At 36.0% G+C, this 288,358-nt stretch overlaps 1 protein-coding gene across 1 annotated transcript; it reads left to right on the top strand.

Annotated features, from left to right (window-relative positions):
• The first annotated feature begins 25,610 nt into the window (after nt 1-25,610).
• LOC131858540 (uncharacterized) lies at nt 25,611-26,930 on the top strand. The gene has a single exon (XM_059211813.1). The coding sequence runs from the start codon at nt 25,611-25,613 to the stop codon at nt 26,928-26,930; it is 1,320 nt and encodes a 439-aa protein (XP_059067796.1).
• Nucleotides 26,931-288,358: the final 261,428 nt, after the last annotated feature.

Below are 288,358 nucleotides of genomic sequence, written 5' to 3'. Positions count from 1 at the left end.
ACACCAAGGATCCAGAGGTGAAGTTTAGAGAACTTGCACAACTTAGGCAACAAGGTTCATTGGACACATACGTGACTGAATTCCAAAACCTGTTAGTCATGGTGAGTAGCATTTCAGAGAAGCGGTTGGTTGTCCTTTTCACTGAAGGACTTGAAGAACCTTTGAGAGGATGGGTCAAAGCTTTTGATCCGCCCACCCTGGCAGAAGCTATAAAAAAATCTAGAAGTATGGAGTTGGCTGCCCCAAAGTTTAAAATTTAGTCCAAGCCTTTCCCTTTCAGAAAGGACAAGAAGAAATTTATGAATCAGACCAAGAGGTTCCCTCCGTGTATGGATGATGGGCTCTGTCAAGAGCTCTGGAGAAAGAATCTTTTTTATTCTTATAAAGAACCTTGGGTTCCCAGACATAGGTGCCATGGAAAAGGGAATTTGCATCAGATGGAATGCTATTCAGAAGATGGGTCAAATTCTAAAATTTTAGAACAGCAAACAGAAGTTGAGGACAACGAGTATGAAGAGGCTCCTGAAGGGTCTGAATTTGGGTCAGAAGATAGAGGAGTGGTTGCTCAACTCTCGAGCATTCACAAAAATGAGTCTTTCAGAGTTTGGGGTGTGATTGGAGAGCATCGTGTCATAGCTCTCATTGACCTAGGTGCAACACATAACTTCATTGATGAAAGGATTGTTGCAAAAAAGGGACTAGTGGCAGAGGAAGTTGAGGGCTTCAAAGTCATGGTAGAAGATGGCTCCACTATATCCTGTAACTGAATGATTTCCAACATGTCTTTGAAGTTGGGAATCATGAAATCAGAGATGATCTCTTTGTGGTGAGAATTGGTGGGACTGATGATGCAGTCCTTAGGATTCAATGGCTGAGATCTCTTGGTGAGATCACACTAAACCTACAAACCATGGAGCTAAAATTCATGTCTGAAGGGAAGAAGGTATTTTTGAGAGGATTGTTGCATGGGGAACTTAAGGTTGTATCCTTGAAAAGAATAGAAAGGCTGATCGACCATAATCAGGTGGAGTGGGTAGTGGAGTGTTTGATAATGCCTTCCAATCCATTGGTAGATAAGGGCAACTATTCCTCAGATATTTCAGCAATGGTCAAGGATAGAAGCAAGATCATAGTAATGCCTTCAGAACCACAACAAGAGCACATAAATTATCCTAAAGACATTCAATCTTTGATAACTAAGAGAAGCAAGGTGTTCAAAAATCCCCCTCCTAGCAGGCCCCTTGAAAGAGGTGTCGAACACATTATTGAGCTTGAAGAAGGAGCTAAGCCAGTCATGACTACTCCTTACCGATATCCTAAGAAGCAGAAGGATGAGATTGAGAAAACAATTCAAGAATTGCTTGACATGGGTTACATATAGCCTAGCAAAAGCCCCTTTGCTTCGGCTGTTGTTTTGGTGAGAAAGAAGAATGGGACCATGCGCATGTGTGTGGATTAGAGAGCCCTGAATCAGAAAACCATCAAGAATCAGTATCCTATTCTGAGAATTGATGAGCTCATTGACGAGATACATGGGGCAGTGTTCTTTTCCAAGATTGACCTCAGATTGGGGTACCATCAGATCATAATGAGAGCTTCAAATGTGGAGAAGACTGCTTTCAAATGCAACTTTGGGCATTTTGAGTTCCTAGTCATGCCTTTTGGTTTGACTAATGCTCTTGCTACATTCTAGTCATGCATGAACAAAATCTTCCAAGAACAATTAAGGAAGTTTGTTTTGATATTTTTTTATGACATCCTAATATTCAGGAAATCTTGGAAAGAACATTTACAGCAGTTGGATGAAGTGTTGGGCATATTAGAATTTGAGTCCCTGTTTGCCAAGGAGTCCAAATGTGAGTTTGGGATGTAAGAGTTGCTCTACCTTGGTCACATTATCAGTGCGGGTGGTGTGAATGTGGATCCCGAAAAGATTAGAGCCATCCTTGATTGGCCTACTCCTAAAAACATAACATATTTGAGGGGATTTTTGGGATTGTGTGGATTCTATCGGAGGTTTGTGAAGGGATACTCTCAGTTGGCTACCCCCCTTACAGATCTCACAAAGAAGGGAGCTTTTGAATGGTCCAAAAAGGCACAAACAGCATTTGAGCAGTTTAAAGGGATCATGAGTTCTTGCCTTGTTTTAGCATTACCTGATTTCACCAAGCCATTTGAGCTATAGTGTGATGCATCTGGAGAAGGTGTTGGTGCGGTCCTCATGCAGGATAAGCATCCTATAGTCTTTGAGAGCAGAAAGTTGAGAGGTCCTGAGAGACTATATTCCATTTATGACAAGGAAATGTTTGCCATAATGCATGCCCTTGCAAAATTCAGACAATATCTGGTAGGGAGTAAGTTCATTGTTAAGACTGATCACAATAGTCTTAAACACTTCATGCATCAGAAATATCTAAATGAGAGACAACAGAAATGGGTGAGTAAGCTACAAGCTTACGATTTCGATATTGAGTATGTTAAGGGCAAAATAATGTGGTGGTAGATGCCTTATCTAGAAGACCCCATTTAAGCTCACTTTGCGAGCTTACTGCTGATTGGAGAGAGTTGTTGCTTGCTGGTTATGCCAAATATCAGTTTGCAACCAGCCTTATAGAAGGTACTTTTCATGATGAAAGGTACGAATTGGTTGAGGGATTGATCTTGTACAAGGGAAGAATCTTCATAGTAGTTGAATCTAAGTTAAAAGAGAAGATTTTGAAGACCTTCCATGACATCCCCCTTGCTAGTCACCAAGGTTATTTCAAAACATATAGGCAGATCCAGGAGAGATTCTCTTGGAAGGGACTGAAAAATGATGTTTTGAAGTACATTAAGGAGTGTCATACATGTCAGAGGAACAAAGATGAGCACACTCTACTAGCTGGTTTGTTACAACCCTTGCCTATTACCGGTCAAAAATGGGAAAGTATTTCCATGGATTTCATCACGGGGTTGCCTCAGGCTCAAGGGAAAGATAGTATCTATGTGGTGGTGGACAGACTTACATATTTTTCTCATTTATTTGCCATCACCAGCTCTTTTATAGCAGCACAAGTTGTAGAAGTGTTCTCTGGGAGGTGTTCAGATTACATGGTTTACCAAAGAACATTGTGAGTGATAGGGACAGCAAGTTCCTAATTTCTTTTTGGTAGGAGATTTTTAGATTGTGTGGTACTGTGCTCACTCCAAGCACTAGTTATCACCCTCAAACTGATGGGTAGACCGAGATAGTGAATAAGTGGTTGGAAGGTTATCTTAGAAACTATGTCTCGGAGCAACAAAATACTTGGGTAAGATGGCTTCACCTAGGGGAATATTGTTACAATTCCTCCTATCACATGTCCATTCGGATGTCACCATTCATGGCACTATATGGTTATGAGGCTCCTAGCTTCGTAGATTTGGTATTTGGTGATAGCAGAACCCCTTAGGCAAAGGATATGATGCAGCAGAGTCAGGATATTATGAGGATTTTGAGGGACAATCTCCAGCATGCACAGAATCAACAGAAGTTATATACTGATCAGCAACGAATTGAGCGCACCTTTGAGGTGGGAGACATGGTTTATCTGAGGCTCTAGCCCTACAGACAGTCTACTCTCAAGAAGAGTGGGGTTGAGAAGTTAAAGCCACGATTATATGGACCTTTTAGAGTCAACAGAAGGGTTGGAGAAGTGGCTTACAAGTTGGAATTGCCAGCAAGCAGCAGGATCCATAATGTATTTCATGTGTCTCACCTTAAGAAGGCTTTGGGACATAATGTTGTTGCTTCAACTAAGTTGCCTCCGCTTGATGAGGAGGGAGAGTTGGTTTTGGTTCCAGAAGCTATCCTTGAATTCAGGGAATGATCTTTGAGGAGAAGAGTGATCAGGGAATACTTGATCAAATGGAAGAACCTACTAGTAGAGGATGCTACGTGGGAAAGTGAGGAGATTTTATTGCATCCAGCCTTGTAGTTGCTTGAGGACAAGCAATTTTGGGGAGGGCAAACTGTAATGTCCCCTTCTCATTGATGATCTTCCAGTGTCCATTAGCCTATTCCTGAGACCCGTAGGCTAGGTGGAATGAAGAATGAGAGTCCAGCATTGATGAAACAAGGACTTACTATTTTTAGTAAGTTAGGGAATGACCATTCTGGAGTTACTGTCCTCCCGAGATCTCCATGTTTTGCCTTCGGATGTGATGATCATGCTTTTCTAAGCATTAGTTCTTGACTTACTATTTTTAGTAAGTGGCTGTGTGGCACAATTCTATTTTTGGCAGTAGACATGGGTTCTGATTCTGCAGCAGTTTTATGGTTGTTCGGGCTCAGTTTCATCCTGATTGTGATAATAATCAGTACGGGAGTCATTTGCGACATAATTAAATATTATTTCCTTATCCTAAGGTTTAATATTTAATTAATCTAATTATTTGTGACTGATTTATTAAAATTGGGATTAATGCCGATTTTTCCTAAGTTCTTGGCGAATTTCATGTTTATTAAAGAGATGTCAAAATATTGAGAAAGATATTTTTTTTTATGACTTATCTCTAATATTTGCCAAAGTGTAACGTGGCTCCTTGCCTTAGGCGTGAGGTTTGACTTGTGGGAAATGGCACCACATTTGGGGTCCACATGTAGTGGAGTGAAATGCAAATGAAAGGCGTTGAAATTGAAGGAAATTGCATTTGGGGTTGAGGTGTGTGAAGTTATAAATATGAGACTTGGGCTCCGATTTCCACATCTTTGAAAATTGCATCGTTATGCTGCCGATTTGGCTACTGAAAATCTGAGCTTCGAAGTTGGCTTCCTAGCTGAGTCTCAATTTTGTACTTGCAAGATAGTACCTAGCTGTGTCCTTGTGTTCCCATTGCTGATTGGTGAATGAGTTGCAGATTATGGAGTGTTCAATGTTGGATTTGAGTGTTTCTGGTTGCTAGTCGCAGGACTGCTGAAAGTATATTTTGCTCACATCTCTTAACAAGGTGACTCCATCATTCTAGGTATCGGCTCATCCTTCCTTCCTAGCCATGGCGATACATTGTGTAAGTTTTTAGCAAGTTTAATTGAGCATTGATTTTTCTAGACAAAATCGAAATCCCTAGGTATAGCGTGGGTTTTTGATATTGCATTGGGATGCATGCAAATTAAATAAGGGTTGTTTGGGGTTTTAGTTTGGATTGGATGTTGTTGTTAGTGTTATATTGGGGGATTGGGATTGATTTGAGTTGATTCGGGTGAAAAATGAGGGAGTTATGAGTATTTTGATGTTTCCATAGGCTGTTGAATTGTACTTTTAGCCTGCAGATTAGTTGTAACAAAAAATGATAAGTCTTGTTGTAGAAGTTTGAAATTACTCTTCTCATCTCATCTCAATTTTGTAAGGTTGTTTCAGTAGTACTGATCATCCCTTCTTTCTGCTCTTATTTGTAATCCCCACTGCATAAGTGGAAGAGGCTAGCTTGCCGCCTTCTAAGTTTTGTAATTCAGTTTTTGTACTCAGTCCTCCCACTGAATAAGTGGTCGAGTGATAAGTTCAATACAATGGTCCTCCCACTGAAATATGTGGTAGAGTGATAGCTTAATGTAATGTGCTCTCGCTGAAACATGTGGTAGAGTGATTGAATTTCAGTTTCTTGTCATTTTCCCTTGGTCGGTTTACCACCAAGAGTTGGGTTTCTATCCTACTGGATAAGCAAAAGGGGCTGGCATGCCACCCAGGCATTGTAATTTCAGTTTGATTATTGTTGCTAATGATCCCCGGAACACCGTATGCTCTCACCCTCCCAGACTGGGCTCTCGGTTAACAAAAGGTGGAAGGGTTCCCTTTCAGCAGTTCGGTTTATTTCTCTAACCTTAACGAGTTGTGGTGATTGCTTGTGTCGCTTATTGTTAAAGATTGCTGTGAACCGGGGATGCTCCTACATCACTTGTGCTTGATGGACTACAATCATAAAAAAATTGTGGGGTAGATTGAGATAAACACCACATTGGGTGAGACAAAGGTGTCCAATTTAAATGTTAATGGATTACTTCTAATTTTTGGACAAGTTAATCTTGACACAAGTATGTTTACATGGACAATCATTGTGAAATATATCAAGTTCAATGCAAGTGACCCTCCTTAAATATGTAGAAACAATGGTTACAAGATTTTGGCCAGAAAGAGATAAACCTAAACATTCAAGCCAATCCAATACTCTATCTAGTAGAAAAAATAGAACTTCTAAAATAAATAAAATAATTTAAGACTAATATTTTTTAGTATTATTTTGATAAATATATTTAATTTTTTTAATTTATTTATATAAAAAATTATTTAAATATCATATATACATATTTATTAGTAAGTTCTTCCTGTTATTGGGGTAGAGTCGTATATCAATATAAAAACAATAAATATATCATAGGATAACCATCTACACTAACTTCCCAAGACCGCCCTGCATCCTTATACAAAATTCCTACACAAATCAGAAATCCCCTTACATAAGTTCAACACCCTTCATGCCACATTGGCTAAAAAAGGAGAGTTATTCGAACGCAACATCTTGTGCAATCTCCCAAATTCATTCCTTGTAGAACTATCCTGGAACTCCCTCCAAATGTGTTTAACAAGTATGCTCTCACTACTACTCTACCCCCCCTCTAGTGGATCCTCAAAATCCCCTACCTCTTCGATCTCACTACCAAAGAACTAGGATAGAGGTTGGCTCAAGTTTCCAATCTTGATTCTAAAGATATGATTGGCCACTTTAGGCCAAAATCCTATGGCCACAAAATCATTTCTGACATGAAACCTAACCTCCATCGAGCCCTTAGTTTGAACTATTGGATAGAAAAAAACACTAAAAATCTTCCCATCGTGATAGTGATCATCCCCTGGACTGGCTTCCAGTATCAGCTCTAGCTCTTTCAATGTTTGATCCTCTCCTCTCATGAAAAGGCTCTTGCATTGTTCTTCCCTAATCTCTAGCTCATAGAGGCATCCAAATGTATCGAAAGCCATCAAATTTTGAACAATAGTAATATCCTCGCCGCACAACCAACCCAAATCTCCTGGTTTCCTTCAAAAGCTTAATAAGAGAGGGGAGGGTCTAAGGAAATACATAAAACCCTACCTAAGCTTGCATAGAGTCCGAGATGCTAGAAGAAGAGCATATCCTCAAGATTTCTCTACTCAAAAAATCCTTCTACACAATCCCTTGGGATGCAAAAACCGTGCATGTGATCTATGGGCGAATATTATTCCCAAATCATCATCCTTATTTGATCTCCATATCTATCCAATAGATCCGAGTATTGTCCCAATTGATCCCTCCTAGAAGTGTGCTCCATGTGGTAATACCGAGTGAATTTGTATCAATTTGAGTTGTATATTGTCTCTACCTTAAATGATAGACCTTTAATGTTCTCGAGAACAATACTTTTCCACAGTACTGATAGAACACTCTAAGAGGATTATCTCATACCTTTTCTTTTGATTGAAGGTACACCCTTCTCGTCCATCACCAACAAATCCTTCAATTGAGGCAACAATTCATCTAAACCAAATGCAATCTCTTCCTGCTAGCTATCTATCCCCTTGTTAGCTAGGCAAATCCCCACCCTATTGGCTTCTCTGTAAACATGAGAGATGGTTTACTTTACAAGTTGATCATACCAAAACTTGATTTTCAAGATCCATTGCTTCAACTTCCAATTCCCAATTTAGCCTTTAGTAACCACATTAATGCAAATCTATGAAACTCCTTCTATCTTGATCTTTCGAAGTTCTTTGGACACACATAATCTAATTCCACTCATAAAGACATGCATATCTACTATATTGTTCAACGCTTCTCCAATTTAAAGCCATAAAGAGCCCACAAACATTTACCTGAGTAATCTCGAATTATACATCCTACTCCCACTTCTCCTGGATTGCCTCTTGTTGCTCCATCAAAATTGACCTAAGCCCATCCATTCTTAGAAATAATCGAATAGGCCTCCTTCATCCTATTTTATATTTTAGGCCCTATCCCTTTAGGAGCTCTCAAGGAACCCAATATAGTTTGCATATGATCATCCTGTTTGGTGAAATAAGAGACTTTCTTGGAATGGATCTTCACCATCACCATCTCACATATCTCCTTTTCTAGATCAGCTATAATTTGTGGCAATGAAAGTGATATTTCTGTAAAGACTCTTCTATTCCTTTTTTTTCAAAATATTCCACACCACCATAGAAGGACCAATTAACCAAATGCCGCCCCAGAGAGAATTCTTCCCCAAGATTGGCAAACTACTGATGAAACCAAAAAGCCTTTCCATCCTTGCAGTTTGCCAACATACTAACACTGTAAACCAATCCCAACACTTAGAAGCAAAGGGACACCAATAGAGAAAACGATCCAAATATTCCTTATAATTTTTATACATCAAGCACATGCTAGGTCCAACGATCCTGATAGAGTGCAACCTGTCTCTTGTCAAAATCTTCCATGCAAAGTAACCCATAAGAATACACCCTCTTGGGGTGCCACTGCATTATGCCAACACAATGTGGTAGGCCACAACCTCCCAATTCTATTCCTCTGTATTTCTTAGCCCATCTTAACACTATACTCCCCTTAGGCATAAAAACACACCAAACTATTTCATCTACAACATCAGATAGGAAGATTCTTCTATTTCATAGTTTAGTACTATTCCCTTGCCTATCCACATGAGATGGAATGAAGGCCTCTAACAACAACCATTCCACAATTGATGCCACCTCATCTGTGGTTTGCACATAGTTAGCTAGACATTCACCTTGTGTTCTTTTGACTTCTTCCATCCAATCCTAACTTTCAAAAAGATCCACCAAGGTCTTTTCTCCATTCTATGAATCACACCAAAACTTAGCTTTCTTACCATTGCCTAGTTTTCACATAAGGTGATTAGTGATAATCTCCCTACTTTCCCACATAAACTTCTAGATAGTAGATCCTCCTTCAAAGTTAGCAATAGTTAGGATTCTAGAGGGATCATCATCATCGAGGTATTTTAACTGCATAACTCTTCACCAAATTCTCTTTGGGCATTTAAACATCTTCCATGTGAGTTTGGCTCCTAAAGGAAGATTTTGGAGCTCTCATTTCCTCAAACCAACCCACCTTTAGACTTATTCAAACAAGCCACATCCCACTTAATTAATGGGATCTTCCTCTCCTCCTTAGCCCCGGACCACAATTTTTTTTTAACAAACTTTCAATTTTATTGGAGATATTATGATTTAGTTTAAATCAAGACATAATGTATATGGGGATTGCTTACAATACAACTTTGATCATGATGGTTCTTCCTACCTAAGACAACCATTTGTTCTTCCATGAAGCACCTTTGGCCTGACATTAACTGATAATTTCCTCCTAGAAAAAGAATCCTGCTTGTTCCCATTAATAGTGGAGCTGCTAAATACTTAGAGGGAAGGACCAATATTTGAAACCCTAGCACCATAGAAATTCTCCCTTGCAGATTCTTGTTGGTATAGAAAAAGAAGATTTCAGACCTGTCCTTATTCATGATTTGTCCAAAAATTGCCGAATACATATCCAAAGTGGAATTGATTGATTTTGCTTCAAAAATTTATGCCTCCCCAAAACCGATAGTGTCATCTTCAAATTGGGAACGAGTAATAAGCTCCATTCCCTCGTTGACAATAATACCTTTCTAGATCATAGCAGTCCTTTTTGTGTTAATCTGTTACCTTAGTGCTTCTGTCATGATCACAAAAATAAAGGGGGAAACATGATCTCCTGCCGAAGTCCATTACTCAATTCAAAGAAACTGAATAATGAACCATTCACTACAATGGAGAATCTCAGAGACATGATATATGTTCAAATAATGTTAATCTAATTCTCTAAAAAACCAAATTTATGAATAGCAGCAACAAAAAATTCCATGAAACTTTATCATACGCCTTACTCACATCCAACTTGATCACCATACCTTTTTTATGATCACCTTTAATGAAATGAATGATCTCAGAGGCAAGGGTGTGATACTGTCTGTAATATCCCTCCTTGGAGTGAACCAATTATGATACATAGATGGCTGACATCGTGGACTATAAAAGACCCTTTCCTTTCCTTTTTTTTTGCCTCCATCCTCCAAAGATATATAGAAAATGTTGGAATTCCATAGAATCCCTAGACCCCAAATTGTCCACTAGCATCTTGGAATATCCCCTCCCATCTCTTACAATATTTGATGAAAAAGCTCCTAGATTCTTGGTTAATTTTAGTTTCTTGTAAAAGTGTAATGTCTGCATCTTCTTTAGTCATATAGCGCTTTACCAAGTACTTCTTGTCATGAGCCGTGAGGCCCCTAACGTTCCACATAAGATTCCTCATCTTCCTCCAAGGGAGGCCTTGGCTCCTTTGGATAATTTCAAGACTTCTGACACGCTCATAATGCCCTTCTCCATAGCTTCATCTTCCCTCTTCTGTTTATTAGTTTTCCTTCCTCTTCTCTTCCCTCTTCTGTTTATTAGTTTTCCTTCCTCTTCTCTTCTTTGTCATCCTTAACTATTTGTCCATCAACTAACTCAAACATCTAACATCCATATTGTCTAGGTTATCCTCTCCTGACTAGTCCTTGTAAGAAAACCCGTACCCCTCTGAAGAGTCCACTTCTAGATCCACAACCCCTTTCAGTATCCCACTCTCCAAACCACATCCAGATTCTTCCTTGTTCTCCTTTGAGGAGGATATAGACATATCCTTTGGTTTCGTATTGTCATTGATATCCATCTGTGAAATGCTCCTTTCCTTTTTGTTATCTGTCTGAATGGACTCACGGAGTTTCTCCACTTTCTTATCTTCCTCATCATCCTTACGCCTCTCTTGAATGGGTATAGAGTTTTCATTCATCATAGAGCAATCTTCGTTAAGAATACGCTCATCCAACTTCTCCTTTCCTTTTTCGTTTGTCCATAATAAAATTAACCAACTTATTCATGGCTATGCCTCCAAAATTACTACCCTTCTTAGGAGTCAACCTGACATTTTTACAAGCCCCCATCTACATTTGGCTTCTTTATGATCCCTATGACTGCACATTAAACAAAAGGATTTATCTTCTTCAACTTCCAATTCTTGGACCCAATGTTTCCTCATAGCTCACAAAGCCTTATCTTTTTGGGAACAACTCTGACCACCGCTATTTTTAATTTAGCATATATGTATACATCGCCATTTGCTAGATCGACATCGATTTCAATCAATATTCCCAAAGACCTTCCTAATTTCTCCAGGCTTTCCTAACACTATTATTCAGTAGGTAAGTTGTACAATCACACCCATATAGGTGAATAAAATGGTTGGCATTCCAAAGGATTGAAGTGTTATAACATTCTAGATGATTATGGTAATTTCTACCAGACTAGGAAACTCCTACTTTATACAAGATTAGAATTTTTTTATATTTCTATTGGATTAGGAAATTTCAATAATTTATTTTAGTGATGTTATGTTTAGGAAGTTTGTACCACAATCTAGTTAGTTAATTTTTGGTTATTTTCTTCTTTCAGTCATGTAATTCTATTTGTCATATAGTATTTTCTATAATTTTTGTAACTCAGTATTATTCTGGAATTTTCTATACACCTCTATAAAAGAGGCAGATGTAAAGAAGTTTTATGCAAGTAATACAATTAGAATTTTGTGTCAAAAATAGTAATTATTTTGTGTTTTATTTTTTCCTTTGCCCACTCATAAGTGGTATCAAAGCAAGGTTGATCGTAGGAGAAAGAAAAGGTTGTTGATTGTATTTATTGTGCAGGATAGAGAAGATCAAAGAGATTAAAAGTATGGCATCTAACATCAATTATGTACAGCCCCAAATTTCATTCTTCACTAATAAGAATTATGATAATTGGAAAATTAAAATGATGATTTTATTTCACTCTCAAGCATTGTTAGATATAGTTTTAAAAGGATTTTTAAAACCAGATGATGAGACTGCATTAAATGATAATCATAAAAGATAACTTCAAAAAAATAGAGAAAGAGGCGGAAAAGCTTTGCAGTTTATACAAATAGGTTTGGATGAATTGACTTTTGAAAGAATTAAAAATGCATTTTCAGCCAAAAATGCTTGGGAGCTATTAGAAACTACATATCAAGGTACATCTAAAGTTAGAACAACTAAGTTGCAAGCACTTAGAAGAAACTTCAAAAAATTTCAAATGAAAGATTCAGATTCAGTAGATCAATTTTCAGCTCATGTCATGAATGTTGTTAAACAAATTAGGGTAAATGGTGATGAGTTATCAGATCAAAGGATTGTATAAAATATTATTAGAAGTCTGCTAAGAAAGTTTGATAGTGTTGTGGTAATCATTGAGGAGACAAAATATCTATCAAAATTATCTATAGATGATTTGTTTGGATCTTTGTTACTTCATGACAATAGGATAAATAAGAATAGCAATACTTCATTGGAGAATACATTCAAGACACAAATGACATTTGGTAGAGGCAGAGGAAGGGAAAATCTAGGATTTAGAGGAAGAGGAAGAGGAAGAGGAAGATGAAGAAACAATTTCCAAAGAGAAGAAAGAAGTAGTCCAAATCCAAGAGAAAGAAGAAATTAAAATTTCAGCTCAATAGGACATAATAATAATCAACCAACAGAAAGGTATAAAAAAACTAATGTTCAATGTTATTACAACAAGAAATATGGACACTTTGGAAATGAGTGTCGAAAGAAACAAGTAGATATAGGAAAGAAAAATGTAAATTTTTCTGACAAGGCAATTAACACTCATCCGATTTAGTTGTATTGTCATTGATGGCAACGCACACAATTTTGGGTTGGTCACTTAACTGGTACTCATCGGTATTCATTATTTGGGAAGAGACATTCAGTCATCTGACACACAAGGAACCGACACCGGTAGGAAAGGGAAACCGACAATCTAGGAACCGATATATGAGGCCGACATAGGAGATTGATCCAACAAGTCTACACGGCAACGATCAAAGGCATCGATCTTGAAGTTTAATGAATTCAATTTTTCTTAGGCCAGCACAAATAAATTATAATATCATTGTAGGCCAACACAGGACATTTATGTTTGTATTTTGGAAGGGTATTTAAGTCAGTCCAGTTAGGTTATTTTGATGATGCATAATAAGGTAATGGGCTATAGTAATGTGATGTTGTGTGAGAAATCTTGATCGACGGAATGCGAATGCAATATTCTGTAGTTGGTCTTGGATTTTGGTTTAGAGGTTTGAGAAGTGAAGCAAGATATCGGTAAGGAAGGATACAGTGTAAACTGGTACAGACTGTGCTTTAACCAGAACTCATCTAGCATAGTAGATGCACTCTCAGAGTTTAGAATTTTATTTGTAACTCCATATGTGGTGTTTATAGTCAATGTGGCTCCTGTTGTGATGAGCAGTGTCCTCTGGGTTGTTGGCCTTTCTGCATGTGTAGGCCCCTATTGTAATATTTATTCATTTGTCCAGTGGATAGATATTGTGGGTCTCCAATCCCACTGTGGTTTTCCTCCTTGAGGTTTTCCACGTATAAATCATTGTGTTATGCTGTATGCTCTTGTGGTTGCTTCATTTCTATTTGCTGCTATATTCTTTCATGTTTGTCAATTACTGAATTGCATTGTTAATAAGGTTAAAATTGATTATACCAGCAGAACACTGATTCACCCCCCCTCTCAGTGTTCTTGGATTCCAACAATTGGTATCAGATCTTGGTGCCTTGGAGTAAGTCTAACATCTTGAGGAAGATCCCGAATCTAGAATCCATGGAGACGAGTCTACAGAAACAAATTGAAGTAGCACTTGAGGACTATGATTCTGAAAGGATGAAGAACTTGAAGTTGCAAGATGAATTGAACTCTACAAAGGAATTCATTCTTACCCTGCAGGAGAGGTTGTCATCTGTTCAAGCTAAAAGGAAGGAACTTTTGCAAAATCCAGATGATGGAGAGAAGGATACCCTTAAGGAACAATGTCAGAAGCTGAGTGAGGAGAATGGTGTGATGAAGAATGAAATGCATGCCATGAATATGAGGATGTCCAAGGATATTGAAGACCAAAAGAAGAATGAAGAAAATCTTAGTAGATCTCTGAAAGACAAATCTAAGGAATGCATTAGGTTGGCGCATGAGAATAATGTATTGAGAACTGATTTGGTGCAATCATAGAACAATGAGGAAGAGTTGGAAAGAATAATGGCAATCCTAAGAAGTGATCAGGATGCAACAAATAAGTACAAAGAAAAGTTTAGGGTTAGTTCTACAAGGATTGATGAACTATTGAAGGATCAAAGAGACACTAGAGGTCTTGGATTTGAGCATGGAGAAAGCTCTGACACTACAAATCAGGGAAATCCACTAGATAATTGGAATAAAAAATCACTGGTAAGGCAACCCAATGCACATAAATTTAATGGTAGATTATTTGTTTGTAATAAGTTTGGTCATAGAGAAAGTCAATGCAGAAATAGAGGAAATCAAAATAATAATGTAGTTCCTAATCAATGTTCAAAATATAATAAGTATGACCATAGGACAAAAGATTGTAGAGTGAATGTGAGATGTCATGCATGTAGAAAGTTTGGACATATGGATAATCAATGTAGGCCGAAGAACGCTTAAGGACTCAACAAGGCAATTTAGAAGAATAATGTCAGTTGCTATGCATGCAACGAAATAGGACATATTGTCAAATATTGCAGAAGCAAGAACAATTTGGTAGGAAATGATGAGAAAGGAAAAGAAAAGGTTGAAGACATTTGGAAGGATCATGAGAAGAAATGGGTTAGGAAATCTGAAGATCAACCGGCAGAGACAATCAACCTAGTTACTCAACCGGCATAGCAAAATGTTCCTGTATCGACAAGAAACTTACTCGATAACTAAGGCATTAGCCTTAGGGGGAGGCAAAGTATTGACAGATCTTGCATTCCCCTCATAGAGGTCTGAAAACCTGTTTTAGATCTTTGTGAAGATAGTCTGGAGATTCATTGACGCTCAAATAATGGATTTTGAATCCGGTATGATATGCCGACATGGATTAATTTCAATGAGAAATTAGGGTTTTCGCATAATTAAAGGGATATGTTGGTTCATTTTTATTACACTGCATTCAGAGAGAAACAGGGGGAGCTCAAGGCGATTCAAGGTAATCAAAATAATTTCAAGTGAATTCCAGTGCATTCTCAAGTGGATTTTCAAGAGCTTTCACCGGTGAAGGTTGTGAGGTATTTTATTAGTTTTTCAAGCTATCCTTTGTTTGCAATGGCTTCTAGATCATCTTCCGCTCAGGTAGGTGTGGCTACCACTATTGTTGTCGACATGAAGGACTGTACATGCCTTGTTTTCAAGAAATGCCCTCATATTGTGAAGTTCAATGATTCAGTTGGTGCATTTTCTAGGGTTCCTGACAGAGTTTTGTAGGTTGAAGGTGTTCGTGCATACATTCACTCCACTTTGGAGGATTTGGGTTCTGTTCAGATCAAGAACATGTATATTGGCACCTTACTGAACCAAGATGGGTCGATGAAACCAGAATTTCAAATTCTGAAGGATCAAGGTTTTACCGACATTTGGAGATGTCAGAATTTGAGGATGAATTGATCTAGTATGCACTGAGCTGAGTCCATGGCGAATTCATATGGCTAGACCGACCCTACAAGATCACCAAGAAGGTTATTAGTGTGATCACCGATTTATCTCAGACTGGTGCAACCCCTGGAAGGAAGAATATATCTAACAATGAGGTGGAGAAGTTAACCAGTGCAACATCTAACAACCGGTCAATGAGAATCAGTACTATCAGAAACAAAGTAGTTCAATTTGCAAGCATGATCATCGGTTAAAAGGTAACCCAATCAAATCGGTTGAACTCTATTTCTAGTTCATACATATTATATTCTCACAAAATGATTAAGGAGAATGAAAAGATAGATCTATGTCAATGGATGTGTGATGAGTTGATAATAAACTTAGGGAAGATTAAGGGTGAGAAGAAGGGTATTTTTTGGTATGACAACCTTGTTGTCTGTTTAATGCTTTTCTTTCTGAATGAGTTACCCAGAACCGATAATACCCAATGGGCATTTGATATACTGGTAGCAAAATAAATCAACGATGCTATAAGGAATATGGGATAGGAAAAGGATATGGACTCCTATCTTTGGGGTTATTTTAAATAATTCCTAAAGGCAATGAAGAAGAGAGAAAGAGTTCCAAAACATATTGTAGATAAGTACTCAACTAAAATATGTTTTATGGTAAAGAAGGATGAAACACTGATGGAGACAGTACAACCAAGGAAGATCTGGATAACAAAAATGAGCTATGAGGTAGATGCTGAGATCTTAGACTTGTATGCTAAGACTTGTATTGATGTCTCGGTAGATGATAAGGGGAAAGGTATATTGGGAATGTATACACCGATTTTTGATAAAAACTAACTGAGGATATTCCTTTGATAGAACCACTTGTACCTAATATAGAGATATTGGTCGAGAACATTGAAACTATACAGGATAATCAGGATACACCAGAACATATAATTCCGGATATAGAGGTTATTGATGTGGAAACAAAAAATAAGCAGGTTGAGGATATTAAACCTCTGACACCAAATGTACATACTGAAGAGGTTAAGGTTACTGCATCAAGTGGCGAAGCAACCAGTGCAAGTCTTGAGGTTGAATCTTACCGAAAGATTTCAGATAGTTATTCATTGTTGGCACTTGCCTTATCTGGTCAAGTTGATTTTGCACGGAAGAATATTGAGCAACTGAGCAATTTTGAATTAATGTATGTTGCAGCTCAAAAGTTAAGGAAGGAAGAGACTGAAGACAAACAGGTTATTGAGCAAACCATTCGGGTTTTGCAGCAACTTGCACTGAAATATAACATAGATCAGATTGGAAGTCCAATCGATAAAATGAAAGGTTTGACTGAGCATATTTCTAAAGATTTTAAAACTCTTCAACAAGTATCAAATCGACAGTTGATTGAGCAGTATAATGCAGCCTGGAAGGTCACTTGTGATAGCATGATTTCATCTAACAAGGCTAAGCTGATAGATGAGATATCAAAGATTGATGTGGCTCTAACTGATTGTAAAAATATATATAGGTCCTTTACTAACACCAAAAAACTAATAGCGAACCTTGAAGTGAAATTGCAGGTGACAAAGGCCTTGTTAGATCTTTTGGCTAACAGTTTTGATAGTACTCAGACACTGACCAGTACCATTGATGGTTATATTTTGATAACAGAGTGATATTTCTGGATTAGAGAAGGACATGGATGGGCTAATCTGGCGTGCAAGAGAATTAAGAGGTTTGGTGAGTCCCCAGTTAAACACTTTGTTACTTCAGAAGAGGGAAAGCATAGAGTTAATGAATAAACCTACTCTAACAGGCCTATCACAAGAAGAGATTCATGCATATAGACTTAACGGTTTTTTATCCATTTTGAGTACATTGAAGATAGATTGGGATGCATGCTTAGGATTTTTGAAGAATACTTACCCAGATATTTTCAAGTTCATCTAGGTCTGATAGTCACTATTTTTCTCTCATTCTTTCATTCATTTTCCCTAGCTTTGGCATTGTTGTCAAAAAGAGAGAGGTTGATGTGAAAACTGTTTGGGACATAAGAAGTAATGTTTAGCTCAAGGGGAGCGGTTGTCCAACAATTTTTGAGATCAGTTTTGGAGTTTTTGGCAGGGAACCAGAACAACACTTCAGTGATCCAATTTTCACATGAGTGTTGCCATCAATGCCAAAGGGGGAGATTGTTGGCAATTGATACTCATTTGACTTAGTTGTGTTGTCATTGATGGGAACACACACCATTTTGGACTGGTCACTTAACCAGTACTTACTGGTAGTCATTGTTTGGCAACCGACATTCAGTCATCCGAGACACAAGGAATTGACACTGACAGAAAAGGGAAACCGATAATCTAGGAACTGGTATATGAGTCTGACACAGGAGATTGATCCGATAGGCTTACATGACAATGATCAAAGGCATCAGTCTTGAAGTTTAATGAATTTATTTTTTCTTAGGCCGACACGTAAATAAATTGTAATATCATTGTAAGACGACATAAGAAATTTATGTTTGTGTTTTGGAAGGGTATTTAAGTGAGTCTCGTTAGGTTATTTTGATGATGCATAATAAGGTAATGGGATATAGTAATGTGATGTTGTGTGAGCAATCTTGATCGACAGAATGCTAAGGCAATATTCTGTAGTCGATCTTGGATTTTGGTTTAGAGTTTTGGGAAGCGAAGCAAGATACTAGTAAGGAAGGATACAGTGTAAACCAGTACAGACTGTGCTTTAAGTGGAACTCATCCAGCATAGCAGATGCACTCTCAGAGTTCAGAATTTTGTTTCTAACTCCATATGTAGTGTTTGTAGTCAGTGAGACTCCTTTTATGATAAGCAGTGTGCTCTAGGTTGCTGGCCTTCCTGCATGTACAGTACCCTATTATAATATTTATTCATTTAGATAGTGGATAGATATTGTAGGTCTCCAATCCCACTGTGGGTTTTCCTCCTTGAGGTTTTCCACGTATAAATGACTGTGTTATGGTGTATGCTCTTGTGGTTTCTTCATTTCTATTTTTTGTTATATTCTTTCATATTTACTGGTTACTGAATTGCATTGTTAATAAGGTTTAAATTGATTATACCGGTAGAACACTGATTCATCCCCCCCTCTCAGTGTTCTTGGATTCCAACATAGTTCAGGGTCATTTTTTATTACATGCCATGTAGCTCAAGAAAGTTCAAGAAATATTTGGTTTCTAGATAGTGGTTGTATTAATCACATGATTGGAAATAAAGATTTGTTTGAGAATTTGGATACTTCAATCAAATTAGAAATCAAATTGGGTAATGATAAAATTGTTAAAGTCATGGACAAAGGTGCAATTAATGTGATGACAAAACTTGGTAAGAAAACTATTCATGATGTTTATTTTGTACTTGGTTTGAAGCATAATCTCATAAGTGTGGGATAACTTATTCAAAAGGGTTATATAGTTTCTTTTGAGAATAATGTTTGCACTATTTTTGACATTTCTCCTAGTAGCATGGTGATTTCAAAGGTTGAAATGACAAATAACAGAATATTCCCACTTTGAATGAAAAGTGAAATGATGGAGGAGATTGGAGCAAGTTTGAAGGCATCAATTCAAGACCAATCATGGGTATGACATCTGAGGTATGGACATCTAAATTTCATAGGATTGTGTTTGTATTAAAAGAAGAATATGGTAAGAGGTTTACCCCGCTTTGAGGAACCAATAAGTTCATGTGAAAGTTGTATTTTGGCTAAGCAACACAGGGAAAGTTTTCCAAAAGCAAAGTCATATAGAGCATCGCACCTTTAGGAATTGTACATACAAATTTATCTGGTCCAATGAAAACACCATCATTAGGGGGGAGCATTTTTTTTTAACATTTTTTGATGATTTTAGCATAAAAACATGGGTTTACTTTCTCAAATATAAATTTAAAACATTTGGCAAGTTCAATGAATTTAAAGCATCAGTTGAGAAACAAAGTGGCTTATCCATCAAGGTATTGAGATCAGATAGATGAGGAGAATACAAGTCACAAGATTTTTTGGATTATTGCGGGTATCATGGAATAAATAAGTAGTTCACTACAAGTTATACACCTCAAAAAATGGTGTCGCAAAAAGAAAGAACCGAACAATAATAGAGATGGAAAGAAGCATGTTGAAAGGTAAAAATCTACCACATGAGTATTGGACTGAAGCAATTGTTTGTGCAATTTATATTTTGAATAGAAGTCCAACAAAAATTGTGAGGGACATGATTCCATAGCAGGCATGTAGTGGTAAGCATCATAGTGTTTCTCATTTTAGAGTATTTGGTTGTATAACATATGCACATGTTCCTAAACAAATAAGAAGTACACTGGATGATAAGAGTGGAAAATGTATTTTTATTGGATATGATGAACAATCAAAGGCATATAGGTTATTTAATCCCATAACCAAGAAAGTCATTGTAAGTAGAGATGGTATATTTAAAGAAGAAGAATATCGGGATGGCAATAAAGACAAGACAATTGCAGGTGCAAAATCAATACCATATGATGAACATGAAGGAAAAGACCAAGGAGAACAATCAAATGAATAAGGAGGAAGTCCACAAAGAGAAACTCACAAAGGAAATATGAGAAAGGAGAACCATCTAGTCATTCATCTCCTAATTCATAAGTAAGTAATGTCTCAAATTCTACACGTAGAATGAAAGGAAAGAAGATAAGAAGTTTGCAAGAAATTTATGATCAAGGTAATAGAATAGATTTGCAATCAAAATTTGCTTTATTTTCTCAAGATCCTATATATTTTGAAGATGCAATTAAGGAAAAACATTGGATTGATGCAATGAATGTTGCAATGGAATCAATTGAGAAAAATGGTACATGGGAATTAGTTGATTTGCCTAAGGATAAAGAATGTATAGGTGTGAAATGGGTTTATAGAATTAAGTATAAGGCAAATGGAGAAGTTGACAAATTTAAAGCAAGATTAGTAGCTAAGGGATATGCACAAGAATATGGGGTTGATTACAATGAAACATTTGCACCTGTAGCAAGACTTGATACTGTTAGAATGATACTAGCTATTTCAGCTCAAAACAATTGGAAGGTTTATCAAATGGATGTCAAATCAGCCTTCTTGAATGGTTATTTGGAAGAAGAAATTTATGTGCAGAAACCACCAGGTTATGAGATAAAAGGATTTGAAGAAAATGTTTACAAGAAAAAAGCGCTCTATGGATTGAAGCAAGCACCAAGAGCAAGGTACAACAAGATTGATTTATACGTGATAAAGAGTGGATTCAATAGAAGCCCTAGCGAGCCTACTTTATACACCAAACTCAATGAGAAAGGTCAAATTTTAATTGTTTGTTTATATGTTGATGATTTGATTTTTATTGGGAATCTTTCTATAGACATGTTTAAATTTGAAATGAAGAAAGAATTTGAGATGACAAATTTGGGTTTGATGAAATATTTTCTTGGTATTGAGGTCACCCAAAATGATAAGGGCATTTTTATTTGTCAAATTAAATATGGAAAATATGTTTTGAAAAGGTTTAGAATGATAAATTGCAGTCCAGTTTCTACACTTGTGGCAATAGGCACAAAAATAAGTAGGGAAGATAATGAGACAAATTTTGATTCTACTATATTCAGAAAATTGGTTGGTAGTTTGATGTATCTCACTGCAACTAGGTCGGATATAATGTATGGAGTTAGTTTCATTTCTAGATTCATGAATTCACCAAAGAACTCACATTGACAAGCAGGAAAAAGGTTATTGAGGTACATTGCAGGAACTATGAATCATGGCATATTGTATTCTACTTCAGATAATTTTCAGTTGGTTGGATATATAGATAGTGATTTTGCTGGTAGTATTGATGACAGAAAGAGAACATTTGGATATGCATTTCATATTGGAATAGGTGTTGTAGCATGGGCATCAAAGAAGCGGCCTATAGTAACAATTTCATAAGCAGAAGCAGATTATGTAGCAAGAACATTAGTAGCATGTCAAGCAGTATGTATGTGAAGAATCTTGAAGGATCTAATGCATGAACAAAAGGAGTGTACAACAATTTATTGTGACAACAAGTCCACCATTGCACTTTCAAAGAATCATGTTTATCACAAAAGGACAAAGCACATTGACACTCGGTATCATTTTATTCGTAAATTGGTGAACAATGGAGAGATTATTCTACAACATTGCAATTCAAAGGAGCAACTTGCATATATATTCACCAAGGCATTAGCACAAGAATAATTTGAGAATTTGAGAGAAATTTTGGGCATTGTAAATATTGATGTAATTAGTGGTAGAAATTAGAGGGGAGTGTTATAATATTCTAGATGATTCTAGTAATTTCTACTAGACTAGGAAACTCCTATTTTCTACAAGATTAGAAAAATTCTATATTTCTATTGGATAAGGAAATATCTATAATTTATTTTAGTGATGTTATGTTTAGGACCGCATAATCTTTCATAAGTTCTCTATCGATAACTATTTCATCTAATAGATTTATACTTTGAATGCTTCCATAATCCACGGGCCTACATCTCAGTCATCTTCCACCTTGGTATCGCTATTATTCTCCTCTTCCTTCCCTTCGACGTCACTCTGCAACTTCCCCATCTTCTTTACTTAAATATCATATTTAAATTTATTTAATACCTAAAATTAATTTTATATTAAATTCTTATAATCTTAACTTATATAAAAATTAATTATTCAAATATTTCATTAATTTATGTTTTATGTTTTCAATACTTCGTACCCTTCATATTAAAATGAATTATTATCCTCGTATACGTCATTAATTTTTATCACTTATTGTTAATATTAATATTTAATTTAATTTAAATCTACTAAAAACTCATTAAGGTCAGACAAATGCTTTACTTAAGGTTTTATATTTTCTGAGTTATTTTTAAGACTTTCTCTTGGACTTCTTCCTTAAATTTCATAGAAATATTGTATGATATATTGCCAAAAGTCTTCCGTAACTTGTCTTCACTAACGTTTTATCCATGCATGGTGATGATTTGCGTTCAATTTATTGCGTAAAGAAATGTCAGCAAAACACCTCCTAATGGATCAGATCCAGGCCACTCATTTGAAGAAATTAAGCAGCCAGGAATATTCTCAAACAAATGAGTCCTCTCAACCCAACAAATGGACGCGGAGGTAATGTGCATTTTATTTGAACATTGCTCTCTTTCTGCGTCAGATAAATCCAATATTGAAACTTTCTCAATGTTTCGATTAACAGTGATCACGGCCAAAAGTTTGACGTATTTATCAGTCACAGTGGGAAGCAGAAAAATTTTGTTAGGCAGCTCTACAGAGATCTCACAAACCAAGGTCTTTTGTGCTTCTTTGATGAAGATCGTGAAAGTTTGCCAGTTACAGAAGATTTTCCCACTCGTATATTCGAAGCCGTTGAGACATGCAGACTAGCACTTTTTCTTCTCTCTGAGGACTTCTTGCACTCAAAGTGGCCAATGCTCGAACTCGCTGCTTGCGTGAAAGCTAGACACACAAATTCCACTCCCAAAATTTTACCCTTGATCTTTATTATTTCACCCGGTTATCTCAATCAAACTACGGCACTCAACGAAAGTGGAAAGAGATTGGTATAGAGGAGCAACAACGTGTCGAATGGCACAAAGCTTTGAAAGCAATACGGCCCATAAATGGGCTGAGGTTCAGTGAAGGTGGCAATGAAGTGGAGTTTAGAGATGAAGTAGTGAAAGAAATCTGCAACAAACTTCCAACAGCCCCACCAAGGTATCATGTCCCTTATATGCAAGGAGAACTACGAATGTGTCAGGTGAAAACAACACTGTACATTCTTTTCTATATTTCCTTTCTTTTGCTTTTGTTGTACTGTCACGCATATATGCATACGCTTATATATTTGTTGGTTGCAGGAGGTTGCAGATTTCTGCAGAGATGTTCACCCTAATGAAAAGGGAATCATTATTGCAGGATTGTATGGAGTAGCGGGTCAAGGGAAAACTACACTTGGTAAGGCTTTCTGCAACCATAAATTGAAGGATTTCGAAGGTAAAGTATGCCATCTGGAGTTTAGCAGGGGCGATTCGTTCGATAGAACAAAACTTGCCCTGCAGTATCTCATTCATTGCCGTCCATCGTATCTCCAAGACTTGACAAAAGATCAGGTGCGCAATTTCCTATGTTTTAATTTTGTTTAGAGGAATGTTCTTCCTTAACGTATACAATTCTCTCTACAAGTCCACGGATATGTAAATGACAAGAAACAGATTTGTGAACACGACTTGTAAATCTTTTGTTTTCTAATATAATTTACAGGCACAAGTCGAGTTGCATAGAAGAGTGAACGGCCAAAGAGTATTGTTGGTTCTTGACAATATCACAGAAGAAATCATTGACGAAGTGACAGACTTTCTTAAGGCAAACTTCAGGGAAAGCAGCTGCATCCTTTTGAGCGCACGAAGCTTCGATGTTCTAGTAAAGTATTGCAAAATTGACCAACAGTCATGTATGCGCGTCCCATGCCTTGACGAAGACAACGCCATTGCCATCTTGTTGGAAAGGACGTCTCCAGAAGAGTCAACATTGGGGGCAGATGACAAAGCTTTTGCTTTAAAGTGTGCAAACAGACGTTCATTCAAAGAGAGCAGTTTTGACAGTGGTCGGAGAGGCCGAACATTTCATCCGTTGGCCTTAAAAGCTTTCGGCAGCCACCTGTTCGTTAAATACGGTTCGACATTGTCAAAATGGGTTGCGGAGATAGATGGCTTGGTAGACCCATCGGGTTATGGATTGGATGGTGTCTTCGCTGTGCTGGACAAAGCTTTTGATGACCTGGTGCCCAAATATCGCACCATATTCATGCTTCTCACCATATATATACTGCCCAATATGTCTTCAGACAATGTTACCGAGTGGCTTGCAATAAGTTGCAACGAAGAGATCGAGCAAATTAAGAAAGCAGTGAGTTCGATATTTTATTTTAAACCTTTTAGTTTGTGGTTTGGTTGTTTCAATTGAGAACCGTTCAACTTTTAATTTATATGTTGTTTCAGGTTGCGGATCTATGTGAGAAGGCTTTTATTGAAGAGTTCAAACCTGAAGTTCGCATACACGACCTATATTTTGAGTTCGCTCAAAGCAAAGTAAAAAAATGAGGAAATGGCTGTGTTGGAAAGGTGACGGACGTAGTACAATCCAGTTTATTTCAGGTGACAATGAAGGGTTTGAATTGGCCAAGTTGGAGCTATGCATGCGTCGAAGTCCGTCGCAGATCGCCCCCGAGAGTCTTAAAAATCTTTTGGTGCTGCAGCTCATAGGTTTGCAACATATGTACAAGCTTGACTTGTGCCCGATGAACCGTCTCAGAACCCTAGTTACCAGAAACGCGACGGGAAAGCCCCATTTCGCGTTTCCACGGCAGAAACGGGTTTCCCGTCTGAAACGGCCGTTTCTAAGCCATCTGACCGTTCCAATCGGCTGTGAAGGAGTTTGTAGCAAAAATATCTGCCAGTTTTTTGTGCTTGCCACTGTCTGCTGCGTCCTTTTAGGCTATTAACTCACAACTTACACGAGTTAACCAGCAGTTTGTCATGCATATAGATTTAATATATTTTTAAGTAGCGGATGACGTCAAACCCTGGTAGATTTTTACAGCAACCCTTCTTTGGTAGATTATACAGAGCATTGGACAGACAGATGAGGTCCTCGCCCTAGGGTATTTTAGAGATTTATGAGTTTATTTCTATAAAGTATTTAATATCTATTTAGCATTTGTTTGTATCTTGAATTTTTTTTTTTTTTTTTTTTTTAATATTTTGATTTTATAAAAGAATATATATATATAATACCGTTTCTTATGCGCAACTTTTCTAAATTCTGTTTTTCGTTGCGTTGTCGTTGCGTCACGTTTCACGTTTCTCGTTTCTGGTAACATAGCTCAGAACCATCACATTACACGATTGCAGTGTCCTGTCAGCACTTGACGGGATGGAAAAGTTGGCAAACCTGGCGTGGCTTCAGACAAGAGGGCTAGGTAAAGCGTTAGAGCTTCCTAAGCTACACACCCTCACTGGGTTACAACATCTTGAGATCGACATTGCAGTCAGCAAGGCAGTCAATCAGCTGGGAGATCTTACCCGTTGTTTAGGTCTCAGAGAGATTAATGTTGGCTGTCCATCCCTGTTGGAGTTCCCAAGGTTAAATGGATTGCAGAATTTGGAGAGAGTAAAATTTAGTATGTGTGATAAAGTGAGAGAGCCCTTGGACTGCACAGAATGCGTCGAGCTTCAAAGTATTATCCTCGTCAGTTGCTGCCGCATGACAGCCACACCGGTCCTCACTGGATGTAAGAGACTATCCAAAATTGTTTTGTCCGAATGCGGTGCAGTGGAGGAATGTCGAGATATGGATTTGCCAAGATCTTTAAAGACACTAGAGTTGCAAATTTTATCAGCAACTGCTTCGGTGCCCAAAAGTTTGGAGTCTTGTGACGGTCTTGAAAATCTTCAATTATGGGAGATGGGGGAACTTGAAGAGCTTCCGAGTTTCAGAAGTCTATCAAATTTGACTGTACTCAAAATTGGCAAATGTGGTATAAGGGAGCCACCGGATCTTACACATTGTGTCATGTTGGAGGATCTTTACTTTTCCTCACTCACAAATGTAATAAAGTTTCCAAACTTATCATTACTGAGAAAGTTGAAGAAATTAATTTTATGTAATTGCCCTAGGGTTCAAGATCCTCCAGATATTAGTGGTTGCCATGAATTGCAGTTATTTTATCTGCAGCACAACGATAATATGAAGGGACTTCCAAACATGGATAAGTTCGCAAGTTTGGAGGAAATCAAAGTCAGTTGGCATTGTGAAGACGAGGTCACGTATGAGGGATTTAATCCCGACGGTTGTGAAGCCGATGACGATCTTGAAACTTGTCTCGATTGCTTCAAAGACGTGATCCTGGAAAACTTAAATGATGTATCTGTCCCAGAAGAATTGGAGAAGTGGATGCGGGGTAAGACAATGCTGGCGAAGAAGTATTTCCGTGGATTGAAGCTCTACTACTCTGTCACAGCCCCCTATGAATCGTATAAAAGCTTGAAGCAGCTTTACCGCCAAAGTCCTATTACGCTCAGATTGGTAGAGAGCAGAGTGTTGGTTTTCTCGACACTGGAGACAGATAATGAAGATAATCGTTGGTTAACTAGAGTGCGAGAGTATTTTGCTGGACAGGAGATTGCTCTTGCAAGTGCCGCCTCGGGTAAGGTTTCAGAACAAGCTTTAAATGGTTTACATAATGAAAAATGATTTGAGGCATATTATTCTTATAATTATAATTTCAAATTTCAAATATATAATATTATTTTATTTTGAAGAAAAATAATGTTTTCAACATTAATTTTAAGAATAATTTTTTTATTATTATCATTTATAAAATAGTATTATATATATTGAAAAATAGTGAAAAAAATAATTCTTTAAGATAGAATAGGAACAAAACAGCTCATTAATTAGTGTTGCTGAGTAATTTCTAGATTTTACTATGTGAATAGGAAGACAAAAAACTCAATATTTAGTGTTGGAATAAATAAAAAAGAATAAAATAATAATTTCTGACATGAATTTAGTTTCTAGAAGTAGAAGAAAAAACATTAAATAATCATTTTGAATGATAAAATAAGCTTTCTAAATTTCATGATGAATGCGTGTTATTTGAATGATCAATTTTGAGATAGAATATTTATTGTTTTCCTGAGTCTGTTAGTCAACTAGTCATTAGTAAACAACCCATTGGATTTTTTTGGGATCCTCACCTACTTGTTTCCACTAACATTGTGTGCAGTAGCAACTAATTTTGGTCGCTAAGTGAAATGGTGAAAAAGGTGAATTTACCTTAAAAACGCAAACTAGGAACGATTTCCAATCTATGGTATTATTTCATGAGGTAACAATCAATTAGACACAACTTCAACTCTCTAGGAGAGCTAAGCACTTTGATCAATTGTTCTCTTTCTTTATTTATTTTGATTGATTATGACTATGATGAGAAATGATACAAAATAGATAATAAACAACATAAACAGATAAATAGGACCCCTCGATATTGGTTGGTTGAATTTGAATTTTGGTGGGTCATCTAGGGGCAACATGGGCCAAGAGGGAGTGGGTGGAGGAGTTAGAGACTCACATGGTAGACTTATCCCTCCCTATGTGGAAAATCTTGGAATACAAACTTCAAGCATGGCTGAAGTGGTAGTTGTTTATCATTGTCTTATTGTGGCTAGGGAAAAGGGGATCAAGTGTATCATTATTAAAGGTGACTTGAGCAATACCATTATGATGAGCAAGGGAAACATAATTAGATTGGAAAGATATCCCTCTTATCACCAAGTGTCACAATCTCCTTCCCTTGTTGGGAAATGTCAGGTTCTACCACGTTAGACATGAAGACAACTATGTGGTAGACAAGCTAGCAAGGATGGGAGCATATGTTAACGATTTCAAAATTTGGCTCCACTCGCATGAAATAACGATGGAGGATCGTGCCATTATCCTAAAGGACTCGTTAGTTAATGATGCATAATCCTAAAGTTGTTTTTTTTGTATGTGTCATTCATGCCCTTTTCTCTCCTTGTTGGTTAACTCAATCGGATTTACAAATTATTGATGGTACTTCCTACCATTGCATTCCCTAGGCTTGTCACTTTCTCAACCTAGTTTTCTATTTTGTGACTATGGGAGGTGATTTGATTCAAACTGAACCTGACAATTACTTTGAATTTAATAATAATGGGGAGATATGCAACAAGCTGATCAAGGGGAACTTGGATAATTATGATGAAGGGATGATCGATCATGACCTTAAGTAGTATTGATTTAGTTAATTCTTGGGACAATAGGAATGTGAGGATTGTCAGTGTTACTTTCATGGTTCCAACGAAGGCTATTATGAAGGTGATAGGGCTAGCTCTTGATGGTGTGTCCTATCCTAATAAACCCAAGGAGAATTACAAGGACGACTTTAATCAATTTTTTGAATCGGGTGAAAGAATTTCCAAGTTTCTAAGTGGCTACAACAAGGAGGATCTCCTCAAAATTTGAAATAATGTGTCTCTGCTAATAATGAAGTATTCACCTTGGACAACATAAGAAGAAGGTTCCATATGTAGATTTTTTCCATGCTAAATCATCTTTGGTATGGTGTTAGAATGAATTTCCCTTTCTCAATTATGTCCTCTTTGTCTCAGTCTATTTGCAAAGCCATTGAAAAGGATAAAGCCCCACTCCACAAGGGTCTCATTCAAAGACTTTATAACTTCCACCTAGCATTATGCCCCTCTGGTGGAGTCCCTTATATTGTGGCTTGGTCCACCTATTATCCAAATCTAATTGTTCACCTTATTGTTACCCTCTCTAATTCTAGGGCACAGATTATCCCTCACTCTGGTTCCAAAATCCCCACTAGGATAAACCTAGCTAGAATGGCCAAATTTAGGGCCATTGTTGCCACCAAAAAGGATTATGATGTGGGTGTCCAATTCAAGATGAAATAAGGTGTTGTTAACAATATTGCTGATGATTTTGGCTCTGAGTCTCAATCTACAAAGAATTTAGACTCCTCAAATACTTCAAGATTGGACTGGTCCCCTATTAAAAATAGAGGAAACCCTAGCCCTCCCCTCTAAGACCTCCCTTTCCTAATCCCTCCAACTATTAGGGTACTATTTCATCTCTGACAAAAATTATGAATGACATGCACAAAGACACTCAAAGACGGGAAGAGAATTATTCTTATAATTATAATTTAAAATTTAAAATATATAATATTACTTCATTTTTTAAATAATGTATTCTATATGAATTTTTAAGAATAATTCTTATATTATTATCATTTATAAAATAGTGTTATATACTGAAAAACTATAGAGATTTTTTATTCTTTGAGACTGAATAGGAACAAAAATATACAATAATTAATGTTGAAATAAATAAAAAGAATAAAATACTAATTTCTGACATGAATTTACTTTCTTGAAGTAGAAGGAAAAATATTAAATAATCATTTTGAATAATAATACTAAGTTTTCTAAATTTCATGATGAATGCATATTAGTTGCATGATCAATTTAGAGAAAAAAATTGTAATTGATATGTAATCATTATCGGAATTTATTGTTTTCTTGAGTCTGTTAGTCAACTAGTCATTATTAAACAACCCATTAGAATTGTTTTTGGATCTTCACCCCCTCTTTCCCACTAACGTTGTGCGATAGCAACTAATTTGGTAACTAAGTGAAATGGTGTCTTTACCTTAAAAATGCAAACTAGGAACCATTTCCAATCTATGGTATCATTTCATTAGGGAACAATAAATTAGACTCAACTTTAGCTCTCTAGCAGAGCTAAGAAATTTGATCAATTGTTCTCTTTATTTATTTATTCTGATTGGATATGATTATGATGAGAAATGATACAAAATAGAAAATAATCAACATAAACAAATAGATATAGAGTTGGAAGTTAACTCAAAAGTATAGATTTGGTAATGAGATATAGAGAGGCACCTGTAGCTGAAATTTGAGCTTGAAAATGTCAAACTATGAATTTAGGTGTCTTAGTCCTATAGGTATCTTGGTCAATTGATCCTTCAAATCTCAGATTAGGAGGTTCTATAGATCACTAAGTCCAAAATTCAGCTAAAAAGCATCACACTATGCAACTAATTGAATTAGTCCTACACATAGATAGAGATAATATTGGGTTATATATGGGCTTACCTAAGTCCTAGGTAGGTCTCTCCACCTCCAAAATATCTACGATGGATAAATGACAGCTTACCCATTGTAGGGCAAAGTTTGAAAACCTGAAGAAAATACTCAAATGATACTTGTTGGCATGAATAAGGTTATATCCTAGCTAGTTTATAGTTAGCACCTATTCACATAATTAGGTATACTTATGATAGATTAGTTTTCACATGGAACTCTGATTTAATATTGTTCATGTTAGATATCTTAGGTTTCATAGTTTATTATTTAATAATGCATCATGTATTTAATTTTGTATCAAGGGTAGTTGTAGCTACCTCATAACTCTTGCTTATTTAAGCAAGGATATTGTACATTTGTAATTCATCTCAACAATATATCATTTATCATTTCTTGGTGAAATAAAATTCTCTCTTTCTGTTCAAGTGATCATAATTTGGGAGTTTGCAAACTCCAACATGGTGTCAGAGCCTTCAACCTGTACTTCTTACTAGTTGAGACCCTTCACCAGCCTTTTTGAGATCCTTGGAGTCTTCAGATTGACGATATATCTTTCTACCATTTTATTTGATGTCACCCAATCTATTCCATTTTCACTTGTGTAATTAATTTCTTTAGTATTTTTATAGTCTATTCATAGGCCTACATTATTTCCCTATGATATCTAGACTACACATACTATCATCTAATTGCCCCCACAAGCCGGTTCACAGACCCAACATCATTTTGACATTAAAAATTCTTTGTATTTTTAAAAATTGTCTCAACTAAGGCTACTATTGTACCTATCTATGGGACATTATATGAGATTTTTAACAATCTTCTCATGGGCTTGCATCATCATTTCCTTGTGATATTTCAAATTACATACATTATTGTTGATCACTATTGTTATCGGGTTGCATGGTGGCATATTTTTTTAGCTCAACCTCTCTTCATTTTAGGTCCTACTCATAGTTCCAATGAAACATATTTCTTCCTAGATATCTTGGGAGAGGGCCATAATATTTGTGGAGCAGATACAATATTCAAAGGGGTATCATCATTTTTTGTCAAACCAATATCAAGGTGGCTTAATTCATTTTAAGTTTTTTTAGTCATTGTATTTATTGTGTTCTATTATATTTTCTTTTGTGTCATATCGAGTTTGTGGACTGGGTATTCAATTTTCTAGGTGGGTTGTGTTGGGTATATGAAGCCCAATGGATTTCTTCTCCCTCCAAATACTATGCCTCTTCACATTCTTCCTATTTTGCTTATAAAAGAGGATTTTGTTGTTGATGTATTCAATTTTTATTATTTATGAGATAGCTGTAGCTGATGTACATGATTCCAAAACTAAGATTAATATATATATTCCCCTGCTTCAAAGTGGATGTAGCCTGTTACAGTGAACCACGTAAAACTTGTGTCTTGACTATTATCTCCATTTTCTTCATTCTGCAATTACTTTCTGAATTATTCACCTTTCTTTCATTAATAATTAGTATGAGAGCAAGGTTGGTTTTCTGTTGAGATTTCAGTGGTTGAAATTTCAAGATCATGGAAGAAGTGGAGATAGAGAAGTTCTCTGGTCAGAACTTCAAATTATGGAAGGTGCAGATGGAGTCCTTGCTGATAAAGAAAGACCTTTCACTTGTTCTTACAAGGAAAGAAAAGAAGCCATCTATGATGAATAATGAAGAGTGGTAAAAATTAGACGAGAAGGCAAGAGCAACAATTTTTCTCTCGCTATCCAATAATATCCTCTTTAATGTCACAGGTGAAGCAACAACAAAAGAAGTATGGGATTAATTAACCGCCATATATGAAATAGCGTCGGTTGCAAATAAGGTCTTTATCATGAAGAAGTTGTATAAAATCAAGATGAAGGAATGAAGCATCATGTCAAACCATATTAACGAATTTAACACCTTAATCAACCATGAAAATTCGGTAAGAATGACAGAAGATGATGAGAGAAAATTTGTTCTCTCGTTATGCTCATTGCCAAGTAGTTGGGATGGAGTTGAAATAGTTGTTAGCACTTCAGCATCCAACAAGAGTAAGTTAGTTTTTAATGATGTAGCAACTACTCTTCTCAGCAAATATTTGAGAAGAAAGAATGAACAACTTTCATCCAGTGAAGCCTTAACGATAGTAAACACCAAAAATAGAGGTAGGAGCCACAATAGAGGCAGAAATAATCATCATAGAAGATCCAAATCAATAAGAAGATCAAAATCTAGAAATAAAAATGGTGATTGTTGGTTTTGTGGTAAATCTGGTCATGTAAAAAAGGATTGTAGAAATTACAAAAATGCACAAAAGATGGTGCGGGATACCGAAGCTAATACCATCTATGAAAAGGATGATAGTGTTCTAATTCTTTGAAAAGCTGACACCACTTCAGATTCATGGGTGCTTGATTCTGGTGCATCCCATCATGCCACTTCATGCTTGGAAGTGTTCATAAACTACAAAAAAGGTCAGTTTGGAAATATTTTCTTAGGAGATAACAAATCTTGCAAAATTATTGGCAAGGGTGATGTTTTGTTGTGAATAGAAGGTGGTAAAATATGACTGATCAAAGATGTTTGACATGTCCCAGAATTGAAACAAAATTTGATATCCGTTGGTCATCTCTTAGAACGAGGATTTAATGTGAATTTTCTTCCGGATACTTGGAAGGTAACCCACGAAACCATACTGATTGCCAAGGGCGATAAATTATGTAGTCTTTATATATTTAAGAGTCATGGTGAAGTAGGAGCTACAATGGTGGTTGAGGACAATAAAGTGGACCTTTTGCATCGAAGGCATGGGCACAGTAACAAGAAAAGGCTATATGTTATGCACACAAGGAATCAGCTTCCGGGTCTCAAACTTGTTGAATTATCTTTTTGTGAACATTGCCTTTATGGCAAACAAAAGCGAGTCAGTTTTTTGAAAGGTGGGCATGATACAAGGACAAAACCATTGGAGCTAGTACATTTGGATGTTTCTCGGCCTACTGAGGTAACCTACATTGGAGGAGCTAACTATTTTGTCACCTTTCTTGATGATTATACAAGAAAAGTATGGATTTACATGGTCTCTAACAAATCTGATTTTTTTTCCAAATTTAAAGTTTTTAAAGCCTTAGTTGAAAATTAGATCAGGCATAAGATTAAGTGTTTACAAATAGATAATGGTGGAGAATTTTGTTCACAATAATTTGATGTTTTTTGTGCTCACAACAGTGTTAGAAGGATTAATATTGTTCCTTACACTCCTGAAGAAAACGATGCAACTGAGAGGATGAATAGGACAATCCTTGAATGGGCTCAATGTATGCTATCAAACATAGGTCAAGGTAAAGAATTTTGGGCAGAGGCTTGCAACACAGCAATATACCTAATCAACCAAATTCCTTCATCTAGGTTGGATTTTGGTATTCCAAAAGAGGAATGGAAGGGGAAGAGGATTTCCTACTCGCATCTTTGGGTGTTTGGATGTGAAGGCTTCTCGCATATTCCCAAAGAGAAGAGGACCAAATTGGATCCCAAGTCATAGAAGTGTATTTTTCGTTGGGTATGGTGAAGAGAAATTTGGTTTTCTATTGTGGGATCTGATCAATAAGAAAATTGTTCGCAGTAGGGATGTTATTTTTAATGAGACGTCTTTACCAGCACTACAAATTTAGCATAAATCAGACACTGAGTATGTTCCTCTATCCATTTTTGAAAATTATTCTTCACCAGTTAAGACTACTGGTGGATTAAACCAATCATCTTATCAAGTGGGAGCCCCTATGCCATCTACAATAATTGAATTAATTTCTTAGTCCTCTGATCAGTCTGAGAATGGTCATGAAGTTAAGAGCTCCTATAATGACTTCTCACAACATAATTTCGAATCATCACAGGCTAGAATAGGGGATTCAAATGAAAAAAAACTCCCACGTCTTTTCTAAGAGCCATTAGGGGTTGGAACAGGGACTACTGAGCACGTCTTTGCACCTGGCACTAAGCAGTTTTCTTGGTTTGCAGGATATCTATATGGAATTGAATCTTCACAAGACTCTTCACGATTGCCCCAAAACACCCCTCTACGGGCTCACAGCCTGGGTCACATACACATGCTATGGAAGCTAGTCCCATGGCAGACCAGTGTCGTGGTCTTAGTGAAGAAAATAGTTCCTCCTCTACGTCCTGAAATGGATAAATAGAGGTAACATGTCTTTCTAAAGAGGTATCTCAAATCGGTCAAGTGTCTTCCAGGCATCATGTTGGACAAAACACTTCAGAGTTTTTGTGAATGATCAGCCACATAGGTCTACCAGGGACCATCAACCTCCCACCAAGTTTTTCAGATTATGAGATGTTGTTTTGTGATGAAGAAGAGCCCACCCTATCAATATTTGATCAAAAAGAGCTTGCAACTTATAAATAAGCTTGCAAAAATGTAGATTATGATAAATGGAAAGATGCCATGCGTAAGGAAATGAACTCATTAGTCACAAACCAGACTTGGGATCTAGTGTCTCTTCCACTAAATCGAAAAGCCCTAAGAAACAAGTGAGTCCACAATTTTAAAGAGGAAGAACGGGGAAAAAGATATATAGGGCTATGCTTGTAGTGAAAGGGTATGCTCAACAAAAAGGGATAGACTTTTATGAGATTTTTTCACTTGTTGTGAAAATGACAACTATTCGCACAGTCTTGGCTCTTGCAGCAACATGGGATCTTGAGTTGGAACAACTCGATGTCAAGAGTGCATTTATTCATGGCGATGTAGATGAAAAGTTATATATTTAACAACCTAAGGGATTTGTAAAATGAGGGCAGGAACATATGTATTGTAGATTGAAGTAGAGTTTGTATGGGATTAAGCATGCCCCACGATAGTGGTAGATCAAGTTTGATCACTTCATGATTTAACATAGCTTCATTCGATGCGAATTTGATCCATGTGTTTAATCTAAAAGACTTCCAAATGGTGAATTCGTAATATTGTTGCTCTATGTGGATGACATGTTGGTAGCTGGAATGAGCATGAGGATTGTTCGCAAATTAAAGAAAGATTTAGGTACCAGATTTGCAATGAAGGATTTAGAGGCAAGAATGAAAATTCTTGGGATGGTCATTATTTGTGATAGAAAAAATGAGATTAGATTGTCTCCAAAGTCGTACATTGAAAAAGTTGTGGACAGATTTGGCATGGCTAAAGCCAAGGTTGTTAACACACCACTTGCTGGTCATTTTCACTTATCTTTGGATCTGTTTCCTAAGACATCGAAGGATCAAGAATTTATGAAGGGAATTCCATGTTGTTCATTGGTTGGTAGCATCATGTATTCCATGGTTTTCACCTTCTCGAATATTTCTCATGCAGTGGGAGTTGTGAGAAGGTTCAAGAATATTCCCAGAAAACCTCTTTGGGAGATTGTCAAATGAATTTTGAGATATTTAAAAGGAACCTCAGATTATGCATTTTGATTTGGTAAGAATCATGTACAATTTCAAGGTTTTGTTGATTCTGATTTGGCTGGGGACTTAGACAAGCGAAGGTCTACTTTAGCTTATGTTGGGGTTAAGCCAAAACAAAAGTTATAAAGGCATAGAATAAGACCTTGGTGTAAGGGGATGGTACTCTTAGACTTAGCTATTACCATAGACTAGCATATGGAGGAGAAAATCCAAAAGGTAAAGTTCATCCTTATTCCACACCTTAAGTGATTGAGCATAAAAAATAGTTGGGAATGAAACCTCGTAAAATACCCATCAAAGGTGATAAACTTAATAATAGTAGGGCTGCCTCCTTTATGATATTGGTAAGGTCATCCCTTTTGAAACTACTATGGACACGGGCCATATTCTCTCTCAAACCAAATTTTTTTTTAAAGGTTCCCTTGTAGTTACCTTTAGGATCTTTTTGAAAATCCTTGCCTTCTACAGCCAACCTAGTGATGATAATAGTAATCTCCACTGACATAGTAAGCATCACCTTTCCCACATAGACATCACCATTCTCCCAAGTATGAGAAAATTAATCTGAAGTGGAAGGATAAAATCCCTTCATACCTTCCACATAGTTGGCAAGGTTACCCTCCACCACTTTCTCCTAGAGGGCATTATTCTCTATTAATTTCTCACTACTATCAGGCTCTATTTGAATGAAATCTCACTCCATAGTTACCACAGTAAAACTATAGCAAGGGGCCAAGACTAGATTACACAAACTAGGATTGGAAAAATCATAATTAGGAGCGGTATTAGAGATTATGCTTTTCCTTCATTGAAAATCACAAGTCCACTTCAGGATATGATAGAAGTACACCATGGATAGAATACAAAGAAAAAAGGTAATTTTTAAATATTTGGGACTTGTAGATTTTATTATACTAATTAATCATGGTACATTTATCAGTAGGTAAATTATGTGGATCCACATAGAATTTAATCCTCTTGGAGAAGAGATCTAGGTTGGCTAACCTGTTAGTAGCCCTATTGCCATCTTTGAGGATATGTTGAAAAACCACATGGTCTGATGTGGTAGTGACACCTTGACATTTTAAGATGATATATGTCACCTACCAACTTAGTTTGGCTTAGGTTTGTAACATAATGATTACATTCTTGGAATCCCTTTTATGATTATCCTCCTAACTTTATTCTTGGAAATGAAGATGCCATTAAAGCCATCATCACCTCTGCCATGCTCGAGGTTTGAGTACTGAGATCAAACACATAGGCCACCACCACTTTTCCCTTCGAGTCCCTTATGACGCCACCCCCTCCTTCTTGACCCATGTTCCCTTTTGGAGACCCATCAAAATTTACCTTTAATCAATTAGGGTTGGGGGGAACCACTTGTGGCCTGATGTTATTTTGTAAACATTGCAAGAATTTATCCACTAATTGCTAATAAGTAATAATTAAATTATTTGGAAAGGAGAAAAACCATCCCAAAGAAGTTTCTTTTAAGGATCAAGGGAAGAGTTGTGCAAGAATTGTTTGGTCAAAGAAAAAATTATTGCATAAGGTGAAAAATATTTTCACATGAGTATGTGGCTCACCTTTTCCATTTTATTTGTCAAATCAAGAGACCTAAATATTTTATGGGAGTTATATTTGAAGGATATTAATGTAAAGTGTGATACTTGTGATATATGAAGAGATAGTGGATTAGGATAGGGTTTGTTGGTCAATTGTTGTTGTAAGGATGGAATTTTTTGTAGAAAATTGTTTATGAAAATATTGATGGGTGTATTGGCTTATGAAAATTTGGATTATGATGAACTATTTGAAGGTATAGTATGGTAGGTAGGTGGAACATTGTAGTAAGTCAGTGGAGATGGTTGATCCATGTTTTGAGAAACAAAAGGGAGATTGGTTAAAGGTGGAGCATAAGTATAATGATTGATAGGATTGATCCAAATTCTAATATGTATAACATTATCATTTTCTGTAGTAGTAGCAGTGACAAAAAATGTGTAGGTAGGAACTTTGCATATTGTTGTAGGCATAGGAATTGGTATCTCAACTTAGGTTGGAGTAGAATATCTAAGAAGATTTGTGTAGCTATCTATCTTCATGGCATTTTCATCAACTTTGTGAGCTATGCTACATAGACAACGACACCTTCTTCATCACCTTGAATCAACTTCTTATTTTGGACATAAAAAATTAGTGTTTCACCACTTGGATTGACAAAGACAATAGGTTATGTGCAAGATCATGGGGGGGCCAAAAAGTGGCAATGGAAACAAAATGCGTTTTCAACCTTTCCAAACACGCCAAAATCTACTTTGACTTTTTGTTTGGGTCGGCCAAAATTTGAATTTGGTTTGGTAATACCAAACCAAATCGGATATCCATTAATATCGGATATCCAATTTGTGATGTCACCATTTTGATGTCACTATTGTGATATCATACTTTTTCAAATCGGATATCCGTTTTTCTCAACATAAAAAATATAGTTTAGTAAAATGGGCATAGCTTTTGCGTTTCTTATCGAAATTTTGATTTTTTATAGGCATTGGAAAGTTAATTCAGAGACCTATGAAATGGATGAGGTATTTTTATGATATTATATACCAAAAATTAATTATAATCATTTGAAGTTAGTCCTTCAATTTTAAAACTTTAAATACTCACAAATTTTGCATACAAAGTCTCATTTTTTTTCCTATCACCTCCTTTATATATCACTTATCTATCTATACTTATATAATATATTTTATATATCTCTTTCTTCTCTACTTATATCACTTATTTTCTCATTCCATCTAGATAGATAAATTCCCAAGTTACATGCATCTCTGTATATATCTCCATCTTTTTATTCCTATCTCTCCCTCTCCCACTCCATCATTGTCACTCCTTATTTCTATATTTCTCTCTAATATCTCTTCTCTCTATTTATATCCCTCCTCTACCTTATCCTACCTATACTTATATACTAATTGTCTCTATCACCTCCTTTCTCTCCCTATCTTTTCCCCACTATCTCTATATCCCTATAGATCTATCTTCATGTATATTTATATCTCATTATCTCTAAATCTCACTTATTCACTCCATCTCCCTCTATTTGTCTTACTCTCTCTTTTACTTTCTATCTGTATCTATCTCAATCTCCATCTTCACATCTCCATCTCTTTCCCTATCAATCTCTCTTTTTATATGTTTCTCTATATTTATATATCTTCCTCTATACATGATTAATCTACTTATCTATCTCTTCCTGTATGGCCCTCTTGAAGTATCTTTACCTTGCTCTACTATTATCTCTTTATTTACTTCATCTTTATATATATTTGGATCTCTCCCCACATCCTTCTTTATAGTGCCTTTATATATCTCTATATCTTCCTCTTTCTCTCTCTCTCTCCTTCTCTATCTATCCCTATCTATAATCTCTATCTCCCTTTCTCACTCTCTTGCACTATCTATATATCTATATCTATCGATATTTATTTTCCTTTATATCTCTCTATCTCTTCCTTTTTTATCTCTCTCTTTACCCCTCTCTATCCATTTTTCTCCATCTCTTCATATATTTATCTTTGTCTTTACCTCTCTCTTTCTCTATATCTATTCACCTCTCTGTCCCTGTATCTTCAATTTTTATCTCTATCTTCCTGTCTCTTTTTCAATATCTAGATATGTCTACCTCTTTCTATCCATCCTTATCATTTAGTTTTTCTCCCTCTCACTTCATACTCCTTAATATCTATATCTCTATTTATGTCCTTGTCCTTTAGTTCTTTTCCCTCTCTTTAGTTCTTCATCTCTCTTCACCCTTATATCTCTCCTTATTTGAAACTTAGTATATATGGTCTCCTAAGGGGTTATATCATGTCCTAACGGGTCATAGAACATCATATGACCCCTTAGGACATAATATGACCCCTAAAGACACCATATGGTCTCCTAAGGGGTCATATGGTATCCTAAGAGGTCATAAAACACCATATGACCCCTTAAGACACAATAAGACCCCTAATGACACCATATGGTGTCCTAAGTAGTCATAAGACACCAAATGACCCCTTAGGAAGCCATACAGCCCCTAATGACACAATGTGGTGTTCTAAAGGGTCATATGGTGTCCTAAGGGGTCATAGGACACCATATGACCCCTTAGGGCATCATATGACCCATAGCACCATATAGTGTCCCAAGGGGTCATAGAACGTCATATGACCCATTAGGACACAATAAAACCCATGACAACACCTAAGAGGTCATATAGTGTCCTAAGGGGTCATAGGACACCATACGACCCCTTATAACACCATACGATCCCTTACGACACCATATGGTGTCCTAAGGGGTCATATGGTATCCTAAGGGGTCATAAAACACCATATGAGCCCTTATAACACAAGAAGACCCATAACGACACAATATGGTGTCCTAAGGAGTCATATGGTGTCAAGAGACACTATATGACCCCTTAGGACACAATATGACCCCTAACAATACCTAAGGGGTCATATGGTGTCCTAAGGGGTTATATGATGTCCTAGGAACCTTTAGGACACAATATGACCCCTTAGCACACCATACAACCCCTAACGACACCATATGGTGTCCTAAGGGGTCATAGGACACCATATGACCCCTAACGACACTATATGGTGTCCTAAGGGGTCATATTGTGTCCTAAGGGTTCATCGGACACCATATGACCCGTAACGACACAAAATAACACCTAACGATACCTAAGGGGTCATATGGTGTTCTAAGGCGTCATAGGACACCATATGATCCCTTAGCACATCATACAACCCCTAATGACACCATATGGTGTCCTAAGGGGTCATAGAATACCAAATGACCCCTTAGGACACCATACGATGCATAATGACACTATATGGTGTACAAAGGGGTCATAGGACACCATATGACCCCTTAGGAGACCATGCGATCCATAACAACATAATATGGTGTCCTAGAGGGTCATAAAACACCATATGACCCCTCAGAACACCATACGACCCATAACGATGCCATTTGGTGTCTTAAGGGGTCTTAAGACACAATATTACCCCTTAGGACATAATACAATCCCTAACAACGTGATATAGTGTCCTAAGGGGTCATAGGACACCACATGACCCCTTAGGACACCATAGGACACCATACCACCCTTTACGACACCATATGGTATCCTAAGGGGTCATATGGTACCCTTATGACCCCTTAGGAAACAATATGACCCCTAACAATACTTAAGGGGTCATATGGTGTCCTAAGGGGTTATATGATGTCCTAGGAACATTTAGGACACAATATGACCCCTTAGCACACCATACAACCCCTAAAAACACCATATGGTGTCCTAAGGGGTCGTGGGACACCATATAACCCATTAGGACACAATATGACCCCTAACAACACCTAAGGGGTCATATTATTTCCTAAGGGGTCATAGGACACCATATGACCCCTAAGGACATTGTATGGTGTACTATGGGGTCATATTGTGTCCTAAGGGATCATAGGACACCATATGACCCCTTAGCACACCATACGACCCCTAATGACACCATATGGTGTCCTAAGGGTTCATATGGTGTCGTAAGGGGTCTTATATCACCCCTTAGGAAACCATACGATACATAATGATACCATATGGTATCCTAAGGGGTCATATAATGTCCTAAGGGGTCATAGGACACCATATGACCCCTTAGTAGACCATACGACCCATAACAACATAATATGGTATCGTAGAGGGTCATAGAACGCTATATGACCCCTTAGAACACCATATGACCCATTACGACACCATATGGTGTCCTAAGGGGTCAAAGACACAATATGACCCCTTAGGACATAATATGACCCCTAACAATGTCATATAGTATCCTAAAGGGTCATAAAAACCCATATGACCCCATAGAATACCATATGACCCCTTAGAACATCATACAACCCTTTAAGACACCATATAGTGTCCTAAGGAGTCATATGGTATCCTAACGGGTCATATAAAACCATATGACACCTTAGAATACCATATGACCCCTTAGAACACACGAAGCCCCATAACAACAAGATATGGTGTCCTAAGGGGTCATATGGTGTCACGAGACACCATATGACCCCGTAGGACATAATATGACCCCTAACAATATCTAAGGGGTCCTATGGTCTCTTGTGGGGTCATATGATGTCTTAGAAATCTTTAGGACATAATATGACCCCTTAAAACACCATACAACCCCTAACGACACCATATGGTGTCCTAAGGGGTCGTAGGACACTATATGACCCATTAGGACACAATATGACCCCTAACAACACCTAAGGGGTCATATTGTGTCCTAAGGGTTCATAATATACCATATGACCCCTAACAACACTGTATGGTGTCCTAAGGGGTCATATTGTGTTCTAAGGGGTCATAGGACACCATATGACCCCTAACGACACAAAATGATGCCTAATGATACCTAAGGGGTCATATGGTGTTCTAAGGGGTAATAGGACACCATATGACCCCTTAGCACACCATACGACCCTTAATGATACAATATGGTGTTCTAAGGGGTCATTTGGTGTCCTAAGGGGTCATAGAACACCATATGACCCCTTAGGACACCATACAATGCATAATGACACCATATGATGTCCTAAGGGGTCATACAACACTATATGACCCGTTAGGACACAATAAGATGCCTAATGACACCTAAGGGGTCATATAGTGTCCTAAGGGTTCATAGGACACCATATGACCCCTTAGGAGACCATACGACTCTTTGCGACACCATATGGTGTTCCAAGGGGTCGTATGCTATCCGAAGGGGTCATATAACACCATATGATCCCTTAGAGAATAATAAGACCCATAATGACCCAATATGGTGTCCTAAGGGCTCATATGGTATCCTAAGGGGTCATAGAACACCATGTGACCCCTTAGGACACCATACGACGCATAATGACACCATATGGTATTCTAAGGGGTTATAATATACCATATGACCCCTAACAACACTGTATGGTGTCCTAAGGGTCATATTGTGTCCTAAGGGGTCATAGGACACCATATGACCCCTAACGACACAAAATGATGCCTAATGATACCTAAGGGGTCATATGGTGTTATAAGGGGTAATAGGACACCATATGACCCCTTAGCACACCATAAGACCCTTAATGATACAATATGGTGTTCTAAGGGGTCATTTGGTGTCCTAAGGGGTCATAGAACACCATATGACCCCTTAGGACACCATACAATGCATAATGACACCATATGATGTCCTAAGGGGTCATACAACACTATATGACCCGTTAGGACACAATAAGATGCCTAATGACACCTAAGGGGTCATATAGTGTCCTAAGGGTTCATAGGACACCATATTACCCCTTAGGAGACCATACGAATCTTTGCGACACCATATGGTGTTCCAAGGTGTCGTATGCTATCCGAAGGGGTCATATAACACCATATGATCCCTTAGAGAATAATAAGACCCATAATGACATGAGATGGTGTCCTAAGAGGTCATATGGTGTCCTAAGGGGTTATATGATGTCCTAGGAACCTTTAGGACACAATATGACTCCTTAGCACACCATAAAACCCCTAGCAACACCATATGACCAGTTAGGACACAATATGACCCCTAAGAAGACCTAAGGGGTCATATTGTGTCCTAAGGGCTCATAGAACACCATATGACCCATAACGACACTATATGGTGTCCTAATGGGTCATAGAGCACCATATGACCCCTAATGACACTGTATGGTGTCCTAAGGGGTCACAAGAAACCATATGACCCCTAAAGACATAAAGTGACTCCTATCAATACCTGATGGGTCATATGGTGTTCTAAGGGGGCATAAGACACCATATGAGACCTTAGCACACCATACAACCCCTAATGACACCATATTATGTCCTAAGGGGTCATATGGTATCCTAATGGGTCATAGAACACCATATGACCCCTTAGGACACCATACAATGCATAATGACACCATATGGTGTCCTAAGGGGTCATAAGACACCATATGACCCCTTAGGAGACCATACGACTCGTAACAACAAAATATGGTGTCCTAAGGGACCATAGAATACCATATGGGGTCCTAAGGGGTCATAAGACACAATATGACCCCTTAGGACACAATATAACCCCTAACAACACCTAATGGGTCATATGGTGTCCTACGTGGTCATATAACATCATATGACCCCTTAAGACACAATATGACCCCTTAGCACACCATACAACCCCTAACGACACCATATGGTGTCCTAAGGGATCATAGGACACCATACAACCCATTAGAACACAATATGACCTCAAACAACACCTAAGGGATCATATGTTGTCCTAAGGGGTCATAGGACACCATACGATCCATGATGACACCATATAGTATCCTAAGGGGTTATAGGAGACCATATGACCCCTTAGGACATAATATAACCCCTAACGACATCTTAGGGGTCATATGGTGTCCTCAGTGGTCATATGATATCTTATGACCCACCATATGACCCATTAGGATACCATATGACCTCAAACGACACCTAAGGGATCATATGTTGTCCTAAGGGGTCATATGGTGTCCTAAGGGGTCATAGGACACCATATGACCCCTTAGGACACCATACAATCTATGATGACACCATATAGTGTCCTAAGAGTTTATAGGAGACCATATGACCCCTTAGGACACAATATGATCCCTAACGACACCTTACGGGTCATATGGTGTCCTCAGTGGTCATATGATATCTTATGACCCCTTAGCACATCATACGAATCCTAACGACACAATATGATGTCCTAAGGGGTCATAGGATACCATATGACCCCTTAGGACGCCATATGACCCATAACAACACCATATAGTGTTTTAAGGAGTCATATGGTGTCCTATGAGGTCACACGACACCATATGACCCTTTAAGACACAATATGACTCCTTAGCACACCATCTGACCCCTAACAACATCATATGGTGTCCTAACGGTTCATAGGACACCATATGACTCATTAGGACACAATATGACCCTAACGACACCTAAGGAGTCATATGGTAAAGTTAGAGGTGAGGATAGGTATGACAGAGAGATGGCATTTGGGAAAGAGAGAATTAGAGAGAGTTGGGGGTAATTAGGGGTTGGAAGGAGAGGGGGGATGGGAAAGTATCAACAAAGGGAGAGAGGGAGAGATGAGGAGAGAGGTTCAAAGAGAGAGGTCTAGAGAGAAGGTAATTAGGGGAAGGGGAGGGGGGAGAGAGAGGGAGGTAGTATCAACAAAGGAAGAGGGGGGAGAGATGGGGAGAGAGCCCTCTGATTACCTTCTCTCTAGTCCATCTCTTTGTTAATACTTCCCTCTTCCCCTCTGCTCCCCCTAATTTTCCTCTTTCTATCACTCTCTTCACCTCTCTCGACATCTCTCCCTCTCTCCTTTTGTTGATACTTACTCTTTTCCCTCTCTTCTTATCTGATAATTACACCCAACTCTCTCTCACATTATTTCTTTCCCTCAATTAGCCTCGATCACCTCTCTCCTCCTATGGGTTTATAGATAATTCCCTATCCCCCTCTCCCCACCCCCTATTACTCTTCGTGTCTCTCTTCACCTCTTTCCCCATCTCTCTTCTCTCTTTATTGATACTTTCCCCTCTCCCCCTCTCCTCCTACCCCCTAATAATATCAAACTCTCCCTCTCATTCTCTTTTCACCCCAATCATCCCTACCTCTCTATCTTCACCTTCCACCTAATTACCTCTAGCTCTCTCCCTCACACTCTCTCTTCCCCCCAATTAATCACTCCTTGTCACCTCTCCCCCTTTCTCCTTTTTTGATACTTCCCTATGCCTCTCCTTGTCTCCTCTGAATTTTGTTGCTAGAGATGAGAAGGAAATGCAGAGAGACTAGTCTAGATCTTAGGGAAGAGAGAGTAAAATAGAGGAGGAAATTATGAAGAGGTTGAAATATAAGAACCTTATAGAGCTTGAGAGAATGAATGAGGAATTCAATGATAGTTAGAGATATAGGTCTAGAGAGAGATGTATAAATATGGACAAAAGAGAGGGAGGAAGAAACAAACGGTTGGAGTGATAGGTTTAGGAGAGAGAGGTGGAGAAAGGAACAAACATAGATAACATGGTTTATCAAAAATTATCGAAATCAATAAAATTCATAAATTTTCTATTATTAATTACTTATTTAGTTTATTTTGAGATGATTGTTACAAAATTCATGCAATGGGGAAATCATGAAAAAGTCATGAGTTTTTTATGTTTTAAAAATGAAGGATGAATTTAAATGAATTATAATTATTTTTGAAAACAAATAATTGAAAATATACCTATTCCATATCATAGAGCTCTTAATTACCTTTCCAACACCTATAAAAAATCAAAATTCCTATATAAAACACAAAAGTTATGCCCAATTTACTAAAAGATATATTATTATTTTTTCAAAAACGGATATTATCGGATATCCGATTTTAAAACATAAATTTTTCCCTCCATCTTTTTGTTCAGGTTTGCTTTGGGATTTGGCTTGGAAATGACAAGCCTGGAAATTCAACTGAAAAAACGTGTTTTTCAGTTGTCCTTGATTTTCCAGACTTTATACTAGTGGCTCACGACTTTTTTAATAGCCAAAATTGATAAAATGAAAAGGGTTTTTTAAGGAAGTTCTCATCTTTCCAACAATATAAGGCTTGTCTTATTTCGACTTTAATAAATAATTATTATCTATTTTCTAATTGAATTCTGACAAAAGTCCCGATTGATAGACTGATTGAAAAACACTCATCACTTTCAAACCGTATAACATTTTTTGAATCCGAAACATGCGTCAGATTCTATGCTTCATCTACTATAGGTAAAAATTTAAAAAAATTGAATTTCATAAGGTTTTGACCAAGTTAAGGTGGTTAGACGTAGGAGTTTCTGAATTTCTGAAAAGTTGTAGTAAAAAATTCATAAATAATTATTTACTTTATAAAAAAATATGTGTCACATCTGGACATGAGTCTAATAATTATATTATAAATCTTATAAAAAAATATTATGATTTGATTGTGATTAGGATGGCCAGACATACACCTACTTCTTATCTTTTTCCTGAAATTTTAGTACCACTGCATTGAAATTTGAAATTTTCATCAAATGGGATTTTTTTTTTTCAAAAAACAACTAGTAGCTTGGAAACTACATTCAATTTTCTATAGATTCTCTTCTTACATATTTTAAAAATAATGTTCATAACTTATTCAATTTTTCATGTCAAGTTGCATAAATTTGATTTTTTGAAATTTCATTGCCACTTAAGGGTCTGTTTTGGCACACCATGATCCTGCACATACCCACTATTTTTTCTTGGGACCACAAAAGATTAACGAAGGAATTGAACTTGATTGATCCAACCCTAAAAGGGTTGAATAAAGGTCAAATTAATCCTCCTTGTTTGAGTTAAAATTAAATTTGAATTAGGGTTGAATTACAATAGTAGATCTAAGACACACAATGAGAAATTGACATAAAATAGAAGCAATAGAATGTTCTAGATATCAAGTAGAGCTATAAATTTATATTTGAGGACCAAGGGGAACAAGTCATCCTAGTCCTCTAAATATCACGGGTGGATTAATTTGATGTTGTTTAGATCAGGATGATGCACAAAATCCATTATCAAAAGATCATTAGAAATTTTCAAGACTGAGGGGAGTCAATCATCCTAGTTAAGTCTGATTGTCATCTTCTACTCTGTTGGATTCCTAGCCCACAACTCTTGAGATAATTCCCTACACACAAAAAGAAGGAAATAGGTTTGTTGATGGAGGTTTGCCTTAGGTCAAACCCTAGTCTAGGAATTAATATTGAAATTGAAATGAAATTAATGTAGAATGATTTCCTTTTGAGGGAAAGAATAGATCTGCTATGAAAAGGCTTGTAATTGAACTTTATACCTTGATGAAGCTTGCTTGAATCCTCATACAAGGTTGTAGGAGATCATTTATAATGTCTTTATAGAATATTCATCATGAAAACTTGAACTTGACTTATCCTTCAATGCTTGGTGAATACTTGATTTCTTTCTCACTTAGGCATGAATTGATTTCATAATTGAGAGCTCGCTTATGATTTCCTAGTTACCAAATGAGGGGTTAAGCTTCAATTTATACCTAATTGTGCATTAAGTGTTTTATTTTTTAGAGAAGGATAACACGGAGCCAAATTTCCTACCCCCATGAAGTGACAATTGTGAGCTCCTATTTTGGACCTAATTGGGAGGATTGGGGTGGTCAAAGTGCCTTGGTCATGAGTGAGGACCAAGGTACCAAGGGCATCTAGTCCTATCAATCAAGACACCCAATTGGATAGATACTGGATAATGAGTTGAAAATAAATATTTCAAGAGGGTGTGGGTAACATTAAAGTAGGCATTGAGCATTGAGGGACAAAATGCCAAGGTGAGGCCTAGGTGAAGAAAAAATTGTATAAGGATATAATTTTTTATGGTACATTTAGCTCTCACTTTAATGAGATTATGATCCTATGTTCATACTCATGGTAAAGTACAAAGTCACATTGAAAAAATTTCACCAAGATACCAAAGAGACAAGACACACTAAGCCTTCAGAGACTTAGGATCTTATCAATATAATATTGAGATAAAATGAGCAACATATGAAGAGGATGGTAAGAACATGACCATACTTGGCCTATTAAGGCTTGTTCTTACTACGATTCATGTATTATATTAAAAAATTTAAAATTAAAAAACCAATGTAAAAGATTACAGTGCAAAAGGCTTAGTTTGCAAAGTATCCTATACATTGAATTTAATTGACTACAAAAGGGGTACTACAACATCTACCAAACATATCATGGTGTGTGATCACAGTGTAAAAAGTAAGTCTTGTGGTGTGTGCACAAAGTGTAACATTGAGTAGAGTGTATGCCCCATGTTAAAGAAATTATGCATGCCTTACTAGGAGAAATTTCTTTAAGGTGACATACACGCATCCGAAAGACAAGCATGTTGTCACAATGATATGCCCCTGGCAATAAAGGACAAATCAAAGGGTAATGGTCACTAAACATATTTGAAAAAGAACATAAGGGATCAACAAACTGGGTTAAAGATTCACTTTTGATAAATAATTTATATCAATAATAATTACATTGAATTGACCTCATCCCCTAAAGGTAGTGGAACTACAAACACAAAAAAAAAGAGCACATAAGATTAAAAAATAAATGAATTTTTGAGTCAACATGAAAGGAAATAAAAAAGAGATATCAACAATTTGCATCATCCCTAAGTTGACAAAACAAAGGGACATTTGTGAACAATAGAACATGTACAACATAACATTAATACAACATATAGAAGATTTAAGATAGAAATAAATAAATAGTTTCCAATATAAATCATTAAATATTAGTTTTTATTGCCAACATCTGGACAACTATTTATTTATTTTAATACAACTATTTATTTTGTATCATTTTTTCAGTATATTGATTCATCCCCCCCTCTCAATATTCTACCGGATAGTTATTCTTTCATCATACCATCAAAACGTAGAACTAACATTGTGTGTCACCTGCAATATGAGAGATTTATTCTTCATGATCTTTGTTCACCAACATCTGGAAGGTTGGTGAACAAAGATCATGAAGAATAAATATCTCATATTGCAAGTGACACACAATGTCAGTTCTGTGTTTTGATGGTATGATGAAAGAATAACTATCCGATAGAATACTGAGAGGGGGGGATGAATCAATATACTGAAAAATTGATACAAAGTTCCCAAACTCAAATTCAATCACACAAAGTAAACTTATCACAATTAAGATCAATATTCATAAGAATACTTGACATAAACCGATTTGACTGTTATGAAAACTTAACAGTAAACAACTTCAATCTTTGTAAACATCAACAATGCTTAATCATATCTCAACATATTCATCTCTCGATTCTTCTAGTTATCATGGCTTATCAGAAGTTAATCAAACCGACAAATAAGATCATAACCACAAAAACATTCACCACTTGATACAAATGTTTATACGTGGAAAACCCAAATAGGTAAAAACCATGGTGAGATGAGGCTCACAAGGATAGATATCTGAACTCTTCTGAAGTTTGCCCTGTTAGGAGCCAATCCTATTAAAGCTTTACAATAAGTCTTGTTAAGAACTAATCTGGTTAGCAATCACCTGATTAAGGGATTTATAAATATGTCTTGATGAAAAGAACAATACCCTATTAGGAGAAACCTCGCTATAGTATTTAAGAATCCAATCTAATGGACCAACTTGTTAGAGGATTTAATAAGTAACCAAGCTTGTTAGAGCTTACCCAGTTAAGGGATTTCACTTATGTTGTAATTGTTAGAAAACAACAAGTTTTCTTGATCTGTCTGAATAGAACTACATTTGCTTGATCAGATCCTTTTAAGATTCAATCTTCCTTTACTCAAAGTGAAAATCCATTCACCGGTTAGGCAACTACACACTCAACAGGTTTCAGCCAATCTTGCCAACAACTTTTACAAACAACTTCATCGACCTTAAATACAAATCAATTAGGTCGGTAACACAACAAAAACCTAATTCTCATCATCGAGATTACAAGCAAGTCGGTACAATCTTGACCATTAGAAATCATAACAATCTCTTCACATTCTTCAAGAAAATTCCAACTGCTCGATGATCACCACTTCATCAGACTTTGTAACTCATCACGCGCTATGCGTAACTCATCACACACCAAAACAATCTAAACTTATCCTTATACAATGATCACATGTGTCTCCATCATTACTGCTCATTAGATAATAAACCAACAAACTTGATCGATTAGGGTTTAACTAAAAACAACATGTAGGGTTTACCGGTTATATTGCATAGAAAGGTTTAACCCTTTACACCGGTTTACCGGTTCAACTCACAAACTTAACATACCGATTTACAACATCTTCCACAAAGCTCTTCCTATCAATTACTAGCCAATATCAAAAATAACAATATCAGCAATAGCATAAATACCATTACCAGTTCAATTGACATTAATGACAACATATCATTAATGCAATCTATATGCAAAATGCCAACAATCTCCCCCTTTGGCATTGATGGCAATACAAATATCAATGTCTCTGATTGCTGCTGAGATTGGTGAATAGGAATCATGGTTTACATTACCAAGTATTCACCCCACTCTAACTATCTTCAACCTGTCGCTGGTTTCCCTAATCAGACACATAATTCTTCTCCTTAATCACATAATTCTTCTCCCCTTTGACAATAATGCCAAAGTGAAAGTAAAAACATGTAATTCTTCTTTCATTGTGCATCAACAACATAATGCAACTTGATTCTCCCCCTGTAGAATATATCCACTTCTTCATCAATCCATGTAAGATTCTACAAGTAATTCAAGGACTGATGCAATCAACATCATGCTCAACTAACTTCATGAAGAGGGACAACCCCCAATTGACTTCTAAGATACTCAAAACTGGTCTTAGGGAGAGGTTTGGTAAAGATATCTACAAGTTGTTCCTTGGTAGAAACATGCTTCAAGATAACATCTTTACTTTGAACTTTTTCCCTCAAGAAGTGATACTTCAATTCAATGTGCTTAGTCCTTGCGTGCAAAACATGATTTTTAGAGATGTTTATTTCACTTGTATTATCACATAGAATCTTTATAGGTTCTGAGATTTTCATCTTAAAACCTTCCAAAATGTGCCTCATCCAAATAGCTTGTGTGCAATTCATGTAAACTGCTACATACTCAGCTTCAACAGTAGATTGTGAAGTACAACTCTGCTTTTTACTACTCCATGAAACTAGCCTTCCTCCTAGAAAGAATGTTCCACCAATAGTACTCTTCTGGTCATCAATATTTCCTTCCCAATCATCATCTGTGTATGCCTTCAAATCAAAATTTCCACCATATGGATACCATAACCCATAGTCAACAGTACCTTTCAGATGTCTAAAAATTCTCTTGGTTGCCATCAGATGTGCTTCCTTTGGATTCTTCTTAAATCTAGAAATTATACCAGCTGCATGGGCAATATCCGATGGACTGTGAACAACGTAGTGTTATTTGCCAATCACTGACTTGTATTCCTTTTCATTGACAGACTTAGATGCATCTTCCTTGGACAATTTACAATCTGTAACCATTGGGGTTCCAGATGGTTTACAGTCACTCATACCAAAAGTCTTCAAAACCTCTTTCACATACTTAGATTGAGTAATGAAAATACCATTCTTCATTTATTGTATATGCAAGCCTATGATTTTTTTAATTTCCCTACTAATGATATCTCAAACTCATTCTTCATTTCATCTGCAAAACTATTACTCATGTCATCATTGCCTCTAAATATAATGTCATCAACAAATACTTCACTGACCAGTATTTCATCTCCTTCAAAATTGAGATAAATGTTGTTGTCATCACTAGTTCTAGCAAAGTGTATCTTCATCAGATGTGTATGAAGCTGTTCATACCATGCTCTGGGTGCCTTCGTTAATCCATACAAATCTTTATGCAATTTGCATACCATGTCTTCCTTATCTGTCAATGCATAACCATCAGGCTGCTCTATATAAACCTCTTCTTCCAATATCCCATTCAAAAATGCAGACTTAACATCCATCCGGTATACCTTGAACTTCTTATGAGCTGCAAATGCAAGTAAAGTTCTAACGCCTTCTAGTCTTTCTACAGGTGCAAAATTTTCTCCATGATCTTCTCCTTCTTCTTGCGCATAACCTTTGCAGACTAATCTTGCCTTGTTGCGAACTACAACACCATCTTCATTTAACTTGTTTCTAAACACCCATTTAGTACCTATAACATTCTTGTTTACCGGTTGGGGCACCAGGGTCCAATTGTTGTTCTTCTCAATTTGATCCAATTCCTCCTCCATAGCTTTAACCCAAATGCCTCCTTAGCACTTCTAGGTTCAAAGGTGGAGATCATGCAAGAGTTCTCTCTTATTCTCCTTCTAGTTAGTACTCCAACATCCTTATCCCCAATAATCTGTTCAGGAATGTGATTCAGTCTCACATACCTAGGAATAACATGATCGTTCTCTTCAGGTTCAACTTCTTCATTATCATCTTCTTTTGAATTTATTTTTTCTGGTTGAACAAGTACATAAAGATTTGCTTTACCGGTTTCTGATTTAACAGTTTCAGGTTTCAAAAGAAAAATGCAAGGATCTTCATCCTTTTTGTTTGAATTGGTTCCTTCTAAGACTTTAGGACATTCATCTACATGAACATCAGCACTCTCAACAATTCTCTGTGTCTGGTTGTTGAAGCATTTATAGGCCTTACTCTTGGTGGAATAACCAAGAAATATGCCTTCATCACTCTTAGCTTCAAACTTGCTTATGTAATCACCTCTTTTAATAAAACATCTTCCAAATATCTTAAAATAGCTAACATCAGGTGATCTCCCATACCAGTATTCATAAGGGGTCTTGTCCTTGCCTCTTTTCACCAGAACTCGGTTCATTGTGTAGACAGTTGTACTTACAACTTCTTTCCAAAATGTTTTGGCTACACCTCCTTGTATCAACATTGTCCTAGCATCTTCAACCATTGACCGGTTGTTTCTCTCTACTATACCATTCTGTTGTGGTGTCCTTGGTGCAGAAAGTTGTCGCTTGATACCATTCTCATCACAATATTTAGTGAATTCCCCATAAGTAAATTCATCGGCTAGATCTGTTCTTAGACATTTTATCTTTTTGCCACTCTTTCTCAGCTAAGGCCATAAATGCCTTGAATTTACCAAAAGCTTCATTCTTATCCTTCAAGAATGTGACCCACATCATCCTTGAACAATCATCAGTGAAGATCATGAAATATCTATCACCTTGAATGCTTCTTCTTCTTATTGGTCCACATAGATCTGTATGAACCAAATCTAACAAGTGCTCCGCTGAGAAGGACTTGTTCTTAAAAGTTGAAGAAGTCATATTTCCTAACTGACATTCTTTACAAAGAGCATTAACTAGTTTGTCTAGCTGAGATAAACCTCTTATTGTCTTAGACTTATTTACTTTAACAATATTGTCAAAATTTATATGACAAAATCTCCTATACCAAAGCCAGCTATCATCTATCTTTGCAATCAAATAGCTGCTAACTTTAGGATTCAGATGAAATAGATTAACTTTGGTCTATTTCTTGGTTGAAATCAATTCACCTTTGTTGTCAAATATTTTGCACATACCATTTCTAAACTCTAGTGGGTATCCTCTATCATTAAGTTGTTCCACACTCAGAAGATTGTGCTTTAGGCCTTCAACCCAATAGACATCATCAGCACTGCTCTTCCCATTAAGAGAAATAACCCCCTTACCTTTAACCATACAGGGTGATTCATTGCCAAATCTGACAACACAACCATCAAATTCCTTTAGGGAAAGAAATTTTTTCCTATCACTAGCTATGTGATGTGAACAACCCGTATCAATGATCCAATCATCAAAGTTATCCATCCTGGATACTAGTTCCTTTTGATCTGATATTTCTTCCTTAATAGCTACAAACACAATATCTTCACTAGCATCATCATCATATTCTTAATTAGTAATACCACTGTCAATAGCTACAAGACAATCTCTCTTGCCTTTACCCTTATACTTTTAAAAATTTGTCTCTTTTGTATTCATTTTCACCATTAGGGCAATTAGCTGCTATATGACCAATCTTGTTTCATGCGAAAAAATTTAAAGGTAGCTTACCTTTATATTTACCAGTGTCTCTAGGCAGTCGTTTTGCCAACAATGCTTCAAGTTCCACTAACCTTTCTTCATCATCAACATCTCTACTAGATCTAGATTCATAACCATGACTAGTATCTCTACTTTTTCTCACATATGGGTTAGAGACAAAAGATTTAATTATAGATTCTAATTTTTGTGCACTACCATCATAGCCATTTAGTTCAAAATAAGTAAGTTTTCTAATAATAGAGTCAAGAGATACCTTAGTTTTGTCAATGGACTTCGGCTCCTGAATAGCTGCAACTCAGATAGCATAAACCAGTAGGAGGGTTCTCAGTACCTTACTGATCATTGTGGCATCTTCCACTTTCCCTCCTGCACTCTTTATTTCACCAACTATCTCTTTTATCCTTTGATCATACTTTTGGATATTCTCACCTTCAGATATTCTCATGTCATCAAACTTTCCTCTTAGACTCTCTTCTTTAGCAATCTTAACATGTTCATCACTGCTATAAATATCTTCAAGTTTTTTCCATATTACTTCATATACAGTTTCAAGACCATGAACATCTACATATTCAACATCAGACAAGGAACTTATAATAGCCTCTAATACTTGATGATTTTCTTGTTGTTCTTTCTTCTGATCATCAGCCAGGGTTCTAGTATGTGTAATATACTTAGTTTCTATATGATCCCAATACTGACTACCAAGACTCTTAATGTAAATCTTTATTTTATCGCTCCATATTCTATAGTTATCTTTGTTGAACTTTGGACCTTATTTCTTCATCATGATCTACAAGATCCTTTCCTCAAGTTGTTATACTTTTAGATTAAAGAGGACCTGAGATGCTTTGATACCAATTGATGGTATGATGAAAGAATAAGTATCTGGTAGAATACTAAGAGGGGGGGTGAATCAGTATACTGAAAAACTGATACAAAGTTCCCAAACTCAAATTAAATCACACAAAGTAAACTTATCACAATTAAAATCAATATTCATAAGAATACTTGACATCAATCGGTTTGACTATTATGAAAACTTAATAGTAAACAACTTCAATCTTTGTAAACATCAACAATGCTTAATCATATCTCAATATATTCATCTCTCAATGCTTCTAGTTATCATGCCTTATCAGAAGTTAATCAAATCAACAAATAAGATCATAACCACAAAAACATTCACCACTTGACACAAATGTTTATACGTGGAAAACCCAAATAGGTAAAAACCACGGTGAGATAAGATTCACAAGGATAGCTATCTGAACTCTTCTGAAGTTTGCCCTATTTGGAGCCAAGCCTGTTAAAGCTTGACAATAAGTCCTGTTAAGAACTAATTCCGATTCGGAATCACTCGGTTAAGGGATTTATAAATATGTCTTGATGAAAAGCACAATATATACCCTGTTAGGAGTAACCTCACTGGAGGATTTAAGAATCCAAGCTAATGGAGCACCTTGTTAGAGAATTTAATAAGTAACCAAGCTTGTTAGATCTTACCCGGTTAAGAGATTTCACTTCTACTGTAATTGTTAGAAAACAACAGGTTTTCTTGATCTATCAGAATAGCAATACATTTGCTTGATCAGATACTTTTAAGCTTCAATTTGCCTTTACTCAAAGTGCAGATCCATTCACCGATTAGGCAACTACACACTCAACAAGTTTTTGCCAATCTTGCCAACAACTTTTACAAACAACTTCATCAACCTTATATACAAATCAATTAGGTCGGTAACACAAAAAAAACCTAATTCTCATCATTGAGATTACAAACAAGTCGATACAATCTTGACTGGTTGAAATCATAACAATCTCTTCACATTCTTCAAGAAAATTCCAACTGCTCCATGATCACCGCTTCATCGGACTTTGTAACTCATCACGCGCTATGCAGTAACTCATCATGCGTCAAAACAATTTGAACTTATCTTCATATAATGATCACATGTGTCTCCATCATTACCGCTCATCAGATAATAAACTGACAAACTTGATCAGTTAGGGTTTAACAAAAAACAATAGGTAGGGTTTACTGGTTATATTGCATAGAAAGATTTAACCCTTTACACCAGTTCACTGGTTCAACTCACAAACTTAACATACCGGTTACTAGCCAATATCAAAAACAACAATATTAGCAATAATATAAATACCATTACCAGTTCAATTGACGTCAATGACAACATATCATTAATGCAATCTATATGCAAAATCCCAACAAACTAAAAATGGCAACATGTTTTAAACCTTTTGACTTCCAAAACCCCAATTCAACACGTGGAAATTAAACTGTAAACGGAAAAATTCATACTCAAATCCTTAGTATTTTTAAGTCATTTAGAACAAAGTTGGAGTGAATTAGACTGCAACAAAAAACAAGTTATAGTAAAAAGATATTTTAATCAAAGAAACTTGTTACCAAACTATCATCTAAATAATAAAAGGCACCTCTTTTTTAAATTAAAAAAAATTAAACTAATTTTATGATACAAAAATTAGCTTGCAAAAATACACAATTCATATCATTGAAATGAATTGGGCACTCAATTTTAATAACTAAAAGGAATAGGGTATTCAGTTTTTGTACTTAAAATGAATTGGGCACTCTAATGTTTTAAAATTATAAGGAATAGAGTTCCCAATTTATATATTTCAAATGGATTGGCTAATCTGATGTTACATTCAAAAACAAGAGGGCTCTAATATATTAATAATATTAATTTAAACTTGGTATTTAATTTTTGAAATACAAAAAGATATTAATATTTTGGAATCAAGGTATCCTTTCTTCACTTTCAAAAAATGAAAAATAGGGGAAAGAAAATGCCAAGATGAATAGAACCCTGAACAGATTTAATCGCCCCGATTTTACTAATTTAAAGTCAGAATTCAAAAAAAAGAGGGTATCGATATATTAATATTAAATTAAACTTGGTACTCACTTATACTCATTTAAATTCGAAAAAGAAGGAAAGAAAAACAAGGGCATAAAGAGTTGTGAAGGGAGGTAAAGCAGAAGTCAAAAAGGAAAAATCAAACACAAATACAGAATTTTTTTTACCTGGCGTAGCAAAAGATTTATGTCTGTCACCCAATACTGTAGATTAGGACCGTGTTTTCTATTCACCGAAGAATGGTAAGAGCTGAAGATATGTTTGACAATGAAAATAGCATTTCTGAAAGTTAAAAATCAATTGAATTTCATATTCAATAACATTGCCATATTCAATTACATTTGTTGTATTGCATTTAATTATTTGTCCAACAACGCATTTGCCAACTATTTCATTGTAAATGACAATGAAAATAGCATTTTTTAAAGTGAAAACTCAATTGAAGTTCGCATTCAATAAAATAGCCATATTAAATTACATCTGATGTATTGCATTTAATTATTTATCCTGCAACGCATTTGCCATCTATTTCATTGTAAATGATGTACAAAAAATAAAATCGATGCACTATACAATGTTGGCCAATTCATTTAACTTTTAGAATAAAACTAATTAAAAAACAATTTTACCAATGATTGTTAATTCTAGTAGGCAATAAGAAACCAAATAAATTACTTTATTTAAATTATTTAAATATGTATAATTATCTAAACTATACAATTGTATCCAAATTTTTAAAATTCTGAAATTTGATTGGTCAATAAAAAACAACAAATGTATCTGGTCGATGCATAAGTATCCTGCCCATGGACAGGAACTAATAAATGATGTATTTCATCTATATTAATGTGTATTAATTTTTAGAATATTGAATTTTTCACTTACACATTGATAAAAATAAAGAAAAATGGTTATTTTGTAATTTTATAAAATAACAATTAAATTTAGATTATGAAAATTTTGTTAAAATTTTTTAATTCTTTACATTCGTTGGTTAAAGTAATTGAAAAAAATAAATGAATGCAATAATAATCTGGTTTTGGCTTAAACTAATAATAATAAATTGATTATTTTATAATCATAGAAACAAATTGATATGAAATCACATCCTATCCCATTTGGTGGATGGAGATAGACAAAAAATATATAATAGCTAATGAGAAATTGCTCATGTGAAGAGTTATAATAGATTCTATTAAATTTGATTATACATGTAAAACAATACATAATGTTTGGTGAGAATAAAATATATAAGGGTTTCCATAATCTTTATATGTTTGTAATGATTAATGGATTGGTACCACCACTTTTAATTTGGTGTTGAATGGTCTTGAATTTGAAAATGAGGTTACTTGAGTTATTATTTATTTTTTAAATAAGAAAACTATGATTATATAAAATTTACAATAAATGATGGAAATATAATAATCTTCCAATAGTATTTATAAAGAAGAATTCAAAAAAATTATACATAACAATATAATTTGATTATATTTTTCTAACATAAAAGTTATTAATTTATTATAAATTTAAAAAATAAAAAATATAATTAATATTAAAACATTTGATAATTAAGTGAGGTGGGCGAGGAAGTCGATGAGGAAGAGGACGCGGGCTTGACAGAAAGGTCTGAATCTGATCATGAGGAGGGGGACGAGGATCCTGCAAAGGAGGCTCGCGGAGCTGAGCAAAGAAGGAGAGCCCGGTTTGCAAGAGAGTCATGGCGCACGTTCAAAGCCGGAGTGTTGAGTGGCAACCTCAACAATTTTAGGAGGCTTTTGGAATCCGAGGATTGGTGGTTATCTGAGGTTTCTACTAACAATCTCCTCAATATTGGGGAGGCAGTAATGGACATCCTTCGCTTTATCAAACAGAGCTTGATTTTAGGATTTAGATCTATGTTGGTTGGATAGAATAGGATGGCATGTTGAGTTTCTCTTTCCCTAGACGTAGAGTCTGATATGTGATATCATTCCCATGTAGCCATGCCCGTCCCTAGGGGTGGGGATTTTGGATATGTGATAACATTATTTTTACTCATTTTCCTATATTAATATAGGGTGCTATCCCCACAGCAGATAGAACTTACCATATATATATATATATATTTTTGATAATTAATTTGAAAATCAAAATCAATATTCTTTGCTTAAGAATAATATAGCATGACAATTGTAACTCAACCTGTAATTCTATATTCTTTGCTTTTGAGTAATATAGCATTTATTTATGTAGCTCTTGTTTGTGGAAGGTGTTCTTTTTTGACATTTGATCTTATGCGCTTGTGTTGTAAACTTTATATTTTTGAAAACTTTCTATTTTCAAAAGGTTGCTATTTTAAAAAAAAATCTTTTTTTGGGGTCACTTTAAGCCTTCCAAGACCTAAAAAAGTAGTCTTCATTATTTTGCTCACAACTTTCTCACACAGAGTCAAAATTGGGCAAATGAAATATCGTTGGAAAGATGGCTCAGAGGGATATCTGATTTTACAGGTGGTTTAATTAGATCATGCATCAATTTTCTATACCAAGCCTCCAAAGGCATCCTTTTTCATTACACTTTCGGGGCCATAACTTGAGCAAATGGACTTTGTTTTTTTACTTCTACATATTGTTGGAAAGCTTTTGGAGTCACCTATTAACATATTTTTTTATTATTTCAATATTTTTCAACAAATAATATTTATTCAATATTTTGTGCATTCACTTCATGGTTGATTAGTTAGTCTTTTTGACTTCTAGGAACTTTCAACTTGCAGTGTATTTCTTCTCTTGGGGTGTACTACATGTATTTGCAAAAATTTTCCCTATTTGGTCACTTTGAAGATACTTTTCATGCACTTCTTTTCTTGTTGATTCACTCAAACAAAGTGCCACTCTTGTGTATGTTTTTTTGGGATTTTGCACATTCTATTGTGCCCTATTTTGTGCATGCATTAGATTATAAAGTTCCATAGGGGATTGTGTAGTGCATTTTATTTTTCCATCATACCTTTGTCCAGTGAATGTCCCTACACAACAACATAGAATCCTAGTGATTCTTGTCCCATGTTTGTGCGCATTGGTTGCATACCTTGTTTTAGTTTGCAGGTACTTTATTGAGCACATTCAAATTCTTCATCATGAACTTAATGATGAAACATAGTTTTAGTATACTGTCATACCTCTCCTTTGTTATAATTATGGGGGGTTCTACTATTGTTGTTGATGCTTCCTCGATTTCGTATTGCGGGTGACCTTCTTTCCTCAATTGATCAATGTTCTTTAGACTATTGACACTTGTATTTTCAACTAGCAGTTTACTCTTGTATGGTTGAGTAGTGTCGCCGGGGTCACTCTTGTAGATTCATGTGCCATCTATATCTTTAACTGATAGATATTTTTGCCTTTGTTTTCCATCTAATTGTTCAAGTAGTGTGATTAGGAGCACTCATGTAGATTTTTGTCTTCTTGATCTTGATCATCATCTTGGTTTTAGAGGAGGTTATTCATTCAACACTATAGCAATTATCATTCAATAGTTGCTTGTAACTTCTTTATGCTTCAAGGGTGTTTTTAATGTTCCTATTCTTTTGGAAAATTTTCTTGGGGGCTTCTTAGTCCTTCATTCCTTATGTAGTTCATGTTTTTTTTCATGCATTGCATCTATCGCTTTTGAAGGGGGTTTTTTCCCAAATGGTTTTCCTCCTTTTCTCCACTTAGAGAGACTTAATTGGTTTGTACATGGGTACCTAATCAAATCTTTTATTGTTGGGACCCATTTATACATTCACACATTTAGAGTTTTTTAAACTTACCCTAAATTTCATTTAAGGGGGTGTTAGAGAATATTTAGCTATTAGTTGTTTTTTCTACAACTAGTTATGATATTTTGTTTAAGTTCACTTAGGAGTGCTTATTTTAGTTGTGCACCTAGTTTAGCTTTTATGCATCTAATTTAGCTAAAGTTGAGCTTTATTTAGCTCCCCATGTTGCAATTTAGTTATCCTAAATTCAGCTTTGTTCATTCTTTATAAGAAAATCATTTTACAATTGTAACATCCTATAATTTGGTATTCTTTTCTTTTGAGTACTATAATTGTAACTAGGAAATTGAGAAAACACCAAAGCCCAAATTATGTAACCCTGAAACATAACAAGATATGAAATATATCGTAATGTATTCAATGAAAGAATGAAAGATAAGACATTTAAACAAAAATACAAATCAATCACAAATGTCTCCCTTTGTTGGCCTCCATTATTCTTCTTTGACCTTCAAATTTGATGTGGGTGTCACCTACAAATGCAAGTGATTGAAAGTAAGATGATTGCAAACAAAAGGATTTGAAAGCAACAACATAAGACTACTCGAACTGTGGTTGTCACAAATGAGAAATGAGAACTCAATTTATAGACTTTTGAAATCACATTGAATAAACAAGATCAGCTCAATCCAACAATTGAGATTTCGTGCAAGAATTAGTAAAAAAAGAAATTGCCATTAGAAATGAAGAGAAAAAAGTGTTAAATCCAAAAAGAAAATAGAAGTTTCTATTTGTATGCCAAATATTTCAATTAAACTTAAATGAGGTGGACTGAGACTGCTTCCATGCTTTGAATCTATTAGAGCCTACTCTAGCTCATACTTCAACAATATTTTTATCATTAATCTCCTACTACTGTTTTGACATAAGCGGCCTTAAAAATTGATTGGACACCTCGCAATCTTTTATAAACATTCGTCCAACAGCTCTCACTTTGCTGGTGGCATCAACCTCTTTAGCGATCACTAATCAATCTGCCTTCAAACGCCCTCAGCAACTTGAACTTTTTCTCTTTCTTCTCCTTTTTAGCGATTTCCTCCTTCCAAATAGGCAATGAAAGTAAACATTCCCTTCTTTATGGCAACTTCTAGAGAGTGGGTAACCAAATCTTTTAATTATTTTGACGATCTATTTGGCTCTAGCTATGGTTGGGTCTTCAAAATTCTGCAAACCCTTTCCTCTACTCGATGTTTTTTTCTACCTTTTGCGTTTGACCTACTTTTCATTTGACTATGAATTGTATTTCAACTTCTAATCTTTGCGGGATTTTAGAGCATTGGTTTTCCTATTACCTCCTTTAATTGCATGATACGACTTCTACTTTAGGTGCCTTTATTTTGGCTATGACTCCATATCTCCAAGCAACAATAGAAGTCTTTTACTAGTAGTTATAGCTGGCAACTTGGTGCCTTCAGTATTAACTCTCCTTCACATTCTTTCTACTCTCTGGGATCCTCATAATCAATACATTATTAAACTGCTGCTCTATAACCTTCAGATCCATTAAAACTATGATCTAATTTGTCTTCTAAACTGGGAAATGACTATCTTTTCAAATCACCATCTTCTTTAACAAAATAGTGATAAAACCTTTGTCTACAGAACACGATGCTAATTCCTAGAGCTTCATATCGTTTCAATCTTTAACTCCCTAGACTCAATTGGCTCTCTCCATGCTTTTTAGGTTACCTTTTTCTCTAATACTACTGTTAGTAACAAGGGAGTGCAGATATATGAATAGGGAAAAAATATACTAAAAGAACATATTTTCGTTCATCACCAAACTGATTATAAAATGCCTCCTTTTTATGGAGGTGTTTAGGTTTTTCTGGAAGCTCGAGGTAGCTGAAAGAAACATCCAAAATAACAATATACTAGTGGTTGGACCTGGCAAAGGTCCAATGTGTAACGCCGACAGGAATTCATCAGTAACTTGCAGGTGTAGCGTCAACTGTGCTCATTTTGCAGGTGAAGACTCTAAAAGAGGCAGGTTCAGTGCTGATAAGAACTTGAAAGCATATCAGCAAATTAACTCTGAAATGAAAGAACATACATCTAGAGGTGTTGTAACAAGGTCATCGTCTTGCTTTGAACTTCTCCCATGAACACGAACTCGTTCCCAGTACCAGAAAATCACACAGAAGTAACTGCTTTCTAAGAACCCAAGCATGGTCACTTAGTTTAAGGAGCAAATTAGCAGAGAGAGACCTCATGAATTCTTTAAGTTGTCAGATAATACAAGATCCTATTCAGGTGTAATATTTGATTTTTTGTCCACTCTCAAAAGTTGTTTCTTTTGTGGGATTTCAAATCAGCACATAAATGCTAGATATGATGTACATGCATGCTTGCTTTTGAGACAGTTAAAGAAGAAGCAAAATGCCAAGTGCAAAAGTTCTGCAATACGGTGGATTAATATGCTAGAGTATTTTTTTGTTGTAATGTTTTATCTTGAGTTAACAACTTTTATTAGTTTTGTTGTTACAACTATTGCAAAATTGATGGTAAAATTAAAATAGGTAACATAATTGTCATGTTCTCTAAACGATGGAACTACAGGTCTAGAAGCATCGGTTTCAAGGGTGAAAGCTTCACTGGATTCTGTGGCTATGTCTTCTAGGAAAGATTCCTCTAAAAAATTCTTCGTGTTTTAAAAAAGGGTAAAGGCATTTGTGAGCAGAAGAAGTTGGAGTTCTCTCCCACCCCGTAAGCCATCGATTTGTGCTTTAGGTGGGGGAGAGTTTCTTTTTTGTTGTTTGTTTTTTCTAGTCGTGTCTGGTTTCCTGCTTAGTTCCTGGGTTTGTTACTTTGCTGGTTTTGGTAGGTCTGGTTAGTAGCAGGTTTTTTAATTGTGTCTTCTCAATCCTCGTGAGTCCCAGGTTTTCTCACCATGGCTGCGGTTATGTAAGGTTCAAGTCTCTTCCAGTTTTATTAATATATTCAAAACTTTCTATCATATTTATAAAACTTTGAACAAATGTTATATTTTATCAACTAAAAACAAAACAAGGTTAACTATTTTTAATATATGCATATGTACATTACTGGGTGTTTTGGTGATGGCCAATAATTTTCTCTACTCGTTGGGCTTTTACTACTTGCTTGTGTCGACCTTCGCTCTTCTCTGCGCCACACAGTTAACATTCACAACGGTATTCCCAATCCTCTTTGTGAAACAAAGAATAAGCCATTACGTTATAAATTCATTAGTACATATTATCCATTTAAAAAAGTTCTTTTGTTTGTATTAGAAAAAAATATGTTTAATTGTTAAATTGTTTGATGTTTAAGAACAGTTAGAGAAGAACAGTTTTGCCATGGTGGTGGAAACGCAGGCATTGATTTGCATGGTGGCGAGCGGAGTTGCGGTGGTGGGATTGCTGTGCAGCGGTGAGTTTAAACACATAAGTAAAGAAGCGCACCACTTTTGGGCGGGAGAGAGGGTGGATGTTCTTAATCTGTTATTGTCTTCGAAAAGCTTTGGAGATGTGCCAGTAAATGCAAATTCGTGCTCTGCAACCTTTCCTACCATCCTGCCTGTGACAAATGGAAACCGGCGAACAAAAAAATTTCCCAGCCGACGAAAAACTCCGGCGTGAGACAATTTCGGTGGGGAGCTTTCTCACAGGGAATAGCCTATCGGCTAAAACTTAGATTTCATGTTACCTATAAAGTGTGTGATGCCAGTTGATGGGACAATGAACTGGCTGGAGAAGTAAACAAAAATCTGTTTGAATCAACCAAAAATATATCTTCAATGCTGCTTCTACTTAATGTTATAGATTGACTGCACATATGGAGGATTTTGAGATGATATGAAGGAAATGGGTAGTTGAGATTATTTCAAACAAGTGCAATGATGAGATGAGATGAGATAAGGACTCTCCAACAACAACAACAAATGGAGGATTTAAAGAGAATAAGAAATGGTCGACTTAAGAAACTCTCCTATAAATGTCTTTTTTTGTACCCTTTACAACTCTGCATATCTGCTGAGCTGAGGGAGGAAAGTAGATTATATTTTTTTGGTCTCTGATTAAAGAGTTTTTGTTGAAAAAATGTTAGTAGTTTTAATTGGTAATTGATTACCATATTGTATTAATTAGCTAAAAGTACTAAGAGAAGGAAGGAATTTAGTTAAATAGTTGCACTAGTTCAACTAGTTGTCCTGGTTGGTCTTCTTTGTAACAGTTGTCCTATGATTTGGTTAATGATAGAATTTGGTTGATTTAGTTTAGGAATTATTTTAGCAATTTGGAAGGGTATGTAGGACGGAAATAAGGTAGAGATTCTCTAGTTAAGGAGTGGTTTGCAATGTAATATCTTTGGAGGGAGTCAGGGTTACTCACTAAATACAATAGGACTGGTTAGTAATCTTAGAGTTTGTTTTGTGGGAGATTGTAATTTTTATTTTGATTGAAATAAAGTTGTTTTGAGGATGCAAAACTACGCAATCTAGATTTTTGTTCACTTTTGTTTATTTTTTTTATTTTTTTTCTATTATACTTAGAGTAGAACAAATTGCTTGCAGGATTTGCATCAATTTGGTATTCAAGCAAAAAGATTGTGGGAGAGGCAACTATTGAAAATTCAAGCTGATTATTTTTTGTATAAGCTAGGTGAAAGAAAGATGAAAGAAGATTGTAGAAACTACTGTAATGAGCTACCATGTGAAAAAAAAAAAAAGGAGGAAGCAAAAAAAAGAAAAAAAAGAAGAAAAAGATCACCATACTCTTGAAATAGTCCCAACTGTGAATGTGGCCAAAGAAAATCCATTGTAAAGATAGAAGTAGCGTAGCCGCTGCAAAGGACAAAGGCTATTGCTGGAAATCAAATCACAGTATAGACGTGAAAATAAAATTATGCTAAAGTATAGGACAAGGGCCCACTACAAAGAAAGGCAGAAGCCATAAAAAAAATCCCAATTCCAATATTTGTTTAGGCCGCTAAAGACAAAAGAGAGTGCAATCATTGTTTCCTTATAAAAGAGTTCATGAGTTTTTGAGATTGAATATTCTTTAAAATTGCATCTTGAGTCAAAGAGTTGGTCAAATCACCTAACCAAGGATGATAGAGGTGTTGAAGTGCATGAGAGGTTGCTCATTGTTTGGAGAAACCACAATTGTGAAAAAAGAATGTGAGTAGAGCTGTTCATACCATTGAAGAAGATATGATACATAGGTTTTTCCATTAGGTAGTAGTTCACTGTGTCATCTCTATCATTAGTTTGAATTTTATGGTTCTATTATTAATTTTGTGGTAGTTTCTTTGAAGAGGTGAGGGATAGAAATAGCATATTGATGCATAGTCAATAATTTGTTCATTTCAATAAAAAGAGGATAAGAGAGTTGTAGATGTATTTTAGTGTTGTACATATGGTTATGAATCTATAAATGGAGCTATATCGTAATGCAAGAAAGAGGATAAACAAAGTGAAAGAAAAGATTAAATAGAGCCATAGGTGAGATCTAACAAAGGATCAACAAGAGGAATTACAAAAATTAGAGATTGAATTGGAGGATTTATGGTACATGTTGATATATTATGAGATATGCAACAATAAGAAGCCAATGAGAAAGAAATCTACCTCAAAAACTCTGAAGAGCTATGAGAAGGTAAAAAAGAATGACGAAAATAAAGTCCCACTTTGTGGGCAAGAACCATTCTCAAAAAGGAAATAAATTGAGTAATGGATTAGATATGGAGTGAAGTTGTTAGAACAAGGAAAGATAGAATCTATTGAAGACTTGGAAAAAATATTAATGGATAAAAGACCATTGAATGAGATCTTCCATGAGTCACAAAAAGAAGAAAATTTTTAATGGGATGAAGATGAAGAGATAGTTGAGTTGTGTTACCCTAAAGAAGGGAAATACATTGAAGATTACCATTCAAAAAGAGAGGAGTTGAGAGACTAAAATGAGAAGAAATGTAGCCTATCACAAGAGGAGGCCCAAATTGTTGTAGCAGTGGAAGTAGTCCACATTGAATAAGAATCTACAACAGAGATGGACATATTTGAGAGCCTCATATGTGATGAAGATTTATTGGCTTTAGAGAACACAACATGGCAAAAACAACTAGAAGAATGTCGAGAAGATTCCATTATTGAAGAAAATGGAATAACAAATCATCTCTTGAGGAAGGAACAAGGATGATGGAGTCAAAGAGTAAAGATATAAAATAAAAAGCATGCTAAAATGGCAGAACAAAAAAAGAGGAGAAAACACCTATGAAATATTTTTATTCCTTTTTTATTTGTGTTTTAAATAATTTATGTGTAGGTGATACTAATGGTGTAAAGAGAAGTATGATTTTGGGTGGAGGAGAACTCCTACGCCTTCAAGGAGCTACAAAAAGAGGAAGATAGACTCATAGAGGAGGAGGATCTCTATCCCAACAATTGGTGGGAATAACAAAAAAATGTGATGATTCGAAGAGGTACCTAATTTGGTGGAAGGGAAAGTCATGGCTTGGGTTTTTTGAATCAGAAGGATAGATCTATAATTTATTCCAATGTTTGAACCAGACATAGAAGGACTGAGATGTTCGAGCTTTTCAAGACTAGGGGAGGATGATGTAGAGCATTAGTCAAACAGTCACACCAGTTCAGCTAGTTGTCTTGGTTGGTCTTCTTTATAATAGTTGTTGTATGATTTGGTTAATTTTAGAATTGGTTTAGTTATTTTAGTAGTTTTTTTAGCAATTCGGAAGGGTAGATAGGAGTGAAATAAGGTAGAGATTTTTCAGTTAAAGAGTGGTTTGTATTGTAATCTCTTTGGAGGGAGTTAGGGTTAGTAATTGAACGAAATGGGATTGGTTGGTAATCCTAGAGTTAGTTTTCTGGGATGTTGTAATTTTATTTTAGATGAAATAAAGAAGTTTTGAGGATGCAAGTCTATTTAGCCTAGATTTATGTTTACTTTTGTTCGTTTTAAGATTTTTTTCTCTCTATTTTACATAGAATAGAATAGATTGCTTCTAGGATTTGCATCACTCAATCCTTAAACTACTTATGAAATGGTTTTTACATATCATATAAGTTATATGTTTTTAAGTACTCTTTAAAATACAATGCTAGATTCAAACAATTATGGTGGAGGAAATGAGATTCTTTTGATTTTTGTAATATTAAGATAAAAGGATCACAAATAAACCATTTAAGGACACAAATTTGTCAAAACCAATAGTAATGAAATAAAGAGTAAGTGACCATAACAACCATACAATAGTAAATTATTATAGCAAAAAATTCAATGAAGAAGAAATGATAGACTTAAGTGAAGAGCAAGAAGACAATAATGATGCAAAAAATATGCCAAGTGAAGAAGAGGAAGGTATAATACGATCTAGATTTTATGTAGACTTTGTTGATATTCTAGGTAATTACTTTTTTTGTCAATGTCGAGGACACCTTATCCTTATGTAGCTAACTTTAACCTTATTATATATTTCTCTATAAATTGGATCAATAAGAATTCAATATTAGAATTCTTTTGTGAATTTCCCTTCCGATTCATGTTTTTAATAGGGCATTAGAGCAACCAAGTGACTGACCAAGAAGAAATTTGCTAGTTGTTTTTTAAGCCAATATGGCCCAGATGGAAGACTAGAGTCTTAAATCGTTATTACTATTTAAAGGTTGTAGCCACCAAAGTCTAGATCTAAGATTTTCTACCATGTTAAAGAAATAGAAGCTGCCAAGTGGATATGTTCAAATAGATTAGTCAAAAGAAGATTATTGAGTTATTTTCCACTTAGTTAAAGAAAAAAGAAGATCAGAGGTAGCTAGTACTGACACCATAGGTGCATTTTATTTATTTGAAATTCATGTGTGTTTGTTAGAAGTGTACATCGAGCCAATAGAAAAGTTGAATAAGTGTCATGAGCTCCTGTAAATAAGGAGAGCCCTATTGAGAAGTCACCCAATAAAAGGTGTCCATTTGTGGATAGCTTAAATCACACACACCAAGCTTTGACTTTTAGGCTCAAAAGTCTTAAAATACGCAGAGTTGACTAATATTTTCTAGGCTTAATATGTTTCTTAGAATGTTTGGTTTAAGGTTGGTTGTTGATTTGGGCTCCAACCATGAAAGGTAAATAAGTATTTTTCATTGGTGTATTGGATTTCTAAATGATTTTGCATGAGGGTCTAAATTTTTAGGAGAGAATCACCAAGTTAAGATCACTAATAAAAGAGAAGTCACTCCAAAAAGTGTGGAGATTTCTATTGAAGACAAGGATGAAGAAGTGATAGATCTTGCCATCATTGTTAAGGAAGAATCCTAGTCCAATTGAGATCATTCAAGTATTTTGATTCGAGGTGAGAAGATATGTATGATAACATGATTTTTCCCCACAAACTAATTATGCTAATTAATTTGAATATCCTCCCATAAACTAGGAAAGATGGGTCCTAACTCAAATCTATATTAGGTATCCATTTACAACACTTATACAAGTTTTATTTAATTGGGCTTTACTATGTTGGTTCATTTTTCTGACTTTCCCTCATCATAGTCACCTTGGGATTTTGTGGCTTATCCCTAGCCAATACAATTCTAAAATGGTTTCTAGCTAACCCTAAAATCCACACACAAATGGTTTCAACTTACCAAAAACCTCACATACAAGTGCTTTTGTTGATCATGAACTTCACAAATGGTTTTCAACTTACCACAAACCTCATATACACATGGTTTTTATCGACCATGAAACTTTGTACTCAAGTGGTTCTAGGTTACCATGAATCTCACATATGAGTGGTTTTTGTTGACAAAAAAATTTTGTACTCAAGTAGTTTTAGCTTACCATGAACCTCACATACAAGTGATTTTTGTTGACCACAAAAAATTGTACTCAAGTGGTTTTGGCTTACAACAAACCATATATACTAGTGGTTTCTACTGACCATGAACTTCACAAATGTTGTTTGGCTTACAATAAACTCTACACTCAAGTGGTTTCAACTAATCACAAATCTCACATACAAGTGGTTTCAAATGACCACAAGCCTCACATACAAATTATTTCGGCTAACTATGAACCTCTTATGATGGAGAACATAACATATAATGCACACACTTTTGATCATAACTTTGGGTTTTATTCACTCACTTTTATGCTTCTCCTTGTTGCAAGGTGTGCACCCTTGGTCTCCTTGTGTTGTGTAGCGTAGCACTTGGGTTTGTGAAATGCCTTAACTGCCTCCAGTGGATCCTATAAGTCTAGTGGTTGTATCGGGCATTAACAGGTCGATCTTTTGGTGCAACGACTCCTGTACTTGTAACAAGTGGTATCAAAACTTGGTCACAGGTTCAAACCACTCGCTTGCAATGGAGGGGGGATTGTTGTAAGGTGTCCACCCTTGGTCAGTGCTCAGGTTTGTGACATGCCTTAACCACCTCCTGTGGATTCTATAAGTCTAGTGGTTGTATCGGGCATTAATAGGTCGATCTTTTGGTGCAACGACAACCGCACTTGTAACACTCATATGGTACTTGGATTGATTATTGAGTTCATATAAAAAGTGGCCCTCTTACTAAGATACATGGGTAAGCAGCCTTTGTACTCGCTAGTTCTATAAGAATCATTTTCATCTACATGGTTCAATAACTTAGGTACAATAAGAATCCTCCCATTGAGACACATTGCTAGTGCTCAGGGATCTTAACTTTTGTGGACTCTGTGAGCCTCATATATTTCTTACACAAATTCATAAAAATAATGCTACAACATTAAAAAATTTCACTTCTTAATCATTTCCACAAAAATAACAATTCCATTACCCAAACCCATTTAAATTTCAATACTATGGAAATCTATATTTTACCTATTTTCTTCTCGCTACATAACTAACTGACCAACAACTATAATTGTGTCTTATCGCTTCAAACCTTAATTTCTTTTAAGCTACAATTATATATATAAATAATATTTCTTCACTTATGGCTGGTGGTTTCAACCCTTTTCAACTATTCCTTCTCAAATCTCGGCTATGTGCTTTATCTGACTAGAAAATTAACCTTTCCAATGTATAATTTTGTTATTACTAAACAACTTTCTTTGCAAATTTCTATTGCCTCTCCCCCTTAACAACACCACCAAGTTTTTTGGAATGCTACTGTCACGTCTAAGAAATAAAACACTTGACTTCTTGATATAAATGCTTAAAAATAATTTAGCATTTCAAGTCCTAATAATTTCATTTTTCAGTTTGTAATTGTTCTATAGAATTTGGTCAGTCTTAAACCACATACACTAAATAATTTATTAAGTCTAAAAAATATGAATCAATTTTAAATATTTAACACTTTTAAACCTAATAAAAATCAAAACTTAAATTGTGTAATTTAAACCAGCTCACAGAATCTTTGCATGCTTTATGCTGCTCTGTCTGTGGTTTCCTTGCAACAATGTCTATTAAAAATGTTGGCTAGAGATTTACGGCGATCCCTTCTTTTTGCTAACCCTTGGCAGCTTTTTACAGCTGCTATGATAGTTCCATCGATTCCTTCGTTTTATTTTGTTGATCTTGTTGACTTTCGCTACAAGTTTTACGACAGATTCTTCATTCTGAATCTTCACAGATCTATGTCCTATACTAATTTGTCCTATAAATTCAATAACAAGTTTATTTGAGACAGATTTGTGATTCCGTGTTTATTTGCGACAAGTTTTGCGGAAATATGTTACTTCAACATTAATTTGTTATTGAATTTATAAAAATTAGTCCTCCATGTTTAGCCGAAAGGCTTTGTGGAAAGTTGACACTGCACGTCTTAGGCCGGAGTTTACCTGTCAGATTTTTTTAGCTGTCAGATTTTATTGGATAACAATTCAAACATGACGTCGGGGGTGTTTTCCGTTTCATCGCAGAATTTCACGAGTAATTTGTTTTCCTTGCTATTTATAAGGTGTTCGTAGCGGCCTCAAAATTTGTGACCTTTTCATAAGTTTGAAAGTTTGAACAAAAGAAAAAGCCTTACCAAAAAAATTATAAATGCAGTTTGACATTTTTCTTTTGTCTATTCTCCAAGTTCATGCATATTGAAGGTTATGATTAAGAGATTTTAATTCATGATGAAAAGACATTTTGCATTCAATAATTATTTTATCAGTATTGATATATGTATGTTCAGTATTGTAAAGAACATAAAAGTTTTAGAATCTATAATATTATTTTAAATATTTTAGAATTTGTTTATATTTTTTTTTAAAATTTAGATTTGTGATTTTATTTTTAAATTTTTTTAAATTTAATTTAATTTTTAAAAATAATAATATAATAATAATAATTCTATACTAATTTTGAAATATAATAAAAATAAAAATAAATATGTGATGTATTAAAAATAATTTAATATTAATAGAAAAATAATATAAAATGATATAATAATGTTGTAATTTTAATTATTATAGTATTTTTTATTATTATACTATCTTACATAATGTATTTTTGTTATTATTTTGAAATAATTTATAATTTTAATTTTAAAAAAAGGTAATATAATTCTGCTTAATATTTTTTTAAGGAATGTTTTAATTTTAATTTTAATTTTAATTTTTGGCACAATGAGAAAAGTCTAATATATAAATGAAAATAAAAGATTATATGATAAACTTTTTTAGATCTATATGATAAAATTAAAAAATATTTGACTCTTATATAAACAACCTCTTTATTTATTAAATATTTATCTTATTTCAGTTTTGAATTTTTAAAATTATTTAAGACTTTTATTATAGATGTTTCATTTGCTAAAGAGTTTGTTTAAGTAAATAATTTTTTTAAAGAAAATAAAATAATTTTTAAGTGAGTAAAATAACTATAAATAATAGTAATTTTTTAGTAAATAATGTAAATAAATTAAAAAAAAATTTCAAAAATTGTAAAGTAAAAAAGTTAAATCAAAGTAGACTAAAATACATCTATTCTATAATTAAAAGAACTTTTAATGAATAAAATAATTATTTTTTAACATGGATAAATTTGATTTAAAAAACAAGGCAGGAGTCAAAAAAGCAAGACTAAAATTTGGATTACATTTAGAATTAGGGCTAGACTAAAATTTCGATTACATTTAGAATTAGGGCTAGGTTTACAATTAGAGTTATGATAAACTTTAGAGTTAGGGTTAGAATTAGGGTTAGGGTTAGAATTAGCATTATAATTCAATTTAGGGTTAAAGCTTTAATTGGGTACAATTAGAACTAGGGCTAGGATGAAGGTTATTTAGGGTTGAATTAGAGAAAAAAAGAGAGTTGAAACCGATCAATTAGTTCTATTTATATTTTTAATAATCAATGTAACAACTTCTTTATCTCAAAATTTTTATCTATCTATATCTTACCATCGGCTTAGCCTTGCACCCATTTTGGTGCAAGTGTTAGTTTATTATACTACTTTAGATTAATTGAGTGAACAGATAACTTTTGTTACCTTTTAGAAATTTTCTAGAGTTAGAAAGCAGTTTATATATTTTTTATTTATTTTATATCTGGTTATCAGTATTAATAATGTTTTTAAACTGCAAGGTTCAATCCTTTGGCATAAATTTGATTGTTAGGTTCAGGATTCAAAAGCTTAATGTTAAATGAAACTTCCAAACCTTAAGTAAGAAAAATGCTTATTGTTGAATGAAACTTCCAAACTTTAACTAAGAAATGGTTTAGGCTAACTCCATGCTAACTCTCCAATAGCGCCAATATCACCAGTAGCAGAAATGGAGGACTCAAGCGAGAAGAAATGGACGACTTCAGTGAAGAAGAGGAAGGTAAAATACGACCTAGTTTTTACGCAAACTCTCTTGTAAATGCATTTTTTTAGTACTCTTTGTAACTCTGTGTAATTGTGGTCGATGAAAGTTGATTAAAAAAATTGGGCTCTGATTAAAGATGTATCTGCTAGAAAAATTTTAGAGGTTATTTGGTTATTGTTACCATTATAGCTATAAGGATTAATTATATACTAAATAAAATAAAGGGACTATTGATGATGCCAGACATGCTCTGATTCATATTGTCAACTGTAAGTTGCTCAAGAAATGCTTCTTATGCATCATCTTTGTGTTATATATATATAGGCATGTCTATTAAATTATATATAAAAGAGTACACTATTTACAAAAAAAAGGGTGGGAGGAATAAATCACTCTTTGAAAGTCATTCGGCCAGAGCCCTGAAATAGTCAAAAAAGCTACTCAAAACACGGGCACAACCTGGAAATCCAGAAAAAACATAAAAAGCCTAAGGGGCTACAGAAGTAACATCAAAAGAAGGAGTTAGATCCATGTCATCCTTTTTACCCCATACATCAACAGAGTTTGGAAGTGACCACCCATCCTCAGCAACCTCTTCTTCTTCATCTTTATCCTCTCTCGCTAGAGAACCCGAAATTTTTATAACTGTGATGGAGGAATTTAAATTATTTTGGTTTTTATATTATATTAAGCTACTTTTTTCCTAAAAAATATCAAAGGACGCAAATCTATAAAATCACCAATATTGAAGATCAGCAATATTGAAGCAGAGAGTAACTAGCTATAATAGTCATACACTATAGTTAGCCATAATATGGTGAGCTTGAGGAAGTAGGTTGATTAGTCCATCATAAAGCTTGTATTATATAAATTTATATTAATTGGGCATAAGGGGTTAATAAAATAAAAATTATATTTAATAAAAAATAATAAATAATAAATAAGGAAACATAAAGGAAAAAGAAATTGGTTTTGAGGTTTGATAATCATTTGGGCTATTTAAGTTATGAGTGATTAATAATATATTATAGATGTATTATTATCAAGAGAGAATACACTTGAACAACATCTTGCAAATTCCTACAACCATCTAAAATTTAAAGGAAACCCTCATATCAAAGTGCCACACAATATATAAGATTGAATTATTACTCCTATAGGAAGCATTTGCCTTCTAAATCCATAGACTAAACCTCAAATTTGGTTATGGACATATCCTTGACTCCCCATAAGCCTAATTTACTAGGGATACATCAGAAAACTTTCTAACTTTATTCTTATGAAAGATAATCTTTTTGAAGCTTGAATATTATAGTTACTGATATATTATCCAAGATATCTCTCTCTCTCTCTCTCTCTCTCTCTCTCTCTCTCTCTCTCTCTCTCTCTCTCTCTCTCTCTCTCTCTCTCTCTCTCTCTCTCTCTCTCTCTCTCTCTCTCTCTCTTAACCTCTCTCAGTCACTCAACCTCACGCTCCCTCATCTCCCTTCCCCCTCTCTATTTGTTTCATTCTCAGCCCCTCTATCTCTCTCTCCTCTACACTCTCTCTTTCTCTCACTCACCCCATCTCTCTCTATCTATATGTCTCTCTCTTCCTCTTTGTCTATCTCTTTCTCTCCTAAACCCCCTCTCTCTCAACCTTACTCTCTTTCAACTTCTCTTTCTCGAGCTCTCAAGCCCCCTCTCTCTCCCTCTCTCTCTTGTTATCTATTTAACTCTCTCTCTCTCTCTCTCTCTCTCTCTCTCTCTCTCTCTCTCTCTCTCTCTCTCTCTCTCTCTCTCTCTCTCTCTCTCTCTCTCTCTCTCTCTCTCTCTCTCTCTCTCTCTCTCTCTCTCTCTCTCTCTCTCTCCCTCTAGTGTTAAAACCTCGATCAGGATTTGGTCACTATAGATGTTGAAACACTCTCCCTTTGTCTATAGTGTCAAATCCTTGATTGGGTTTTGGTCACTATAGAATCTCCCTCTCTCTCTTTATCTATAGTGTTGGAACCCCGATTGGGTTTGAATGGTAAAAACATGATCTATTTTTTGTCACTATAGGTGATTTTATAACAACCATAAAAACACAATTTTGGGTGAAGTACCCATTGTAACTATGTGTTCAACCAAGACATTCTCGGACAATGTAAAATTTCTTTTATTTTATATGATTTCAATTGATTGAACTGCCTAATTAGTTTTATTTTTCAATTTATTTTTTTTCATTTATACTTTTGAATGTGAATTTTAATGATTTTCATAGTTTTGTGAAATGATTTGTTTGTTTAATTTATATAATATTTACTAACACACATGATGTTATTTAGAAAAAATTATATTAGCGATGGGAAGGAACAAGCAGGGAACCATTGAATCACAAGAGGCAACAAAGGAAAGGAAGAGGAAGTGCATGAAAAGACTACATGAATTATAAAATTGGGAGGAGAGGCTACACCATCTACACCAACTTAATTACATAAATTAAATGGAAACCAAAAGTAAGTGCTAATCACTGATAAAAAAATGTACTTAATGCAATATAAGAACTTGCACTAATATTAACAACTCTTATATTTATTCGTATAAAACCAAAGCATATAATTGACATTCATGAAAATATTTTGAAGCCAATGCCCTATAAAAAATTTTAACACACTTGTCGAATAATGGCTAATAAAGAATAGAAAATTTATTTTCAGAGCTTAAATCAAACTGGAAGATGCCAATTAATTGTTGAAATGATAAAAACAAAAATTAGAGAGACAATGATAATTAAATTTGTTTAAGATCATCTGAAAATAATAGTGAAAAAACCATAGTAAGAAATCTATTTGATGCGTATCGAGTAATTGGTTCAACATCTCGCTCTAAAGATGCAAATGTTACTCAACGTGTTCTTACATCAACTGTAATGAGAAAGAAAACTAAAATGTCTCATTTAATAAGAAAAACAGGTAAGTCATCGAAGATAAGTAGAACAACACTACACCATGCCCTACAGAGGCATGAAAACTTTGAGGATCCTAACAATAATTCTCTTTGGGTATTTTTTGGGTAGACTTCCATGAAGAGACAAGATTGTTGTCGATGCACTAAGACAATTAATTGAAAATTTTTGCATGATAACACAAGTTTTGCCAAATTAAAGAGATTTTTTTAGACCACGAATTGGACTTAGAAATCGTGAGCCACATCTTAAACACTTTTTGGATATGACTCAAACACAATTTTATGAGAAATTCATTCAAACCTATCCTCAAATAAGAATTATTCAAAGGTTTTTTGAAATGATAAACCCCTTTTATCTTAAAATAAATCATGCACAATTTTTATCTTGTTGTAGAATGTATATTGAATTTTCCATGCATTATGATATATCGTCATATATGTTGTACTTTTCACACTAACGATGTTTTGCATGAATGTGGTATACAAGTACCTCCAAAGTCATCAAAAGACTTTATTTCAAGTGTATTATGTCAAAGACATGATGGTTGCACCTTTTTTAAGATTATGTGTTTGAAAGGTTCATGTGCTACATGTGGTGGTTTGCAAAAGTTTCAAAGATGTATACATTTAGAGAGTACATGTGTAATTGGAAAGAAAAGAGTCTCTTATTGAAAATACAATTCAATCACATATGGGGTTAAAGATGGAAAGGATTTGAAGAGATTTGAGTTGGTGAGTCAAGATATACCTGTAGTAGAGTTTACGAGTATTTTTAAGGAGAATCTAGATTATGACTACATAAAGCATACATATAGAGCTCAGTGATTGGATGACAAATTCAAGATATGTTAGGATACATTTACTCTCTATACCATCATCTTTATTATATATTATGCAAAGAATTATATTCTACGACCTCAAAATAAAGTGCAATCCCAATATTACCACTCTCAACAAGTTACTTTTTTTGTACACATAGCATTTATGCATGTGCATGATAGCATGAAGCATGATAGAAAGATAGTTAGAGAATATCACTTCTACATAAGCGATGACCATAGTAATTTGACAAAATTTGTGCAAGGATGTTTTCAACTCTACTATGTGAATTTAAGGGAAAGGAATATCAGATAAAACCAACACATCAAATGTTGGTTGGATAACTGTACATCACATTCAAGAATGCAAGGATGTTCTATTTATTGAGTAGGATGCATGTGAGGACTGGTATACACTTGGTATACACCATTTTTGGAATTTTAGAGAAGTTGGACATGGAAAGGGAGAGCGTGATGGTGCAAGAGCATGTGTAAAAAGAGTCATTCCAAGAGAATAACTAAAGTATGAAGTTGGCGCTATGTTAATAGATGCAACAACCATTATGCAATTGTGTAACTCAACAATGAAACCAATTAGTGAAGGTAATTCTACTATTTTTAGATATTTTTGGTTGATGTATGTGAATCAAATGTTGTAGACTATGTAGATGTGAAAAAGAGAATAAAATTTACCATATCTTGCAACATTGCATTGCATATGACTGATGATAATTGTATCAATTAAAAAATTGTTGCCCTAAGAAAATGCCTTTGTTTATTCAAAATATAAGAGGTTATTGTAAAGGATCCTTATGTGACTTTGTGGGTTCAAACAGATCATCCGTATGTGTCCCAAATTCTAAGAAATAACCCATCAAAGTTCAACAACTTTTTGAACATAGGGCACTTAAGAGATGGTGTTGCAATGATAGGGCAATTAATGCTCAAGTGACCTAGGAATCCAAATAAGACCATTCTTAGAATTAAAAAATTCCACTTGTCCATGCTCACACTGACAACATGAATATGATAAAGAAAATGAAATTTACCATAACTTGCAACTTTGAATTGCATGCGACTAGTTCGATATTTGTAACAACACAAAAATTGATGCCCTAAGAAAATGGCTTTGTTTCCTTAAAATATGAAATACATTATTGTATAGGAGCATCACATGAGCCTATGGGTCAAAATAGATCATTCATATGTGCCTCAGCTTTTGAGAAACAACTCATTAAAGTTCAATATTTTTTGAACTTAGGGCACTCAGGAGATGGAATCGCAACGGTAAGGAACTGAATGTTTGGGTGACCTTGGAAGACAACCATGACCATGCATAGCATGAAAATTCCCACCTATACATTCTTGCGCTAACGGTTCATGGATACAACAAAAATAACAAAATCTACCCTATCTTGCAAGTTGGCATTACTTGAAATTGACGATATTTGCATCAACAAAAAATTATTGCTCCAAGAAAATTGTTTTTTTCTTTAAAATATGAGATAGGTTATTGTAGAGGGGCTTCACATGACCCTATTGGTTCAAATGGATCATTTGTATGTTCCTTATATTCTTAGAAACAACCCCTAAAAGTTTGACAATTTTTTGAACTTAGGGCACTGAACATTCGGGTGACCTAGGATGCCAACCAAGATCATACCTAGCATAAAAATACCTACCCATACATGCTCAAGTTTATGGTTTGTGGATACTTAAAATAGAATGGAATTTACCCTATCTTGCAACTTTTCATTGTGTATGATTGACAATATTTGTATCAATAGAAATATTTATGCCCTAAGAAAATAACATTGTTTCTTCAAAATTTGAGATAGGTTATTGTAGAGGGAATTCACATCACCCGGTTGGTTCTAATGTATCATTTGTATGTTCCTTAGCTTTTGAGAAACAACCCATCAAATTTTGATAATTTTTTGAACTTAGGACACTCAAGAGATGGCCCCACGATAGTAAGGCATTGAATGTTTGAGTGACTTGGAAAGCCAAATAGGAGCATGCCTAGCATAAAAATTTCCACTTCGACATGCTCACATTGACATTTTGTGGATATGACAAACAAAACAAAATTTACCCTATCTTGTAACTTTGTATTGCATATGACTGACAATATTTGCATTTACAGAAAAATTATTATCATAATAAAATGTCTTTGTTTCTTCAAAATCTAAATAGGTTATTGAAGAGGGGCCTCACGTGACCTTTTAGGTTCAAACAGATCATTCATATTTGCCTCTGATTTAGAGAAACAATCCATCCAAGTTTGAAATTTTTTTGAACTTCGAGCACTTAAGAGATGGTGTTGTGATGGTAGGGCATTTAACTTATGGTTACGTTTAACTTTTGGGTGACCTGGGAGGCCAACCAAGACCATGCCTAGCATAAAACATTATAGCTAGACATGCTCGCACTGACAATTCATGGATATGACAAACATAATGAAATTTACCCTATCTTGCAACTTTGCATTACGTGTGACTTATGATATTTGCATCAATAGTAAAATTGTTTCCCTAAGAAAATGACTTTGTTTATTCAAAATCTGGGATAGGATATTAGATGGAGGCCTCACATGACCTTTTAGGTTCAAATGGATCATTTGTATGTACACAGATTCTGAGAAAGAACTCATCAAATCTCAATATTTTTTTGAACTTACTTTGGAAGGCCAACCAGGAGCATGCCTAACATAAAAATGCCCACCCAAAAAAATTTCCCATTTATGGTTGAAGGATACAATAAACAAAATGGAAGTTAATCTTGTAACTTTTCATTGCAACTATTGATAACTTTTGGCAACAACTATTGATAGCTTTTGACAGCTAGCTATTGACAACTACCCTATCTTGCAACTTTGCATTGCAACTATTGATAACTTTTCACAACAACTATTGACAGCGTTTGACAACTATTGACAACTATTGACAACTATTGGCAACTACCCTATCTTGTAAATTTTCATTGCAACTATTGATAACTTTTAACAACAACTATTGACAACTTTTGACAACTATTGACAACTTTTGATAACTTTTGACAAGTATTGACAATTTTTGACAAAATGATCATCAAATTTAGTGAAGTTGACCAAGGAAACCAATTCAACACTTCAAATTTAGATAATTCCAATTGTCATTCATAATTTTAATATAATCATTAATATATAACATCCTAAATTATTCATAACTCAACTATTCATAATTGAATATACATTGTTCATAATGTGTTTAAAACATAACCATTCTTATTTGAATATATGTTGTTCATATAACTAATATATAACATCCTAAATATGCTTTCTAGGAGTCATATTAAAAAGGGAGAGCTAAATAGGTCTAGCGGGGTGTGTTATGCTAGTTGAATCATGCTAAGGAACATTACAAAAATATTCATTTTTTAGATAATAAAAAAATGTGATTTGCAAAATTGGTGTTGCAGTGTGCACCAAGAAAATCATGGTGTACATATCATCAAAGTGTACAAACCAATCTCATGGTGTCTGCATAAAGTGTAACATATAGTGAAGCATATTTCCCCATGTTAAAGTTATTGTGTCCACCTTATTGAGAGAAATTTCATTAAGGTAGCATACATACATAAAAAACACAAGCACATCTCAATAGTCAAATGCCCCAAAACTTAGGAAAATCAAAGGCAATGGTCACAAGACATAAAAGAGAATAGAAGGGATTCATTATTTGGAGTCAATATTTGTATCAGATAAATCATGTATATCAAGTATAATTGTTTTGCATCACCCAATCCTTAAACTACTTATGAAATGGTTTTTACACATCATCTGTGTTATATGTATTTAAGTACTATTTAAAATACAACTCTTGATTCATACAACTATGGTGGAGGAAATGAAATTCCTTTAATTTTTTAAATAATAAGCTAAAAGGATTAAAAATAAACCATTTAAGGACACAAATTTGTCAAAACCAATAGTAATGAGACAAAGAGTAAGTAACCATAACAACCATACAGCAGTAAATCATTTTATAGTTTTGTGAAATGATTTGTTTGTTTAATTTGTATAATATTTACTAACATACATGATGTCATTTATAACAAATTATATTAGTGATGGGAAGGAACAAGCGAGGAACCATTGAATAACAAGAGGTAACAAAGGAAAGGAAGAGGAAGTGCATGAAAAGACTACATGAAATTATAAAATTGGGAGGAGAGGGCACACCATCTACACCAACTCAATTACATGAATTAAATGAATTAAATGGAAACCAAGAGAAAGTTATAATCAATGATAAAAAAAAATGTACTTAATGCAAGACAAGAACATGCACCAATATTAACAACTCTTATAATTATTCGTATAAAACCAAAGCATATAATTGCATTGATGAAAATATTTTGAAGCGAATGCCCTATTAAATTTTTGAACACACTTGTTGAATAATGATTAATAAAGTATAGAAAATTTATTTTGAGAGCTTAAATCAAACTGGAAGATGCCAATTAATTGTTGAAATGATAAAAGAATTAAATTTTAGAGAGACAATGATAATTAAATTGGCTTAAGATCATCTGAAAATTATAGTGAAAAAATCATAGTAAGAAATCTATTTCATACGTATCAAGTAATTGGTTCAGCATCATTCTCTAAAGATGCAAATGTTACTCAATGTGTTCTTACGTCAACCGTGATGAGAAAGAAAACTAAAATGTCTCATTTAATAAGAAAAACAAGTAAGTCATTAAACAGAAGTAGAACAACACTACACCATGCCATAGGGAGGTGTCATGCCCAAACTTTGGGGCAGAAACTGAATAATTTTATTTTTTTAAAATACTTAACCTAGTACAACTAACTTATTAAATTAATGCCAAACTAGTTTAGTCTTACTATGTTTTGAGTAAGTCGAACAACTAAATTAATTAGGCGAAAATAATCTAAGTTAAAAGCGGGATAATAATTCTCCAAAAGAATTATTATTATCTCTCCAATAAATAAATAATTAAACTCACCTAACAAAAATCTCTAATTAATTGATAAGAGATATTATAAATCTCAAGTAGTCCTTAATTCGCCTAGGGTCTAAATTAATTTGCCCTGGCTCTTAGATTTAAATAAACCTATTAAGCAAAATTACCATTAATTAAAAAGTGCCTAATAAATTCAAATTAAAAGGGCCAGCTTGACTTATAAGCATATCACTATTAACTGCCTAAAGGTCAATCTCCAAAGAATTTAAATAAAAACTATATGTATGATTAAGATGGGTGGGGAAAACCCTATTCAAAAATTGAATGGGTATCCCCCCCTATTTATTTCTATTTCTTCTTTTTTTTTTAAATCTAGGGTCTCTATGCTAACCCTAACCCGAAATGGGTTAGGGTTGCATGTATACTTTTGGGGTGTAACAACCCTAACCTCTTATCTCTCTCTTCTTTACATCTTATTATATTCTTTTTCTTTTTCTTTAACGTGTTGTGTGTGTGTGAAGAGCAGGTGGAAGAGGCATCATTTTCACAGGGGCTGCGAGAAGAACAGCGGCGGTCGAGTGCCTTTCTTTCATGCTTTTTTTTTTTTCCTTGAGCGCAGGCCAAGGGTTATGGGGGGGTCGCGGAGGTTAAGGGACCACCGCAGTGGCGCCTAGGCACCACTGCGAGTTGTGGCACGCAACGGCACCGTGGCATCGTTGCGGGACGCGGCCCGCAGTGGAAGCCAAGGCCGCCCCTATGGTTCACGACCCGCAATAGCGTCGTGGCGCCCCTATGAGCCGCGACCCACAAAGGCGCCTTGCTGCGGGACGTGGCCCGCAGTGGCAACCAAGGCCGCCCCTGTGGTTCATGGCCCGCAATAGCGTCGCGGCACTCCTATGTGCCTCGGCCCACAGTGGCGCCTCGGTGCCTCTGTGGGTCGCGGCTCACCGGGGACCCTGCACCACCCAGACTCTCCCGCAGAGCGCTTCGGCCCTGTGTTTTTTGGGGGTAGGGTTTGGCACCCTAAAATGTTTTAATTTAGTTTTTTTTTTTTTGTTTTTTTTTTAAATAAAGAATTAAAAATCGACTTATATATATATATATATATATATATATATATATATATATATATATATATATATATATATATATATATATATATATATATATATATATATATATATATATATGTAAACATGTATATATGTACATCTGTTTTCTTTTTCTTATTTAATAGGTAGACTTTCAGAAAGAAATATTTTAATGAATGATAAATATACATCTCTTTTTTTCTAAAACCCTATAAACATATATATATAATATATATAAATTACGTTATATATATATATATATATATATATTTATATATTTACATATAAATGTAGATATGAATTTTTTTTTTCTTACATTAACACCCTAGGCCAAACTACAAGTTTTCTTACTAATTAATCCTGTTGTATATGCAGAAAATTAATAATTTCATTTGCAGATTGATATTAGGTTTTATATTCATTTCTCATAGGCTAAATATGTGGGTTTTAAACTCTGCCTTATTATTATTTTTTTGTATTATGTCACTAATATTTACAATGCACACAAAACAGCAAGCTTTAATGTAATCCTTACTGAAAAAAAGGAATAAAACTAAATCTAGATGCTAACTTCTTTTTTTTCAAAAAGAATAGGCTATTAGTATTGGGTTTATTTTTTGCAATAAATGAAAGAGCAAATGACAGTTTTAATTAAATTACAGCAGCATAAATTAAACTAGAATATAATCTAAAAACTTTCATATACTATTTCCATTATGCATAAGGGATAAAATGAACTTTTATTTGCAGAATAAACTTAAATGCAACATATATTATTCCAATAGCAATAGGAATTTAATCCCAAACATAGACATGTTTCTCCTTCTTTTTTTTGCAAAACTAACCAAATAGAAGAACTACATTTCTTTAAGCATATTAAAATACAAAGTAAATATTATTACAAATGGGTTGAAAAACCCAAATAGAATTCTCCTTTCCATAGAAATATGAATAAAATACGATTTTTCTTTACTTTTGGAATAATAAGTATAGCATTGACTCCCTTTTTTCTTTTCTCTTACAAGCTACAATATTAAATACATTTCTCTTTAAGAATTTTCTGCAACATAAAACAACAACAAATCTCTTCATCTTTTCTCCCCCATCCCAAGCAACCTGCAAATAAAATCACAACTTGACCATGGAGAGCTCACCTCCCAGCCTAGGCTTACTAGAAGCCACCCCCGAGCTTGGAGAACCAAGCACTAGATGGGTCACAAACAAACAATCACAACAAACATAGGGCAAACACTCAACATGCATTTTCCCATCCCAAGCTACACTCTCACCACAACTTGTGATGATCTTTCCACGGGTGGAAGTGGACCAAATACCATTGGGGAAACTGCAAGCATAATACAACTTCAAGCCACCTCATGGCAAATCAAAACACAACAATTTCATCTCCACACCCTTATGCCCCCCCAAAGGCATAAAAGCCATATTTTCTCCCCTTATGACCCCCAAATGCATACAAAAGGCTATGCAGCAAGGGTCACAAAGAACACCCTTGAGATCACTCTCCATAAGGAGAGCCTCTCACCTAAGGTTGTCATACTTCTTCCACCCCAAGACCATCCTACTCTCCCAAGAGTAGGAGGCCTTGGTCACTTCCAAAACAAGAACACATAAAAAAAAAACAAGGGAAGGAAAAATTACTTCTTTCTCCTACAAAGCAAATTACATATGCACACCTTCTCATACAAGCATTTCTTTCTTTTCAAAGCAACATAAACAACATAACTAAAAAGGAAGTAAAACCAACCTTAATCTGTCAAAAGGTATGATAGACTTAGTTGGGGATGAGCAGCCCAAATCCACACAAACTCTTCACCAATCCTTCACCAAAATTTCTATCCTACAACTATTTTCAAAAAAATGCATAATCTCCAACCATGGAGGGTGGGTGATTACTCACTAAGTCCCTAATCCTTGCCTAGGAAGGCCTCTCTCACACTTCCCAACCCCTTGGGTAAGGTGAGAGTTCCCATTGGTTGTTCTTCTCAACCTCTTACATGTTGCTAAAACTGGAAAGGGAAAAGGTGAGAGAGGATGGGGAAGAGAGTTTGACATCAAAAGGGAAGGTTGTCTATCCTAGGAGGAACCTTCTAAGTTGAATTTTCGCTCACCTTGGAAAAACCACTTTTTGAGGTGACTAAACAGTCACATGGGTGTAGTCACATGTTTAAAAATACCCCTAACCCATAGGTATACCCTTTGGACCTTTGGAAAAGCCCTAAAACTAACCCTAGGAGTCCATTTGACCCCTTAGAAACCCAACTAAAGTTATCCTACGGGTCAAACCTGAGTTGACCACTCCCAAGACTCCCTACCCAAGGCAAATTTGGGACCACACTCATGTGTTTGAATGGCTTTGGTAAAAGAAGAACTCCCTCCAAGAGACAAGTCAAAATCAATGACACTAATCAGCACATGTGTCAAGTGACACAATAAAATACAATATAAAAATCACACATGGAATTTGTCTCTTGTAGGTTTACACAATCAAATAAAATCAATTTAATACACATGCATCATTTACTTTCACGAATAAAATACAATACAAACGGGGTGTTGTCTCTCCAAATAGACAACCCCTGTCTTAACAAACGTACATAGGTCGAGGTTTGGTTCTCTATATTATTTCCATGGTCACATGGATAATTTTCCTACGCATCTCAATTAACACATTAGTAATACCAAATAATCACAATTATATATATAATTAGACACATGGATTTCATTGCACATCAAACACTCATACATTTGACAATAATAATTCAATATCTCATACATTCACATTCGATTCCACATAAGCAATTATCATAATCCTCAAAATTGAACCATTCATATAATAAGCATTCTATTTCTATCATCAGAATGAAGTCCTGCAATTCCAATAATGACATACATCATTTCAAAATAATTTTATTCTAGAAACATATAAAGTTTCATAATCATAATGCATAAAATGAAGCATCAATATACGTCAATGTGATCCAAATCATGGAATCATATAAGTTCTAAATCCATAATGCATAAAATAAGCATCCATAATAGTCTCAATATGAAAATAACAGAAAATGTCAGGATGAGTTGGGGTAGGGCCTCACACCCTCCCCCTCTAGGCATGAACTTCCTCCTGGAGTTCATCAAAACGGTGGGGGTACTGTGATCTCATACGTGCTGCATCCTCCCATGAGGCTGTAACCTCATCATAGCAATCCCACTAGACCCTAACCTGGTCCAGCTCTCGACCTCGAAGGCCCAGCATCTGGCGTACCAAAATGCGAATGGGCTCCAAAGCTAGCTGCCCATCCGACTCCAGCTGCAAGGCATCCCAATCTAGAATATGAAACTCATCATAGATATAGTTCCTCAAAACTGAAACATGAAACACATTGTGGATGCGCGTCATGCTAGGTGGCAATGCCAAACGGTAGGCAACGGGTCCTATCCTCTCAAGGATCTCAAATGGTCCTAGAAATCGAGGTGTGAGCTTAGAACCCTTTCCATAACGGATTGGACTCTTATGCGGTCACACTCTCAAGAAGACTCTGTCTCCAACCAAGTAGCTACGATCTATCCTCTTCGCATCTACATATTTCTTCTGTCTATCCTATGCCTCTCTAAGATGCTGCCTAATCAAATCCACCTACTGCTCCATATCTCGAACTATCTTAGGACCAATAGAAACTCTGTCCTCTATGCGGTCCCAACTCAATGGTGTCCTACAAGGTCTGCCATATAATGCCTGATAGGGTGGCATCCCCAAAGATGTGTGATGCCCATTGTTATAGGCAAACTCCACCAAGGGAAGGTACTCTTCCCATCTGGTCTGGTGATCCATGACATACATGCGAAGCATATCCTCTAACACCTGATTAACCCTCTCTGTCTGGCCATCCGTTTCCGGATGGTAGGTTGTACTGAAATTGAGCTTGGTTCCCATAGCTGCCTGTAATGCCTTCCAAAAGGAAGAAGTGAAGAGGGAATCCCTATCAGAAATAATCTTGTGAGGAACGCCATGAAGTCTGACAATGTCTCGCAAGAAAACCTGTGCTACTGCTGGTGTTGTGAAGGTGGTACAAACTGGTGAAAAGTGGGCTACTTTGGTCAACTTGTCAACCATCACCAAGATGGCATCATGGTGACGAGATGACATAGGGAGACCAATGATGAAATCCATGGATATAGTATCCCACTTCCACTCTAGTATGGCATGAGATTGGAGCAACCCACCTAGATGGCGGTGCTCCGCCTTGACTCTCTGACACTCGAGGCATCGGGCTACCAACTCAGCAATAAGCTATCGCATTCCTGGCCAATGGTATAATTCCCTCAAGTCTGGATGCATCTTCTTAACCCTGGGATGTGTTGCATAAGGAGCTCGATGAGCCTCTGTGATAATGAACTCCCGCAATCCCCCGGAAGAAGGTACATAGATGCGCCCTCAATGGTGTAATAATCCATCAGACTCTAAGGAATAATCCACATATTTTCCTTCTAAAGTTTCCTGAGATCGTATAGCCTGGCAAACCTCTAAATACCATCCATCCTCTGGCAACTGCTGCATTATCCGATCTCTCAAATCTGTGCCCATAGATATGGTGTATACCTCGTGACGTCTCCTACTCAAAGCATCTGCAACTACGTTTTCTTTCCCTTTGATGTAGTGAACGTCAAAATCATACTCGCACAAGAATTCCATCCATCTCCTCTGACGTGCATTAAGATTTGGCTGAGTGAATATGTATTGAAGGCTCTGATGGTCTGAGTGAAACTCAAAATGATGACCCAAAAGGAAATGTCTCCACCTCACAAGTGCATGAACTACTGCTGCAAGCTCAAGGTCATGAGTAGGGTAATTAAGCTCATGAGTCTTGAGTTTCCTAGACTCAAAAGCTATAGCTCTGCCATCCTGCATAAGGACTGCTCCTAAACCCTCTAGGGAAGCATCTGTGCAAACCATGAAGTCAGCTGAGGGATCCGCCACTACAAGGATAGGTGCGCTAGTAAGTGTCTTTTTAAGTTCTTGAAAGGCCTTCTCGCACTTCTCCGTCCACTCAAATTTCTTCCCTTTACGTTGAAGAGAAGTAATAGGATGAGCGACTCTAGAGAATCCCTCAACAAAACATTGATAATAACCTACTAAGCCCATGAAGCTCCTGACCTCTGTCACACTGGTTGGCACTGGCCAATCCATAATGGCTCTGATCTTTGATGGGTCTACTGAGATCCCATCACCAGATATAACATGACCAAGGTACTTGACCTCTGTTCTAAAGAAAGCACACTTTGACAAACTACCATACAACTGATTATCCCTCAAACACTGCAAAACCTGCCTCATGTGCTCCTCATGCTCCTCCTCATTCCGTGAATATATCAATATGTCGTCAAGAAACACAATCACAAAATGGTCAAGGAAAGTGCGGAATACTCCATTCATGAGACTCATGAAAATAGTTGGGGCATTCGTAAGACCGAATGGAACCACGGTGAACTCATAGTGGCCATATCTAGTGCGAAATGCGGTCTTATGGATGTCACTATCCACTATCCTCAACTAATGGTACCCTGACTTTAGATCAATCTTGGAAAATACTTTGGCACCCTGAAGTTGGTCGAATAAATCGTCGATCCTAGGCAAAGGGTATCGGTTCTTGATGGTTACTTTGTTCAACTGACGGTAATCCATGCATAATCGAAGAGATCCTTCCTTCTTCTTCATGAAGATGACTGGTGCACCCCAAGGGGATACACTAGGACGAATGTGGCCCTTCTCTAGGAGCTCCTCAAGTTGCATCTTGAGCTCATTAAGCTCATTTTTGGTCATCCTATATGGTGCTCTTGAAACTGGTTCGGCTCCTAGAACAAGGTCTATATGAACATCAATCTCTCTACGGGGTGGCATACCGGGTAACTCTGAAGGAAATACGTCTGAAAATCCCTTAAGGATAGGATGGTCATCAATAGATGGTTCCTTTTCTTCTTCTTCCTCTCTATCACTAATGGTGATGGCAAATAACTGGCATCCCTTTCGCATGCTCCGCTTAAGCTGCATATCAGAGATCATACGAAGAGACACAAGTCTCTAAATTCCAGTGATTACTATAAGAGAACCATGATCATCCTCACACTCGATCCTTTTCAGGTGACAATCCATCTTGGCTCTGTGGGCATAAAGCCAATCCATGCCAAGTACGATGCCATATGATCCGAGTGGTGTAACTCTAAGGTCGACTAAGGTGGTGGTACTACCAATCTGAAGCTGACAACCCCTAACCTCTGATTCCAATGACACTCTAGCCCCTAATGTTAATTCCACTTCCCAACTGACCTCTTGTCTAATTGCCACTAGCCCGCAATGCTCCACAACCAATGGAGATATAAAAGAGTCAGTAGCTCCTGAATCAAATAATATAGATACACTGCTACCTCTTATCATACCTGCAACCTCAATAACCGTGGCCTGATGCTCTGCCTGGCAGTTGTCAACCGCTGCAAAGACCCTATGGGACTTGCCCATATCCCCAACTGTTACCTCTGATGCTGCCATCCTCTAACTACCTACCATCTGACCCTAAGGACACTCTCTCGCCATGTGTCCCATGGCTCCACATGTGAAGCAAGCGCCACGTGCCTGAAACTGCACTCCCTGTGGTCTGGAGAAAGACTGTCCCCCTGTCCTGCTAGAACCACTATACCCACCCCTGGAGGACTGCTGAGTCCTCGCTGGAGGTGTGTAAGGAGCCTGAGATCTCTGATCTCACCTCTGGCCCTGTGACTGCCACTGCTTGGGCTTCACGCCCTGCTGACTCTGCGGAGGCCTTTTCCTCTGGTTTTGTTGTGACTGATGCGGAGGAGGGGGTTTGGAGAACCCCAATGTGTGTCTGTTGTTACCCTTCCAATCGGGTTTCTAAAACCCGTAAGTCTGGGGTGTAGGGTTACGATTCTAGAACCGATCCCTCGAGTCCTGGGGTCTAACCTGAATCTCCTCTGCTATCAAAGCCTTCTCCACGGCAACCCAAAGGCTCCCTGGAGTGGCCATCCTCACTGATCCTGCTATGCCAGTATTCAACCCTCTAATAAATCAGTTGACGAGAAGCTTCTCGTCTTTCAGGTAGTCTACGTACGGTAAGAGTTCGAAGAACTTGTTCTCGTACTGGGTCACTGAAAGACCCTTCTGCTGGAGGTCATGGAACTCATCCACCCTACGCTATCTGTAATGCTCTGATAAGTACCTCTCCCTGAATCTCTCTGTGAAAATCTCCCAAGTGAGAGTATCTATCACTAAGCCACACTTATATTCTTCCTATCTCCACCATGTGGAGGTTGTTCCTCGCAATAGGTGGATCGCTGCATGTGCTTTTAGATTGCTTTCATAAGAGCACAATGCAAACCACCTATCTATGCTCAAAAGCCATGCCTCTGCTTCTACCCCATCTGTAGATCCCCCAAAGGATGGTGGTTGAAGATGCATAACCTCTTTGATTAGATCCCCTGGATCCCGACGTGCCCTCTCATAATACACTGGTGCTACGACGGGAGGTGGTGTTGGTAGGTGAATGGACTCGAGCTCATGCCCAGCCTGACTCTCTACGGGATTAGGAGGTGGACTCCTACTCCATTCCCGTTCCACTATTCTACGACTTCCTGAGTCCTGGTTCTCAACATTATGATCTACTATTGGAAGCCTATCCTAAACTATGCCAATCAGGTTCTATAGAGCTACCAAGATGTCTCGATTCGGGTCAACTGGTCATTCGGGAGGAGCTTTTGGGTTCACTTCCGAAACCGATTCCTCCCCATTGACCTCTTTGTGTGCCATGCGTTCACGCCTAGGGCCTCTACCACGTTTGCGAGCTTGTCGTGTAGTTGGAGGCATCCTTTTTAAGAAAATAAAATAAAATGAAATAAATAAATATTTTTCGAGAAAAATTTTAACTAATTAAAAATAAATATAATTAAAATAAATATAATTTAATTAATTAAATAATTATAGCGAAACGTAATGGAGAAAGGTTCCTAATGTTGGAAACCTTGCTCTGATACCAAAATGTCATGCCCAAACTTTTGGGCACAAACGGAATAATTTTTTTTTTTTAAATACTTAACCTAGTACAACTAACTTATTAAATTAATGCCAAACTAGTTTAGTCTTACTATGTTTTGAGTAAGTCGAACAACTAAATTAATTAGGCGAAAATAATCTAATTAAAAGCGGGATAATAATTCTCCAAAAGAATTATTATTATCTCTCCAACAAATAAATAATTAAACTCACCTAACAAAAATCTCTAATTAATTGATAAGAGATATTATAAATCTCAAGTAGTCCTTAATTCGCCTAGGGTCTAAATTAATTTGCCCTTGCTCTTAGATTTAAATAAACCTATTAAGCAAAATTACCATTAATTAAAAAGTGCCTAATAAATTCAAATTAAAGGGGCCAGCTTGACTTATAAGCATATCACTATTAACTCCCTAAAGGTCAATCTCCAAAGAATTTAAATTTAATGCATCATATAAAAATATGAACTTAAATCTATTAATCTAAAATTAGATATTAGATGCCCTTATATATATACACAATTTTCCATATATATATATATATATATATATATATATATATACATTTTTGAAGGATGAAAAGTTCCTTTATTAAAACAAAAACTATATATATGATTAAGATGGGTGGGGAAAACCCTATTCAAAAATTGAATGGGTATCCCCCCCTATTTATTTCTATTTCTTCTTTCTTTTTTAAATCTAGGGTCTCTATGCTAACCCTAACCTGAAATGGGTTAGGGTTGCATGTATACTTTTGGGGTGTTACAACCCTAACCCCTTATCTCTCTCTTCTTTACATCTTATTATACTTCTTTTTCTTTTTCTTTAACGTGTTGTGTGTGTGTGAAGTGCAGGTGGAAGAGGCGTCATTTTCACGGGGGCTGCGAGAAGAATAGCAGCGGTCGAGTGCCTCTCTTTCATGCTTTTGTTTTTTTCCTTTAGCGCAGGCCAAGGGTTACGGGGGGGTCGCGGAGGTTAAGGGACCGCCGCAGCGGCGCCTAGGCACCACTGCGGGTCGCGGCACGCCACGGCGTCACTGCGAGACGTGGCCCGCAATGGCGGCCAAGGCCGCCCCTGCCGTTCACGGCTCGCAGCCGCACCGCGGTGCCCCTGTGTGCCTCGGCCCACAGTGGTGCCTCGGCACCTCTATGGGTCGCGGCTCACCGGGGACCCCCCGCCACCCAGACCCTCCCGCAGAGCGCTTCGGCCCCGCGTTTTTCGGGGGTAGGGTTTGGCACCCTAAAATGTTTTAATTTAGTTTTTTTTTGTTTGTTTTTTTTTTAAATAAAGAATTAAAAATCGACTTTTACATATATATATATATATAAACATGTATATATGTACATCTGTTTTCTTTTTCTTATTTAATAGGTAGACTTTCAGAAAGAAATATTTTAATGAATGATAAATATACATCTCTTTTTTTTTTAAACCCTATAAACATATATATATATATATATATATATATATATATATATATATATATATATATATATATATATATATATATATATATATATATATATATATATATATATATATATATATATATATATATATATATGAATGTAGATATGAATTTTTTTTTTCTTACATTAACACCCTAGGCCAAACTACAAGTTTTCTTACTAATTAATCCTGTTGTATATGCAGAAAATTAATAATTTCATTTGCAGATTGATATTAGGTTTTATATTCATTTCTCATAGGCTAAATATGTGGGTTTTAAACTCTGCCTTATTTTATTTTTTTTTGTATTTTGTAACTAATATTTACAATGCACACAAAACAGCAAGCTTTAATGTAATCCTTACTAAAAAAAAAAAGAATAAAACTAAATCTAGATGCTAATTTTTTTTTTTCAAAAATAATAGGCTATTATTATTGGGTTTATTTTCTGCAATAAATGAAAGAGCAAATGACAGTTTTAATTAAATTACAGCAGCATAAATTAAACTAGAATATAATGTAAAAACTTTCATATACTATTTCCATTATGCATAAGGGATAAAATGAACTTTTATTTGCAGAATAAACTTAAATGCAACATATATTATTCCAATAGCAATAGGAATTTAAGCCCATACATAGACATGTTTCTCCTTCTTCTTTTTCAAAACTAACCAAATAGAAGAAATACATTTCTTTAAGCATATTAAAATACAAAGTAAATATTATTACAAATGGGTTGAAAAACCCAACTAGAATTCTCCTTTATATAGGACTATGAATAAAATACAGCTTTTCTTTACTTTTGGAATAATAAGTACAGCATTGACTCCCTTTTTTTTTTTTCTTAAAAGCTAAAATATTAAATACATTTCTCTTTAAGACTTTTCTGCAACATAAAACAACAACAAATCTCTTCATCTTTTCTCCCCCATCCCAAGCAACCTGCAAATAAAATCACAACTTGACCATGGAGAGCTCACCTCCCAGCCTAGGCTTACTAGAAGCCACCGCCGAGCTTGGAGAACCAAGCACTAGATGAGTCACAAACAAACAATCACAACAAACATAGGGCAAACACTCAACATGCATTTTCCCATCCCAAGCTACACTCTCACCACAACTTGTGATGATCTTTCCACGGGTGGAAGTGGACCAAATACCATTGGGGAAACTGCAAGCATAATACAACTTCAAGCCACCCCATGGCAAATCAAAATACAACAATTTCATCTCCACACCCTTATGCCCCCCAAAGGCATAAAAGCCATATTTTCTCCCCTTACGACCCCCAAATGCATACACAAGGCTATGCAGCAAGGGTCACAAAGACAGCCTTGAGATCACTCTCCATAAGGAGAGCCTCTCACCCAAGGCTATCATACTTCTTCCACCCCAAGACCATCCTACTCTCCGAAGAGTAGGAGGCCTTGGTCACTCCCAAAACAAGAACACATAAAAAAAAACAAGGGAAGGAAAAATTACTTCTTTCTCCTACAAAGAAAATTACATATACACACCTTCTCATACAAGCATTTCTTTCTTTTCAAAGCAACATAAACAACATAACTAAAAAGGAAGTAAAACCAACCTTAATCTACCAAAACATATGATAGACTTAGTTGGGGATGAGCAGCCCAAATCCACACAAACTCTTCACCAACCCTTCACCAAAATTTCTATCCTACAACTGTTTTCAAAAAAATGCATAATCTCCAACCATGGAGAGTGGGTGATTACTCACTAAGTCCCTAATCCTTGCCTAGGAAGGCCTCTCTCACACTTCCCAACCCCTTGGGTAAGGTGAGAGTTCCCATTGGTTGTTCTTCCCAACCTCTTACATGTTGGTAAAACCAGAAATGGAAAAGGTGAGAGAGGATGGGGAAGAGAGTTTGACATCAAAAGGGAAGGTTGTCTATCCTAGGAGGAACCTTCTAAGTTGAATTTTCGCTCACCTTGGAAAAATCACTTTTTGAGGTGACTAAACAGTCACATGGGAGTAGTCACATGTTTAAAAATACCCCTAACCCATAGGTATACCCTTTGGACCTTTGGAAAAGCCCTAAAACTGACCCTAGGAGTCCATTTGACCCCTTAGAAACCCAACTGAAGTTATCCTACGGATCAAACCTGAGTTAACCACTCCCAAGACTCCCTACCCAAGGCAAATTTGGGACCACACTAATGTGTTTGAATGGCTTTGGTAAAAACAGAACTCCCTCCAAGAGACAAGTCAAAATCAATGACACTAATCAACACATGTGTCAAGTGACACAATAAAATACAATATAAAAATCACACATGGAATTTGTCTCTTGTAGGTTTACACAATTAAATAAAATCAATTTAACACACATGCATCATTTACTTTCACGAATAAAATACAATACAAACGGGGTGTTGTCTCTCCAAATAGACAACCCCTGTCTTAACAAACGTACATAGGTCGAGGTTTGGTTCTCCATATTATTTCCATGGTCACATGGATAATTTTCCTATGCATCTCAATTAACACATTAGTAATACCAAATAATCACAATTATATATATAATTAAACACATGGATTTCATTGCACATCAAACACTCATACATTTGACAATAATAATTCAATATCTCATACATTCACATTCGATTCCACATAAGCAATTATCATAATCCTCAAAATTGAACCATTCATATAATAAGCATTCTATTTCTATCATCAGAATGAAGTCCTGCAATTCCAATAATGGCATACATCATTTCAAAATAATTCTATTCTAGCAACATATAAATTTTCATAATCATAATGCATAAAAGGAAGCATCAATATATGTCAATGTGATCCAAATCATGGAATCATATAAGTTCTAAATCCATAATGCATAAAATAAGCATCCATAATAGTCTCAATATGAAAATAATAGAAAATGTCAGGACGAGTCGGGGTAGGGCCTCACAAGAGGAATAAAAAATTTGAGGATCCTAACAATAATTCTCTTTGGGTATTTTCGAGTAGACTTCCATGAAATGACAAGGCTATTGTCGATGCATTAAGACAATTAATTAAAAACTTTTGCATGATAACATGAGTTTTGTCCAGTCAAAGAGAGTTTTTTAGAAGGTGAATTGGACTTATAAATCATGAGCCACACCTGAACCACTTTTTGGATATGACTCAAACACAATTTTATGAGAAATTCATTCAAACCTATACTCAAATAAGAATTATTCAAAGGTTTTTTGAAATGATAAACCCCTTTTATGCTAAGATAAATCATGCACAAATTGCATCTTTTTGTAAAATGCATATTGAATTTTCCATGCATAATGATATATATCGTCATATATGTTGTACTTTCCACACTAACAATGTTCTGCAGGAATGTGGTATACAAGTACCTCCAAAGTCATCAAAAGATTTTATTTCAAGTGTATTATGTCAAATACATGATGGTTGCACCTTTTATAAGATTATGTGTTTTAAAGGTTCATGTGTTACATGCGGTGGTTTGCAAAAGTTTCAAAGATGTATACATTTAGAGAGTACATGTGAAATTGGAAAGAAACTATTATCTCATTGAAAATACAAGTCAGTCACCTATGGGTTTAACGATGGAAAGGAATTGAACATATGTGAGTTGGTGAGTCAAGACATACCTATAGTAGATTTTATGAGTATTTTTATGGATAAACTAGATTATGACTACATAAAGCATGCACATAGCAGTGTCAGATATTAAATTATGTCTGGTAGATTGATGTACCTTATATCCTATCACTATCGAAGCAAATCTCACATCATGTTAAATGATATTACTAATTGTCATCGACCAACTATCATGTTGAGAATTGATAACCACATTATTTGTTGTGTTTTGAACTTTCCTGAGACCAAGGATCTCACCGATTGCATTCAAATAGGTTATAGCTTGAATGGATTTCTTCATGATCTTGTGAGGTCTATCCAACCATATAAACTCGTTGTGGATTCAACTCAAGATATATCTTACCCATTCGGGTTCATCGAGCACTAAAAAATGAACAAACTAGATAAAACCCTTGTCTTGCAATGTTTTGAATTTGAGCTTCAAGTTCCCCATTCCATCCATCATATGTTTTGTGTATGGTCATAGAATGTATGTGCATTCCCAAGCTCCTTGATATTACAGTGAATATATGCCCTAGTATCTTCATTATGCAACACTCCATACAACACACAAGAAAATGTACCGACTGGATCATCTTCAATGGATTTGAATGGATGTCTCTTAAGCACTGACCTTTCTCTCTCAGTAATCTTAACTATCAATGGAGTTGCAACACCAAATGTAGATGCCATTTCAAAATTAGGGTATGAAAATAGCTCGAACACAGATAAATACCTTTACAAATTCAACCCGATACTAGGAGTCGTTGACTAACTGCTTCAAGCTTGGTTATCACTACTCAATCCCATTTGTGTTTCTCTTCTGTTCTTTTCTCTTCATTTGCAATGTAAAGAATGGATGATAAAAATGCCTTTTTATCCATCGAAAACCAAACTTTAAGATGTAATAAATGCACAACCCTAAAGCACTTACGGATACACTACCTAGAGCTCACTTCTCAAATACAAAAGGGGCTACAACCCAAAGGAAGACTCACTTCCTTACAGGATATTAAAATTGATTACAATAATAAATGAATTGAAGTATAGCATCTGTATATTGCCAAAAAGTAGTTCTGGTTAGGCTCAAATATCAATGAAGGGTCAAGGCAACTCCATCATATGGCAAGCCAAAAGGTATTTGGACTATTTGTTGGCAGAAGGGAGAAAAGAAATACAAATCCTTAAGGGGAGTTGATTTAATTTCATCTAATTTAAATATTTCCAAATGAGTTATTGTGTGCAATAACATAGGAAGTGATGGGTATGTGGAGAGCTGCATAGTATATGGAAGTGTTGTTGTGTAGGTGGTAGAGAGGCGAACCAAGTTGAGAGGAATGTAAGAAGTTAAAGAAGGTGAAAAGACATTGAACCCATTTACAGGTTGAGCAATCAAAGAATATGAAGAGGCATCTATTATCAAGAAAAGGGTATGTGCAGGATCATCAGGGGCGAAAAAGTGACAATATCTTGACTAAAGTGCTGATTGATGGGATGATTGAAATATATCTATAACTTTCAAATAGTATGACAGTTTTTGAATATGAAATGTGTCACATTCTATGTTTCATATACTATAGGAATAATAAAAATAAAATTGAATTTCATAAAGTTTTGACCAAGTTATGGTGATCAGACATACTAGTTTTTTTATATTTTTCAAAAGCTATAGTAAAAAAATCATAATTAATTATTTATTTCATAAAAACTATGAAAAAAATATGTGTCACATCTGGACATGATTCTTCTATTTATATGTAAAATATTATTAAAATATTACGATTCTATTGTGGTTAAGGTGGTCAGACAGACACCTTCTTATCTTTTTCCTAAAATTTTAGTGCTATTACATAGAAATTTCAAATTTTCGTCAAATAAATTTAATTTTTTTTTTAGAAAATAACTAGTATCTTAGAAAATAAATTCAATTTACAAAAGATTCTATTCTTACATATATTTGAAATAAAGTTGGTAACTTATTCAAATTTTTATATCAAGTTGGGCCACAATGATCCTGCACATGCCCAAAATCAAAGGCAAATTATGAAATGATGTGATAGAAGGAGCACTGGAGGAATCAATCAAGAGGGGGGTTGCATAGGAAGACATAAGAAAAATGTATATGTGTGCATAGGGTGAAGCGGTTGTTTGCTTGTGAGTTGAGAGAGAGACCAATGGAAGGCCCTTAATGCAATAGTTTATTACAACTTTGATATGAAATCAATTTTGTAAATAGATATCTTTCAATCTTATGTCATTTGAATTTGAATTTGTGAGCAGAGAATCTCTGCATAAGTTTTCTGTTTGGGTTTCTAGTTGTGGGCAAGGGGAAATTTATCTTTAATTATAAGAAAACTGATGGTGATATTTGTATTGTTGTCTTGTAATTAGATGATTGATTTTTATGGGGAATGATGATTTTATCATTTCTAATTTCAAAAGGGGGCATCCAAAGAAATTTTGAGATTTACATTTAAGAATGTTAAGATATTTTCTAGGCATATATGCAAAGCAAATGAAACATGTTATTTTTATCTTGCTAGAAAAAGTATGCAATAGATATTTTGAAGAGGTTTATAATCCAAAACAACAAACCTTATCCAACACCAAAAGAAATAGGTGAAATTAGGTAAGGAATATTGTATGAACAATGTGAATCCAAGTATGCACAAAATTTTGGTTGGAAGTTTAATTTATTTGAAAACAACTAGGACTGATATTATAACCTGATTTCTAAATTTTTGGAGACTCCAAAGGATATGCATTTGAAAGAAGGTAAGAGGATCATGAGGCATGCTGATAACACCAAGGATAGGGAATTTTGTATACTATAGAAAATGAGTTTTAGGCTGATTGGATACACGAAAAATGATTAGGCATGAAGTATAGATGATAGGAAGAACACATTGGAAAATGTGTTCCACTTGTTTGGGAGTCATTTTATGGGCTTCAAAGAAACAACCCATTGTTCCTCTTTCCATAACTAATTGTGAGCATATAGTAGCATATCAAGCTAGTTGCCTATAGAGAATACTTGCTAATTTGAAAGAAGAAAAAGAGGATGGTACAACTATATTTTGTGACAATATAACATCAATAGATTTGATAAAAAATCCAATATTTCATGGATGAAACAAACACATTGAGATCAAATATCATTTAATAAGAGATCTAGTTGAAAATTCTGAAATAAAGTCAAGTATTGTAGGTACAAGCATCAACTTGCAAATCTCTAGATAAAGCCATTTGACAGAGGCATTTTTGAGCATTTAAGAAAGTTTGGGTATAACACGCTTGATTGCAATAAGTTTGGAGTCATCATAAGGCCGGTATAACATGTTATAAATAGCTCTAGGTTTGACAATCATAACTCCAAATTCAAATTATGGGCATAGGAGAGGTTCAAGACAAAGGAGGAATATTGGGATTTATTGTTTTCTTGAGCCTGTTAGTTAATTAATTATTAATAAATAAACCATTAGAAATATTTTGGGATCTTCATCCCCTCTTTCCCCTAATTCTCTGTAACAATAATCAATTGATAGATAAGTTTGAATTTTGAATGTGAGAGGGAATTTTCAAATATAAATAAAACTGAAGAATGTTCATGCAATTGTAGAGTTATTTTGAGCATAATAGAGAGAATGTTTTGTAGCAAAAAAAGTGTTGAGTGAACAGGAGTGTGTATTGTAGCAAATAGATCTAACAAACAGAGCAATGTGTAGCTTTAGATAGCTACAGAAATGAATTGTTAGTGACAGCGTATAGAAGAAACACTTGTAATCAAATCATAATCTCAATTTAAAAGTCATTGTTTTCATTAATAGAAAAATTTGTTTACCTCCATTTCAAGAGCACCAACTTTGATTTTATTTTTTATCGTTAGATTTTATTCCATTAACTATCTTCTCTACCTATATCTTTAGATTTTATTCTATGAAACATTGTACAAGTCGAAAAGATTCAAGATTTTAAAAAAATAAAAATAAAAGAGGGGTAAAAATTTATTCAAAACAAGAAGGAATACAAAGAAAGGGCATCAAACAACCCTATCAAGATTGACTAAGAGATCTAACTATTAACGTAAATCCAAAGATAATTGACCCTTATCTACAATATTCTAGTTATGCGTGTGATGAGAAGCCCATTTGGCCAAAGAATCCACAACTCCATTCCAGTCACAAGGAATATGTATGAAAGAAACCAAATCCAAAGAAGCACACAAATCAATAATTTGGTTAACAACCAGAGCTAACCACCAACTAACATCCTTTGAATGTTGTCGCGATAAAAAGTGCACCACCACCTATGAATTTGATTCACAAATGACCTTGTGCCAACTAAGATCACAAGCATGCTTCACAACATATGAAATAGAGAGAGCCTCCACTAAATTATTAGTATGATGACCTTTATAAACATAAAAAGGAAATTGAATGATACCCAAGCTATCTCTTCCAACTCCACCAAATCCAGGAGGACAAAGATTTCCCCAAGAAGACTCGTCTATGTTGATTTTCAGGATACCTTGTGGAGGAGGGCTCCACCTACCCACCCTATTGATATTTCAAAGAGGGTGTTTGCATCTTCTCCTCATAATATGGCTTTGCAGAGGAGGAAGATGGAGACAGTTATAGAAACTAACCTCGATCGAATCCATAGCCTCCATCAAGTCACATTTGTTGAAACAGTTTCTCCCATGGAGTGGAAATTTTTCCACCATAAGTGGTGAACTCCCAACAACACATCCTAAAACATCCAACGATTCCTCTCCAATCAAATATGCCAGATAATAAAGGAGGGGCCAAGAGTCCAAGGAACTTGAAGAAAATAAGTTTTAACAGTGGCCTTGCCCTATTGAACAAAAAACTTAGCCAAAGAAGAAACATGCTAACAAGATTGATTCCACACATCCCACCAAAGGTGCCAAATATGTTGCATAAAGGAACATTGGATAAAGAGATGAGAGACACTCTCTTCACAATTACGACACAAAACACACATTGAGGGGCCCTGAAAGCCACATTTGCATAAATTATCCCAAGTAAGACATCGGTTATGGATCACTAACCATGAGAAAAAATTGTGCCTGGGTCATGAGAACTTGTACCAAACTTGCTTCCACCAAGGAACTTGAATATTCCCAAAAGTCTATTGCACCAACTCAACATAACCAAAAGAAATAGAAAACTTACTAGACAAATCACTGCTAGCTCAAGCTAAAAATTCATTCCTAGCCAAGGTAGGACACTCACGAGATGCCATAATCCGTTCCAGCTCTCACCTATCTGCCTTTGAACCTCCTTGAGGCCATTTAGAAGGAAGTTTCCAGTGAAAATGAACTGCCAAACTACAACTATGGGCAATCTTATAATGAGAAACAGTATCCCAGCCAATAGCAGTAAAAGTATCACAAAGGGGCTGGAGGTTAGGATGAGTAGAAAGGATAGAAGGAAAACCATACCAAGAGTCCAACCAAAAGAAAGCTTGTGATCTAAAATGACAGATCCAAAACAGACCATTCTTAACTAACTAAGCCCCCAGTTTTAGCGTATTCCAGATCATAGAGCCTCTTCCCACCAAAGGAAAGCAGGGAACATCAAACACATTAATATTTTGAAGAAACTTATGGGTGAGAATATAGGCCCAAAGCTGATTTTGGCTAGAACACTAGTGCCATACACCTTAGAAGCAAGAAATTGCCCATTCAAAATAGCAGAATGCAAGCCAAGGTCACCCATATTATTAGGTATGCACATCATTTCCCACTTAACAAAGCTCCATTTAGCATTTTATAAATTACCACTCCAAAGAAACTGTCTAGAAATGTCATCAAATTCCTCAAGGAAATACATAGGAGCATCCTGAACAAAACATATGTAGATAAGAAGATCTTTAATGATAGACTTTAAAAGAGTCAATTGAGCAATAGTAGATAACCAATGGTGAGTCCAGTGATTAACCTTCTGATGTAACTTGTCAAGCTAAATCTTCCAAGAGGATTTGGGATGACAACCAATAGTAAGAGGAATGCCCAAATAAACAAAGGGAAGAGACCCAATCTGAAACCTCATAAAACCAACAAGACACCTCTAAATGGCCTGAGGAGTATTAAACAATAAAATAAAAAACTTATCCTCATTGAATTTCTGACCTGAAGTGACAAGGCAAACATCTAAAGCTTGCATAAAAGAATCAGCCTCTCAGAGATGAGCTAATCCCATAAGAGTAGTGTCATCCACAAATTGAAGGTGTGAGAGTTGTGGAAAACAATTGCCCCATTGCCACCCATGAATTAAGCCCTAAGAAGCTCAATACTTAAGAACCAACCTACACCTTCAGCCATAATAATAAATAGGTAAGGGAAAAGAGGATCCCCTTGGCGAAGGCCTCTGGAAGAACCAAAAGGCTCTGAAGGTTCTCCATTCACAATAACCAAGAACGATGAAGAATAGACACAACTCATAGTCCAATTCACCCACTGTGGACTAAAACCAAAAGCTAAAATTATTTTTTGAAGAAAACTCCATTTGACTCTGTCATAAGCCTTAGAAATGTCCAATTTGATAAACATATATCTCTCCTTAGAAGTTGTCATCAAGTGAATAACCTCAGAAGCCACCACCACCACATCCATAATTTGTTTACTAGCCACAAAGCCCCCTTGTACCTTAGAGATCACAATAGGAAGACAAGATTTGAGCCTCTCTGCAATCAATTTAGTAATAATCTTATAAACTAGATTACAAAGAGATATAGGGCAAAACAATTCAAGATTATCCACACCTTCCTTTTTGGGAATGAGAACCAAGAAGGTAGAATTCAAGGCTCGAAGCATGTCCTTACTACTTAGAGATTCATGAGCAATCTCCAATAGGTCCAACTTAATAATATCCCAAAATCCTTAAAAAAAAATCAACAAGAAAACCATCTGGGCTTGGAGCTTTGCCTTTGTTCGTCTCAAACACAATCTCTTCTAACTCAGATGATGAAATTGGATGGAGAAGAGAAGCATTCATCGCATTGGTGATTAGAGAAGGAATGCAAAAAAGGATCAAATGATCCTCCTCAGCAAAAAGTGACGAGTAAAAATTATGAGCCTCATGAGACATAGCCGAAAGAGAAGAAAGCTAAATCCTTCCTGAAGTAACCAAGGGGGAAATGTACCCCTTGTTGTGACGATCCTTAACAAAATGATGGAAGAAAGAAGTATTCCTATCCCCTTCCTGGAGCCAATCAATCCAAGCCTTCTGTTTCCAATAAATCTCCTCACAAAGATCTCACTCCTCCACATTACAAACAACCTAGGATTTAGCTTTTCCAGGAGCATTAGAAAAACCATTATCCCAAATTTGACGAGTAACCAGATCAAGATGTTCAAGAGAAGTCCACTTTCTAGACTTAAGGTTACCAAACCCGAAAGTATTCCATCTCTTCAGGTGATATTTGACATATTGAAGTTTCTTAACAAAGAAATACATAGTTGTGCCATAATCAGGGCCACCCTCTCTCCACCACTTAGCTATCAAGTCATACAGCGAAAAGTCCCGGAGCCACATAAGATGAAACTTGAAAGGATGATTCTTTGGAACAACAAGAGTAGAGGCACAAAATTTAATTGGCCAGTGATTAGACCCTCTCCAATCAAGAATTTATGAACCAGTAACCAAGCCACTACCCACCCAAAAATAGGAGACTAGAAACCTATCCAACTGTTGGGAGATCACTTCCTCTCCACTCCATCTATTATTTCAAGTAAAGGTCCCATTAGAAGGCTTAACATCCACAAGAGCAAGAGAATCCACCTGAGCCTGAAAAAGATCCGAAGCTGGACCTAACCTAGGTAGCCCCCCTCTTTTCTCTTCTAAACTCAACATAGAATTAAAATCACCACCTAAGATTCAAGGAAAGTAAGGAGCATACGAACGAACATACCTTAAATGTGCTCAAAGATGGATTTTACCACAGAGACCAGTTAGAGCATAGATATTAGAAAGAAGAATAGTCTCACTAGACTCCAAGGTGGAAGCAACCATGGATATAGAAGAATGGCTAAAAATCCACCATAGGGGAGTGATCTTGTGTGGGTCCCAAAAAAGAGCCAAACCTCCAAAATTGCCCTGAGAACCCATGCAAAATACCAGATACGAGAAGCAGACTGAAGGATAACATCAACTGAAACCTTAGTCTTCTGAACACAGAATATATCCAACAAATGAATTGCAAGCAAGTCATGAATAGCCTTTTAACGGGGGGTGCTATTCTACCTCTTACATTCCATGATAGAATAATCATGAAGGGGGTTGAGAAAAGTGAACATCAATGGGTTTGATCAATCTCAATTCCACCAATAAGTCTCTAACAATCTTAAGTTTTTGGAGATCTATCTTACGCCCTTTTGTAAAGTTATCAGAAGGACCTTTCTTAAGAGGGCGTTGTTGCACCCCAAAGCCCTGAGAAGACCCTTTATCCTTCTTAGCTAAAACTTCCTTAGCCAAATCAGCCTTAAAACCATATCATCTTGTAAAGGATCATCCAAGTTCACCTGTTGATCTTGCACTCCATGTAGAATATGTCCAGTCTCTAGAACCAACACAACCTCCATACCCATACCACCAGCTACAGAATGGATATTCCAAGGGGTCTGTTCCTCCAAGGCTAAAGTATCTAACACTTCAAATCAATTAAAGACCTTATCAATTTGTCAATCCTTTAAAGTCCTCTTCTAACCCCTTCCCTTAGCCCTAGTTTTGACTTGCACAAAACCATCCTTATCCTTACCCGAATCCCTCTCCCTCATGGGAGATTTCCCCTTGTCCTCTTTACCAACAGGCTGAGATGAAGAAGAAGGAGAATTCGTAGAACGAGAATCTTTACGAATCTTCAGGCATTGCCACTAAAAACAGACATACTCATGACAGATCCGACACCGGAAAGGCGGAGATTCGTAATCCAATTGTTGAATCCATGATGAAGAACCAAGACAATTTTCTAACGAGTCCAGCAGGGGAATAATCAAACAAATCTCTACACAAATTCGAGCAAAAGAAATCACCTTCTTGTCAAGGGTTTGTTGGGCAACCGCAGCAGGCTTCCCCAAAAGAGTAGCAATTCGTTGTAAAATATCTCCGCTCCAAAACTCCAAAGGTAGCTATGGAAAACTAACCCAAATAGGTACTCGAGAATGGAGCTCTTCAACCGAATTAAAACCCGTATGCCAGGGTTATTAAAGAGCCCAACATAATTGTAAAAATATGGCCCTCCTTCAAAAACCCTATTGTGATTAGCCATATTAGAGAAAACGACCATAAAATAGCTGTTAGCAGTGAGCATAATCTCCATATCTCCTTCAATCTGCCATGAACGTCGAATCCAGGATTCCAATGTAGATAACAGAATACGAATTCCAAGAAACTTGCAAATGAGAGCATGCCAGCTCAATTATGAAACATATTTCAATGACTAAATCCAAAGAAATAACCAAAACCGGTTGATCCTGGCTCTGAAGCAAACAACCATTAACTTTCATCATTTTGGAACCTCAGCCACATAAAACGTCTCTGGCCTTTGTGCATGCACCCCTGAAGACGAGCCATTATTACACTTATCACCTCCAGCCACAGTCAAACAGAAAGACATCAATAACTCCACCAGGCAAAACCACCCCACAAAAACCAACCCCAAAGCACAAAGACAACCCCAGACCCAAAACACAGAAGCAGACCACCCGCAAACACCCTGCACACCTACGAAAAACCCCTGAAACCCCTCACCGAACCAAAGACCTTTCCCCCACACTAAACCCCCAACGCCGAACACAACATATCAGAAGAGAGGCGCATGCAGAAGTCGTATCAGCCTCATGCAGGCTTCGGCCTGCACAATCCATCTTCAAGCAGCATTTTCTCTAGAGCAGTAAAAATACCAAAGATTTCAGATTTTTTTGTGTTATAGCACATTTGTGTTTTTTTCCTCTATCCTCGCATACACTAGTATTAGAGCCAGCTGAAAAATATTAACAGGTCATTAGAGGAGAACGTAAAATGCAGTAAGATAAGTGACGAGGTTCAAGAGTTTCTATAGAGCCTGCCCCATAACAAACACTAGATCACTGTACTTTTTATCAGTTGTTGTTTATAGTAGATAACTATGGTCACCTAAGGGTGAGAGTCACCATCGATAGAAGTAAAGGAATATTGTAGATTTTTGTTTGTTTATAGTTCTTATAGTGAATTTTTTCCAATAAAAAGAAGAAATTTAAAAGGAATCTACTTGTGAGCTTCAAAGTGTAGAGGCCACAACTAAAACACGCAAGTCTAAAAGAAAGAGAAAGCCATTAAGATTGAAGCTGGCCATTGAGCTGCCCCATCAATTCACAGTTCTAATTCGCAACATTTTATGAAGCTTGTTAAAACATAACAAAGAGGTAAATTGTAGAAACAAATAATCAAAGCCAAAGGAAATATCACAAATTTAAAGGCACACAAAGCCAGTGTGCTATTATATCACACCAGTTCGTAGACATGGCAATAAGAAATAAGATACATGCCTTCAGAAAAATAAAAATTGATATCATTATATTCCAAACATATCCAATCAGGTATTAGTTTTTGAAAACAAATAATTATCTATTTAAATATATAATACCTTCATATTTCATCTAAAACATTAAAAAATAACAATAATAGTTATATAATTATAAAAAAAATTAAAAACAATATATCAAGTTACAATATAATATTACCCTCTAAATCAATTAATAAGCAAGAAAAACCAAAAAATTCCTTCCATAAATTAAGGATTGATAAAACTAATTCCTAAAGGAAAAAATGAGAGCAATATTTCCGGGTGGAGACTTCCTTCAAGATTATTGCCAAAGCTATTGCTAAAAAACTAAATGCGTAGTGCAAAATTGTAAGGCTTGAACAAACTGGATTTGATGCTTGCTTGGGAAATTGTTGAATGGACTCCACAAATAGATCAAGAGTACCTCCTCATTAAATCGGATTTTGATAAAGCTTATGATAGGATTAGATGGTAGTTCATATTAAAAATGCTCAAATGTTTAGGCTTCGGTCCCAAGCTCATATGACATGTAAAACTTCTTTTCAGTAATGCTAATGATTGCCTTGATATTATTGGTCCAATCACTCAAACCTTTCCTTTGCAATAATCAATAAGACAAGGTTGTCCTTTAGCCCCAATCTTTTATGTGCACTTGGTTATCTCTTTAATCATACTAAAAGGCAGAACCTTATCCATGATATCTCTCTACCCGAAAATGCAGTAATTCTGAGCTTTCACTTTGTTGATGATAGTCTATTATTCATCCAAAACACTCAAGAAGAACTCAAACATGCTCTTGATGCTTTGATTTCTTTTGTTGAACATTTGGCTCCCAACTTTCACCATTTAAAACTAAAGTTTGGATGATTTCAACAGATCAATCACCTCCTTGGGTTCCTTCACAATGGGAATTCAATAAGTATAATGTAATTTCCAAATATCTTGGCATCCCCTTTGGGATTGGAGTGTCCCTACATGAAATGTGGAAATGGTTTATCAATAAACTAAAAAGCAAACTTCATTTCTGGTGAGTCAAATTTCTGTCTATGGCTGGACACATACAAATTGTTAACGAAGTTCTTATTGCAAGTCATGCGTACATTTCATCAGGTTGGCTTCCTTCTAAAAGTTGTTATAATCAACTAACTAAATTAATTAGAAGCTTTCTATGAGGAAAATGGACCCAAAAGAAAGGTCAACCAATTGCTTCATGGATATATTGCAGTCAACCAAAAAATAAAAGGAGATTTAGAAGTGATTGATCCTCTCACACAAGAGATTTACCTCATTACCAAATGGATTATTATATCTCTCCATGGAGCAGCTCCTTGGAAGTTTCTTATAAGACACAATTGCTACTGCCAAAACTAACAATACTTAGAGAAAAGGTTGGATGGAAAGATAAAATTCTAATGGCTCGATACTTCAAACTTCAAGCCTCCAGATATTTTTTAAGAATATGGAAAGCCTGCCAACTGGTATCTCCTCATCTTGAATGAAAAGGACAAGATCTTAGTCGTGGCATTATGCTGGAGCACCCGGGTGAACTGGTCATTAGTACCGCCCCCAAAAAAAAACTTTTTTCATTTGTTTTCCAGTTTTGGTTTTGTTTAATGATCTCACGAATATCTGTCATTGTCCTCACCATCACCCTCAGTGCCTAAACCTCTCAAATTTCTGCGACTTCATATACCTCAGAGAAAGAATTGTCGTCTCGTGGAGTGTGATGACAGGAAACTATCAAGTAATTGCAATTGGCTGGTGTAAAGCTAGTCTGCTCAGCCTTTGCTAGCGTTCTCGCGTCCTGAAGTATGAACTTTGGTACAGAGCATGGATATCCATCAGATGTTGTTGTTGTGAATGCCTTGGAAGACATGTCTGCAAAATGTGGAAGCATAGACAGACACGAATACTGTTTGACAGACACGAATACTGTTTGACAGAACGCCTTAAGTAATTGCACGATATGCACAAATTGAATTTGTTGGTAAGGCTTTAAATCCTTCTAGCAAATACGATTGGCAGGTGTTCCTCAAACCCACCAAACTCCTTAACCTTCCCGTGCCAAATTGAGTGCTTTGAAACAGGGTATGCACATTTTAAGTGTAGATATATTGAAAGAAACTTTTAAACATATGAACTTTCCGCCGAATTGCAAAGTAGAAGACATCGATGGAGTAAAGGAAACATTGGGAATCAAGTTAAAAATTGAGCAATAAGGGAATTGAAGATACATCGGTCCTTTGGGTGGTTGGAATGAAGGTAGAATGTGAATCGATGGCAAATTGACAAGTGCGATATAAGAAGGAAAGTGGACATCGTAAAGGTGGCTGTGTAGTGTTAAGAAATTAGTCAAGAGGAGGATTGTGTGGGTGTGCGGTTGCGTAAGGGAAGTGTGAAGGTGCCAGTGTGTAGCTAGGATGAAGGCATGTTATGTTGCATATGGGAAAATAGTGAAGGTTTTGTTGCTGTGAATTGTTTCTGAGTTTGAGGCTAATGTAAGGCCTAATTCTAAATATTTGGTTGTAGATTTGATAATAAATAAATTTGTTGTTACAGTCTAATCATTCTACTGTGAGCAGAGAGTCTCTATTTTAGTTATGTGTTTCTGAGTTTTTAAGCTGATGGGCAAAGAGGTAGTTATCTGTCTTGCATCATGACATGAGTTTCTCAGTTTTTTCTATTTGGTGGAATAAGCTAATAAAGTTTCAAGAGTAGTCTCTTGTTACCAATTTTCTATTATATAACAAACTCTTTTCAGAAAAGGCATTAGTGAATTCAGGGATATATGGAAAATGGCACTCAACTCAAAGGCATTAGTGAATTCAGGGATATATGGAAAATGGCACTCAACTCAAGAATGATTTCAAATTGTCCCATTCTCCCAAACTCTTATCAATGATATTTATAAGGTTAAAGAATGAGTTCGTTTGAATTTTTTTACTGAATCTTTGAACTCCCATCTTGTGCAATTTCTTTGAAGGTTGGAGATGGTGCTTTCTGGATTTGCAAGCATATGCAACAAATTTGGCAAGCAATTGTGTTTCTTATTCCAGCCATATTCAACATTAAATTAGAATAGAAATCAGCTCCTTTAGGGCTGCCCTTTTTCATAATATAATTTCAGAATATTTTCGGCAATGTATTCCTTTTAATATTTGGTTGCTCTGATGTAAAGCCATCTTTTCTATTGCTTTCTTCCATCAGAAGTGATTATGCATGTTTTATTTTCTAATAATATTTTGCAGCAGGCGATTCTTGCTAAAGTCTTTTGAATGAGAAATTTGGTAACAATTCTGAGGTACAGGCGCAGTTATCTAGAAAGAATTCTAAAGACTGTAATGGGTCTCTGCTTGCAATGTTTAATATCATTACATATGATCATGCATTTTGTATTTTTGAAAAAGTAATCTTTTCTCTTATTATAATTGATTGCTACTCAAATCTTTAGCTTTCAACTACTTTTTTTAGCTTCTTTACAATCAGTCTACCCCAGGCCCATTCACTTGGTAGACTGTACTTGATATACATTATTTTTCTTCTAATAAAATTATGCTTATTCAATAACACTTATAAATGCTGTTTATAGTAAATACACAGAAGGCGTACATATAGCGGTAGTCTCTGCTAAATATAGTGCCTTATGCAGGCAAGAAAGTGAAAACTTCTCTCTCATTTGCATCCTCATCAGTGTACTATTTCAAAATGTGGAAAACCACACTTGCCAAGGCTTTCTGGATATTTAAGTTGAGGGATTTCGATTACAAAGCATATCATCTGGACTTCTGTGGGGGTGATGCTTTGGGCAGACAAAAACTTGCCCTACACTATCTCATTCAATTCCGTAATCTGCAATTCCAATGGGTGACAAATAAAGAGGAGGTGAGCGATTTCCTATATTTTAATTTTATTGCGAAGAATGTAATTCTCTTTAGCTCTTGAAAATCAAATTAATGCACCAGATGTGTAACACTTGACAGGAAAATCATTTCTTTGATAAAATAGTGATGGGCAAAAAGTTATTGTTGGTTCTGGACAATATCACAGAAAATAACATAGACGAAGTGAAATGTTATCCTTGTGCAAACGGCAGCAGAATCCTATTGAGTGCACGAAGCGAAGATGTTCTAAGGAAATTCAAAACTCAGCGTCATGTAGAGAAAGATGCCGTAGACATCGTCTTAGTTGAAAGGACATCAGAATGGAGACCTGAAATGAAGCGAATGACCATTCGAGATGGAGCCGCTGATCATTTGGATGCTGCGTTTTCTGTGCTGGATATTGTTTTCCAAGATATTTCGTTATTCACCGCTGTTCTTAAGTACAGTTGGTTTTACCATTTGGAAAAATGGTTTATGGAAATAGATTGTGTGGATGACGTGTTTGCTGGGCTCTGCTGGCTAGCAATGAAGTGCAGAAATAAAATACCGTCTTGTTTCAATGAAACGCTACCAAAAGAGTGGAAGAGATTAAGCATATCAAAGAAACAATGTCTTCCAACACTCTTGTTAAGTATATAAGTTGCAAGAAAGAGATCAAGGAAAAAGTGAGTGAATGTTTGCTTTCTCAAAAAGTTTGTGACTGCCCTTTTATAAAAGAAATATTACTGATGAGCCCTTCAACGCTTGATTCAGGTTGAACGAATCAAACGTGAGATTTATATGGACGGCCATCTCATCAAGAAGTTCTTTCAAATTATAAAAGCATATTACAAGGAAGCAGGTAAAGTTTTAATATTCATTTTATTTTTTATATAAAAAAAAAAAATCGTACAATAATTTTAAATTCTAATTTAAAATTAAATAGCTTAGCATTTGTTATTATATTATAAACTTGGTCTAAAATTTAGAAAAGTTTTATTGAAAAAATACATCTCTCTATATATATAAATTTTAATTTAAAAATATAAGATTTATATTTGATATTGTACTTCTTTCAAAATGAATGTATACATAAGTATACAATTTATTTTATTTAATTAATTAAAAGTTATAAATAAATATATATAAGTTATTTAAATATTAGTATACTTATCTTTAGAAGAAAAGAGGTAAAGTAAGTCAAAATAATATTATTCTTAAAAAAATATTATAATATTATATTATAAGTAATATTAAATCATTATTATATTATGATTTGTAATTAATATTAAATTATCATTAAGATGTAAATATTTTTTTTTTTTTAATATATTATTATTATTATATTTAATATTTCCATTAAACTCGTAGTATATATATATATATATATATATATATATATATATTTGTGACACTCACAATAATGGTTCCCACTTTTTTGCCCACTTTGATACTGAAATGAACATTTTTGAAAAAATCTTCACTTTCCAACATCTATATTTTTTAAACCATTAAGAATTTGAAGATGATGTAAATTAGTGATTTGTAACATCTTGTCTGTAGATTCAAAATATATTTTTTTCAATTGTTTTTAAAGAAAATTGTTTAGATTTTCCATCTCCATCGAAAAGTAGTTTTTTTACAGCAAATGACATTTTTTAAGAGTGATGTGCATTCCAAAATGCATCTATTTTTATATAAATGATAAAAACTCAATTCTTTCGAATTTTGGTTTGTAACATCAATATCCAGTGCATGGAGTTGGTTTGATAGTGATATGTTCAATATTTTTCATTTTATTAAGTTTTAAAGTTCGACTAATTATAATTTAGACATAGGTGTACGTTTGAATATAAGGCGTTCTATATATATCAAAATTCAAAAAAAAAATTGTTAGAAAGAAGATATCAATATGTAGTATATAGATATTTTTTAGAATTTTTTTGAATTAGTTTACTATTTAGGCCAATGCATTGAATAGAGAAGTTCATGTTCGGTGAAAAACCAATATTTCGTAAAATTTAAAAAACAAGATCATAATAAACTCACAATGTAATAAAATTGTAGTCATTGGAAAGCTTGCTTTGAGCACTACCATCCTACAATTTTGGTTTGTCAAGATCCTTTCATTTGAGCCTTGAACCAGAGGTTTCAAGGTCAAAATTTCTCAGAAGTTTGAAGAGATTGGGGGAGACATGTCTAGGAAATGTGTTCGCTTGAACAAGGGGTTGTACGAAGGGGGTTCACCTGAACACCATGGGCTTAAATAACCATATAAGTAACGGGTTCATACGAACATGCTATTTTTTAATGGTCGATGTTCATATGAACCCTAGCCATTGCAATTTTTTTTTTTACAATTAACATTCTCATATAAATAAAAATATTTTATTTCATTTTTTCAAATGCAAACTGTCAAAGTATTTCACATTTTTTGGTAAAAGAAGACATTTAAAGGTCATTTTAAGTGCAACAATTTTACGTCATTTGAAGATATTTGAAGGTTTTGAAGGTCATTTTAAAGGTATGGGGAACAAGAGGATAAGGCAAAATAAGACTTCAAGGAAGTATTCAACCGACACAAAATACAGATATCGAGAACTAAGAATGCAAATATATTATGCACTAATGTATCTTTATTTAATTTTTAATTAATTTTACATGTATTACATACCTAAAATTGTGTTTATTTAATTAAATTTTTTATTTTTTATGTAATAATTTTAATTTTTTTAAATTAATTTTTTAAATAATTTAATCTTAATTATTTCTAAATTATGTTATTTTTATTAAATATTGTTAAGTGTTTTTTGTGCTTTTTAAAATTATGAGACTATGAAGCATAAAAACGGAATGGGGTGACTAAGACCTAATCCCACTCTCATGTACACACAGTGGAATACGAAAGAGCCTACGAAGATAGTTCACTTTGGCTATTTCTTGTAAGGAAAAGAGAGCCATGGAATATATCTTAGGATTTCTATTCCCTTGTTGTAAATGAAGAGGAGATGTACAAAATATGATGATGCAATCAACTGTGCTAGGAGATGAACAAGGAAGTAAGTATAAACTGAAAATACAGAAACTTGCAGAACTAAAACTAAGAAACTGAACACAAAGTAGGGAAGGGAATTTTGATGTGTATCTGGTACTGAAATTGGGACCTGACTGTGTAGGACCAGGGTGTTGGGCGCCTTCATCCCAGATACTACAACTTGTTGTGGTTTTAGGAATCAGGTCCTAAAGGTCTAATCTGATGAACTACCCACAAAAAATGAAAAATGAAGGGGCCTATGGAACCATTCTCTATCCTAGACCAGGAAGCCATGCCTTGGTCCCCTGAAACTAAGGTCTACTTTTGAGGCTAGGTCTGTACCCATGTACCTGCATCTGCACCTGCAACTTGAAAAATGGTGTCTAGGTGGCTATATAGGATTTTGCCTTAGCCAAACCCCCTATTTTGGTGATTTCCACCTCCACAAGTAGCCAATAATAAATCAAAAAGGTATGTATAGGAATCTTGTGTGTATGCAAGATCCTAAATAAACAAGAAAGTAAATACAAATCTTTCTATGATCTGTTTACTAGGACCTCTATCTAGAATAACAAATTATACTTGAAATTTGTGCATTAAAAATATTCTTGTTTTAATATAACTTCTCTTTCACTCTCACTCTTTCTACCTCCCTTTAAGTCCATTTAGAACCTCTCTCTCTCTCTCTCTCTATTATTTCTTTTTTATACTCCTCTCTCTCCCCTTAAGTCCATTTAGGTCCTCTCTTTTTAGGATCACTTATTAGGACATGTCTCTAGATTGGCAATTTAAATTTTAAATTTTGGTGGATTAGAAATAATAGATAGCTCTAATTTTGTTTAGATCTTTATGACCCCTCTCCCTCCCCTTTTATATATATATATATATATATATATATATATATATATATTCCCTCACTCTCTCCTCTTATATATATATAGAGAGAGAGAGAGAGACACACACACACACACACTAGCATACCAATATTTTTTGAAATCTAAGTAATGTACACCAAGAGATATCGAGTTTCAAAATATAGAATATTTATATATTCAATGATAAAGTATGAGGTGCAATTAAATTCAATGATAGATAATGTTTTTAAATTAATTTTGGTTCAATTCGAATTAATGATAATTAAAATGAGATAAAGGCAATATCATACTTTTTAAAGGTATAATAAAAATATTTACAAAATATTATGCAAATTAAAAATTTGGAATCATTTATCAAAATGATATTTTAAAAAGGGAAAAAAAATTTACTTGAGTAATCTTTCATAGAGTAGTAATAAATATGAAATCCAAAATCTAATGAAGATAAATCACAAGCACATAATAACATGAAATTGAGCAAAGCCGACCAATAAATTTGGAAAGAATATGTGTACAAATAGGTGAGAGTGCCTCCACCAAAGGAGGGATAGACTCCTTCAAATATGAGTGGCGGCTAAAAAACCCAAGGAAATAGGGTGATGTGTCAAAGCCTATTTGACACCACTCACAAACCTATAACTAATTGAACACCTCATGAGTGTAGGTGTCAAGCTACCTAACTAGGCTTCAAAGCCTATGCGAACATCTAGGTGGAATATGAAGTACACTAATACCCCCCCTTAAACATAGTTCAGGTGAGTACAATGAAAAAATGGTCCCGACTACTAGCCTAGTGAGGCACCCATATACAATGAAAATGAAACTGAGTCCTAGCCATGAATCTTGATAAGATACTCATGTACAGATCAATCTCTCTTAAATGGATTAAGATAGAAAACCTAGTGGGAAAAAACTATCCTCCAAATGAGAGAAAACAGAAAGAGAGAGACAATTAGAGAGCCCATCTAGAAGATGATGATGCTAATATCGATTCTGATGTAGATTTGTAGAACTACTAAAACATGTTGAAGTTGCAAAATTTGTCTTTCCCTTGATGTTGAGAGTTTTCTGGCAAACTGATTGAAGTAAGTAGTGTTTTAAAATATAAAGACTAGGATATAGGTCTAAGAAATATACAAAATAACTGAAGAAAGGATGTGCATTTGAGCACATTTGAACGAGGTAGGAACCAATGTGATTCAAGTTGCAATGTTGCAACCTCCCCACTAGACTTTATAAATCAGTGTTTACATTTCACTTTTACACTTTCAATATCTGACACTATTTGTGTTTTTTTACAACCAAGAGATCAAGTAGAGTTCATTTTTTCTACTATGCAAAACCAACTAGGCTGAGTTGAGAGTTGATACTAGGCTCTAAAGTTGCATCATGATTGTCTTCTTCACTAGATGTGAAATGTGAAAAGATGAAGGAACAATCAAAGTTGCAAACTTTGCCTACTGCAATAAGTCTTTGATCTTTTGCTTGTTGAATCAAGGTTTATTGAGTAGTGAACTCAACTATCATGTTAGATTTTGGGAGTGCGTATATTGAAAGATATTTTTTCTATAAGTCAGGAATAGAGTAGACATGATGAACATATCCATTTCCCAATTTGGGTAAGTGCAAGAAGTTGTGTCCACTTTTTGGCCAAAAAGTGGAAGTTTTTTCCTTTTTTTTTTGATTTTGTCCCGTGTGACCTAAATATTTGAGGCACTTAAAAAATGAATCTTGAAAAAATTCAGTAATAGAAAATGTAGTGCTCGAAGTCCACATTCCAAATATGTAATTTATTTTAATACCCAGATCTTAAAAATGAAGTTTGAATAGGCATTACTAAAACCTATAGTTTAAAAGTCACTTTTCAGGACCATACCATGCCCGTGTACGACAAGCATAATTTGACCTAAATGAAATTTTTTTTATAAATCCTTTGGGGAAAATATCTATAACTCACTCACCTCTGATGAGAATATTTTTTTGTAATTTTTTTCTACATATTTTTTTTTTTTTTGTTAATTTTTTATTGGGCATAATCATTGTTTTGAAAAATTCTTGTGTACGACAGGCATAATTTGACCTAAACTTAACATTTTTGGGTTTTTTTTTTTAAAAACTGTACATAGAATTGTCTCTAGTTTGATGCCATATAAAAAAAATTTCAAAAAACTTAGAAACAAAAAAGTTATTAAAAAACTAAAAAACCATGTTATTTCGAGTTTATAGACCTCTTTCATTAGTAATTATTTTTAAAATAAAAATATTGATCATTTAAAAAAAAAAAAATACATATTTAGAATCTAGACATTCTCTACTATAATGGGTTTTCATTGTTTAAAAAAATTCTGAAAATTTGGTGTTCAGATATATTTTTGAAGTCATTATTTTATATGAAGATTGATTTGGCCTTCAAGTTGTAGGTCAAACCAGGTCCAAGCCTAAGGGTCGGCTCTCCAAGCCATTTCCCAAGCCAAAACCGAAGCTACAACTGAACCAAAGTTGAAATTTTTAGAAACGGTATCCCATTTACGAAACGGGATCCCATTTCGTTTTTTAAAATAATTAAAAAAATGTTTAGCAAACGAGATCCCGTTTCAAATACAAAACGGGATCTCGTTTCCCTTTTTTAATTTAAATTTTTTTTTTTTAATTTTTTTTTTTAATTTTTTTTTTTTTTAAATATTTTTTTTTTTAAACAAACTATATATACATGAAATATAAAATTTAAGTTTAAGTCACATTTCCCTTTGTCTTTTTCCTTTCTTATACCTTAAGTTATATTTTATGTATATAATAGTAGGATGTTTGAGAATGGTTTCAGATCTCTAGGAGTTATAATACAGATTCTAGATTTTAGAAAATCTTATAAATTGTGACGTAATAGGACCTATAATGTCATAATACAACCTATTATGTCATAATTAGTCTCATTGGTACATAATAGGTCCTAATGTGTCATAATAGGTCATATTGTGTCATAATAGGTCCTATTGTGACATAATACGACCTATTACATCATAATAGATCTTATTATGTCATAAGACCCCTCAAAAGGACCTATTATGACATTATACCTCTTAATAGGAACTATTATGACTTAAGACCCCTTAGTAAGACCTATTATGTCATAATAGGTCCTATAATGTCATAAGACCCCTTAAGAGGACATGTCATGTCATAATAGGTCCTATTATGTCATAAGACCCCTTAAGAGGATGTATTATTACATTATACCCCTTAGTAGGACCTATTGAAGGGTATTATGTCATAATAGGACTGATTATGACATAATAGGACCTATGATGACATAATAGGTCATATTATGTCATCATAGGTCCTATTATGACATCATAGGTCATATTATGTCATAAAATCCCTTAAGAGGAACTATTATGACTTTATACCCCTTAGTAGGACTTGTGACATAATAGGACCTATAATGTCATAATACGACCTATTATGTCATAATAGGTCCTTTTGTCATAATGCCCCTTAAGAGGACCTATTATGACATGTTATACCTCTTACCAGGACCTATTATTACATAAGACCCCTTAGTAGGACCTATTATGTCATATAGGTCCTATAATGTCATAAGACCCCTTAAGAGAACCTGCTATGTCATAATTAGTCCTATTATGTTACAAGACCCTTTAAGAGAACCTATTATAACATTATGCCCCTTAGTAGGACCTGTTAAAAGGTATTATGTCATAATAGGACAAACTATGACATAATATGATCTATGATGGTGTAATAGGTCCTATTATGTCATCGTAGGTCCTATTATGACATCATATGTCATATTATGTCATAAAACCCCTTAAGAGGACCTATTATGACTTTATACCCCTTACTAGGACATGTTAAGGGGTATTATGTCATAATAGGACCTATTGCGATATAATAGGAACTATAATGTCATAATACGACTTATTATGTCATAATAGGTCCCATTGTGACATAATAGGTCCTATTATGACATAATATGACTTATTATGTCATAATACGACCTATTATGTCATAATACGACCTATTATATCATAAGACCCCTTAAGAGCACCTATTATGACATAAGACCCTTTAGGGGGACCTATTATGACATATATAGAGAAAGATAAGCTAGTTGGAAGAGATCTAGATGGTATGTTTAGATAGAGTTGAGGGGTATTATGTCATAACAGGACCTATTGTGACATAATAGGACATATAATGTCATAATATGACCTATTGTAACATAATAGGTCCTATTGTGACATAATACAATCTGTTATGTCATAATAGGTCTTATTATATCATAAGACCCCTTAAGAAGACCTATTATGGCATTATACCTCTTACTAGGACCTATTATGACATAAGACCCCTTAGTAGAACCTATTATGACATAATATGATAGATTATCACATAATAGGACCTATTATGTCATAAGACCCCTTAAGAGGACTTATTATGACATTATACCTCTTACTAGGACCTATTATGACATAAGACGAACCTTAGTAGGACCTATTATGACATAATAGGGTTGATTATCACATAATAGGTCCTATAATGTCATAAGACCCCTTAAGAGGACTTGTCATGTCATAATAGGTCTTATGATGTCATAAGACCCCTTGAGGGGACCTACTATGACATTATACCCCTTACTAGGACCTGTTAAAGGGTATTATGTCATAATAGGACTAATAATGACATAATAAGATCTATGATGATGTAATAGGTCCTATTATGTCATCATAGGTCCTATTATGACATCATAGGTCATATTATGTCATAAAACCCCTTGTGACCTATTGTGACATAATAGGACCTATAATGTCATAATATGACCTATTATGTCATAATAGGTCCCATTGTGACATAATAGGTCCTATTATGACATAATATGACATATTATGTCATAATACGACCTATTATGTTGCAAGACCCCTTAAGAGGACCTATTATGACATTATACCTCTTATCAGGACCTATTATGACATAAGACCCCTTAGTAGGACCTATTATGACATATGTAGAGAAATATAAGTTGGTTGAGAGAGAGAGAGATGGTACTTTTAGAGAGATTTAAGGGGTATTATGTCATAACAGGACCTATTGTGACATAATATGACTTATAATGTCATAATAGGTCACATTGTGACATAATAGGACCTATAATGTCATAATACAACTTATTATGTCATAATAGGTCACATTGTGACATAATAGGACCTATTGTGACATAATACAACCTATTATGTCATAATAGTGTCCTATTATGTCATAAGACCCCTTAACAGGACCTATTATGACATAAGACCCCTTAGTAGGATCTATTATGACATAATAAGATCGATTATCACATATTAGGACCTATTATGTCATAATAGGTCCTATAATGTCATAAGACCCCTTAAGAGGACTTATTATGACATTATACCCCTTTGTAGGACCCGTTAAAGGGTATTATGTCATAATAGGACTAATAATGACATAATAAGATCTATGATGATGTAATAGGTCCTATGATGTCATCATAGGTCCTATTATGACATCATAGGTCATATTATATCATAAAATGCCTTAAGAAGACCTATTATGACTTTATACCCCTTACTAGGACTTGTTAAGGGGTATTATGTCATAATAGGACCTATTGTGACATAATAGGACCTATAATGTCATAATGCAACCTATTATGTCATAATAGGTCCCATTGTGACATAATAGGTCCTATTATGACAAAATACGACCTATTAAAACATAATAGGTCTTATTATATCATAAGACCCCTTAAGATGATCTATTAAGACATTATACCTCTTACTAGGACCTATTATGACATAAGACCCCTTAGTAGGACCTATTATGACATGCAGAGAAAGATAAGTTGGTTGGGAGAGAGAGATGGTATGTTAAGAGAAAGGTAGAGATGTATATATAGAGAAATATATAGGTAGGTAGGGGGTAAGGGGAGGTGTATAGAGATAGCGAAGATAAAGAGTAAAGAGTTAAGGACATGAGAGAGAGGTAGAGACATAGTTTTAGATTTTGGGAGAGAGGGGACAAAGTGAGATAGAAAGGAAAAAAAAGACAAAGAGAAATGTGACTTATATATAGATTTTATATTTCATGTATATATAGCTTGTATTTTTTATTTAAAAAAATTATATATATATATATATAAAGGAAACGGGATCCTGTTTTATTTTTTAAACGGGATCCCGTTTCTTAGATCTAGGCTCGGGATCCCAAAGCTAAACGAGATCCCGAAGCTAAATGAGATCTCATTTCAAATTCAATAGTATTTTGGAAGTACTGCAGGGATTCATACTTGCAAATAATTAAGGAAATAGTGACCTTTGATCACCTACTACTGAATTAAGAAGCCATCTACCGATCTCTAACTTTGGCATTGCCATTATCTTTTAACCTTCTTTTTTGTGATGAAATGACGTAATTTATTATACTTTTGGATACTTAGTTTTTATTTTTAACATGGTACTTTAGTGTAGTAAGATTGGTTTTTAACACTCTAGCCTGATTTCCCCCTTAAAGTGACCAAAAAAAAAGCACTTTCGCAAAAAAATCACTCAATTTTGAGCTGCCTCGCAAACGTGATGAGCAAACCAATTTTTGCCTAGTAAGAAAATTAAACCTCCTCCAAAAGAAATCTAATTTTTCAAAACATGCAGTGCTTTAAGCCCCCTTGGATTGGAAAGAACCAAGGGCTAAAGTTCAAAAGTTCTCCCCCTTCCCATGACATCACCCCCTAGTTTCTAATGTCATCCAAAAAGGGCAAAAAGGCCCATGAATCGGGTGCCTATACTAGCCTTTAAACCATCCCATAAAAGGGCCCCACCCTTCAAATTTTGAATGAGATCCATAAATAGCGTGCGGGTCTCATCTCCGCTCGATGGACTAGGCGCTTCTTGGGTCGCCGGGGCGTGACGTGGACTTGTGTGGGGCGTTGCTGCCCTCATCACCGTTGTAGGCTTCTTTGGGTAGGATGAATGCTTGGTGGACTTGTGTGGGGTGTTGCTGCCCTCATCACCGTTGTAGGCTTCTCTAGGTAGGATGAATGCTTGGTGCTGCCTGTCCGGTAGCTTTGTGTTTGAGGTCACCCTACATTTGGGGTGGTGGCGGGTCTTGCGTCCTCCTTAGCACCTCCCTCTGTGTGTCCCTCCTTGCATCACCAATGTATGCAACTCTTGCTGAGCCGGGATTATGAGAGGAGCCAACCCTCTACATCAGGGACTGAGAATGCTCAGAAATTCATAATCCTATGAGACAAATTAGAAGCACACAATAACACGAAATTGAACAAAGTCGATCAATGAATTTTGAAAGAAGATGTGTACAAATAGGTGTGAGTGCCTCCACCAAAGGAGGGATAGACTCCTTCAACTATGAGTGGTGGCTAAAACAAGTGCCTCCACCAAAGGAGGGATAGACTCCTTCAACTATGAGTGGTGGCTAAAACAACTCAAGGAAATAGGGTGATGTATCAAAGCCTATTTGACACCATTCACAAACCTATAACTAACTGAACATCTCCTGAGTGTAGCTATCAAGTCACCTAATTAGGATTAATAGCTTATGGATGTCTAGGTGGACTATGAAGTACACTAACAATAACTATTAAACAACATCATACTATATTATAATCATTTAATTTAGTCATAGATACAATGTGTAAATAGGTTTTCAAAATTTGTAAAGTTTTACTTTGTTGACTATTTATGCACCTGTAATATCTCTTCATTTTCAATATCATGAAGACGAGCTTGGACTTTGATTGTTACGTTAGACTTCAAAGCATATAATGTAAGTATCCCGCACTGAGCATGTAACAACCTAAATTATGGCATGACTTGATGCACAATGAATATGATTGAATAATTAAAATTAAGAGCACCAAGCAACCATTCTTCAAGTGGTCCCATGTGAAAAATAATTCGTGATTGTCCCTTAAGAAATCTCATGAACTTCATATCGAGTTGTTCAGATAGGTTGTGTTTTTTGATTGTCACTATTGGCCTAATAGTGACTTTACATATACATCAATCAAGGTAAAGGTCTTGAAGCTCATGGTATTGGGAATTGACCAGTCACATAAATTTATAATCTCAATTTGTAGATTATAAAATTTTACATCTAAGTTCAATTTCACCTTGGAACCATATAGGAAGTTAAAGTATAAAGCATAATTATCTAATTTTCATTGATTATTCTTTGGTCCATTTTTCTCAATTCTATTGATCATTTTTTCTCTCAACCAATAGTGGACACTTAATTCCTCTATATGATGGATGACATTGAGTGTAAGATATTACTAGTACTTTTTCAACCAATTGGACACCCATGCACATGCATTACATGATGTTTTTCTCACATGCAAGGAAATTATTTTTAGCTTTTAAATCAATATTGAATAGTGAAAAAAAAATATTTTAAACTTAAAGGCAATATATGTTAAAGTGAGGTGGTTAAATAAATTTATAGAAATTTTCTTCAATTGAAGTGAATGTATGTTGTTAAATAGGAAATAAAGTAGAGAAACATATATCTAGCATTTATCTTATCGTAACAAAACAATGATGCAAGGTTACATGATGTATATTTAGAAAATGCTATATATTTCAAAATTTTCTTCATTTGAAGTAAATGTATGTAGTTAAATAGGAAATAGAATAGAACAACATATATGTAACATAACTAAAAAAATGATACTTTAATATTAAATTATTATTAAGATATTAATTTAATTGTATATATTAATCAATATCAAATTATTATTGGGATATTACTATACTTTTCTATTTTTTATTTTAATATTTATAATAAACTCTTCACCATTGAAAAAATCTATTAAGACTAATTATTGTTATATTTTTTTATTTTTTTTATCGGTAAGAGGCCGAGGCCAAGAATTTTATTAATTATTTTGAAATTTACATTGCTCCACTCATGCGGGCATCGGTAGGAAAGAGTGGAGGCGAGAAAACCTCCGGCCTTGCCCGGGACCATAGTCCAGCTAGTCCTGATTTAATACAAAAAATTCCAAATTTTGATACAACACCACCCCGGGCCAGGGTGATTAGGAGGGGTGTTTCTATTTTACCCCTCCCTTACAAGCCGTAATTTACAAATTTCAGGTTTTGAATTTCAGAAATCATTTGTCCCTTCACTTCCTCTTGCATGGCTCTAAAGATATTCTTTGATTGTAAACTATCCTTTAATAGCTCAAAAAATACATGTTTGGCCTGCATGGTTAGTAATTAAAACACTAGGCAAATATGTTAGTATCGATCAATCCTTTATCATAAATGAAATTTTAACTGTCCATCTAGAGAGATTCTTTAGTAAATTATTCTGTGAAACCTATCCTCACAGAATATGCATAATAGATGTAAAACTCGAAACTGAGTGATTAGCCAAGACTCCATCAGATAAGGGATCTCCAGCTTACCCACTCTTGTTAATGCTCCTGGATGTGCTCCTTAAGAAGGATGAGATCCAGGCTACAATAACAAACAATAGGTAAGTGGGATCTAGTCAGTCTCCCTTCCCTATCCCCATTATTTCTAGCAAAGAGGATGACGAAGTATGATTAAACCCTGCAGGATATAAATTTTTGTCCAGACCCCGAAATCTGCATGTTAGCTTCCTTTAAACCATAATCTTAAGATATGACAGGCTAGTGGTACTAGAAATACTCACATAGATACGCATTCTAAAATATATATCATCAGAGTGAGTAAATACCAGTAAATTCATATGTTCAAGTGCTTTGCTAATGTCTGAAGTAAATATACAATTTACTGGGTACGCAGAACAAAATGTTACAATATGACTATATATACATTTGTCTTAAAGAATCAATACACACTACTATATTGCCTCATTCAATGTTAACTATAGGTAAAATCCTATTTTACTAGATTTGGTAAACAACTTTAAAAAACCAATATAATCAAACATTTTAGTGGAGAAATTATCTCCTGCCAAAGTGACCCTGATCTATTATCCGGAGTGATACCCTATTAAGACTGAAAGTAAGAATGTAAGAATGCGATGTCGGAGAGGAGTGAAGTAAGCATCGAAGGCTACATATTAAGAGAAGGCAAGAACAGCAAATTTTCCTCACTTAATGTAAATATAGTTATATAGGTTGATGCTTAAGAATAATCTTGAAAGATAACCGAGAGTATATATATATGTGTGTGTGTGTGTGTGTGTGTGTATGTATATGTATATGTATATGTGTATGTATATATATGTATGTGTGTGTGTGTGTGTGTGTGTGTGTGTGTGTGTGTGTGTGTGTATGTGTGTGTGTGTGTGTGTGTGTGTGTGTGTGTGTATATATGTATGAATATTTGTATATCTATATTAGTATATGAGTATATATATATAAGAATATATATATTTATATATATATATAAATACTTATACATATGTTTATATGTATGCCTATGTATATATATATGAATATGCCAATATATGATTTTATGACTATATATATATATATATATATATATATATATGTTTGTATATATATGAGTATAAATATGTATATATATCTATATCTATCTATCTATATATATATATATATATATATATATGAAGATATGTATGTGTATATATCTGTAGAAAGAGATTGTGCTAATGAGGGCCTTAGGATGACTACTGGAAACTGAGACTACCAGTACCCATATCAAAGCAAAAAACCCTTATAAACGCAGCCTCAAAGCATAATTGATACTTCCCCCCTTTTAGCCTGGAAACATAAGAAAGACTCAGGAAAGTAGATTTCTTACAGAAAAAACAGAGATTGAAAGATCCATATTTTGCCTTTATATAAACACCTACTATATATTTCTTATGGATAAATAGCTTCATGTCTTCGTAAATCAAAAAACAGCAAGAGTAAAAAACCATCTCAAGTCTAAATGGAAAGTTTTGAAAGATCATCTATGCAGCATTCCTTTTCAAAAAGGATAAAAAGGTTGTTAAGCGTAATGTCTCTAAGTATTCTATAACTTCTTAAAACAAAAAGATTATTTTTGATAACGTGACCTCGTCCTTGAAGAATGCCATTCCAGGGGCCTTCATCCTTTCTTGCTCGGCTTGTGGGGGGGATGAGGCTCGGAGCCCTCTGGTGCATCTGCTGAGAAGGCAACAGGGGAACAAGGGAGAGGCATATGATCAGGGACGATCGTGATATTTTTCGCCTCCAGATAATTCTACAACCACTTCTCCCGTGGGGGTTTCTTGACTTGGAGAATCCAAGAGAGAAATAGGAAATTCCTACTTCTGACAGAGCGTAGAGCTTCGAAAGCCACTGGGTCTTCAATTACCAGAATAGGGAAGTGAGGAACCGAGTTATTTTTCCTGATTAGGACATCATAGTATCGTGGTTTGGGAGCTGTGAGTTCTTCATATATATTAACCATAACCCGTTCCAATTCACCAAGAATGTCTTTAATGAAGACCTTTTTACATAATTTCACCACCGTATCCCTATCCCTCTCAAAATGCATTGCCAGGGCTAGAAACATTGTGGCAATATCTGAGTTGGCTCCGGTTCGATCCTCATTCATAATGAAATCCATCCCAAGAAATTTCATTACTGCTCTAGAAATATAAGGGTTCTGTTGGGCAAGAATACCTCTCAGCCTTTCGTCCTTAATCTCATTGACGAAGGCCATCTGACGTTTCAGCCCCAAAAGTCTGAGCGTTGTATCCATTGTTGCTTAGTAGGAAGAAACTTAGCAATCCAAAATAGGACTCACACTCTTAAAGCTACATAATGAGAAACTACTAAATAGTAAATATCAAACATGGCATGTGAATTTCAAGGCGTAAGATCATTAATATTAACCCTGCAGCCATCAAGCATAGGGTACCTCAATTGTCCCATCACTGCGGAGACATAAACTCAACTTCGCAATTAGCCGTCAAAAGGCATTGATCGAGAAAGGAAGCTAACGTGTGATGTCCGACAATAATGTTTCATACGGCCATTGAAGCTCTCCAACTAAAGGGGTTCGGACAATGGAAAATATAGCAACAGATACCTAGAAAGGCTTAAGTCTTAGAGGAAGGCCATCTTTACATTAATAATATTAGCTTTATATCCATGCCACATATACTTAGATGAGATATGAAATCATGTTTATAAACCTATACTTATTTAATGTATGGATTAGTCTTCTTCTAATCCTCAAGCTTATCTAGACATGACATCGTGGCAATAAAGCTAAATTTAGGTATAGCCCAGTAAGAAAGGAAAATGATGCCAATTAAATCACAAAGTATCCGTATGATTTAGAGCCTATCTGAGTGAGGTTAAAGGAGAGATTCTTAGAGGATTAATTAAATAATTGAATATTTAAACAATGGCTCTGAGAGTATTTGGATAAGCGGTTTGGAGGATTTGAGCAATTAGAGATGACTCTAAATCTAAAGATAGACTTGCTAGGATCCGAACCTATCTAGACATAAATAAGCTTGAAAATATATGTTTATATATAGAAGTTTATATCTTAATAAATATGAATATATATATATAACTTATACATGAAAATGTATTTATATATATATGTGAATATATATATATATAAATATATCTATCTCAAGGATATATATATGTGTGTATATATGTATATATATATATATGAAGAAATATATGTATGAATGTATGTAGATACATACATTCATGCATGCATACATCCATACATACATACATATAATTGTATATATATTTCTGTATGTGTATTTATGTATGAGTGTGTGTATGTATTTGTATCTGTGTATATATACACACACATATATATCTAAACATGTATATCTATACTATATATATTCATACATCCATATATATATATATATTAGAGAAAGCTTGAGGTCGCCCCGAATCTCCTTATAGATCTGAATATGGAAATGTAAACTATCTAGATATGCCTAGATATATCTATGAGATTAATGATTATCTGAACTACAAGTTTCAAGGGATGGTTTGAATATGGAGCTAAACCGAGGTGACTAAGATCCAGATACGTGAGATGTGAGGGAATTATGAAGACAGATCTTGTCTTAGGTTGGCATAGACAGGAGCTTGATGCCATCAGCCCTCAAGTTGGCTAGCTCATCTGCCCTTTTATTACCTTCCCTATAGATGTGATTAACTGTAAACCTATCAAAACCTTTGCATAGGTCCATAGCCTTTGATAGCAAGGTATTAAGTTTCCAATTGGGCATGCTACCTTTTCTTAGAGCATTGACAACTATAGCCAAATCTCCCTCAATATCTAAGCATTTAGCTTCAAGTTTCCTACATAAAAGCAGGTCTTCCACCAAGGCCAACAATTTTGCCCAGTTGTTTGTATTGATGCCAGCCAGAGAGGCAAGGGATGCTACTTCCTTGCCTTCCCAGTTATGAACAACGCATCCTATCCCAGCTTGCCCTAGGTTGCCCCGGGTAGCCCCATCAAAGTTTAACTTTAGCCACCCTTCACCAGGGGGCTGCCATCTGCATGTTGCTCTAGATCGGAGGTTGGCTAGAGGGCCTTCTCCTACAAAGGGAGGAAAGGACAAGCTCTTCCATCATTTTTTTATCCTTTCATCCCAATAAGATATAGAAGAATTTTTAAGTGAACCTAAGGTGAGTCTATTCTTCACAAGTTCAGTGACAACTGACTCTATCTTATTGATGATTCTTAGGACATCTAGTTTTTCATTCTTAAAGATGTGCCTATTTCTTTCTTTCCAGAGTTCCCACATTATGGATGATGGGAGAGCTCTCCATAAACCTTCAAAGAGACATCCACACCTAAGGAGAGGCCAAGCCATGAGCATCCCTAAGATGGTGTTGGGAAAGGCTGCAGACCATTCAAATTTATTGGTGAACCAGATCCAGCATTGATGAGCAAAGGGACAGTTAAGGAGTATATGATTGGTGTCCTCCTCCTCTGCTACACATAGGGGACATCTACTAGGACCCTCACAGCCCATATGCTTAAATTTGTCCGCAGTGAGGAGTTTGCTTTGGATTGCTAGCCAAGAAAAAATACCTGCCTTAGGCAGACAATTTCTATCCCAGCAGAGATTCAATGGAAGTTCTACCTTAGGTCTTAAAACCGCTTTGGATATGTGAGAGTACCCATCCTTGGAATTGTATTCTCCTTTTAAGGAGCCCTCCCATACGAGCTTGTCCTCATCATGACTTAAAACAAAGTTCCTAGAATTAAGAATTGACAAAAGTTTATGCTTGTCCCTCTCCAAGATGGCTTCATCATCCCTTTCGATCCACTGCCAACCAACCCCTTCCTTTGAAGGGGAGAGATAACTATTTAACAGGGAGCCTCTTTTTGCTTCAAGAAGGGCCCAGGTAATCCCAAAGTCATGGATGTTTTCAATGGCTTTATACCCTCCCCAAGAATCTGACCAGAAGAGGGCTTTGTCCCCAGACCCCAGGTTCCAAGTTAACCTATCAGAGATAATCTTCCTACAATCAAGCATAAAATTCCAAAGGCAAGAACCTTTGGGAGGGTTGGGCTCCCTGAAGATTTGGGTTGGATCATCTCCATTAAGGTACTTGAGGTTAAGTAATCTTGCCCATTTGAGGTGAGGAAATTTGAATAATCTCCAAACCAGCTTTGCCCCCAAAGCTCTACCTTGATCTCGAAGGTTTTTGATGCCAATACCACTGTCCTCTTTGGGTGTACATATCTTATCGTAGGAAATGAGTGAGATTTTGTGGTTGCTATCAGTTCCTTGCCAAAAGAAAGTTCTAAGATGCTTATTGATCTCAGCAAGTTTGGAAGAAGACAGTCGTTGAAGGGAAAGCTGGAAAATGGGCATAGCTGATAAGACCGATCTAACTAGGGTAGCCCTGCCAGCCGAAGAGAGCCATTTCCCTTTCCAAGTGCTAATTCTAGACTTGATCTTATCCACTAAGCTGTCCCATAAATTAGAGGGTCTCCTACCTCTGTCAAGGGGAATGCCTAGATATTTGCAAGGAAGGGATCCTATACTAATTTCCAGGACTTTGCAGATTTCTTTTCCTAAAAGGGGGTCTATGTTGAACAAAAAGATGGCATATTTAGCTAGATTAACCTCTTGACCTGAGGCCATCATGTAGGAATTGAGAATGTCTTTAAAGGCACGAGCCTCCCCCGTGTCACCTTGCCCAAAAAGCATTGTGTCATCAACGAATTGCTGGTGGGTGAAGGAGGGGAGGCCACTGGTGATGGGAATACCATGGATCTTCCCCTTCTCTTTGGCCATCGAAATAGATCTGCCTTGGGCTTCAACCATAATAATAAAAAGGAAGGGAGACATAGGGTCACCCTGCCTGAGCCCCCTCATGCTACTAAAGAAACCTTCCAGGGAGCCATTAACTAGAACCAAGAATCTAGGGGTGGATATGCATTCGAAGTTAAGGTTGATCTAGGTTTTGGAAAAGCCAAAGGCCTCCAAGCATTTGCAGAGGAAGTGCCAATCAACTTTATCATAAGCTTTACTTATGTCCAATTTGATTAGCATGCTTGGTGATTTGTTAAGCTGAACCGAATGAATGGCTTCCTGGGCAATAATCACCCCATCATAGATTGATCTATCCATTACGAAGCTAGTTTGTTCCTCGCTAATAATTAAGGGAAGGAGATTTTGGAGTCTGGCTGCTAAGGTTTTAGTTAAAAGTTTATACAGAGTGTTGCAGAGAGTAATTGGTCTGAAGTCATTGAAGCTCTCCAGGTTTTCTTTTTTTGGAATGAGGGCAAGGAAGGTATTGTTGACTTCTTTAAGAATCTTTCCCAAATTCCTTACCCCCTCCAAGGCCTCTGTGATTTCTGTTCCTATAAAACCCCAACATTTTTGAAAAAAGCTAGTGGGGAAGCCATCCGGGCCCGGAGCTTTATCTGGATTCATCTTGAAGAGGGCAGATTTAACCTCCTCCACTGATAATTTCTTTAAAAGGGTTTGGTTGTGGTCATTGGTAATAAGTTTTGGGATATTCCTAATGATAACGAGTTGGCCCTTAAGGTCGGAGCCTTCAAGATTGTTTAAGATATTCTCATAGAACTGAACTACCTCAGACACAACCTTATCTGGTTCAGACAGAATGGATCCTTGGTTGTTCATGATATTAGAAATTCGGTTGACCCCTCTCCTTTGCTTCATGCTATTGTGGAAGAACTTGGTGTTCCAGTCCCCATCATTCAACCAAGTCTCCCTGGATTTTTGTTTCCAAAATATCTCTTCGTAGGATAGTATCTTTTCATACTCTAAGAGTAGGGCCTTCTCCTTAAGGAAAAGATGCTCATCCATCCCCTTCTCAAGTACCTTAGTGTTAACCATATTGAGATCATTCTTTATTAGGGTTTTTTTGTCAAAGATGTTACCAAAATTGGTTCTATTCCACTCAAAGAGCTTCCTTTTTATAAGCTTTAACTTACTAGCAACAATAAAATTCTTTGAACCTGAGAAAATGGAGCTACTCCACCATTTCTCAAGTAAGTTTAGAAATTTGTCATCTCTAAACCACATATTCTCAAATTTGAAGGGGCATTTTTTAGGGGTGTTGTCAAATAATAAGTTTAATTGGAGTGGGAAATGGTCCAATCCAGATAAAGGGAGAGGCTCTGCCTTCAGGGAATAATTTAGCTCTGATAGCCCTCCATAGATAAAGAACCTTTCAAGTTTCTCTGCTATATTATAGAAACCAAATCTTCTATTGTTCCAGGTAAAGGCATTCACTGTCGTCTGGATTTCCAGCAGGGAATTCCTATTGATCCAGAGATTGAAATCTACCGCTGAAGGAGGAAGCTTGCTACTTCCTCCTCTCTTATCTGATGCTTTAGTGATGGCATTGAAATCTCCACCAATGATACTAAGGTCATTCGGGAAGCTTTTAAGAAAGGTCTCAAGTTCCTTCCACACCTTCACCTTATCCTTGTTCTGGATGGGGCCATACACGTTAATTAGTTTGAATCTAAGGTTATTTTTGTAGCTTACTACATCTCCTCCTATCCAATTCTGCCGAATCTCTAATGGTGTGAACGAAAGGGTTCTAGAATCCCAAATGATAGCTAAGCCCCCTGAGGCGCCTATGACCAGGGAATGTTTTAGTTGTCTAACCCCTAGTTTTTGCTCAAAAAGGGAAATCTCATATGCGTTCATTTTTATTTCTTGAATTAACATTAAGTCAGGTTTAGAATCAGAGATACAACGCTTTAAGATGTGTTGTTTGTTAGGGGCATTCAATCCCCTAACATTCCACATTATGATTTTCATGGCTCTGTGGGGAGGAACTTCCCTTCCCCTACATTAAAAAGAGTAGATATTTTGGATTGACCTCTAGCTTCTCCATCCTTCAGTCTCAATTCAGCAAAGGATCTCCTGCCCCTTCTTTTACTAAATTTAGCACAATCAGGAGAGTCTTTGCTTTTAACAGAATAGAGAATTCCAAGGGTGTTAGGTTGCTAATTTTCCAAGTTATCTGATGCTATGAAGAGTTCATCTATTTCTAAGTTAACTCTAGTAATATTTACTAGATTATTAACGAGGAAATCCCTTTGTCTTTCCAATTCCTCATCATCACAGATTTCATCAACCAATTGATCCATGAGGTCATTTACTACTTCTTCCCCTATAAAATTGGCAATGATGTCCACTTCCTTAGACACTTGGTCACTCTCAGAAACTACAGTTGTAACAAGGTCAACCCATGGCGAAGAAGGGCAAGCCTCTTCCCCTAGAGGGGTCTTCAGATTTGAGACTGTGGAGAATTGTTGATACTGTCGAGAAGCCTTTTCTAGATCTTGGGGAGAATTATCCTTTTCTTTTGATAGTGATAGGGTGATGAGATTCCGTAGAGGGGAATTTTTTGAGGAGTTCTCTCTCTCTAGTGGGGTAAGAGAGCATGATGGTAACATATTTGTCATACCGGGCTGTTCTTTCTGGGGGATCCACTCACAGATTTCCCCCTTTTCCAAGTTACCAACCCTGAGAGAAGGGTCACCTCTAGGGGGATAACAGAGGGAAGTGGTTCGGGCGGAGAACACAGGGTCTTAATTGGGGATCTCTGATGACATAGAACTGTGGCAGGGTGATTAGTGCTAGAATTATTAAAACCCTTAATGGAGAAACCCCCTCCATCCACAAATCTAATTGGAGCTATTCTCGACTCAGAGATTGATTTAGGGAAAGCGTTTTTAAAGGGAGTCTTCCTTGGTCTTTCAATTTCGAAAGGACCTTTGTAGAAGGGTAAATCAAGGGATAAACATAGATTATCGTAACATAGTGTTACTGGTTTGATGATTTTAATGTTCATATTCATGTTAACAATCAAAAGATGGTTAAAGAAGCTTAAGGCTAATTTTTTAACTTCTACAAATTTACCTATTTTGTTCCCTAAAATTCTTAAAAAATCATTATTTCGTAATTCAACCGGAATTTTTTCGAGTGATATAGCTCTATTGACCATGCATGAATTTAATTGCGAAGGATGAAAGAGGGTTTGCCATCCCTAGCAATCAAACCCTAAGACCATGAACTCTGATAAACCCTTATTTAGCAATGAATTTCTTAAATTTTGATTACTGCATTCAATAGCTAAGAACTGATCAAGAAGGATGTCAATTTTTACCTGGTTATTGAGAGAAGACACCACCCAGTTAGCAATTTGTTCAGTCAGGATCCCCTTATCTTTCCATTGTGCAAAAAACATTATGTCGTTGCAATGCATTTGATACATATCCATTGTTTGGGAATCAATATCAATGATTATCCCACTGGGGCTAGCCTTGGGTGATTTGCCAGCGGACATCTTAGTAACGGAAGCTGAGGGCCTATTTGTCCGGTTAGGTTTTATAGAACCTTCCTTCCACCCAAGGTTGGGATTTTGTTTGAGACGATTTGATTGCCCTTCTGCCTTGTTATTTTGGTGCCTTACGGACTGCCAATTTCGATCCCTACCTTGGAGCGAAGGAAGGGGAGCCCTAACTAAATCAACCAGTGAGTATTTTGTTTTTGCGAAGAAAGCTTCTTGCTTGATGGTTCGAGAATTTACTCTGCTCAGTTCATTTGACCTAGCATGACTAGCCAAAATCGCAAAACGATTTCCATAGCCTTGATAAACACCTCACAGTGGAAAGGGATGTTCACAGAGAGAAAAAGACTTGATTCTGCTTTTCGCACGCAAAGCCATCTCATTATTTTTGTTGCTATTTTAAGAGAAATCATCATTTTAGTCAACATACTAATTATTGTTATATTAATATATATTTATATTACTAAATTACTCATACTGAAAAATTTATAAATAGTTTTTAAAAAAATACAAATGAAGAAGTAATACAAGGATGTTTATGATTAAGATAAGATAGGTTTTATAGGGACTCGAAACCCAAATCTAAAAAACAATAAACTATCGGCGAGAAAGTCAAAAAAATAGCCAAGAGAAAGAAAACAAGGGCAAAGCCCCACAGAACCCTGTTACAAAACTACACTAAAGCATCGGGCCATCTAGCTAAACATTAAACCAAAGCTCCTGAATTTTCTCAACAAAGTTTTTATTGATATCTTCTATCTCCTCTAGGATTTTTCTTGTGGTACTTTTCTCTTGAACCCTACTCCTGGTCCTTATAGATGGGGTTGTAGAAGTCTACACCTCCGGAATAATGTTGATCGATTGAGCTTGATGGATTTTCATTTCTCATTCATTTTTTTGATACCTTTCACACTATTATTCATAGCTTTTTTGCTGATCTCAACCAAATTCCTGAGATTTCCCTTAATGCTTACTAATTCTTTCTAAAGGCAAGCAATTCAAGATTCAATTTCTATTTTAATAACCTTAACATCTTTAGATAATTTTTGGTCGTTTTAAGGAGTTTATCTATTTTATTAGGCATCGAGGTCTCAATGAAAGTATTAATAATTTCAAATATTCCTTGTTTGATGACACTGGTTTCACAAATCACCCAATGAAAGCACTTCTCCTGACTAGAAATAGAGATAGCTCTAGTAGCAAGTCAATGTCCACCGAATCACTTTTACTATTATCTAGGTCCACCTAGTCTAGGTTTAGGGGAATATCCAACTTGATCTCCTTATCCCCTTTGTCATTAATAATTTCAAATATTCCTTGTTTGATGATGCTGATTTCACTGATCACCCAATGAAAGAACTCCTAACTGGAAGTGGAGTTAGCCAATAGCAAGTCAATATCCACCGAATCACTTTTACTATTATCTGAGTCAACCTAGTCTAGTTTTAGGGGAATATCCAACTTGATCTCCTTATACCCTTTGTCATTTAGATCCATATATTTCCCCACCTTTTTCTTGTTAAAGCTATCATTACCTATCTGCAAGGAAGGAGGGGTAATATTCTTTTTGGCTAACTTTACAGGGGGCATTTACACTTCCTACTATTGTTAGTGCTAGGAGTGAGCTTAGCGGGGGGACCCTCTTCCTCAGAGGGCCTATACTCTGGATCTTATTTTGACCCTTGAATGTCCTGCCAGTCCATAGCCATCTCTTCATCCTTAATTTTGGTATCAAACAAAATATGCACATCATGATCAGTTTGGGATATGGGGTAACTATCACATTTGAGAGTCGGCGAGGGCTTGAATTCATTTGTTTTTCCATATTCCATTATAAGAAAGATAAGATCCTCAAGTAAAACAATTTTTTCACAGTTCCTTGCATGATTGGAGAGACTATTCTCCAAAGAAGATAACAAATAAAATGACATAGAGATTTTCCTATCATATCTAAAATGATTTAATATAATGAAATGATAAGAAAAATAATTTGACATAATGGCCATCCAGGGTATTCTACCTCATAACCATCTCTACAACATCGACCCATAGTCTCATCAAATCTTTTCTATTATAGCCCCCATCAAACATTCTTCTAACTCTATCTCTTTCACTTTGTTGATCAAAGAAAATGGAGAGAGCTTCCTCCATCACCTTCCATTCTCTGTAGAATTTATTCCCCTCCATCTATAATCTAGTGATACCTATAATTAGCTCCTCATCAATTCTGAACTCAACACCATAAGCACTAAGAATTCCATTATTCCAGTCATTAACAAACCCTTTCATCTCCCAAGGATCATGACCGTGTAGTTTTTTAATGTATGAGACAAGGCCACCATCCGTAGTCTTAGTCCACATATCCTTATTTTTCTCCTACTTATGATACGAAGTCGGTTCAACCCTATTTTTATCTCCTCCCATGTTTATATTTCCCTTACCAATTTTAAGATTCATCATTTTATATATAGACTAAAACTAGAAGACAAAAAACTAGGAAGCCAAAAATAGTCTGGAAGCCCCACTATTATGTCTATTTGAATTGCTGCAAAGAGTGGCTTTATAGATATGATAAGACTGCATCATTAATATTTTTCCATTGATAAGCCACATGACCTATGACATCCTTTCAAGGCAATTCACACAAGTACATCACGAAATGTTCCCCTTCACTCCACCATTTGATTTTCTCATAACCCACACCAAACTAGCCATATAGTCTGCAAGTTGGTTACCTTCCCGAAATACATTTATAATTTGAACTTCAACCAACTTGGAAATCATGTCGAGGTAGTCCTAGATTAAGTGATCGATTGTCTAGTAAGGCTTTGTATGATTAATCAAATAGTTAATAATATTTAGGGAGTCACTTTCAAGCCATACCTTTTTATCACCCCCTTAAAAAGCAAGTTGAAGCCCAAGGTAAGATGTGTTTGCCTCAACAAAGTGGTTTGTCTAAGTACCCAATGGGAGAGTGATACAAGGATTTTAACAAATATTCTCATGGTGGAAAATAACACATTTGTTAATGATATTTGATTTCATATTATTTGAAGAAAGATATATTGCATCAATTATCTTCTAAATATTTTAATCTATTTTTTCAGCCTTTGGCTTTGCAAGTTGTCTACCTTTTTTCATTTTTTCATAATGATTGAATGAGAATGTTGATGTTATTATGAGATCTTCCAGAGACTTTACACGAGACACTACTACAAATGTTAATCATGTTATTTCTCGTGGTCCTATGTCAATTGTGACTTTTGATATAATCAGCCATAAATAGAGCTATGTATTGTTAATGCCCATGCCATCCTTAATGGTAATTGAAGTGTTCTACCGTTGTGTATTATTGTTATTGGATTTGTATTTAGATAATAATTGTCAAATGGTATTCCTGAATAATTGTCAAATTCAACAATGACATATGTTGGTGGTTTAGGTGGAGAACTTCCTAGTTTTTAGATAATATTTCAAATATATCCTAGAGATCCATTTACAAGTCCTGCTTGTATCCAAAATTTTAAGTCAACATCACTCTTAAATTATCACTGATTAAAATCTCTAGATCAATTTCATCATTAGAAAAAAATTCTAGTTGATGTACGCTTCTTACTTTGTTGCAGGACTCTATGCAATAGGACATTTCAATGAATATAATATTTTTTTGTTATAATTGTGAACCTTTTCGTTTGTGGAGAACAAATGGACAATATTGTCAAACTCAATATTACTTATAGCATCTATGCTACCTGGGGTTCTTGTCACAATCAACCTCCATTCATATATTTTTGGGTCGCATCTCTTAGGTTTGTCAAAAGTTGATGAAATCTTTCTTGTTGGTTGTTTTCTCCATCTTGTCTGAATATTTTATCTAATGTAGCCAGAGTTTGAATTCATCCCATAATAACTTTTCTCATCAGTTGTTGTCATATACTAGTCTATCATAGACTAGAGGCTATTGGCCTAAATCTCCAACCAAAATGATAGATATACCTAAAAGATGATTGATTAAATATATTTTAAAATTATGGAGTACTATTATTGATGCTCTGCTAAATGGATAAGGTTAGCAAATGACAAACAACACAAGACACAAGAAAATCGTTAGTGTTAGTCAATCAAAAACTAATCTAAATAGGCATATCAAAAGAGATACTAAAAACATGAAAGCATATTTAACTAAAGAAGCAAATATGATGAGGCATCTCCAAATACCTCCTAACATGCTCTTAGCTTCTTCTCCCTTGTTCCTCTCCTCTCCAAGTTCCAAAATAGTGTAGCTCTTAGCAGCTTTTTGCACTATGGATGCTTATGGAGGATTGAGATTTGAGTATTTTGCTCTAAAATGTAAAATGAAAAGCTAAAATACTAGATGATATTAAAATGATTGATTTTAACCCAAAATAACAAGATTTTAGTTTTCTATGCTAAATGCTCTCTAAAATGCCTATAGGTTAAATGCATACAAGTTTTCAGGATCTGAATTATGAAGAAATGGGCTCTATTTATAGGAAAAATGGAGCAATGGATGGTTAAGATTGAGTAATCTCAACAAGGGTCAGGATTGAATGATTTCAAATCCATGTGAGGGCTTTCAACCCAATCCCAGGATGACAAGTGTCAATGTGAGATAGGTTGAGAGGAGAGGGAATAAGCATTAAATGCTTGACATGACTTTGGGAGTTAAAGTCAAGGTTAATTGAATGAATAAACTCTTTATTTAAAGAATAAAGCTTTTATCCAATGGATAAACTCTTGTGCAAATGTGAAAAGGATGAATGTGGTCAAAACAATAAATGTTTGGGGAGACAAGTTTGAAATAACCATAAATGGTTATGTAAGAGCCATAAATGGTCATGTAAGAGTCATTAGTGGTCTTGGAAGACTTTGGGGGTTAATTTGTTGAACACACAAAGCATTAAATGTTTTTCAAAGACTTTTGAAGTCTTTGAGAAGTGACTCCATTTTGCTTAGGAATGTGACAATAATTAGGGGATGGATTAGGCTAATTAGGAAGGGGTTAGAAGAATCTAGAAGGGGATTAGATTTTGCAAGTGGATTTGGTGGGTGAGGGAAAATAGGATTTTATTAAAAATAAAAATTCATTTATTTCAATAAATGTGTGCAAGTTGCATTTGTAGGAAAATGCAAGTTGGGGGGGGGATAATGATTTAAATAAATGTTTTTATTTAATTTATTTAAAAGAGGAATAGGGGGATTTAATTAAATAAATAGATTTTATTTATTTAATTGATTGGAATTTGATTTAATGAATTAATTAAAATAAATTGAATAATTTATTTAATTAATAGAAGAATGTTTGGGGATGAATTAATTAAATATTAATTTAATTAACTGATAGCTAGTGGATTTTTAATCAAATAAATAACAAATATTTATTTAATTAAGTTGGACAGATTTGTGTGACTACATTTGCCCCTCTTTGAGACGGTGCGGTTTATCGCGTCATTTCAAAGAAAAAAAAACTCGTGTGAAGAAATGCCCCATAAAAGATAAATTTAATGGGTGGTATGCCCCCTTGAGAGATGGGCCGAAAAATTTCAAAAAATCGTGCGATCTCACGAAAAAGAATGAAAATTGGCAGGGTGTTAGAAGAGAAGAAGTTAGCCATACGAGAGAAAAATAGAAAAACATGGGGGTAAAATGGAGAAATAGGGGGGCTCGGGAAGTTCACGGGGACCACGGCGGTGAGCGGGGGGAAGTTATGGTGACAGTGAAGGGTATAAATGGGGTGAAAGGGATGGAAACAGGATCATTTATGACCGCGACCAGTGTGAAACCAAAGCTCTGAAAGTGACCTTTTGGAGGAGCAAGTAGCAGTCAGGATGCCGATACCGATTACAAAGCACAGATTTGAGCAAGTAGCAGTTCCAGCGGCCAGACGACTATGAACCAGTGGTACGCAAATTGGAATTTTGAATTTTTACGCATTTTTGATAGGTGTTTTACGAAGTCCAAGTCAAGTCGGAGCAAGAGCGCTAGAACTATGGTTTTGACGCTTTTGCTCCATGAACTAGCACTACTGTGTCACAATGGCGCTATTACCCCAGTGTTTGAGCGCTTTTAAAATGTTTTAGCGCTATTATATACAAGTTTAGGCGCTATTGATTAATAAGCGCTATTGAGTGCTTAATTGAGCGCTATTGCTCTTAATTAGCGCTACTGTGTAGTTGTTTTAGTGCATTTGTAGTTTGAGCGCTATTGGATAGCTTATTGAGCGCTTTTGTTAGGGTTGTAGCGCTATTGTTGAGAAACTAGCGCTTTTGTTGGTAAAATAGCGTTTTTGTTTTAGGATAAAGAGATGCCCCATTTTGGATAAAGAAAATCTCCCGATGCCAATGATAGATGGATGGCGATGTAAAGTGGGAGTTGTTTTGAACCATAGTGGCCTGATGAGACTTAGGTCATTAGGATAAATGCCTGTTGAAGTCAAGGTTGCCATGATTGCTTACCTGTTGAGACCCGAAGATACTAGATCAAAGTATCTGTTGATAGTCTAGGTTGAAACTTAAGAAAGTTTGAAAACAAAACAACTGATGATGATTGATGAATGTCCATGTGCAGGAGGAGCTAGGCGTGTTGCAGTTATGCGAGCGACATCTTGCGACACAGGAGTTGCGGGATCAATTGACAGAGGCGGAGATTGATTGCATTACCGCGATCGGATTGTATGAGGTGATGCGCATGCCCGTGATTCGTATGAATCACGGATTGATCACAGCGTTAGCAGAGCGGCGGCACAGCGAGACGTGCACCTTCCATCTGGCATAGGGGGAGATGATAGTGACCCTAGAGGATGTGTGGCACATCCTACAGATTCCGATTCGGGGGGAGCTAGTCACATATGACAGATCCTGGGGGACCCTTGCAGTTCAGAGGATTTTTGATGAGGACGTATTTATTGATGATGGCTCGATTGCCTGGGAGGAGATAGCGGCATTATATGAGGCTCTTCCAGCAGTCTTATCAGGTATCATGGGAGGACTTCTTTGTCCAGACAGGCGATCACATGGTTTGGCCGTGGGGTGGGGACAGGTAATCAAGATGATGATTACCGAGGGGACTCGATTTGCATGGGGGTCGTGCGTGCTGGCGCACCTATACCAAGAGCTCCACGAGGTGGTTTACCAGGAGAGGGGTTCTTTAGCAGTGGGAGTGACGCTGCTGCACATTTGGGCTTGGGAGCACCTACCAGTGACTCAACCAGTGAGTCTGAGATTCCGTGCAGTAGATTAGCCGTATATGTTCATGTATAGCGGCATGATGAGTCAACCCCACCTGGGGAAGTTAGAGTGGTGGTAGCGAGCATTGGACGATCAGGATGCAGTGATATGGCGACCATACCTGGAGTGTGAGCCATGGGATGATGATGCAGAGGCACTGCCTTCTGTTTTTATGACTTGATTCCTCATTGGGAGGACCTCATACCATGTGGAGAGACAGGTGCCCAGGAGAATGCTGAGACAGTTTGGACGGCAGCAGGGGCTGCCTAGTGGATCAAGGGAGTATGCGCGGGTGATCCGGGAGAGGTATGCATGGGGGCCAGTGCTATGTATGATCAGGCACTGGCAGAGTTTCAGACACTACAGGCAAGACCATGGGATATACGACCGAGGGTCGTGGATGCAGGAGTGTCAGATGAGTACACGCAGTACCGGGCAGCGCACCCGATCTTACGGATATCTGATCCAGCAGAGTCGATCTCGGATTTTGAGGATGAGAGGGGACGGAGACAGAGGAGGGCAGGAGGGTGAGGACCGAGGGCAGGGGGAGGAGGTGGAGGAGAGGGTGGAGGAGGAGGTGGTGGTGGAGGAGGAGGAGGTGGTGGGTTGGGGATGCGGGTTCAACAAAGAGGGAGAGGTGGACTGCCTCTACGGATAGCACAAGGACCATTGATTCAGGGAGGAGTTCGGCTGGGTGGGAGGGGGATGGAGAGGGAGATCCCGATGGACAGAGGGGAGGGAGCTACTGGAGAGGGTGGTGCAAGTGAGGCGGCTATGGATACTGGGGAGGGAGCCACTAGAGATCTGCGAGATCATATGATAGCACATTTGCAGACCCGGATAGAGGATTTGGAGGCGGAGGTGGTGGCTAGGGATGTCCAGCTATTTGCACGGGAGTCAGAGCTAGCAGTGGTGCTACAGGAGAGGGACAGTGCAGTGGAGAGATTGGCAGAGCTGCAGGAGAGAGTCCAGATTGGAGTAGGAGCACAGGGGCCTACGGGGGAGGTGATGAGGGAGATGCGGCAAGCACAGGCGGAGATAGACTACTGGCGGGGTTTATATGAGCAAGTGGTGCTAGTTAGTCAACGAGCTCTTAGCTATTCTCAGATGTGGCAGGCCAGATCAGAGTGATCGCAAAGGGTGCAGAGCAGTGGGGGTGTGATGGGTCATCTACGGAGGGAGAGATCAGGGGATGCAGGAGTGAGTGGGGGTTTGATGAGGCCTCCACGGAGAGATGGATCAGGTGGTGCAGGCACCAGTGGGGGAGCAGGTGGCGATGGTGGTACAGCATCTAGCCAGAGTGGCATTTGAGAGAGCATTTTTGCATATATGTATTGTATCATTGTTTATTTTTTGGACTGTATCTTGGATGGCTCTTGGTAGCCGATTGTGTAGACTTCATTGTACTCTGATATATGAGATGATATATATGAGGAGATCCCATATTTTGATGATATGCAGTAGATATGTATGGATGTTTATGCAAGATGATGAGTTATTGCTTTAGATGGATTTGTGTATATGTATGCATTTGATGAGATGTTTCTTTTATGCATGTGTTTTTATGATGATTTATGATGTGGGATACTGACATATGAATGCAGGTTTATATATGTATGATTTATTTGATTTTTGATGTAATGTTGTATGTAATGCCATGATGATGATGTATGCTTATGATGATTTATGAACAGGATTTTAGTGTTTCCTATTGCAATATAATGATGAGATAATTTATGTGATGATGTTAATGTAATGGTTGAATGAATGATGTTTATGTATGGATATGCATCTAGATGTTTTTAGATGAATGTAATATGGATAAACAAAATGTAAAGTACAAATGTTTATATGATAATGTCTAAACGAATGCATATGTAAAATGGATATATATGAAATGGTATGAACCAATGTTTTGGAAACAAATGGATTTATGATTCTAAATGCTTAAATATGATTTTAAGTAAAAATGATAATGTGATGATAATGTAACTTATGGTTTTTAATAACTGCACCTTAATGCAATTTAAAAAGAGGATAATGAATGCAATGTGAATGAATCCTAAAATGAGCATAATAAGATACTTAATAATGAATGAATGAATGCACCTTTCAACTATAAATGAATGTATGCAATAATAAATGATAAAAGGATAATGAAATGAGGATGGATAATTGACACTAAATGAATGTCTAGCAAATGATTTAATCAAGGAAAATTTTGATCCCACGAATGAATCTAATTATTTATGATTGATGCAATGATACAAATGATTAATGAAAACTAATGTCAAAAATGAACTATATGCAATGTTAAGTTAAAAAATGACATGAATGTACTTAATGCAAGATGCAACTAAATGCAATGATGATATGACCATGAGGAATGCAAGGTTTTTAAGACTTTGCATGATGCATTGATGATGTATCAGAGTACTCGGTTGTGATTGTATCCAAGACCAGGTGTAATGGTCACTTTTGCATATAAAGCCTACATATGAATGAATGAATGGATGGGTGATATGCAATGGAATGCAAGATATAAACAGATGAGATGGAAATGACGATCCATAGTGCTCTATTTTCATCATTGAGCTTTAAAATGTTGGAAGAGAATACAAGCATCTTGACATAATGATTCAAGATGACCTGAGTATTCCTTACATGGATTTTATATAGCAAGTTAATACAAACGACTTGATATAAGGGTGAAGTCGACCAGAGTATTGCTTGCGAAACAGACAAGGATTATCTTTGTTCATGTGTGACTTGGATTGTCCTCCTTGATCTTAGGCTGATCATATCCTGAGACAAGTGCATACCGTACTAAGAGATAAAAACCTTTATCCAGTTTGGATGAGGTAGGAGGAACCAAAGGAAGAGCATTGTACCTACAAACAAATAGTATATACATAAAGAATAAAGAATAAGGATCCTTGGTAATGGTTCATGCCCATATGGTCGAGGTATATGTTGTAGTCAGCAAGTTCTAATGATCCATGACTGCATTTGGCATAAGATCACGTAGCTTGGTGAACTTCCCACGTAGACACCATTAGTACATGCCCCAAAACTTCATCAGAAATAATGCACAGATGATACAAAATAAGGCTAATAAGATCCTGATACAGATAAACGAATGATTGTACTCACAAATCAACCAAGCATTTGATAGCTTAACATAATTTTCTTGTCAAAGAAAACATCACTTTTGTCTTTGTTTTGGTAAGGAATGATGCATCCTTGTTAAAGACAATTTTTGATTTGTTGATGTTGATTGTGTGGTTTGATTGGTAAATGGTCATCATGTGAGTATTATGTCAATGGTTGTTTTGTATCTGTGCGGATGAGAATGTACAAGGTGTTGCCATATTTTTGTTGGTTTTTTGATGGTTTTTCGATGTTTTTGGATTTTGTGGAACAGTTTTGAATGTTTTTGGATTTTGTGAGACATTTTCGAATGTTTTTGGATTTTGTGAGACATTTTCGAATGTTTTTTTGGATTTTGTGAGACATTTTTTAATGTTTTTGGATTTTGTGAGACATTTTCGAATGTTTTTGGATTTTGTGAGACATTTTCAAATGTTTTGGCCAATGAATCACCAGTAATGTAGAATCCACTTCCATCATCTAGATTTTAAGGGTATTGCCCCCAAGTGTAGATATGACTATGACAAAGTGGGATGCAAGACGCATGAGGTACTATCTCTTTATTGCAGATCAAATAACAAGCCATGGTTTGGATGGATGGATGTGTGTATGTATGAATGTGATCGCAACAAGCCTGAAAGATACTGGAGCCATTGTCTTTACGAGTGGTGCCTGTTTGCCAGGTTTTCACCATCGCACTTACCCAAGGTGCCACCAGAGTGGTTGTTCACCGTTTGGATGCATGATTTTTCTTTACTTTTTTAATGTTTTTGTATTTCTTCAGGACATTTTTCTGAATGTTTTTGGTATTTTCTGGTATGCATGGGAGCCTGATGCTCTGTACAGCTTAGGTATAAAATCGTTTGAGGTGCATGTTGTTGATTGGATCAGCGAGTGGTTCTCCTTCTGATGTAGCCAACTGATATGCCCCGGACCCAAAGATAGCAATGATAACATATGGGCCCAGCCAGTTTGATCCAAACTTGCCCTGATGTTCTCTGTTTGGTTGATTGCGAGGATTCTTTCATAGAACAAGATCACCTACCTCAAATGTATGAGATCTAACTCGGTGATTGTAGCTTCTACTCATACGCTGCTGATAGGCTTTGAGGTGATTGTATGTAGCTTGTCGCTTCTCATCAAGTAACTCTAAGTCCTGAAGACGGGATACTCTGTATGCTTTATCATCAATGAGATTGTGCAAGGAAGCCCGTAGTGATGGTATCTCCACCTCAATAGGTAAGATAGCTTCGGCACCATAGACCAATGAATAAGGAGTCGCGCTTGTAGGGGTCCGAATGCTAGTTCGATATGCTCATAGTGTTGGATTCAGTTGAACATGCCAATCACGGCCGGCATCATTGACTGTCTTCTTTAGGATCCTCAATATGTTTTTATTGGATGCTTCAGCCTGACCATTGCCTTGTGGGTAATAGGGAGTGGAAAAGCGGTGTTGGATATGAAATTTCTCACAAAGTTATCTGCTTGTTGGTGACTTGGGTAAGTGGAACAGCTTCGATCCACTTTGTGAAATATTCGGTGGCGGTAATAATGAATTTATGGTTGTTAGATGAAGATGGGTGAATCTTACCCACAAGGTCAAGGCCCCATTGACAAAAAGGCCATGGTGTTGTGATTGGTTGCAGTTCCTGGGCTGGTGCATGTATCAGGTCGCCATGAACTTGACTTTTTTTGCATTTTCTGACAAAGTAGTAGGAATCTTTTTCCATAGATGGCCAATAGTATCCATTGCACAGGAGTTTCTTGGCTAGTGATGGACCACTTGAGTGAGTCCCACAAATTCCTTCATGGACTTCTTCCAAAGCCTTTGTTATCTCACCTTGTTCCAGACATCGAAGGAGAGTACCATCAAGACCACGTCGGTATAGGGTTTCGGCAATAATGGTATACCGAGTAGTTTGGCGAATGAAGGTTTTACGTTGGTTATTCGATTGGTTGGGAGGAAGGGTGTGATCGCGGAGATAGGTGTAGAATTCACCGTACCATGGGGATTCAAAACCAACAAGGCGACATATCATTTCGGATTCAGGGATATCATAAGCGGGAATTCAAATTTGTTCTACCAAGAACTTGTAGCGTGTTGAATTCTATGGAAGATCTAGGAGAGATGCGATGGTAGCCATAGCATCAGTAGCTCGATTCTGATCTCTTGGTATCTACTCAAAAGTGATAGTAGTAAATGATGTCTTTAGTTTGTCCACCATTTGCTTATATGGCATGAGTTTATCATCCTTGGTCTGATATTCATCTGTTGCTTGTCGAATGACCAGTTGGGAGTCGCCATATACTTGTAGTTCTTGTAATTTCCATTGTATGGCTAGCCTGAGTCCTATGATCAAGGCCTCATATTCTACTATGTTATTTGTGCATGGAAATGTGAGCCTATAAGACTTCGGGGTGCTATCACCCTGAGGTGTGATAAACAGAATGCCTGCCCCCGAGCCGTGCCTAGTGTATGAACCATCAAAGTATAATTTCCATGGTTGTGTTGTTGTGATCATGAATATCTCTTCATCTGGAAAATTGGAAATGAGAGGATGATCGCCTATGAGGGGTGTATCGGCCAACTGATCTGCAATAACTTGACCTTTGATAGCTTTACGATCTACGTACTCGATGTCAAATTCACTTAGAATCATCACCCATTTGGCCAAGCGACCTATCAATGCTGCTTTGCTGAGTAAATACTTGAGTGGATCAATCTTTGCAATGAGTTATACTTTATGTGTTAACAGATAGTGCCTTAGTTTAGTGGCTGCTAAGATTACTGCTAGGCAAGCTCGCTCAATAGGCGTGTAATTAAGTTCATAGCCCACCAGTGTGCGAGAGATATAGTAGACAGCACACTCTTTTCCTTCTGCATTATGCTGTGACAGTAGTACACCCAATGTTGTACTTGTTGCTGAGATATAGAGTAACAACGGTCTACTTGAATCTGGTGGCATCAGCAATGGTGGATTCATGAGATAGTCTTTAAGCGTCTGAAATGATTGCTGGCATTTGGCATCCCACTGAAAGCGGATGTTCTTGTGTAGCAGGTGTGTGAATGGGTGACACTTATCAGCTAATTGTGCAATGAATCTTTGGATGGATTGAAGCTGCCCTTGTAATGTCCTTAGCTGACTGATATTCTTTGGTGGTGGCATGTCCATAATTGCTTTTACCTTTGTTGGGTCAACCTCAATACCTTTGCTTGAGACAATGTATCCTAGAAGCTTCCCAGAGGTCACTCCAAAGACACATTTATTTGGGTTGAGGCAAACATGGTATTGTTCTAGTCTATCAAAGATTTTATCTAAGATGTGGAGATGCCCTTCTCTGGTGAGTGATTTTGCTAGTAAGTCATCAACATAATCTTCCATCATAGTATGCATCATGTCATGGAAGATGGTGGTCATTTCTCTTTGATAGGTCACTCCTGCATTCTTTAGACCAAAAGGCATTACATTCCAGCAATATGTGCCCCATGGACATGTGAAGGTTGTCTTATGTTGATCTTCTGGTGCGATCTTTACCTGATTGTATCCTGAAAAGCCATCCATGAGTGAAAGCATGGCATGTCCTGCTGTCAGATCCACTATGATGTCGATATTTGGTAAGGGGAAGTCATCCTTAGGACATGCCTTGTTTAGATCTCTGAAGTTAGTACAAATGCGGATGCCCCCTTTTAGTTTGCCGACAGGTACAATGTTGGAAATCCAATCTGCATAATCAATTGGTCTAATGAAACCAACATCTAGGAGTTTCTTGAGTTCTGTTTTGACTAGCACTGCAATCTGAGGATGCATCTTGCGAAGCTTCTACTTGACAGGTTTGGGTCCTTCTCGTACAGTGAGGTGATGCATGACTAAATCAGGATCAAGCCCAGGCATGTCTGCATATGACCATGCGAAGTTGATCTGACGTTGTTGAAAGAACTCTATAAATTTAGGCTATTCCTCTGAAGTGAGAAGAGATTCTAGATGTATGAGATGAGGATTTTCAAGAGTCCCCACATTCTATTCTTTGGTTTCCTCGATCAGAATCATTGATCGTTCCTATTGTGTACTAGCAGGGAGGATGTCAAACCCTTCATCCTCAGGCGCCTTAGAGAGGTTTTCACCGTTGGATATGCTCTTTCTTTTTACTTTTGTTGGATTAAACAGTGCCACAGTGTGGTTTTCACTGGAAGATCCATGTTTTATAGTTATATTTTTGCAGCTGAAAGGTTTGGCATCCGCCCTGAAGTATGCTACGCTATTAAGTTCAATGGCAAATCCATCTTTGTGATCCCCGCTTGGTAGGTTATCCCTTAATTCCAAAAAGTCAATGATAGCCTCATCATTTTGGAAGAAGTCAAGACATGGGGGATTTGGTTGGTTCCATTCGATGAGTTCAGGGTGGATAATGGGCATTACTTCATCGATTAGGTTAAGTGCATTAGATGTATCAGTGAGGGTTAAGATGTTATGGTGAAGGTCGTTAATGGTACTCTCCCTGTCAGAATCAGGCGTAGGATGAGACGTAGGGTCTGTGGAAGATGTTTCCAGCTCAGGAACCCAAGAGGTCTTTATCTGTGCTTCTCCATAAACAGGGATGTCTTTGCGTGGTGGAGGTGGTGATGTGTCTTCCTCATCTAAAGTATTAAGCTGTACATAATCAAATTCCCATTCATGTGAGTCGGTCTCTGAGTCACTTTCCAGCATCCGATTACTATACCATACTGGGATGTCTTTGGAGTTAAATACTGCAGGTGTGATTGGTTGATGTACCTTTGTAGTGATCGGTGTTGTAAGAAGGTCGATGGGGATTAAAGGATCTGGTAGGGGGAGTATCAGTAGTGTTGACTCAGTGGCTTCTGCTAGAACTGCTGGTGCCATAGATGCTGCTGCGGGTTCCGATACAGTTGTTGCTGCTAATGGTACTATTGATGGGATTACTGGTTCGCTTGGTGGGATGATTGGTATTGTAGATGGTGGTGTTGGGGTTCTGAGACTCGGTGGGGCAGTTGTGATGGTGCTTGAGGCTGCTTTGATAATGAAAGGTGTCCTTTTTGCAGTAGGCTAACATAATGGTTTGTTGGGTTTTCCTTTGAATTTGAGTTTAGGAAAGATCTCTTTTTCAAAGCCTAGGCCTGTATTACCTTTGGGTTTTAATTCTGGCAGCAGAGGTTCATGTCGTCCTTGTTTGCAATATCCCAAAGCACTCTGACCATCATACCCCATTCTTTGCATAATGAGGAGACCTTTGCCATATTGATCTGTAGGAAGTTTAACTTGCGGTATATCAGTGGTGATGGGATCTTTATAGATCCATTGTGCTAAGTCCTCATCTTGGGTTTCTTCTTCTTGACTTTTTTCAAGGATGAGAGGTGTCAAAGCACATGCTGGCATGATTAGGGGTTGTTGGAGTACCTGTTGTGGTTTACCATGTGTTCTAGGAGAAGGGGCATTTGTCCTACACAAAAGAGTTGACTCAAGTTGTATTCCCCAGGACCTTCCTCTGCTATTTTCATTTTAAGCTTTTCTTGCTTTGGTATAGTGGTGTTCGAACTGGCAAGAGAGGCAGGACTTATATATGATGTGGAGGAAATGGCTTCTCTATTATTAGGAATGGTAATCTCTGGTTGATGGCTAATATTATGGCAATACGCAAAGGGATTTGCATCGCCCAGGATTGTGATCTCTACACCATTATGTGGGAACTTAATACATTGATGGTAGGTAGATGGAACGGCTTGCATGGCATGTATCCAAGGTCTCCCTAACAATAGATTATATGGCAGAGGAAGGTCCAAAACCTGACAGATGATGTGCTTTACCATAGGGCCCACTCGGATTGGTAGTACCACAGCTCCTTTAGATGAATTCTCTGCATCATCATAAGCTTTGATTGTGATCTTCTTACGAGGATCCACTAATTCTACCGCATATCCCAATGCTATGACCAACTGTAGTGTACAAATGTTCAAGCCTGCTCCATTATCTATCAAGACGCGCTTGATCCTATGCTGATTGATAAAGCCTTCAATGTGGAGTGAGGCGTTATGAGGTTGCTGGAAGGAAAAGTTGTCACTTTCGGAAAAAGTGAGGCAAGGTGATGACTTTAGACTTCCAACCATGGCTTGAAATTGGTCTGTATTCAGGTTTGTAGGGACTGACACCTCTTGGAGTGCTTGATCCAAGATAGTTTTATGGGATGGCGATAGGCGCAATAGCTCTAAAATGGATATAAGCGCAGGCATTTTGTCTAATTGTTCCACAAGATTGTACTACTTTGGGATGGAGGTGGTACCTTGTGGAGCTGCTTTGATGGTAACCTTGCCACGTCGTGTAACAACATTGCAATTTGAGTTGGGATTTTTGAAGGTTATAGTTGCAACTTGTTCACTGGCATCATACAAATGATTTATAGTGTAATTATACACAGCCTGTGTATAATCTATGGTATCAGTGCCTCGCCTGGAAGTGGAAGGACCCCTTTGATCTTGTGATGGAAGTGGATTTTTGAGCATCAGATGATCATTATTTGTTGTTTTTGGGTCATGTCCTTCTATTTCAATTTCTCCTTGGTCAATAAGATCCTGAATAAGATCTTTTAATCAGTGACAATTACTTGTCTTGTGTCCTCTCCCTTGGTGGAAATCACAGTGTTCGGTATCTCTCCACCATGCGGGTTTGACCTAAGGTTCATAGTTTGATGTTTTAGGGAGAGTGACCAAATTTTGAGAAATTAGTTGTCGCAATATTGTTTCAATGGGTTCCCCTAAGGGAGTGTATGTGCATTTTTTTTTTTGCTGACGAGGTCTTGGTTCATCATGAGATGTGATGCGACCTTGATTCGAAGGAATATTTGTGTTGTTCTGAGGTGGAGGATTTTGTCCTACAAACTGAACCACAGGTTGTGTAGTTTGTATAGTCCTGGCATCCACAACCCCATCATTGACGATATTCTTGTTTTTGTTCCAGAAGCTGGGTTTATCACTATTGAAGCGTGGGTGAGGACTATCCTTTGGTTCATTATAGATTTTGATAAGTCCTTTCTTGATGAGTGCCCTTTCACATTTCAAACCCTTGGTGATCATATCATTAAAAGAGTCAGTGTCTTTGACATCCAAGTGAAATTCCATTTCTTTGTTTAAGTTGGAAATGAATATTTCCACTAGTTCTCGTTCAGGTAACTGAAGAGAACATCTACTAGACATTTGATGTCATCATTGTAGGAATACTGAGAATAGTTCACCTGGTTTTTGTTTAGTGTTGTACAGATCAGCCATGGTGATGTCACAGTCAATGTTATGAGAGTAATGAGCTTGGAATTTTTGGATGAGTTCCTCAAATGTTCTAATGCCACCTAATAGTCAGGAAAACCATGATGTGGTTGTTCCTCCCAAGCTTTGGGGGAAAAGGTGCATTAGGTAGGTGTCTTCATATGCCACTTCGAGGCAAGCGGAATGAAATTCTCTTATATGATCATGAGGATCTCCCTTTCCTCTATATTTTTCGAATTTGGGTGTTTTGAATCCTCATGGAAAGGGTGGCATATAAAGATTCCTATCAAAAGGATAGGGACAGATGTCATTGAGTGAGAATTGGTTAGTTTTGACACCACTATGAAGTTGTTGGGTGAGATTCTCGACTTGTTGCCGCAACATCTCCATTTCATTTGGAGGGGGAGGTGGTGGGTTACCTTGAGGAATGTTATATCTGATGGGATCTCTACCTCTTTCCTCTTCATGGTGACTTTGTCTTTCTGATGCCTGTCTTAATTGGGCAAGATCAAAGTCAGAGGGGAGTTTTGCTCCTTCTTGAGCGAGTTTTAAGAAGTGAGCATCCGCATTGCTCCTGAGTATTTCGTCAAAAAGTCTATTAAAGAGAGGGTTATGCTGGGCCCTTTCTAGTGTTGCAGGAGTAGGAGTACTTGGGTTTTTGTCATTCGCATTTCCTCCAAGTGCTTCTTGAAATTCATTGAGATTTTCCTCTTCTTCTTCTTCCATTTCTATTTCTCGTTGCCTTGACTATGATCGGGTTTGGGCCATTTTGTTTACAAGCTTTTGTTGAAGTTGAGTGAAAATGATGATGAGTTTTTGATGAAATGAGAGATTGATGGTTGGTGAATTGTGTTGCATGTAGATCTCTAGCACTTTTAAGATAGATGTAACCAAAATTCCTTCTTTGAATTGCTTGCTTGTTTGATAAGTTTTGATGTGATAAGGTGTAGAGAAATCTGAGATGTGTTACAGATTGAACTACCTAGTAATGAGAGGATTCACTCATGAACTAGTTTTAACCTACGTAGATGTGTCTCTTAGGATGAGTTTATTCTAGATGTAGAAACAAACTAAAAAGTAATGTGATGTGTTTGATTCAAGCAATATCTAAAAGAGAACTTGGGACAAGAACCTCTGAATGTTTTGAGAGTTGGGACGGATTGATGATGAAGTAATGATGGATGAATAAGATGATGGATGGAAAATGTTTTCAACTTCAATAAAAACTTTGTGTCACAAATAGGACAAACTCTACCTCTTCCCTGTCAGGTGTTGGTGGTATTTCTCGAGCTGTGTTGTATGTGATACAAACGTTTGGGAAAAAGTTGGGATTAGTCTTACCTCCTTGGTTTTTGTGATAACTCAAAGCTCTATATTGCATAAAAGCTCTACGGTTCAATGATTCTAAATCAAATTCGTTTGTTTTGCTTTGAAGGTAGAGGCACATGTGACGCAGAAAAACTCTATGGGAGACAAAGATTTGTCTATTTATATAGAAGAATTTCCTCCTTTTGATCAAAGCCTTTGAGTTTAATGGTCTTCTTTTCAAGTTGATATTCTGATGATGCTTCTTCTTTCACAAGATGTGAAGAATGGTCATAAAGTTTTGATACTCTTGTTGTTTGCACTTTGTTTTTGATGTGTTTGGTTGGATGAATACTTTGTTTTTGGAAGTGATTTTCTGATTTTTTTCTTTGACAAGAAAACAAAGCAAGCACACAAACACAAGAATGTTGCCCCCAAAGGCACAAATGAGTATGGGTCTAGATCAACCCAATCTTTGGACTTTTATATGAACCTTCTTTTAGATGTATTTTTAAGGTGTATTTCCAAAGCCTGAAGTCGGCTCAATTTGCACTTGGTCTTGACTAAAACAAACACACTTCAAACACTTTTTATCCCTAAGGTCAAATGGCCAGTTGTGATAAATTTAGCCCACATCTTGATATTTCTTCGACTTTGGTACTGCATACCTTATGAATCCTGCCTTGGAAGGTAAGGATGTGATATACTAAGTCTTGCACGAGCATAACAAATAGATGATCCCTATGATGGGGGAGTCACCACTTTTATCAAGCCACAAGTGACTTTTCAAAAAGCTATGTTTCTACTCAAGGAAATGTGTATGGTGAGTATCTTGGGAGAAAAACCATCTATGCTCGTGCACTAAATTATATCGCAAATATCCTCAATCAATAGAATGGGTGGGCTACTACTTAAAGTTGTTTAGTCATGTTCGATGTTTTTGGACATAAGTTCATTCTGCAGTGACTCACTTAAGAGCCTTGTAACTAGTGGTGGGGTCCATTTGTCCTTTTGGCCAGTTACACTGTAGGAACAGCTATACCCAAGGCTACAGCTTTCGCTCTCACCTGATTTCTATAGCGGCTCGAAGGATTTACCGCGCAAGGTCGTTCCCAAGAGTGATGTGTCTCTTGGCAGGCCTCTCTTAAAAAGATAAAAAAATTTAGTGTTACTAACACTTTTCTCTTGCACCTAGGACCACGAAAGCCAAGGGAGAGGATAGTGTGTGTTAGAAGTGGGACCACTCGATCGACTTTTTTTGCACAAGTGTGCCAAGCACGAAAAATGCTTGTTCTTTTTAACCCATCATCGCAATGTGATCTAACTATTTGGAGATGTTGCTCCAACAATCATGATGTTCTTTTTAACTTCAAAGGCAATATGTTTTGTAATCTAGAAATTGGAAATCCTGGTCAACTTAATAAAAAGCACGTTTACTTGAAGTAAATCGCTTGCAAGAATTGAAACAGGTGGATTGTAAGTTTTAATTGCACCAAAATTTGAATTGTGGCTTGTAAATTCTTTTAATGCAAGAAAAATAGAAGTGTTGATTTTAATCCCCAAATGAAGTTGTTTCCTAACTTGCAAGAAAACAAATGTTTGTTTTGTTCAGTTTTAATGCACCAAAGACAAGTGACCCCAACTAGAAAGCAAGGAAAATTTGTTTGTTCAAGTTTTTAAAGCACCAAAAAGAAAGTTTGTGATTTTTAATGGTGAGTTTTAAACCTGCACAAACAACAACTGGTTAGTAAAATCCATGTTTGGGGGGGGCTTCCACAAGCCTAAAAACTTTCACTTTTTCGGTTACAAGGTGCTTTGTACAATGTTCTGTTACAATAGCGCTAGTCTATGTTTGAACAAAGGCGCTATTTAACACAAACGCACTAAAAAAAAGGGAAAGACAGAGAAGGCAAAAGTGCTGAAACAGGGTTAATAGTGCCAAAACAATGTCAAACGCGCCAAAACAGTGTCAAAAGCACTGAACTTGATACAATAGCGCTATTGTAAGAACAATAGCACTAGAACAACAAGTATCAATAGCGCTGGAACGAGTTCAATAGCACCAAAGCGCAACCTGTGTGACATTTTCAACATTCAAACATGTTATTGGTTTAAAAAAATGATCTTTTTGGTGTTTGGATTCACGTCGGGTTCACCAAATGATGCTCTACTAAATGGACAAGGTTAGCAAATGACAAACAACACAAGACACAAGAAAATTGTTAGTGTTAGTCAATCAAAAACTAATCTAAACAGGCATATCAAAAGAGATACTAAAAACATGAAAACATATTTAACTAAAGAAGCAAATATGATGAGGCATCTCCAAATACCTCCTAACATGCTCTTAGCTTCTTCTCCCTTGTTCCTCTCCTCTCCAAGTTCCAAAATAGTGTAGCTCTCAGCAGCTTTTTGCACTATGGATGCTTATGGAGGATTGAGATATGAGTATTTTGCTCTAAAATGTAAAATGAAAAGCTAAAATACTAGATGATATTAAAACTTAGTCACACAAATTTGTCCAACTTAATTAAATAAAATATTCGCTATTTATTTGATTAAAAATCCACTAGCTATCAGTTAATTAAATTAATATTTAATTAATTCATCCCCAAACATTCTTCTATTAATTAAATAAATTATTCAATTTATTTTAATTAATTCATTAAATCAAATTCCAATCAATTAAATAAATAAAATCTATTTATTTAATTAAATCCCCCTATTCCTCTTTTAAATAAATTAAATAAAATCATTTATTTAAATCATTATCTCCCCCCCCCCCACTTGCATTTTCCTACAAATGCAACTTGCACACATTTATTGAAATAAATGAATTTTTATTTTTAATAAAATCCTATTTTCCCTCACCCACCAAATCCACTTGCAAAATCTAATCCCCTTCTAGATTCTTCTAACCCCTTCCTAATTAGCCTAATCCATCCCCTAATTATTGTCACATTCCTAAGCAAAATGGAGTCACTTCTCAAAGACTTCAAAAGTCTTTGAAAAGCATTTAATGCTTTGTGTGTTCAACAAATTAACCCCCAAAGTCTTCCAAGACCACTAATGGCTCTTACATGACCATTTATGGCTCTTACATAACCATTTATGGTTATTTCAAACTTGTCTCCCCAAACATTTATTGTTTTGATCATATTCATCCTTTTTCACATTTGCACGAGAGTTTATCCATTGGATAAAAGCTTTATCCTTTGAATAAAGAGTTTATTCATTCAATTAACCTTGACTTTAACTCCCAAAGTCATGTCAAGCATTTAATGCTTATTCCCTCTCCTCTCAACCTATCTCACATTGACACTTGTCATCCTGGGATTGGGTTGAAAGTCCTCACATGGATTTGAAATCATTCAATCCTGACCCTTGTTGAGATTACTCAATCTCAACCATCCATTGCTCCATTTTTCCTATAAATAGAGCCCATTTCTTCATAATCCAGATCCTGAAAACTTGTATGCATTTAACCTATAGGCATTTTAGAGAGCATTTAGCATAGCAAACTAAAATCTTGTTATTTTGGGTTAAAATCAATCATTTTAATATCATATAGTATTTTATCTTTTCATTTTACATTTTAGAGCAAAATACTCAAATCTCAATCCTCCATAAGCATCCATAGTGCAAAAAGCTGTTGAGAGCTACACTATTTTGGAACTTGGAGAGGAGAGGAATAAGGGAGAAGAAGCTAAGAGCATGTTAGGAGGTATTTGGAGATGCCTCATCATATTTGCTTCTTTAGTTAAATATGCTTTCATGTTTTTAGTATCTCTTTTGATATGCCTGTTTAGATTAGTTTTTGATTGACTAACACTAATGATTTTCTTGTGTCTTGTGTTGTTTGTCATTTGCTAATCTTGTCCATTTAGCAGAGCATCAATTATATAAACGTTGTAGATATGAATTATATTAAATATAATATTAAATAGGTTATAGATATGAATTATATTAAATATAATATAAAATAATTATCTTCATTAGTCATAATAAAAGGTCTACCTGCAAAACTTATGTGTGCATTTTGTGGGAATGCTTGTCAAATGCGAAAATATATGTGTGCTAACATGTTTTGACCAATTAAGTCCATTTCATCAATCAAAATGTATTTTATATGTGTTATATCTTCTTGAAAACTTGTAAGTCTTCTTCCTTGTAGCTAAGGAAAATCTCGTACTGGGATTCTCAATTTTGAATTGACTATAGAGGCCCCTATATTAAATTATTCAATTCCTATTGGTGCAAGTAGTATAAGGGGAGAACAACATGACATTATTTGCATTTTCAGGAGCTTGACTAATGAAATCAATTAGATATGACTTTCTTGTTCCTATTGTTCCTTGTATTATCATGAATAAAGGGTCTCCATCTTGATGTGTATAGTAGTGTGCCATAATTATGTCGATTTCCTTTCTTTGTTTAGCACTGAGGGTTGAGTAGTTGATGTGATGCAGTATATCATCATGTATGATACATCCATCATCTCTCCTACTACTTATGAAATTGATTTCTTGAACTATGTACTCTTCACCTTGATATTCGTGAAACCAATCTATATGTCTATCAATGTCTCTTCTGCCCAACATATCTATTTCAAAAACATGTATATTTTGACCTTGATGTAATCTAGATAAAATTTCTCATTCATTCTCTATGGTATTTCTTTGAACATGTGTATTTTAATTAATTTCAGAATTATTGGTATTTTCAAAATTTTCTACTATTGTTTGTTTCACATGCCAAAAATTATAGTTGAGTGACTCCCACGTTTCCATTATGGATTCATTATCAAGACCAATATCTCCTTCTATGTCAAAACATATTTTGTACAATAATAACTCTAAGAAATAGAATTCAATCCATTTATCCAAGTCTCGTGGAGGAATAGATACAAACCTAGCGATAAATCTGACGATAGATGCACTTTGCCTTGGCTCACATTTGTTGTCTCTTTTTTGTTTAGGATTATATATCCATGATCTGACTGCATCAAGCAATGAGACACCTACCAAAGAAAGAGGCTTTGTTTTATATCCATCAATGAGATATTATTTGATCTTCATTATTTTCTTTAGTATGTACAACTACAGATTTGAAAACCTTGCATGAAGCATTTAGATTAACAAATTTTATATTGCTCTCGACTAATGGAAGTTCTAATAGCATGTGACATGTTTCGTGAGCTCCAATTTCTCTTTCTATAATTGTCTTAGTTAGAAGATTTCTATAGTCTCTTGTAGCTAAATCATTAGGGTTTTCAATGTTTGAAAGGTGCATCAACATCTAGCTATATGTTTTTGAGTTTCCTTTTCTTTTTCTACATACTTTGCAATATATTTGATTAGAATTCGCTTGGAAAGAATAGGTTGCCAATCTATATTTGCTCTCCATAATTGCAATATATGGAGATTATGTGAATTCACTCTTTCATCATTCTTTTTTGGTTCAAATGTTTTGTCTCCTATCTCTATGGCTTCATATAATTTAGATCCTCCCAAATTCAATGGCCAAGGGGCTTTATATCTAGAATGAAGATGAACTCATATATTTTTATTAAATGGCATATTTTATATATATACAAAAAATTATAAAAATATTTTGAGTAATTAAATAGACACTTGAAAACCATCATTCCTCTTTTTTTTCATCGGCGTGTATCCTCCCCACACACAATCTATCATTTTACAGAGTTTAGTATCTCTTCATAGTCACGTTCAACATGTATCTCTGCAAGTTGTGTTGTATTTTTTGAACATGGATGTTTATGATATTTTTGAATGCCTACAATTGTAAGCACAAATGAATGTATTATTTATTTGATCAGCTATAAGTATTTTATGTTCAATATATTAGTTGTATATGAAATTCTATTTATGTATATGCCTGCATGTTTTGCTGATGTGGATCTTTTCTAGGATTCCATGCACAGACAATGGAATGAAAATAACTCTCAATATTTTTATTTTTCTATTCATTTGACTAATCGATGTTGTCCATATTTGGTTCTCCATGCATCCAGATGAACCCATGCACATATGGTGACCCCCTATGTGGCCACTCATATATGGTCCAATAATATTTAACATTCATTGCGTTTTGTAGAATTTGATTCCTAAATATTGAATGTCTTAAGTGCATGTATTGCTCAACAATATGAGCATAATCTATAACATTTTGTTTTTGCCAATTTTGAGCTTCACATGGAGTAGGTGGTATTGGTCTTGGCATTAATGCATACAAATCAAGCCAATACATGTCTGCAATACTCAATATAAAAATTTTGTAGGAGTGCCAATTTGATAAAGAATTTTTGTCAATTTTACATGACATTGACCCCAATAAGCCCTTGTACCCCTTAATTTGGTTCCAAAATGAATTAGTCTATGAGCTAGATGAGAGTGTGGCATATTTTCTATATGTTGACACAAAACAATAATGGTGGTTGGCATTTCTTGAAAACTTCTTTTCACAAATACCCTAGATTGATTTTGTGCATGGTGTATCATTATCATATTCATCATTAAATATCTGAATCTTGGATGTTGACCAAAACGATGATCCTTATACCTCAATAGATATTTCACAAATTCATGCAAATTAACTTGCCTCATTTGAGGTTCTAACCAATCACATATTCCATCAAGGAACAATGTTGGGAATGCCATATCAAGTAATCCTGATGTGAAATACTCATTGATAGGAGATGCACTGATTTATGGTCAATCAGTAAATGTCATTGACACAATTGTGCCTCCTTTATCCAAGTATTTTAGAAAATAATTTACTCCTATTTCTGAATCTTTGCATAGAATTATGACATAATTTTTACAAGGAAATGTGTTGAAAGTTCCTCCCATTAAATCAATTGACACATCAAAACCTTTATCACCTTATCATGATTCCAAAGATTTTTTTCCAATATCATCATCAACCCAGTCATGACACTGAAAAGTGTTATTTCTTAAGGAGTAGGATTCAAGCCTTGATTGATAACAATACTATATATGTAGCTTGTGTGAATGACAAAGGAAACAAATCCATAGCTCCTCCAAATCAAAATCTCTAAATCTTTACCAATCCTTTGCCTTTGCATTCTACTAATATGATTGAGTCTGAGAATCTTGCCTGTTCTCCTAATGACCTTGGTCTTGAGTCTAATAATATTGTGAATCTTATTGATAAACGCAGACCTTCTAAACACCTATATATTAAATTTTATCCTAGTGAGACTATTGAATCACCTAATGGACAACTATATATCACTGTGGGAATCAAGGGCATGCTCTCACAAGGGGCACTCGTTGATCCAACATGTATGGTAAATGTGAAAACTAAAGAATATCTTTATACTTTACAGTTGCATCAAGTAACATATGATAATATGATGTGATGGTTAAGATCTTTGATGGTTTATCTTTCCCTTCTATTGGTTCTATTATACTCCCCATTAAGGTTAGTACTTGTTGCAATCTAATAACACTGAGAGGGGGGGTGAATCAGTGTTATACTAGAATGATGAATTTTGGCCTTATTAAAATATGCATACACCAACCGGTATATCGGTACATACAAAATTGAAAGAAGTAAAGAAACCAATAAGCCAATCACATAAATGAGAATCATAACACAACATTATACGTGGAAAACCTCAAAGAGGAAAAACCACGGTGGGATTTGTGAACCACAATATCAATTCACTGACCATATAAAGAGATATTACAAAATATAAGGGGCTTGCACATGCAGGAAGGCTTACAACCTCGAGCACACTACTCAATCACAAAATGGAGTCACACTGACTACAAATAAATCCAGACTACAATCTGCAGAAGTGATGAACTGATAAGATAGCATCTTCTTTGCCTAAATACAGTTCTAGTTAAAGCTCTGTCTGTTCCGATCTGAAACCCTAAACCCTTTACCGAAATCATCCTCACATAAATATCCTCAGATACATAATCTCTCTAATGTATTTCACATCATATTACATTCGCATATCCATAATCTCCTATCTATATAAAAAATGATCTAATCCAGTTGACCTATATACCCTATACAACTTTCATGCCTTATGTTGGCTTACAAAGATAATAGCAATATTAAATTACATGTCATATAGATAACATAAATACATGAATATCAAAATCAATTTTCGATGCCAGACCCAAGACATTTTGGCCTCCAATATTGATAACCATGTCGACCTTCATTGTCAGTAACCAAAGAAATCCTTCTGTCCTATCGGTGTCGGTGTCGATGTTGTATCTATGAAGTGCCTATCAATACACAACTGAACCAAAACATGAAGTTGGAACACAATACCATATTGTCATCAATGACAACATAGTGAAACCAACAAATTGAGTGTCAATTTCCAACTATCTCCCCCTTTGGTATTGATGACAACACTCATGTGAAAAATGGTCAAGGTTTCATCTGCTAGTTTCATCCTGCCTACTCCCCCTAAGTTGAATATTCATTAATAAAAAATAATCCATACTCCATATCTCCCCCTACTGTATAAAACTCTTTCTATTGTTTTTCACATCTATATCACTCCCCCTTTGACATCAATACCATTAAAAATTCTAAAAATAATGTCAAAGAAAAACTGTTCACTAAATATCCCAAAAATTTCTTACCGGAGCTTAACAAAATTCAAAATTTCTGGATGAGCCTTCTCCAATAGCTCAAGATAGGTATCCCTACTAGTTTTGAAAGTGCTGGAAATGGATGCAAATCTATTTAATAAATGTGCAAAAGACACTTTCTCATTTACCTCTGTCGATGTGGGCTTTCCCACCATATCCATACATTATTTCTTATGTACACTGAGTAAATCCAATCGGGGACTCACCAAGCCTCTTAGACTTTTGGCTCTTCTTATAATTTTGTCTCTTCCCTTCTCAAGAACAAAAATTTGGTTTTCCAAAATTAAAATTTGACCATCATTGGATGTAGTCAATTATGTCAAACCATCAAAAGAATTATCTATATTTGCTATTTTCTCCCGAAGTTCTTTTATTTTCTTATCCACATTGACTATAAGAATGTCAATATTACAACAAACCCTATAAATATTTGTATATTGATTTAAATAATTTTCTATCAGTTTCAGTTTCTCTTCAATCTTTTTCTTCTCAGATTCAATCACCTGATCAAATGCAGCTCTCTTAGCCTAAGTGAACCTCTCAGGTGCTTGCAGGTTTTAAATCGGTTGTAAGGATTGAAAATCCTTTGAAATATGCTCACTGATCATCTTAAGCTTGTTGGATGGTCTCGCTTCATTGTCAATCTTGCACTCTAGGACTAATTTGTGTAACACAATGATTGATTGATCAATAACCCCTTTATTTGTAGATCCTTCCTTCTTTAGTTTTTGTGCCGCCATCATCATGATTTCAGTAGGACTCATCTTTGTTATGTTTTTCTTTTCAACCTATGAGGTGTGAATTGACAACAATGGTGGACCAACTATCGGTTCCCTGTTGGATTCCCCTTTCTTCTCCTTTGATGATTTATCCTTTATGGCTTCCTCACTTACACCGGTGGCTTCGCCACTTGGTGAAGTCTTTGTAACTGTCGCTTACTTTGTAAGAACTGTAACCTCAACCTGTACATTTGTATCTAAAGGACAGATATCCTTAATATTAGTATCCTGTAAAAAATTGGCCTTTCTGCTCTCTATATTAGTCGATATTTCAATATTTGTCTGTACACTAGAATCTACCGAGGGCTTGATTTCCACTATCTTAATATTTTTCAAAACTGAGGCTGAAAGTACCTATAATCCCCTTTCCTTTTCCTTCAAGTGAGGTGTCTATAGTGTCTGTCTGTGATTATAGTGAAGTAAAGAATCCTTTGTTCTCTTCAAAGAACTTAACCCATGCCTTTTGAGTCTCCTTTATTATTTCATTTACCCTTCCTAACATCAACTAGTTATTCTATGTTTTCTATTAAAGACTTTTCTATCTGCCACCTCAAGTTGTCCTTTCCATTTCCTCTAGGGAAATAATAACACAACCAGATAATAACTCTTGAATTTTAATATCCTTATCTTGTTGCATAGATGATAGTCTTCTAGCATCTAATATATTATATAATTCAGTCGGTATTTGATTTTCAATTTCTATTAAGGTTTTCTTATGAATATCTAAATATAATAAGATTGCTTCCTCTACCTCTCTTTGCTCATCATCCTCTAATTTTTCATTAAAAAATTGTACATTCTTTAATATGCCATCCTTAGTGATTTCATCTACTAATCCTGCACAAGTTTTAGGTGGAACATTACTAGATTGAATAGTTGTATCAGTTTCATTCTTCTTCTTTCTCTTTGCAATACTGGATGCAACTAAAGGTGTTGCATTTGGTGCTTGCTTCTGTGCCAGTATTTTGAGTGTAGCCTTCCTAACCAGTTGATTTTTGGCTTCTATCTTTGTTTCCTTTGTTTTCTTCCTTACAACCCTCTTGAATGTCAAGGGTTTGTCATCCTCATATTCAAACTCTATTGTAACTGGCTCAATGTGTACTTCTGAAGTCTTCCTCTTCATGTCTTTCTCTAGGACAACATCAATTAATGCTTTGATGTCCTATGAGACTTTCTCAACAAATTTTCTAGCCTTTCCTTCTTTTTTCTCTCTCTTCTTCCAGTTGAACTATGTTTCAACCTCGTGTATTTTCTGTTGTGCAGTTCCACAGGGCTTCTCTACCTCATCAATAGGTGCATCAATCAGCATTTTGGCATAAGCTTCAAAAATCAATGCATCCACTTCATATCCCATTTCCTTAATCCAAATCTTTCGAGGCTTAACTACTTCCATAAGTGTTTCATTCTTCTTTACCATGAAGCAAATTCCAATTGAATATTTTCTACAATATGCTTAGGAACCCTTTCCCTAGACTTCATAGATTTCTGAAATCCCTTGAAATATCCCCATACCTTATCATCTCTCTGACTTCCTAAAGTAGCAATTGATTGTTTCAATTGTCTCCCTACCGGAATGTCAAATGCACATTGCCTCTTACCAAAACCGGGTGTATCATTCATGAAAAATAACATTGAACAAACTATCAAGTTGCGATACTAGAAGGTTCCCTTCTTTTCTCCCTTAATCTTTCCTAGAATTATTAATAACTCATCTAACATCCAACCGCATAGATCCAATTTCACATTTTCTCTCATCATTTTATATGCAGCTAAAATGCATGAACTGGAAACAAAATTCGGTCGGTTTCACTGAGTTACCTTATACCTGATGATCATGCTACCAAATCTGATGTCTATGTCGGTAATAGTGTTTATCCTCATTGATCTCCTGCCAGATGTCGTATCAGTGATTTTGTTCACGAAATCATTTGGAACATTCTTACCTAGACGCTTCCCAACCAATGGTAAACCAGTGATTTCTCTGATGACTTCCTTGGTGATCTTGTAAGGTCTATCTAACCAAATGAACTCCCCATGTACTATGCTCAAAACATATGTGATTATCTCATCTTTAAATTTTAGAATATCCAAAATATCGGTAAACCATAGTCTTCAATGTGTTTGTATACTGGTTTGATCTTTCCAGATTCTCCCAACAACTCACTCATGTACATGCCCTTAATTTATGATGTTCCCAAGTCCTCAATGTGACAATGTATGTATTCCCTAACATCTTGAACATAGACAATTCCCTCCGAACACAGGAAAATGCTCCAACCAAATCTTACAGAGAAGCCAAATTTAGATATCGCTTGAAAAAATTTCTAGGGTGGTCCTTGACCTCTAATATAGTTGGGTTTGCAACAAAGATAGGAATTGAAGATGATCCCACTTTGATGTTTAAACATAAATACATGTTGATCGCTTTTGGTGAAAACCCTTAACAAATTCTTCCAATCGTTGATGAAATCGTTCAAGTAGAAATTGGATTGCTTTGAAATTCCTTGATCACTCTTAGTCGCTCTTGATCACTCTGAAATCGGTCTGGATGCAAGGTGTTCAATGATGAAGTGAAAATGACCTTTTAACCTCCATGAAAAACCCTAATCTTCCATTGACATAAATGACTACAGGTGAAAGATATTGGATCTCGAACAGAACATATCCATGCCAGATAAACGTCTCTTTTGGAACATCATCCAGAACCTCTTCTTGGGGAATATGCAACATCTTCATCAATTTTTCCTACCCCTAAGGCATCTGCCTCAGTTAATGAATGAGCTATCTGTCAGTGCAAGAGCAACCTCTTATGCCAGATAAATAACCGGTGCATTTCCATCCGATGCTTTTTCTTTAGTCTTCCTAACCCATCTCTGAGTATGTTCTTGCCAGATTTCACTAACCTTATCGTTCCCTTTCTCATTTGATCCTCCATTATCAACTGGTGGATTTATACTTCTATAGAATTTAGCAATATGTCCAACCTCATTACATGCATAATATGTAACATTGTTCCTTTGAATTGATTTGCTAAAACTGGTGAAATTGCTTGACCTACACTGATTAGCCATATGTCCAAACTTTCCACATGCATAGAATTTAACATTCATTGTGCAATCTTCTTTCTTATGACCATACTTATTACATTTAGAACATTTACCAAGAGTAGAATCAAGGTTCTGATTTGCTCTATTTGTACATTGTCTAGCCATGTAACAAAATCTATTGCAAACAAAACATCTACCATCGAATTTATAAGCATTAAATTTCCTTACCAGTGCGTTATGGTTTTGATCTTCATTAGTAGTATTGGAACTTTGTCCTTGCTCAAATCCAATTCCAATGGAATCTCCAATCTACCTTTGTCTCTTCAACAACTCATCTAGTTGTGCTGAACTAATCTTGAATTTTTCTTTATACTCACTTGCAGTAGTTAAATCTTCTCTTAGAATTATCATTTGTCTCTCAAGCTCTTGTTCATTACTCTGAGATTGTACTAAATCAGTTCTCAACATATCATTATCATGAAGTAACCTACCAAATTCTTCAAATTTGTTATTTGTTATTCAAGGATACAATAAGATTTTATTCCTTTTTCTTTCAGCCCTCAATCTCTTTTGACATATTCATACTTATAACTTGTATTTGATTTTTCATAACCATATTCTCCTGACTCAATTTCTGACATTGTTCCTTAAGTGCATTTTTCTCTTCATCATCCTGACTTTGCAAAACTTCCTTCCTCCTAGCCTGAATAGATGATAACCTCTCTTGTAGGACAAAAATGAATTCCTTAGCAAAATCCAATTCATCTTATAGATTTAAATTATTCAACCTTTCAGCCTCATAATCTTCAAGTGCCATCTCAAATTGTTTCTCCAAAGCCATGTGCATGGATTCCAGTTTCAGGATATTCCTCAAGCTAGTAAACTTCCTCTGAAGCACAAGGTTGTGATACCAATTGTTAGAATCTAATACAAATAAGAAAGGGGGGGGGGGGGGGGTGGTGAATCAGTGTTATACTGGAATGATCAATTTTATCCTTATTAAAATATGCATACATCAACCGATATACCGATGCATACAAAATTGAAAAAAGTAAAGCAACCAATAAGCCAATCACATAAATGAGAATCATAACACACAAAATTATACATGCAAAACCTCAAAGAGGAAAAACCACGATGGGATTTGTGACCCACAATATCAATTCACTAGCCATATGAAGAGTTATTACAAAATATAAGGGGCCTACACTAGCAGGAAGGCTTACAGCCTAGAGCACACTACTCCATCACAAAATGAAGTCACGCTGACTACGAATAAATCTAGACTACAATCCGAAGAAGTGATGAACTACTAAGATAGCATCTTCTATGCCTGAATACAGTTTCGGTTAAAGCTTTGTTTGTTCTGATCTGAAACCCTAAACCTTTTACCGGAATAACCCTTACATAAATATCCTCACATACATAATCTCTTTCATATATTTTACATCATGTTAAATTTGCATATCCATAATCTCCTATCTATATAAAAAATGATCTAATCCATTTGACCTATATACCCTATACAACTTCCATACCTTATGCTGGCTTACAAACATAATTACAATATCAAATTACATGTCGGATAGATAACATAAATACATGAATATGAAAATCAATTGTCGATGCCGGACCCAAGAGATGTCGACCTCCAATACTGATAACCATGTCGACCTTCATTTCTAGTAAGCAAAGAAATCATTTTGTCCTGCCAGTGTCGGTGATAGTGTAGTATCTATGAAGTGCCTGATGGTACATAACTGAACCAAAACATGAAGCTGAAATACAACACCATGTTTCCATCAATGACAACATAGTGAAACCAACCAATTGAGTTTTAATAGCCAACAGTACTAAGTGCTTAGATGTTTTTTTTTCTATCATCCGTACATCAAATCAATTTTGTGTGAAGTTGGGACATCCTTGGCTCTCTTCCATGAAAGTGATCCCTTCTACTATTCATATGTGTTTAAAATTTTCCTATAATTACAAGATTATAATAATCAATCATAGCATGTACCAACCCATGGTTATGCATGGAGATGTTAACCTTGACTACTTTTCTTCTAAACCATTTCAACCTCTTAAACCTAGAAGTGATGCTCTTTTTCAATCTTATCAAAAGTTGAATAATTATATGATCTTATATTTAAGTCTATAAATTGTACACCCATTCCTTCTCCTAATAATAAACTTATTCTTCCTCCTAAGGATAGACCTATTCCTCCTCCTCCTCATGATGGACTTGATCTCCTTCCTACACCTTCTATTCCTCCTTTATATGTTGTGATTCCACCTTATATCTTACAAAGGGAAGAACCCCGCATCCCTTATTCCTCCTTTAAAAGAAGATAAAAATCCTATGGGCCTATAGATCCTAAACCTTCACAACCCTCAGCTAAAACTAAACAAAATCATTGTGCAAGAGAACATCGACGAAGATGTCATCCTAAGGCTCATGAACTTGCTTCTCAACCTGTTTCCTCCCTAAAAACACCAAATGTTGACATGCTCCCATACATGTCCAAACTTCACCTAACCCTATGGAGGAAGTTCAACCTAAATCTCCAAGATTAAAAATGCTTAAGAAAAATGATTGTTCAAGTTGTATTCCTATTAGAGTTCTGAGCTCCTATTTTTGTTAATCTTAAAGTTGAAGTGGATGAGAATGTTGTTCATAATGAAATTTTTTATGCTAATAATTCAGATGATGAATATGAATATTTTGATGTTGACAACAGTTTGTCTAAGCAATTTTCACAAGCATTAATCCTAGCTCCTTGTAACAGAAAAAGTGATTCATCTTTAGAGCATGGTCCTTGTTTGGAACTTGTGGTAGCTCCATCTACCATGCTGAAAGTTTCTCCTCTTGCATATTACACACCTTCCCAAAAAAATTAGGAGCAAGATTGGGAGGTGAATGACTTTCTTGATTAGCTTCATTCATGTTATAGAAACTCTCTCTCTCTCCTCTCTTTCTTGTTTATAATCATCTTCTATTTGTTTCTCATTTCTTTTAATTGTTGTCCTTAGTATTGTCTACTTGAGGACGATGCAGAGCATTGCGATCTCTTTTGGTCTTTCCCATGTTGAATCAAAAGACACATGTTACCTTCTTCCATTGTGGTTCTACCTTGTTTGGAGATGAGGACAATCTAATGAAAATATATACATGATATCTATTATTTATCATAATATCATACTAACCCAAGAGTTAAGTAGAACCCTTATGTGTTTTATGTTTTGTGATCTCATTATTCTTTTTTGTCCTTTATTGAGGGAATATCATTTTGATGACATGGTTTTCTTTTTGGAATGTATCCTACATTAAAAAAATCACTCCTTTTGAGGTTTTTTCAATCACTTTAACATGGGGGCATACACTATGCTCAATGTTCTTTCTCTTGCATATCTTGATACTTAAGTTACTTTACAAACTTAGCCTTTTACTTTGTAATTTTGGTATTCTTCTTTTCTTGACTCATAGTAAGTGAACATTACTATGATAGTAGTCATGGTTCTCTATCTCTTTCTCTCATGATGTCCCTTTTATCTTGATGTTGATGTAGCAAGATCCTAAAGTTCACTAGGGGCTTGGTGTGTCTTATTTCTTCAATATCTCAATGAAACTTTTCAATGCAAACCTTTGTACTTTACTAAGAGTATTTTGAGTTCCTTACTCCTGCTAAAGTGGGGGCTAAATGTAGCACACTAAATTATAATCCTGTAAAATTTTGTCCACATTTGAGCCTTGACCTTAGCATTCGTGCCTTGAGGCTTGACTGGGACCTGGTTTTGCTCACATTATGCAAAGTTATCAATATTTTCATTTTGCACATCAAATCCTCCTCATTTTTGGTACGTAATTGGTTAAGACCAAGGCATGACACCCCAGTCACCCCAATCAAGACCCAATTTTGGGCCCCTTAATGGTCATATGATTTTAGCGGGAATTATGAATCCATGTCAGCTCATCTCAAAAAATTAAATTATTTTCCAATGGACAAGCATAAAGGAGATCTATCCATATCATTTTGACATCCAGGAATTCAATCAAGAAATCAAGAATTCATTCAAATTCAAGTGAGAAAGAGATCGGTCTTCTTTAAAGCATTGGAGCAGAGATAAGGTCAAGATTCAATAATTGAGACTAACATTCATGTTCTATATTGTTGAAGACTACATGAAATCCTAGTTTCACGTGGAAACAAACAAAACTTCACAAGGAGGTATAAAATTTGTGTTTCAGACATTATTTAGAATCTTCCTCAAAAGGAGAACCTTTCCATTGTTTTAGTTAAATCATATTTCATTTATATGTCATGGTTAACTCCAAAACAAGGCTTTGACCTAAAGAAAACTCTTATTTCCAACCTATTTCCCTTCTCTAGTTTGCATAGAAGTAGGTAAAAAGATATGATCTTTAGAATCGACATTATTTATAAAAATGAAGAGATACCCAATTAGAGTGTGAAAAGTATGAACTAGGGTGACCCCCATCTAGGTCCTAAAAAATCAGGAGCTTCTTCTGAGAATAGATCTAAACATATTTACATTCCTCATATCTAGGTTTGTGGCTCGATCGAGGAACTGTAGCTTAATGTTCTTGCATTTTTACTTCAATTTCCAGCACCTTTACCCTAATTTTAGCAATTCAAATTTATAAAGAGGTTTAATAAATTCCCTTCCCAAAAGTAAAACCAATAAGAACTCTCAACCCTATCCTTGCTAATTTGTGGCTAGATCTATTGGATTTATGCCTCTTTTAATGTAATGTGACCAAGTGAAAATTATTGGTTTTCATACATCTAATTGTGAAAACCCTAAATTTAAAAATTTTACATTATAAGTATCGTGTTCCTAATAAGAGATACAAGCATTGATAAAAGATATATTCACCATAATAGAGAAGTAATAAAGAAGAGGTAGAATATATAAATAGATGATATAAATAATAAAGAGATATGAGAGAATGTACTATATATTAATAAATAAATACAAAGCTATCTAATTATCAAAATTAATATGATATTTTCTTTTTGTGAGTACTTAGAATATATCTAGGGTAAATCTATTTGTCACCTTAATAGGACCGATTCTTGGGTTATTTGACTGCAATAGCAGAAATCCTTTGGGAAGAAAACTCTAGTCTATGTCTTTCATATTTCTTGCTAAGAAGCATGAAGAGAAGGATTCTCAATAATGTTAGGAAATGTAGCTGATTGATTAAGGGAAGAGGATTCACCGAAGCTCGTTGGTGGGAATAATTCAACACACAACTTAGGATCAACACTTTTAGTGTTTAAACCATGGGAATCCATGAGTCTATAACTTCTTCTCACAAGGATATTGAATTTTGAACCTGTTATGAAACCCATACACAAGCATAAGATCCACCAACACAGAGTTGCTCCTAAGAAACAAAGAAGGAAAGCTAAAGGAAAATGTAAAGGAATTGTCTTATTCTTTCAATAAGAATGCAGGCACATAATAAATGATATACCACTAACATGTGAATGAGAATGTAAGAAAATAAGAAATGATATGTAATTATAGTAATGAAAAAAAGATTAAACAGTACAACATAGAAATGAATTAATAAATTAACCACCTATTTAAGCAATTTTATCTAAGAAAATAACAAGTACTGAATGAATATAATCACATGAAAGTTGAATTTGAGAGCCTAAATCTCAAAATTTTATCTAATTAAACTCATATCTCAACATCCAAATTAGAAATTTTGGAAGCTATGTTGGGTTTGTTAGCCCTGAATTTTGATCCCATTGAAGAAAATAGGGGTCCTGTAATTTTTTTAAAATCATACTGGCATGAATGTCCATTTAAAACCGTCAACTTGGCGCCCCAGTCAACATTAAATTAAGTCATCGGTTGGAGGGGAGAAATGTCATTTGAAAATTGGTCCCTGATCCTTGTCCACATTGTTCAGCTGGTAATTTACAAAGGAGAAATAAATCCTTTCTCTCAAGGATTTAATTAAGAATTATATCCCAAGCCTTCTAGGACCACTCAACGTACTTGGTTATTCCAAGGTGTCCCTCGGGAAAGAACTCGACACTCAACAAAATTGGTGCAGGAGCACCTAAGTTGCTATCAAGTCTCCATGAGGAAAATTATGAATCTTTTGTGTTTTGAAGGATAAAAGTTGTGAATAATGTCTTTAAAGACCATATGGGATGTATTAAGGTCATTAGGACCATTAGTTTGTATGTGGAGTCTTAATAGGAGACATGTTGATAAGAATTGTCAAAATTATCATTTTGTGGTAAATATGTCTTAATGGGATCAAATATGATGTTTGATTATGTATAACAATCTTTATGGTCTATTTTTACCTATTTGAATCATTACTGGGTCATGGAAGTCTTGAGTTAGGTCTAGGTTCAATTGGAGCAACATTGTCAATGTTGACAAAAAAGTTGTCAAGCAAAATTTGCATTTTGAAGGTAATTAGGTGTGAATTTGTGAAATCAATTAAAGAGGTGGTTGTAAATATTTGAGAGGGCTTTAATATCTTTTATATTCTATTATTCTCAAGCCATGTAGGGTTGGTTTCTATGTTTTGAAGAAGAATATCAATAAAAGTGTGATTCTCTACATTTTCTTGAGATTTCCCAACATGATAGTTTGTCCACGCTCATTTTTCACCATTCAAACCTATCCATATGCATTTGTAATTGACTAGGGAGTGAGTGGAAATGAATCCTCTTTAAAAAAAAATTTGCCTCATTCGATTCCATTGTTATTTGTTAAAGTTATAGAAAATTTTGTAAATTCAGTCCAAACCCTAGATCAGGGTAACCTGAGCCTACAAAAAAATGCTTTTATTTTATTTAATTGTCAAATAAGTCAATCTAATGGGTGGAAATGCTTTGTATATATGTAATTTAGTTGTCTAATGTTCTGCAGAGCACCATTAAATGTTTGGCATGTGCAAATCGAATGCAAAAGACTGATTTCTATGTCTCAGTCTAAGAACACAATGTATGCAAGGAGTTTTGAGTGGTGTAAATGCTCCAATAGTCTCTGAGTGGTCTTGCAGTGGAAGTGAGATGTGTGCAAGGTATTTCCCAACATATTACAATAGGTTGATAGGTATTAGAACCAATCTAACTTTAATTCTTCATGACTCTCCACAAATCACATTAACTGTCATAGGTTGATAGTGGGTTACATCATTGTTTTTGTAGACTTGGGAATGAGTTTTTCGGTTGGGTTTGATGCCAGGGGTGTAGTGAAAGAGTCCTCCATCTTCATTGCCAATATTTAAAGTTTCAGAAGAGAGAAGTGTCCATATAATTTTGTTTGACCCACACACTGTGTATGACTGTCGTAAAGTTAATAAAATTGCAATAAACATTGTCATGTCTACTTGGGTGGTTAGGAGGGCAGATAACCATGAAGCAATGTGTTTGGAATTCCTTGTAGATTTTTAATGGGCACATTTCCTTGTGAGTGTCAATTAGATGTTGGTGGTGGAGTTTGAAGCCTAATGGGTGTTTGGTGTTGGGTGAGTGATTGCTAAAAGGGAGTGAGTAATGAATTAGGTGTTGGAAAGTTGAGAATGGGGTTTGAGCATGTTGGTGAGGGCTATGTGAGTATGTTTTAATGATTGGGGGAGGACTAAGAATCATGAGTGTTTTTTGATGTATTGGAACAGTTTGAGGGACTGGTGACCTTGTGAGGGAATAAGAGAGCAAGTAATGGTTGTCACCTTATTGCATAGGTGAGTTGGGAGAAATATATCCCCTATTGATTGTTTATGGGATACTCTGCATCAAGAATGTGTTTTTAGGTCTAGCTGAGTCATGAGTCATGTGGGTGAGAATTGAATACTCGACCCTCAATGGGCCCCACTTTTCTAATTGGACAAGTTTTGAGTCTTATAGTTGTGAGATGGTGGGACCACTCAAGACTCGACGGGAATGTTTTTCTACTTCAGCGAGTCCTGAGAAGATCAAAGACTTGCATGGTATGTTGAACAGAATTTGAGTTGGTAGCTACTCAATTAGATGCCCAAGTTAACTTCACTGAGTCCCGAGTATGAGGAGGAAGTGGGTTGCATGCTTAATGAAGGAAAGTGAGTTGTTAGCTCAGCACATGGTGAGATATTTGGAATATCTTCAGCAAGGCCCGAGTTGTGTTCAAATGTGGTGAGGTGGATGATTTTATGGTTGGTAAGCTTACCATTTGAATGTGTCATGACCATTAATATGATTTGGGTCAGTAAATATGCCAAAAGCACCGGTGTTTGAGTTTTATAAAAGAAAAAATGTTAGAATTGCAGGGATGTAAAGGATAGTTCACACACATTTGAGGGAATAATATCGTAGAGAACTGATTTTTTATGATCATGATCATATGTGTGAAGCCAGAGCTATAGTGAGTGGTGTACAATGGATCTTGTAAGGATGGTATAGATGTTCTTAAATATAAATCAATGTGAGGAAGAATAACTTATTAATTCATGTAATTGAATGGGTTGGAGATTAAATTTTAGAAATATCTGCAACTATGTTAAGGCCTTATGACAAATAGATCATGTCGCAGAAGAGGTGCCAAAATCTTGAATGAAAGCTTGTGATAAATCCATCGTACAATCAAAGGGGCCTTGAAAATACACTAGACCGCTAGAGAGGAACAAGATGATCAATGTGCATATGCAACACTATCTTATAATTTTCATTTGACTAGATTTCCTCAGGTGGAAAATTTTTCCCTTTGGAAGCAGAAGTATAAGGAGGCAGTGGAGGATGTGGACACTAAGGAATTAGATTGGTACTACCGCTACCCCAAACTCTCAAACTTCTCCCCTACCTGGACAAGTAGAAAAATCCACTCGAGAATTTATCTTCTGCATCAAAAACCACCCATAGTCGGTGGTTATTTGGTTGGCATGATGGTTAGTTCCTATCAATCCTCTCTGATCTGGGCATGATGGCTATCATACATGGCCATCTAGATGATTACATCTCAGGACAAAATAGAAGCAACCAGATCCATTCAGTAACTTTTTTAAAAGAAAAGACTAATTTTGAAGAGTAAGCTAGACACATGTAAACAGCCCAAGGCTTATCACATTCCTTACCATTATTAAAGGAATACCAAGGTTGTATTAGGGGTTCTGAATTTTCTCATTTTTTTGCGCAAGTAGAATAGGATTGTTTATAGTCTAATGCTTGAAAAAAATCCTCAAGGAATGAATGTAGAAATTTCTCAGTAATTTTAGTTAGTTCATGAGCAGACTATCAAATTGTTATAGGAATTGTCTCCATTTGTATTTTGAGATTTCATATAAATCGAAATATTTAGGATGTTTTGATTTGTCTTGACAATTTTATGTCAATGTGTGATTATGCATATGGGTTTCCTTCAAGGAAGGAATTAAAGTCTATGTGCAAATTAAAATGAATCTAAGAAATATATTATGGATTAACAAGAATGGTTTATGTAATACGAAAAGGAGTTGCATTAATGTAAGGCATTCATGTTCGATGGGCTCACTTGAAGTAATTTACTATTTGGGTTTGCATTTGTAATCTAAGAATTGACTCAATTTCCTGGGATAGACATTGGCCTATTGTTGTGCTGAATTTGTTTCAAAAACATTTCCAATCAAATTAATTTTCCTTCTAACCCTTTCCTCCTTGTAAGTTGTTTTAGATTATTTGTTCTCGGATTTTCTCAAAAACATGGTGAATGAGACTAAGCATAAATCTAAGGTGATGAATAAAGTATCTTATGAATCTCAGAATAGTCCAACTTTCATAAGCCCACAGGATGTGATGTTGTAAATTTATAATCAATGCAGGCTCAAAATAGGAATACCCTCCTGAGCATGATGGAGCTCAAAGTGAAGAAGGTTGTGAGAGCCTTGTTACTATTGATTTTTCTTTTGCTTAGTTTGCTGATAATGTAAATCTATGTGGACTAGGAATTCAATCCCATAGCCTAGGGTCTTGTATTTTGTCTTAGGACTAAGGATAGTAGGAAAAAATACTAACAGGGTTCACCAAAATGAAATGTGGGACAATAAATTCACTAGCGTAAGCGTGCGAACTAGGAATTGTTTCCAATCCATACATTCATTGGAGAAAAATAAATTAGGCTCAAATTTAGTCCCTTAGGAGAGCTAAGAACTATGTTTAATTGGTGTTCTCTTTTTTATTGATTTATTGCATATGATTGGAATGATGAATGATGCAAGAACTAGGTAGAATTCTAGGAAATTGACAAGAATCATCATAAACTAAAAGATACATATCTAAAAGTTAACTTAGAAGCACAAATTGAGAAATGATATACAAGGAGGAAGCTATCCCTAAAATCAGGTCCTAAAATGTTTCTACCATGTGTGCTAGGCATCCTAGAGCTTGAAGTGAGCTTCTATCAAGTAAAAGTTTAGAGTCTGGATCAAGAGTCCATATATATCATAACCTCTAAAATTCAGCCAAAAAGTATCAGTAACATATACAAACCAGCATAAATTTTTCACTTGTTGAAGATTTGGAATTGTATGTCTTAGTTTTCTCTCTACAACTATGAAAGTTTTAGTTGTTGGATTTGAAACCTACACATAGAAATGAGGGAAATGTTGTGTTGTAAAAGAGTTTACCTAAGTCAAACCTTGGGTAGGAATTAACCTCTTTCTACAACTATGGCATTATGTGAGAGAGCTTACTATTGGTAGGATAGAGGCTAAAAACCTTAAGGAAATGTTGAATTTACAAATTATACCTATTTTATTAATGTTTTTCCTTAAGGTCTCACAAAAGGTTGGTGTGGCTTGGTAGTAGTCAATTCATGCCTTCATTCATGGAGTAACACATAAAGTTGATCATGATTCCTAAACTTGAATTCTTGATAGCTTCACTTTAGATCTCTTCTCTAATTCCTTGAAGATTGCTTATTGTATAGCTCAATTAGAGTGATAAATTAAAATTAGGATATGTTCAAATGAGGGGGAGAGGGTTGTATTTATACATAATTCACACATTTCGTGTTGAAATTTTTAAGAAAGCTGACATTAGTGAGAAATTTCCCTCTCTATAGTTTTCTGACCATTAAGGATTCAAATTTGTGCCCATTTTGATTGGACCATGGCACTAGGTGCCATAGACTAGGAGGAATAGAGCGCTAGGCACCATAGTCCTAGCTTTTTTAGCTAGAATCTAGGTCAATGTGCTCAAGATCGTGTTGGGCTTCTAGCTTTGATAATGGTTTGAGTACAATCAATCATTTATTAGGGGTGTGAGGGAAAACCACCAAAGTGGCCCCAAAATGAGTGTGAAGCTATAAAAGATACAATTTATGATAGCTCAACAACATTTTTTTCAACATGAATCCATTGTTTTGAAATTATTTAGTACTTTTCGTGAGATTCAAGTCTTAAAGTTTTTATTTTTATTTTGAAATCATCCCTTTTATCTTTAAAATTTATCCTATCAATGACAAGTAGGTAATTTTGATAAGGTATTAAATTATAATATTTTATCAAGATTCGACCACATAATTTGGAGCCAAACGCATTGACTCATATCTCATGAATCTCTAGTTAATATAAATGATTCATGCAACACTTATTACATCTTATAAAAATCATATAATTGAATCTTCATAAAATATCATAATTATACAATCAATATTAAATATGTTTCGAAATAATTATCTACATTAACTTATATCTTCAAAGTAATTGTTTGAAAAGAAACATTAAATTTAATGCCACTTTTCAGACTGTTTATAATGAATACAAACCACAATATACATGCATACCGGACATCTCTGCTAATTTGGCTTCACTAATATCTTTTGTAGTACGCAAGATTGTGGAAGACATCTCATGTCTTCTACGTCCGCCCTCGCCACGGTATCTTATCTCTTCTATGCAAGGAGAAACGCGCATTTGCCAGGTTAAATCACCTTGCTAACTTCCTATAACTCATTTATTTACTTTCTTGGTTATTCTCACGCATATAGGGATATACTTATGTATTAATAATTACACTAATTGTTTGCAGAAGGTTGCATATTTCTTCAATACTGCTAATCTCAACCAAAAGGGAATTCGCATTGTAGGATTATATGGAATTCCGGGCCAGGGGAAAACTACAATTGCCAAGGCTTTCTGCAATCGCAGTTTGGATAAATTTGCTGGCAAAGTATGCCTTCTGCAATTTTGTTGGGGTAACGTTTTGGACAGACAAAAACTTGCCCTGCGGTATCTCACTCAATTCCCTACACCGCAACTCGAATCAATAACAGGCAAAGACGATGTAAGCAATTTCAAATACTTTTGTTTTATTTGGAGGATGTTCTTCCTTTTCTAAAAAAATTATGTTTTGTCTTTAGTAAAACTATTGCGCAAAATGTGTTAACTCGTCTTTTTTTTAATATATATCTAACAGGCATATTATATCTTCAATACGCTTGTGAAAGGCCAAAAGATATTGTTGGTTCTGGACAATATCACAGAAGATAGCATAGACGAAGTGAGACATTATCTTGGGGCAGAGTATGGAAACAACAGCTGCATCCTCTTGATTGCACGAAGCGTAGATGTTCTAAAGAATTTCAATATTGACTCAGAGTCATGCATGCGTGTCCCAAGGCTTGAAGAGGAAGAAGCCATAGCCATCTTGTTAGAAACGATGCATGAAAAGAATTTGAATAGTAACTCGCATTCATGCATGCGTGTCCCAAGGCTTGAGGAGGAAGAAGCCATAGCCATCTTGTTGGAGAAGATGTGTGCAAATAAATCGGCATTAGGGGCGGATCACAGAAGTTATGCTTTGGAGTGCGCAAAGAGATGGTTGTTCAATATTGGCTCAAAGTCATGCATTTGTATCCCAAGGCTTGAAGAGGAAGAGGCTCTAGCCATCTTGTTGGAAAGGAAGAATGTAAAGATATCAACCTTTGGGACAAAGCATAGAGCTTGTTCTTTGAAGTGTGCAAACATATGTTCATTCAAAGAGGACAGAGATTGTGCTCCAACATTTCATCCGTTAGCTTTGAAAGTTTTTGGCCGACACTTGTTGAGTAAACACGGTACGGATTTGTCAAAATGGGTATCTGAGATAGATGGCTTCGCAAATGGAGCTGGTTATGGTTTGGAAGGCTTGTTTTCTGTGTTGGACAAAGCTTTTGGTTATATGGATCACATATACCGCACGATATTCGTGCTTCTCACTAGGCATATACCACAGAATAATTCTTCCGACAATGTTGTTGATTGGTTAGCAGTAAATTGCAGCGAAGACATCATGTATATCAAGGAAGCAGTGAGTTGAATGTTTACTTCTCAGCTTTTCTTCATTTTGTGAGTGGGTTTTTTCATAAATTGACAAACCTTTCAATCCTCCAATTAATTGTCGTTTTAGGTAAAGCATCTATGTGGGAAAGCTTTCATTGGAGAAATCAAAGCTGAAATTCGCATTCATGACTTTATGAAGGAGTTCGTTCAAATAAAACAAAATAACTACGAAGAAGTGGGTAAGGTTTTAATACCATATTTAAATGTTAGTATGAAAAAATAAGTTAAATAGAATATTTTCAAAGTTCAAGTTTTATTCTTAAATTTCTTTCTGAAATAAGTATATTATTAAAATTTGATAAATTATATCTTTCTTATTAGATTTTACTTGTGATGTATGTAAGCAGTTTTGAGAAATATGTTATTTTCTTCTTAATAAAATAAAATATAATTGTGTATTTGTAAAATTTTATAGTTTCTTGTGAGGATTGGGTTGATTAATTTGATGTTATTGATGAAACATGAGTCAATGAGTTTGACTAGAAAAACTACATAGTTGAATCTTGATAGCAATATCATAATTAAATAATCAAATTTAGTAGATAAATGTATAATAAATATTTGAAAATTTAAATAAGAGATGGATGTATTTACTCACAACTAATGAATATAGAATCGATTTTTGTCAATTCTCAAATACAATATCCTCAATTTGCTCACTATTGGATAAGTATAGCAAATTTAAAATCTTGTGCAGGGCAAAACTGAGCTCAATGTGATCAATCCATGCTCATAAAGGTTGTCTTAATATGTACCTTGAAACCTTTGAGACTTGATTTAACCCACTCTCTACTATCTACTAATGCATAAGGAATAGAGGTATTCAAAAACACCTAAGGGAAGAAACATTATTTCAATCAACCCCTTGTTTCACTTGTTTTATAAATTTTGGGAAATACTTGAAGACAATGTAGAAATCAAGTATGCATTGTCCTAGATATTTCTAGTGCAAATACTAATTATTTTGCATGATCCATATTAATATGCTCTTAGAATGAATTTGAATGTTATTTAAATCCCCTAGGATGATTAACATATTAGTATTTGGTCAATTTTTGTATGTATAAGGAATTTATTATTCTTCAATCTTTTTTTTTTCCAAATTAATAACTTGATCTCTTATTTCATTTGAGGTTGAATTCATTACTTTTGACATATAAAAATTAGTCACAAGCAAACCATACTCCTACTGCTAGGTAAGAAATCCCTTTGCACCACAAAGTTCCATGCATGAGCCCTTTGTTTGTCTAGAATTTTCATTGCTAGAGTGTTGATCTTAATCTTATCTCAATTTTTCAACATCCATTTATTGTTTTAGTGTTAACACCATATGACAACTAAAAAATTAGATTTGGGATGAAGGAATCGCTGCTTAATTTTTAGATCTTATAATCACCTTTAACCTTGCAACGATCTTGAAATTGACTTTGCTTTTTTTAGCTTCCAATCATTAGTGATCTATTTCCTAACTTGATTAACATTAGGTATATAAGCTAGGAATTTACCTCTATGGATAGATCCAAACCTATTATTGCAACATTCAGTAGATCATCTAGAATATGCGCTTCCAATCATTCATTTGATTTAGGAACCTTGAGGGCCCCTTTAGACGATTCAACAACTTTAATTAGAGAATATACCATACCAATTGTTTTCCAACATAACAAGCATGGTCTTCTTTGCAGAAAAGAGAATCTAGGGCATAGGGCAAGGAGACAATACCCTTGTCCTTTTCCTAACCTCCCTTTCCTTTAGAGAATAGATGAATCTAGACCCCCAAGGATGTCTCTATAGTGGAAACTTTGGGCAAGAAAAGGGCCATTGGCAGAAAAACCTAGATATTATAGAAAATTCAAATTTGTAGAGTGTGTGTTGTGTGTTCGTATTAAAATTATAAAAAATTATGAGTATACTACTGCAAAAAAGTGATTTATTTTATATGTACAACCATTTGGGTATTTTATGAGTTTTGATTGCGCAATTTGAGCCATATGATATAAGTTTCTATTCTTGCAACATTTAATGTTTCTATTCTTTTATCTTTTAACTATGTTTTTGTAGCAATGAATAATTCTTTGTACCTTATTTTTGTTCATGTAGCTTATTATTGTTTTTTTACAATTGCATTTGTGCTATTGAAGTAGCAAATATTTATTTGTAATGTATTTTAGTTTGTCTACAACATATTTTTGATTCTTGTAGGTTAATGTTGACTCCCTATAGCTATACATTTGACCTTACCATAAGGGTTTTAGGCCCCTACAACACCTACTAGCTTCAATTCAGGTTGATTTTAAGAATATAAAGGGGGGTGAATGCAATCAAAAACCATAGGAACAAGAATTTACTATGTATCTTTCTAAGAAGAATTATTTTTTAAGAAAAATAGTGTTTGATAAGAGGCAATCACAAGAAGTGTTTTCTTCTTCCATAGCCTTGTGTATTTCTACAATAAGTTTGTATTGAGTTATAGAGAATCATTAAAATTATTTTAAGCTAACATTATTGCTTTTATGCTACATATGATTATATTATTTGATTTGTGAGCACTTAGATTGAATTTTTCATATTAATTTCCATGATTTAGATTACATCAATATATATGTTTTTATTTTTATTTTTTTAAAGTAATGCTCTCTTACATATTTCAAATTATATTCATATTATATTAACAAATACTTCAAATTATTACAAGAACAAATATCTTTATTTTTTAAATAAAATTTTAAAAATTAATTTTGGTGACCATTAAATTTCACTCACTTCCTTTTATAAAACTCTCAATTAATAAATATATCTAAAAAAATACCTAAATTACTAATAATAAGACTTTAGTGGTATTTGAGTTATGTCCAAGATAAGCATTATCTAAATTTAAAGAAGAAATCTCTAAGAAAACTATAGATATAGCTACAACAAAGTTAGTCATGGATAACTTTAAAGAAGAAATCTCTAAGAAAACTATAGGTATAGTTACAACAAAGTTGCCCATGGACACCTCCTCCTAATGTTGATTTTAAGATTAACACTAAAGGTTCCTTTAAGGGTAATCCTAATCTGTTTGGGATTGGAGGGCTTTCCTATGCTAGTTTTGGTTCTATTTAGTTATTTTTCTTTGTGGGTATTCAATCTAGTACCAATAATCAAATGGAAGGTCACACCCTTCTTGTTTCTTTACATAGATATTGTCAATTGGATTGGAAGCATGCTACTTGTGAGATGGTTCAATTATTTTAGATTCTTGACATTTGGATTCTTTAGTTGATCAAATTCATAATTTATTTTAGAACTTTAACTTCATCTCCTTTGTTCATATCCATCAAGAATGGAATGTAGTTGACAATTGTCTAGCTAAATGTACTTTAGACACTCCCAAAAGATGGAATTCTTTTTATAAAGGTTCTCATTGTCCTAATCATGTTAATCAATTTTTACATCTTTTTGAGAATGTTGTAGGCTAATCATTGTACTTCATTATTTATTTTTGTTAGGATCATATTGTCTTGAAGTTCATGTAATTGTGGGAGACCTTTTTGACTAGCCTTCATTTTTCTTGCTGTCACAATTGTAGATATCTAACAATCATCTTATATTTTCTTTAAAACTCTTAATTAATATAGTTTAATTCTTTTTGTCAAAAAGAAATCTCACCAATAATTTTTTTTAAAAACAAATATATGAAAGCTTGTGAGGAGAAAAAATTGAAACAACATCTATGAAGATCAAGATGATGGGATAAATATGGAAATGATATAATCATATATTTGAAAATCATGGAAAATGAAGAATTAATGATTTAGGTAAAGCATCTTAATATTTTGTGAAAATATATATAATTTTCAAGATGTATTTTTTTTAAATGTAGGAGTGATGAAGGCACCTTCCCGTTAAATATTAGAAATAAAATGCAATGCGCACCGCCAATAGAATAATTTTTTGAGCCTGTTTGGGGAATTTATGGCTTTAAACAAACTGAAACCTTTAATAAGAGGCCATTAATATTTAGGGAAGATTTTAAATCACAAATTTAATCTTAAGAATAGTTAATTCTCTAACACTTTTTTCTCCAGCTAGAAAAATATTATGGAGACTCATCTCAACGAATTTCATGCTTTAGGTATTTAGAGTATAATATTACTCAAATAACACAACGATTGATTCATTTTTTTTCCTAAGAGGGCTCTAGTTCATAACTGTTAAATTAATTTGCTAAGTTAGATGAATTTCTATGAAGGTGAACCAAAGTTCAGGCATGAGATTGTGAGAACAATTCCTCTCCTGCTTGCACAAAAGTATCATATCACTGCAATGCAGGGAGAAGCACGCATGTGTCAGGTTATACCACCTTACTAATTTAGTTCCTATTATGTTATTCATTTTCTTGTTTATTCTCACCCATATATTTATGTATTAATTTTATTTATTCGTTACAGGAGGTTGCAAACTTCTTCAGAAATGTTCGACCCAACGGAAAGGGAGTCCGGATTGCAGGATTACATAGAATGCCAGGCCTGGGTAAAACCACGCTTGGCAAGGCTTTCTGCAATTTTAATTATGGGTATTTTGATGGCAAAGTATACCATCTGGAATTTGTTTCCGGAGACCATTCAATGGACAGAGAGAATTTCAAATCGCTGATAAAGGTGAGCAATATTGTGGATTTTCGTTTTGTTTGGATAATACTCTTGCTTTCTATATAGAACTCTCTTTACATCTTCAGTATTATGTATATGACATCTAATTACTAGAAAAGATTTGACATACAAAGTGTGTACTTATTTCGTATTTTCTAATAGAGTTTACAGGGCCAAAGAGCATTGTTGGTTCTGGACAATATCCCAACTAAAGAAAGCATAGACGTTGTGAATGATTTTCTTCAGGCAGACTGGGGTGTAGACAGTTGGATCCTTTTAAGTGCACGAAGCGTAGATGATCTACAGAACTTCAATGTACAATCATACATGAGGGTCCCAGGCCTTGAAAAGTCAGAGGCAATAGCCATCTTGTTGGAAAGCACGTCTCTAGCGGAATCAGCGTTGGCGGCAGAGAACCGAGGTTTAGGATTGCAGTGTGCAAACATATGTTCGTTCAAAGAGACTAGTGCTCACACATTTCATTTGTTGACCTTAAAAACTTTTGGCCGACACCTGTTTAGTAAATACAGTTCCGATTTGGCCAAATGGGTTCCTGAGTTAGATGGATTGATTGGGGATCCAATGTTGGTTTGAATGGCATGTTCACTGTGCAGGAAAAAGCTTTTGACGATATGGATCCCAAATACCAGACCATATTTATGCTTCTCACTGTATATATGCCGCCTAATATGTCTCCACACAAAGTTGCTGAGTGGCTTGCAGTAACTTGCAAGGAAGAGATTGACTTCATTGAGAAAGCAGTGAGTTGAATATTCACTTTTATATTCGTTTAATTTATGATAGGGATGTCTTTTATTTAAAAACCTTTGAGCGATTGATCTATTGCTTGTGGGATCAGGTTGAAGATCTTTGGCAGAAGGCTTTTATTGAAGAAATTAAACCTAAATTTCGCATACATGATCTGTATATGGAGTTCGCTCAAAGCAAAACAAGAAAGATGGGAAGATGGCTATGGTGTAAGCGAGACCTCATTATTTCAGAAGCAGAAGGAAGTTTGTTTTCTGGAGACGAAGGGAGGTTTGAATTGGCAAAGCTAGAACATTGCCAGCATCAAGATCTGTCTCTGATCGGCGATAGGTACGTTAAAAATCTATGGGCTCTTCAGGTCGCGGGCAACGAGATAAGCAACCTTAGACTGAGCTCCATGAAAAATATAAGGAGCCTCATTTTACACAATTGCGAATATCTGGATGTCCTTGAAGGAATGGAAAATTTGCCATACCTAGCATGGCTTCAGATAGTGAACGCACCAAAGTTAAAAGTACTGAATTTAAGCAGCCTCACTGCCTTACAATATATTGAGATAAACACCTGTGGGCCCACTGAGCTTGGAGATCTTACCGGTTGTATTTCTCTGAGAGAAATTTATGTTCGCTGTTCATCCCTGTGGGAGTTCCCAGGGATACATGGTTTGCCAAATTTGGAGAAAGCGAGGTTTAAGTCGTGTGATGAAGTGATGGGCCCACTCGACTGTGGTGCATGCGTAAAGCTTCAAAGTCTCGTCTTCGAGCATTGCTGGCAGATGGCTTACATTCCGTTGATCGAAGGTTGTTCCAGTCTATCCAAAGTTGTTCTGAACGGATGTTATCAGGTGACGGAATGTTCAGAGATAGTAAAGTTGTTCATTTCATCAGAAGATGCTTCGGCGCCAAGGCATTCAGAGTGTTGTGATGGTCTGAAGAACATCCCCTTATGGAATATCGTGTTATCAAAGGATGTTCCGAGTTTGACACTTTTTCCAAATTTGACAGTGCTCAAACTATATAATTGTCATATACGTGAACCGCTTGATGTTGTATGTTGTGAAATGCTGGAGGATGTTTGATTTTCCACATTGAAAGATTTAGAAAGCTTTCCCAATTTCTCATCACTAAGGTATTTGAGGAAATTATGTTTATTTAATTGCCAGAGCGTTCGAGATCCTCCCGATATCGGGAAATGCTACTACTTGCAGGTGTTTCATTTACTCTACAACGACAATATGGAAGGACTTCCAAAAATGGGTGGCTGCAAACGATTAGATGAAATCAAACTAAGTTGGAAAACGGATGAGGTCCATTATTACTCTCACAGCTATGAATATGACGATCTTGAATATTGTCCGGATAACCAACAAGACGAGATATTCCGAAGCATAGATGATGTGTTCATACCAGCGGAATTGAAGGAGTTGCAGTGGATACAGAGCAAGAAGGTGCGGATGCAGCAGTATTTCTGTGGAGAGAAGGTGTATTATTCTATCACGGCGCCGTATGAATCGTGCCATGGAAGGGTAGCGCACGAGCCAGTTATTGTTCAGAGGTCTAGTGCCATCTCCGGTAAGTTTCTAATAACCAACTATATATGCTTAAACTAATAGACATGGTATTTTTTAACTATTAATTTAAATTTCATAGTATCTCGTCTTGCTTTGAAATAGAAATAGAAAAAAACGTCTGTGTTTTAATTTTATATCTTTTATATTTATGTGTGCTATAATCAAATTTCTATTAATTATATATTTCTTCTTAAATTTGGTTTGAATGCAAAGAAAATGTTTGTTGTTTATTATTTGCATGAATTGGATTTAGTATAGTTTTAAATTTCATGTGATCTAATATATAGAATAATGGACGTGGTTTACTATTTAAATTATAGTAGACCTTTTAATTGCATGTTATTCATATATTTATAAATGAAAATAATTTTTTACTTAAGTTAATTATATAATATGTAGAAACTATTTTAGATTAATTTATTTTAATTAGAAATGATAAAAGCATGTAAAACAGTATTGTTATAATAAAATAAATGTGTGGGAAGGATATTTATTTATGGGATTGGTGATGAAAAATAAAATTTTATGTCATTTGGATTTGTCATATCTAGGTATATAGAAAAGTAGTTATTTTTTATGTATTAATAACAAAAAATTCGTTTGACATGTGTTTATCTCTAGTTTAGTTCTATAACTCTAGATCACTTTCAAAGAATATAGATATGTTTTGTAGCTCACAAAACTAACTTGGTCCAACAATGCTTCTAATGTACTTGATTTACTATAAGTAATTTTGAAAATTCATTGTAACAAAAAAATCAAGTTCTCTTAAATCGACCCTCTTTATTAGACTAGCTTTATGATATTAATCCCAAGCAATGCAAATGTCCTAGATAACATTGATGAATATTATATTCTTGCTCAAAATCAAAATCTTTCTATGAATGATAAATTCTCCTTCAGGGTTTGAGGTTGCGTATTGCGTATTACGTCTTGCTTGTTTCAGACCGCATTTACTATGGGATTTTTGTGTTTATTATGGCTTCGGCCAACTTTAGCCCAGTAATTGATGCTGGTGCTGGAGTTGCTGGAATGGACCCTCATGGCGCCTCTGAACAAACGCCCTCGCAAATTTGTTCCGAAAGTGTTTCACAAGGTATGTCCTCGCCTGATGTTGTACTTCATGTTCAGGATTTTGATAATGCCTATGAATGGCTTGAAAAATGTACTTTGATAAGATATTTTGTGGGTAGGATCCCTCCTAAAAGCTTGCTTCGTGATTGAGTCGCCAAAGCCTGGTCTCCTCATGGAGTTCGGCTTGATGGCATCCAAAGCCTCACGAAAGGGTTTTTTTTTTGTTCTGCTTTTCAAACCCTTCCCATGTAGAGGCTATTCTCTCCCATGGTCCTTGGACCATTCGATCTTCTCTCCTGGTTTTTCAATGATGGTCTCACAACTTTTCTGTCTCAAATGACAAAAAATTGCGGGTTGCAGTCTGGGTTGAGTTCCCTAGTCTTCCTTCACCTTGTTGGCCTTTCATGCAAACCATTGCTCAGTCTATTGGCAAAGTAGTCTGCCTTGAGCCAGACCCTTTTTTTAATGCTTGCCCTCAAAAGAGGGTTTGTGTTGAGGTCAACCTTTCTCGCGACCTAAAAGAAACTTTTGATATCCAAGTGGGAGGCAACACCTTCACCCAGAAGGTGCGTTTTTTGAACATTAGCTACTCTGAAAATAAAACCCCCTGTTAAGGAGTCCAGCTCTCGACCTGTGGAGGGAGCTCAGAAGGATTAATAGACCACTGTAGTTCGTAAAGGTAAAAACTCTGCGGCTTTGGCCCAAAACACTCCCATTGGTTCCAATTCTGAACCGACGGCGGATCCTCCTACGCAGACTCCATCTTCCCAGGCGGTTTCTACTTCATTTTCAAACCTTGACCAATAGGGGAAGGCCTCTTCTAAGGGTGTCGCTCGCCCACCTTGGGTGCGCACATCTCAGGTTGTGTCTACGATTTCTGCTCCACACTCTCTATGCCACTTTTGCAGCCCTTCTGGGCGTGTTGAGATTGTAGATGGTGGTTCAAAAAAATGATGAGTTATCTCCAGTGGGAACCTAGAGTTTTTGCGCAATAGCTTCTCCTGTCTTGGGGACGAGGAAGATATGTTGGTTTTGTCATGAGTTACATCTCATGGAATTTTTGAGGTCTCACAAACCTCTCCAAAAAGTATTATGCTCGAGATGTTCGTCAATGTGTTGTACTAGGCCTGGATATTCTTTGCCTCCAGGAAGTAAAAATTGTTGGTTTCATTCTCAATTCTGCATGTCGTGTTATTTGGCCGAATAGCCTTGTTTTTGCCTCCCAGCATGAAGTTGGTCGAGGTGGAGTTGATACTCTCATTTCACCTTGATGGTGCTCTGTAGTCATCTCTCATGGCTTTGATCCCATGCAGCGCGTCGTCTACATTTTTTTGTCAATTGATAATCATTCTGTTGGGAACGTTAATGTTTATGCTCCCAATGATTCAGTTGATAGATCATACCTCTGGCATTGGATTGCAGACAATCTGCTACCTGCCACATGGATCATGTGTGGGGACTTCAATATGATTGAGGTGGCATCCGATAAGGACAAAATTTTGCCTTTTCGTTGGTCAGTTGGTGAGTAGGAAGCCTGGTACTATATGCGCAATAAATTGGGTCTTTTCGACCCCAACACCAACCACCGTCGCCCTGGTGGGGTATGACACACTTGGTCTAATTTTAGAGCCGGCTCTGACAGAATTCTTAAAAGGCTTGATCATGCTATGATATTTGTGCAATCTTTTTTCTCCTTTTCTAAAGATTATAATCTTCCCGTCACTCCTCTTGTTGATGTGACATTGTTTGACAACTTCCCCATAAAGTTTAGCATTGAATGGCAAACAAATAGGGAGTGTCCTTCCAAAACGTAGTTCTACCCTAACATGTCCCTCCTGCACCATCAAACCATGATGGCCCACATTCAAAGCATTTGGAATTTAGAGTCAAGACCCCATCATCACACTGGTTGGATTGTGTGGTGGCATGACACCATCACCCATTCTGTGAGGTTTTTGTGCATTTATGGTAGATAGCTCACCATATATCGCAGGCGGTCATATGATGTGACCACCAAAGCTCTTTGTGCTACCAGAAAATCTCTAGCCTTGAATCCTTTTGATTCTACCCTGCAACTTCATTTAGCCCAGCTCTGCCATTAGAAGCAAGTTGTTGATAGCCACTCTGCCAGAGGAGCTCAAATCAAAGCCAGGTTACACTGGCTCAAGGTGGGTGATAGGACCTCTAAGGAATTCTTCCTGGCTCTATGTGCTTGTCATAACTTTGTAGGGATCAAGAAAATCAAAGAGGGGTAGACTCTTCTCACTGAGTTGCTAGACATATTGCAAGCCTTTGTCTGTCATTATGAGAAGGTGTTCATAGAGCAGGGAGAATCTCCGACCAGAACCCAAGCTTTGCAAGACTGATATCCATTGTTCCCAAACGGTTTTCCAATTCTCAACAAGCCTTTTGTAATCTTTTACTGACCATTGATGATCTCAAGGAAGCCACTTTTTCTATGGCAGATGATAAAGCCTCGGGCTGTATTGGTCCTGACCTACATAAGGTCTATCTGGAAGTTTTTCATTACCGATCCCTGGGAAAAATGATTACGAGGCAACATCAAATTTATCCCTAAGGTAGGGGATCTAGAGGAAATTTGCAATTAACGGCCTATTACCTTGCTCAATGTCTCTTATAAGATCATTTGCAAAGCCTTGGCTCTCAAGATTTGTCATCTCTTGCCTCTTATTTTTCATCCGGAACATACTAGTTTTATCAAGTCCAGGTTTATTCTGGACAATATTATTTTCATTTGGGAAGGGATGGACTGGGCCAGATGCTCTCAACAGCGGGCAATCTTTCTTAAGATTGACTTCGCAAAATCATATGATCGCATTGAGTGGCCTTTTATCTTGGCTATGCTCAAAGCCCTTGGCTTTGGTCCCCTATTCATCCAGTCTATCCAAATGTTATTCGAAGATGCCTTGGCCTGCATCACCATTAATGGCTGACAATCTGAGGCTTTTGGCCTTTTCAGATCCATTCGCCAAAGATGTCCTCTAGCTCCTGCTTTATATGTTCTTGCAGTGAAAGGGTTTGGTTACTTACTTGCCAATGCTATCTTTGTTGGGTGTGTCTGTGGTATCTCCCTGCCAAAGTCACCTTCTCAACTTGTCAATGGTCACTTTGTGGATGATTCCTTTCTCACTCTCATTGAGGATGAAGAAAATGTGCAGAATGCTCTTCAGTGTCTGAACACCTTTTGCTTGGCTTCTGGTTTAGCCATTCAATGGCACAAGATGCAATGTTATAGTCAGTCTTTTCTTCCCGCTCCCCCTTGGATCCTCCAATATGACTAGAAATGGCTTCAACATGGCAAAAAAAAATCGTTTTCTGGGCATTCCCTTTGCCTTCCAAGCTTCACCTTCAGATCTCTGGAATGCGGTTTTAGCCAGGATCGAGAAAAAGCTTGCCTACTAGATCACCAAGCCTCTCTCTTTGGCTAGTAAATTCTAAGTTTTCTCCAAAGTGTTGGCCACCACCCATGTCTACTATTCCTCATATTGGGATCCTTCCAAGGCCTCTTACATGAAGTTGGAAAGACTTCTGCGGGCCTTTTTTGGGCCTCTAGGTCTGACCATCATGGATTCCATAGGGTTGCTTGGGAATACTATTATCTTCCCAATGAATCCAGAGGGCTCGACCTTATTTCTACCTAGAAACAAGGGCTTTCCTTACGTGCTAAATGGATTATCAGATCCTTATCTAGCGACGAGGCCTAGAAAATTGTTCTTTGGCATTGCATTTCTTCAGCCTTCCCTCCCAAAAGACCAGCTTGGAAGGGGATTGGCTTACAAACCCTGCTCACTATGAAAGACCCTATTCAGATTCAGGGTACTTTTGAGGTTAAAAGCATCTGGCATGCTTGGGAAGCTATCAAGTCTTGGCTTCGATGGGTCGGTGATGGCTTTCAGGACGGGTTATCTATGAATCAACACAACCTCTTGCGGTCACCTCTTTTTCAAGTGTAAGGGTTACCACTGGCCAAAATCCAGGATGTTAGTGCTCTATGTTTTCACAAACACGACATTAGAACACCTAAGGATATGTTTTCTAGAGCTTCTATGAGCCTCCAGTTATAGGAAGCCCTCCAGTTCCAGTTTCGTCTATTTCGGCCAGATCGACAAACTTATGACTTCCTGGTCTCAGCCTTACCCTCAAATTTTCTTCATAAGCTCGGCATTTGGTCTGTCAGACCTTGGTGAAAAGACTGGAAATGGTATCCATGGACTCGTTTCACCAACTACAAACCCAAAATGGGTTATCTCTGGTTGGTTCTTCATTTGCCTATGGTCCATATTCTCAATCAGCAGTGGCACTTGCAGTCTTCTCAGACTTCCTAGAGATTCAGGTTTCTTGTTGTCTGGTCTGCCACCACTGAATCCAAGATAGCACACTTTGCTTGGTGTGTGTTCTTCCAAGGGTTGCCTTTGGGTTCCAAACTTAAGCATTTGGGGGATCCTGATCCCCGATGCCCTTTTTGTGGTCACCTAGAAACTTTTATGCACATTTTTTGGTTCTATAGAAGAGCTCACAAGTATTGGAGTTGGATTCATGATTTGTTTTGGCCTTTTTGGCCTGACCCATTTTCCTGGCATATGGCTCTTCTGGGTGATTCGCCAAGAATACCCATTAAATTTTCGCAGATATGGCATGGTTTCAAAATGAAGATCCTATTCACTCTTTGGAAGGATAGGAATGCAGTTATTTTTACTCACATCTTTTTTTATATTAATGTCTCGCTTTATGCTAAATCTTGCATTTGTCATAATGTATTAAAGTAGATTAAGTTTCAAGCTAACAAGGTGGCCCTGGAGGTGGGCCACCTTCAGGAACACCTCTAGCACTGGGGAAATGCCCCTTGTGCGGTTGCCAAAGTGTTGTTGGATTCTATCTCTGTCAACCGTACTTCATCCCGTGGTCACCGTCGCGGTCACAGTTCCTCTGCCCACCGCTCTCAGACCTTGCGGTCCTAGCCCCCTTGCTACTCCTCGGGTGGGAGAGATGATGCTTGGAGGTGTCGCTCGACTTCTTCGCTGCGTCGTGGCTCTGCCTCGGGGTGGCCCTCTGCTACTCCTGTGACTTTTTCTCCTCCTGCTAGTGATGATTCTAAGTTGCCCTCTATCACCACTTCCAAATTTCCTCGCTTGGCCTTGGCAATCTCGCCTCCCAAACAGAAGGAAGGAGAAATTGATAAAGATCATGAAGATGGGTGGTTCGTACCATACTCGAATCCTGGCCCCACTGATGTATGGGGCAAGAAAGATGATCTTGATCCTCCTCCCTCGGCTGCCACTGCTTGAGGAAGTTTTTTGATGAATAGCTTGTTTTTTTGCTTTCGACCACTAGTCGTGTGACTCTCACGGGGTGATCTTGTATCTGTTGGCCTTTTTTTGTAAATATGTACTTTAATATTTTTAATTAATAGATAAGGCCTATTCATCAAAAAAAATCTCCTTAAAGTGTTAAAATGTTCAATAATTCCAAGATGTGAAATAATGCATATTTATTATTAAAAGTCTTTATGTACCAGAACAATAATTAATCACCTAAATGACTAAAAACCCAACTCATGATGAATCGTAAAATAGAAGAGAGTTTACAAATTTGAATTTAATTTATCCAAGTTTTAGCGATCAATTTTTCATGATATGAGATCATAGTTCGTATGATGTGAAATTAACTTGAGACAAGTTAGTGCAAATATCTAGGCAAGTAATGAATGTATTGGAATTTTATAAACATGGTTGTAATAAATAGTGGATGAATAAAGATAAGTATGGATAAATATGGGATAAGGTCATATAAATGAAATTACACATAAATCGAAAGGGCCTATGGATAAAGGATTAAGGATATTTTTTAACCAAAGTGCATCATTTGTCCTATTTGATTATAGCAGGATAGGCCCAAACCTTTACATATCCACTAAACAACAACACCTAGGGCACATGAGGAATGCACACCCAATCAAAATACAAAGGACACCAAAACACATAGAAACCACTAGACGACCAAACAAAGAACAAAGACAACCTAGAAAAAATGCAACCAACCACCCGCCAAAGAGATGAAGGAATGTTCTACTAGATAGGGGCATTACCCTTATGCAAATCATTACACATACCTATAACTTTTTTTTTAAAGAAAGGAAATAGTTTTTTTAAATTATTTGCAGAGGTTGGAGTGCTAGACTTTGAGGTAGCTTTGAATATAGAGGCAGGGGGATCCATTATTGTAGAGGGAGACTCCACGTGTCTCTTCCACTTTTCTTTCCCGCGTTCAATTTATACCTATATCACATACAAGGAGGTCAAAAAATTTAATGAAATTTATCGGCTGAGTGCAGACATTTGCTCGACTCTTCTCTTTATGACCTTTTTTTCGTACAACTCAACCTCTACATTTCTCTCGACCCTCTAAGACATTTTTTCATTAAGGTCATTTAACATTGCCTCAAGCTTATCCCACTTTTCTAACTTTCCAGCCATATCACTTGTAGCCTTCCAAACCCTATCATCCTTGTTCTCCATCACCCATTTGTTATCCCTAGCCCTCATCTATGCCACTGCTTCAAGCATGTTTATATTTCTTATGACCATATTGTGAGAGGAGCCATTTAATAATCGCATCCTACCGCCCAATATCATCTGCCATCTTAGACACCTTTTCATCTAGAGTAGATGAGCCAAGAACAGGAGTAGAAACACCCTAGCCAAGTGGAAAGGGGGTTACATCCTGAAAGGTAGCAGGCTACATTCTTAGGGGTTTTATATTTCTTACGGCCATGTCAAATTGTGAGAGGAGCCATTTCATAATCACATCCTACCGACCAATATCATGTGCCATCTTAGACAACTTTTCATCCAGAGTAGATGAGCCAAGAACGGGAGTGGAAACACCCTAGCCAAGTGGAAAGGGTGTTACATCCTTAGAGGTAGCAAGAGACCAGTTAGACTCCTAGGCCAAGGATGACTCTAACTCCTCTGAAGCCTCCACCTCATCTAAGTCCACCAGCTCAACTTCCTTAGTAGGATGGGTTTGGATATTTTTCTATTTCTCCACTCTAATAGGGTTGAAATAGGAAAGCACTAGCTTGGATTTAGACAAAGAGGCAACATTGGGGTCCAATTTTGACATAGGGGCACCGAAAAGCTCCACCACTAAATTTAAATCTGATAAGGGGCCAGGAGAAATCAATAGGGTCCTACTGGAAGAGGTTAAAGCTAGGTTAAAGTGCATCATTTGTCTATACCTAACTATATTAATTTTTTCCATCAAGGTAGAAAAAAATCCACTCGACTGCAATTATAAAGCTAAGAATTAAATCCTTGAGTGGGGAGGTTAGTTGTCCAAATATGCTTTTATATTGATCAAATATGTCATCAAAAAGATTAATCAAGTGTAGATTTGAATTTTTATAGATATTGAATTATCTCCAGAGAATGAATTATTTATAAAAAATAATTTTTTTTGTTAGGTTTATGATATGGGCTAAATTTGCATACACGGCCTTTGGATTATGATATTCTTGGTTGTTAAATTTTATATGTCTAGTTTTTAGTTTATGATGCACCATTTATAAATCTAGAGAAGTCATAGTCCAACAGGCTCCTCTCCATAGGTAGGTTTGTCCAAAACTAATTGAAATGTTTTATTGGATTGTCCAAGTCCCTAGAGTCATAATTTTTTATTTTGTGTTCTTGATGATTATTTAGTTGGAGAAGCAACTAAAAAAAATTAAAGAATTTGAGAGAGACTTTCACAATGACATATGAAATATTTTTTGAGTTATTGTGTGGAATTATGTTGGATAATTCGAGATTATAATGAAGAAAAGTAAAGTGAATCCATCTTAAGTAATATAAAAAAATTATATATCATTATTATATGTGATATATGTTGTTATCTATTAATAGAGGTCATGTGGTCTTATGAAAAATAAACTAACGTACTTCAATAGTTTTTAGGATTAGGTGTTCTATTCACATTGTATATCCTAAGTGTTTATGCAATTATTAGATAGGTAATTAATGTATATGTATATAGAATCCATGGAATTAAAAATAGGACACCTATACGAGGGTGGAAAAATATGTATTTATTTTATTATTCTCTAAATATATAAAAATATTGTTGTATTGAGGGACAAATGAGGGTTTACATAATGGAATTGTAAGAGCATATTCTAGTATAATTTAACATGAGCATAATTAGTGTTTCATGGGGTAGTGCTTGGAAGGTACAGATGCCAAATTACGTGAAACAGGTCAAAGATTCTTCCATAGGGAGATATGTTCTTTTTTAAAGGTCACTCTCTTGTAGTCAGTATTTAGAATTTTTATCATGGTGTTTTAGGATAATTTTTGGGCCCCTTTGGAGTATAAATATAAAGGCTTTGAGATAAATTCATTACACTATCATTTTTCCTCTAGGATAGAAGAGTCTCGATCTGTATGGAAGGCATGGAACATAATGTTTTAGTGTAACTATGTTGTTCTTGGGAATACATTGGGTTTGCTACTTTCATGGCTAGGATTTTATTTAAAAGATTTTCCCAAGGTATATTTGTGTTTCTTGTGTCTCTTACTATGTAATATTATATCATATGCTATAATGTTTTTAGAATTTTATTAGGTTGAATATGTTTTCGAGGGTTATTATCAAAGTATCTACATGTCTATCAGTTGAGCTCTACTTTTGATTTAAATTAGTAAGGGGATTGTGAGAATATTTTCTTTTCTTTTTAATCGAAGACATGTTTTATTTGCATGAGGGACGGGATTATGAATTTAATTTGAGTGGAATATTTAGAGTTAATTTTCCTTTTTAGAAATACAATCATGGAAAGTACTTATAGGATGGAGAAGTTGGATCTTGGAATTGGTTGCATGCTTTTGACATTTAGATTCTATTTATACTTGCATGGATGATCCATGGGTTACATCTCATCTTATATACTTGTATGTGCATTTCATATACTTGCACATATGTGCAAATATTCATTCATGTTAGAAATATATATTGTTTTATGCTCACATAAGTGGATTTGTCATTCTAGCATGGACATTTTGGTTTGTGTGTACGTACATAATGTGAATATAGGATATTTTACTTTATATATTGAGGTTTCATATTTACGGGTATTTTAGACATTTATTTAGCCTGAGGTATTTTCTGTCTTTCTAGTACACGTAAGACATGTTCAACTTTTTCAAATGTGATCTGTTAAATAAATTTATAAATAGGATTTGTGGTTTGAAGAAAAATTTATTTTTCTTAATTGGAGACATGGATTTCCTTTTCTGGATGCAATCACATGTGTTAATATATTTAAATTTATATGTATGGTTATTAAAGACAAGATTTATAATTCATCAAAATCTTCATTTTATAGATCTATGGTAGAATGCTATTTTTTTTGTGTAAGTAGGGATATTACTTAATTGGTTCACCTCCAAGGTCCTATTCTCATTTGTTAGTTACATTTTTTTAGTGTTCACTTGGAATCCTTATCTCTTCTTATCTCATGTCATATAATTGTGGCACATGTCATAACATTGTTTTTACTTATAATATCACTTGGAATACATAATAAAGGCCTCATATGTACGATATACATTATTTCATCATTATGTATATCAAAATCATACAGTCTATTCTCTTGATACTTTCTTTTGGAATTTTATTTATAATTTAATAGTTAGTTCGAGGGGCTTAATTCCTTGTGTGAATTTTACATGGTATCAAATCTTAAAATTTGTAAACCCCTTTCTTATCTTGAGGTTGATTTAGGAAATAGTTTTTATTAGGTGCATTTTTCAGGCAAAAAAAAACCTCACCATTGTGTCTAGAAGGCTTCAAAATTTCTATTTTTTATATTTTATTTTGTATTTTGGTGTCAAAAAATTTCCAACCATTTTTCACTAAGGTTTTAAAATTGATAGTAAAAATGTCTATATAGTTGTATAGTATATATGATATGTAGAATTTGTACCACATGCCTCTATCACACTTGCAAAAAATAAAGTGCTGAAAAAATATATTTTGTAGATCCTCTATTTCACCTATTATCATAACTACACAATCATGGTTTATTTCATCTTTGGTACATCAATCAATGTCATCGGAGGTATGAAATTATTAACTTAATTTTTTAAAGCATATTATTCCTATTTAGCACAAGGATTCTAACTCTTTTACACTGTTAGCAAAAAAGGTGGTTTTGCCTTGAAAATAGGGCTTATTTCCTAACAAGTTGAACATGACCAAATCACCACCTCCACTTGAGCCTCCACCCTCCTAGTAGTATAAAATTTATGGATGCAATTTTCTACCCCTCCAAGTGATGAAGTCATAATTCCACCCTAATTTGCCTCCAATGTTGGTGGTACCACCCAAATAGTACTAGGGAGCAACCAAGGGTCACCTTACATACATAATAAGGGTATTTTTGGGACCCATAACTTTTCACCAATATGTTGGTTTTTCCACGTTGGTGCATCTTATAATCATTAGAAATATTGTATGAAGAACGTTTGAATGGTTTAGTTTATTTTTTTACATTTTATTCTAAAACCTCAACTTTTTTGTCTACTGAAGTAAATTTTCCTTTTTTGAATTTTGAACTCGTAATTTTTCGTTTGTTTACCTAATTTTATGATTATTTTTTCTTTACAAACCTAGAAAGGGGATCTTCAACTATATATACATGTAAATTTTCTAAATTTATCCCTAGGCATATTTTATTGAATTCATTTTTGGGGGCTTCATTTTTTTAATAATAATTCAAATCTATGAGTTTTTATATTAGATGATTATTATCTATTTTCTCTCATGGTGATTCTCATTCCGATGGTGAATTTAGATTCATTTAATCTTCTCATTCCTTGTATTTATCATATATGAAAGATCATAATATAGTGATTTTTCCTTTCCAAAGGTTTATGGTCCACTTTGAGTGAATATAAACTTTACTTTAGTACAAAGTAGGAGAGATTTCTCATTGGAACTAAAATATTGGGAAAGTGGATCCTCAACCTAAAGGCTTGTGAATTTACTACATTCAAATTTGATAGATCATTTCATTGAGGGAACAATTAATTAGGTTCATCTTATGGCCTTGATGAGAGATGAATAGTGTGATTAATTAATCCCTTTTTTATTTGATAATGATTGGATATGAAAACATGAAAACTAGGTTAAATGATAAAAAATTAATGATAAACAACATGAACAAACATATACAAAACTAGAAACCAATAGAGAAGTTAAAATTAAGAATTAGGAGATATAGAAATTGTGACTAAAACATGGAGCTGAAAGTGTCAAAATATGAAATCAAGCATCCCTATTTGAAGCTATTTTTCATCAACTAAAAGTCTTAGTTTTTTTATCTAGAGTCTCCATAGAGATTTCCCTTTAAAATTTAGGTTAAAAGTGTGAAATAGAATTGATATCATATTTCTATTATTTTAATCTATTAAAAGTTAGAGGCTATGTGTCATTGTCTTCTCTATGATATTTTACAACTTTTAATTATCTAATCTATGCTTTCACACATAAGAAGACGAAAAATGTTGTGCTATATAGGAGGTTTCCTTAATCAAACCTTATGTGGGTAATTTCCACCTTTACTAAAACCATGTTGGATTAGAGAGAGATAATTTCTAATAGGCAAGAGGCTGAAAACCTTAATGTAAAGGTATAAAATGACAAATGATACTTTAGATGTGAAACCCTATCCTTAGGATCTAAGAAAATGATTTTTGTTGCTTGATAGGATTTAATGCATGTATTTGTCATGAAGCAACACATAAAACTTGATCATGATGCTTAAAATTTAATTCTTGAATCCTTGATTTCAAATTGTCCTTAATTTATTTGAATAATGTTTAATTAGATGTTCAATTGGAATTAAGTTATGAAATTAATAAATGTTAGAATGAGAAAGGGATTTGTATATATACAAAAATTGCACCATTTTGGGTTTAAATTCTGAATAAGGTCAACATCAACAATAAATTATTCACTACTTACAAAGATGATCATTACAAGCTTAAATTTAGGGCTAATCTACTTGGAAAGGGACACTAGACACCCTAGTCTAGGAGGACAAGGACACTATATGTAGCCTAGTCTTGGCCTTATGGAAAGAAAAAATGTCATTGAGAAGGGGACAACAATAAGGTATCAAAAACAACCCTGACACTTAGCATAATCAAGCATTAAATTAGTGGAGTAATAATGAACACCAAAAATGAATGAAAATGTAAGTGAAAATTTTAAATGGACATAATTTATAACAATATATATAGCCTCCACTTTAGTAGCATTATGAACTTACGCTCATAGTCTTGCTAGAGGAAGTAGATACTAGAATTAATTTTGACAAGATATTAAAGAGACAAGACAATGCTAAGTTCGAGAAGATGGTAGACCCCGAGTCATAGGATCTCATAAATCTCAAACATCAAGATAAAAGAGCAACATGATCATGAAGAACACAAATGGACAATGGGACGGGGGGTGAACCAGTGTTTTTTAAAACTTTAAGCTCAATGTCTAGATTCTAAGGATGTAAGGAAAACACAAACGCACACATACAAGAACACATCACATAACACCAGATGTGTGAAGAAAACCCAATGTGGGAAAAACCTCGGTGAGAATAGTTGCTGGATTCTACTGCTCCAATCCAGCCTCACAGGTAAATAACAGTTTACAATATGTTTTAGGCAACCAACCCAAGGAGAACCAACCCCTGATATTCTAAGCACCAAACCAAGGATAACCAAGCCTTGATATTCTAAGCACCAACCCAAGGAGAACGAACCCCTAGTTTTATGAGCACCTAATCAAAGGAGCACCTACCGCTACTCTGAGCACCCACTAAGAGAAAATACTATAAAAATTAGGTTTACAATGATAAAGCCAGGTTACAAATGTATTTTGTAACACTACATAATTCTCATATCTTGATAATGACTCTCTCTGTTTCTGAGGACTACATTCTATCGGTTCTCTATAGACAGTTATTTGTTCTTCTTCTCTATTCAATACTCTTTTGTTTTCTTTATTCTTCCTCTGCTTCACTATCTCAAACTACTCTTTTTCCTCAATCTTCTACTGCTACAATAGCCCTCACTACTCTATTTCTGCAACTGCTCACACTCTAACTCTCTCTGTCTATACTATTCAACAATACACTTCCCTTCATCCCCCAGCATCTATCACATCATCAAGTTAAAGAGATGTCTTTTATTTCACAAAATATATCTTTCTCATCTTCTCCCATCGAATCATATCAAATTTCTCTGTCTACTGTCAACTCTCTTTTTCAACAAGATATTATAGTCTGTCTACAGAATGATTTTAGACTGGTTGCATACATTAAATGTGTTTCATCTAACTTCAGATTGGTCTAAACATAGATTACTAAACTTAGTAATCTCAATCTGATCTTCAAGAATACTATCTACAGTAGATTTGATTTTCCTTTTTTCATCATCCATCTACATTGAATAACCCTACCCTATTTTCTGCCCTTTGGGGCTATGTTCAATTCTCTTTCTGTCACAGGTTGCTATTGCTAGCAAGCTTGATCTGTACTGCAAATTTGTTCATGCCTCTATCAAGCATCTCAATCTCATCAACAGACTACAAAAGGTTCATCATTAATGAGATTATTGTCTTCTGATCGATCTACCAAGATGACTATTTGATCTATTTGAAACTAATAACACTGAGAGGGGGGGTGAATCAGTGTTATATCAGAATGATAATTTTTATCCTTATTAAGACATGCATACACCAACCAGTATACCTATATATATATATATATATATATATATATATATATATATATATATATATATATATATATATATATATATATATATATATATATATATATATATATATATATATATATATATATAATTGAAAGAAGTAAAGAAACCAATAAGCCAATCACATAAATGAGAACCATAACACACAAATTTATTCATGGAAAACATCAACGAGGAAAAACCACAGTAGGATTTGTGACCCACAATATCAATCCACTGGCCATATGAAGAGATATTACAAAATATGAGGGGCCTGCACTTGCATGAAGGCTTACAGCCTAGAGCACACTACTCAATCACAATGGGAGCTTCACTGACTACATAAAATTCTAGACTACAATCCCGAGAAGTGTGAACTTCTAAGATAGCATCTTCTATGCCATAATAGAGTTCTGGTTTAAGCTTTGTTTGTTCTAGTCTGAATCCCTAAATCCTTTACCATAATAACCCTTACAATAATTTCTTCACATACATAATCTCTCTGAACAATTTCGCATCATATTACATTCACATATCCATAATCTCCTATCATGTGTCTCTATTGTCTCTATTATTAAAAATAATCTATCAAACTGACATATATACCCTATACAACTTTTCATGCCTTGTGTCATCTTACAAAGATATATATAATATCAAATTATATGTCGACCAGATAACATAAATGCATAAATATTAAAATCAATTGCTGATGCCGAATCTAAGATATGTCGGCCTCCAATACCAATAACCTTTACTAAACCATGTCGGCTTGCATTGTCGGTGATCAAAGAAATCCTTCTATCCTGCCAGTGTCGTATCGGTGAAGTGCCTGTCATTAACTCCCCCTTTGGCATTGATGGCAACACTCATGTGAAAAAATGGTCAAGGTTTCATCTGTCGGTTTCATCTTGTCATGCTCCCCCTAAGTTGAATATGCAAAATACTCCATATCTCCAAAACTCCATGACTCCACAACTCCCCTTAATGTATACAACTCTTTTTATTATTTTTCACATCTATACTACTCCCCCTTTGACATCAATGCCAAAAAAAATTTCAAAAAGGAATGTCAAAGAATGAATATCCCCAAAAATGTCTTACTGGACCTTGACCAACTTAAAAATTTCTAGATAAGCCTTCTCTAGTTACTCCACATAAGTATCCCAACCGGTTTTGAATGTGTCGGAAATAGATACAAGTCCACTCAATAAATGTGCAAAAGACTCTTTCTCATTTACCTCTGTCGGTGTGGAATTTCCCACCATATCCATGCATTCAAATTATTTTGTCTCTTTCCTTCTCAAGAACAAAAATTTGTTTCTCCAAAATCAAAATTTGACCATCAATTAATGTAGTCAATGAAATTAGTCCATCAAAAGAGTTAGCTATAGTTGCAATTTTCTCCTGAATCTCTTTTATCTTTTTATCCATATTAGTTGTAAGTATTTCAGTGTTACAACATATATATATGTACATCGTTTCAAAGAGTTTTCTATTCGGATCAGCTTCTCCTCAATCTTTTTCTTGTCAGTTTCAAATATCTGATCAAATGCAACTCTCTTAGCCTGAGTAAATCTTTCTAGTGCTTGTCAGTTTGATATTTGTTATAAGGATTGAAAGTCCTTTGATATATGCTCAATGATTATCTTAAGCTTTCCGGATGGGCTCACTTCATTTTCAATCTTACACTCTGGGACCAGTCTATGTAGAACAGTGATTGATTGATCTTCCATTAATCTATGGATCCCTCCTTCATCAGATTTTGTGTATCTTATCATCATTTTAGTGAGACTTATCTCTGTAATGTTCTTTTCTACCTGTGAAGTGTCAATTGACAATAATGATGGATCAACAACCGGTTCCCTATCGGATTCCCTAGCCTTATGTTCTAAAAATTTATCCTTTATAACCTCCTAACTTGCATCGGTGGCTTCGCTACTTGGTGCAGTCTGTGTAACTGTCGTTTCCTCTATAGGAATAGTAACCTTAACCTTAACCTGTATTGTTGGCATTTGCATGAAGGTTTCATTAATGATATATTATGTTGTCATTGATGTCAATTAACCGGTAATGATTTTGTTGATATTGTTGTAATATTGTACTATAACTAGTAGGTAAGTTTGTGGAGTGAATTGGTATTGCTATGTATTGGAGAGTTGAACTGGTAAACCTAATTGTTGTTGTTGATAAACCCTAACTGATTAAGTTTTGTGAATTGGTTATATTGGTTTATGATCTGATGATGAGTGGCAATGATTATGACACGTATGATTATTATATGAAGAGAATCTCAAGTGATTTTGGCACGTTGATGTAACAATTTTTGTTTAGGGAATGAGCATGTATATTGCATATAATGCAAAGCGCATGATGAGTTACTAAGTTCATCCAGATTCTTATTTTTTCATCATACCATCAATTGGTATCAGAGCATATCAGGTCCTCTAAGTTCTAAGCCTAACAACTTGAGGTAAAGATCTTGCAGATCATGATGAAGAAGGAAGGTCTGAAGTTTAATAGAGAGAACTATAGTATATGGAGTGATAGAATGAAAATTTACATCGAGTTTAGTAAACCAGTATTGGGAACATGTCAATACTATATATGCTGCACCTACTGGGATTATAACTAATGATCAGAAGAAAGAAATACAAGAAAACAATCAAGCATTAGAGGCTATTATCAGTTCTTTGTCTGATGTAGAGTATGTAGTTGTTCATGGTCTATAGATTGCATATGAGGTATGGCAAAAACTTGAAGAGATTTATAATGGTGATGAACATGTTAAGATTGCTAAAGAAGAGAGTCTAAGAGGGAATTTTGATGACATGCGGATGGCTGAAGGTGTGAATATCCAATAGCATGGTCAAAGGATAAAATAGATAGTCGGTGAAATTAAGAGTGCAAGAGGTAAAGTGGAAGATGCCATAGTGATTAGTAAGGTACTGAGAACCCTTCTATTGATCTAGGCTATCCGTTGCAGTCATTCAGGAGCTGAAATCTATTGTCAAAATAAAGGTAACCCTTGATTCCATCATTAGAAAGCTTACTACTTTTGAATTGAATGGTTATGATGGTAGTATACAGCAATCTAAGTCTACATTTAGAGCTTTTGTTTCTAACCCATCTATGAGGAAAAGTAGAGATGCCAGTCACAATGATGGATCTAAATCTAGCACAAAAGTTGATGATGAAGACAATTTAGTTGAGCTTGAAGCATTGTTGGCCAAGCAGTTGCCTAGAGGCACTGGTAAATATAGAGGTAAATTACCTTTAAAATGTTTTGCATGCAATAAGATTGGACATCACATGACCAGTAATCAGAGAAAATTTCTTTCTTTGAAGGAATTTGATGGTGGAGTTGTAAGATTTGGTAATGACTCACCCTGCATGGTTAAAGGTAAGGTATCTATTTCTCTTAATGGAAAGAGTAGTGCAAATGATGTCTACTGGGTTGAAGGTCTAAAGAACAATATTTTGAGTGTGGCACAACTCAAAGATAGAGGATGCCCAATGGAGTTTAAAAATGTTATGTACAAAATCTATGGGAGCCAAGGTGAACTGATTGCAACTGGGAAGAAAACTAAAGGTAACCTGTTTCACCTTAATCCTAAAGTAAGCAATTGTTTAATTGCAAAGATATATGATAGTTTTCTTTGGCATAGGATATTTTTTCTTATAAACTTTGATAACATTGTTAAAGTGAGTAAGTCCAAGATAGTGAGAGGTTTGCCTCAGTTGGACAAACCGGTTAATGCTCTTTGTAAAGAATGTTAGTTGGGAAAGATGAAATCCTCAACTTTCAAGAGAAAATCTTTTTCAGCGGAGCATTTGTTAGATTTGGTTCATACAAATCTTTGTGGACCAATAAGGATAAAAAGTATTCAAGGTGACAGATACTTTATGATCTTAACTGATGATTGCTCAAGGATTACGTGGGTCACATTCTTGAAGGATAAGACTGAAGCTTTTTGTAAGTTCAAGGCATTCAGGGCCTTAGCTGAGAAGGAGAGTGGCAAAAAGATAAAATGTCTGAGGACTGATCAAGGTGGTGAATTTACTTCTGAGGAATTCAATAGATATTGTGAAAGAAATAGTATCAAATGACAAATTTCTGCACCAAGGACACCAGAGTAGAACAGTATCGCAGAGAGAAATAATCGGTCAATTGTTGAAGCTGATAAGACAACGTTGCTACAAGGAGGTGTAGCGAAAACTTTTTGGAGAGAAGCTGTCAGCACAACTGTCTACACAATGACTCGGGTTCTGGTAAAAAGAGGCATGGACAAGACTCCTTATGAATACTGGTATGGAAGATCACCTGATGTTAGTTATTTCAAGATATTTGGAAGCAAATGTTTTATTAAGAGAGGTGATTATGTCAGCAAATTTGAGGCTAAAAGTGATGAAGGGATATTTCTTGGTTATTCCACCAAGAGTAAGGCCTACAAGTGTTTTAAAAACCAGACATAGAGAATTATTGAGAGTGTGGATGTTTGAGTGGATGAATATCCTAAAGTCTCAGAGGGAACCAGTTTGGAGAAAAATGATGAAGATCCTTGCATTTTGTTTTTGGAACCAAAAACTATGAAATCTAAAACCGATAAAGCAAATACTGATGTGCCAGTTCAACCGGAATAGATAAATTCAGAAGATGATGATAATGAAGAAGTTGAACCTAAGGATAATGATCATGTTATATCAAGATATGTGAGACTCGATCATAATTCGGAGTAGATTATTGGGGATAAGGATGCTGGAGTACTAACCAAAAGAAGAATCAAAGAGAATTCTTGCATAATCTCCACTATTGAACCAAGAACTACTAAGGAAGTATTCGGTGATGATCATTGGGTTAACGCTATGGAGGATGAATTAGATCAAATTAAGAAGAACAACACATGGACCTAGTACCCCAACCGGTAAATAAAAATGTGATAGGTACTAAGTGGGTACTCAGGAACAAGTTGAATGAAGATGGTGTTGTGGTTCACAACAAAGCTACATTGGTTTGCAAAGGTTATGCACAAGAGGAAGGAGAAGATTATGGTGAGAATTTTGCACCAGTGGCAAGACTGGAAGGTGTCAGAACTTTACTTGCATTTGCAGCACATAATAAATTTAAGGTACAACAGATGGATGTTAAGTCAGTGTTTTTAAATGGGATACTGGAAGAAGAAGTATACATTGAGAAGCCAAATGGTTATGCTTTGACTGATGAGAAAGACATGGTATGTAGATTGCATAAGAGTTTATATGGATTAAAGCATGAACCAAGATCATGGTATGAAAGGCTTCATATACATCTGATGTAGATAGGATTTCTGAGAACCAATGATGATAGTAACATTTATCTCAAATATGAAGGAGATAAAATATTGGTCAGCGAAGTATTTGTAGATGATATCATATTTGGTGGAAATGATGACATGAGAAATGATTCTGTAGATGAAATGAAAAAATGAGTTTGAAATGTCTTTAGTGGGGGAAATAAATTTTCATAGGCTTGCAAATACAACAAATGAAGAATGGTATTTTCATCACACAATCTAAGTATGTGAAAGAGGTCTTGAAGACATTTGGTATGAGTGACTGTAAACCAGTTGGGACACCAATGGTTACAAGTTGTAAGTTGTCTAAGGAAGATGAATCCACGTCTGTTGATGAGAAGGATTATAGGTCGGTGATTGGAAAATTGCACTATGTTGTTCACAGCAGACCGAATATAGCTCATGCAGTTGGTCTAGTTGCTAGATTCTAGAAAAATATGAAGGAAACACATTTGATAGAAACTAAGAGGATTTTTAGATATATGAAAGGTACTATTGACTATGGATTATGGTATCCATATGGAGGGAACTTTGACTTGAAGGTGTACACAGATGCAGATTGGGTAGGAAATGTTGATGACAAGAAAATCACAACCGGTGGAGCATTTTTTCTTGGAGGAATACTTGTTTCATGGAGTAGTAAGAAGCAGAGTTGTACATCACAATCTACTGTAGAAGCTGAGTATGTTGCAACTTACATGAATTGTACCCAGGTTATCTAGATGAGGTACATTTTGGAAGGTTTTAAGATGAGTATTTCAAAACTTGTCAAAATCTTGTGTGATAATACAAGTGCCATAAATATTTCCAAAAACCATATTTTAAATGCACAAACCAAGCATATTGAATTGAAGTATCATTTCTTAAGGGAGAAAGTGCAGAGTAAAGATGTGATCTTGGAGCATGTTTCTACCAAGTAGTAGCTTGCAGATATCTTTACTAAACCTCTGCTTAAGACTACTTTTGAGTATCTTAGAAGTCATCTAGGGGTTGTACCCCTTCATGAGGTTAGTTGAGCATGATGTAGATTACATCAGTCCTAGAGCTACTTGCAGAATTTTTTAGAAGGATTGATGTAGAAGTGGAGTTATTCCACAGGGGGAGCATCAAGTTGTAGGTTGTTGATGTTGAACTGTGAAATTTGACATTACATGTTTTACTTTCAATTTGGAATTGTTGTCAAAGGGGGAGAAGAACTATGTGATTTGTATGATTGACAAAGAGAAGGTAGTCAAGTTGAATACTTGGTAATGTAAACCAAGATTCCTATTCACAATCAATGGTATTGATCTTTGTATTGCCATCAATGCCAAAGGGGGAGATTTTTGGTATTTGCATGAAGATTTAATTAATGATATGCTATGTTGTCATTGATGTCATTTAACCAGTAATGATATTGTTAATATTGTTGTAATATTGTATTATAACTGGTAGGTAAGTTGATGGAGTGAACCGGTATTGCTATGTATTAGAGAGTTGAACTGGTAAACCCTACCTGTTGTTTTTGATAAACCTCAACCGATTAAGTTTTGTGGTTTGGCTATATTGGTTTATGATCTAATGATGAGTGGTAATGATTATGACACATATGATTATTGTATGAAGAGAATCTCAAGTGATTTTGGTGCATTGATGAAACAATTTTCATCTAGGGAATGAGCAAGTATATTGCAAATATTGCAAAGTGTGTGATGAGTTACTAAGTTCGATGAAGTGGTGATCAAGGAGCAGTTGAGGTTTTCTTGATTGATGTGCAAAGATTGCTATGTAATCCAGCGATCATACTTGAACCGACTTTTTTGTAATCTCTATGAGAGGATTAGGTTTTTGTTGTGTTATCGACCTAATTGATTTGTTTATAAGGTCGATGAATTGTTTAGTTTCAGAGTTGGCAAAGTTTTAGTTGTGTGTGTGGTTTCTGAACTGGATGATATATCTGCAGTTTGAGTAAAGGCATATAGGAGCATGAAAAGGATCTAAACAAGCAAGTGTAGTGCTATTCAAACAGATCAGCAAAATCTTGTTGTTTTCTAACAATTATAGCAGAATTGAAATCCCCTAACCAGGTAAGATCTAACAAACTTGGTGCTATTCAAATCCTCTAACAAGGTGATCCATTAGCTTGTATTTTCAAATCCTCTACCGAGGTTACTCCTCACAGGGTATTGTTTCTAACAAGGCATTATAGTCAATCCCTTAACAGGATAAACTTCAGAAGAGTTCAGATAGTTATCTTGTGAGTCTCATCTCACCATGGTTTTTCCCATTTGGTTTTGCACGTCAAAAATATTGTATCAAGTGGTGAATGTTTTGTGGTTATGATCTTATGGTTGATTTGCCTAACTACTTAATCCACTTTGACAAGTCATGATAACCAGAAACATTGTGAAATGAATTTTTACTATATAAGTAAAATCATTTAGATGTTTATGAGTTTGAAGTTGTTTACTATTAATTTGTTGTAACAGTCAATTGGTTTATCTTAAGAGTTTTTATCTTGACAGTGATATTGCATTGATAGTTCTATGTTTATTTTGAGAGATTGATTTTGAGATTGGTGAAGTTTGTATCAGTTTTTCTATCTACTGATTCACGCCCCCCCCCCCTCTCAGTAGTTGACTGGATTCTTATTCTTTCATCATACCATCATGTACATTTGTATTCAAAGGACTATTATCCTCAATATTAGTATCCTATATAATATTAGTTTGTTCACTCTCTGTATTAACTGGCATCTCAATATTTTTCTATACATTTTTATTTACCGGGGGCTTAATTTCCACTATCTTAATATTTTAAAAAACAAAGGGCGAAGTAACCATAATCCCCTTTCCTTTTCCTTCAACCGAAGTATCTACAAGATGTGTCTTGGTTTTCGGTGAAGTAAAGAATCCCCTATTTTCTTCAAGAAATTTAACCCATGCTTTTTGAGTCTCGTTTATTATTTCATTTACTCTTCCTAGCATCGGACTAGTTATCTGATGTTTGCTATTGAAAAATTTGATGTCTGCCACCTCAAGTGTCTTTTCTATTTCATCAAGAGCAATAGGAACACATATAGATAGTAGATCTTGAATTTTAATGTGTTTATCCTCTTGCATAGATGACAATCTTCTAGCATCTAACATGTTATATAGTTCAGCCGATATTTGATTTTCTATTTATATTAAGGGTTTCTTATAAATATCAAAGTATAATATGATTGCTTCCTCTACCTCTCTTTGTTCATCCTCTTCTAAGTGATCATAGTAAAATTGAACATTTTTCAATATGCCATTTTTAGTGATTTCATCTACTAATTTTACACAAGTTTTAGGTGGAACCTTACCAAAATCAGTGTCATCCTTCTTCTTCATCTTTGCAGTACCGGATGCAGCTGTAGGTGTAGCTTTAGGTGCTTGCTTTTGTGTTGGTATTTTTATTGTAACCTTCCTAATTAGTTGCTTCTTAGCTTCTTCCTTTGTTTCCACTGGTTTCTTCCTAATAACCCTCTTAAATGTCAATGGTGTGTGATGCCCTCCTAAATGACACAATTGTTAGCTTAAGATCAATCAACACAAAACACACAAAACATTAGTGTTAGTCAATCGAAAACTAATCTAAAAAGGCATACCAAAAGAGAGACTATAAGCATGCAAGCATATTTAACTATCAAAGCAAACATGATGAGGCATCTCCAAATACCTCCTAACATACTCTTAGTTCCTTCTCCCTTGTTCCTCTCCTCTCCAAGTTCCAAAATAGTGTAGCTCTCAGCAGCTTTTTGCACTATGGATGCTTATGGAGGATTGAGATTTATAGAATAGCTCTAAATGTGGAATGAAAAGCTAATAATAATGCTAAAATGATGTATTTTAACCAAAAGACAAAAGATTAGATTGTTTTATGCTAAAATGCTCTCTAAAATGTCTATAGTCTAAATGCATACAAGTTTTCAGGATCTGGATTATGAAGGAATGGGCTCTATTTATAGGAAAAATGGAGCAATGGATGGCCAGGATTAAAAGGTTTAATCAAGGGTCAAGCTTGAAAGTTGGGGATCCATGTGCACAATTGGCACCAATAAAATAGTGACAAGTGTCAACACAGGATTGGGTTGAGAGAAGAGGTTGGAGGCATTAAAGGCCTGAGAAGACCTCATGGTTATCTAAAGGCTAAGAGTCAAGCCTAAATTAGGATTACCCACTGGATTAGGAGTTAATGCAAGGATAAACCTTTGTGCAAATGATTAAGAGATAATCATGGTCAAAGCATTGAAGGCTTGATGAGACCCTTGGGTTGGGTAGAGGTTGAGTCAAAACAAATGTTTTAACCATGTGGGAGAGTTGAATTAACCATTAATGGTTATTGGAGACTTTGTGGATTAAGTGGTTGAAAGTTGGAAGCCTTTAATGGTTTTCAAAGACTTTGGGGTTTTTGGTGGTTGAAGGTTGAAAACCTTCAATGGTTATCCAAGACTTTGGGCCATTTGAGAAGTGACTCCATTTTGCTTAGGAATGTGACAATAATTAGGGGATGGATTAGGCTAATTAGGAAGGGGTTAGAAGAATCTAGAAGGGGATTAGATTTTGCAAGTGGATTTGGTGGGTGAGGGAAAATAGGATTTTATTTAAAATAAAAATTCATTTATTTCAATAAATGTGTGCAAGTTGCATTTGTAGGAAAATGCAAGTGGGGGGGGGTTTTAAAATGATTTAAATAAATGTTAATTTATTTAAAAGAGGAAAAGGGGGATTTAATTAAATAAATTGATTTTATTTATTTAATTGATTGGAATTGGATTTAATGAATTAATTAAAATAAATTGAATAATTTATTTAATTAATAGAAGAATGTTTGGGGATGAATTAATTAAATATTTATTTAATTAACTGATGGCTAGTGGATTTTTAATCAAATAAATACGAAGTATTCATTTAATTAAAATGGACAGATTTATGTGACTACATTTGCCCCTCTTTGAGACGGTGCAGTTTATCGCATCGTTTCAAAGAAAGAAAAATTGGTGTGAAGAAATGCCCCATAAAATATAAATTTAATGGGTGGTATGCCCCCTCGAGAGATGGGCCGAAAAATTTCGAAAAATCGGGTGATCTCTCGAAAAAGAATGAAAATTGGCAGGGTGATAGAAGATAAGAAGTTAGGTATACTGGTTAAAAATAGAAGAAATCGGGGGAAACATGGAGAAATGGGGGGCTCGGGAAGTTCACGGGGACCACGGCGATGAGCGGGGCGAAGTTACGGTGACGGCGGGGGGTATAAATGGGGTGAAAGGGGGTAAAATAGGATCATTTGTGACCACGACCAGTTGAAAACTAGAGCTCTGACAGTGACATTTGGAGGAGCAACGAGGAGCGACGATGCCGTTTCCGATCACCGAGCACAGATTTGAGCGAGTCCGCCGGTACCAGCGCCCAGCCGACTATGGACCAGTGGTACGCAAATTCGAAAACTCACTTTTTATGCATTTTTGGTATGTTTTTAGCTAAGTCCAAGGCAAGTCGGAGCAAGAGCGCTGGAACGAGGTTTTTAGCGCTTTTGCTCCATTAATTAGCGCTATTGTGCCGCAATAGTGCTTTTGTAGGCTAGTTGTAGCGCTTTTGAATGGATTTAGCGCTTTGGTATGCAAGTTTGAGCGCTGTTGATAAATTAGCGCTACTGTAGGGTCAATTGAGCGCTATTGATGTGTAATAGCGCTATTGTATAGCGGTTTTAGCGCTTTTGATTAATTAGCGCTATGGTGTAGTTAATTGAGCGCTATTGTCTTTTAATAGCGCTATTGTGTAGTGGTTTTAGCGCTTTTGTTTTGGTAGCGCTATTGTAGAGCTTTTTGAGCGCTATTGATGTTGTTGTAGCGCTATTGTTCAGAATGAGCGCTATTGTAGATTAAATAGCGCTTTTGCTTTAGGATACAAAAATGCCCCAGTTTCGGACAAAACAAATCTCCTGATGCCTAGCGATGGATGGATGACGAGGTGAAGTGGGAGTTGTTTTGAACCATAGCAGCCCGATGAGACTTAGGTCATTTGTTAGGAGAAATGCCTGTTGAAGTCTAGGCGGCCATGATTGCTTACCTGTTGAGACCCGAAGATACTTGATCAAAGTATCTGATGATAGTCTAGGTTTAAACTTAAGAAAGTTTGATAACAAAACAACTGATGGTGGTTTGATGAATGTTTATGTGCAGGAGGACTTACGCGTGTTGCAGTTACGCGAGCGCCACCCCGCGACACAGGGGTTGCGAGATCGTTTGACTCAGATTGAGATTGATTGTATTGCAGCTACTGGGCTCTATGAGGTGATGCATATGCCCGTGATTCGGATGAATCACGGCCTGATTACAGCTTTAGCAGAGCGATGGCACAGTGAGACATGTACGTTCCATCTGGCTCAGGGCGAGATGACAGTGACTTTGGAGGACGTGTGGCGTATTCTTCGGATTCCGATTCGAGGGCAGCTGGTGACATATGATCGATCTTGGGGGACGGTGTCCTGTCAGCGGATATTTGATGAGGATGTATACATCGATGATGGCTCGATCGCTTGGGAGGATATAGCGGCACTATATGAGCCCCTTCCAGCAGTATTGTCAGGGATCGTGGGAGGACTTCTGTGTCCAGACAGGCGGTCACATGGATTGGCGGTCGGATGGGGACAGGTGATAGAGATGATGGTGACAGAGGGGACCCGATATGCCTGGGGGCCGTGCGTGCTAGCGCACATGTATCAGGAGTTGCACGAGGTAGTGTACAGAGGGCGGGGGTCTCTTGCAGTGGGCATGACGCTGCTGCATGTGTGGGCATGGGAGCACTTACCAGTGACTCGACCAGTGAGTCTAAGATTCCGAGCCGTGGACCAGCCCTATATGTTTATGTATAGTGGTATGATGAGCCAGCCCCACTTGGGGAAGGTAGAGTGGTGGCGGTGGGCATTGGATGATTTAGATGCAGTGATCTGGCGGCCATACTTGGAGTGTGAGCCATGGGAGGATGATGCAGAGGCACTGCCGTTTTGCTTTATGACTCGATTCCTCATTGGGAGGACCTCTTATCACGTAGAGAGACAGGTGCCAGGACGGGTGATGAGGCAGTTTGGACGGCAGCAGGGACTGCCTACCGGATCAGGGGAGTATGCACGAGTGATTCGAGAGCGGTATGCATGGGGTCCAGTGCTACCGTATGATCAGGCACTGGCAGAGTTCCAGACACTGCAGGCGAGGCCATGGGATCTACGACCGAGGGTCGTTGATGCAGGGGTTACAGCAGAGTATACCCAGTATCGGGCGGCGCACCCGATCCTACGGATATCAGACCCAGCTGAGCCGATCCCAGCGTTTGAGGATGAGAGGAGACGGGGACGGAGAGGAGGAGGTGGTGGTGGAGGAGGTGGAGGAGGTGGTGGTGGAGGAGGAGGTGGAGGAGGGATGGGGATGCCGAGACAGCGGAGAGGGAGAGGGGGGTTACCACTGCAGATATCACAGGGTCCTTTGATGCAGGGAGGAGTGCAGCTGAGTGGTAGGGGGATGGAGAGAGAGATCCCTATGGATACAGGTGCAGGAGAGGGTGGTGCAGGGGAGTGTGGTGCAGAGGAGGGACCTAGTGGAGGGGGTGATACAGGTGCGGCAGCCATGGCTATGGGGGAGGGAGCTACTGGGGATCTGCGGGAGCACATGATAGGTTATTTGCAGACCCGGGTAGAGAGATTAGAGGCGGAGATAGCAGCTAGAGATGTGCAGCTATTTGCACGTGAGGCAGAGTTGACAGTGGTGCTGCGGGAGAGAGATACTGCGGTGGAGAGTTTGGCGGAGCTGCAGGAGAGAGTCCGGACTGGTGCGCAGGGGCCGTCAGGGGAGATTATGAGAGAGATACGGCGAGCACAGGCGGAGATAGAGTACTGGCGTGGGTTATATGACCAGGTGGTACCAATTAGCCAGTGAGCTCTCAGCTATACCCAGATGCGGCAGGCCAGATCCGAGCGATCACAGAGGATGCAGAGCAGTGGGGGAGTGATGGGTCCTTTACGGCAGGAGAGATCAGGGGATGCAGGAGGGAGTGGGGGTTCGATGAGGCCTCCACGGAGAGATGGATCAGGTGGTGCAGGTACCAGCGGTGGAGTAGGTAGGGGTGGGGCAGGTACAGCATCTGGCCAGAGCGGCATTTGAGAGAGCATTTTTGCATCTATATATTGTATCGTTGTCTATTTTTGGACTGTATCTTGGATGGCTCTTGGTAGCCGATTTTGTAGACTTCATTGTACTCTGATATATGAGATGATATATATGAGGAGATCCCATTTTGTGATGATATGCATGTGATGATGTATGGATGTTTATGCATGTTTGTGATTTATTGCTTCGATGTATATGTGTACATGTATGCATTTGATGAGATGTTTCTTTTATGCATGTTTTTATGATGAGGTATGATGTGAGATACTGACATATGAATGCAGGATGATATGATTTTATGATGAGTTATGATGTGAGATACTGACATATGAATGCAGGATGATATGATTTTATGATGAGTTATGTAATGCTTCATGTATGGAATGCTATGATGATATATGCTTATGCTTTGATGTATGAACAGGATTTGATGATGTTTCCTATTGCAATGTAATGATGAGATGATTTAATGCAATGGTTGAATAAATGATGTTATGTATAAATATACTAGGATGATATATGCTTATGTTTTTGATGGATGAACAAGATTGTATGATGTTTCCTTTTGCGATGTAATGATGAGATGATTTATGTGATGATGTTAATGCAATGGTTAGATGAATGATTTTATGTATGGATATGCATCTAGATGTGTTTAGATGAATGTAATATGGATAAACAAAATGTTAAGTGAATGCATATTGATAAACAAAAGGTAAAGTACCAATGTTGATATGATGATATCGAAATGAATGCAGATGGATAAACAAATGTAAAGTACAAGTGTTTATATGATAATGCCTAAATGAATGATTCTAAATGCGTTTTAAATATGTTGGTAATGACAAATGATAATGGGATGATATGATAACTAATGGGGATAATAACTGCACTTTAATGTAATGATAATAAATGCAATGTGAATGAATCCTAAAATGAACATTATAAGATACTTAGTAATGAATGAATGCATCTTTTATCTATAAAGAAATGAATGCAAAGGATAAATGATGAAAAGTTTAATAAAATGATAATGGATAATTGATATAAGATGAATGCTTATTAAATGATTTAATACAATCAAAGACAATTTAATCCCATGAATGGATCTAATTATGGATGATTGATGCAATGATGAAAATGATTTTACTGCAACTAATGTCAATAATGAACTTATATGCAATGTTTATGTGTAAAAATGACATGAATGGACGTAATGCAAGATGCACCTAAATGCAAGGATGATATGATTATGAGGAATGCAAGGTTGTTTTAAGACTTTGCATAATGCATTGATGATGTATCAGAGTACTCGGTCGTGATTGTATCCAAGACCAGCTTTTATTAATCATTTTTACATGTAAAAGCCTACATATGAATGAATGGATGGGTGATATGCAACGGAATGCAAGATATAAACAGATGAGGTGAAATGACGATCCATAGTGCTCTATTTTCATCATTGAGCTTTAAAATGTTGGAAGAGAATACAAGCATCTTGACACAATAATTCAAGATGACCTGAGTATTTCTTTCATGGATTTTAATATAGCAAGTTAATACAAACGACTTGATATAAGGGTCAAGTCGACCAGAGTATTGCTTGCGGAACAGACACGGATTATCTCCGTTCATGCATGACTTGGATCGTCCTCCTTGATCTTAGGCTTGATCAGATCCTGAGACAAGTTCATACCGTACTAAGAAAATAAAAACCTTTATCCAATTTGGAGGAAGAGGAACCAAAGGATGAGCATTGTACCTGCAACCAAACAGTATATATACATAAAGAATAAAGAATATGGATCCTTGGTAATGGCTCATGCTCATATGGTCGAGGTATACGCTGTAGTCAGCAAGCCGTAGTGATCTATGACTGCATTTTGCATAAGATCACGTAGCTTAGTGAACTTCCTACGTAGACACCATTAGTACATGCCCCAGAACTTCATCGGAAATAATGCGCAAACGATACAAAACAATGCTGAAAGATCCTGATACAGATAAACAAATGAATTACTCACGAATCAACCAAGTATTTGATAGCTTAACAGAATTTTCTTGTCAAAGAAAATGTCATTTTTGTCTTTGTTTTGGTAAGGAAGGATGCATCCTTGTTTAAAGACAGGTTTGGATTTGTTAATGTCGATGGTGTGGTTGATTGGTAAATGGTCAGTGTGTGAGTAGTTGTCAATGTTTATTTTGTATCTGATCGGATAAATATGTACAAGGTGTTGCCATGTTTTTGTGTGATTTTTCAATGGTTTTTCGATGTTTTTGGATTTTGTGAAACAATTTTGAATGTTTTTGGTATTTTGAGAGTCATTTTTGAATGTTTTTGATATTTTTGATGATTGCCTGAATGAAGAGCGTAATGACACATAAGACAATGTAGAATCCACTTCCATCAATAGGTTAAGGGTATTGCCCCCAGTTTGTAGACCTGACTATGAAAAGGTGGGATGCTAGATGCATGGAGTACTTTCTTAATTGCAGATCAAATAACAAGCCATGGTTGAGATGGATGGATGTATGTGTGCATTAATGTGATCGCAACGAGCCTGAAAGATACTGGAGCTATTGCCTTTACGAGTGGCGCCTGTTTGCCAGGTTTTCACCATCGCATTTACCCAAGGTGCCACTGGAGTGGTTGTTCACCGTTTGGATGCATGATTTTTCTTTACTTTTTTGAATGTTTTTGTATTTTCTTCAGGACATTTTCTGAATGTTTTTTATATTTTCTTGATATGTGGGGGAGCCTGATGCTCTGTATACCTTAGGTATAAAACCGTTTGAGGTGCATGCTATTGATTGGATCTGCGAGCGGTTCTCCTTCTGATGTAGCCAACTGATATGCCCCGGACCCGAATACAGCAGTGACAACATATGGGCCCAGCCAGTTTGATTCAAACTTACCCTGATGTTCTCTGTTTGGTTGGTTGCGAGGATTCTCTCGTAGAACAAGATCACCTACCTCAAATGTACGAGGTCTAACTCGGTGATTGTAGCCTCTGCTCATGCGCTGCTGATAGGCTTTGAGGTGATTGTATGCAGCTTGTCGCTTCTCATCAAGTAACTCCAAGTCCTGAAGACGGGATACTCTGTAAGTTTCATCATCGATGAGATTATGCAAGGAAACTCATAATGATGGTATCTCGACCTCAATAGGCAAGATAGCTTCTGCACCATAGACTAATGAATAAGGAGTTGCACCTGTAGGGGTCCGAATGCTAGTTCGATATGCCCATAGCGCTGGATTTAATTGAACATGCCAATCACGGCCGGCATCATTGACTGTCTTCTTTAGGATTCTCAATATGTTTTTATTGGATGCTTCGGCCTGACCATTGCCTTGTGGGTAATAGGGAGTGGAAAAGCAATGTTGGATATGAAATTTCTCACAAAGCTCACGGACATCCTGATTTTTGAAAGGAAGACCGTTATCTGTGATAATGGACATGGGCACACCATACTGGCAGATGATGTAATTGAGGATGAATGAGGCGATCTGCTTGCCGATGACTTGGGTAAGTGGAATAGCTTCGATCCACTTTGTGAAATATTCAGTGGCGGTAATAATGAATTTATGGCCATTGGATGAAGATGGATGAATCTTACCCACAAGGTCAAGGCCCCATTGACAAAAAGGCCATGGTGTTTTGATTGGTTGCAGTTCCTGTGCTGGTGCATGTATCAGGTCACCATGAACTTGACATTTCTTGCATTTCCTGACAAAGTAGTAGGAATCCTTTTCCATAGATGGCCAATAGTATCCAGCTCGCATGATCTTCTTGGCTAGTGATGGACCACTTGAGTGAGTCCCGCAAATTCCTTCATGTACTGCTTCCAAAGCCTTGGTTATCTCATCTTGTTCCAGACATCGAAGGAGAGTACCATCAAGACTACGTCGGTATAGGGTTTCGGCAATAATGGTATATCGAGCAGTTTGGCGAATGAAGGTTTTACGTTGGTTATTTGATTGGTTGGGAGGAAGGGTATGATTGCGGAGATAAGTGTAGAACTCACCGTACCATGGGGATTTAGAACCAACAAGGCAACATATCATTTCAGATTCGGGGATATCATAAGCGGGGATCCAAAGTTGTTCTACCAAGAACTCGTAGCGTGTTGAATTCTGTGGAAGATCTAGGAGAGATGCGATGGTAGCCATGGCGTCAGCAGCTCGATTCTGATCTCTTGGTATCTGCTCAAAAGTGATAGTAGCAAATGATGTCTTTAGATTGTCCACCATTTGCTTGTATGGCATGAGTTTATCATCTTTGGTCTGATACTCATCTGTTGCTTGTCGAATGACTAGTTGGGAATCGCCATATACTTGCAGTTCTTTTAATTTCCATTGTATGGCTAGCCTGAGTCCTGTGATCAAGGCCTCATACTCTGCTATGTTGTTTGTGCATGGAAATGTGAGCCTGTAAGACTTCGGGATGCTATCACCTTGAGGTGTGATAAACAGAATGCCTGCCCCTGAGCCGTGCCTAGTGTATGAACCATCAAAATATAGTTTCCATGGTTGTACTTCTGTGATCATGAATATCTCTTCATCTGGAAAATTGGAAATGAGGGGATGATCGCCTATGAGAGGTGCATCGGCCAACTGATCTGCAATAACCTGCCCTTTGATAGCTTTACGATCTACATACTCAATGTCAAATTCACTTAGAATCATCACCCATTTGGCCAAACGACCTGTCAATGCTGCTTTGCTGAGTAAATACTTGAGTGGATCAATCTTTGCGATGAGTTGTACCTTGTGTGTCAACAGATAGTGTCGCAATTTAGTGGCTGCTAAGATTACTGCTAGGCAAGCTCGCTCAATAGGTGTGTAATTGAGTTCATAGCCAACCAGTGTGCGAGAGATATAGTAAACAGCACACTCTTTACCTTCTGCATTATGTTGTGCCAGTAGCACACCTAGTGCTGTACTTGTTGCTGAGATATAAAGTAACAACGGTCTACTTGGATCTGGTGGCATCAGCAATGGTGGATTCATGAGATAGTCTTTAAGTTCCTGAAATGCTTGCTGGCATTTGTCATCCCACTGAAAGCGGATGTTCTTGTGTAGCAGGTGTGTGAATGGGTGACACTTATCAGCCAATTGTGCAATGAATCTTCGGATGGATTGAAGTCGTCCTTGTAATGTCCTTAGCTGACTGATATTCTTTGGTGGTGGCATGTCCATGATTGCCTTTACCTTTGCTGGATCGACTTCAATGCCTTTGCTTGAGACAATGTATCCTAGAAGCTTCCCGGAGGTCACTCCGAAGACACATTTCTTTGGGTTGAGTCGAACATGGTATTGTTCCAGTCTATCAAAGATTTGATCTAAGATGTGGAGATGTCCTTCTCTAGTAAGTGATTTTGCTAGTAAGTCATCCACATAGTCTTCCATCATGGTATGCATCATGTCATGGAAGATGGTGGTCATTGCTCTTTGATAGGTTGCTCCTGCATTCTTTAGACCGAAAGGCATTACATTCCAGCAGTATGTGCCCCATGGACATGCGAAGGCTGTCTTATGTTGGTCCTCTGGTGCGATCTTTATTTGATTGTATCCTGAAAATCCATCCATGAGTGAAAGCATGGCATGTCCTGCTGTTAGATCCACTATGATGTCGATATTTGGAAGGGGGAAGTCATCCTTAGGACATGCCTTATTCAGATCTCTGAAGTCTGTACAAATGCGGATGCCCCCTTTTGGTTTGCCAACTGGTACAATGTTGGAGATCCATTCTGCATAATCAATTGGTCTAATGAAACCAACATCTAGGAGTTTCTTGAGCTCTGTTTTGACTAGCACTGCAATCTGGGGATGCATCTTACGAAGCTTCTGCTTGACAGGTTTGGCTCCTTTTGCTACTGTGAGATGATGCATAACTAAATCCGGATCAAGCCCAGGCATGTCTGCATATGACCATGCAAAGTTGATCTGATGCTTCTGGAAGAACTCTATGAATTGAGGCTGTTCCTCTGGAGTGAGAAGAGATGCCAGATGTATGATATGAGGGTTTTCAGGAGTCCCCACATTGTATTCTTTAGTCTCCTCAATGAGGATCGTCGATCGTTCCTGTTGTGTACTAGCAGGGAGAATGTCAAACCCTTCATCCTCAAGTGCCTCACAGAGGTTTTCACCATTGGATACGCTCTTTCTTTTTACTTTTGTCGGATCAAACAGTGCCACAGTGTGGTTTTCACTGGAAGATCCATGTTTTATCGTTATATTTTTGCAGCTGAAGGGTTTGGCATCCGCCCCGAAGTATGCTGCGCTATTAAGTTGAATGGCGAATCCAGCTTTGTGATCCCCACTTGGTAGATTATCCCGTAATTCTAAAAAGTCAATGATAGCCTCATCGTTCTGGAAGAGGTCAAGACATGGGGGATTTGGTTGGTTCCATTCGATGAGTTCAGGGTGGATAATGGGCATTACTTCATCGATTAAGTTAAGTGCGGGAGATGTATCAGTGAGGGTTAAGACAGTGTGGTGAAGGTCGTTGATGGTACTTTCCCTGTCAGAATCAGGCGTAGGATGAGACGTAGGGTCTGTGGAAGATGTTTCCAGCTCAGGTACCCAAGTGGTCTTTATCTGTGCTTCTCCGTAAACAGGGATGTCTTTGCGGGGTAGAGGTGGTGATGTGTCTTCCTCATCTGAAGTGTTAAGTTGCACTGAATCGAATTCCCACTCATGTGAGTCGGTCTCTGAATCACTTTCCAGCATCCGATTGCTATACCATACTGGGATGTCTTTTGAGTTAAATACTGCAGGCGTGATTGGTTTATGTACTTTTGTGGTGATCGGTGCTGCAGGAACCGTGATGGGGTTTAAAGGATCTGGTACAGGAAGTATCGGCAGTGTTGATTTAGTGGCTTCTGTGGGAATGGCTGGTGCCATAGATGTTGCTGCGGGTTCCAATACAGTTGCTGCTGCTATTGGTGTTATTGATGGGATTACTGGTGCGATTGGTGGTATGTTTGGCACTGATAATGGTTGCGGTGAAGTTATGAGCCTCGATGGGGCAGTGGCAATATTGTTGGATGGTGCTTTGATTATGAAAGGCGTCCTCTTTGCAGTAGGTGGGCAAAATGGTGTGCTGGGTTTTCCTTTGAATCTGAGTTTAGGAAGGATCTCTTTTTCAAAACCTAGGCCTGTATTACCTTTGGGCTTGAATTCTGGTAGCAGAGGTTCATGTCGTCCTTGTTTGCAGGATCCCAAAGCACTTTGACCATCATATCCCATTCTTTGCATAATGAGGAGGCCTTTGCCATATTGTTCTGTAGGAAGTGTAACTTGCGGTTTGTCAGTGGTAATGGGATCTTTATAGATCCAGTCCGCTAGGTCCTCATCTTGGGTTTCTTCCTCTTGACTCTTTCCAAGGATGAAAGGCGTTAAGGCACATGCTGGCGTGATTAGTGGTTGCTGGAGCAACTGTTGTGGTTTACCATGTGTTCTAGGAGAAGTGGGCATTTGTCCCACACAAAAGAGCTGACTCAAGTTGTATTCTCCAGGACCTTCCTCTGCTACTTTCATCTTAAGCTTTTCTTGCTTGGGTATAGGAGTGTTTGAACTGGCGAGAGAGGCGGGATTTACATATGATGTGGAGGAAATGGCTTCCCTATTATTAGGAACAGTAATTTCTGGTTGATGGCTGATATTATGGCAAAATGCAAAGGGATTTGCGTCGCCCAGGATTGTGATCTCTGCACCATTATGTGGGAACTTGATACATTGATGGTAGGTAGATGGAACGGCTTTCATGGCATGTATCCAAGGTCTCCCTAATAATAGATTATATGGCAGAGGAAGGTCCAGAACCTGACAGATGATGTGCTTTACCACAGGGCCCACTCGGATTGGTAGTACCACAGCTCCTTTGGATGAACGCTCTGCATCATCATAGGCCTTGATGGTGATCTTCTTGCGAGGATCCACTGATTCTATTGCATATCCCAATGCTGTGACCAATTGTAGTGTGAAAATGTTTAGGCCTGCTCCATTATCGATCAAGACTCGCTTGATCCTGTGTTGGTTGACAAAGCCTTCAATGTGTAGCGAAGCATTATGAGGTTGTTGGAAAGAAGAGTTGTCACTTTCAGAAAAAGTGAGACAAGGTGATGATTTGAGATTTCCAACCATGGCTTGAAATTGGTCTGTATTCAGGTTTGCAGGGACTGACGCCTCTTGGAGTGCTTGATCCAGGATAGTTTTATGAGAGGGTGACAGACGCAAAAGCTCCAAAATGGATATAAGCGCAGGCGTTTTGTCTAATTGTTCCACAAGATTGTACTGCTTTGGGATGGAGGTGGTGCCTTGTGGAGCTGCCTTTATGGTGACCTTGCCACGACGTGTAACAACATTGCAATTTGAGGTGGGATTTTTGAAGGTGATAGTTGCAATTTGTTCACTAGCATCATACAGGTGATTGATAGTGTAATTATACGCAGCTTGCGTATAATCAGTGGTATCGGGACCTCGTCTGGAAGTGGAAGGACCCCTTTGATCTTGCGATGGAAGTGGATTCTTGAACATCTGATGATCATTATTGGTTGTTTTTGGATCATGTCCTTCAATCTCAATTTCTCCTCGATCAATAAGATCTTGAATGAGATCTTTCAATCAGTGACAATTACTTGTCTTATGTCCTCTTCCTTGATGGAACTCACAATGTTCAGTATCTCTCCACCATGCCGGTTTGACTTGAGGCTCATAATTTGATAACTTAGGTAGAGTGATCAAATTCTGAGAAATGAGTTGTCGCATCACTGTTTCAATGGGTTCCCCTAAGGGAGTGTATGTGCGTTTTTGTTTTTGTTGACGAGGTCTTGGTTCATCATGAGATGTGATGCGACTTTGATTAAGAGGAACATTTGTGTTATTTTGAGGTGGAGGATTTTGTCCTGCAAATCGAACCACAGGTTGTGCATTTTGGACAGTCCGAGCATCCACAACTCCATCGTTAACGATATTTTTGTTCTTGTTCCAGAAGTTGGTTTTATCACTATTGAAGCGCGGGCGAGGACCATCTTTGGGTTCATTAAAGATTTTGATGAGTCCTTTTTTGATGAGTGCCCGTTCACACTTTATACCTTTGGTGATCATATCGTTAAAAGAATCTGTATCTTTGACATCCAGGTGAAATTCCATTTCTTCGTTCAAGTTGGAAATGAAAATTTCCACTAGTTCTTGTTCAGGTAACTGAAGAGAACGTCTGCTAGACATTTGGCGCCATCGTTGCAGGAATACTGAGAATAATTCACCTGGTTTTTGTTTGGTGTTGCATAGATCAGCCATGGTGATGTCGCGTTCAATATTATAAGAATAATGAGACAGGAACTTTTGGATGAGTTCCTCAAATGTTCTTATGCCACCTGGTAGTCGGGAAAACCATGATGTGGTTGTTCCTCCCAAGCTTTGGGGAAAAAGGCGCATTAAGTATGTGTCTTCATATGCGACTTCGAGACAAGCGGAATGAAATTCTCGGACATGATCGCGGGGATCTCCCTTTCCTCTATATTTTTCAAATTTGGGTGTTTCAAACCCGCGTGGAAAGGGTGGCATATAAAGATTCCTATCAAACGGATAGGGACAGATGTCGTTAAGTGAGAATTGATTGGTCTTAACACCACTATGAAGTTGTTGGGCAAGATTCTCGACTTGTTGCCGCAACATCTCTATTTCATTTGGAGGAGGAGGTGGTGGGTTACCTCGAGGGATGTTATATCTGATGGGATCTCTACGCCTTTCCTCCTCATGGCGACTTTGTCTTTCTGATGCTTGTCTTAATTGGGCAAGATCGAAGTCAGAGGGGAGTTTGGCTCCTTCTTGAGCGAGTCTTAAAAAGTGAGCATCCGCATTGCTCCTTAGTATTTCATCAAATAATCTGTTAAAATGAGGATTATGCTGAACCCTTTCGATTGTTGAAGGAGTGGGAGTACTTGGGTTTTCATCATTCCCATTTCCTCCAAGTGCTTCTTGAAATTCATTGAGGTTGTCCTCTTCTTCCTCAATTTCCATTTCTCGTTGCCTTGATCGTGATCGGGTTTGAGCCATTTTGTTTACAAGTTTGTTTTTGAAGTTGATTGAAGATGATGATGAGTGGTGATGAAATGAAAGATTGATTGGTTGGTGATTTGTGTTGTATGGGGATCTCTAGCACTTTAAGGTAGATGTAACCGAAATTCCTTTCTTTGAATTGCTTGTTTGTTTGATAAGTTTGGATGTGATAAGGTGCAGAGAAATCTGAGATGTGTTACAGATTTAACTACCTAGCAATGAGAGGATTCACTCATGAACTAGTTTTAACCTGTGTAGATGTGTCTCTTAGGATGAGCTTATCCTAGATGTAGAAACAATCTAAAAGTGATGTGATGTGTTTGATTTCAAGCAATATCTAAAAAGGAATCTTGGGACAAGAACCTCTTAATGTTTTGAGAGTTTTGGGATGGATTGATGATGATGATGTATGAATGAGATGATGGATGTTTTGTTTTCCAACTTTCAATAAAAACTTTGTGTCACAAATGGGACAAACTCTACTTCTTCCCTTTCAGGCGTTGGTGGCATTTCTCGAGCTGTGTTGTAGGTGATACAGATGTTTGGGAAGAAGTTGGGATTAATCTTTCCTCCTTGATTTTTGTGATAACTCAGAGCTCTATATTGCATAAATGCTCTACGATTCAATGATTCTGAATCAAACTCGTTTGTTTTACCTTGAAGGTATAGACGCATGCGATGTAGAAAGACTCTATGGGAGACAAATATTTGTCGATTGATATAGAAGAATTTCCTCCTTTTGATCAAAGTCTTTGAGCTTAGTGGTCTCCTTTTCAAGGTGATATTCTGATGACACTTCTTCTTTCGCAAGATGTGAAGAATGGTCATAAAATGTGATTCTTTGTTTGTTTGTACCTTGTTTTTGATGTTTTTGGTTGTGTTGACAGATGTTGGAGGAATACTTTGTTTTTGGGATTGATTTTCTGATTTTTCTTTGACAAGAAAACAAAGCAAGCACACAAACACAAGATTGTAGCCTCAAAGGCACAAATGAGTATGGGTCTAGATTAACCCAATCTTTGGACTTGTTTCTAATCCTTCCTTTAGATGTATTTTAAGGTGTAATTCCAAAGCCTGAAGTCGGCTCAATTTGCTCTAGGTCTGTAAAACGAACACACTTCAAACACTCTTTATCCCTATGGTCAAATGGCCAATTGTGATAAATTTAGCCCACATCTTGATATTTCTTCGACTTTGGTACTACATACCTTATGAATCCCGTCGTGGCAGGTAAGGATGTGATATACTAAGTCTTGCGCGAGCATAACAAATAGATGATCCCTATGATGGGGGAGTCACCACTTTTATCAAGTCACAAGTGACCTTTCAAAAAGCTATGTTTCTACTCAAGGAAATATGTATGGTGAGTATCTTGGGAGCAAAACCATCTATGCTCTTGCACTAAATTATACCTCAAATATCCTCAATCAATAGAACAGGTGGGCTACTACTTAAAAGTGTTTAGTCATGTTCGATGGCTTTGGACATAAGTTCATTCTGCAGTGACTCACTTAAGAGCCTTGTAACTGGTGGTGGGGCCCATTTGTCCTTTCGGCCAGTTACACTGTAGGAACAGCTATACCCAAGGCTACAGCTTTCGCTCTCACCTGATTTCTATAGCGGCTCGAAGGATTTACCGCTCGAGGTCGTTCCCAAGAGTATCGATCCCTTGGCAGGCCTCTCTTAAAAAGATAAAATTTTGAGCGTTACTAACACTTTTCTCTTGCACCTAGGACCACGAGAGCCAAGGGAGAGGATAGTGTGTGTTAGAAGTAGGACCACTCGACTGACTTTTTGTGCACAAGCGTGCCAAACACGTAAAACACTTGTTCCTTTTAATCCAGCATTTGCAAAGGTGATCTAACTATTTGGAGATGTTGCTCCAACAGCCATGGTGTTCTTTTTAACTTCAAAGCAATATGTTTTGTAATTTGAAAGTCCTGGTCAACTTAATGAAAAACACGATTGCAGGAAGGAAAATTTGTTTTTGCCAAAATGAAGACAAGTGGATTGTGTATTTTATTTGCACCAAAATTTGAAGTGTGGCTTGTGATTTTTAGATTTGATGCAAGAAAATGGAATTGTTTGGTTTTAAGCACCAAATAAAGTGTGTTTCCTAACTTGCAAGAAAACAAATGTTTGAATTTTGTTGTTCTTTTTACCTTGCAAATAAAGAAAGATGAATTTTGTTTTAAGCACCAAAAACAAATTTGAGGTTCATTTTATGCACTCCAAAATGAGATGTGAGGTTTATTTTAACTTATGCAATAAGGGAAAAATGAATTCTTTTTAGCCAACTTTTTAAAGAAAGTAAAAAGAAAGATTTTTTTTTTTTAGAGCATCTACTAACTCCTTTCCCTGCACACAAAAAGATTAGAACCTGCACCTGGTCAATAGTCAAAGCGTTAGTGTGGGCTTACACAAGCCTAAATGCTGATTTTGGGTTACAAAGCGAATTGGACAACACTCTGTCGCAATAGCGCTATTCTGCTTTTTTTTTTACAAAAGCGCTAACTAATACAATAGCGCTAGTCTGCGGTCGCAGAAGCGCTATTTTACACAGTAGCACTGAAATAATAGAAAAATCCGGAAAGTCAAAAGCGCTAAAATAGTTTCAATAGCGCTAGAACTATGACAAAGGCGCCAGAATGGAATCAGTAGCGCTAAAACTTTTTCATTAGCGCTATTATATGGACAATAGCGCTAAAAGAAAATGTTGCAATAGCGCTAGAACGTGTTCAATAGCGCCGAAGCGCGACCTGTGTGGCAGTTTCAACAAGCAAAAATGTTAATTTTCAAAAACAACAATCAGAAGGTTGCGTGTTTGATTCACGTCGGGTTCACCAAATGATGCCCTCCTAAATGACACAATTGTTAGCTTAAGATCAATCAACACAAAACACACAAAACATTAGTGTTAGTCAATCGAAAACTAATCTAAAAAGGCATACCAAAAGAGAGACTATAAGCATGCAAGCATATTTAACTATCAAAGCAAACATGATGAGGCATCTCCAAATACCTCCTAACATACTCTTAGTTCCTTCTCCCTTGTTCCTCTCCTCTCCAAGTTCCAAAATAGTGTAGCTCTCAGCAGCTTTTTGCACTATGGATGCTTATGGAGGATTGAGATTTATAGAATAGCTCTAAATGTGGAATGAAAAGCTAATAATAATGCTAAAATGATGTATTTTAACCAAAAGACAAAAGATTAGATTGTTTTATGCTAAAATGCTCTCTAAAATGTCTATAGTCTAAATGCATACAAGTTTTCAGGATCTGGATTATGAAGGAATGGGCTCTATTTATAGGAAAAATGGAGCAATGGATGGCCAGGATTAAAAGGTTTAATCAAGGGTCAAGCTTGAAAGTTGGGGATCCATGTGCACAATTGGCACCAATAAAATAGTGACAAGTGTCAACACAGGATTGGGTTGAGAGAAGAGGTTGGAGGCATTAAAGGCCTGAGAAGACCTCATGGTTATCTAAAGGCTAAGAGTCAAGCCTAAATTAGGATTACCCACTGGATTAGGAGTTAATGCAAGGATAAACCTTTGTGCAAATGATTAAGAGATAATCATGGTCAAAGCATTGAAGGCTTGATGAGACCCTTGGGTTGGGTAGAGGTTGAGTCAAAACAAATGTTTTAACCATGTGGGAGAGTTGAATTAACCATTAATGGTTATTGGAGACTTTGTGGATTAAGTGGTTGAAAGTTGGAAGCCTTTAATGGTTTTCAAAGACTTTGGGGTTTTTGGTGGTTGAAGGTTGAAAACCTTCAATGGTTATCCAAGACTTTGGGCCATTTGAGAAGTGACTCCATTTTGCTTAGGAATGTGACAATAATTAGGGGATGGATTAGGCTAATTAGGAAGGGGTTAGAAGAATCTAGAAGGGGATTAGATTTTGCAAGTGGATTTGGTGGGTGAGGGAAAATAGGATTTTATTTAAAATAAAAATTCATTTATTTCAATAAATGTGTGCAAGTTGCATTTGTAGGAAAATGCAAGTGGGGGGGGTTTTAAAATGATTTAAATAAATGTTAATTTATTTAAAAGAGGAAAAGGGGGATTTAATTAAATAAATTGATTTTATTTATTTAATTGATTGGAATTGGATTTAATGAATTAATTAAAATAAATTGAATAATTTATTTAATTAATAGAAGAATGTTTGGGGATGAATTAATTAAATATTTATTTAATTAACTGATGGCTAGTGGATTTTTAATCAAATAAATACGAAGTATTCATTTAATTAAAATGGACAGATTTATGTGACTACAGTGTGTCATCCTCAGATTCTGATTCTGCAATAACAGGCTTAATATGAACTTCAGGATCCTTCCTCTTTCTACCTTTCTTTGAGACAACATCAATTAGTGCTTCAATGTCCTTTGAGACTTTCTCCACAAATTTTATTTTTAGTTTCTATTTCTCTCTTTTCTTCTGGTTGAACTTTGTTTCAACCTCTTGAATTTGCTTATGTGCAGTACCACAGGGCTTCTCTACCTCATCAATTGGTGCATCAATCAACATTTTTGCATAGGCATCAAGAATCTGTGCATCCACCTCATAGCCCATTTCCTCAATCCAGATCTTTCATGTCTTAACTGCTTCCAGGAGTGTCTCATCCTTCTTTACAATAAATCATATGTCAGTAGAATATTTTTCTACAATATGCTCAAGTACCCTTACCCTAGACCTCATAGATTTTTGAAATGCCTTAAAATACCCCCATGCCTTATCATCTCTTTGGCTTCCTAAAGCAGCAATTGACTGTTTCAATTGTCTTCCTACTAGGATGTCAAATGCCTCTTGCCAAAACCGAGTGTATCATTCAGGAAATATAACATCAAGAAAACTATCAAGTTGCCATATCAGAATGTACCCCTCTTTTCACCCTTAATCTTCCCTAGATTTATCAATAACTCATCAAGCATCCAATCGCATAGGTCCAATTTCACATTTTCTCTCATCATTTTGCATGCAGCCAAAATGAATGAACTGGAAATGAAATTCAGTCAGTTTGACTGAGTTACCTTATACCTAAAGACCATACTACCAAATTTGATGTCGATGTCTGTGATAGTGCTCACTTTCATGGATCTTTTGTCAAATGTTGTGTCGATGATCTTCCTCATGAAATCATTTGAGACCTTCTTGTCTGGATGTTTCTCAATCGATGGTAAACCAGTGATTGCTTGGATGGCTTCCTTGGTGATTTTGTAAGGTCTGTTTAGCCATATAAACTCCCCATGTGCTCTACTCAAGACATATCTAATTATCTCATCTTTAAACTCCAGAATATCTAGAATGTTGGTAAACCCTAGGTCTTCAATTTGCTTGAATGTCGATTTGATTCTCCCATTAGCTCACTCGTATACACACCCTTAATTTCTGAAGTTCCCAAGTCCTCAATGTGACAATGAATTTATGTCCTAACATCCTCTACATAGACAGCTCCATCAAGAATGTGAGAAAATACTCCAACCGAATCTTCCAAGGTAGCCACATGTGGATACCACTTGAAAGTTGGCCTGGGATGGTCCTTGACCTCTACCACAGTCAGGTTTGCAACAAAAAAAAATAGATGATGATCCCGCTTCCATGCTTAAAGATAAATACCTTTTCATCGCTCTCGGTGAAAACCTCCAACAATTTCTTCCAGACACTGGTGAGATCGCTCAAGAAGAGATCCGATTGCTCTGAATTTCCTTTGATTGCACTTAGTTTCTCTTAATCACTCTGAAGTCGCTCTGAATGCAAGGTGATTAATGATGAAGTGTATTAGACCTTTTAACCTTCGAGAAAAACCCTAATCTTCTATTGACATAAATGATTGGCGGTGAAAGATACCGAATCTCTCTCAGAACATATCCGTGCCAGATAATTATCTCCAATATCTGGAATATCTTCTAGAACCTCTTCCTGGGGCATATGCAACATCTTCATGAATTTTGCCTACCCCTAAGGCATCTGCCTCAGTTACCAGATGAGCTCCCTATCAATGTAGGAGCAACCTCTTCTATCTGATAAGTAATCAGGACATTCCCATCTGATGATTGTTCTCTAGTCTTCCTAACCCATCTCTAAGTATGATCTTGCTGGATTTTACTAACCTTCTCTTTTCCTTTCTCATTTGATCCTCCATTACTAATCGGTGGATTTCTGCTTCTACAGAACTTAGCAATATGTCCAACCTCATTACATGCATAACATGTTACATTGTTCTTTTGAATTGCTTTGTTAAAACCAGTGAAATTGCTTGACCTACAGTGATTAGCCATATGTTCAATTTTTCCACAAGCATAGCATTTAACATTCATTCTATAATCTTCTATTTTATGACCAAACTTATTGCATTTAGAACATTTACCGGAGCATAATCAGGGTTCTGATTTTCTCTGCTTCTACATTTCCTAGCCATGTGACCAAATGTATTGCAAACAAAACATATAACATTGAATTTATAAGCATTAAATTTTCTTACCGGTCCCTAATGGTTTTGATCTTCATTAGCAGTACTGGAACTCTATCCTTTCTCAAATCCAAGTCCACTGGAATCTCCAATCTACCTTTGTCTCTTCAATAACTCATCAAGTTGTGCTGATTTGATCTTGAATTTTTCTTTATACTCACTTGCAATAGTCAAATCTTCTCTTAGTATTATCATTTGTCTCTCAAGCTCTTGTTCATTACTTTGGGATTGTACTAAATCAATTGTCAACATATCATTTTCATGAACCAACCCACATTCTTCAAATTTATTCTTCAGGGATATAGCAAGATTTTCTTCCTTCTTCTTTCCAACCTCAATCTCCTTAGACATCCTCATAGTTATAACTTGCATTTCATTTTTCATAACCATGATCTCCTGACTCAATTTCTGACATTGTTCCTTAAGTGCGTCTTTCTCCTTATCATCCCAACTTTGCAAAAGTTCTTTCCTCCTAGCTTGAACAGATGATAGCCTCTCTTGTAAGACAAGAATGAATTCCTTAGCAGAATTCAATTCATCTTGTAGCTTCAAGTTCTTCAACCTTTCAACATCATAATCTTCAAGTGTCATCTCAAGTTTCTTCTCCAAAGCCATATCCAAGGATTCTGGTTTCAGGATCTTCCTCAAACTGTTAAACTTCCTCCGAGGTACAAAGCTCTGATACCAAGTGTTTTAGCCTTATTAAAACATGCATACACCAACCGATATACCAGTACATATAGAATTGAAAGAAGAAAGCAACCAATAAGCCAATCACATAAATGAGAACCATAACGCACAGATTTATACCCAAAACCTCAAAGAGAAAAAACCACGATGAGATTTGTGACCCACAATATCAATCCACTGGCCATATGAAGAGATATTGCAAAATATGGGGGGCCTGCACTTGCAGGAAGTCTTACAACCTAGAGAACACCACTCAATCACAAGAGGAGCCTCAATGACTACATAAAATTCCAGACTACAATCCGGAGAAGTGTGAACTCCTAAGATAGCATCTTCTATGCCAAAATACAGTTTCGGTTTAAGCTTTGCTTGTTCCAGTCCGAATCCCTAAACCCTTTACTGAAATAACCCTTAAAATAATTTCTTCACATACATAATCGCTCTGAACAATTTCACATCATATTATATGAACACATCCATAATTCCCTATCATATGTCTCTATTGTCTCTATTATTAAAAATGATCTATCAAACTCACATATATACCCTATACAACTTTTCATGCCTTGTGTCGACTTACAAAGATATATACAATATCAAATTACATGTCAGCTAGATAACATAAATACATAAACATTAAAATCAATTGCCGATACTGAATCCAAGATATATCGGCCTCCAATACCAATAACCTTTACTAAACCATGTCGGCATGCATTATCGGTGATCAAAGAAATCCTTCTATCCTATCGGTGCTAGTGCCATATCGGTGAAGTGCCTGCTGATACACTATAGAACCAAAACATGAAGCTAGAACACAATACCATGTTGCCATCAATAACAACATAGTGAAACCAACCAATAGAGTGTCAATTGCCAACATGATCCACCTTCATTCGACTACAACTGATCTGATTTGTTCTATCCGCCAAGGAGCCACATGTCCACTTATTCTTTATCCAATTCAGATGGTCAAGGTCAGTCAACATCCATGTGTACAATCGAGCTGCACAGATTAGTCGGTTTCCATGCTGAGACTAACCTTTGTGTTATGTGGTCTACAAAAAAATATTCATCGCTATAGCTATCTTGAAGTTGACTTCTCAAAGCTCCATCGGTATAGCTTTAACTATCAAGTTAACATCTTCCCTCTATTATACCTTTAAAACTTATCCTGATGACCACTTGATGCATTTGATCCCTCTCATTAGTAGAGTTATTTTGATGGAAAAAAATCACCTCTGATTTCACTTATTGGCATAGGCTATCCCGAACAAGGAACCTCAAATCCAAACGATCACATATTGGAATAGGCATAACTATTAGCAAAGGAAAATCATGTTAGACAGACAGTATAAGTTATTTTGTTAATCATATTGTCAACTCACCTTTATCAATATAGGTATCTTGATACTCAAACTCCGCAATAAAAAACTACATCGACATAGGTTACTCCGATGAGAACCTCCATCGGAATAGCCAACACTATCGGCTTAACATTTGGACATTGTCCCGTCAAAACAAACCTATTCCGATGACCCAGCCTAAACATGCATTGGTAGAGTTGTTCTGAAATCAAACTCCAATGGACCTTCTCCATATCGGCATATGTTATTCTGATGATCTAAAAAATGGGTCTTCTCTGCATTCTCTTTTGTCAGAATAACTTAAACTATTGACATAGTAAGATAATGTCATCCCACCTTCAAACTCTACTCCGATAGGTATTTTTGGTCTCCTAGTCGGCATAGGTATTCCAACACAGTGATTGTCGAAATAGTTAACACTATCGGTATAACACAAAATTGTTATGCTTCCTTTGTGAGTTAACCCGATAAGTGGCTCTACCTTTGTTTTTGGTATTGCTATACTGATATGACAACTTCAATGCATACCACTTGATTGGTATTGCTATCCTGATATGATATTTCACTTGCACAACACTTGATCTGTATTTCTATCCCAATATGATAACTTTACAATTTGCAACACTTGTTTCTCTACATGATCACTCTGCAACTTGCAACACTTATTTCTACGCGTTCTCCAATCTGCAATCTCTCTCGTATCCACTCTACAACACTTTGTTGACATGATTGACAATAATGACAATAATCTCCCCCTTTGGAATTGATGTCAACACATATCAACAACACACACAGACAAATCTTTTTCCCCCTTTCATGTCAAAACAATCTTATCCCCCTTTTATGTCAAAACAGGCTTATAGTAGGGGCCCTATGAATGCACACCCGAGGCTCAAGATCGATCTATATAATCCGACCTGCATATGACCTACAAACATGATGTTTTCTCTTTCTCACTCGAAAATGTTCAGCCTAGACAAGCCCTGGCAATTGTTGTTTTCTATAAAGTCCATTAGATGAACCATTATTACAATATAAACAACAGTGGTAATACTGCTTTTAAAAAAATTCAAAACCCCCCCTGAGACAAACATGAGGTTCAAGGATGAAAAGTACTAAAAACATTAAACTCCCCCTGAACCACAGACCTCAACAATACGTTTAAGTACTAAAGGATGGTGGAACAACACCCAATTTATATCTTAGATAATCAAATGTGTCCTTTGGAAGACGCTTTGTAAAAATGTCAGCAACCTAATCTCTTGTGGGAATAGATTTAACCTTAAACTCCTTTGCAACCTTCTCCCTAAGAAAATGATATTTGATTGCAATGTGCTTTGTCCTTCAGTGCATGATAGGGTTCTTGGAAATTTTAATGGCACTTGATTTGTCACACATAATAGCAATAGGATCTGAAAATGATACCTGAACGTCCTTTAAGGTTTGTCTCATCCACAAAACCTATGAGAAACATGTGGCGGCAGTTGTATACTCTTCTTCAGCCATGTATAAAGAAATAGAATCTTGATTCTTGTTGTGCCACGAAACCAATCTATCTCCAAGGAAGAAAGCTTCACCACTGGTGCTCTTCCTATCATTGATGCAACCTGCCCAATCAGCATTAATATAGGCTTGCAAAGTGAAATCTCCTTTCTTTGGAATACTATAATCCATTAGTAAGTGTCCCCTGCATAATATCAGGCCTTGAAGCTGTGAGATATAATAGACTACCAATCATTAATCTATACAAGGTCTGATCTGCATTTGGTGACTCATTGTCTTTAGTAAGCTTGCATCCTATCACCATGGGAGTACTAACCGGTTTGTTGTCCTTGAATTGAAACTTCTTTAACATGTCCTTGGCATGCTTGGTTTGAGAGATGAATATCCCCTTATTCTGTTGTGATATTTGCAAACCAAGAAAGTAAGATAACTCTCCAAGCATGGACATTTCAAATTCTAACTACATCTAATGAACAAATTTGTTGCATAGAACATCTTTGTTGCATCCAAAGATGATATCATCTACATATACTACTATTATGATCATGTGATCTCCATCTACCTTGATATATAAATTGTTGTCAACATTTCCTTTTTTGAATCCTTGCTGATGGAGGTAGTTAACCAACCTAGAATATCGTGCTCTAGGTTCCTTCTTTAGACCATACAAAGCTTTCTTCAGTCTGCGAACAAATTTGTCATCTTCATGCAACTGAAAACCTTCAGGTTGCTCTATGTACACCTCTTCTTCTAGATTGCCATTCGAGAATGCAGATTTGGCATCCATTTGATATAGTTTGTATCCTTTATATGTTGAGAATGCCAAGAGCATTCTTTTAGCTTCAAGTCTTGCAACTGGTGCAAATGTTTCTTCAAAATATATGCCCTCTACCTGAGCCTAACCCTTGCACACTAGTCTTACCTTGTTTATTACTACCTTGCCTTTTTCATTCATCTTGTTCCTCTAGACCCATTTAGTCACAATGACATTCTTGTCTACTATCCTAGGAACCAATTCACATGTTTTTCTTTTTTCTATCCGTTGCAACTCTTCTTCCATAGCCTTTATCCACTTCTCACTCTTGTTGGTCTCATCATATGTTATGGGTTTCATCTCAATCAAAAGGTAGAAGTTTACTTGTTCATTATTTCTTACAAGTCTCTTTCTAGTTTCTACACCCTCATTTTTGTTGCCTATTGTTAGTAAACAAATTTTTCCTTTATTATAATTAAAATAACAACACTCTATTACCCCTTAAAGAACAAAATATTAACCAAACAATTGGGTAAACTTGTGAAAGTTTCCCTCTGAATTTTTTAGAGGTACAACTCCCTCTTTGGATTTTCAATGAATGAAAGAAAGAAAATAATTACACATATGATTTTAACTAGAAAATGCGAAAGACATTTTCACATCTACACATCACTATTCTGTAAATGCAAATCTTTTTATAAATTAATTTCTAAAATGACAAAGTTCACAGACTTTGTTGTACTATGCACATTTCATTCAACAAAACTTTCAGACTTAATTTCTTTGCAAGCACATAATATCCCATCAAAAATAAAAGACTATTTCAGCATAAATGAACTCCAACAGAAATCCAATTTCCTCATCAAACACACATATTTGAGTCTCCCAGAATAATCATTTCCATTCATTCATTGATAAATGAGTATTTTTGTTTTAAACATTAGATAGTGCAAGACAAATTATATCAAGTCTTAAAGCTAACCAAAACTCGGACCTTCATAAAGTCTTTTAAAAACATATAAATAACCACATATAAACTAACTGAAGTTCGGGAAAACACACAGTTTACATAATTGTGCCCCTGAGTCAAGTTTAGTTCTAAAAATGTAACTAGAAAACTAGCTTTTAAAAACTGTCCTATAGTCATCATTAAACAATTTCAAAGGCCAACATGGCCGAGATTGCAGCTATGAGGTAGGATCTTCAGGTTGGTTATGTGTTGTGTTGGAGACACGTTTCCACTCCAAATGAGGAATTGAGAAGTTCTTTATAATGGCAAAGTTTGAGATTCCAATATCTGCAATTCTCTAGCGCCATGTCTCCTTATCTCGTCAAACTTGGGCCACGATATCTGCATGATTCCCCAAGTGTCCTGTGCACAAGAAAAGTAGTGATTCAATATTTGCCATTGTTGAGAAGTCATGTATTGTTAGAGCCTTTGTTTCCCTAACATAGTTAATTTTTCCTTCAAACGATTAAATAATGACTTCTAAGATTTCTATGGTTTTTCCATCAAGTCTTTTAGGAATTTAATCTCTATACACTTCAAATCATTTTTCATTGATAAAATGAATTGAGATAGCTCATCACACCGCTTAGCAAATTCATCACACCCCTATTCCACTACAGAATTCCGTCATTCAATATTTCTCTTGCACACATAAAGAACGTTATCATCAAGGCCTTGTACTGGTTTTTTTGACAGAAATTTCATGATGGTATATTTTTGTACATCAGCCATTTGAGCTGCCACAACTCTCCATTTGATTTCCTCTTTCTTCTGATTGGTAATTTCTATCTCAAGTTCTTTCAATATAGTTATGGCATTCTCATATACCTTGCTCAGATTTTTGAAATATTTTGTGCCAGATTGTGCGATCCCATCCAACCATTCTAGGGAAATCTCGGTCACCATCTTACTCTTGTGGATTTATCCTAGAAACTTTTGATTAGCAAATGACTTAGGATTGAATGAAATAGGCAGCTGGTAAATTGGCTAAGCATTAGGATTATGAATGGTGTCTATATATTCTACCATACTCCTGAGCATTTCTTTGAGATTCAGCTTATCCTTTTCATCTTTCCATGTTATGTTAATTATTCTTTTATTGGAGACGTCAAAATGGTGCTTATCTGCCACATGTGATCCAACACCTAAATTAAAATTTTTAACATTAAAATCCTCTGCTGACGGATTCTCCATTTCCTTCTCTGAAACATGACGTGCTATCTCAATAGTCAAACTTCCTGTATCCTGATCAAAATCAATTTTGGAAACCGTCTTTAGCCTTTTAGACTTTGGAGTTTTACCCAGGCACTTGCTAACCATGTCCTCAATTGGGACTAAGACAGGAACCACATTCCTTTTCTTGCCACTAAGAGCGGTGTCCAACCAATGGGGAGTATTGGGACCTACATCTTTCTTTACTTGGGGTTTCTCCATACTCACATTAGCTAAAATCAATGCACCTTTAGTGTCCTCTTCTTCGTTTTTAGGTTCTTCAACATCTCCAACTTCGAAAATGGGTATCTTGGTGTTTAGTTATGCAATTCTATCCTCAGCTTCTCGAGACCTTTCCAGATCAACCACCACTAAACTCTCTGGCAAAATTTTGTCCTTACTCTTGGTTCTTGATCTGGTAACCTGAATTGGAAGTTGGCTAACAAGGAACTTCTTTTAACCTTTGACAGTATTTGCCTCAAGCTTAATCTTGGTACCACCTGCATCACAAGTTTTAACATACTTATTAGATGAAAATTTTTGAACAGGAGAATCTTTTATATCAAGCTTTCCTAGTCTCTATTTTTGTTGCCACTTCTCAGTTCTACGGATGATAGTGAAAGTTCTCATTTGAATCTGATTTTCTTCTTTCTGATCCCACTCTATCTCAGGGATTGGGGAGCCCTGTACTTTTTCTGCATATTGTGAGTCAATCAAATCTTCTAGATCATCCATAATTCATGTTATATTTGTTATGAACTGAAAAGAAATAATCTGGTCTACCATGAACCTGGATAATGTTTTTTCATCTCACTTCAGACTCATCTCCATAATCCTTGCTTAAATCTTTGAGTTGTGAAACATGTGAGAAATTCTCTTTAAGAGATAAATGTGCTTGAATAGAATCTTTGTTGTCAAAATTTGGTTGCGCAACATAGGGCTAAAGGTTCAGCTTCTTGAAATCAACTTCCAAATTCAAGGCATCTGAGGTAGACTAACAAATATAGTAACTCTACTCAATTAGGAAAGAAATGCTCGAATCTTGTCAAGCTAGATTTTTCTTATCAATATGATTAAGCTACCTGCATAATTCAATTAGCACAAAGCAATCAAGGGAAAACATCAATAATTTAAATGGTTCTCCTTCGAACCCTCCAACCCTAATATAGGTGAACCGAGGATATTGAATGAAATAACTTCCATAGGTACTCACTAGCTGCATTGCCTCATCAGATAACCACTTATTCACATTTCCTTGCAGTTCATAAACCAACATCCCTAAAAATACATCATAAACCCTTTTGAAGTCCTCATGACATTTTTGTAGCTGAAGGTGCGGGTGGTAATCGTAAATTTTCATTCTATCAAATCATTATGCATGATGCATTCCTAGCCAAGGTCTAACACATGCTAAACAATAAAACAAGTATGAAGACATGTAGACATTCTTGTTTCCGAGACAATTACTTAGCCCCTCATTCAATCTCTTAGCAATTAATTCCACCCAATCAATATATCTCTTCTCATCCAATAGGACTTGGATGTAAAAATACATCTAGTCTTCCCAATTAAATTATTGTTGACTTCCTTTGACTTTATGCAACAAAATGACAGTATCCCTCACTTCTTTAAACAAGGGTTTAGGCAATCTGGAACCACCCTTCTGGAATTTCAGGAGCCAATTCGTGGCTATAACACTATTGTATTGGGTTTTCTTTTCTAAGAAAAACCCATATGAGGTGGTTATTGTCCAATCTTCATATGATTCTTTAGCGGAAATTTTAAAGACTGTCATAATGGTTTCTCTATTCACATTCAACAAAACGCCCCCATTTGCATTTTCAATGCATCTATGCACTCAAGTACTAATTCAGGGCACTGTATGGCAGAAGGGAAAACGGAAGCTTCTATTAACCCACTGTCTACAATTCTTCCCATCATGGGTGAACTAGAGGAATTTCTAGCTCTTTCCAAAAATTCATCTAAATCTGCATGAGCTAGGGATGTATCCCCAAACTCTGGAAGAGAACAACCTAGACCAGATTCTGACCCTAGTTTTAGTGGGACGGGTCTGATTTTCAAAACTAAAGCAAGCAACAATAGCACCCACTACAGTTACTACAACAAAAATAACACTTTCTTCTTTATTTGACAGAAAGGACAAAGATGGCAAATATTTTCAACTCACCTTTCATACAACTGTGTTTGCTAATTCTGAGAAAATTACCTCCAGCGTCGATCCTCCACCTCTCTTAATTAAGCTTTTTCATGAAGATACAAATATTTTTGTACAAAAATGATATAAATGGCTAAAACATTGGTTTCATGATTTCGACAACTCATTCACTTGTGTTGAGTGACATCGGAGATGACACTTCTAACACCCACTTTTATTACATAACACTTCGTGCGATTTCTTATCAGAAAACTGATTACCACCTTATGAAAAATCTTTTTCAAATAAGTCATCCACATTCCTGAAATATTCCAATGCAGAATAGAACCAATGAATGCAAGAATAAGGGGTAAAACCTATGATCTTCTCTTCAGGGTGATTCTTTTGCACATATCTATTTGGAGTCTTGTTGGGTACTTCTTCTTGTTCACTTTCAGATTGCTCTTCATCTTCAACATGTGGCTCTTCAATCTGATTTATTATGCTTTGTTTTCTTTTATGTTTATCTTCATCCACTCTTACATGTATACTCTCAATTACCTTCTTTACCCTCTTGTTGATACATTTATAGGTCTTGTTGTGAGTAGAGTACCCCAAGAAGATACCTTCATCACTTCTTGAATCAAAACTTTCTTAATCCATCTTCATCTCTTTTGATGAAGCACTTGCTACCAAACACCTTGAAATACTTGACTGATGGTTTCCTATCATACCATAACTCTTAAGGTGTCATGTTGTTGTTTACTCTCAAGTGAACTTGATTTAATGTGTATACAGCAATATGGACTGCTTCTTTCCAGTATACATCAGGCATATTAGCTTCATTCAACATTGTCCTTTCTATCTCCTTGACTGGTCTGTTCTTCCTTTCCACAACACCATTTTGTTGTGGCATCCTAGGAGCTGAAAATTGTCTTCTGATTCCATGCTTTTCACAGTAGTCTTCAAATTCATTTGATGTGAATTCACCTACACGGTCTGATCTTAAACACTTCAGCGTATCCACTTTCTTTCTCAACCATCTTGCTAAAAGTTTTGAATCTCTCAAAAGCTTGTGATTTGTCTTGTAGGAAGGTGACCCATGTCATCCTTGAAAAATCATCTATAAGTAGCATGAAGTATCTTTCTCCATTAAGGGCTCTTGTCCTTGTAGGCCCACATAAATCAGTATGCACAAGCTCAAGAGGTCTTGTAGTTGAGTGTTCTTTTGTCTTAAAACTTACCTTTGGTTGCTTACCTCATTGACGTGCATCACAAAAAGTGCTTGCTGGTTTGATAATCTAAGGTATGTGCCTAACATACCCTCTCTTGCTCACTTTAACAAGATTATCAAAATTGTTGTGACCTAGTCTTCTATGCCATAGCTATCTCATCAACTTGTCCCATCATGCATTGAGAATCAAAGCATTCTTTCAAGTTGTACACATTTCTATCTGTCCTTTTGCCTTCAGCAACAACTTTGTCAGTGCTTCCCTTTCTAGTGTCACATCTTCTTTAATCAAAGCTGAACATGTATCCTTTATCACACATTTGACTTACACTTATCAAATTATGGTTTAGACCTTCCACATAGTATACATCACGAGCCTTTAATTTTCCATCAACTTTTAGCGTGCCCTTGCCTTTTATCTTGATTGAATAGTTTTCTCCAAACCTTATTGAGCCACCATTCCAATCTTCAAGCTTAATGAATTGCTTCTTATCATGGGTCATGTAGTTGGAGCAAACATTGTCAACTACCCACGTGTTTTTCCTTTCAGCATGCAGAGCAGTTTGAATAATCAAACTTGACTCAGCTTTGTCCTTTTCCTTTTCTACCCATACTTGTGTTGATTCTTGCTTCTTCTTTACTATCATATTCTAATCTGATTTTCTCTCTGGTTACAAAGGTGACATTTTCTTCTTATGCTTATTGTTCCAATTTTACAATATTTTTCTATATGTCCAAGATTTTAACAATGGTAACATTTGACATTTCTATTGAATGTTGTTCACCTTAAGGGACTGTCATAGGACTGGAAACTATATCTCCTACAATCATAACTTCTATGAGCATACCCATTACAATGATAACAAATAACAGTCATATCCCTCAGAGTAGCAAATTGATTTCTACTTTTAAAACTAGGAGGAGACCTATGCATAAGCTTACAATCAACAATTCTATGACCATAGGTATTACATTTATAACAGTATCCATGAAACTAAGGTACATACCAATCATTGTTGAAATAATTTCACATTGGTCTCCTTGGAGCAACATAACTTTATCTTCTTGAGATATTCCTCATATCCTTGACTCTTGTGAAACCTCTATCATCCATCTTGTCTTTTCCTTTTGGATCAACACAATTGCTTTTTGTAACAACAACATATGTTTTCTTCTCAGTGGGCTTGTTGACAGTGAAAGTTTGTACATTTCCACTCTTACTTGAAGACACAAAATGTATCTCTTTATTTGTTGATCCCTTACTAGTAGAACACTGACTAGCATCAAATCCAACTGCTTCAGCATCCTTTGAGTGCTTTTGCTTGTTCAACATTTTTTCCAATGCATCATTACTGCCCTCATACTTTATTCTTACCTTGAGTTCATCTTTGCACTTTTCAATTTCCCCTTTGAGATTCACAATTTTTTCTTCCATCTTTTGATACTCCTCTTTGTTTTCTAAATCTATTTTTGTCACTTCATACATTATTTTGGTTTCTTCCAACTTAGTAGTCATGGCAGCAAGATTGCTATTTGATTCTTCAATATTTTTGTTTAGTAAGTCATGCTCTTTAATGACAAACCTCTTGTACTTCTTGAACTCTTTTCTTACTTTGTTAGGTTCTCCAAGAGCCCAAACCAATTCTCCTTCAAGTTCAACCACAACATCTGCATCTTCTTCCTCACAATCGTCTATATTTTCAGATTTACCACCACTATGTTTCTTATTAAGAATCTCTCAGGCCATGAAAACATTAGTTTGTTTTTCTTCTTCACTGTATTCCTCAACCGACTCACTTTCATCATCAAAGACATCACTGTCAACTAAGTAAAGAACTTTCTTCTTTTGAAAAAATTTTCTTCTTGGTTTATAAAATCTTTTACCCTTATTCTTGACATCTTCTACATAGTTATCTTCCTTCTTCTTATAGGGACACTTAGCAACAAAATATCCTATTTTAGCACAGTCAAATCATTTGAAAGGTAGCTTTCCTCTATACTTGCTTGACCCTTTCTTAAGATTTCTAACAAAGTTAGCTTTAGAAATATCAGAGTCATTTTAATCTTCATCTAAAGCTTGTTCTTTTCCTTTCTTTGTAGTATTGAAAGAATCTTCTCTCTTTGAGTGTTCAGAACTTATTGTTCTCATCTCATAGGCAGATAGAGAGCTAAACAATTCATCCATAAAGAAAGTCATTTAGTTCTTAGCTTCCTCAATATATCAGACTTTTGAATCATACTTTGAAGTTAATGATCTCAAGACCTTTTTGACAACAACTCCATCCTTGACTTCCTCTCCAAGTCCTCTTATAGCACTCACAGTCTCATCCACTCTGTGCATGAGACTACTTAATATTGCATTCTTAGCTTTAGCATTATTCTCATATTCCATTTTAGCATCCGGATAATTAGGAGGAACTTGAGGAGAAATGTAACCATTCTTCACTGACATCCAGACATCAAAGCCTAAGGAGGAAAAGTAAGTTTCCATTCTTTCAACTATTGCAAAATAAAGACTCCTCAAAATGAAACTATTACAAAATTACTAAGAGCAGAAGAATCCTCATCAAAATTTGATCCTATTATAAATCTAAATCATGTATTTGAGTAATCTAAAATCACTAATGTCTTGTTCTTGGAGGAAGGTAAAATAGAACAAGGAGTTTATGACACCCCTTTTTCACCCCCTGAAAAATTTTAGTGTCGAACCTAAAAGTGTGGTCAAGTTTCAAGGAAGTAAGAATGTTGAATATTTGTTATCACTTCTTTGGTTTGGTGTTGCGACAAATCCTTCCTGGCAACTATAGCATTTAAAAGAAAACAAAAATGAAGAATGGACTCAAGTGAATGAAAAACTAAAAAAGGGAAAAAAGTAGATGTAGGCAAAGAGAACAAGCATGGTAGACACTCAATAACTCATGACCTAGTACATGATATTGCCTCAAGTAAATAAAATACCTTGGCAAACCTTCCATGGCTAAAAATAAATAAATAAATAATAAATTTTGACTATGGAGAAACCCCCCCCTTTTCATTGGTAATAACTTTTAATTGGAGCTTTAAACCAATGGAGCCACAATGGGGGACTCCATCCCCAAGAAATAGTTGAGGCATTAACACCTCCTTGACATTTTTTCGTCCTCCTCCAGTACACCCACCAACATACTGATGATTTTTCTTGCTACCCTCGCTCCTAAGGAAAATCATGAAACCTAAACTATGGGAAACTTAAGACTTAGATCAATTGCTTGAACCTATCAATAGACCAAGGAGAAGAAAAAAGACCACAACATGACCTTGAACCAACCCTCTTCACTTTTAGCTCCACCAAACTTGGGAGGGTGTTCCCAAATTAAAATATAATGCAAAATTACTTTCTTTCTTTGATACAATGGCCACAGACCACTAATAGTGGATAATTCTCATGTTTACAAACAACGTGTACTCAAAATTCACCAACTACACAATATTTATCCTATTTCTTCTAATTAATCGTTGAGAATAACAATTCTGCCTCTCTATCTATGTTGTATGAACAAATTATATAATAACAACACTTTCATGACATGTTCCTTCATCTTTTAATTACCTTGGAGATGCTTAAACACATAACGACCTAAATAGGAAATGTGTGTGTGAGAGAGCGAGAGAGAGAGAGAACTTGAATATTTTGAACTTCTTTGAGTCTGATCATGAAATCTTTACAGACCAATACCTAATCTATGAAACAGAGTCAAAACCATATTTGAAAGTAAATATCTAGCAACAATTCATCGAAATTATTAGGTCGTTATAACTACAAAAATTATTCTTTAAGTAATTTATAAAATACTTCTTAAATTACTAGAACATGAATGAAGGACATTAAATTCTTCCTTGAAGAAAACCCACAAAAAATGTTACAAATTCACAAAATCTTGTGAAGACAAATAACAAAATTCTTGATATTGCTATTCCTATAAAATAACAAATACACTATAGAGACAATTTATGCAAAATATTTAAGGTAAACCATAAACTAATTCATACTACCCATTAGAAAGTTTACATTCTTCTTGCTTTAAACAACCTTTTATGACTTAGACTTTGTTACTACTCTTTTAGTAGTACCTAAAATGTGATTGAACAGATTTTTTTTTAACAGCCCTGGAGTTCATTTTATAATAATAAGGAATGCGACAAGCTTCAAGCTATTTACCACTATCTCTTCTTCCCTTTTGACATGTTTTATATTATACACGGAAAGGAAAAAGCCCACAAAAAATCAGAACAAGACAAAATCGAATTATGTGTAGATGAAACCACCTGGGAGGAGAATAAAACACCGTTGAAGTCCAATTGTTTTGAGTCGTACCACCAACATGTTGCAAATGACTTTGAGGGGGAAAAACTCACACTATAGTAGCTATTAGAAGAGCTCAAAAAACTTCAAGAGGAGCTCCACAAACTAGCAGAGGAGCTAGACAAACTTGCAGAGGAACTCCACAAACTAGAAGAGGAGAACTACAATAATAGAAGTGAAGCATCCTCAAAACTAGAGGAGCAGCCCACCAAACCATAAGAAAGGCTAGTAAAGTGGAAAGAGGATCTCAAAGAACAATACCATAATCAGAACAGGGGTTCCCGCTCTAGCTCACAATTTGAATTTAATAGGCTTTGCATCTAAGCCATCCACCTCTTATCCTCATTGTTCTCATCTCTTCTCTCCTTTCTCCTCAGTCATTTGATAGTGAAGGGATGAAGATGGGTAACTGTTGAAAGACCTTTTTCAATTGAGACTATCTTTTAATATCCCTTTAACTACCCCTTGGATTTTTAATATCCCTTTAGCTACAAGGCAATTTATTGAAATATCCTCCACTCACTGTCATAGAATTTACACCTTGCAAACACTATCCTTCTCTAGGTATGATAGATCCATTTCTGGAATTGCTCTCAAATAAGAAGAGAGGGAAACATTTTATGGCAATTCTTGACCAATGCACTAGTTGTCAACTTGAGAAAAACTCAGAAGCTCTAAAAAGAGCCAAACTTTACATTACCATGCATGCAAGCAATCTTTTTGCCTTTATGTCTTTTCAAAACACTAAACCTCATCCTTATTAATATCCCAAAAACCAATTCATTTATTTCCTTAAGAGGCTCTATCACCCATACTCATGCAACCCTTTATGCGGCTACTTTGAATTCCTTCGGTTTGCTGCACATTGGGTTATCTCATGTTCCTGGTTCCCTACCTTTTAATATTCCTCATGTCAATGCTTTCAATTCTTATCCATTGATCTAGATGACATCGGTGACTACCCACAAAGGCTTACCTTAACACATGATCTTAGCACATATCATCTTGAGCTTTACCAAGTACACACCTGTCCTCAACTTCAACACCACTACCATTCCTTTCCCTCACTTAGGATTTCACTCAAATCCCATAAGCCATTTCTCTGGATCTTGAGTCGACATATTGGATCACTTTCATTTGCTGACAAACCATCCTATCTCCATTTACTCGAAGCTCAACTAGGTGCAAGAGAGGTGCACAACGAGTGTCGAGTTACCTTTGAACATCATTTTAGAACCTATTCCCTCACACACTCATTCAACTACAATTAAAGAAATCATCGAGTGTTGAGTTCATAATCAATCATGTCATAACTCAAGGCTTGGCAAGAGATACATAATAGCTCACCAAGTTCCCAAGTCACAAATACTTAGAGCCTTCATAGAGATTAAACTACTTGAGACTCAGTAGGAAAAGAAAATAGGTCTCACCGAGGCTCGAGTTCCCTTTTGGAACACATGCACAACTGCTGCATCAGATGACAATCAGAAACTTGGTAACTCGTAAGGAACAACTCAACACATTCCAAGGGCCTTTCTTTTCCTTTAAAGAGTGGGGCCCATTCTAATTAACTTAAAGCACATACTTTAAGTTAAGTCACTAGGGTGTCATACGAAAGGGGCCAAATACTTAAGATAAATCAAATTCTAAAGTCACCATCTAAAAAGGAAGCACTAGAACTTGGGGCTAGTTTTCAAATTATAAGAAAGTTGTGAGAAACTAGCCTAAGTCAAGAGTGACCAGGTTAGGAGGTCACCAAACAAGTAAAAAGTGCTCGCCAAAGTTTATTTGAATTCTTTCCATAAACAAGGCAAGGTTGAAAGTAACACTAGCGCATCTTACAGAATTCATGTCAGGACATAATTTTAATACTCTCATTTGGGCATCAAAACTCCTTGAAGATTTTGAGGGTACTAACAATGGCTCTTGTTGGGGATGTATGCCCCTAGTGATTAACAAGGATCTAGATCTCTTGGTAGAAGTAGACCAAGCCAATTCCATTGGGCAATTTATTCAAAGTCGAATGAAAATCAGATTGATCCTTCCATTGGTCGCCCCAAGCCACCAAAAAGAAAAAACCAATACTTTCCTTTATCAAAACCTAGTTCTCATCATGCAATAATCTGATCTTGCTATTAATATCACTAAGAATAATGTGATCATGAATGCTACCATTGACATTTCTCATCATGGTTCTAAACATATCACAGTCAATGCCATCTTTATAATAATGGTTTCTGCAAACAAATCCATACTGATAAAATGTGTATCCACATGGTAAGTTCATATCATGCTTATCCTTCAAAACATATTAACACACCATGACATACAGGCTTTCATTATCAAAGTCCTTGGTATTATTTTCAAAAAACCCCTCTATGTGGTATGAAAACAATCATACTCAAGTGCACTATTAATTCCATTACCATCTTTCATATTAAACACAAGATTTTTATAAGGACCTTGCTACATGATAATCAATCAATCTTTGCATGCAATCAAAAGGGAACCATTCATATGTTGGTTTATTTTGCAACTGCATCATATCAATTTTACAAGAATTCAAATGTAAGCCTTCATATTTAGACATTTCATTTTTCATTTATATATTTATCAAGTGGCACATAATATGATCATCGACATTCACATCAAATGTGAATATCTCCAATTTTGGTTCAAAAGTACAATTTGATTCAACTTTGAAAGCATAATCGAAATCCATGTAAACAACCTCAAACACTAGCATAAACAAATATGAAGTTGAGCTTTCTAAACTATGAGTGCTAAAGAAATATTCTTCATATTCATTGCCAGTTAGATGCATACCAACACAAGTTTTACCTTCTAAACTCCTCATTATATCAATATCGTCATATTTTTCACCCTCTGCTATTCTTATGCCCTGAAAACCATTTGAATTAACCAAGAAATAGTCATATTATGTACGATTCAACTCATTCATGGAAATGTTTGATACTCCATCATCTGAAAACTTTTCAAGCTCACTAAAACTTTCTATAGAGATTGACATTGACTCTTGATCAATATTATCCATATTCAACTTAGAATCATTCATCAATAAATAGGTATTATTAATAATTGTGATGTTAATATCATTATGATGCTTAACAAATGATTTCATCTTTACTTCATACAAGTCATTTTGAGCAATAGTTTGAGAAGACTGAAATACTCCATCCTCCTTATTAGCAACGGTATCAACACTATCAGATTCATCATCACGCCCATGGATTACAAACATATCTAGATCTGGCTCATAAAAAGAACTATGAGCATTGGTGTGATTTATATGAATTAAAAGGGGTTTACCATTTGGCAATAAGGAGGAGGTACAAAATACTAAGCTTGTTGGTCTAAATAGGGCAAATCTTGATTCTCTCTCCCGTGATGATATGCAAATTTTGTTACAGTCAAATCCTTCTCTAGTTTCTAAACTAAAAAGTGTTGAATTATATTCTTTTGCTAATAAGTCCCTAGGTTTTACTTATTTAAAGGAGAAACCTGCTTCTCCTTTGAATCATGTTGTGGATTGTGATTCTTTAAAGATTACTCAGCCTGTTGTTGATAAGTTGGTTGGGTCGGGTCCTTTTGTTTTAAGGATTCCAATTGATGGGGTGTCTACTCCGATTGAATGTAAAACTAGTATGACTAATCAGGTGTTTTGGGATGGGAAGCCTCATAAGGAGTTTGTCCTTGTGGATGATTCTGTGTTGGTTAATATGCCTTTACATATTCAGGGGACTGATCTGATTATTATTGCTCTGGATGAGAAATTAATTTGTCATGTGCAAAAACTGGTAACTGATAATAGTCTCACTATGAATCATGATATCACTGCAAAATTTGTTATTTATATTGCTCAGGATCTTGTTAATTTGAATAAATCTTTGGTGATTCCTCCTACGCACAATCTTTTTGAGATTCTCTCTCCGGACAAAGATTTGGGAGATGAGGGTGATATGTCTCATGGTAGTAAGGTTGCTTTTGATCCTGGAACTAATCAACCTTTAAAACAAACACCCTTATGTCCTTGTTCTCTGTTCTTATCTCCTTCTAAACGAGGTAGTCAACCAAAGGCGTTTCATACTCAACTAGAAATAGAAGCAGACATTCAGTCAATTCTTTTTAGTTCGGGTTCAAGTTCTTTGAAAAAGAAAAAGAAGTTTATCCCTCCTTTTACTAGGTCTATTGCCATCAAAACGAATCTCCAGGCAGCCTTTGTGGTGGGTAAGGAAGGTCGGGACAATGCCAATAAGAAGAGGGGATCTAATGCCTCCCCTCAAGGCCAATGAAGGTCATTTATTCAAATGTAAAGGGCTTAAATGCCTCTAACAAGATATGCTTGATTAAGTCACAATCGGACTTAATGAAGTGTGATGTTCTTTTGGTATAGGAAACAAAATTAAATGTGCAAGTTGCTGATTCTTTATTTTCAAAATGGAAAGCTTGGAAATTTTGTGTTCCCCCCTCTATGGGGGCCTCGGGTGGGTTGGCTTGTCTCTGGACTGATGCTACTACTAAGTTATCATTGGTCTCTACTGCCCCTCATTGGACGTTGGGTTTGGTTAAAATTAGAGTGTCTAATCTTAATTTTTGGCTTTTTAACGTCTATGGTCCTATGAGTATTTCGGGGAAAAGGGGTCTTTGGGATACTTTAGCCTTAATTTCATCCCCTCTTCGAGGGCAGTTTGTGGTCTTTGGAGGGGATATTAATGCTATTGCTAGTGACCAGGAAACGACTGGGGGGATTCTTCCTTATAAACGTATTTTTGTTGATTCCAACTCTTTTATTCAGAAGAATTTCTTATTGGATTGCAAAACTCTAAATGGTCCTTTCACTTGGACAAATATGCGAATGGATTTTTCCTAGATAGTTGAGAGACTTGATCATTTTTTTATTTTTGAAAATTAGCTTTTATCGGAAATTGATGTCGTTTCAATGGTGCTTCTAAATCCAAGGTCTGATCATTTCCCAATCTTGTTGTCCATCTTGGATGATAGAGCCCCTGGGAAGACTCCATTTAAGTTTGAGCCTATGTGGTTTAGGGACCGTTCTTTTTTGACGCTTTTGGAATCCTGTTGATTTTCAGCTCCTTTTGTCTTTAGGACTAGAATGTTTCGGTTTGTTAAAAAGATCTCTTTCATTAAGGAGAAGATTAGGGTTTGGAATATCTCACATTTTAAAAATATTTTTACTGAAAAAGCTAGAATTTAAAATGAGTTGGAGGTTTTAAATCATTTTGTCATGAATGTAGGTATGGATTTGGCTGCTTTTTCTAAACATCAATTGTTGCATGGTGAACTTGAGGAAGTTCTTTCACATGAAGAAATCTATTGGTGTTAGAAGTCTAGAGATTTGTGGCTTGCAAAGGGGGACATGAACACAAATTTTTCACTCTTCGACTAATATAAGAGAAAGAGACATAGGATTTCTTGCATTCAGGACTGTGTTGGGGATTTTTTAACTGATGAGGACATTGCCATTGAGGCTATTAGATTCTTTAAATCCTTATTGATGGCAAAATCCTCTTCTTTTGATGATAGTTTTACCTCTGCCATCCCTCACCTCATCTCTGAGGAGGATAATAAAATTCTTATGGCCCCATTTTATAGTCAAGAATTGAAGGAAGTTGTCTTTTCTATGGCTCCTGAGAAGGCTCCTCATCCTGATGGGTTCACTGTATTATTCTTTAAAAAATGTTAGCCTTTTCTTGGGGATGATATTCTTCTTTTTTTGCATGAGGCCAGAAGAAATAGATCTATTTTGAAGGAGATGAATGTCACTCTTATTACCATTATTCCTAAGATTGAGAACCCTAAGTTTTTTGTTGGCTTTCATCCAATTGCATTGTGTAATACATTGTACAAGATAATTACTGAGGAAATATCTATGAGACTTCCTAAGCTCATCCCTAAAATTATTTCGGGTGAGCAAGGTGGATTTGTTCATTGTAGGGAAACTGCAGAGGGGGCTATTGTGGCTCATGAGGTCCTTCACTCTATCTCCATGTTGTCTATTCTTGCTATGATACTCAAGTTAGATATAATGAAATCTTATGATAGGGTAAATCAGAAAGCTTTATGCTCTATCCTCAAAAAGTTTGGTTTTGGGGACAAATGGGTGAGATGGATTTATGAATGTATTTCTACTGCCAGATTTTTGGTTATTTTGAATGGCTCCCCTTATGGATTCTTTGCCTCTTCTAGAGGTCTTCAACAAGGTGATCCCTTCTCTCCTTTTTTGTTTATTATTTTGGCTAAGGCCTTAAGCAGATCTATCCTTGCTGCAAGGGAGGCTGATCTTTGGAAAGGTATCAATATTCCAAATATGGCTGAAAATCGTTCTCATTGCCTTTTTGCTAAAGCCAAAGTTATTAAAAAGATCATTATGGATTATTCAGCATTCTCTGGTCAGAAGGTAAATAGTAATAAGCCTAAGGTATTCTTTCTTAATGTTTCTCCCCTGGTGCGATCTCGGTTGGTTAGGTTTTGGGGTTTTGAGGTTGGAAATTTCGCTTGCAAGTATTTAGGGATTACTTTGTTTGCTAGTTCTAAGAAGCATAATTTCTAGGATAGGGTCTCCTCTTCTATATCTTCAAGGATTCTCTCTTAGAACCATAAGTGGCTTACTTTCTCTGGTGAGTTAGTGCTTATTAAGTCTATTTTCAATGCGGTCCCTATCTATTTGATGCCAGTCTTGAAGGCTCCTAAAAAAGCTATTGTCAACTTGCAATCTGTTTTGATAAGATCCTTCTTATAGAATGATAATGTTGGTAGCAGGGCTAAAATTTCATTGTTGGCATGGGATAAGGTGTGTCTCCCTAAAAATTTAGGAGTGGTTGGTATCAGAGATCTGGATAAACAAAATTTGGCATTAGGGGTCAAATTACTATGGAAATTATATAAAGAACCATCCTCCAAATGGGCCTCTTTTTTGTTGGCTAAATACTTAGGTAATAGGCCTAGGGAGGTTTTTTTCACAGCTTCTTCACTTCCCAATGGGTTTGCAATTTGGAATTTCATTGTCAATTGTAGGTCTGTTATTCTTCCAGGCTTATCTTGGCTTGTGTATAATTGTAATAAAGCTAAGTTTTGGGAGGAAGTATGGAATGGCTACTCTTCCTTAACTAGCATTAGGGACTAGTCACCTCTTATATCTCATTTGTAGTCTTCTTGGGGAATTTATGTGGCAAATTACTTTTATTTGGATTTGTTTGTGCCTTTTCTGATTGCGAGATGGAAATCTATTGAATCCTTACATGTGGGGCAAGAGATTAAGTCAGCCTATGTTGAGGAATTGAGCAAGTGTCAGATTATCTTCTCAGAAAAGGAGGATGAGCAGCTTTGGATTCAATCTAAGTCGGGAAGGTATTCGGTTAAAGATGGTTATAGGTTTTTATCTTCTAGTAGTATGGGGAAATCTTGGCCCCTTAGGTTTTTTTGGCATGTAGCTTGTCTTCAAAAAGAAGGTGCTTTTACCTGGTTGGCTGTCTAGGATCGAGTTCTCACTGGTATGAGATTAGATAAACTGGGGAATATTGTTGTCTTCACTTGTGTGTTGTGTGGGTATTTTTTGGAATCGGTTGATCACCTTTTTGTCCGTTGTCCTTTTGCTTCAAATTGTTGGTAGTGGTTTTTTGGGAAATTAAGTTGGTCTGCGGCCTTATGTGGGGATATCATGTGCTAGTTTAGGAGTTGGCCTTCTTTGTTTACATCCTCTTTTTATGCTTGTTGATGGGACATTGCCCCTTCTATCCTGATTTGGAATGTTTGGCTAGAGAGGAATAATTGAATTTTTAGATAAAAATCTTCCTCCTTGGCTGATGTTCTTTTTCATGTAGAAAAATCCATCTCAGAAACTGCATTGTCTTATATTTATAAAGGATTGGATTCTCGATGTTCTTTTTCCTCTTGGGACAACAAGATTATGAGGCATTGGCAATTATTGCATTTACTCCCTTCTTAGGGTGTCATTTCTAGGAGTGTGGTTTCTAAAAATAAAAGAAAGGAGGCTAAATGGCTGCCACCCCCTAGATCTATGTACAAGTTGAATTTCGATGGTGCCTCGAGAGGCAATCCGGGTAAATCTGGCATTGGTGTGGTTGTTAGTGATGATGGTCCCAAAATTGTCAAGGCTAGGTGCAAATGTATTCCGGATGGGACAAATAATGTTGTAGAGTTTCATGCACTTTCTTTTGGTCTAGATTTGTTGATTTTCTTGAATATTAGAGATGTTGTGATTGAAGCAGTTTCAACGGTGATTTTTTATGCCGTGGTTAATAGAACTTGTCATTCTTGGCATCTACAATATTGGTTAGATAGAATTTTGTTGCAGCTTCAATTTTTTAAATCATACTCTATTTCTCATTGGTACATAAAAGCTAATTATATTGCAAATTTTTTGGCTAATAAGGCAATAGATGAGAAAATCCAATCTTTGGATGATGTTGTTGTATGTGAGTTGCCTCCATTGCTTGAAGCATCTTAGTGCTTAGATGAGGTGCATTTTCGAGTAACTGTAGGCCTGATTATGGGTTTTGTTTTGGAATTGTGGTTTCTCATCCTTTCAGGCTTTGATGCGACTTTGCACTTTACTTGAGATCATTAATAAGTATGTCCATTTAGTGACCAAGTACGGAGCCTGTTTTGGTTGTTTACTTGATGCCATTAGAGTTACATTCCTATTGATGATTTAAAGGAGGTTGGTGTTGGACTAGTCTGTGAAGTGATGTGGTGTAGGTGAATGTGTAATGATTATGTGCATTTAGTGTTGTTGAGTATGGAGCCTGCTCTAGCTGGTTACTTGTTGTCATTAGAGTTACATTCTTATTGATGTTTTAAAGGTGGATGTTGGCCGGACTATTATTTGTAGAGTGATATGATGTAGGTGACGTCTCATATCCACATTGGGTATGTGTAATGATTATCCCTTCTCGAGGTGCTATGTGATATTCCTTGCATGATTCTCTGCTTGGGATGGGCTTTCCTTGATTGGTTTTGTTTAAGGTCGTATCTTTTCATGATTACTTTTGCTTGGCTTTGGGTGGTGTGGCTGCATGAGGTAAGTTGTTGGTACGGGTCATGTGCTGAGGTTCATGTGTCTTTACTGGTTTTTTTGGTACTTGGATTTCAATGTGATGACAAGCTCGTGTGGTTTATTAATTAGACTAGGAGAACAAGCCCACAAATATCAATGAACAAACATGACACAATCAAGAACAAGCTACTGACTAAAGATTGTTTGCAAGACAAAACAATAAGATTACCCCATAAATAACCCAAGGCAGGTCTGAAACAGAAGAGAGTCGACCTTATGAACTTCAATACTAAACAACCAAAACTGAACAACAATCTAACCAGAACAGGATACACAACATACCAACTTATGTACTTTTACATCTTTTTTCCACCTTTTAACCACTGTCCAGTCAGAACTAAATAATTGATAAGGCATTAACAAAATAATATATGAAATCTTTGTTTAGCTAAATAATTGGTCAGTCATAAACAAAATAATATATATCTATATAGAAGATGATATAATCACTAAAATAATCCTTGATTATCACACACTTATAAAAGTGTTTGTTTTTTCTCTTAAATTTTGTTTTCAGCACATCAAATGGAACAACATTTTGTTTCAGTGATAGATGAAGATGAACAGAGATTTACAGAAAATGTTATGAGAGCCATCCGTCGACTTATTCCACCAAGAATAAGGTTTCCCTACTCTTCCATGCAAAAAGAAACAACACGCATTTGGCTGGTAAAGCTAGTTGTGTTCCCTTCTATTTTTTAAAGTATTAATTTTCCCCTATCCTTAGACTTATGTATTTCCAATGGCAGGAAAAAGCATCTACTGTCAAAGGTATCCATGTTGCAGGATTGAATGAAATGGCAGACAATGAGAAAACAACACTTTGCTGGTCTTTATATAACTTCAAATTGAAAGGATTTGAAGATGAAGTCTCCACACTCGAATTTTCAAAAGGCGATTCAATGGAAAGATTAAATAATGCACTCAAATATCTTACCTATTTGCCGAGCTTGGTGAGCACTTTTCTAGATCTAAAAATTTTCTTTAGATTTTGCTCTTCCTTCTGAGATAAAAAATTATCTGATAGTTGAGTAATTTTGTATATTTTGTGTCTGGTAATAAAAAATCTTGTTCTTGAACTATAACTACTGTGTTGTTTATTATAATGTACAGGATGAAGATGCCTTCTCCAAAGGACCAATGTTCAATATTGTGATATTGTTAATTAGGTACCCAATACCTGATAAATTTATGGACGATAATTTGATGGTAATTGCTAAAGATTTCCATGAAAAATGGCAAGGAAACACCCGCATCATTGTTCGCGCAGAAAGGTATACAATCATAGAGTTATCGAGACCCTGAACCCTCAAAGGTAGAGGGAATTATTAAGATAGAGGATTTATATTTTATAAAAGTAACATAATAAATTGCTGAGCACAGATCATTGTACTTATTGTTTAAATTATATAAAATTAAAAAATTAAAAAAAAATTATCTACTAGATTGTATGGTAATAAGGATAAATGTTTACAAGTGTTTTTTTTTTTTTTTTTTAATCATTAAAATATGAATTTTGATAAATAATTTAATATATTTATGTTAAATTTTTTCTGTTACTATGTTTTTTTTCTTTTATTTATAAATGGTCAAGATTAAGAAGATGAAATAGGGGGCACACAAAGTGGTCTTATTTTTGTTAAACAACATAACATATCAATAGGTGTGCTCAGATTACTCACTTTTTCATAATATTTTATAACGGTTTATACTTTTTTTGCTATTTTTTTATGAATATTCTAATTTTATTAATTATGAATAAACCCTTCTTGAAAATATAGAAAATTAAATATGTTCCCCTTTAGTTTATCTTTTAAAACTTTTATTTTTTAATATGATGAGAATGGTACATAAAGTGTGTGTGTGCCCGTACGTGCATGTGTGTATAACTTGAAACTAGTACAACTAATTAGATTTTAGTTTTCTTAAAATGTATAAGGTTAAAAGGTGATGCGTGTATATGGTGAAAATGGATAACAATAGTAACGATATTGAAAGGCTAAATGAATTCAACCACAAAACCCTAGCCTAACAACAACAAAGATCCACCATAACATATGAAGATTACCTAAGACAATGCAAATCAAATGAAATCACAAAGATTATACCATCACATGTCCAATAGGGTTTGGATCTCCATCTTCCTATCTCCATTGATCTTGCTTGATATATTTGCTCTCAGATTTTATGTGTACAAGAGCTCAACAAAGAACGGAATGTGGTTGCAAGTAGGATCGTATATGCCAAGTAGTCAATTGATCAAGTAGTTAGAATGATTGATTAGGGTTTGATAATGAAGGAAGCATCTCCTTATATAGAAGACACAATATGAAATGGAGGGATAAGATTGAGAGGTGTAAAAGGAGGTCGGCTATGATTAGAGGGTAGGTAAAAGAAATAATAAAATAATGAGAGGGGTAGGTAGTGTATGAATTAAGAGATGAATGACATGTGTCATGGGTAGAAAAGGCTAATGAATTAATTAAATAAATAAATATTTATTTAATTAATAGAAGAAGTGGGATAATTAAATAAATAAGATATTTATTTAATTTAGGAAAAGGATAATTTAAATAAATAAATGTATTTATTTAAATGAGAAATAAGGCTAGAAGAGGATAAATGAATTAATTAAATAAATAAAGATTTATTTAATTAATAGAAGAATTAAGCTTAGATAATTAAATAGCTTAGAATATTTATTTAATTAAACTGGACAATTTTGGGTGTCTACAATGCGTGTGTAACTTAGAACTACTAGAATTAATTAGAAAGTAAAGCCTTAAAATATTATAGTTTTTTGAAAATGTACAAGGCTAAAAAGTCATATGTCTTAATATTGTTTTTGTTATAATTTTAGTTTTTGCTTGACTTACATGATCAATTTAGCTATGACTAGGAAATTGATTTGTTAATTGTTAGTATTAATTTGTTAACATTGTTTTTCTTAGAATTTTAGTTTTTGTTAGACTTACATGATGAACCTTCAATTTTTATGGTTTTGAGGATTTTAGTAAAACTATTATGAAAACATTTACCATGTCACAATTTCTGAAAAGAATGGTGGAGGAAAATTTGAATCAGCAACAGGCAGGAAGGAGCATAAATGGTGGATTTGGTGGAGGAAAGGTGGATAGTGTCTTGAGGGATGAGGATGCGGACGGGAAAGCGTACAGAGGCGGAAGTGTTGTCTAGGATGGTAGAACTCTGCAAGTTCCAATGTGTTGCAATGATGCCTCATCCGACAGACCTGATGTTTCGTATGCACCTGAGGGTCCCAAGGAATCTGCTAGCGGGTTGGACTCTTCTTTAGTGTCTGAGTGTAACAAGAAATAGTTAGCTCTTATTGATACACGTCCTAAAAGTAAGTAAGTCTCTCCAGTATCTCATAGTGTGGATCCTGTTTCAGGGATTTGCTCCATTTCAATTCTAGATTGCATTGTGGATAAAACTATGGCCAATATGGCATATGTGCTCGTTGGTAAATTTATGGGTCCCTACCCTAATATTGAAATAGTTTGAGCATGGGTTGCCTATATATGGAAAGGAAAAGGCCAGATTGAAGTGGTTGTGATGGCTAATGGTTTCTTCTCCTTTTCATTCTACTGTGACGAAGATTTGAAATCTATTTTGTCTAGGGGACCTTGGATGTTGGGCAAATCCTCCTTCGCATTGAAAAAATGGGATCCTGGTTTTAACCCCAAGGATTGGTAGTGTAATAAGGCCCCCATTTGGTTTCATCTTCCTCCAGTCTCCCATTGGAATATTGGGATGAGGAAATAAATTGTGGTCTCACTACTTGTTTTAGTGAGCTTTTGTCCTTGGACCCCATGACAGCGGCTAAAATAAGATTAGTGTATGCTCGTATCTGTGTGAATATCAAACAATCAGTGGACCTCCCCATAGAAATCACTTTCAATTCAAAGTTAGGCAAATGGGTCCAGAAACTGGAATATGAATCCATTCCTTTTGCTTGCTTTCACTTTAAGAAGGTGGGGCATTGGGCTAGGGTCTGTCCGATGAATAAACCTATAAAAAAATTCTAGAGGAAGAAAGTCTCTAAGTTGGACCCTTCTAGGGAAAAAAACTATTAACTTGGTGCAAAGTGGACTACCGACTCAAGAGGTGGAGAAGCCTATTTCTCCAGTTCAGGATGGCCAACCATTGAAGTCAATTCCCAATGTTGTTAATCGTGCTTTATCTTCTAATAGGTTTTCTCAACATAATGGGCATAGTGTTCCTTCTTAGGAGATGGATGAATCTCAACCTTCTATGGTGGTTATGGGGGAGATTCAGGTCTTGGGTGGCTCTATTTCCTCTAACTTAGGAGAACAAATTCTCAAGATGGTTGTGGAGGTGGGTAATGATTCAGACTCCTTAAACTCTCAAGATGTTGGTGGGTAAATGGAGAAGTTTACCTCAGAGGTTATGCAATATAAGTCTCTGAATACTCAGAATCTAGACTTTGACTCGGGGTTTGAGGAATCAAATCCTTTTATTCAAGTCAAATCCCAGAATCATCAGCGTAGCTCCCCTTCCCCTACGGGAAATGGTTTGGCTTCAGGATCTATTAAAGTTAGGACCAGGAACAAACATAAAGTTGATTGTGTCTCACAAACAAGAGGAGTGGGTAGACCCCCAAATCTTTTTAACAGGGATAGGTAAAGCAAGGCTAAGTGTGCTAATGGCTCTCAGAGATCCCTACAGGACATGGGGATTGGATCCCCTATTTCTGCCAAATAAAGATCATATCCTGGAACATGAGGGGGCCTAAGCACCTCCATAAGCATGATCTCCTCTCTAATTTGGTGAAGGATCATAAGCCCGAGATTTTTCTTGTTCATGAGACTAAGATGTTATCTGATAAACTTTTGAAAATGAAGAGCGATTTTTAAGGATTGTGATGTTCATTGTTGTGATGTGGTTGGTGCATCTGGTAGTATTGCTTCTTTCTGGAATCCCAAACTAATTCAAGGTATGCCTATTGTGACTAGTCCTAATCATAGTGCTACTAGATTCATTAATCTTTTGGATGGTTCTTCTTGGGTCATTTCCAATATTTATGCCTCGAATAGTAAGAATACAAGAAAGTCTATTTGTGCTTCTTTAGTTAACTCTAGACAAATTTTCTCTAATTAGAAGTGGATCTTGATGGGAGAATTTAACACCCCTATCTCTAATTTGGAGAAAATGGGTGGGGCCCCGATTTCTGAAGATAGCAAACAAGATTTGTTAGACATGATTAACTCTCTAGGTTTGCTTGATCTTTGATTTTAGTTGATCTAAGTTTACTTGGTCCAATAGACATAGTGGTGCGGAGCTTATCCAAGTCAAATTGGACTATGGTCTCCTTTCCACAGACTGGTTGATGGATTTCTCTTGTAATGTGTTGTCTTTGTCTAGGATTAGCTCTGATCATTTTTTGCTTGTGCTGAGTGTCTCCTCCCTAAGTATAAGAAAGGCTTTTCCTTTTAGATTTGAAAAAATGTGGACCCATAATATTGAGTTGTATGATAAAATTGTGGAATGGTGGGACATCAATATCCAAGGAACGACAATGTATAGAGTTGCCAAAAAATTAGCCAATGTCAAAGTTAATATCTAGAAATGGAACAAATCCTCTTTTGGGAATATCTTCTAGATGAAAGATTCTCTAAAAAGGTAACTCGATGAGATTCAACAATAGATCCAAACCCATGGCTATAACTCCCAAATTATAGATAGAGAAGTGGAAATCCTCACGAAACTTAATGATATTATTTCTAATAAGGAGGAATACTAGAAACAAAGATTTAGAGCCATTTGGCTCAAAAGTGGGTATCAGAATACTAAGTTCTTCCACATGACTACTCTAAAGCATAGATCTTCCAATATAATTAAGAGGGTCTCCATCAATAATCATTGGGTTGACAACGGGAGAAGATGAGATAGGAAGCTATTCGTTTCTTTTTTGCCCTTGTAGCTAATGAAGGACCATTGGATTTGTTGGCATAGGACATGATATTCTCAAAGAGATCTCATAAATTATGTCCCAAGTGAAGAATAAGAAAATAACTAAAATTCCTTCTTTTGAAGAGGTCAGGGAGACGATGTTTTTCGTTTGAAGGAAATAAAGTTCCAGGGTCGGATGGGTTTCCTATGTTTTTTTCCAACTGTTCTAGAACATTGTGGGAAAGGATATTGTGGAGGCGGCTAAGGAATTATTTGGCTCCTATTCTCTCCTTAAAGAACTCAATGCCACTTTTATTGTGTTGATCCCCAAGAAACTAGATGCCAGTTGTTTTCAGGAGTACAAACCCATAAGTTTGTGCAATTTTGTTTTTAAGATGTTTTCTAAAATCTTGGTTATCCAGTTGAAAAAGGTTCTTCCTATTCTTATTTCACAGCAACAGAATGGTTTTGTCCTAGGATGCCAAATTCTAGATTCTATTATCTCTGTTCATGAGAATATTCACTCCCTCTCGATCAATAATAATCTTGGTTTCCTATTGAAGTTGGATTTCCTTAAGGCTTATGATAGGGTGAATTGGTGTTTTCTTATCAAAATACTCCAGGCTTTCGGTTTCAGTGATCACTTCGTCCAATTGGTGAGCCAATGTATTTCTACTACCACATTTTATGTGTTGATTAATGGTTCTCTATCAGGTTTTTTCTCGACTTCCAGAGGTCTCAAGCAGGGGGATCCCCTGACTTAGTTCCTTTTCATTCTTATGGGAGAAGCTCTCAGTAAAATTATCCAAAGGGATGTCAGGATTGGTATAATCAATGGTCCTCCCCCTCTTCTGATATCCAAGTTTGTTTGCATCAGCAATTTGTTGATGACACTTTGTTGCTGGGTGAAGGGTCAGTTACAGAAGCTAAGATTTTGAAGCAAATTCTCTCTCTCTGTGAAAAAGGATCTGGCTAGAGGATTAGTCTACCCAAAAGCTCTATTTTCTTCATTAATTCCCCTAGTCATAGGCAGATAAAAATTGACTAAACTATGGGGTGTAAGTTGGCTTCCTTACCGGCTACTTATCTAGGGCTCCCCCTTTGCTCTGGATCTACTCCTCATTCTTTTTGGTCTAGTCTAATCGACTGATTCCAAAACAAGATTGCTAGTTGGAAAGGTACTCTTTTGAGTCAATCTAGTAAGCTCTGATTTATCAAAACCTCTTTGCAAAATTTACCAGTTTATGCTATACATCTTTTTAAAATCCCCATGAAATTTGTGGATCGGATGGAGAAAATTCAAATGATTTTTTTGTGGACGGGTACAAAGACTAAAAATCATCTTCATTTGGTTGCCTGGGATCAATTGTGTCTCCCGAAGAAGCTATGGGCCTTGCTATTAGACACATTCAGGATTTTAACAAAGCCCTATTGATTAAACAATTGTGGATATGTTTGACAAACTCTAATAAATGGATCTCTATCATATGAAATAAGTATCTTGGTCCTACCCATTCAGTTCAACATGTGTTAGAAGATCTTAGAACCCCTCAGGCCACTTCGGCTCTTTGGTTGAATATTATAAATACGACAGTTGTTATCTTAAAGAGTGTGAAAGGGTTCTTGGGAAATGGTCAGAAATTTTGGTTCTGGGAAGGCTAGTGGGTTGGTGATGGACCTCTGATTGACAATCATAGGGCCAATCAGTTTAGAGATTTGTTTGTGGAGCAGATTGGTTGTTGGGTGGCTGATTACATTCGGGAGGGCGGGTGGATTAATCTTACAAGACTTGATCCTTTAATGAATCCTCTTTAGAAGTGGCTTTCTTTTATTCTCATTCTCTCCTTCCCTATTGAGGATTCATTGATGTGGGGTGGTTTTTCCTCAGGAGGTTTCTCTATTTATCAAGCCTTTTCTCTGTTAACAAGATCTTTTGCCCATGCTCCATTTTGGTCTTGTCTTTGGAACAAACTATTGATCGCAAAAATAAACATTTTTTTTAGCTATTAATGCAAAATAAGGTTCTTTCCATTGATAACATGTGCAAGAGGGGAATATATATTCCTAATAGATGCTTTTTGTGTAAGGAGAATATTGAAAATGTTAACCATTTGCTGATTCATTGCTCCTTTTCTTAGGATATTCGTGCCTACTTTCTTGACCTTTGGGGAATCATGTGGTGTTTTCCCCTATGCCTTTTTGATTGTTGGTCCCAGTGGAGATGTCCCTTTGATAATCCCTCTCTGAAGGTTTTATGGAGTTTCATGCTTCCCCATGTTGCCTAGGGTATCTAGAAAGAAAGGAACAATCATATTTTTAGGGATAAAGAATCCTCTAGCTTCTGTATGACCCGTCGGATTTAGAATGCTATTAAGGATAATTTTGTCCCTCCCGTAGACTTGATCTTGTTATTCCTACCCTCAACCAGGATTGGGATATTATTAACAAATGGCATCCAACTGGGACATATCTAAATCCACTTTTAAGATGAAGCAGACCAAACCAAATAATGCTTGGGTTGCACCCCCAGAGGGTGGATCAAAATTAATGTTGATGGGGCGGCTAAGGGAAATCTTGGGCTAGTAGGTTGTGGGAGAGTTGTGTGTGACCACAATGGTAGGCTTGTCTCAACAATGGCTCTCCCACTAGGTACTCAGACAAACCACTTTGCTGAGGCAAATGTAGCTTGCATTGGGCTACAATTTGCTATTTGTGGAGGGTATAAAAAAGTTTGGTTAGAAAGTGATTCTCTTAACATCATAATATGTTTGAGTCCCAGCTAGACTATCAATCATTTAAATCAGCAGTGTCATATAATGAAGACCAAACTAGATGAAATTCAAAATTTCCATGTTTTTTGGGAAGGAAATAAGCTTGCAGATTATGTGGCTAATCTTGGTGTGGCGTATAAGGACATAAGGTGGTGGACAAATAGGGTAAATATTCCATATACACCTATGCGAACTGACATGAAAGGATGCCAAAAATATTATCCAAAGACCTAACATTTATGATGTCATCCTGTCAAATGAGTAAAGGCTTTTATTGTAAAATGTGGTATCAATTCAATACTACGGTTTCTAGACTATTCTTGGTTGTCTAGCTTTACATCTCTTGGTTTGGGTTTGGAAATAATACTGTGAATCTCCAAGTTTGTAGAGGTAATCTAAGTATGGCGAGTGATAAGAATAGAATGGAGTTAACTTCATTCCAAAGGTGGGAACACAATGAGGATTTGTGGGTGGAAATTTTTTATTGCAATTTGGCACCATACCTCCAAAAGCTACATGGCCAGGACCCCAAGATGATGAATGAGTTTTTGAAGGGCTGGAGCAACGACATCCTTAGTGTGGTCGGGGCTGAATTCAAAATTAATGAGCCTTTTATAGCTAAAATTACTAGTTTACAAATGGAGGGAAAAAAGTTATATAGGGAAATGAAAGCGATGGAAGAATCCATTTTGGTTTTCTTTGACAAACAAAGTGAAAGGGACAGAGTGAAGAAAATGATGGATGGAAGATATTGCAGGAAAGATCTCATGACTTTGTGGGTAGATGTGGCCAAAGTTATAATGAGGTACATAACTCTGGACAACCATTTTGCTAGCATTTTATCTTATCATTTTACCATTTTAAATCATTTTAGGCATACTAAAAAGATCTCCTTGCCTTTTAATCTTCTTTCCTCTTTAGAGAATAGTTTGGAAAATCATGTCAAGAATAGTGAGAACCTTGTTCTTCATGGGGGTATAATTCTTTTCATTATGAAATATTCTAAAGCTCATGAAATCAAGCCCTCTCCTATTGAGAACAATCCTAAACCCTTGGATAACCCTAAAGTGCAAGTCATCTTGGACACTAAGATTGATGAGGAGGGTATAGGGAATATGGCCATGGACTGGCATGACCTCAACGTGCTAAATGACCCTGACTATTGGCCCTCTGAGGAAGAGGCGCCCCCATAGAAAGCTACTCTTGACACCAATAGTAGCAGAAAAAGCAAACATCCTAGTCTTGCAACTAATAAGTTTAAAACCCCCACTTCTAAACCCCATGAGATGGGCCCTCCGAGATCAAAAAAGATAAAATTGGGGGAAACAAGGGAATCAAAGGGTAAAGGGGAAAAGGAAATCAAACTGGACATTCCCCTCAAAGTTGACCAAGTGGACCCAGGGAAGAATAAAAAGGAGATGGATTTTGATGTGCTCCTAGCAGAATCCACCAACTACCAGGCGAAGTGTTTACGATGGGTTAACAATGAAATTCTCTTTTCTAAAATAGGGAATTAAAGATATTATAAACACTTTCACAGAGAATCCCATGCCGAACAAGACTAATAAACTCTTGAGATTAACTCAAAAACTTACTAAGGATGTGAAAGTCATAAAAGTTCAACATGAGTCGATAATTGTTCATCTAGAGAAGAATGTGGAGGAACTGAAAGGAAATCTTAAGGGCTTGGTGGAAATAAGAAAAGAAGCCATGATCAGTAGTGTGGATGGTCTCAGAAAGGTTAATGATGAAATTGCTGTTCAGAAAGATCGGCCAATTAGCAGTGTGCCACCTTCAGTTTCCAAGTCAAATAAGAAGAATATGGAGACAAGTTCTCAGGAGATTAGCACGCAGGTCACTTCTAGAGTGTACACCAGAACGAGAAACAAAAACCAGGAGAGGAGTGCCATGAGATTCGTAATGTAGGAGATTGAGGAAATTAATAAAAATATAATATAGAAGAATTTTGAGCTTATGCATGCTTTTGGTTAGTTTTTTGTTAGTGTTGATTGCTTGTTTGGTTTAGGTGTATGTGTCTAGTCCGTCATTGTGGGGTGTGTCCCTTATTTTTTATGTTGTTTGGTTGTTGGTTATCGTCTGGTTCGCTACTGTTTTAACCTTTTGTTGTATGGATTTGGATTTTGAATCCCTATAAAACCCGTTTATCTTAATCAAAAACATTTACCTTATCACTTTGGTAATTATGTGTCTTGGAAGAATTATTTATATGAGTATTTCATTTTTTGGATCAATTTCAGATGAACCAAGTTAATGACCCCATATGTAAGATTTTAGAACATGGATTTTTTTCACCATTTTTCTTAGTTGATTATGTTTTATATATTTTAATCATAAATTATTTATTAAAATAATATTTCATTATTAAATATGATCCTAATATCTCATTTAATAATAACTTTAAAAATATTTATTTTATCATAATGAAAATCTAGAAAAGTAGTTATTAAATTTATAATTTAAATATATTTTGTATATTTTTATATCTTACTTCAATTCTCTGATATCATCTATTATCGTAGTGAAAAAAATCTCAAACAAAACCACACATACCAAACATTATTGATTTGATTTAAATCTTGATGTAGGGTATTCTCTCAACCCAAACCACATACATTTGCAACTTAGCTATGTCACAAAATATAGAAAATCAATAAGCCACTTCTCATTAATCCTATCTAAATGTTTTGGAAATGAACAAATTACATAGTAAATATGCAAACACATTGCATTGCAACATTATAGGATTCAAATAACATTCCAAAATTTGTCACAACAAAGAGAGAAATTACAAGCCACAACACTTCTTCCCCTCATGCAACTTGCTACAAAACTTGCTCTTAACCTTCAACCTACATCAAGAATCAACATGACTTCAAATATTCAAGCCTAAAATCTACCCATAATCATATTTCTTCATCTTGAAACCTAAAATTTATACAAAGATAAAATTCTTCTGAAATTTGTCTTTTAACCACCATAGTTACTAAAACCTAAAATTTGGTAACCCCCAAATGGTCATTGTCCAAACAAGGGAAAGGCATCTTCCCAACATATAAATTTCCTTCAAAGCACTTGAATTCTTTGTCAACTTCACCTCTAAGCCTACCAGAAAATTAGATTGTTTGCCATCAACTCCACTCAACGGGTCCTCAAAATAGAAAACATTATATAACTCATTCCTAGGCACCTTTTTTTCAATATTTAGATTTCATGAAATTATCTTTAAGTCAAGGCAAGTTGTAATTCCCATTTCACCCACCCAAAAAGGAATATTATAGATTTGAGGTTGAATATGCCAAATTCAAATTTGAATCTCCTATCCACGATGGATGCTCCTACATTAGGCACCCAAGGTAATTTGAAATCCTTTATCAATTAAACTCTTAAAACTTTGTATATTTTGTGACTAGCCCCATTTTCCTTTCCATACTCAATGCCATACAAAGCCTCGCCAACACAATTTTTTTTTAAAACCCTTAGGTTTTACACATGTAAACTACCTCACATTTGGTGATCTTTTTATAAAACCCTCTTACAATACATTTAAACTACCTCACCTTCAATGATATGTAAATAAAACTCATCTTACAACACATATAAACTACCTCACATTTGATGATCTACTTACTGATGCTCTGCAAAAAGGATTAGAAAATCTGTTTGATGGCAACACACACAAGAGCACAAGAAACAAACGTTAGTGTTAGCAACAAAAGATTATCCTAAACAGGCATATCAAGAGAGATATTAAGCATGAAATAGAAAGCATATAAACATATAATAAAATAGCTAATCAAGATGCTCATAGTTGCTCCTCCCTTGTTCCTCTCCTCTCCAAGTCCCAAACGAGTGTAGCTCTCAGCTTTTAGCACTAGCCATGGATGCCATATGGATATTCAAGATGGTTGAATATGATAAGCAAATACTATGCAAGAGTAGATAGTGATGCTATGAGAAAGCTCTATGCTAATGCCAGTATAACAACAATACTCTAAAAATGCTTCCTTTTTCTTGAGGAGAAGGGTTCTATTTATAGAGGAAATGGGGAAATGAAGGGTTAAGATTGAATGGTTTAATCAAGGGCCAAGTTTGAAAGTTGGGGATCCATGTGCACAATTGGCACCAATAAAATGGTGACAAGTGTCAACATAGGATTGGGTTGAGAGAAGAGGTTGGAGGCATTAAAGGCCTGAGAAGACCTCATGGTTATCTAGAAGGTAAGGGTCAAGTCTAAATTAGGATTACCCACTGGATTAGGAGTTAATCCAAGGATAAACCTTTGTGCAAATGATTAAGAGATAATCATGGTCAAAGCATTAAAGGCTTGATGAGACCTTTGGGTTGGGTAGAGGTTGAGTCAAAACAAATGTTTTAACCATGTGGGAGGGTTTGAGGTAACCATTAATGGTTATTGGAGACTTTGGGGATTAAGTGGTTGAAGGTTGAAAGCTTTCAATGGTTATCAAAGACTTTGAGGGTTAATTTGTTGAACACACAAAGCATTAATTGCTTTTCAAAGACTTTGAAGTCTTTGAGAAGTGACTCCAATTTGCTTAGGAATGTGACAATATTTAGGGGATGGATTAGGCTAATTAGGAAGGGTTTAGAAGAATCTAGAAGGGGTTTAGGCATACAAGTGGATTTTGTAGGAAAATGCAAGTGGGAGAAATTTTGGTATTTTCAATTAAAATAAAATCATTTATTTCAATTAAATGGTGTAATTTGCATTTGGATAAATATTCAAATAAATATTAATTTATTTAAATGAGAAAAATGAAGATAAAGCATTAAAATGCTTGAAGACTTTGAGGGAAACCATTAAAGGCTTGAAGACTTTAAGGAAAACCATTAAAGTCTTAAGAAGATTATAGAAGGAAGCCATCAAGTTTGAAGACTTTAAAGCCATCAAGTTTGAATACTTTAAGGGAAACCATTAAAGGTTTCAAGTGGGTGAGGATAAATAGGATTTTAAATAAATAATTTATTTAAAATAGTTGTGCAACTTGCTTTTGTAGGAAAATACAAGTGGGTGGAGGATAAAGGTGATTTAAATAAATTATTTATTTAAAATAATTGTGCAACTTGCTTTTGTAGGAAAATACAAGTGGGTGGAGGATAAAGGTGATTTAAATAAATGTTAATTTATTTAAATGTGAGAGGTGGGATTTTGGGGGATTTAAATAAATATTAATTTATTTAAATGTGAGAGAATATTTTAATTAAATAAATATGATTTATTTATTTAATTAATGGTCTGAATTTGGTTAAGTGAATTAAATCAAATAAATTGAATAATTTATTTAATTAATAGGAGAATAGGGTTAAGATGAATTAATTAAATATTAATTTAATTAATTATTAATTGATGGTTAAATAATCAAATAAATACTAAGTATTCATTTAATTAAGTGGACAGATTTATGTGACTACATTTGCCCCTCTTTGAGACGGTGCGGTTTATCGCGTCGTTTCAAAGAAAGAAAAATAGGTGTGAAGAAATGCCCCATAAAATGTAAATTTAATGGGTGGTATGCCCCCTCGAGAGATGGGCCGAATGTTTTTTTTTTTTTTTTAAATCGGGCGATCTCTCGAAAAAGAATGAAAAGTGGAGGGGAGGTAGAATAGAAGAAATTAGAACTAATGATGAAAGAATGGGAGAAAATGGAGTGAATATGAAGAAACAACAAGCCAACGAGTACCCTGAGGTCATGCAAGAGATACATAGCAGATGTAGTGTGGGGTTTGGATTGATGCTATACAATTGATCAAAATTGTTTGGACAATCTGGTGCAATCAGTTTGAATTGCCCCGGTCAAGTCAAAGCATGACAGTTGATGTCAGTTGGTCGCTTGGACATGATAAAGTCTGAGTAAGTGAATCAAAGTGACCTGATGGTGACTTAGACAATTGATGTAATTGCCCGATGAAGTCAAGGTATATGAAGCAAAATACTCGTTGAGACGTAGACAATTGATGTAATTGTCCGTTGGATTGTGTTTGATTGGTTGATCAATTGATAGTATGTGCGTGTGATGGATGGTTGTGGGGAATCATGGCAGCCCCGTTGAGACTAGGTCATTGTGATAAATGCCTGATGTAGTCTAGGATTACCATAATCGATTACCTGTTGAGACCCGAAGATACTTGATCAGAGTATCTGTTGATAGTCTAGGTGTGTGGGAGTCGATGTATCTGTGCAGATAGAGTAACTGGCTTAATTTTTTTGGATGAGTGAGGATGGGAAGTGATGAAGGGATTAGGATGATGTTGATGATCAAGATAGGGAGGGTGAGGGGGGATTTGATGTTAGATAGAAGATATGGAGGACTAGGACCGAGTCCTATGGAAGAAGATGAGTAAAATAGAGTATGCATTATTATGACTACGTATGCATGATATGCAGCTATTATGAATGTATGGATGGGTGGAATGCAACGAAATGCAATATATACAAATGAGATGGAATGACGATCCATGGTGCTTTATTTTTCATCATTGAGCTTTAAAATGTTGTAAGAAAATACAAGCAACTTGACATAAAGATTCAAGATGACCAGAGTATTTCTTACATGGATTTTTATATAGCAAGTTAATACAAGCAACTTGATATAATGGATCAAGTTGACCTGAGTATTGCTTGCGGAACAGATAAGGATTATCTCCTTTCATGCATGACTTGGAACGTCCTCCTTGATCTTAGGTTGATCATATCCTGAGACAAGTGCATACCGTAATAAGAGATAAAACCTTTATCCAGTTTGGATGAGGTAGGAGGAACCAAAGAAAGAGAATTGTACCTGCAAACAAACAATATATACATAAAGAATAAAGAATAAGGATCCTTGGTAATGGTTCATGCTCATATGGTCGAGGTATACGCTGTAGTCAGCAAGCCGTAATGATCTATGACTGCATTTTGCATAAGATCATGTAGCTTGGTGAACTTCCCACGTAGACACCATTAGTACATGCCCCAGTACTTCATCGGAAGTAATGCGCAAACGATACAAAACAATGCTGAAAGATCCCGATACAGATAAACAAATGATTGTACTCATAAATCAACCAAGTATTTGATAGCTTAACATAATTTTCTTGTCAAAGAAAATGTCATCTTGTCTTTGTTTTGATAAGGAAGGATGCATCCTTGTTTAAGACAGTTTGGATTGTTGATGTTGATTGTGTTGGTCGAGTGATAAGTGGTCATTTGTGTGAGTATTTTGTATCTGATCGGATGAATATGTACAAGGTGTTGTCATGTTTTTTGGGTGATTTTCGATGGTTTTTCGATGTTTTTGGATTTTGTGTAATAGTTTTTGAATGTTTGTGGATTTTGTGAGTCATTTTTGAATGTTTTTGATATTTTGCGAGACATTTTTGAATGTTTTTGTATTTTGCGAGACATTTTTGAATGTTTTTGTATTTTGCGAGACATTTTTGAATGTTTTTGCCAATGAATCACCAGTACTGTAGAATCCACTTCCATCATCTAGATTGTAAGGGCATTGCCCCCAAGTTGGACATGATTTATGAAAAAGCGGGATGCCAGATGCATGAAGTACTTTCTTGGATAACAGATCAAATAACAAGCCATGGTTAGATGGATGGATGTGTGTATGTATGAATGTGATTGCAACGAGCCTGAAAGATACTGGAGCCATTGCCTTTACGAGTGGCGCCTATTTGCCAGGTTTTCACCATCGCACTTACCCAAGGTGCCACCGGAGTGGTTGTTCACCGTTTGGATGCATGATTTTTCTTTACTTTTTTTTTGTTTTGAATGGTTTTGTATTTTCTTTAGGACATTTTCTGAATGTTTTTGATATTTTCTGATATGTATACCTTAGGTATAAAACCGTTTGAGGTGCATGCTATTGATTGGATCTGCGAGTGGTTCTCCGTCTGATGTAGCCAACTGATATGCCCCGGACCCGAATACAGCAGTGACAACATATGGGCCCAACCAGTTTGATTCAAACTTGCCTTGATGTTCTCTGTTTGGTTGGTTGCGAGGATTTTCTCGAAGAACAAGATCACCTACCTCAAATGTACGAGATCTAACTCGGTGATTGTAGCTTCTACTCATGCGCTGCTGATAGGCTTTGAGGTGATTGTATGCAGCTTGTCGCTTCTCATCTAGTAACTCTAAGTCCTGAAGACGAGATACTCTGTATGCTTCATCATCGATGAGATTGTGCAATGAAACTCGTAAGGATGGTATCTCGACCTCAATAGGTAAGATAGCTTCAGCACCATAGACCAATGAATAAGGAGTTGCACCTGTAGGGGTCCGAATGCTAGTTCGATATGCCCATAGCGCTGGATTCAATTGAACATGCCAATCACGGCCGGCATCATTGACTGTCTTCTTTAGGATCCTCAATATGTTTTTATTGGATGCTTCGGCCTGACCATTGCCTTGTGGGTAATAGGGAGTGGAAAAGCGGTGTTGGATATGAAATTTCTCACAAAGCTCACGGACATCCTGATTTTTGAAAGGAAGACCGTTATCTGTGACAATGGACATGGGCACACCATACCGGCAGATGATGTAATTGAGGATGAATGAGGCGATCTGCTTGCCGGTGACTTGGGTAAGTGGAACAGCTTCGATCCACTTGGTGAAATATTCGGTGGCGGTAATAATGAATTTATGGCCATTGGATGAAGATGGATGGATTTTACCCACAAGGTCAAGGCCCCATTGACAAAAAGGCCATGGTGTTGTGATTGGTTGCAGTTCTTGAGCTGGTGCATGTATTAGGTCGCCATGAACTTGACATTTTTTGCACTTCTTGACAAAGTAGTAGGAATCCTTTTCCATAGAGGGCCAATAGTATCCAGCTCGCATGATCTTCTTGGCTAGTGATGGACCACTTGAGTGAGTCCCGCAAATTCCTTCATGTACTTCTTCCAAAGCCTTTGTTATCTCAGCTTGTTCCAGACATCGAAGGAGAGTACCATCAAGACTACGTCGGTATAGGGTTTCGGCAATAATGGTATATCGAGCAGTTTGGCGAATGAAGGTTTTTCGTTGGTTATTTGATTGGTTAGGAGGAAGGGTGTGATCACGGAGATAGGTGTAGAACTCACCATACCATGGGGATTCTGAACCGACAAGGCGACATATCATCTCAGATTCAGGGATATCATAAGCGGGGATCCAAAGCTGTTCTACCAAGAACTCGTAGCGTGTTGAATTCTGTGGAAGATCTAGTAGAGATGCGATGGTAGCCATGGCATCAGCAGCTCGATTCTGATCTCTTGGTATCTGCTCAAAAGTGATAGTAGTAAATGATGTTTTTAGATTGTCCACCATTTGCTTGTATGGCATGAGTTTATCATCTTTGGTCTGATATTCATTAGTTGCTTGTCGAATGACTAGTTGGGAATCGCCATATACTTGCAATTCTTTTAATTTCCATTGTATGGCTAATCTGAGTCCTGTGATCAAGGCCTCATACTCTGCTATGTTGTTTGTGCATGGAAATGTGAGCCTGTAAGACTTCGGGATGCTATCACCTTGAGGTGTGATAAACAGAATGCCTGCCCCCGAGCCGTGCCTAGTGTATGAACCATCAAAGTATAATTTCCATGACTGTGCTTCTGTAATCATGAATATCTCTTCATCTGGAAAATTGGAAATGAGAGGATGATCTCCTATGAGAGGTGCATCAGCCAACTGATCTGCAATAACTTGACCTTTGATAGCTTTACGGTCCACATACTCAATGTCAAATTCACTTAGAATCATTACCCATTTGGCCAAGCGACCTGTCAATGCTGCTTTGCTGAGTAAATACTTGAGTGGATCAATTTTTGCGATGAGTTGTACCTTGTGTGTTAACAGATAGTGCCGCAATTTAGTGGCTGCCAGGATTACTGCTAGGCAAGCTCGTTCAATAGGTGTGTAATTGAGTTCATAGCCAACCAGTGTACGAGAGATGTAGTATACAGCACACTCTTTGCCTTCTGCATTATGTTGTGCCAGTAATACACCTAATGCTGTACTTGTCGCTGAGATATAAAGTAACAACGGTCTACTTGGATCTGGTGGCATCAACAATGGTGGATTCATGAGATAGTCTTTAAGCGCCTGAAATGCTTGCTGGCATCGGGCATCCCACTGAAAGCGGATGTTCTTGTGTAGCAGGTGTGTGAAGGGGTGACACTTATCAGCCAATTGTGCAATGAATCTGCGGATGGATTGAAGCCGTCCTTGTAGTGTCCTTAGCTGACTGATATTCCTTGGAGGTGGCATGTCCATGATTGCCTTAACCTTTGCTGGATCGACCTCAATACCTTTGCTTGAGACAATGTATCCTAGAAGCTTCCCGGAGGTCACTCCGAAGACACATTTCTTTGGGTTGAGTCGAACATGGTATTGTTCCAGTCTATCAAAGATTTTATCTAAGATGTGAAGATGTCCTTCTCTAGTAAGTGATTTTTCTAGTAAATCATCCACATAATCTTCCATCATAGTATGCATCATGTCATGGAAGATGGTGGTCATTGCTCTTTGATAGGTCGCTCCTGCATTCTTTAGACCAAAAGGCATTACATTCCAACAGTATGTGCCCCATGGACATGTGAAGGCTGTCTTATGTTGGTCCTCTGGTGCGATCTTTATTTGATTGTATCCTGAAAAGCCATCCATGAGTGAAAGCATGGCATGTCCTGCTGTCAAATCTACTATGATGTCAATATTTGGTAGAGGGAAGTCATCCTTAGGACATGCTTTATTTAGATCTCTGAAGTCTGTACAAATGCGGATGCCCCCTTTTGGTTTGCCAACTGGCACAATATTGGAGATCCATTCTGCATAATCAATTGGTCTAATGAAACCAACATCCAGGAGTTTCTTGAGTTCTGTTTTGACTAGCACGGCAATCTGAGGATGCATCTTACGAAGCTTCTGCTTGACAGGTTTGGCTCCTTTTGCTACTGTGAGATGATGCATGACTAAATCAGGATCAAGCCCAGGCATGTCTGCATATGACCATGCAAAGTTGATCTGACGCTGTTGGAAGAACTCTATAAATTGAGGCTGTTCCTCTGGAGTGAGAAGAGATGCCAGATGTATGATATGAGGATTTTCAGGAGTCCCCACATTGTATTCTTTGGTTTCCTCGATAAGAATCGTTGATCGTTCCTGTTGTGTACTAGCAGGGAGGATGTCAAACCCTTCATCCTCAGGCGCCTCAGAGAGGTTTTCACCATTGGATACGCTCTTTCTTTTTACTTTTGTCGGATCAAATAGTGCCACAGTGTGGTTTTCACTGGAAGATCCATGTTTTATTGTTATATTTTTGCAGCTGAAGGATTTGGCATCCGCCCCGAAGTATGCTACGCTATTAAGTTCAATGGCGAATCCAGCTTTGTGATCCCCGCTTGGTAGATTATCCCTTAATTCCAAAAAGTCAATGATAGCCTCATCGTTCTGGAAGAGGTCAAGACATGGGGGATTTGGTTGGTTCCATTCAATGAGTTCAGGGTGGATAATGGGCATTACTTCATCGATTAAGTTAAGTGCGGGAGATGTATCAGTGAGGGTTAAGACGGTGTGGTGAAGGTCGTTGATGGTACTCTCCCTGTCAGAATCAGGCGTAGGATGAGACGTAGGGTCTGTGGAAGATGTTTCCAGCTCAGGTACCCAAGTGGTCTTTATCTGTGCTTCTCCATAAACAGGGATGTCTTTGCGGGGTGGAGGTGGTGATGTGTCTTCCTCATCTGAAGTGTTAAGTTGCACTGAATCGAATTCCCACTCATGTGAGTCGGTCTCTGAATCACTCTCCAACATCCGATTGCTATACCATACTGGGATGTCTTTGGAGTTAAACACGGCAGGTGTGATTGGTTTATGTATCCTTGTAGTGATCGGTGTTGCAGGAATTGTGATGGGGTTTAATGGATTTGTCACTGGAAGTATCGGTAATGGTGACTCAGTGGCTTCTGCTGGAATTACTGGTGCCATAGATGTTGCTGCGGGTTCCAATATAGTTGCTGCTACAAATGGTGTTGCTGATAGGATTACTGGTTCGTTTGATGGGATGAGTGACATTGGTGATGGTGGAGTTGTGAGCCTTGAGGGGGCAGTGGGGATAGTGCTTGATGGTGCTTTGATTATGAAAGGTATCCTCTTTGCAGTAGGTGGGCAAAATGGTTTGCTGGGTTTTCCTTTGAATCTGAGTTTAGGAAGGATCTCTTTTTCAAAGCCAAGGCCTGTATTACCTTTGGGCTTGAATTCTGGTAGTAGAGGTTCGTGTCGTCCTTGTTTGCAGTATCCCAAAGCACTCTGACCATCATATCCCATTCTTTGCATAATGAGGAGGCCTTTGCCATATTGTTCCGTAGGAAGTGTAACTTGCGGTTTGTCAGTGGTGATGGGATCTTTATAGATCCAGTCTGCTAGGTCCTCATCTTGTGTTTCTTCCTCTTGACTCTTTCCAAGGATGAAAGGCGTTAAGGCACATGCTGGCGTGATTAGTCATTGCTGGAGTAACTGCTGTGGTTTACCATGTGTTCTAGGAGAAGTGGGCATTTGTCCCACACAAAAGAGTTGACTTAAGTTATATTCCCCGGGACCTTCCTCTGCGACTTTCATCTTAAGCTTTTCTTGCTTGGGTATAGGGGTGTTCGAACTGGCAAGAGAGGTGGGATTTACATATGATGTGGAGGAAATGGCTTCCCTATTATTAGGAACAGTAATCTCTGGTTGATGGCTGATATTATGGCAAAATGCAAAGGGATTTGCATCACCCAGGATTGTGATCTCTGCACCATTATGTGGGAACTTGATACATTGATGGTAGGTAGATGGAACGGCTTGCATGGCATGTATCCAAGGTCTTCCTAATAATAGATTATATGGCAGAGGAAGGTCCAGAACCTGACAAATTATGTGTTTTACCACAGGGCCCACTCGGATTGGTAGCACCACCGCTCCTTTGGATGAACGCTCTGCATCATCATAGGCCTTGATGGTGATCTTCTTGCGAGGATCCACTGATTCTATTGCATATCCCAATGCTGTGACCAACTGTAGTGTACAAATGTTTAGGCCTGCTCCATTATCTATCAAGACTCGCTTGATCCTGTGTTGGTTGACAAAGCCTTCAATGTGGAGTGAGGCGTTATGAGGTTGCTGGAACGAAGAGTTGTCACTTTCGGAAAAAGTGAGACAAGGTGATGACTTTAGATTTCCAACCATGGCTTGAAATTGGTCTGTGTTCAGGTTTGCAGGGACTGACGCCTCTTGGAGTGCTTGATCCAAGATTGTTTTATGAGATGGCGATAGGCGTAATAGTTCTAAAATGGATATGAGCGCAGGCGTTTTGTCTAATTGTTCCACAAGATTGTACTGCTTTGGATTGGAGGTGGTGCCTTGTGGAGCTGCCTTGATGGTGACCTTGCCACGACGTGTAACAACATTGCAATTTGAGGTGGGATTTTTGAAGGTTATGGTTGCAATTTGTTCACTGGCATCATACAGGTGATTTACAGTGTAGTTATACGCAGCCTGCGTATAATCAGTGGTATCAGTGCCTCGCCGGGAAGTGGAAGGACCCCTTTGATCTTGTGATGGAAGTGGATTCTTAAACATTAAATGATCATTATTTGTCATTTTTGGATCATGTCCTTCAATCTCAATTTCTCCTCGATCAATAAGATCTTGAATGAGATCTTTCAATCGATGACAATTACTTGTCTTGTGTCCTCGTCCTTGATGGAACTCACAATGTTCAGTATCTCTCCACCATGCTGGTTTGACCTGAGGCTCATAGTTGGATAGCTTAGGTAGAGTGATCAAATTCTGAGAAAGGAGTTGTCGCAACACTGTTTCAATGGGTTCCCCTAAGGGAGTGTATGTACGTTTTTGTTTTTGTGGATGAGGTCTTGGTTCATCCTGAGATGTGATGCGACCTTGATTAGGAGGAACATTTGTGTTATTTTGAGGTGGAGGATTTTGTCCTGCAAACCGAACCACAGGTTGTGCATGTTGGATAGTTCGAGCATCCACAACCCCATCGTTGACGATATTCTTATTCTTGTTCCAGAAGTTTGGTTTATCACTATTGAATCGCGGGCGAGGACCATCTTTTGGTTCATTAAAGATTTTGATGAGTCCTTTCTTGATGAGTGCCCTTTCACATTTTATACCTTTGGTGATCATATCGTTAAAGGAGTCTGTGTCTTTGACATCCAGGTGAAATTCCATTTCTTCGTTTAAGTTGGAAATGAAAATTTCCACTAGTTCTCGTTCAGGTAACTGAAGAGAACGTCTACTAGACATTTGGCGCCATCGTTGCAGGAATACTGAGAATAGTTCACCTGGTTTTTGTTTGGTATTGCATAGATCAGCCATGGTGATGTCCCGTTCAATGTTATAAGAGTAATGAGATAGGAACTTCTGGATGAGTTCCTCAAATGTTCTAATGCCTCCTGGAAGTCGGGAAAACCATGATGTGGTTGTTCCTCCCAAGCTTTGGGGAAAAAGGCGCATTAAGTATGTGTCTTCATATGCAACTTCGAGACAAGCGGAATGAAATTCTCGGACATGATCGCGGGGATCTCCCTTTCCTCTATATTTTTTGAATTTTGGTGTTTCGAACCCGCGTGGAAAGGGTGGCATATAAAGATTCCTATCAAACGGATAGGGACAGATGTCGTTAAGTGAGAATTGATTGGTCTTAACACCACTATGAAGTTGTTGGGCGAGATTCTCGACTTGTTGCCGCAACATCTCCATTTCATTTGGAGGAGGAGGTGGTGGGTTACCTCGAGGGATGTTATATCTGATGGGATCTCTACGCCTTTCCTCCTCATGGCGACTTTGTCTTTCTGATGCTTGTCTTAATTGGGCAAGATCAAAGTCAGAGGGGAGTTTGGCTCCTTCTTGAGCGAGTCTTAAAAAGTGAGCATCCGCATTGCTCCTTAGTATTTCATCAAATAATCTGTTAAAATGAGGGTTATGCTGAACCCTTTCGATTGTTGACGAAGTAGGAGTACTTGGGTTTTCATCATTTACATTTCCTCCAAGTGCTTCTTGAAATTCATTGAGATTGTCCTCTTCTTCCTCAATTTCTATTTCTCGTTGCCTTGATCGCGATCGGGTTTGAGCCATTTTGTTTGCAAGTTTGTTTTGAAGTTGATTGAAGATGATGATGAGTTGGTGATGAAATGAAAGATTGATGATTGGTGATTTGTGTTGTATGTGGATCTCTAGCACTTTAAGGTAGATGTAACCGAAATTCCTTCTTTGATTTGCTTGTTTGTTTGATAAGTTTGGATGTGATAAGGTGCAGAGAAATCTGAGATGTGTTACAGATTTAACTACCTAGCAATGAGAGGATTCACTCATGAACTAGTTTTAACTTGTGTAGATGTGTCTCTTAGGATGAGCTTATCCTAGATGTAGAAACAATCTAAAAAGTGATGTGATGTGTTTTGATTTCAAGCAATATCTAAAAAAGAATCTTGGGACAAGAACCTCTTAATGTTTTGAGAGTTGGGATGGATTGATGATGAAGTGATGATGTATGAGTGAGATGATGGATGTTTTTGTTTTCAACTTCAATAAAAACTCTGTGTCACAGATGGGACAAACTCTACCTCTTCCCTTTCAGGCGTTGGTGGCACTTCTCGAGCTGTGTTGTAGGTGATACAGATGTTTGGGAAGAAGTTGGGATTAATCTTTCCTCCTTGATTTTTGTGATAACTCAGAGCTCTATATTGCATAAAAGCTCTGCGGTTCAGTGATTCTGAATCAAACTCGTTTGTTTTACCTTGAAGATAGAGACGCATGCGATGTAGAAAGACTCTATGTGAGACAAAGATTTGTCTATTGAGATAGAAGAATTTCCTCCTTTTGATCAAAGCCTTTGAGCTTAGTGGTCTCCTTTTCAAGGTGATATTCTGATGACACTTCTTCTTTCGCAAGATGTGAAGAATGGTCATAAATTTTTGATTCTTTGTTTGTTTGTACCTTGTTTTTGATGTTTTTGGTTGTGTTGACAGATGTTGGATGAATACTTTGTTTTTGGGATCGATTTTCTGATTTTTCTTTGACAAGAAAACAAAGCAAGCACACAAACACAAGAATGTTTCCTCAAAAGGCACAAATGAGTATGGGTCTAGATCAACCCAATCCTTGGACTTGTTTTTGACCCTTCCTTTAGATTTATTTTAAGGTGTAATTCCAAAGCCTGAAATCGGCTCAATTTGCACTAGGTCTGTAAAACGAACACACTTCAAACACTCTTTATCCCTAAGGTCAAATGGCCAGTTGTGATAAATTTAGCCCACATCTTGATATTTCTTCGACTTTGGTACTACATACCTTATCAATCCCGCCGTGGCAGGTAAGGATGTGATATACTAAGTCTTGCACGAGCATAACAAATAGATGATCCCTATGATGGGGGAGTCACCACTTTTATCAAGCCACAAGTGACCTTTCAAAAAGCTATGTTTCTACTCAAGGAAATATGTATGGTGAGTATCTTGGGAGCAAAACCATCTATGCTCTTGCACTAAATTATACCTCAAATATCCTCAATCAATAGAACGGGTGGGCTACTACTTAAAGGTGTTTAGTCATGTTCGATGTTTTCGGACATAAGTTCATTCTGCAGTGACTCACTTAAGAGCCTTGTAACTGGTGGTGGGGCCCATTTGTCCTTTCGGCCAGTTACACTGTAGGAACAGCTATACCCAAGGCTACAGCTTTCGCTCACACCTGATTTCTATAGCGGCTCGAAGGATTTACCGCTCAAGGTCGTTCCCAAGAGTGATGTGTCTCTTGGCAGGCCTCTCTTAAAAAGATAAAATTTTGAGTGTTACTAACACTTTTCTCTTGCACCTAGGACCACGAAAGCCAAGGGAGAGGATAGTGTGTGTTAGAAGTAGGACCACTTGACCAACTCTTTGCACAAGTGTGCCAAGCACGAAAAACACTTGTTCTTTTTAATCTGTCATTCCAATGTGATCTAACTATTTGGAGATGTTGCTCCAACAATCATGGTGTTCTTTTTAATTTTCAAAGGCAATTGTTTGAGTAAACTAGAATTTGAAATCCTGGTCAACTTAATGAAAAACACGTTTGCATGAAGTAAAAGTGCTTTGAAAATGAGACAAGTTGATTGTGAATTTTATTTGCACCAAAAATGGAAGTGTGGATTGTGAGTTTTATCTTGATGCAAGAAATAAAATTTGCCTTATTGATTTTAAGCACCAAAACGAAGTTTGTTTCCTAACTTGCAAAAAAAATAAAGTTGTTTTTGTATAAGTTTGTGGTTCTTTTTACCTTTGAACAATGAAATTCTTTTTAAGAGCCCCAAACAAATGTGTGATTCTTTTTTAAAAGCCCAAACTTGAAATGTGAAGTTAATTTTAAACCGAAATAAAAAGTGAATTCATTTTTAAAACCAACTTCAAAAACAAGTTAGTAAAAAATATAAATCTACTCTTTAATCTAATTTAAATCTGCACAAAAGAGAAAAATAGTTAGTAAAATCCGCCTATTTGGTGGGCTTCTACAAGCCTAAATTTATTTTATTTTTTTTTGGTTTTTTATTTTTTTTGGTTACAAAGTGATTTGTACAACGTTTTGTTACAATAGCGCTAGTCTGCGTTTGAACAGAGGCACTATTTAACACAAACGTATTAAAAGAAAGGGAAAGACAGAGAAGGGAAAAGCACTGAAACAAGGGGAATAGCGCCAAAATAATGCCAAACGCACCAAAACAGTGTCAAAATCGCAACCTGTGTGACATTTTCAACATTCAAACATGTTATTGGTTAAAAAAAAAAAAATTGATCTTTTTGGTGTTTGGATTCACATCAGGTTCACCAAATGATGCTCTGCAAAAAGGATTAGAAAATCTGTTTGATGGCAACACACACAAGAGCACAAGAAACAAACGTTAGTGTTAGCAACAAAAGATTATCCTAAACAGGCATATCAAGAGAGATATTAAGCATGAAATAGAAAGCATATAAACATATAATAAAATAGCTAATCAAGATGCTCATAGTTGCTCCTCCCTTGTTCCTCTCCTCTCCAAGTCCCAAACGAGTGTAGCTCTCAGCTTTTAGCACTAGCCATGGATGCCATATGGATATTCAAGATGGTTGAATATGATAAGCAAATACTATGCAAGAGTAGATAGTGATGCTATGAGAAAGCTCTATGCTAATGCCAGTATAACAACAATACTCTAAAAATGCTTCCTTTTGCTTGAGGAGAAGGGTTCTATTTATAGAGGAAATGGGGAAATGAAGGGTTAAGATTGAATGGTTTAATCAAGGGCCAAGTTTGAAAGTTGGGGATCCATGTGCACAATTGGCACCAATAAAATGGTGACAAGTGTCAACATAGGATTGGGTTGAGAGAAGAGGTTGGAGGCATTAAAGGCCTGAGAAGACCTCATGGTTATCTAGAAGGTAAGGGTCAAGTCTAAATTAGGATTACCCACTGGATTAGGAGTTAATCCAAGGATAAACCTTTGTGCAAATGATTAAGAGATAATCATGGTCAAAGCATTAAAGGCTTGATGAGACCTTTGGGTTGGGTAGAGGTTGAGTCAAAACAAATGTTTTAACCATGTGGGAGGGTTTGAGGTAACCATTAATGGTTATTGGAGACTTTGGGGATTAAGTGGTTGAAGGTTGAAAGCTTTCAATGGTTATCAAAGACTTTGAGGGTTAATTTGTTGAACACACAAAGCATTAATTGCTTTTCAAAGACTTTGAAGTCTTTGAGAAGTGACTCCAATTTGCTTAGGAATGTGACAATATTTAGGGGATGGATTAGGCTAATTAGGAAGGGTTTAGAAGAATCTAGAAGGGGTTTAGGCATACAAGTGGATTTTGTAGGAAAATGCAAGTGGGAGAAATTTTGGTATTTTCAATTAAAATAAAATCATTTATTTCAATTAAATGGTGTAATTTGCATTTGGATAAATATTCAAATAAATATTAATTTATTTAAATGAGAAAAATGAAGATAAAGCATTAAAATGCTTGAAGACTTTGAGGGAAACCATTAAAGGCTTGAAGACTTTAAGGAAAACCATTAAAGTCTTAAGAAGATTATAGAAGGAAGCCATCAAGTTTGAAGACTTTAAAGCCATCAAGTTTGAATACTTTAAGGGAAACCATTAAAGGTTTCAAGTGGGTGAGGATAAATAGGATTTTAAATAAATAATTTATTTAAAATAGTTGTGCAACTTGCTTTTGTAGGAAAATACAAGTGGGTGGAGGATAAAGGTGATTTAAATAAATTATTTATTTAAAATAATTGTGCAACTTGCTTTTGTAGGAAAATACAAGTGGGTGGAGGATAAAGGTGATTTAAATAAATGTTAATTTATTTAAATGTGAGAGGTGGGATTTTGGGGGATTTAAATAAATATTAATTTATTTAAATGTGAGAGAATATTTTAATTAAATAAATATGATTTATTTATTTAATTAATGGTCTGAATTTGGTTAAGTGAATTAAATCAAATAAATTGAATAATTTATTTAATTAATAGGAGAATAGGGTTAAGATGAATTAATTAAATATTAATTTAATTAATTATTAATTGATGGTTAAATAATCAAATAAATACTAAGTATTCATTTAATTAAGTGGACAGATTTATGTGACTACACTTACAAATCCCTCTTACAAATTCACAGATGATATTGTAAAATGTCTCCTTCGAAGATCTATTCACAACTAGAGGAACCTCAAATCCTCAAACCCTCTAAATTATTTTCAAGTTATAGGTTGCATGTACACATGCAAAAACATTTGGATTCAATCCAACCCTCATATCATGGTGAAAACTACCTCACGTCGATGCTTCTTCTTACACATTCAAGAACTCTCGCTCCGATACCATTGATGTAGGATGAAAAATCCCAACCAATTCCACACATGCAAATAATTTTTGAGCTAAATTAAAATATGAGATAAGGTATTATCTTAACCCAAACCACATACATTTGCAACTCGGATATGTAAGAAAATGCAAAATTCATCAAACCACTTATGTTTAGTCTTATCCAATTTCTTGGGATATAAATAAATTACATAGAAAATTTGCAAATACATTACATGATAGCCTTATAGGCCTCAAATAACATTCCAAAATTAGATACAAATTTGATAAAATAATCTGATACGACTAATGAAGGGCTAAAACCCTCTCAAACCACAGATGCAAATCAATTAAAGATTTGACATAAAATTTTATACAGGGTATTCTCTTGGCCTAAACCACATACTTATGCAACTCAAATATGCAAGCAAATATATAAAATCAACAAACTACTTCTCATTAATTTGATTCAACTACTCAAGAAATATGTAAATAACTTAACAAGTCTGAAATTAAATTGCATGGAAACCTTATAGGATTCAAATAACACTCCAAAATCAAATACAAAATTCATTTAAATTAGCTTATAACAATAAGAGACTAAAAGCCCAAATCACTTGTTCCTCTCACACATCTTGTTATAAAATAGGCTCACAAATATTAAGTGAAAAATCTTTCTCCATCTACAAAACTACAAATTCTTAAAAGAAAAATCTCTTCTTCCCCTCAAACTTCACAAAAATTTATAATTGGGCATTCCCAAATGAATATTGAAACTTTCCATTCAACCACCATAGTTGCCAACATTTGAGATTTGGTAACCCCCAAAAAGTCATGCAAAAACAAGGGAAAGGAATCTTCCCAACTTTGAAACTCCCTTAAAATATTCCAAATGGATTATTTTTCAACTCCACTTTCAAACCTACTAATAGTATTAATTTACTATTCCATCAATTCCACTGAACAAGACCCTAAAATAGGAAGGGTCCCCATTTTTGAATATTTAGCATTAAGGAAAGTATCTTTGAGTCCAGAAAATTTGTAACTTCCATTTCCTGCACTCAAAAGGGAATATTTCAAATTTGAAGTTGAATATGACAATTTCAATTTTGAATTTACTATCAACCTTGGATGCTCTTGCATTATCTATGCAAATAATTTTTTGAAAAGGTGTTACATTATCAATGGTATCATTATAGCCTCATAATCCATTCATTTTATGGATAACTCTAAGGGTAAGGTTACTTTGTATAAACTTTGGATATGTCCAATTCTTGTGATAGATCAAATGGTCCTTCCTTGAGAACGTGTTGTCTACCTTCAATTATTTTTAGAGTGGATTAAGTGGTTCGTGAGCTATGTGCATCTTCTTTATTATCTATTATATTAAGGATATTCATCTTTTTCTTATAAAACTTCAAGAGGTTTACAACAAGGTAATCCCCTTTTTAATCACCTTTTGATTCTTATAGATGAAGGTTCAGGAAGGTTTCTTAAGCATGAAAGAGTGAATGGAAATATTAAAGGTTGAAAGGTGGCTAGGGAATCTTGATCCTCACTCCCATATTCAATTTATATATGATACTAACTTGTTGGGTGTTGCTAAAATTTAGGGTGTTATTAGTTTAAATAATACATTGGATATGTATTTGGAACCTTCTACTCAATAAATTAATGAATATAATTCTAATATTTTTTATCAATACTTATTTGACCATCCAATAGAGAAATACTCACATTTTATAATTTAAAAGAATATATTTTCCCTTGGATTATTTGATACTCCCTAATCATTTAGGCTTCCTAATATATATTAGTGGAGGATTCTTCAATGTTTTAAATATAGGTTAAACAATGGACTATTTATGGTTCTCATTTACTTGATAAATTACCCTTTCAAAACATATGATGTAGAATATTGATGTCTATATACTTTTCAATTTGTCTAATCTTAAAAATTATCTTAGTGTAAAGTATTTTGAATTTAATATCCAAGTCTTATTAGCTAAATTATATTAGAGATGGTGCAAGCAATAAGATTAACCCCGACCTTAACTTCTTAGCTACAAATATGCATCCTTAATGTTGAAGAGATTCATCAAATATATTTAATTGGAAAATACTCCACAATTTCGAATATCAAAAAGAAGGGTACTTCATTTCTTAAAACCTACCTCATCTAAGTCATCAGTTCCATCCAACCTCATCTAAGTCATCACTTCCATCCAACCTCATCTAAGTCATCACTTCCATCCAGAGATCCATTTTACACTAATACTTGGGAGATCTTACCCCCACTTCCTTCCTTTCAATGATTTTTTAAAAAAACTTGTATACTCTAAATATTTTTATTTTAAGAGATATAAATTAGTTGATTAATACCAAGTGGAGTCTCACATCTATCATTGGACATATCTAGGTAGTTTGAATTTGAGGGATACTCAAATTCATAGGTTCCTTTCCTTCTATATTAGACAATCAGCCTTGATCTTCCCTAGAGGAGACATATTTTTATTTCGGGATACGATCCTAAAGTTTTTTTCTTATGTTCTCTTAAGTACCATATCATAGATTGGGAAAAAGGTGGATATAGATATTCCACCCAATGGAAAAAAGGTTGGAACAAATATTGTTGACTTGAATTTAATTTATATTTTTGGTTGCATCATCAAAAAAATTTAGACCTAGGATAATATAAAAAAATGCTTACAAGGTCCTTAAAAATGTAATCTCTACAGTGCTAAAAAGGAATATGTGGCTCATATTTTCTTTAAATTCCTTTTTTTTTTTTCTTTACTAGATTTAGAGGTGGTGGTGGCTTGGGTTATTTGTCATGCATTAAGTTATTGTCAAATTTGGTTGGAGTGGAATGATTATAAACCTTCTTATTTTTTAAGATACTTAGTATGTATATTTAGTAAAAAAAAATTCTAATCTATTAAAACTTTCAGATAAGTGTCCTTTGGATGAATTTATTATCTCTTTTAAATAATTAGTTGTTGAGATAATTATATTTTTGTAATTTAGTTCACTCCTCAATCCATTATAGGTCTAAGATTCTAAACTATAGCAACATGAATAGTATAGGTAAATGGTCTCTTTCCTTGCTACAATTTTTGAAACTTAATATTTATGGTTCTTCTTGGGGTAATTTGGGTTCTACTATGATTAATGGTGTTATATGTGATAGTAATGGCTCTATTTTTTTATTTTTCTTTTACTATGAGATTTCAAAATATTTATTGGATCAAATCCTTGAGCTATCTTTGTGTTGCTTAAAAAATATTATGAGCCATGTTGAAAATGATTATGTGGGAGATGGATTCCATAATCGCATTCATTCTTTTGAATAAAATGAAATATTCATGAATCTTCTTGGAGGTTGGTATTACTAGAAGAAGATTCTTTAACTTACTCTAAACTTTGATTCCATTTCATATATTCACATTTACAAGGAGTTGAATGTTATAGTAGATTTCTTGGACAAATGGGCCTTTGACGTTAGTGACCACTATAATTTGATTAAATGGGAGTCATTGTCTATTAGTAAATCTTCATAGCTTCTTCAACCTATAATTTTTCTTCATGTTCCTTATTTCTTATTCTTCTTAAGATTATGCACTATTATGGGTTCTTGGTTATCTCTTAGAGTTGGTAGAACTACTTGTATTTTCATTGTTTACGCTTTATTGGTAGCTACTTCTATTTGGAAATAATTTATTTTTTAATATTTTTGTGACTCTTAATTAATATATTTATTTATTTTTATGAAGAAAATAATTTAATTGAAACATCTAGTGAAATTACCAAAGAGAGAGGATTTTCCTTAGATGAAACAATGAGTATATCATTATATATAGTTTAAACTATAAAATTGTTAAAACATCATACTTACTACACTACATGATAATATAATAGTTAAGTATTTTTTAGGGTATAATATTGTTTATATTTATTTGAATAAATACCATTGAAATATGTGGTATGGTGTATAAAATTTAATTTAAATTTAAAGTAATATATTGTATATTGAATTAATTAAATATAGGTACTTATAAATTCAAGTATCTAAATATAATATATAAGGTGGATCCACACATTCCTTAGAAGAGAAGTTAGGCAATTTTAAGATTTTTACTCTAGGGTTATTTCTATTTGGATTTCCTAGTTAGTAGTCGTGTCTAATCTAAATTTATGTCTTATAGATAAAGAAACCTTTTTAATGACACTTGGGGCCATTCCATCACAACACATGTAAAAATTTTATGTATTCTACTAAGTGCATGTGAAAGGACTAGAATTAATAGTTGACACTCACTTTTGTGATCATGCACCTAGAAAAGGATGCATACATGACTATTGTTACATTTTCCTTGTTGGGAAAATGGTGTCTCAGCCTTACATTTACATAAGGTTACTATTTATAGGGTGAACTCACAATACTAGTTCCCACTTTTTGACCAACTTTGACACTTATATGAATATTTTGAAAAAAACCTTCACATTCCGACAACTATAACTTTTAAACCGTTAAGAATTTGAAGATGATATAAACTAGTGATTTTTAACATCTTGTTTGTAGATTCTAAATATATTTTTTTCAAATTTGTTTGAATAAAATTTTATTGATTTTTCCATCTCCCTCAAAAAGTAGTTTTTTACAGCAAACAACATTTTTTAAGAGTGATGTGTATCCCGAAACGCATAATTTTTTTTCTATAAATGATAAAAACTTAATTTTTTTGAATTTTGTTTTGTAACATCAATACCAAGGGCATGCAGTTGGTTTGATAGTGATATGTTGAATATTTTTCATTTTATTAAGTTTTGAAGTTCGACTAATTATAATTTAGATATAGGTGTATGTTTGAACACATAACTTGTTCTATATATATCAAAATTCAATTTTCTTTTTTTTGTTAGAAAGAAAACATCAATACCTAGTGCATAGATATTTTTCAGAATTGTTTTGAATTAGCTTACTATTTTTCCCAATGCATTGAACAAAGAAGTTCATGTTCGGTGAAAAACCTACATTCATAAGAAATAAAATAAAAATATATTAATGAAATTAAATATATTAATTGTTATACTATTTGGAAATCTTATAATAAGGACTAAATAATTTTTAAAAAAAACTTTTAAATGAATTAATTTGACCCCCCAAAAGCTAATGTAAAATTGGTTTTTTATCAACATTTGATAGATGCAAAGGAGACTCCATTGCAAGTATGATTTAGAAGTAGAAAGCTTCTATCCAAGAAATTTTGATCTAAGAGCCTTTGATTTAACTCTCTTCAATTAATTACTTAAAATGGGACCTCTTAAAGCTTAAATCATTATATTTTTTAAAAAATGTATGATTTCAGCAAAAATCAAGTCGTACCAAAAAGTGGGAACCAGCTTTGTAAGTTCACCCTA

Source organism: Cryptomeria japonica, chromosome 9 (assembly GCF_030272615.1).
Source record: "Cryptomeria japonica chromosome 9, Sugi_1.0, whole genome shotgun sequence".
Lineage (NCBI taxonomy): Eukaryota > Viridiplantae > Streptophyta > Pinopsida > Cupressales > Cupressaceae > Cryptomeria > Cryptomeria japonica.
The sequence above is the reverse complement of the archived record's forward strand: the minus strand, read 5'-3'. Positions and strand labels throughout refer to the sequence as shown.

Bases quoted from the DNA above. Each gene is read 5' to 3' on its own strand.
- LOC131858540 (XM_059211813.1), top strand. From the start codon at position 25,611: ATGGAAAAGTTGGCAAACCTGGCGTGGCTTCAGACAAGAGGGCTAGGT.